The sequence below is a fragment of the Filicampus tigris genome, chromosome 5 (genome assembly GCF_054856515.1).
Source record: "Filicampus tigris isolate MCC_2025a chromosome 5, RoL_Ftig_1.0, whole genome shotgun sequence".
NCBI classification, from domain to species: Eukaryota; Metazoa; Chordata; class Actinopteri; order Syngnathiformes; family Syngnathidae; genus Filicampus; species Filicampus tigris.
This window is the reverse complement of record NC_141221.1, coordinates 7,204,094-7,470,000: the sequence shown is the minus strand read 5'-3', so window position 1 is coordinate 7,470,000 and position 265,907 is coordinate 7,204,094. Positions and strand designations below refer to the sequence as shown.

General features: G+C 40.7%; 10 protein-coding genes and 3 long non-coding RNA genes across 29 annotated transcripts; 5 read left to right on the top strand and 8 right to left on the bottom strand.

Annotated features, from left to right (window-relative positions):
- Positions 1-33,157: 33,157 nt before the first annotated feature.
- Positions 33,158-35,272, top strand: LOC147147105 (uncharacterized). The gene is made up of 2 exons (XR_015086872.1): positions 33,158-33,518; positions 34,787-35,272. It is a non-coding gene; the product is annotated as an uncharacterized LOC147147105 (long non-coding RNA).
- A 2,512-nt stretch (positions 35,273-37,784) lies between these two features.
- On the bottom strand, positions 37,785-86,419 carry LOC147147104 (uncharacterized). 2 transcript variants are annotated; one of them, XR_015086885.1, is made up of 4 exons: positions 86,076-86,419; positions 84,488-84,652; positions 83,805-83,973; positions 37,785-37,844 (listed from the first exon to the last, which is right to left on the bottom strand). It is a non-coding gene; the product is annotated as an uncharacterized LOC147147104 (long non-coding RNA). The 2 variants fall into 2 exon arrangements; XR_015086884.1 differs by lacking the exon at positions 37,785-37,844 and adding an exon at positions 71,509-72,315.
- A 10,000-nt stretch (positions 86,420-96,419) lies between these two features.
- On the bottom strand, positions 96,420-98,440 carry gadd45ga (growth arrest and DNA-damage-inducible, gamma a). The gene is made up of 4 exons (XM_086030400.1): positions 98,109-98,440; positions 97,925-98,026; positions 97,614-97,824; positions 96,420-97,275 (listed from the first exon to the last, which is right to left on the bottom strand). The coding sequence occupies exons 1-4, from the start codon at positions 98,159-98,161 to the stop codon at positions 97,162-97,164; spliced, it is 480 nt and encodes a 159-aa protein (XP_085886526.1). The 5' UTR covers positions 98,162-98,440; the 3' UTR covers positions 96,420-97,161.
- A 2,088-nt stretch (positions 98,441-100,528) lies between these two features.
- creb3l3l (cAMP responsive element binding protein 3-like 3 like) lies at positions 100,529-111,020 on the bottom strand. 2 transcript variants are annotated; one of them, XM_086030397.1, is made up of 11 exons: positions 110,877-111,020; positions 110,068-110,211; positions 108,511-108,880; positions 108,340-108,378; positions 107,572-107,693; positions 107,399-107,491; positions 106,973-107,079; positions 106,449-106,517; positions 106,291-106,375; positions 106,110-106,203; positions 100,529-104,092 (listed from the first exon to the last, which is right to left on the bottom strand). In XM_086030397.1, the coding sequence occupies exons 2-11, from the start codon at positions 110,209-110,211 to the stop codon at positions 103,680-103,682; spliced, it is 1,536 nt and encodes a 511-aa protein (XP_085886523.1). In that variant the 5' UTR covers positions 110,877-111,020; the 3' UTR covers positions 100,529-103,679. The 2 variants fall into 2 exon arrangements, with proteins under 2 accessions (XP_085886523.1, XP_085886524.1); XM_086030398.1 differs by lacking the exon at positions 108,340-108,378.
- Positions 111,021-111,743: 723 nt separating this feature from the next.
- Positions 111,744-122,898, bottom strand: nim1ka (NIM1 serine/threonine protein kinase a). Of its 7 annotated transcripts, XM_086031777.1 has the most exons (9): positions 122,768-122,868; positions 121,477-121,501; positions 120,553-120,672; positions 117,221-117,281; positions 116,107-116,449; positions 115,911-116,023; positions 114,162-114,283; positions 113,906-114,052; positions 111,744-113,729 (listed from the first exon to the last, which is right to left on the bottom strand). In XM_086031777.1, the coding sequence occupies exons 5-9, from the start codon at positions 116,391-116,393 to the stop codon at positions 112,974-112,976; spliced, it is 1,425 nt and encodes a 474-aa protein (XP_085887903.1). In that variant the 5' UTR covers positions 116,394-116,449; positions 117,221-117,281; positions 120,553-120,672; positions 121,477-121,501; positions 122,768-122,868; the 3' UTR covers positions 111,744-112,973. The 7 variants fall into 7 exon arrangements, with proteins under 7 accessions (XP_085887903.1, XP_085887907.1, XP_085887901.1 ...); XM_086031781.1 differs by lacking the exon at positions 120,553-120,672 and having other exon boundaries at positions 122,768-122,850; XM_086031775.1 differs by lacking the exons at positions 120,553-120,672; positions 121,477-121,501 and having other exon boundaries at positions 122,768-122,898.
- A 417-nt stretch (positions 122,899-123,315) lies between these two features.
- Positions 123,316-130,219, bottom strand: zbtb35 (zinc finger and BTB domain containing 35). Of its 3 annotated transcripts, none has more exons than XM_086032096.1 (9): positions 130,054-130,219; positions 128,389-128,524; positions 127,958-128,059; positions 127,640-127,784; positions 126,697-126,805; positions 125,943-126,128; positions 125,242-125,617; positions 125,023-125,153; positions 123,316-124,639 (listed from the first exon to the last, which is right to left on the bottom strand). In XM_086032096.1, the coding sequence occupies exons 2-9, from the start codon at positions 128,504-128,506 to the stop codon at positions 124,112-124,114; spliced, it is 1,695 nt and encodes a 564-aa protein (XP_085888222.1). In that variant the 5' UTR covers positions 128,507-128,524; positions 130,054-130,219; the 3' UTR covers positions 123,316-124,111. The 3 variants fall into 3 exon arrangements, with proteins under 3 accessions (XP_085888222.1, XP_085888224.1, XP_085888223.1); XM_086032098.1 differs by having other exon boundaries at positions 125,242-125,578; XM_086032097.1 differs by lacking the exon at positions 130,054-130,219 and adding an exon at positions 129,814-129,953.
- A 2,279-nt stretch (positions 130,220-132,498) lies between these two features.
- Positions 132,499-137,952, top strand: selenop (selenoprotein P). 2 transcript variants are annotated; one of them, XM_086029803.1, is made up of 5 exons: positions 132,499-132,668; positions 133,394-133,630; positions 135,044-135,256; positions 135,435-135,552; positions 136,065-137,952. In XM_086029803.1, exons 2-5 carry the CDS (start codon positions 133,425-133,427, stop codon positions 136,347-136,349), a joined length of 822 nt encoding a protein of 273 aa, XP_085885929.1. In that variant the 5' UTR covers positions 132,499-132,668; positions 133,394-133,424; the 3' UTR covers positions 136,350-137,952. The 2 variants fall into 2 exon arrangements, with proteins under 2 accessions (XP_085885929.1, XP_085885930.1); XM_086029804.1 differs by having other exon boundaries at positions 132,506-132,668; positions 133,397-133,630.
- Positions 137,953-138,702: 750 nt separating this feature from the next.
- ghra (growth hormone receptor a) lies at positions 138,703-177,799 on the bottom strand. Of its 6 annotated transcripts, XR_015086716.1 has the most exons (11): positions 165,437-165,743; positions 152,919-153,054; positions 152,652-152,824; positions 152,041-152,219; positions 150,140-150,299; positions 149,944-150,034; positions 149,804-149,873; positions 148,155-148,384; positions 146,705-147,364; positions 139,638-140,064; positions 138,703-139,472 (listed from the first exon to the last, which is right to left on the bottom strand). XR_015086716.1 is itself a non-coding variant. In XM_086029798.1 (10 exons), exons 1-10 carry the CDS (start codon positions 165,633-165,635, stop codon positions 140,049-140,051), a joined length of 1,914 nt encoding a protein of 637 aa, XP_085885924.1. In that variant the 5' UTR covers positions 165,636-165,743; the 3' UTR covers positions 138,703-140,048. The 6 variants fall into 6 exon arrangements, 5 of the variants coding, with proteins under 5 accessions (XP_085885924.1, XP_085885927.1, XP_085885926.1 ...); XM_086029798.1 differs by having other exon boundaries at positions 138,703-140,064; XM_086029801.1 differs by lacking the exons at positions 138,703-139,472; positions 139,638-140,064 and adding an exon at positions 177,702-177,799 and having other exon boundaries at positions 145,570-147,364; positions 165,437-165,558.
- Positions 177,800-182,176: 4,377 nt separating this feature from the next.
- On the top strand, positions 182,177-187,443 carry LOC147147097 (uncharacterized). Its single transcript, XR_015086947.1, has 3 exons — positions 182,177-182,459; positions 183,753-183,933; positions 185,499-187,443. It is a non-coding gene; the product is annotated as an uncharacterized LOC147147097 (long non-coding RNA).
- fbxo4 (F-box protein 4) lies at positions 183,450-187,776 on the bottom strand. Its single transcript, XM_086031725.1, has 7 exons — positions 187,615-187,776; positions 186,457-186,716; positions 186,179-186,399; positions 185,745-185,829; positions 185,489-185,661; positions 184,008-184,201; positions 183,450-183,854 (listed from the first exon to the last, which is right to left on the bottom strand). Exons 1-7 carry the CDS (start codon positions 187,756-187,758, stop codon positions 183,762-183,764), a joined length of 1,170 nt encoding a protein of 389 aa, XP_085887851.1. The 5' UTR covers positions 187,759-187,776; the 3' UTR covers positions 183,450-183,761.
- Positions 187,777-187,931: 155 nt separating this feature from the next.
- rimoc1 (rab7a interacting mon1-ccz1 complex subunit 1) lies at positions 187,932-193,709 on the bottom strand. Its single transcript, XM_086031726.1, has 6 exons — positions 193,433-193,709; positions 190,927-191,036; positions 190,135-190,281; positions 189,822-189,953; positions 189,286-189,400; positions 187,932-188,937 (listed from the first exon to the last, which is right to left on the bottom strand). The coding sequence occupies exons 1-6, from the start codon at positions 193,524-193,526 to the stop codon at positions 188,702-188,704; spliced, it is 834 nt and encodes a 277-aa protein (XP_085887852.1). The 5' UTR covers positions 193,527-193,709; the 3' UTR covers positions 187,932-188,701.
- Positions 193,710-194,683: 974 nt separating this feature from the next.
- oxct1a (3-oxoacid CoA transferase 1a) lies at positions 194,684-235,660 on the top strand. Its single transcript, XM_086031097.1, has 17 exons — positions 194,684-194,911; positions 195,782-195,890; positions 197,184-197,274; positions 197,968-198,103; positions 198,299-198,448; positions 198,813-198,919; positions 200,285-200,349; positions 211,998-212,101; positions 212,236-212,350; positions 213,891-213,985; positions 214,415-214,463; positions 214,643-214,715; positions 215,572-215,647; positions 224,291-224,380; positions 225,087-225,167; positions 234,558-234,659; positions 234,741-235,660. Exons 1-17 carry the CDS (start codon positions 194,804-194,806, stop codon positions 234,774-234,776), a joined length of 1,587 nt encoding a protein of 528 aa, XP_085887223.1. The 5' UTR covers positions 194,684-194,803; the 3' UTR covers positions 234,777-235,660.
- A 1,945-nt stretch (positions 235,661-237,605) lies between these two features.
- On the top strand, positions 237,606-258,097 carry plcxd3 (phosphatidylinositol-specific phospholipase C, X domain containing 3). Its single transcript, XM_086031098.1, has 6 exons — positions 237,606-238,067; positions 249,242-249,498; positions 251,136-251,309; positions 251,830-252,005; positions 252,885-252,986; positions 254,382-258,097. The coding sequence occupies exons 1-6, from the start codon at positions 237,962-237,964 to the stop codon at positions 254,539-254,541; spliced, it is 975 nt and encodes a 324-aa protein (XP_085887224.1). The 5' UTR covers positions 237,606-237,961; the 3' UTR covers positions 254,542-258,097.
- The last annotated feature ends 7,810 nt before the right edge of the window (positions 258,098-265,907 follow it).

Below are 265,907 nucleotides of genomic sequence, written 5' to 3'. Positions count from 1 at the left end.
CTGCGACCATGAGTTTTTCAACCCGACTGTCGCTGATTCGTTCGGGCCACATTTTCCCAGCTTTTGATTCCCGCCATCTGTAGCTTCTCTCCATCCTTATTACTATGGTCCGCTGCCCCCCATCTCCTGTGGGGATTAGCTGGCTAAACGTGGGGAGGCACTCAGTAGCATATGAGAGACGGTTACTCCGCGGATCATAAATTCACCCGTGATTGAGGGGAGCATCGCAGGGCCCTACTGAGCAAGCAGACGCTCCGAGTCACCGCAGCGAGCGGAGTGGCCTCAAAGTGACTTTAAAGTGACCTTGAAAGGGGACTTAGTGTGACAGAGCTCTTGCTGGAACAAGATGATAAGGCTCCAGATTAACCGATGCGACAGCCGAGGATAACGCCACCTCCATCGGAGATACGGGAAATAATCGAAGGCACGAGCTCTCATTCACATTCATGTTGAATGTGTTGAAAGAGGCGGGCCTGGCGGGGTGGCATGTGACGCTGGTGAGTCTGTATGTGAGTCTCTAGGCGTGAGCCCTGGCTCACAGCAGCTCCTCCATGAGTGTGCCGATTCTGTTTGTGTTTCCTTGTTGTAACGGTGTTCGAAAAACAGCTGAAAAGTGCATCAGCAACCTTTCCAAAATGCAAGGGCTGGGCAGGACAGTAAATCCGGACAGACAGATACTGTATGTTCTAAAAAGGAATCTGCGCTAAAGCAGAGGGACGCTGCACACTCTGTTCGCCATTAATGGACAGTTAAGGTCAGGGGTCAAGGTAGCTCTTGACAATAGACGGCTTCGTCTGCCTAATACAGAAACACCATTAAGTTTCCGTGTTCATTTCACCTGATGACAGCGATCGAAGTGTATTTTTTTCCCCATTTACACCACGTGCTGGGTTAAGGACCCAATTGCAGGGAGCAAGGCAGAAGTGATATTGATAAGTATTTAATTTCAGAACAAGGCACTTTGGAATCATCCCAAATTCAAAAAGCAGATACAAAGTAACACACTCACCAGGACACGAGGACGTAACAACTGACAGGGACAACAAACATAAGCAATGATCCAACAAAGACTTAAAGGTAGCAGGGAACTATATACAAACAAACCGACGACACAACGAGGGACACCTCGTCACGACACAGGTGGCTGAGGGAGCTGATTGGTAGACACAAGGGACGGACGGGGCCAATGGGAACAGGTTAACACTAAACCCTAATGAGACAGACATGAAACAAACCACACGAAAACAAGACATACCATGAAACAAAACTAAATCAAATCTAGACAAAAACACAAATCATGAGACAACAAGGGTGGACAACAGGGTGCTGGACCCATGAAGGTACGGATCACAAGGAGGAAAACTCAGCTGACAAAATCACAACCGTTGACCACAGCTACCACCAGAGAGGGGCGTTACATCCCAATGCTTCCATCCCAGGGACAGACCGTTCCATCCCTGGGATGGAAGCAATCTTCCCCTTGGAATCCATCAATTCAATCTTTGCTCTGACATCACAAAATAGTCCTCACAAGGTTGAAGATCAGGTGAAACTTGCACATTATAGGGCAATGCCAATGAAAAAGTACAAAGCAATCACACTATCAGCCATTTCAATTGGTAAAATATCTTTTTATATGTTATATTTTCATTGAACTGCAATCCATAGATAGGCTATTTTAAAGATTTTTGCTAGTTGATCACCTCAGACACAACTACAATTAATATTATTCGGAATGAAAAAAGATAAGTTACAATAATCATAAAAAGATTGATGAGCCATGATTTGGAATAACAATTTCCACCCAACATTTTCTCACAGTCACAAACATATATCTAACGGTAAACTTTGATTTCAGACATCATGCTTTCATAAAAACAGCACAGACTGTACACTAACAGCTTGGACCGATGCCAGCCATTGTAACATCATCCGGGGAAGTCGCACAATTCTGTGGTTACCTCTCATGTCCTTTGCTCTTTTTCATCCTCTGTGACGCTCAATAGACTCAGAGTCTTGGTCTCTTTAACTTCCTTGATGTAACTCGGCCCAGTGGCTGCAATCCAGCCCGTGAGACGTGACGCCAATCGAACAGGATTTACAGGAGTTGAGAAGAACACAAGATGCATCGCGTCTGGGATAGAAAATAAAATGAAGTTAAAGTTGAGTAAAAGAAGTTGTGCAGCTTAATCAATAGCATGATTTCACTTGATGGAAAACATGATGTGCTGCATGGCAGTAATATAAATGCGGCGTTTCGTAATCAGTGATAGGACAGCTAAGTCTCATCTCTTGGTTGGGCCAGAGATGGAGTAAAGATTAAGAGTGGGCGGTGGGTGATCTCACATGGCAAACATAATGTTCACATTATGGTTTACATGATCACAGGCAAACATGACGGTGCTCATGTCACAACCCAACAAGTTTGTTCCTCTGTGCTAATAGCTGTAGTCCCGCTTCATTCTACTGCCTCAACCTGTCACAAACATAGAATGTCCTTCAGGTTTAGGTTTCAGGTCACTAAATGGCTTTCAGGGATCGCCTGTATGTACTGTAGCTAGTAATGATATCTGCAATGACGGTTAAGATCATTGGTCCAATGAGTATATGGGCCTCTACCAACCAATAGTTTCTTTAAAACTCTCGATTATTTACTCATGTTGCATCAAAATTAGAATAGAATTCCTGACAGGATCCATTGAGATGCCACTTAATAATGGCCCATGTTAGAAAGTCTCCATTGTTTTTACTTGTCATGTTTAATTAATTGATTGGATTTTTCCATCTGAGTTCGAAATCCTTCCTTAAAGCGGAAGTCAACCCAAACATTTTTTTTTTTTAAGAATATGTTCCCAGCAGGCCCACTAGTTGAAACAGGGCATTCAGATTAGTTTTGTTTGCGGAATTTAAATTAAGCAGCAAAATGCACTCGTTTTTAGCCATCTCCGGGGGCAGCCATTTTGTCTTCTGTCGACTGAAAATGACATCACAACTGCTCACAACGACCAATCACGGCTGAGCTGTTTTCTGAATCTGAGCCGTGATTGGTCGTTGTGAGCACTTGCGATGTCATTTTCAGTCGACAGAAGACAAAATGGCCGCTCCCAGAGATGGCTAAAAATGAGTGGATTACCACTTATTCCACAAAAAGCAATATTTATCAGAATGTCCTGTTCCAACTAGTGGGCTTGCATAGAACATATTCTTGAAGAAAATATGTTTGTGTAGACTTTAAATGCATCTTGTGCCGAGGAAACCTAAAAGTGAAGTCAATGTTTTGTTTAGCTTCTCCCACGACCCGTCTATTATGGTAATTAATGGCTCATGTAGTCAACTTTTGCTACTGCAATCACCAGTAAGTGTGAGGTTAATTACTTAAACCGTTTGTGCTTACCGCATAGCATATTTGTTTACTCATGTGAGATGTCACGTCAGTATGTGCTAGTGTCTTCCGCAGGTACCATCATTATTCGCTAGATATCCTGACAAACTCTCAAAATAGAACACACCAAATACACAAGTGGTTGCTCTTGCTCGCTTGTACAGTCAATACACATGCCAGTCAAAACAAAGGCACCGCTCTATGGCACCTTCAAACTTCCTGTAAAAGCCAGATTTTTGTCTGTACTGTACTAACAGCAATAACACAAAAAAGCGGGGCAAAGTCAACACCGCAAATTTGCGGCTTCGGGGGTAGTATTAGAGCTGTGGTATTAAGTTCAGGCGAAGTGTGAAATCATTGTGTGCTGATCGTTTGTGTCTGACTTTCAGTAGTCACATTGAATTAATCACTAATACAGCCTTCTACTAGCTGAATAACAAACCAGAGTGAAGGTTTGCATGTTCCAAGCAGACCCGGAAAAGGTCATCCATACTTTGTGCTCAAGTGTGAATGTTTTAAATACAGGTTAAAAACTTTTTTTTTTCATGCTTAAATTTGAGTTGTTTTTTTTATCTTTTACTTTACTCTTTTAGCAATTTTAGTAAGCAGTCCTTTATTTCTGAATTTTGTTTTAAAATATCTTTAGCTTGTTAAAATGCACTTAAATATACTCTTAATCAAGTAAAACACATTGAATTATCTTGTATATGAAATGTGGTGTAAAAATAAAGCTGCCTTACCTTCGACGTATAAAGCAGAGGCAAAAACATGCTGTATCTTTCTCTTCTTGTGGGACGACCAAGTGATGATCTCCTTAATCCGACTCAAGACCCACCTTAAAACTGGTCAAAGCTTTTTTGCCTCTTTTCCTACCAGTTTAACGGCTTTAAGGGTCACACGACAAACTGTTGTCTGCAAAACCTTTCAACTTCATCATTATCAATTTTACAAGCATAGCTGTCCTGTTCTTGACTCACCAAGCAAGTTGCAGCTGTTGTCTCAACAAAATGATTACCTCAGCCGGACCTGCTGACCAGATGCTAGTTATTTTTTTTTTTTTACTCACGTCTGATGAAGATGAATAGCGGCCCTTACAAGTGATGCAACAGATATAAGACTCAGCTACAAGTTGTCAGCGAGAAGCTGCAGTGATTAGCAAACGCACAGGGAGAACAACAAGCCTTCTCCACAATGAGCCAATGGGATTTAAGCAAATGTAATTTTTGTGTGCACATAATGACTCAGGGCTATGGGAAAGAAAAAGCAGCAGTATAAAGTGCTTTGTGCAGCTTTAGCATCAGTGCACATCAATAAACTACAGCACTGGGAAACACAGAGCAAAGACTCGGGGCAAATCTATAAGCAAATGTACACTTATGTATTCAAAACACACTTGTATTTTTGAAATGCGGAAAGAATACCACATTCAGGTGGAGACGTCTTTTCTCGCATACAATGAGCACAATTTGTTTTAGCGTGACAGCGTTCACAAGCGGCAACGCTGCCAGGCAACATTTACTAGTCCTCATTAAAGATTGTTCCTTTTGCGTCGGTCTTTTATTGTCGCAGCCGAGCTAAAAGAGATGCCCAAGTGAGTTCTCATCGCTCACTCGCCCGTTGTTGGCACCAATGGCGAGCAGCAACTCCTTCAAGGGTACTCGACAACAAAATATTGTTGGAACCCGAGTTTTCCTCGTGAAACACAAAGAGGCGCCTCTTCACCTTTCAGTGTGAATACACAGCCCAGTGCTTTCAAATGAATGTCGACTGGTGGTCCGACTTTCCCACATGATGCTGTGGGAAGTCTTAAGAAGATGGACAAAAGAGGCCTACAAATCCCACATGGATTACCTCATGCCTTTGGTCTCTGAAGTGGCAGTTAGCCTCTGTTCAAAACAAGGAGGAAGTAAAGGAAGAAGAAGAGGAAAGCATCCGAAAGAGAAGGGCAGGGAAGTGTTGAGTGGATACCGCCATAAGGGGGTGTGTCTAAGAAAACTCTGGTGCTCAAATCAGGCCAGAAAAAGCGCATTGGAGAAAAGGAGACGGCCACTGTTTAGTATTCATTTGGGTTTTTATCATTTGGATAAGTAGGGCAACTAATCCAGATAAAGGACGGTGATTTGGGTCTAACACAGGTCCTGAGTCAAAATCGTCTTCACCTGCTGTGAGCCTTTCATCCACAGCTGATATATTTCATGCAGCTGCTAATCTTTTAGGGTTTATCCCAATCTTGATTGTTTTTAAAGTAATTTTATCGACTTTCACATTGGTGCTTTGTTGGATATATCAGCAAATCTGAAGGATTTTCTCGCAGCTGTCACTAACAGACAAGGCCGCGTTTGAGTCAAGAAAAGTACAGCGGATCCTCAGAACGCAATGACTCAGCTTTCAAAAACCTGGAATTTGACCCAAAAAGTCACACATGGATCCATCAGCTGATCTACCACACCTTCCAGTCTGTATTTTTTAAAGCAGGTTTTACTTTTTGGTATGTGTACATTATATATACACGTTCACAAGGTTACGAGGGATGATAAACCGATGAGGAAAAGGATAACAACGGAACAGAACTAAAGAAAAAACAGAAAACAGAACTCAACAGTACTTGTTGACCTGGAAGTTTCATTGGTAGTGTGTTGGGTTATTGGCCAATAGCCCAACACGCAGCCACTGGAGAAAGGAACCTGTCCATAAAAAATGGGTGTTAGGAACAGGGCTCATGTGGAAAACCCTAAAGAGCTGACAGAATAGGTTACTTACACAGACAATAATGAAGTTTAGAGTTTATTTTTACTCTTTAATGTGGTGGGATGGTACAGTGTTTCACATCCATGCATTTTCTACACCGCTTATTCTCACCTGTATCTTAAATCAGCTTGACATGCATGTTTTTGGCTTGTGGGAGGAAGACAGAGCACCTGAAGAAAACCCACAAAAGCAGAGGAGAGAACATGGCAAAATCCAAAGAGAAAGGGCCAGAGCCAAGATTTGAAAATCAAATCCCCTCAACTGCGAGGCAGACGTGCTTAACCACTCAACCACAGTGCCGTCTCCAAGCTGTTATTTATAACACTGAATGCAATGACTAAAGAGACTTTTCACTGCTTTATATATTGTGCACATTGCACCACACAGAGAAGCAGACCACACACATGCAGAGAGGCAGTCAATAAGAGATGTGAAAGATGAGCTGAGCTGAGTCTGAGGTGTTTTAGTTGCCTTGATCAGGGGCAGCTCTACAGTGGTCAGGTAGCATTGTGCCACTGATCGTCCAAATTGACAGAAAATACACATATTAAGAAATACAAGAAAGAAACATGAAGGCCCTGAAAATGTGCTTGAGCAGATCGGGGAGGGGGAAAATACTCAACGCACACCACACCCCAAGAAGCTCAGGAGCGTCTTGGAGAGACATCTGACAAGTAGGCCTTTGCTGACTTTGATCAAAAGGGGGAAAAAATACTCCTCATACTGTATTTGGCCCAATTATTGGTGTGAATCGCACTTAGAGCATCCTGGGGAAGAGTGTAACTTTTCTGCATAGCTGCCAGGCTGACATTACACAAAGCCCACTGTGAATACCCTTTTGTTTTACACTTAATTAAAACATGCAAGGAGCAGAAGTAGGTCTTTTTTTTTTAAATGCTTAAAGTGCGCTTGGCATAATTTGGACAATAGTGCTCACTCAGCAATAATTGAAAAAAAAAAAAGGTGTTTACCAACTGTTGCAGATAATTATTTAGTAATGGCTTCATTCTGCAATAATCAATTTCTTTTCACATCGCAGCATTCGTGTTTACGATCTATAATTGTTCTATAATTGTTACATTTGTAGACATCCATTAGTGACTTTACATAACACACATCCATTATTAAATTTACATAAATGATAAAAGCACAACAAATTGCATTTGGAAATGTGTCAATATTTGTGTGTTAGGACTGCAAAATAACAGATAATTGGATTTAATGAGATGTAAAAGTAAATATTGTTCATCTAGTAGCGCACAAATAAATTAGTCACCTTGCCGAGGTTCGCTATTCGTGACTTTAGCTCTTTGCGTTTTGTTCTGTGGATCCTTGTATTGTATATTCACTGAAAAACCCGCCTATTCATAATTTTTAATTGCATTATACTGTATCATTATGATTTATTGTAATAAATGTAATCAAAACGTAAGATTTAGTGCTTTAGTTACTTTCTGTAACACCCTAAGAGCCCGGGCTGAATGGGAAAGTCGTAATTGGTGTCAAGGACGTACCGTTTGTTGAAGTGATAAATCAACTGCGAGACTACCAAGCGTGTATAATTTGTGTTTTAATTTACTATTTTCACATTGCTTGTCGTTGTATTATTGTTATCTTAAGTTCTTATGTTATATGTAAAGTGCTTTGTTGCAGCTGTTGTGAAATGCACTATGTAAATAAAATATTGTATAAACCTCTAAATGGATTGCCGAACAATTGCTACTACAACAACTACAAAAAAATGGAACCGTAGTGTTCAGCAAGTTATAGACCTTAGACCAACCTTAGATTCAAACCAGCTTTCACCAATGGGACGATGAACATACTAACCACTGGGCTAAAGTCCCATGCTTTTAACACAGACAACTACACTCTTACATTGTCGCTCATCAGGTCCACTGACATACTTTAGGACACTCCCTGGAATTCGTTAAATATTTTTCATATTAGACAGTCACACTGAGAAAAATATCACAAGATAAATCCAATACTAACAATTTTGTCAAATTTAAACTGTATTAGACAAAGACAAGTAGTGATGGGTGAAGGAACCAACACACACACATGCACACTCATCTGAGTAAGCATTATGTAAAGTTAGCATGATAATAGCAAGCTAGCAACCAATGTTAGCAAACTTAACTTCAAAATTGCAGAGGTATGACTAGATGTAAAACTTGATACTGCAGTTCCAACAGTTGGCAGGTGAATTTAGAATTCCACAGGAAAGTCTACTTCTCACATGGATCATAAGATACACATAAATAAAGACCTGGGCATTCCGTCCCGGGGGCAGAATGGTCCGTCGCGGACGGACGGCTATTCCTCGGATGGAGGAAAGGGGGCGACAAGTTTTAAAAAAAGGACGGACTAAGCAATGGCGGCGGTGTATTTTAGTCTATCCCACTAATCGTCCCACTTGCGTCTGATGTGGCTGCGAGGCGGCCAAACTTCATCTCAACCTACTCGACGAAAAGGGCAAACGTCAAAAACTGCCTCCGAACGCTTCAAACGCGCCACAAGTTATCCAACTGCACGTACTTACTTGCATTGGGACTTCAGTCTTTAAAATCATTAAAATCATCATGTCTACGCATAAACATCTATGCAGACCAAGCTGCAATAGTTGGATGTGACGTTGAGGAGTTCAGGCTTTGGAATGTAGCGCCCCACCTTGGTCTTAAATATTGCACTGCTGATGAGCTGTTGTGATGGCAAACTTTAATGAGAGGCCTACTACACCGTGATGTTTTAATGTTGGCCATGATGGTAGTACTTGGAGAGAGAAGTATTTTTTTAAGGGGCACTTGGTGTAAAAAATTGGGAACCACTCCATTCATTATCTTTCAAACACACATTTGTCCCTGTCAACTTCAAGTGTGTTTGTGGACGTTACTTGTGAGTTCAGTGAGGCCAGGTCCATCCTCAGTGGCATCTGCCATCATGCATGACTGTGGAGAAAAATGACTCCATGTGTAGACCAGTGCACAACCCCCCGAACACAGCCCCCACCCCCATGACTGACGGAGACAATCAGCCTATCATGGCCCCCGCAGATGGACAGACGCTCATTTACAGGTGCGCTGTGGGAAGGCGGACGGATTTGATTGATTGACAGGCTGTCAGCGAGCCACTGGGGCATTACTAAACCATCCCGTCGCATTACTGTAGGCCGGCAACATCCTGTTTGTGAGTGTGCATGCGTGTCTGTTGTGGAGTGTGTGCGCTCTGTGAAAGAGGGCGGTCAGGCCTGTGCAGATTACACATCTAGTGGGGTGACAGCTCAAGAATCAGGCTGTCAGGTGGGCTAGCCTCCCCTTGTTCAAAGGCAGACAGAATTGAACAGCCTCCCAGATGATGTCTGACAGGCCTGCATCATATACTGCACTGATGTACATGGATGTCTTTCTAACTTGCTAAGGTCAAGAGTCAAGAACACCCCACCCTCAAACCCATAACAGCTATTATTCATGCAAAAACTAACAGAGCTGCATTCCAAAACAGTTCACCTGTTAGGCACACTTTTTTTCATTATTAGTATTTCATAATAGAATAGAAACAGACTCAGAGTTTGAAAATTAAAACATTATGAAGGATAGGAAAATGCCTATTCAGCACGTCATTTAAGGCAATTCGAAAAAATTAAACAGCTTGATTCTCTCACATTACCCACCTGCTTTAAAGCTTGTCATTTTTGTCACGCTTCCTTTTTTTTCTTCTTTGCTCTGACGGTACTCATTGAATGCTACTCATGTTACTTAACGGCTACTGCCCCCATGCGGCCAAGATGGGAACATTAAAAGTGTACAAAAGTCATTCGTCAAATCCCCATTCGGTATTCTCGACATCAGCACCCTCATTAGCTTCCACGACGCAAGTCTTCTTGGCATGTGAACAGCAACCATAAAATATGTGACCTAACATTAATCAATTATAACATGCAAGAAGCTATAAAAGAAGCCAAAGGCGAAACCTGTAACAAATTGAATGCCTAATGAGAACAAAGGGGGATTGGCCTGCTCTTCTTTTTGCTGTTAATAGGCAAAGACTGATGGGGGAACTCCAATGATGCATCTCTTATCACATGTGGTCATAGTGCTGATAAGTGTGGTCCTAAACCTGCGCCAAAGGTGGCGTAAAGGTAACTTATGGTTGTGAGGTTTGGTGAACAAGTAACTGAATTTAGACTGAACTATATTGTGATAGAAGGGAATTTAATGCTTTGACGCCTGAATTTATATAACGGTCTTAGACACATTAATGACAACTATTGTCGTTAATTTGTCTTTACACTTAATGTCTGTGACATGCTTTGGTCAAAATACCTCAAGGATAAATAATTACAGTACACTTTCACACATCTTATTTTTGCCTCTATATTCATTTTTCAAATTCATTTATTCAAATTAGGCTGTTTTGAGTGGGCAGTCCTCTCTTATGTATCTCTCTAAATATTTTTGGACCATTCCGTCATTAAAGATGAAATACAAAGACATCAAACTTAAATATAACTGAACTGTAGTTCGCAAATATTTTTCCACCCATCCAAAAGATTAGTGAAAACATGCCAAATGAGCACTTGACCAAGGGTCTGCGTAAAATAGTGATTCGGGTTAACCATGAAATTTGGCGGCAAACAACCTTTACAGACAAGCATTTGCATGTTGTATACCTGAGTACACTCGGGCTGGGTGGTCTGGTTCGAGTTACATAAGGGGAGAGGAAGCATGAGGTACGACAGCGTCCTGCGCGCGGACCTGACAGCGTGGTGACGGAGTGCGTCTGTTACTGATGTGCTGTTAACATGTTTCCGCGAAGGCAGTCACGGCCCAGTGCAACCTGCTGCTTCACACCTGTTGTTTCGTGTCAAATAAGTACGCCGCACAACACAGGAGGTGTTACAGGCTGAGTGGGTGATTACAATGTTCCTTTATAAGGTCGAGTATCGCTGACCAGAAGCTCGATGTCAAGCGGGGACACAATTGATTAGTTGTGAAAAGTAAAGGCCAGGCCAACATCTACACGGCGCGGAGCATTGAGCCGCCATGTCTGCTGGCACACGCCGCTAGCACATATGTTCTCGCTCTTCTGTTATTTGTCATGTCCGACCCTCTTGCAGGCCCGTCTCATTTGGATTATTTTGGAAGGCAAGCTGTTTTATCAAGTGTGCAACTCCACAAATGAGTTTCCCACCTTGGCTTTGGCAGGCAGCGCTTTTCCCCCTGAGATGCTAACGACCCCACTAGCAGCACTTTGCTGTTTCAGCTAATAAATTGTCTGTCACACATGTGGGAAGAAACAGATACATTTCAACCCACTGACGCGTATATAAATTGTAAAAGCACATTTGCAAAAGCTACACGGATGTATTGAAACGGTAACTGGTAGTTTGTCCACTAGATGGCAGTAATGCACATTTTAGTGAGCCCTTACACTTGCAGTAAGGGACATTAGATTCGTAGTGGGCACATTTTTGTGCTCCAGTGATTGTTAAAAAAGGAACATTTGAAAAAAAAACATGTATGTATGTATATATGTATCTATGTGTGCATGTATGTATGTATGTAAACTGAAAAAAAATGATAATTCTTTCAAGTGTTTGCACAAAAAAAAATCCAATTTTTAAAGGACCATCAATGCACATGCAAATCAGGGAAAACAGACTATGTTCGGTGTCTGAGGAGTCTCTGCTGTAATGATAAAATAAGAATAAAAGTTTGTTGTTATGCTTTTTTTATGATATTCTTTGCAGTAAATGCAATTCTATTTTGTTAACCAAGTACCCGTAGTTAGGTAATTAAAAATGTTAATGTTCATGTAACTTATTAATTTTACTAATATTCTTTTTTCACTACAATAAAGAAATGAAATGTTTAATCTAAAGAAATGTTGAGTGTATATGTAAATTTGTTTATTTTACACATTGTTAATATTATTTACAAGGATAAAAAATAAATAGATCAATAAAAATGTATGCATTTAAATTAAATTTTTAAGGCTAAATTAATACTGTACATCAACTATTACAGGACTCTTGTTCATGTAAATCAGAGATCTCGAAGTCATGTTTGTGTTACATTCATGTCTCTATTGATTTCATTAGCACTGATAATGCCAACTCTTGCTTTACATCAATATGCGTTGCACTTTTGGTATGTCGATTAGGAAAAGGACACACGTTACAGAGCAATTTTAATCTATCAGATCATCATTATATTATAACTGTACTGATGACATCATAGGTTATGGCTTCAAAGAGGTTTTGTGGAGTAAATGCAGACTGCCTTGTGGTGACTTTGTCGCCAGAGGGAGACAAAGTCTAAATTGACACCACTTCAACACAGCGAGGTGTCAGTGAGCAAGGGGCCTTTAAAACATATTCAGTGCCAAGGAAATATTTCAGTCTTGACATAAATATGTCTTGGGGATTGAATGAGTTAATCAATCAATATTTATTTAACTCATTCAGTGCCAAGGACATATGTATTTGTCTTTTCACAGTCCAGCCATTCAATCCCAGGAATTTATTTATGTATTTTGAAGTATTTTTCAAACATTAGTGTAAAAGATGGTCTGGCACTGAATGAGTTAATCGTAGTAGTAGTAGTAGTAGTAGTAGTAGTAGTAGTGGTAGTAATAGTAATAGTAGTAGTTGTAGTCAGAGCTTTATTAAAATGTGCCGTTCCTTTTACTGCCTTCCGTCTGCAGAGTGGGTACCTTTTCGCCGTCCGTCTATCTGCCTTTTTGTCAAGCCGGTGTTCTGAAATTCCTTCCTACCCTTTTATTGAAACTTATTTGACTTTTTCATTGCCTCAAAAACACTTTTGGCGTATGATTTCACAGCTTTTAAGTATTGTGTGTTTTCATGTAGTAGCTTTTGAGAATAGTGTTGATCTGTTGACCACATTCATCAAGCCTTGTATTATTATTACTGTCTGTCAAATTAGCCTTCATTGGGAAGTTTTGACGGTGTACGACAATTTGGCAGAACAACGGACCAAATAGTAATCGCCTATAGGTTGATCCGACTATCATTTTAAACGGGCTTCCGTTAGCGTTGTGGTCTTTCTTTTTCAAAGAACCCAACACAACACGTCAGTCGGTACTTGACCCGTTTAGCGATGATTACAGGGACGGACCCAGTTCCGCCCTTGCTTAGCCCGTCCTTTAGAAAACAACAACAACAAAAAACTTCTCGTCCTCCGTCCTTCGTCCCCAAAATGGGACGGACTCTGTTAAATTGTTTGGTGATCATAGTTTGTGTTATATTTACAGTTTAAACTATTAGTATAGGCAATTTTAGGCAGGGAGCATCAACTACTTGCGTTTTTGTTTTCTCGCTATTTACGGTGGGGCTCAAGTCTCTATACCCTACTTTCAGTGGTGGTTCACTGTATGTTAAAATAACTCACATGAAATACTGCTTTGTACACTGACAATTCATTATTTACTCTCTTACGTAGCCACATGAGGTCACCTGCTCAGAAAACAGCCAGCTCAGTTCACAGCAATCACAATGATGATATTGATACATCAATATCTCTGGCTCAAAACGATCTATTTTCTTAAAGCCGAAATTTGGATCCAGCACTTGCATTGGATCTCATCAGATAGTGTTTACTGCACGCACGAGTAAACGAGAAGCATTGTTAAGTTCGGTGCAGCTTTACTGCTTCCCCGCAAAGGCTTTGTCTTGTGATTAAATCTGCACTTCTGTGCAATATTGCAGTCAGGAAATGTCAGCTGATGAACAGGAAGACCCTCGGCTGGCCTCGCCCACGGTTTGGCAGCCACCCATAAATCGGGATTCCGGGAAAGTGTGTGACAACGGCAAAACATCTTGGATACTCGCCGGTAGTGTTTCTGTGGACATCTTTACTAGAACAGGCTGGTCCGATGTGTCCGGACCAATCACAGCGAGGTGCATAATCGCGCTTCCTGGAAACCGCACAGTAGCACCATCTCCGGATGCGGAGGGATGCTCTGAGATCACTTTCCGATTAAATCAATCACCGCATTGCTACGCTGTCGTTCTATTTTTAGCAAAGTGCATTTTAAATCCTCAGAATACAACGTCATAATTTCCGTCCCCTCCTTTTGCTGGCAATTCCTTTTTCTAGTGTGTTTCAGCTGAACTCTAATCAAACTGCCTTTTAAACCGGCTGTTAGAGAAGCACTTGCCTTCACTGGAAAATCGATTTGTTTGCAGTTGACTCACACTTGAAGAAAATAAAGAGTTGCCGCAGTATGACCAGAAGGGGGCAGCAGAGGATAATAATAAATCACAAGTCGGGCTTTCTGGAACATGACTCAACATTACGCGAGTGGGTTGTGACTCTTCAACACTATTTCTATTACGTCAGCATTTAGTGCAATTCAATCCAAGAGTGTTTTTTTGATAGATAGATAGATAGATAGATAGATAGATAGATAGATAGATAGATAGATAGATAGATAGATAGATAGATAGATAGATAGATAGATAGATACCAAGTTGTGCCAAGCCATAGATTCCGTGATTGTGAGCCAAAACAGAACAGTGTGTATAACATGTCACAAGTCATTCACCACCGCCATTCATCACCAAAGACAATAGTTTGCAATATTCTGTAGTTACCAAGATGACTTCTTTGTATTTTCGGTCCGGGGAGATAGTTATGTATGCGGTGTGCTGTGTTGGTCATCTCAAGAAAACCACACACGATAGCAGTAAGCACCTGGTCCTGTGTGGGGTCTCTCACATATTAAAATGTTAAATAAATGGCTATGTACGCTGCTTAATGACTGAGAAAGTGATGTAACGGGATGTAATACAAGAGCTGTTTTAGTTGATGCTGACAAGGAGCTGACAAGGAATCCTTTTGCATTCTCAATACATTATCCCACTCTGCTGCTCAAGCTAATGTTTCTCACTGTTGATGTTTACCTTAATGTGATGATAGATGATATATAGTGAGTCATGCATCAGTCAAAAATGATCTCATGTTTCACAAGTGATCGCATACTGCAACACATTGAGTCCTATTTGAAAAATAAAAACACTCTCTGCATATCCAGGCCAGAGGTGAACACGAGACCATGCGAATTTATCTTGTCACATGCCGTCCACATGTAAAAAAAAAAAAAAAAGAACACAAGTTGCAGATGCGCTACGTATTATGTGGCTGCATACTTGAGAGCAGGAGGGCAGCCTTATGATGAGTGTCATGAGGTGTCGGCATGCAGTGGAACGCCAGTGCCCTCCAATTTGAGAAGGAAGGAATGCGTTTGCAGCCCCGTGGCCCATGTTGGAACCGATGGCGTTAGTTGCTTGTAAGAAGCCGCAAATGTCATTTCTCTCCGGGCCAAATGAACTTCAGGACGCTTCAGGAGAGTTTGTACGTGCAACATCAAACACAATTTGAAGATGGGGGGGTGTATGATGTAACAGGTCGTATCCAGTGACAGAGTATAGTACGAGAAGGGCAGGCTTGTGCACAATCTTCTGCAAGACTTCTCCTTATTTTTAAGACAAACAAAATATTCTCCTCTTGCGTGACTGTGGGTACTGTTAGTGGGTGAGAATTGTCCAATGCCTACTTTGTTTTATGTAAGACAAATAAGCTAACTAAAGCACTGTGAGTTATTTTTTGGGCTTTACACATTGGGGAATAGCCCTGGCCAGCAGCATGAAAAATCCGATCCTGCTCAAAGAGAAGAGAAAGATAACATTGTGAAATTGTGCTCGGAACAGCAGGCAGAGGGTCAAGAAGGCCCTCTTTCAGCACATGCACACGTTGAGCACTTGGGAGGGGAGGGTGTGAGGTTGCACATTTTACACACTTCACTACCAATACAAGTGTAATTGGCGCGGAATACAGTTCATTCTCCCACTGGTATCTGCATGCATGCCAAAATTGATATGATGTTTAATGCTGCACAATGCCTGAGAAGAGTGATCGCCAATTTACAATTTCACTTAACAAGTCTCACATTTATTATTTATCTATGCCAGACAGTGACATATAGAACAATTAAATGCTCTTCCACCATCATCGCAGATCAACTTTATTCCTGTATACAGTATATACCTCTTTGTGACTTCTTTGTTTGTGTTTACTGAATATAAAACATGCTTTGGCACGATGAAGGTGGGGAAACACAGTGTTATAATAACCATTATCTGACAGCACTTCCAACTTCTACCTTTACAGCGGCGGATTCTTGTAGACTGCAGGCATGTACTCCACTGCACAGCTTGCCACTTTTCATTTATCATGGAGTCTGCTAAGTCAATAAAACGTGCTATTATGCGTATCATATCAGATTGTGAAATGGTCGAAAGCGCACACCGTGGGTCAATGACTGAAAAGATTTGTGTGGTAATCAATTATACAATTCACATGCTCTCATAATAGCCATAAGCAAGTGTTAATCACTCATTCCTGGGAAAGATTCTTTGTCATCATTTGCTGCAGATTGCTGCCTGCTTTTGTCTGCTGAATATAAATTTGGATTTGTGTGGCATTCCATCCCATACTTTTCATCTCAGCGACACTGGTGACATTAACCCTTAAAGAGGAAATCAACCCAAACATATTTTTTTTCCAGAATATGTTCAATGCAAGCCCACTAGTTGAAACAAGGCATTCTGATATATATTGCGTTTGTGGAATATAAATTAATCCATCCGTTTTCAGCCATCTCTGGGGGTGGCCATTTAGTCACTTCTGTCAACTGAAAATGACATCGCTTTTGCTCAGTGCTCAGGTAATGACCAATCACGGCTCAGCTTCAGAAAACAGGTGAGCCGTGAATGGTCGTTACCTGAGCCCTGAGCAATTGTGATGTCATTTTCAGTCGACAAAAATGGCAAAATGGCCGCCCCCGGTGATAGCTAAAAACGGGTGGATTAACTCTTATTCCACAAACGCACTATATATCAGAATGCCTTGTTTCAACTAGTGGGCCTGCATAGAACATATTCTGGAAAAAAATATGTTTGGGTTGACTTGCCCTTTAATGATGAAGGTATAAAACTAAGGTGATTTGCATTGCAGAAAAAGCCACCCCCCAAATATAAGCACATGCATGGACTTAATCCTTGGATGCGGGATGAACTGAAGTACTGTAAAATGCTTACAACATGCATGACAGTAGCCCATCTGCATGAAAAGCACTTCAAATCAGCCACAAAAAGCCCCAAAAAAGCAATATGTGCACAGCCAATCCTATGATGTGAATAGTTAACCTTTTATTTGCTGAAGTCTTGCAAGATTTCTTATGGGAAGCGCTATGGCAATTTGAACTGTGAATTTGAAAGGCCTAATTATTGAGAAAAAAATGAATAAAAATTATGCTCGGGGGCGGTTAAACTTTAGAGGCGCAGGGGTCCTCGGTTTATGATAAGAATACGTCGTCATGTTTGACGAATCAGTGCTGTTTTTCCATTTGATTGTTTGATTTCAAGGTCTAGTTCATAAAAATATTTACTGCAATTATGAGTTTATGAACGGCACACAATGGACCAGTTTGTGCAGCGGCGTAAGACTCACGCGGCACAAGAAGGCCCGCTCGGTTAGCGTGGGACTTACTGTTTTTCATTTCATTGTTTTATGTTCATGACTTAATATGGCTCTCCATACAAATATTTATAACTTAGTGAGGGACTACGGTGTGTTCCGACTGTACGTACAAACATCCACGCAGTGGGAACGGGGTACACATCATACCCCCTGCATACTGTACGTCTTGCTTGTTACTCTTCAAGAACACAATGAGCTGTTCTTCATCTTCAGCTGCTTGGCAATAGATGCTTTTCTGAGATTGTCCTCACACCTCAATGTTCCCTTCCATGAAGACAACCGGCGCACCGTGTCAGTGTGACTCCAATGTTCGAACCCCCTCCAACATCTCCAACATCTATTCACCTCCTCTTCACGGACAGTGGGAGGTATTTACCGACAAAGGGTTGACATTGGCGGGCTTTTGCCTCACAGCGATTGTTGATTTACAAATACGCATGTGGCAATGTGTACTGCCAAGTCAGTGCCTCACTACGTTTTGATATTGGTCACAGATGGTCCACTTGTGCACAAGGAGCAAAGAGTACTGAGTGTGGGGGAGTATGGAGGAGCAGGCAGGGGAGCAGGTAAATAAATGGAACAAAGAGATTGGTGCAGGACATTCTGACCTTGTGTGTAGAGAATGGAACAAACACTAAACGAGTGCGTGTGTGTGTGTCCAAGTTTTTTGGACAACGTCATTGCCGATGTACTGCCTGGACTGTCAAAAGTTCACCGGGACAAGGGTGGTTGCACAGATATTTGCAATTGTGGCTACTTGTGCGCATACTGTACAGCGCACACGCGCTCTTAAGAGTGGAGATCAATAGCTATTAGAATGCACTACGGCGTTGGGTTACTCTTCCCTCTAATGTCGGTGCGCAATTGTGTCAGTAAATGCTCACGGCTGTTTCCTTTCAGTTGGACACTCTATATTACTGTAACAAGTATTAGCAGCAGCAACTATTATACAGCATTTCATAAGCATAAGTTACATATTGTAACTACATGCTAGCCAATAATGAACATGCAGCATTGTGACAATCAAACACATTTTGGGCAAACACCATTGTTGCTCTGGTTTAAATAGAGAGTAGAGTCTTTCAAGTATGCAATGTGGTGAAATGCAGAATTTGGAAAAAATACGGCAGAACGTTTACACAACATTTTGCAGTTAAAATGAGCTTTCCGTTTCAGACACGGATAGTCGGAGTGCGCCCATCCAGAGCAGCTAACTTTACTATACATCATCCGCAAGTGGAGATCTTGCAGTTCCCTGTAAATGTATTTTGCACGTCCATTTTCCTGAATTTAGATGCCATGTAGACCATGTGCTGAATTTGAATGCAATTAGGGGAGACGATTCAATTAGTTGGGAGTCGGCTGCATTCCCTCCCACAACGGCGCAAACGCCCTCTTCTACCTGAACTAATCTTGCAAAACACCAAAGGAAAGAAATCCCCACCCATGCATACAGTTAGATGCGCTTTGGGCTAGATTTGTGCTGGGCAAGAAAATAGAGACTTGAGTGGCTGTTGAGTGTTTTTATTTTTCTGTTTACACTTATGTGATTTAGTATTTTCAAAAGGTGCATTAAGAGCTGTATGTTCAGTTAATAAAGATGAGATTAGTGCAACCACGGTCTGACAGCCAAACAGATTCTAACATTTGTTCTTACTTTTCTATGGGAAAGTTGCCTTCCCTTGTCTCTCATTAGATTGTGCAACTGGTCATAATGTTGAGGCCAATCAGTACATAGAGTAGCATTTATAAATAGAGGAGCACAGTGATCTTGTGGTTAAAGGGGATCCAAAAACACATGACTTTCTTTTATAATTGATTTACCGATGGTGGGGGGAAAGACTCAAAATAGCCCCCCCCCCCCACCTAGAACAGGACGTCTTGGTTAAGACACATGCTTGCAAATACGCGTGAACAAGACACGTGCTGAGTCAGATATGTGATATTGGGACAACGTTGGGAGACTGGCCGCGAGATGATGACCTTGGCAGCCCTACTTGGCACCATTCGTTAAACACGGTGGAGTTTGTCCCATTGTTGCTTCACACACTGTTGGAACTGCAGTGAACAGAGTGTGCAGAACGCCCCCGGCTCACCCTTCCTCCCCCCGCCCTCAATCCCATTGTAAAGACACACGCTGGACTGTCACTAAGAGGTAAAAGGTTAACCAGTAGCTGGCCAAGAAGTCAGAAGGTCAGCGTTCGGTGTCTGTTTTGTAATTATGGCATCCCCTGGGTTGTGTAAAAAGGGCAGCTGTCTTTCCCCCTGTAAAGTTACATTAATCCTGGCTAAGTGCAGAAGTGGTACGATTTAGGGATGAGGAAGGGTGATATTTGCACATGAATACATGTATTAAACAATTAGTTTTGTTACAGCAGACACCGTAACTCACCGTCCACTTCATTAGGTACACTTGCACACACTGAAGCAAAGTTTAACAACTTCACTTATTTCTAGAATGTCAGAGGTCCCACAAATGATGACGAAAAAAAAGGGGCAAGTGTGTGCTTCCCGTTCTTATGTTGCAACAGTATCCCCCCGCCGACAAACCAGAAGTCTGGCATCATACAAAGGTTGACCTGTGACAGGCAGCATGATGCCACAGGGCATCCAGATGGAAAGTAATGCAGAAGATAACTTAGTAGTAGTAGAGTTTGCTTATGTGTTAACAATACGGTGGAACCGCAATTTAACCAGCGTTGGGGATGACGTGTTACATAAGTACCGTAATATATTGCATTTATGCAGTAACGAGGGTAATATAAGGAATGCTACTTGCTGCATGCCATTATCTTCCCCACAAGCACCAACAAGGTCAATTCGGATCAACTTTAAAACCTTGTAAACAATGTCAAGATTTTTGTATTCATTTGCACTAGTTTTGCACTACGATGGGCATTTTTAGGAGATGAAAAAAGAACAAAACAATCATTTTGTACTGTATTGGGTGTGTCTAGGGAAGGAAAAAAGTACTTTGATGTAATTGATGATCAGCTCTAACTCGATTCCTATTACAATTGCTAACTAACTCTTGATGACTAGTGACACATTATACAGTACAAACACTCAACACAACTGGCTTGCTACTGACTGGATGAATTCCCAAGAAGATAAATTGCTTCCGATCAGCTCAATGGCGGAGCCCTATGGCAGGAGACCGAGACGAAGCTCCTTTAAAAGTATTAAACATCTACAGTGTCTTTTGTTTTACACAAGACGTCTTCAATACATACCAAAGAAGTAATGTTTACGCTTCATTCTGTTTTACATATATGGCATCATCCCCTGGCGATACCGCAAACATTTTCAGCTAGAAATCCTATAAAATTCACGTTTCTTTTTCTAATTTAAAAAAAAAAAAAAAAAAGAGAGAGAATGTTGTATAAGAACATAACCCGATTTGACCGTTGCCTCAGAAAATAAATCAGGTCCTTGCTCTGATATAGAACAATAATCCCTGAATGTAAATCATGTGATAATGACACCTGGTACTTAGCATTCCTGTCTCTGCTCACTTTTGGCGCATTACCATTTGCATAAGTGGATATTACTTATATTATTATTTATTATATATTATAGATATTATTTCTAGTAATATCTAATAGTCAATAGGGGTTTCAAGCTTGCTGAGCAGATACCGTATACATCACGTGAATCACTGCTGGTTGCTAATTGGTAGAGTACTATTGTTATTATGGCAGCATTTGACCATTTGCAGATACATACATACAATCCAACAAAAAATGACGACTACAAATTCACAGTTTTTCCCTTAGCCAACTTCAGAATAAAATGTGTCTCAGTGACCGTATCCATCAATCGAAGACTCTTGTTCAACTTTGTTGCTGTTAGTTAATGTGTTTCATTCTATCTCATGAGTTCAATGCGGCAGGATTTTTGCAGTACTATTGGGAAGTGGAAAACCGGCCCCCTCAAACCGAGACAACGCAAGTAGAGCCAAGCCGGTGTTATTCAGTGTGAAATCGGCCCCCACGTTTTTTGTCAGACATCCTTTCAGTCAATGTAGTTCTCGTTTTAACGACAAAAAGTCAAACATTTTGTTCTCAACTTCTGCATTGGATCTTCTTAGCTTACGCAGGTGTACCTAATGAAGTGGCCGATGAGTGTAAAACGTAAATTAAGTAGTCCCCCTTTGCTCTCTTACAAAAAGACATATGCTTAACGTTGTGCTTTGAGTGTGTGCTAAATGGGCCTATCTTCCTTTCTGGTGCAGCTGTCGTAGTCCCCCAAGGGCAAGAAAAGGAGAGGGGTATCTGAGACCTATCATTCTGCCCCCCTTCCCTCCTGTCTTCCTCAATTTTCATAGCCCACACGCCTGAATCACATCAGTACCCATTAAAAAAAAAAAAATGCACACACAGGCACCCCTGCGATGATTCATCCTTAACCCCTCATTTATCCCCGGGGAGCATTGCGTGACTCAGGATGAGAGGAGGAGAAGGAGGAGCGGGATAGAACATAATGGTGGCAAGTACACGGTGAACCAGCAGTGCCGTCGAGTGGCGGAGCGATGAGCAGTTTGGCCTTCAGTGCTCTGAGGGGGCCACGCAAGGCAGACAGCTCGAGAGAGGCGCCTTAGTCACCACGACAACTGTTGTGTGGCACTTCACTCAGAAACATTTTGTCTCTGCTTTCTGCAAGTGCCGTTCTTCAGCATTAGTGGTTTATGATAAGCGCTGTTTTTCAGCATGCTCTCCACTTGTTTTGATGCAATCTGCAGAGTAATCCTCAATTCTAAGTGGTCTTGGCATTTCCCTGCTGGCCTAATCAGAAGCAGCGACCTAAACTTCAGTTTTATATTTGTTCAATGAAATTGTTTCAATTTTTTTTTCCCAACAGGGAATTCTCTTCAATTTGTGGCATCTCTCTTGGCTGCACTGCTTCCAGCGCGTGTATGTGGGTGATTTATTTTTCAGCTCGTATCAATCTAATCTGCGCAGAATCAGCTGTGCCGGCCCATGTAATGAAAATGATTAGCGATGGGACTGTTTCTTTACCCAATCAGAGCGCTCCCCTCGATGATGTCAGAGCTTTTACAGCCAACTTTAACTGGCAAAAACGATTTGCACTGTAGCAAAGTGAGTATGACGAAATTTATTTAAATTGCGTATTTTTTTTTTTGTCATTTTTTTTTTCAAATAAAGTCAATACTGATTCTGAGCTGCTCTAGATGACGGACACCAAACGAACAGCTTGCCACTGGTAGCTCTGCACCCTGAATCATAAAAGTCGATGTACTTTATAGGTGCAAGAGAGCCCATTTCGAAAAAAGCTGTGATCCTCATTGGGTGCTCTTATGAACTGCCACTGTGACCTTTTTGAAACCGAAGTGCAATGAGTCAGAGCACCTTAAAGCATAGCCCGACCGCATGCTGGGGGAGAAGAGGAGGGAGAGTGCCGAACAGCTAAGAAAATGACTCACGAATTTCGTTCTCCCTTTCAGCTCTCGAGGGCGGTAGGTTGGTGCGCGTGCGTGGGCCCAGTGGGTGTGCGGCAGCATGCGGTGTGAAGATCAGCCCTGCGCTAATGTCACTAGCACAAACACGATCACGTCCCATGAGAAATTGGGCGGACTGCGCGGCAGTGATCAAGGAAGTTTCCTTTGATGCGTATGCAAACGACCTCGGCTGCGGCACCCATGATGCCCTGTTAGCAGAGTGGAGTTTCCCCCGAGTGGTAGGAATTCCCCACCTGCAAGCACCCACACATACACGCGACAGCAACAACATTAGCTACACTCCCGTATTGTGATGACATCCGATACAAGAGTTGTATCAAGAACTCGATGCATCCATTTTTTTTAGAGCATTTGTCCTCATTAGGGTCGCCGAAGGTGTGATCTTTCGGGACAACCGGTTCGCAGTAATTCGAGTCCTCTACGAATCGTACGTTTGCCTGCCTGACGATTCTCAAGTTCGACTGGATATCGTTGTTTTGAACTGTGGGGTATTGTGTAAGCTCTGTTGCTACACTAATGTGACGTCTGAGACGGCAACACAACACCGCCATACGATTACATCATCCTTGTGCCTCACTCCCTAGGCATGATTAATTGATTTTTGATCAATCCAATTGTTACATAAATCTAACACTTGGATTAAGTGTGTGTTGACTGCAATTGGCTGACGACCACTCCGGGATGCGCCTCTTGCTCTCTTTGCTGCAAAAATATTGCAACTTAACTGGTACCTAAAAATTAACATTGCGGCCAGACAGAGATAGAAAACTTCAAGACAGCTGTCGAGCCTGACTGTAATTCAGCTGTCTGAAGAGGGTTGCTTTCAATCCGAACAAATCAGTTCTTCAGTTGAACACCATGTTATTTAAGTGTGTTAACTGGCTCAACTAACATCCCTTTTCCTTTGACTGCAACGTCCACGTGGTGGCAGAGGGCCAAAAAGACAAGAGGTCATTATCGGATTGACCCCTCTAATGGACTACGATGACCTCTGACCCACACGGGAGCAGAGTCCATATTGACTGCGAGTCAGCACCCTGAGCGAAGAAGGGGAAGCTCGATCCGGATCGTGTCCGCGTCTGCGCTGCGGTGGGTGTGGCTTCCGTCACCAGAGGAAGTGAGCGCGGTGTCTGATTGTTATCTGGCTGGCAGGAAGTTTTTTTTTTGGTCTGTGGGGTTATCTGGCTGGCTGCAGAGGGGGTGACGTGTGTGCAATGTGTACTGAAAGGCCGTTTTGCAGCCACAGGGAACATCTTGAGCTGGTTGGAACATACAACCAAATAATAACGCATCCAAGCGAACAAATAATGCAGAGGTTCTCGAATGCTCTCACCATGGGACCAGGCATGCTTGCTATTAGACTAATGTGCTGCCTTAACCAGATTTTTTTCAAAAATAGTCTTAGAAACCACATGCGTAATCTTTTTTAAGTTAAGTGTGCATAATTATACGTGCAAAGTTCATTTCAGAACACATTATTAAGGAACGAAGCAGTTAAGTGTAGTTTTTCATGCGTTAGCGCGACCGCTTCATAGCGCTGCATTTTATGGTTCAAATCTCGGCTCCGGCCTTCATGTGTGGAGTTTGCATGTACACCCTGGAATAATTGCCAGGCAACGGCAGAACACATTTACACTCTCATTCACATCCATGGACAATTTTGAGTGTCCAATGAACCTAAAAGTCATGTTTTTAGAATGTGTCAGGAGAAAACCCACATATATTTAAGGAAAGGATGCAAACCCTATGCAGGAAGACCCAAGTTGAGATTTGTACCGGTGGCCTCTCTGATTGATGGTGAGACCAGAGGCGGGCATTCCGTCTAACCGACGGAGCGGTCCATCTGTCTGTCACTGATGCACGCCCGTTTTACTGATGTTAGATGATAGACAGGACACTTAAAAAAAAAAGAAAAAAAAAAGACAGACTAAGCACAGACGGAAGTGGATTTTCATCCTTCTGTGTAATCATCACTAACCTGGTTAAGTTCGAACGTACGCACGTGGATGCTAGCACAAACATTTTCTTCATGCCTAACCTCTCTGGCTCTTTGCCTCCTTTTTCATCTCCTCCTCCAAGAGTTTGTTTTTTTTTTTTTTTTTAACGTCTCCATCAGGTCCCTGTCAGTTCTCATTGTAACGCTTGCCCCTGGTGAGGTTTTATTTTGGTGCACTTTAAATTTCACAGGAATTTTGAGTTATGGGGACCTCACAGTGTGAGCAGGCGCCTCCATGGTGGTCTCGCGTGAGCTCTCGCACTCTCTGTTTACCTTTCGCATGTGTGCCTGTCTGTGACAAAACACACACACACACACACACATTTTGAGCACAATACAGAATTTCAGGTCAGTACAGTAGTCATTAAAGGTAAACTTATGGGACACTTCATTAGGTACACCTGCCCAATCTGAGCTCTATTTAAATGTGTAGCAATGTCAAGTACTTTGGCTTCGAAACAAATAGGGTTCTTGCTTTTACATTCTAGGTGGGCTCGTGACTAAATATACTTGATTAACAATGGGGTAAAATATTGATTTTTTTTTATCATTATTTTCAATTATATGGGTTAACGCATCTGTTGCACAGGTCTACGATTTTTGGTTTGAAACTAGGCTCTGACCTACATGTCTGGATTTGCTATGTTCTTCCTCTGCTTGTACAAGTTTACTCTGGGTTCTCTGACTTCTTCCCGCATTCCAAAAACATGCTTCTTAGATTAAAATGAAAACTCTAAATTGTCCGTAGGCTTGAATGTGAGTGTGAACGGTTGTTTGTTTACATATGCCCTGTGATTGGCTGGCAACCGACCTAGGCTGTACCCCACCTCGAGGGCGCTTTGACAAACTAATGAAATGAAAATATGGATGAATGGATGGACGGGAGACTCTCTCTGAATGTTCTGCACTCCTGTTTCCATGCCGATGAAGTATTGTTTTTTGTCCTGATTGCTTTAAGATGTGACTATTCAACCATCAATTGCACAATCAACCAAATTCTTAGCAATCTTTTGATTGATCACACAAAAGTTTATTATTTCCAATCCCATTTGACATAGACAAATTGCCTGATTCTTCGAAGTTTGAACTTGACGCGACTTCTCATTTTTTGCTGGCAAGGGTTGAGCTGCATTTGCGCCCCGGCAAACGAGGCTTTGAGGGCCTATCGGCAACAGTAAGAAGGAGCAGAGAATCCGCTTGTTTGCGCAGGTGTCTCTTTGCTGGTGGCGGGGGTTTGCGACGCTCTCGCACACCCGTCATTTGACGCGTTTCAAGTGGCGACTGCGGCTCGTCCGTTTGCATGCATACGGGACAATGAGCATCACCCAGCCAATCTAAATGTATGCGTTTGCGGCTCCGGCGGAGGGAGAGGCTCTTTGGGATCCGTGTGTCGGGTAGAACTCGGGATTATAGCCTTGGCCTGGCATTGGTTTTTACAAGGCTGTCTTTCGCCATATGTTTGCAGCCCTGATGTTAACCACAGACATGTAACATACACATAAGCAGTTCTTTCTTGGCCACACAAACTTTTTGAGCAGCGTTGTGGGCTGGTTCTCAGTAGGATCACACTCTGATTAAGGTCCTTCTTGCCACATGTCCAAACCTACTCGGTCTTTCTGTGTGCCGCTGGAAAACATGTTGTAACCTAGGAACATTCTAAGGTCATTCCAGGACTCGGGTCAACACCTGTTTTGTTTTGACTTAGAAATTGTTTTATCCTTTGAAAAATTTGAAATAATCTGTCAAACTGTTGCCATCATAAAAAACAATTCCGACAAGGTGTTTAAATAACAATAAATATCATTTTAGCGGCCATGCATAACTTGCGAGGGCAGCATTAACGATGTCAAGGGATGACATGATGACAAACATCAGAGGGAAATTGCTGCGTGTTTTTTGGAGGCGGGTCTTTTCACATTAATACCAGAAACACAGCTCTCTGCTGTACATTTTGTGGTTCTATTTTTTTTTTTTTTTTTATCAAAATTGTCAACTATTGCCATAATGTCATATTATACTGAGCAAGCAGGATGGAGAGATGCACCATTTTAGGCAATACTGTACTGTATGTTCTTTATCCGATGTCATGGTTATAATCATGCCCTGGTAAATATATGTCATGGAATCTATAAAAGAAAGCAATAGAAAAGGCAAAATACTTTTCATGCTCACTGAGCTAAAGTCTGATTTCTTCTAGTTTCTGGTAATGTCATGCATGAGAAATGTTTTAAACTCTTGAGTTCCTATGCAAAATTGCAAATACAGATTGTACAAAGTTTCAACTCCACCACTTTGATCTTCTTCATCCATGTTTACTTTTCTGCACCATTGCATTCTGGAGACTTCAAGGGAGGCCTCACTGTCTCTTGTGTACGAGGATTGTGTAAGAGCTCTTTGAGTCTATTAAAAGGCCTGCACATTGCAGGACATCACCTTGATCTTAAGCCGTGTGGTGAAGTTAGGACACTGTTCTTAGCCGTCTGCTCAGCCAGTCTGCGTCGAGAGCTCTCATCTGGTTTGCGTGCTGGGGTTAGGGTTAGAAACTCCACACGAAACCAGCTTGTTTAGGACTTCTTGCATGTTGCAGCTGAGCTCTGCACCACTGACATGTGGCTTCTGTGCTTGCATTTTGTGTCCTTTTTTTTTTTTTTTTGCCAACAAAGGCTTTTTTCTTGCTCTGCATGTCAAAATGATAGTACGGAATACAGTAAAGAGCCTGTGAAGCCATCCGCTCCAAAATTGGATCAAACTTTGTAAACCATCAAAGGCATGCATAACTACCTCCACACCTGCATACATTTTGTCTTTAACGAAATGCACCTTTGTTGATGTCCGCACGGCATGGCTCAATCATCTGTTCATGCATCCAGAATACCTAAAAACATGCAAAAAAATAAAAAATAAAAAATACACTCTAAAAACAGTTGGGTTAAAAATACCACAATTTGGGGTCAAAAAGGGACCGACACACTACTTGGGTCATTTGTTTTACAAAACAACACAAGAAGGTGGGTTAAATTGACCCAAATATGGATCAGTCCATTTTGACCCCAAATTGTGTTATCATTAACCCAACTGTTTTTAGAGTATAGACTGGATCAACCAAAGTTGATTTTCAAGCGAAGTTGCCCATCCCTGCCTTTGAGCTAATACTCCCTGCACACACACAATGACAGCGCCACTGCCACCTACTGTAGTGGATGAGCAATTACGCTTTATTCTAGTATGGCAAAATAAAGTATGCTCCCTGAGTTGGCATTGCAGCGCACAGTGTCCCACTCTTGTAACTGACTATTAATTCATCACACACATTTGCAAACAGACAAATTACAAATACAGATGGGGACACACAGACACAAACCCATACTCTCAGACAGATGGTTCACACACACACACACACACACACACGCGGACAACTACATTTTCATTCACATGCACCAAGTAGCCGCGCTCCAGCCAAACAGCATGTTGAACAGATAACTTCTCTTGATGTCGTCGCCGCAAAGTCACAAGAGAGATGATTTATTGAAGGCTTTTCCCGCCAAAATGATCATGTTTTTCCTTAGGCTGAAATTCAGCGACTGGCGTGTTAACAGTGCATATTTTTCCCCCCCCCGCGCTTTCTTTCAAACTGGTCTCCTCCCTGCGGGGGCTCCGCGCAAAGACAGACACTGGGAGTCATTAAATGACACACAGTACGGGGAGAGTCCTGCTAGACAAAACTAAAACTGGAAATAGGAAGAGCTTCAGACGCACACTCACGCAGTCAAGTAGGTGATAGCGGCCCGATGGGATGCCTGTTATTTGGCAAACTGCATTAGGGGTGTTTACCCAACAATTAAGAGCCTGAGCAACAGTCTGCCTCCGTGACAGACAGTTTTTATTATTGTCTGCAAAGCAAGCACAGCTAACGGAGGACGGATATTATTCAACATTCGTCATTGTTTATGGCACGTTGCCACTCGTGCTCCGCTGCACGACTCCCGCTGCATAACACCGACGCGTGACCTTAACCGTTTTTGGCCTGACAAGCTTGGATGCTCAATTAGGAAACACTGACAAAAGCGGAAGCCACGTGATGCCGGAAATAGAAGGGAAAACTTTCTTTTTCACGTAACCACAAGACCCAAAATAGACATTTCCAGGCTCAGGCCTGCGAGGGAAGGTGCGCAGAAGGCAAGGGAGGGCCATTTTAAGGGGGGGGGGTATTTACTGCTCTCATCCACTTAAAGAAGCACGGATTCCCCTCTCAGGCTGCCCTACATTCAAGATCTCTATCTCGGGCAGCTTTGTAGAGCAGACGGATTACCCACAGTATCCAGGTGAGAGGGGGACCAAATAGGATCTCGGTTTCTAAGCTTGGCACTTGTTGATGTCGATTGCGTCGGCCCGTGCAAAGGCCGTGCAACTGTCATGTGTTCAGCAGCGAATGCACACCCAACACATTTTATTGTCTGCAATTAATTGACATAAACTCATCAGACACCTGCAACATATTGAGAGCTGTTTGTAATATTTTCACCCGATTGTATAGCGAAACGGAGTAATGGAAATGTGGAATGTTGTAGGAAATAACGGAAGTGGCTTGTTCCTGGACTAACTGTATACAGGGAATATTACAAATAGTATTTCTGGTAGGTTGACTGAAAACTCGAAAATTAGCTTTAGGTGCGAATGTGAGTGTGAATTCTTGTTTTACTATTTGTGAGGATAAGCGTGACAGAGAATGGATGGACGGATTCATAACTGTCATACAAGCATAAAAAGAAGATAACAACTCCTGAGGCATATTAGAAAATCACACTCAGAAGTGTGAGTCCGCTTACTTCATGTCACTGGCAGTCCATCAAAGAAAAAGCAAAATATGTGGTCTTAATGCACTGATGCTCACTAAACTGACGTCCAGTACGGTGTACTGTGGTCCTCCAAAATCTAAAACATTGTCGAGTCGTATTTTCTTCAGAAACATTCTCCAAATTCACTATGTAGGTTCCACTGTATTGCACGCGGCTCTAAGTACGATGCTACGGTGCAGCTTACAACCACAATAATAACTACTGTATATTAGCAAATGAATGCCTTAACATTACTATCTTAGTCACTGATGGGGTAGTGGTTTACTCGCCTGGCTTTCGTCCCGGCAGTGTGTGGGTGTAGTTCCTACTCAGTGATCTCATTAAATCGTGCAGGTTACGGCTTGCGAGTGTCCTTATACTGTCGTTTTAGCAGATCCTTCCTTTACACATGGTGCGCTACCATTAAATGTTGGCTGCGGGCGACTGTGTCATGCTCGGTTGAAGGAAGATGGGAGTTTTCCCAACTGCGTCCTGTCGAAATAATTTGTAACATCGCTCTTGTACTGAGCTTATGCGGAAAGCGTGGCAGACATTAATTTGCGATGGGAGGGAGGGTCACTTCCTTCCTCTGTTTCTTTTTATCCATCAGCCTCTCCGCCAGGCCCGTGTGTTGTTCAGCCTCGGTCAGGCGTGCTCAGAGCGTCTCTATCACATCCTGCTGCTAAATCCACTTCCCTCTGAAATGCTTGTCTTCCCTCGTTCCTCTGCGTCCGTACATGTGCGCGTCAAGTGCTGCGAGTGCAAATGTACTAGCAATGATCAGTCTTCATCTTTTCCCACACATCTCGTCTGACCTTGTCAGCAACTTGATGACTAATAACATAAGCGCTGGTATAAATAAGATCACCCAAACTGCTCCCTCAGTGGTTTCGATGCTCGCATACTGCGGATGTAAACAAACTCCATCTTTCAAGGAGATCGCTGTTGTCCGTGGCGTCTCTCTTTGGTGACACACATGCGCACCTTTGTATGGTCGGATGTGGGTCAAATCGTGTGCCTGTATTAAATGTGGTCCTCGGAAGCAGGTCAGATAAACCGTTATGCACTGGCCCAGATATCTTAACCTATATTCGCTCCATTGTGTCAAGGGTGGGAAAAATGGAGAAAAATGGTATGGGGGGGGGGGGGGGGAAAAATGTAATGTCACAAAAGCTTTTTTCTTTTCTCTCTTTGAGACCGAGAGGTGTCAAAGCCAGAACTGGCTGTGCGGGAATATTGAGTGTCAGGATGGATGGGAGACTGTGATTTTCCATTAGAACTTGACCTATGTCAGCGTTTCCACAGCCTTAATTGTTGACGTTTGTTTTTAGTTAGCATTGAGACAGCATTTACTGGTCATTTCATTGTTTTTTTTTACACATACCTTCCCTTTGTCCTTTTGCTCTGTCTCTCCATTTCAACTGAACCAGTCTAGACAGATGGTCGTCCCACAGATTGTTTCTAAGGTGGATTTTTTTTTCCCCCTTGCTTGCTCATGTGGGCTTCAGTTGGTTTTCATTTAGAGCAGGGACGGGCAACTTAAATGCTGGAGGGGGCCACAATTTTTCACCAATGCTACTGGGGGGGCCACATAAGACCACGCACTTCCTTACCAGATGTTTGACAAAAATGACATTTTAAATGGGGACAAAATCGGCGCATATGTGCAAAATATGTTCTCTTGAACTATTTCATTTTTGATAATACATTTTTCAATGCGTGCAAAAAAGATCCACTATCCTAACCCAACAACAAAGGGTTTGAAACAACCAAACAACCACGTACTATATTTTTTTCCCAGTGCAAAGAGCTCTCTTGCATAAAAATTACAATTCAAGGACAGCACAAAACTCCTGAACAAGAAACCAACATTAAGTGTAAGAACTCATTTTGTGCATTTTTCACAAAATTCAACCACAACAAATTTGAATATTATTGTAGTGCTATACTGCATATCATTCCAAATCCACAAAAAAAGTATTAGGCCTACTGACGTAGTGTAGGGCAGTATAAGACGCAGTGAAAGTAAAAATAACCATCCACTAACCTTTTTTAATATAATAAGTATACAATAAATAATATACAATATAATAAAAAAATACTTGTATAGTTAATCAAGTAGGTTGTGGAAAACAAATTGAAATTCAGTTATTACACTTCCATTGTCTTTTAACAAAGATAAATATGATAAAAGGACCTTTTTTAAAGTAAAAAAAAAACATGCATTCAGTTAGGGAAAACTGATTTTCTACATGCTAATCAGCGGACATTCTAGTTACTCTTTTTCAGTAGATTTTGTACTCAATAGGATCGTGGGTGACCATGAATCTAGCCCAGAACCTTTGATTTATTAATTTCAAGTCTTTATTCAACCTAACATGCGTGTTTTGAAATGCGGGAGGAATCCACAATACTTGAAGAAAACCCACAAAAGCGCGGGGAGGAGAACACAACGCGCAAACTCGAGATTCAAACCCAGAACCTCAGAACTGTGAGGTAGCCCGCCAACCACTGACACACTGCGCTTCCCCGATCGGTTATTAACGGAAATTAAAATGCAACATATGGTTTTTCCTTGCAGCACAGCCCCGCCTTCAAGTCTTTTTGCATGTTACTGTAGTCTGATAGCTCTGCTGGCATTGAATTAGCATAAAAGAGTGTAGGATGGCCGCTTCGGGGGAAGCTCCTGTTTCGAGTCGTCTTTGATGCGCGCATTTACAAAGGCTTGGCAGAGTAGAACAGTAGGAGTCCCCGCGCCTGCCCTGTAATACAAGGAAACTGTAATTAGAGAGAACCGGAACGCTTTGACATGTCGGATTGTCTCTTGAGGAAGTTCAAAGCCGAGTGGTCGCAGACGCGCCGAGCGTTTGAGGTGATGTTTGGTCACGTGACGGATTGCATTTGACTCGATTGTGCAGCATCCGGGACAATGGAGGGAGGCCGCAGAAGAGACTGCTGATAAAAACACACAGTTCAGCGTAAAACCATGCATCACTCAATTTCAGTGAAACACACGCTTGACAGTAAAAACTCTATCACAGCTTCCTGTTACGGCCCATAATACTCAAGAAATGCTGATAGTGCTGCAACTGCGTCCTTCCATTAATCCCTTGTGTTGTAAGAGTCTGACTCATTAATTCCTTTCCATCAAGATCTCCTCCCGGACTAACTGCAATCTCGGCAGCGTTCTGAGGAATAATCGACATGACCGTGGACACAGTGGGAAATTAGCTTTTTTTTTTTGAGACGGACTGGAAACAGACTTTTCCACAAACCAAAAAAAGATGCAATTTGAATTTTTTGTAACGCATGTCATGTCATTCCAGCACTTGCATACGCTCACTGCGTGAGCCCTTCAGGAGAACCGTTGGTTTACACACGCGTATGGATTAAAAAGAATCGGGAGGGCAGGAAAAAATGAGCCATGTCATTGCGGAACTTGTGCACTTTTCTAAATGCGTCAAGTTCCTCTCTTGGAGTTTCGAGGTTAAAATTAACGAGGTCACAGTGAGAGGTAAGCAAGGATGCGTGCATGGTTGAAAATCACTGGTGAGCTGTAGCTTAGCCCAGGTGATGTTTGCACGAGAGGTGCAGAGCACAAAAAGACGGCCATGCACATTCACCCCTAAGGACATTCTAGGTTCCCCCAATGCCTAAAACGGTTTTGGAACGTGGCTGGAAGCTGGAGAATCACAAGACAACGCTCGCAGGCACCATGCAAACCTCATGCAGATTCAAACCCCAAACTTTAGAATTGGGAGACGGACGTGCTTATCACATTCTCCAAAAATATTATCAGTATTTCGTAACTTTGAGTACATGAAGTAAAACTGCAAATATGTGGTAAAGAATTGTGAAAGAATTGAGGTAGACTGGGTGGAACAACTAACAAACACAAACACTGACTTTACAACTATAACATTATAATTTGTTGCTTTTAAGATCATCTTTAATAATGCACAGGAAACTAGTTAACTACATTTAAATTCATTGCTTATCGTTTACATACTTTCAAAGGTGCTAATACTTTGGTTAGCAACAATATTCAAATGGGCGCAGCGGTCAAATATTTAATGACCATGTGTGAATAAGAACGTCTACCCACTGTGTTATGAACAGCAGTTTTTTTTTTTTCCTGATGGGCAAATTATACACCATAATTTTCAGACTATAAGTCGCAACCAGACAAAAATGTATCATGAAGACGAAAAAAACGTAGATAAGTAGATAAACAAACAATGAGATAGCTTGCAGACTAGATTGCATCAGATTGCATGTATGGGACATACTGCTGCACATTCACTGATGACTCACGCATAGCGAGGGTATTACCCATCACAACAGACGGTACACCTGCACAATGTAATACAATACGGCAGCCTGGATCAGGGGTCAACAACCGTGCTCTCATTTCTTTATTTTTAATATCTGGCAAATTTTAAATCTTTTCTATGAAAGACAAAAAAAAATGTTTTCAGAGTTATTCTTTGTTGTAAGTTCTTCTATATGTACCTCTTTTGTTGGTTTTCCTTTAATGTTAATAAGCACACAATGATATGCAGATGTGTACTTATATAAATGTTTATAGACAAATTAACCAATTTATAGTCGAGACAGAGATTTGGAGGTGGGCACTCTTCTTCCTAGTGGGGTGGAACAGAAAATAATTGAGAAGCACTGAGCTTTATTCAAGAGTAACACATACTGAACAACCACATTCACATTCACACTTAGGAACAATTCAATGTATATTCTTCAAACAACATGCATATTTTTGCGTAGGAGGAAACGGGGCTGCATAGAGAGAGCTGGCAAAGTCAACGCGGAAAGGCCCCAGACGGGATTCCGGAACCTCTGACTGTGTGGCAGACGTGCTAACCACATGCTCCACTGCGCCTGGAACAGACCGTGTTGAACCTCAGACGTTCCTCAATATATTCCTTTTTGGAGTGCTCCACTCATAAGTTACAACCCTTTAAACTTTCCAGGAGCACTATATGGGAGGTGGAAAGCCGTGGGCGAGTTGCTAAAAAAGTGGCCTGTGAGTAAAGGGCCCCCACGTTTGATTCCTCTAACTCCCCCGTTTGCTTCCTGGACATGGAGAAACTACTCACTGCTCCTGTGTGTCATTATTAGCATGTGCTTTGGAGGTCAGTTATATCTCATGCATTGTAAATTAGTCTTAAAAAGAGTAACAAACCCACATTGATTCGAACTGCTACCCTTCAGGCTAATAGAGATAGCAATAAATGTATTCTGTTAATGTTTCTACAGCCTGCAACTGATTTTTCTCATCGCTGCTCAGACACGCTGTCGTCTGCAACAGGTTTCCAGTTAAAGCTAGAAATAGACATCTCACAACATGTTTTGTTCCTTTGTCCCTCTTTAAACAAAAAGCCTTTTAGTGCTGAGAGTGAAAAAAAAAAAAACACCGGATGACTGGATCCCACCCTCAGTTGGCTGCAAAACAAGTCTGCACTCTTACTCACAGTCACGTTACCGCACTGATGACGTCACGGTCCTTGCCTGGCTAAAAATACAATGCGGACTTTGTGATTCGCTCGCCACATTCATGTCAGGCAGTCCAAAAAAAGACCCGCGGTTCTAAAAATAGACCAGAAACAATAGGTTAGGACTTGCGTTATTAAGGAGTTCAGGCCTTGCTGAGATTATGGATTGCCAGGGGAGACACAGAGGCGTTGTTGTCGCTGCTGACGTGCCACTTGTGGTCACAATGACTGTGTAGAAATTAGCGCTGATCTTTTTTGCTTGTGCAGGGAAATCCAGCAACAAAGGAAGCAACACACATTTTTGCCCTGCTTCAATCCGATTCCACACCAAAGTTTTTGCTATTTATAGGGTGAGGGGATTTTTGGGAAAAAAAAAAAAAAAAGGTGAAACCCCCATCTGCTGTAAGCTTTGATGCGTCCTTTTCACCCTGAGTTATTGCTTTCAAAAGAATTTCCTCTTTCTTCTTTTACAAACGTGCTGAATGTGTTCCAGACACTCCTTCCGCTTGGATTCTGTGTCGTGCTCCCAAATGTTTGTGTTTCCTGCTCAGGGCTTGATCCCCTTTGGCCCCCCTGACCTTTACACAAACAGGAAGAGGCGCTAAATGAATATGTTTTAACAAACCCACTTGCATAATCCTGCTCAATCCCATATTTTTGCCCCCGTCCAACCCTCCCCACTTTCCAATCCTTGATTAATGCCTTAAAAGGCACCAGCATATGGGTAGCCTATCAGATAAGGGTGCGCACACGCAAACCAGGATTAAAGGTGCAACCGCGGTGGCTTTATTACTCATTAAGTAGAAATCCGATGATGGGGTCGTTGGTATTTGCAGATGTGATGTAGCGATTAGCACCCTCCAGATGTTCCTTCTAATGTATTTTCTGCAGCAAAACAATTGCTTATTATTCACTTGACCGTGTTTGCGTGCAAATAGCACTTTGGACTACTACTACTAAATTATAATTTACTTCTAATTGGTAGTATAATTGGTACTAATTATTTATCTTTGCATGCCGGGCTGATGAATGGCGTTTAAAGGTCACTTGAACTCGCTGACATTTGAGGCAAGGAAGATTTGAGGTTTACGGTTTACTTTGAAGTGAGATGACTGGTCGGAGATGAGAGCAACTCTATTCCAGTTTCAGTTTAATGATAGTGATTTGACCCTGGATCAGATCATGTTTTAATTTCCATTAAATGGGGAGGTTACAGTTTTTCTTTTCTTTTTTTGTTTTTTAAAGTGGAAGTAAAACCTAAAATTTTCTTTGCAATATGTTCTACGCGCCTGCGCTAGTCCAAACATGGCCTGGTGTTTAATATTGCGTTTGTGGAATATGAGTTGAGCAGCTAAATCTTCCCGTTTTTAGCCATCTCAGGTGGCGGCCATTTTGCCACTTCTGTTGACTGAAAATGAAGAAAATGAAAATGAGCCCTGAGCAACTGTTATGCCAGGCCAACACAATCACGGCTCACCTGTTGTCTGAAGCTGAGTTAAATTTTACTGCTGGTTTTAAAACTGAAAACTGTCTTTCTTGTTTAATTCTTACTTTTTCAAAATATTAAGTCCGAGGTCAACCAGCATTTTTAAATGAGTTGTGATCTCTGAGCCCCACTTTAATATGATCTCTTTAATTGCAGGTTTACCTAATTAACGGCCCACTGAGTGTACTATATTCAATTCCCAAACATCACCCATAAATCACAAACTTTCTTTTTTTTAAAAAAGGTATATTTTATTGTCTTTGACAATCCTTACAGTACACAAGGACTAACCGAGGAACCTATACATTGTCCCCACACAACAACCATTTGCCCATCATTTCCCTTGATCACCAGGGCTTTACATTTGTACACTATAATAAAGACAATATCAATAAAAAAATTTTAACAGGAACTAAATTCAATAATACCAATAAAATAATCAAAATAATCAGAGGAGGTCAAAAAATTAGTAAAGCTTTAAACCAGGGTGTTGTAAATAGTGTCTTTTCCCCCAACAAAACATTTTAGGCACATTCTAAACAAAATCCGATCTAGGTTCCCTAATATATAACAACCATCGTTTCCAGACCTTAAAATCACCAGTGTTGACTTTCTGCTACCTTGCAGCAGTTGTGCATTAGGATCTCAGTGGTGTCCCGTTGAGACTATCGGTGGCGGGCCTGACTACGAAACATGTCTGCAGCCTTGGCCAATTCAGCGGGTGCAGTGCACATGCATGAGCGTTCCAACCACATCAGACGTTTTCCTTTTCATCTTTGTCCACATAATGTGTTTCCTCCACCGCCCTTTATTTTCCTCTGTAGGTTTGTCCCAGCGAAATTACCTGCGGCACATTTATATCTGCTTTTATTGCCGGCTTGCGCCTCAGAGCCACGCTCGCCTGAGGCTAAGAGCATGTCAGCGCTGCCAGCACAGATTGGAGAGAAGGGAAGGGAGTGAGGTGCACTGGAGGAACAAAGGTTGTCTTTGGCCGCTTTGTAACAGAGAACCTTAGCAGCTGTGCGGCGGCAAGCTATTTGCAGTAGGGATGAGTGATCGTTCAAAACACGAACGAGTGCGAACATCATTTGCTCTGCACGTGTCAGTCGCCTTTAACTGGTAATCAAAGCTAATGACCAAACCAGTATGGTAGACTGAGGACCTCAACTTGGCAGTAATGTCATTTTTCAATTATTTCCAACAAGTGAAGCTGAGAACAGTCAAGCATGCTGTGTCCATAGTATATTTGTGACTAAATCACTGCTGGTCATTTATCAGTCAAGTAGATATGGTATTGGAACTTTTGAGGATACAAGGCAACAAATTATACAGAGCTGGGCATATCGCCTATGTGACGGACTGGTCCGCCTATCCGCCTATGACGGATGCCCATTTTCGAGGTGGTATACGGGAAACTTAAAAAACTAGTCGAACTAAGCATAGTCGGAAGCCCTTTTTTTTTTCCCGTCTATGTAATCGGCTATTCGGACACTGAAAAAAAAAAAAAAAAAATCAACGCTAACGGAAGCCTGTTTAAAATCACAGGCGGGACCGGCCTATAGGTGGGTACTATTTTATTTACAAAATGGCGGATAAAGGGACAGCGGAAGGGTACTTCGGCTGTTAGCGGAAGGCAATAAACCGACTGCAAATTTTTGGGTAAAATGCCCAGCTCTGAAAATAAACATACAGAACATGCTCTTGTTTTCTTACTTACATGATGTGTCTCATCACTGGACTGATTGGGAGCGGGGGGCAGTTTTGGAGAGTAAAAACTTCTACTCCAAAGCACTGACGTGAAACCGGCGCATGATGCAAATGTTTGAGGAATGCTGTAATGTGTGGACAAAAATATGAATGAAATCACTGATGAACCGAATTCGACTTGATTTTCACCACATTATAGTTGATTGCAATTAAAAAAAAAAAACATTCCATCTCTAATCTGCGCAGGTTATGGATCAGCAGTAACCATAAATCTAGTCATGAGCATTGCAAATACCCTCCTTGAGGCCAATGGGTTTTCATATTCCTTCTGAGGTGAGACATATAGGCGGCCAAAATGAGGTCAGTGTGTCAGGTGGCGTCGATTTCATGTAGCATGTGCTTCGCGCACCAGAGCCACTCAGATTATTGCGGTCGCGCTGAAAAGCCTCCTTTCAACCGGCAGGCCGGTGACATCTCACGTCTCATTAACTCGCAGCCGACAGGTGAGAGCGCAGCTGCAAGAATCTGCATACATCTGTCAGAGGAGAGGCCAGCGAGAGTGTTCGGTGGCAACTGGCTTCATAAACACACATCGACTGCGGATGCATGAGATTCAAGACAAACAGTTCCATGTACATACAGCCCCGGGGGCTCAGTCAACATTCATGACCTCCCCATAATAGCATGATTAGTTAGCTCTGTTACACAATGTATTCCCAATTGAAATATGAGAGTAAGTTCAAGGTTTTTCTCATTTCTAAAATAACAAATTCGATTATACAATGGTGTGACAAAGTCTTGGGGCATCATTTACTTTGTTTAAATAACCCTTTTCACAACTGTCATATTGCCATATTGGAACAACAAATAGGTGGACAGAGAGGATTTCGCAAAACAATATAAAAAAAAATAATTTCTACAAACCATAGTCAAAGACCCAATGACATTTTAGCTGGATATAGATGCAGTTTGTGTGTCGCTGACATTAATAGAACTGGCCAAGCCCTCAGAATCATGATACAAAATGTCAATTCTTCTTCCTCCCAAAAACAAGGAAGTAGAATGCCAACAAACAAAACTTGACAAGGACAACGTGCACCATTTTTGGCACCTAGCTCGTTTCTGATTGACCTGCTGCAAATTTGAAAAATAAGACCCACATCCGAACATTACGAACAACCATTACTGCTACACGGAAAAACAAAGCAAATTCATGAGGGAAAAATAGTTGGTATCACACAAGTGTTTTCTCACCTTCAATACAAAACGGATATGTAGGAAGTTGTTTTCTTTCCCAGTCGAGTGAGATCATATAATTGTTTCAAAATATATTATACATGTTTGAAGACAATTGCTGAAAACATGTAAAGACTGAGAACAATGTAGTACTTAATTATGGAGAATTGGCATTAAACTGTTTTCACCATATAAATTTTACGGATTTTTTTTTAGGCGTGGCTAAAACGGCGTCCAATGACACACTTAGGTGTCCGACATTACTAGACAACCCCCCTCCCACCACGCCACACACACACACTCTATAAGAATTTGGGTGCCTTCATTCAAAGCAGTGGTTATCCAGCACAATGGTGAGCTACTGGCCAATTTCTATCACTACAAGGGGAGTTGCTAGCTAGCTAGCTAGCTATGCCTACATGTCAAAAATGCAACTTAACACTGAATGCCACAATTTACACATCGGTGTTATTTAAATTCCCAAGTGAGGAGGTGACGCCACAGACAAGGATTAGCCATTTCTCTGGAGTGTTTTTCTTTCATTTGCACAAAGCTCAGCTGCACTGAGAAATATCCCTAAAACGCTTGACTTTTTGTCCTGCGTTTGGGTCCTAATTATCCTCTGGTAACTGACACACATCATAGTTACTTCTCTTTTCGTCCAACCGACTGTTTTCCTCCAGTGTCCACCATGGCCCAGCTGATAAATGAGATTTAGTTGTACCACTTCCTCCTTGACCTTGACAAATGGCGTCCTATCAGGCCTCAGTCCAACCACAGCTGGGCGTATGGGTCAGGGGTCGGAGTGAGTGAGATAACCACCTGCTGGAGCAGTCTGGAGCCCCCGATATATCTTGCGTTTTGCAAAGTGGGGGTTAATACGTTGCGGGGGCTGCTGACGTCTGCGTGTGCGTGCGGACATTTGGGAGATACTCTCAAAGAAATTCGGTGAAGGTCGCCTTTGTCCTGGAGCAATAAAACAAGCCAGCAGATGTTTGACTTCTGCATGATTATCAGTAGGTGTCTGAAAACAATCACGAGAAAGACCTCTGACAAATGACAAGAGGTGAACTATGTCAACTGGAGTAGCACATGGAAGAGTACAGGCTTCCACCATAGAGCCAAACTGTTAACAAAATCAGATCATAAATATATTTTTTGTGTCATTGTCAATCATCAGGCTAATTTAGGTTACCTTGCGACCTAAAGCCATGTTTCCACCAAGCGGTAAAATTCCAATCACCCTCGGGACAGTTCGGTTTGGTAAATGCTGAGCAGGGTTGATTTCACCAATGGTGCATGGCTGCACAATTAATAGTGTCACGTCACAATATTAGCAGCAGCAAAGCGTGTACTGTAACGTGATAAATAATTAAAGAAGAGCGACAACGTAATATTTTGTGGGCATGTTCTTTAAATAAGAAAAAGACAGCTTTGAATCCTCTCCACATTCATTTTCAAATATGTGTGAATGATCTGCTAAAAACGCTATTAATTTATGTCTGAGTCTGGTAATGTTGGTTACAATAAACATACTGAAGAAGCGTAATCAAGTTCATCATCCAAAGTGACACACGCGCAATAATGACCATATGTTCCATTATTCATGAATGAATGGTAACATACTCCTGCATTTGCACATTTTGTTTTCACATTTTATTTTCACAACATTTTATTTTCAAATGTTGGGTGGGTACTACAATACTTTTTTTTTTTTTTAATTCCTTTTTAAATTTTCTAAAGTTGAAAAAGTTACGTAAAAAGTGACATTTTATTTTATTACCAAATCATCTTGTATCAGTTTCTTTCTTTTTTTTTTTTTTTAAAGTGATGAGTGTAAATGTATCGCAACATAACATTTTCCTTGAACTGAAAAACAGGACTATTTCGATAAGATATTTAATGTGTATCATGCCGAGCTCAACCTTGCTTCAAGGTAACAACTCGTTAGAAGAAGGCAGACGGCAGCTGATTGATCTTCATGCGGATTGAACCACATCTTAACATGTATCTCCGCCTCCCCAAAAAAAAATGTGGTAACTGTATTTGCATACCAACTAACAAGCTTTGTGCTAGGTGGAGTACACAAAAGGTGGCGGTCCGATGCAGACAACTAAGGGTTGTGCTAAACACAACACATGCAGTAATTAGCCCCTCCTTTAACAAGTTTGCAAAATGATTAACCACCATTATCTTGTCAATGTATGATTCTCAAAAGGGGAAAAAAAGCCTTGACAGCCGCCGTTACTGTGCACCTCACCTGTAGTAATATCTGTCTTTAATTTTATCAGCCCCGCCCGTCCCTGTGCGGCTTTCAGAAAAGCCATTTTAGAACAACCGCCCAGATAAACGCACGGCAGCAAGTCCTTTCCAAGGAACCCCTGGGGTGAAGCGACAAAGAAGAACATCCTGACGTTTGTTCATGCAAATCGCTTCGGTGCAAGATGGCTAATCTGCTTTCGTGGAGTTGGCGAACCTCTTGCAAGAACGAACATATAACTGCCCGTGTTTGACTCGCGTTTTTCTACTGGAATGAACATTGACCCATTTTGTCAAGTGTTGCCTCAAGCTGACGGTTATGTGGAGCGCAGGTCGTTTGGTCGGGGGGGGGGGGGGGGGTTGTTTTCACACAACCGACACGTGTGTTGTTATCTGTGTCAGCATATTCCTGTTTGCGGGAACAGTTTAAGGAAGACCCTTTTCTGTCAAACCCATCAAACAGCAGCCCTCCAACATCAGTAGGCCCTTTCACGCTGCCTTCCTGGCAAATAAGCCCATCAGATGCATAACATTAGAGCCAGCATTTATTCACCTGTGCCTTTCAGACAGAACAGCCAAAGCGTGACATTGCAGTGTCTGTGGTGCGCATTAACACGGCTGTTGCTGCTTTCGCGCATTTACGTGATTAGATGCATTCTCGACATCAGCGCCAGCATCCAGGACAGAGATGACAACAAAAAGGGACACGGGAAACTTCACACTCTGGTAGCCCGTTACATACTGGCAGCGGTCCTTAATGGGAGATCAAGCCAAACATATTTTTTTCAAGAATATTTTCTATGCGGACCCCACTAGTTGAAGCACGGCATTCTGATTAATATTGCTTTTGTGGAATATGAGTTATGCCGCAAAATCCACCCCTTTTTAGCCATCTCTGGGGGCGGCCATTTTGTCACTTCTGTCGACTGAAAATGACATCACAAATACTCAGGGCTCAGGTAACGACCAATCACGGCTTAGCTTCAGAAAATGATGTCACAGTCATATCAGAGCTTTTAACTGCAGGCCCAAAGCTAAGGCGGGGGGAGTCATTGTTTCGTACGTTTGTCTGATCGGTGTGCCAGTCACTACACTGTATGCACTGTAGATTTGTGGTTGAACCGATTAGTCAACTATTTGACATGACAACTCCTCAACGTGCTTGAAGTGGTCTAATTGCCAATCACGTGTTCTTGGCATTTTGTCTTCCAAACCGACAATTTACAGAAGACTACCCCGTCTTCATACAATATATCTGCACTGGTCCCGGAATACAAAAGTAAAATGATGTTGGATGAGAATAGGTGTTAGCCTCGCTAGCTTTGGCTCGTCGCTAGTTTTAATAGATTAATATCATTCCTCAGGATTGGTGATGAGGAACAAGGCCAGAACCTGAAAATAAAACTTCTCCTTTGTTGCTTTGTCGGTTGATCATTTCACTGCTCTACAAAGCTTTAAAATCTGGCAGCGGCAGCAGACGGGTGAGTTGAAAGTCGTCTCTCTGGAACGAGATGAGACACGCCGGTTTGTCAAATGCGCACGACTGTCACTGATTACAACATCTATAATTGGCGCAATAGTGTTAGTTTCATTTAGTAATCTTTTTTTTTTTTTTTTTTATCATTTGTTTGTAAGCCTGTCTGAAATATATCTTCATGTAAAAACGTTCCATGACACGAAGAAACGTTGCGGACCCCCCTGTACTGTTCTGAAAAGTTATCAACAACATCATCAATTTATCGACTTCGACTCGATTTTGAATTGCGATTTTGACTCCTTATCATCAACTACAAAAAATCTTTAGTCATTCAACCCAAATTGTTGGTAATGCTCTTTTTTTGAAATGTACAACATCATAGTTTATTGCATTTTTTTTTTTTGTGGACTCCAAGTCAGGCTTGTGGACCTCAGTTTGAGAACCACTACCTTACACACAAGACAGAAACCCCGGGAAAAGCCGTGAAGAAGCTAGCTCTGATGGCCAGTGTTAAAGGGGCTACTGACACCTGACCTCATAAATGCTCTTTCTGGATGAATGAACAACAATTCCCACAGACAATCCAACATCTTGTAGAGTCTTCCCAGCAGAGTGGAAGATGTTACAGGGGGTCCTCAGTTTACGACGGCACTGACATATGGTGTTGCGGGTTAACCAACAGCGCACAATTAAGTAATTTGCGCCGCAAGTAAGCATGCTCAGTTACTTACTGATTTCCATCTGATTGTTTTATATTCAGGGCCCACTATTTTCCATACAAATACAGTAATTATGATTTCACAACTGCCTCAGCAGCCTTGGTTATATGTATCGTGGTTAAGTGTCCAAATACCTTTGTCTGTAATTTAAAATTAGGAGATGTAGCCAGACAGCAAAAAAAAATCTGCATGGTCAGGGGAATTTCCTGAGCATCTATTATGAAATTTAGCATAGTACGTCTGTACTCCCACATTCACTCACTCACATGCTAATCCTCCAGTGGTGCGTGCTAACAAAGATAATGAGCTACTTATCAGATGGTTAGCTGTGGGATTAATTGCTCGGTCAGTGTTATTCAAACACGGCACCCTGAAGACACCCTGCCGGGACGCACGGCTTGGCTCGTCTGTGCAGCATGGCGAGCTGTCGTGAAGCTCATTATCATGACTGGATGTGGACACACACATGCGCGCACGCACACACACACACACACACACGCACGCAATTGAAGTGACTTTAAACTATGTCGCTGCTTTCCAGCCTTCACAGTTGAGCAGATTTACCGTAAAAGGCAACTCATTGCAGAAAGTAAAAATGTACTTGAAGGAGAGGATTGACCGTAAACGCGACCTGCTGCGAGTGGTAAATGTAGCCTGGGCTCTCGTGCATTATTTATGACTCGCTGTCCTTAAAAAATGTGCAACCAAGTGCAGTCATCTCATAGGAACATTTGCAGCCCGAGGGCCTTGCAATGAGGTTTGCCACATGCATTTGCATCCATAGGATTGTTTGTTTCAGACAAAGCTCTATTGATTTTAAATGACATCAGACACAAGTAGGTTGCTAGCCACTTCTCCGCCTGTCACAATCCAACTCATCTTCTTTCGGCTTTCGGGGATTATTCTTGTTCTGTGTCAGTACACAAACTATTCATTTGGAATGACATCCAATCCAAGATGCTTGACATAGTTGGGCTCAAAGGTCATTCCAGAACATGCGGTCAGTGATTTTACTGGCTGCTAATCCGCGACAGCACATTGTCCAGAGTCAAATTTTAGAGTAATAAGAATGTTGTATTCATGAAAATGTAATTAGTCGGCATGTGTTCCTCCACAATAACGCTGTTCGTTCACACTCTCGCTTTGAAGTGGAAGTTAACCCAAACATTTTTTTCAAGAATATGTTCTATGCAGGTCCACTAGTTGAAAAAAGGCATTCTGATTAATATTGCATTTGTGGAATATGAGTCAAGCAGCAAAATCCACCCGCTTTAGCCATCTCAGGGTGCGGCCATTTTGTCACTTCTGTCAACTGAAAATGACATCACACACCTTCAGGGCTCAGATAATGACCAATCATGGCTCAGCTTCAGAGAACAGATGAGCTGTGATTGGCCGTTACCTGAGCAACTGTGATGTCATTTTCAGTGGACAGAATGACAAAATGGCCGCGCCCTGAGATGGCTAAAAACGGGGTGGATTTTGCTGCTTGACTCATATTCCACAAACACAATATTAATCAGAATGCCTTGATTCAACTAGTGGATCAGCATAGAACATAGAATTGAAAAAAATATGTTTGGATTGACTTCCCTTTAATGATTTTCAAGCGATCGCTTTTATGGGTTTTGACAGTATTCAGGCAAGTCCGAATTATTTTTTTTCAGTTTAACTACATAGTGACTTTTCGGTGTGGTACATTTCGACATTTTGCCAATTTCATATCTGTTGCTCCCACAGAAAAGACAATACAGGGTGTTTCATAAGTCTCTGTCATGTTACAAAAACTCTTATCTTGGGAACTGGCAATGATAGCAAGATATAACCGGTTTCCCTTCAGGGGAAATCTTCAAGTTTTCTGCTGCAGTGGGCTTGTCAGGCCAATCTTACGTCACAATGAATGTTTTCACTTTTTGAGTAATATGTGGTTTGCACCGATTTCATTGCTATTTACTGATATTGCCGTTCACTGGGAAGGTTTTGTGTCTTACGAGTTTGTTGAAAATGACTCGTGGACACATGTTCAACGCAGATTTCGGATAACATTTTCAAAGCGTTTGTTAAGAAATGGAATATCGTTTCGTTGTATGTCGTGTAACCAAAGGTTTGCCTATTGAACATTGGTGAAAAAATTAATATAGAATTCATTTCTTGGATTTGTGTGTTCAATATTTTGCTCCAGAATGTATGATCAATACCTACCCAACTTGAATATACGTAAATTAGGTTTTCATATTCAACAGTCATTGAGATATAATGTAACGTAAAGTGACACAAACTTATGAAACACCCTGTATATGCTTTTGTTTGTAAGTGTTGCTGCTCTGTGTGTGTTAAAGTAGCAGTAATTTGAAGTCGTTTCACTTTTTCGTTTATATGTCTCTATAGTGCAGATTTTCACCTATTGTGCAATGAAAAGGTGTTCACTGTAATTCTATTCATAATTCTATTCTAGTCATCAACATAAAATTTGACCAGTGGAACAACTGTTGCACCCAATCTCATTCCATATTAAGAAACATTAAAGGCACAGGCAACTTTTAAATCACATTCGAACATTCTCAACTGCCATATGTGTGAAAAGAACATAATTAACATTAATGCATCAAAGCAACGAGTCATCACAATGAATGACAAAGGCGTCATGCTAAGTGATGTTGTTGGCTGGCCTCGCGGATTTTCAGCATTCTTAATTATCACCTCAGTGTAAAAAGGCAAGGCAAGTTTATTTGTATAGCACATTTCACGCACAAGACAACTCAAAGTGCATTACATAAAACGTCAAAAGCATTACAGAAAGAGAAATAAAACATTAAGAATTACACAAATAAAATTAATGATTAAATGCAAAATAAATAAATAAATTAACAAATAGAAAGAACTTGTTTACCGTCCTGTAAAGAATACAACAAAAATGGACTGACGTAACATTTGGTAAGAAGTGATAACACATATGGAGACTCTTACTGTCCTTATGTAAGTCTTGTTACTTCACAAAATTTAGCGGCATGTATTCATTTGTCACATCAAAAAGCCAAGTCTAGTCTTGTTTATTTTGTCCCTGCTGTTTATGCATTTTAATTCAAAAAGAAATATAAAATACATTTACGGGTTCTATAATCTGTGTTCATAACCATTTTACTTTTGGAAGGAATCATTTGCATGCTGCATTTTCAGCCAAGCAAGCTCAACCCCTTCAGTTAGGGAGGTGTCTCCACAGGAATGTCATGCTGCTCGGCTATGTGCGCTGCAGACACCGAGCTTTCAAGGCTGAGGACGCATACCACTGATCCATTCCAGTCATTTTAGGCTGCGCACATGGCCCCAGGGTGGTTAAGGGAATGCTCCATGGGGCCTTATCTTCACTAAATGCTCACAGCAGCAGCTGCAGGCACAAGTGTGATGTTCTGAGAAACCTGCCGTTGAACATCAAGTACGAGCAAACAGACACATTTCGTCAAAATTTTAGCCAAGGAGGAGCTTGATGAACTTGGAACACACGTTCACATTTTAAGACCAAGAGAAGATTTGGAGGTGTCATAAGAGGATGTGAAGTGGCAAAAGTACACTACAGATACTTTTACTGTCCATTACATAAATACATAAAAACAATGCATCTGCACACAAAACAATGACCCTCTTTTATGAATTTGCATTCATAACGTTGATATACTGAGATTAGAAAAAAAGAATGTTATGTTGCATATTGGTTTTTTTACAGGTAGCTGGTGATGAAACAAGTTTTATGCCACCAAAACATGTTCCCATTCCCATGCTAAAATGGCTAATTATAACAACTGGAGAAATATATATATATCTATTTTTTTTTACATTGGACAGTCTTTTTTGAGCACTGGAAACTTTTGGTTTTCAGGCTGGCAAAATACACAACACATTCAGCACAAGTCAGTCTTGTAGCTGACATCACCAAACAAATTCTCTTAAATAAGGCAAGGAAAGGATAGGGAATATCTTTCTTCTCCATCAGTCACTTCTGTGTCGTCATATAATAGCTGCTGTCCATTTTTTCCACCTTATAAGATCACAATATCTTAACTGCAGTTAAATCCACATGTCTCGATGTCTTTTTTACGTCCCGTCGACATCGGCACGGGTTGTAAAAAGTAACAAGCCTATTTGGGCAAAGAAGTAGAAAGAACAGAAAATTGTTTTCAAATGTTGGGAGTAAAGTCAAAAATTGGTGGAAAAATAAATATTGAAGTGCAGATACTAGGAACATTTGCTTTTGGAGAGGTACAACATATTTGAACTTCATTACTTCCCACCACTGTATGACAGCAAACATTTTTAAATGTAGAGGCGAGTTCTTAGTGTGCTTCCAGTTTGTTGTAATCTGCATGTTAATCTCCAGGCATTCGTTATTCTCTTTGCTTGAGCGCGAGATTACACCTCGGAAAACAATGGAGTTATTTCCAATGGTATTAGATGGAACCCTTGTTTGCAAGCTGGGCGATTTAGGGAGACAAAGGAAAAAAGCCAAGGGTTACAATAACATCTCTTCTGTAGAGATGATCCACCTTAAGTGATTTTCCTTAAATGTTTTTTTCGTGTGTGAAAATCCTTTAGGCAATGCTCTGCCTTCATCTTAACACCATAAGTCGCTTCCATAAGGTTATTTATAAAATGTTGCTTGCCCACGCACCCTCTCCTCTGGTAACGATTGTAATCCATTAAGACTGACACCATATTGTTGATTCAAGGATGTAAAGACAGAATTAGAGATGAAAGAGGGAAAGGATGTCAATAAAAATGTTGGAACAAAGAGCAAAACATAAGCAACTATACAAGGAGGCCCTTAAAGTGGAAGTCAACCCTAACATATTGTTAAAACAAGGCATTCTGATCAATTTTTGTGGAATAAGAGTTAATCCTCACGTTTTTAGCCATCTCTCGGGGCGGCCATTTTGTTACTTCTGTCAACTGAAAATGACATCACCACTGCTCGGGGCTCAGGTACCGACCAATGACAGCTCACCTGTTTTCTTAAACTGAGCCATGATTGGTCGTTATCTGAACCCTGAGCATCTGTGATGTCATTTTCAGTCGACAGAAGTGACAAAATGTCCGCCGCCTGAGATGGCTAAAAACAGGTGGATTTTGGTGCTTAACTCAATTTCAACAAACGCAATATTAATCAGAATGCCGTGTTTCAACTAGAACATCCATTCATCCATTATCTACACCGCTTATCCTCACAAGGGTAGCGGGGAGTGCTGGAGCCTATCCCAGCTGCCTTCGGGCAGTAGGCGAGGGAGACCCCGAATTGGTTGCCAGCCAATCGCAGGGCACACAGAGACAAACATCCGCACTCACAATCACACCTAGGGGCCGGATTTGAACCTGCGACCACTGAACTGTGAGGCAGACGTGCTAACCAGCCGCCCCACATAGAACATGTTCTTGAAAAAAAATATGTTTGGGTTGACGTCCACTTTAAGTAAAAGAAGTTGATCCCCTCAGCCATATTTAGCCGTTCTAACTCCACACTCACTTCTCTTGGCTTTTGTTATGATGCTATACATAAACTCATAAGCAGACACATAAATCACCAGGGGGGCCTGTCAGCCACTGGCCCTCGCAGCGACAAACCCCAGGGGGCGGGTTTACACAAGTGTTTACACACTGATCCTGTGAGATTGCCTATGTGTCAATATGTAAACATGTGGATGAACTGCTGCTCTGTTTTGTTGTGTTGTTTGCTGGGACACAAGTTTCTATTCAACGGCGGGGTTGTTGACATTCCACGTGGCGATTCCGGTGAGGACGAATCAGTGAAGGGACATCTTGACTATGCAGCACCCCATGTTTACGCGGCGGTGCCTCGTAAGCGTGCCCGTTGTAATTAAAACACTCTGCAGCTAGTGTTGCTGTATTACGTGTCGCCATGGATCCATTCATGAATTGCCAAGCACAGCCAACAAAATGTTCATATTAATGTATGTGCCATTGGTATTTGCAGGGCGAAACCTTCAACTGCCACATTAGTTTTATTTTTATGTTCTGCTGTCCTTATATCATGGAAATGGGAGGTTCCGGAGCAGAAATGTCTGCAATGTTTACATACATTCTTTATTGAGTTTTATAAAACCTTGACTATAAAAACAACTCAGGCCTTCAAATGACTTCAAAGAACTGTCATTTAAAAAAAAAAAAACAATTGTAAACAACTAAACTGTTGTTGGGTCTCCATATAAAAATGATGATTCTCCTTTTATTTGTAAGAAAATTGAAATGTTTACATATCTAAATTTTTGACTAATATAGCAACAATGTTGATTTAAAAATAAGCCAGTAGCACAGTGGTGTGAAAACTCCGGCCCCAAGCAGTGGCCCGCTAGAACCTTTGGATCGGGCTGAACAGAGGGAATCAAGAAAAAGTATTTTAGTAATTAATTATCAGTGTCTGAAAGAAGTTGTTTGAAAAACAGGTGCATCTGCCTGTACCGCTGTATACATTGCTTGTTAGGTCATGTGATACAGAAGCAAATAATAACAATAATAAACAACAACGTGCAAAAATGAGCAAAAAATCTTTGGAGAGCTTCATCAGAAAGGGGAAAAGGCCAAATGATGGGACAGAAAAAGAAAATAGCACTTCCAAGAAAAAGAAAGCTACATTAATTAGACGATTTGAAGGCCTACTTAAAACACTTACACACCAAGCCTGCTCTGCATAATTCGTGGTGACAGGCTCCCAAATGAGGCAATGAAGCCTTCAAAACTCCCCCAAAAAGCATGAACTAATTACTTCCAGTTCCACCAGCCTATCTTTGTGATTTTCGCCAATGTCGGCTACCACAACAAAGTTACAGACTAGATTGGACACAAGTCTCCCATGACCCCAACATTAGATTGGCTTGTTGAGTAGAAGGGAAGTTCAGGGACCCCCATTAATTACAACAACTACAGCATATTTTTAATGATTTGGTTTGATTTGTTTCTATGTCGGTCAGTCAAAACAGTACTTTACATGAAACCGGTCCGTCGCACAAAAAAAAAAAAAAAAAAAAAAAAAATAGAGTGGAGCTGCTGATCTAAGACATTTAAATTTGCCCATTTGTTAACAATGCTCCATGTATGCTATGCCCTTCTTTTAATAACGTTGCCTCAGCTGATGAAATTGCTCCAAGTTCAAAGGCGATGTTGTGACACCATGCAAATTACTACATGTGACCCAGTTTAAGCTGCACCTCTAAGGTCAATGGTCAGAGAGTCATCCACAAAGTCCAGACTTTACAATGCTGCGCTAAGATGCGCAGAGTAGCAAGCAAGACAAAGACAGCCCTGTGCTGATGCAACAAAAGGCAACAGAGAACATCAAAGACATGTGTTAGAAGAACCCAGCCAGAGGCAACTCGGCCGTCTGCGCGCATGTTCTCATGTATGCGTTTGTGCACGGGCAGCCAAAGCACACATTGGGCCGCGTGTGATTGTATCACGCCCGCAGCGCTGGACTCTGAGTCCCAATGCGAGTCCCATAGAGGGGCTGGCAGAGCTCCCTGGATAATCAGCTGCTATAGGCCTTGATTAGCTCGGGAATATTGTAAACGTTATTCAGCTTCAGCTGTCCTGCGATGGATCTTGGCACGTCACAGAATAAATTCTTTGTCTGCCCGAGGGGAGTCGAGTGTGGAGAAGGCCTTGTTCGCCGGTGGTAGGAAGGGGGGAGGTGGGGGGTGGGGGGGCTAAGAGCAACCCCACCGCCCCCTTGATGGAGAATTCATAGTCCACATAAACAGAGTTGTTTGCTTTCAAGGCTCTCACAATTCTGCCACTTCTTTTCTTCCTCCTCCTACCATCGGCGATTCACTTCTAAACCTCCCCACTCCACAAAAGACCGACCGGTCAGAGGAGACGATAAAGAATGACATATGTTATGTTCACACAATCAGTACATTTTCTGCCACACAGTGGACCTCCAGTTGCTCCTCCAGAGGCGCTGTCATGTGAGACCACAAGACTAATGACAGCATATGCGAGTCATGTTATTCACATTGCCGGCTATTGATAGTCAGATGAGACTGAGCTGTCCTGCCATAATGAGCGTGTGGTTGAGTGGCATGACCACAAGATGAGGCAGCGTCAAGTGGGCAGTGGTCACTGTAAAGCAGATGAGAGGTGTAGTGGGAGGACAGTGGCAACTTGTATGGCTACGGCTTGTTTGCGTGTGCGAATGCGTAGAAAACAGCAGGTTGATGCTTCAAAGTTATAACCAAGTCAAATGTTTGCATTGTTTTAAACTACTGGGCGGCAGAGAACGGATCGGTCAAACAATTGTAATTTGGATCATGCTGCCACGCTGTGCACCTTCAGAGACACCCACCTACTGATAGGATTCGAGTGCTTTCGTGGGCAGGATAAGGAAAATTACAAAAAAAAACTTCACTGAATCTGCGCCATTATATCAACAAATTGATATACAACAAACAAATTGCTTTGTTCTTGGCCCCATCTGGAAGGATAGAAGTTGTTGGCAAGAAAACACTTTGAAAAACAGTTACATTCATTTGGATTTCATACCATGGTCACCACAAATGGGATGTGTGTCATATCCAACTTCAATTTATGAAGCCTTAATAGCCAAAACCATATGATCATGATTTTTGCTAACTCCTCCACAGCATGGTTCTTAGTGGCAAGGAGGCCGAGGTCATGAGCATCTCCTTCCATTCGCCCCTTTCACATTGCCAATTCAAATTGGCTCTTTCGTAAATCAAACTGCGACTTTGCCATGTGGCATCAGAGCCCTAATAGATGTGGATAGTGGGAAGCCCGAACCACAATTTGAAGTTTTAAAACCAGAGACACACTGCCCATGCCCATTTCTGTTGAAAACTATTTTTTCTGGTCCAGTCGCAGGGACTAACATTGCCGCGCATCTAATTATCTCAATGTGTGAAGAGGCAACAGCTGCATGAGCAAAATTTGGACGCAGCAATGTCTTTCTTAGGAGAGTTCTGTCACACAGACAGATGAATTCCTGCACAACCATTGCGCCAATTTAACAGGAAGGTGTGTGTCAAGGTCTTTTTGGTGTGGAGGCAAAAGTGCAGCGAAGCGAGAGTATTCCAAAACAAACTTATTTATTCACAAAAACAAAACAACAAGGCACATAGAATCAACCAAAGTACTAAATGAACAGTCCATAAAATGCAATGTTCAAAGTAACAAAGAAAGCCAGGGAATAAACTCAAAACTACAGGAAACATAATATTACTTGGTTAATGGGACTACATCAACACTGAGCCAACAAATACTGAAATAAACCAGGGGGCTAAATACAAGCATTCTGATGAGAAAACAAGGCACACCTGGACAAGACACAAGTGGCTGTAGGGAGCTAATTAGTGGACACAACGGACTCGGTGATGAGAACAGGTGGAAATGAAAACCTAACAAGTAGACGTCATGCAAAAAGGGACAAAGGGAAAACATGGCAAAACATAAATCAAAACAAAGTTGACTAAAACAGAGAAACTACGAATTGAGGCCATTAAAAAAATATATATATATTAAAAAAATACGATCAGGATTCTGACAGTAATCCAGAACTGATACAGAAAGAACATTGAACATTTGTCAGATATGAAAATGAACCGGTGTTGGGAAATAAAGGAGAAGCAGAAGGTAGGGCGAAAAATGGTATCCAACCTCTCCGAGATGGGACCTGAATGAAGATGATCATTCACAAACAAACTGACATAATCAAGACTCCAGCTAGAAACATCGCTTATGGTTGACAGCATAAGCAGCAAGGCTTCGGTGTGGTATCACCGTTTTTCCACCGCTCATACGCCGCTAACCGCCATCACCAGCGCACGTACTGACGCCGAAATTACCACAGCAACCCATGTAGATAAATCCAAGCGCTGATGTGTTGACGCAACAAAATCCAATCCAATCAGATCTTATGCAAAACAGGATGACCAACAGGAAAGGTCTGTGCTGTTCTTGGTACTTTTTTCTTTCAAAGACAACATACAGTACGTTCGAATCTGTTATCAAGAACTTCAACGATAATCTCTTTGCAATCTGGCATTCTGTACAAGACGGCAGTAGCTTCTTCCGGCGGCTTTGCATGGTGGTAAAGATGCTGGTGAGGCCTTGATACATTTTCCGAGTCACAACAACACCTTGCTTAGATCAAATACTTATTTCCCCTAAATGAGCAAATAGGAAACGTAAGAATGCCAAAGTAAAGCGACTGGTATGGTTCAGACATTTTTTTCCATTGAGGGGGGATTCACAGGAACTATCCAGAAGTAACACACTGGCTTTATTCATAGACACAAGATCATAAATGGTCACAGTATATCTGGAGTTGATGAGTCACTGGAACTTCACATGCACCTGTGTGGTGCTATTTGGATCTCCATAGGAACAAATCCATTCACAAAATGGTTTCCGTTTTATGTTGATGGACAAATGTTTCAATTCCACAGTTAACATCCATGTAATGGAAGGGGTTGTCAATTTGGATTAGTTAGTTAGTTTCATTTACTGAACGCAAAGTGGAAATTTGTCTCAAGTACAAAAAGAAAAACAGATCAACGACAGAAACACAAAATCAATAACAACCAAAAACGTGAAATAGGCCTACCAGACCCTCAATCCCCTAAAGGTGGGGGTTATACTGCATAGTTTCCCCCAAACCAGCAGAAAAAAAATGTGCAGGGATGATTCACTCTATTACTGGCAATGCACTTGAATGTACAGTAAAGATTCCACAGTTGTCCTATGAAAGTAAAGGCCGTATACATTTTTTTGTCTCTGAAATCACATACTCTAGTGCGAAGCTGAGTCGTTTGCATGTCATAAATATTATATAAACCCTTTTGTTCGAATTAAGGGAGTAAGACTTTCAAATTCTAGAAGAAATTACAAATTACTGACTGGAAGCAGGGTAGTCACTTGAGCATGAGCACATAGTCACATGGTTTCTCAGTGGTCTCTCTGTGTTTATTACAGCATGGGGACAATTGCTTCCCTGGATATTGTACAACTACTTTTACAAAGATGGATCACTTTGAACCTTTTTGTTTTTGAAGCCTGCTGCAGATAGCACTTCAGCAAGTGCAAATAAATCCAACAGGATGACACACTTATTTAAATACAAATAGCCCAGCACTTTTTTTAGACATGTTTTCAAAAGCTTTAGCTTAAAGATAATGCTCTTGCATTGTCGGGTGTTAATGCACAAATACTGTATGGCAGCTCATTATGGTTGGAGTTACACTATATCCTCATGTGCAAAGCTCCTGAGCTGCTCCTACAGTAACAAGCATTTTAAAAGAGTGCTTTAAGTAGAAAAGCGCCAGTTTATTGAAAAGTTGCCTATTTATTGATTACATCTTCAATTTGTCACCTGATAACACCACCTGATACAATATATGCGAGTAACTTACATGTCATGATTTGCAGTTAGTTAGTTAGCTAGCTAGCTCGCTAGCTAGCTAGCGAGCTGCTAGCCTACTATGAATAACCATTGCAGTTGGCTGCTTTACAAGTTTACTACACCATGATCATGTCAGAGAGCTGTTGACTCAAATGAACTTTGGAGTGCAAATGTACTCTATGGAACAATGCCAATGTATGACAATCTTGTACATCAAACACAGCCACTATAACAAGTGACTCATCATGACGTAAAGCATGTGCAAGTGCAACACTTTTGGTAAAAGGAATTTTGGAGAGGACAAGGAAGGGCAGTAGTCTGAATTAAAATGAAAACACCTGTCAGTAGACTGCTGATGCAGGTGTTGATCAGCAGGGGATTTTTCTGCACATGTTACAGGCAGGAGGGTCAGCAGCAACAGTTTTGGTTATGATGCATGCTCAGTGACTATAGCTACAATGTACTGTACATGCACAGCAATAACCTGACCAAGATTGTTAGATGTTGCAGATCTAATCTCAACTATGAAAACATACTTTCTTTAAAAAGTAGAGAATAGAACTAAAAATGTGGATTTATTTATTTATTCATTGTTTGCTGAGTATGAAAATATTTCTTGATATTCACCACAAAATAACCAAAACACAAAACGAGCGGTTGAGCAATTTGTTCTAGGAACTCCCAAGTGAGGCTAAAACTCTGGCAGACAGGAAAGAATATGCCACGTTTGATGAGCAATTGATGTTTCTATTACTTTTTCTCTGTCTTATTTTTTTTTTTCGGGGGGGGGGGGTTCGTCGACTTACGACGGGTTCTATTCCTCCGACAGCTGCGTAACCTGACTTTGTTAGAACGCAGTTGTTAACGGAGTAGTAAAGTCATAATTTCAAGAAATATTGGTATGAGAAAACAGTTTTAGGCCATACATATAGAAGATTCCAGTGGCTAGTTTCTCGTGCACTGTTCGTAACCTCACAAAATTGAATGTCGATAATGTAGTACACGTAGGAGACTTTGTTTGGAAAAACAGATGTGACTCTTGTATTGGGTCTCATAACATTGTGCTACCAGACAAATCAACCAATTCATTCCTCAAGACAAAGGCAAACTACACAAATACACATAAACTTTACTGTCCCCCTTGTTAGTCTTTTAGTCTCGCCAGTTCATGTGGGGATGCTGCAACAATGTAAGCAGTGTTGCCCAGTGCAGACGCCATGTGACAGTTCACATTTCCTGTGTGTGGCTCCGTATAGGAGAGTGTGCACAGACAGACAGATGCCCAGCGCCTTGCCAAACAAACAGCATATGTCGCCAGTGTCCCCATTAAGTTACACAATGCTGGATCACAAGCAGGAGGACATGTGCTTTGCTGTTACGCTGCTACTCCTGCCACATTACTGCCATCATATGCTGTTGGTTAGCTAACAGCATGCGCCTGAAAATGCAAGTGACCATCGCAACATGATTTCATAGCCAGGTGGTAATGTGCAGGGACCCATGTTTCGAGTTATGCAATGGATTATGGCCTCAATCCAGTTCTGTCAATGTATATACGAAAACACAAAAGAGTTTCGACTGACCCATCGAGTAACGACGTGTTCTGTCCTTGTGTGTGGCTTTTTCTTCTGCTTTTTGGCAGCGATCATTTCAAAGGAACGGAAAGCCTCAACAACCGGTGTAAAGAGAAGAACTTTGAATGAAAGCACTTTAATAACTACCATATCTCATATGCGACACTACAAGAAAATGGAAGTGCTGAGTCTTTCTGATGTGTTTGTGATATTGCTAAATAAAAAGCTGACAGATAGCTTGCTGGACTACCAAAGTGGATTTTTGTATAGAAAAACAGCACGAGTTGGATGAAGAAGCTGAATGAAGAACTCTGTCCATACAAACACTGGAGCATCTGAGTCAAATAAGGCAAAGCACTCACCCTAAATGCCTACATTGCCCATTGGACATTCATCATCCACGAGGCACATGCCGAGCATAAAATTAACATCCGGATCTCTTAACTCAAACTTCTGAGTCTACTCTATCTGTTAAAATTCAGCGTATCTCCTTCTTAGAAAAACTGACCCAGATGGGCATTTGCCTAAGGGAACTTTAACACTAGCATCCTTTAATATTTGTTTAACTTAATTTTAATTGAACCAAGCCATCTGGCCTCATTCTGCTACAACTAACACAATTCATTTTTACCATAAATGACTCTTTAGCAGGCTTTGCTTTGTTATTCCGCAATGCATCTGTGTGCGCAGTAGCGCAATAACAACAGCGATAACATCGGCAGCTAAAAGGATGAAAAACGAGATGTTATTGATTTGTTCCCACCACTCTTGAAAATCATTATGGTGACTAACTGAAGGTAAACAAATGAGACAGCTGACTTAACAGAAACGTCGGTTGTTCAGCATGTTTGCTGTTAGCACCTGCATATTTGCTGCATCGTTTTTGTGTAGATGTCGGATAGCAGCATATCTTTTCACTGCGCAAATGAAGATAATGTGCTGGAGTCATGCATTTTTAAATTGCATTAAATTATTTTTTATATCTTACAGCCTGCTAGGTTGTCCAGATAATTATTCAAGTTGTCCTTTTTCGTTTATTTGTCCAGCCTTAGTTGCTTATTACATCCTATTGTATGACATAAGCAAATGAGGTGGGGAAATAATTCTTCGTCATTAGTGGATAATCTCACCTATTTGCAAGTCAACTTCTTAGTTTTTTTCGTAACAAAATACTGTCTAAAGTATGTATGTAAATATATTGGAGCGTCTCTTTAATTAAGGCAATCAAAGGTTAATGTTGTCACGCCGCCAAAAAAAACGCATCAAACTACAGGTACTTTTCAACTCAACCAAACTTCCGCGTCGGAAGGCAAAGATCTGATGTGAATGTGGTAAGTTCCACCTACACACAGTTTAGGGCTGTGCAATTAATCGAAATTCAATAACAATTACAATGATTACACTCCACGATTACAAAGTTGGCATAATCATATAAAACGATTATTAATATGCACTTATATCCAAGGCACTATGTTTGTTTACTCAAGGAAATCATACATGAATGTATACATCTGCACCTTTTTTTATCTTATAATGAATAACTTTATAAATTGTGTTTGGTCCAAAAGGAACTTACTTACATTTATTTGTCGTTATATTTTTTACGTTTAAACCCTTTCTTGTTTTGTACCAAAAAAATAAATGATCATTGAATCATCGTTTGAATAATCGTGATTTCAATTATTACCAAAATAATCGTGATTAATATTTTTTTCGTAATCAAGCAGCCCTAACACAGCCCCTCATGAAACTAACTACTATAAAATATTACAAAATATATGTAGAAAATATATACATATCTATTTTTTAAGATGAGCCGACTAAATGGTATTCAGTTAATGATGGATAAAATTGGGTGTTGAATTCCAGTGTCTATACACATAATATATTCATTCATTTATTTATTCTATTTTTCTAATTAATGAATTAAATTATATAGCACCAAACCACTAACTCCATCAGCTGTCACTGCTGGTAACTATTACAGTTGCAAACTGTACAGTTACAGTTGCAAACACTCTGCTTGCTATTACTAGCTTGCTGTTACTAGCTTGCTGTTCTGTTGAAGGACTTGTGAGACATTTCATACAAACGCTCAACACAACCTGTTGCTCCTAATTTACTTCTGTTCTGTCTATCAGCTTATCTGTTTGTTTCATGTCACAACAGAGTCTGTGGCTTTGCCTCCCTTGGTGTTGACAATTACAATTCAAGGCTAGACGTTTTCTGAGCAGATTGGGGATGAAAAAAAACCTCCTAACACACCTCACCCCATAGGATTATCGGTCAGGTTGATCTTTTCCAAATATCCGATAGTTGGGCATTTTCCAACAGGGGGATTGGCCATTGAAAACGAATGCTAAATCCGATTTTTCAGAAGTAATATTGTCGCGTGTATTGTCACAGAGAAAGGTTTTGGTGCCGACATGAACGTCTCAATATGTGTGACGTATTGCAGCATTGGAGAATGTATCGGGAAAAGCAGCGAGCTAGTAACAAAATCTTTAATGAGAACGAAAAGAATAACTGTCGGCTGTAACCACACCAAAACAACAACGGTAACCGGTGTGTATAGCTTGCGGTGTCATTTCTCCCTTCCCGCTCCTCTGCCCTCCCACGTCCTCTCTCTCGTTACCCTCCCTACCATAGGAAACCAAAGAACTTGTGAAGGTTTCTACAGTATTTATATGGGCAGACAGTGGATGTCGTGTGTGAAACCAAGCTGCGTGCAAATGAGCATTAAATTCAACTGTTATGAAGTCAGTCAATAAAGCCCAGCAAGGCAGTGTGTCAACAACTTTGTTTACTCGCTGCTGGTCCCTCACGCCGCCCTAGCAAAGAAAACAAATTACGAGAATACCCTGGTTAGCTTAGCGCTAGCTAGCGACTGGTGTGACGCAAGCAGATTGATTTAAATTGAACAAAAACACTTTGAGTTCTGCAGCTGGCCAGTGTACAGTGAGGGATCCTGGAGGCTAAAGTCAGATATTTAAAGAAAAAAAAGAAAACTTTTCCATAGGTTGACGCGGCTACGCAAACGCGTCGGTGTACACTCGCTTGGTAAAGTGATTTGGACAACATATGTTGTAGATAAAGTGCTATATAAGTGTACTTCATTTAACATTATGATCAAATTAGATTTTTTTATATTTTGGACTAAGTCATGTTTTTCGACAAAAGTACAATTAGCAACCCATTCGGGTTGAGTCACTTGTTAAAAGATAAACGAATAGCGAGCACAAATTTTGCATTCGAGTCCGAGCTCTACTGTGAACCTGTCCGGTGGCGACATAGATATTGCGTATAAACCCATCAACCGATCCAGACCAGAAAAAACAAACTATAGATGTGAAAGTCAAAAGTGGAAATGGAGATTAATGGTGCAACATGACATCATTTTTGTTATGACAGCATCTGTAATCTGCAGGAACAACAGGTCCTGCCAGGCCGTGCTAAGGAGCATCTGGGACATCCATGCGTGAACCCTCCCAACCTGTCTGCCCGTGTATGGGAATCAACCGCTATCTACCAGACAGACAAGAGCCTATTCTCCACACATCTTAAGAGGCCATTTACAGCCCTCTTGTATTGAGACTGAGATGAGATTAAGCTGTTTATTCTACATACATTACCTCCGCTACATGTAATAGGTATAGTCGATGAGGCAAATATTTCATACTGCACTGCAAGAAATCCCTCGCTGATATTTACTATCTTTTGTCTAGTTGGCGGGAAAAGGCTGACCTTCAACTTCATAAGCGATTAGCTGTCACTCGCATTTACAACAGCAGCTGTGGACAAAAGCAACACTATAAAGAAAGATGAGAATGACCCAAAACAATAAAAAGGCCCCAGGGTGGCTGAAACGTTCCGTAAAGTTGAGTGAAGGTAAAAGAAATACTGTTGCTGTTTTGCAAATTTCAAGAATGATTAGAGAAATGTACCAAAGCGAATGAGAAAAGGTGTAAGAAAAGAATGTGTCACGAGAAGTTGAAGGATAATATAAACCAGAAATTACATTAAGTAATGTGCCACCGGAGTTGGGCCCTGTTGTTGGCTGCTAGCAATAGTCATTGAATAGGTCGTTGCTACGTTTTAATTGTCTGTTATGAAAGACGATGTTTTGAGTTTCACATCAGTGGTTGACTTAATTTCATGCTTGTGGAACAGACATATAATTTGAAAAATTAGTTTACAACTGTGGCATAACTTTTGTCATACACTCCTCTCCCTCATTAAAGAATGAAGTGTTTGAACGGTGTTTTATCACTAATGCAATGGGAATCCTATTGTTTTGAAGTGAGAACAAGTCAGTGGTTGTTTAAGGTTGCAGATAAATTTTAAGTTAATTCGGTGGAACTTTGAAGTTTAACAAGCAAACAAAAAGCCAGTAATTAGCTATGTCGCCCCCTCTATGGACAGTTATTGAATTCACAGAGGTTAGATAACGCTCCTTCTGTTCCTGACAGTCAAACTGTCCTTTACCGAGTCGGCGGACGACCGAGGGGGTTCACAATTCCTACTTTTTGCACATCCATCACCAACTGTACAAAAAGCACCAGAAATCAGATCCCTTGTCGGGCAGCTGTCGCGTGCAGCTGGTAACTGGAGACCGGCCCCCCCCTCTGACAAGCCTTTTAATTCCACACATGTGGCGCTACCTGTCCAGTGTGGAGAGGACAATTTTATGCTCTTGGGGGCAGCTGCCGCGGTTTGGGGGTCTTAAGCATTCTTACACGGGGTCCATCCATCCGTGCATGCACACTTCCCTCAGCCCCTTTTCGGGTAATTGCTCACAAGTGTGCGGATAAGTCGGGAGAAGTGTGTCTGTGTTTATGAAACCTAAATACTGCCTGCTGGCGCACACAGTGTGTCCTCCAGAGATGCCGCAAAAGGGGACTTAAGGAGCTGCAGGCAATGGGGGAGGACACTGTTCCGTCATTGCGGTGATTATTTGTACTTGATGCACTAAATTTATAACAGTTTTACACAAGCACATGTTAATTAGTAAAAGAAGCTCGGTTTTGGCTGCTCTTTCATCCCTAAGGAGGTTCCAGGCAGGCAGCTAGGGCGTTGCTGCATTTATGATTCACAGCTCTGGGGAACACTTTGTCTGATTGTGGGAACTCTTAATTGTGTAACAAACTATTTCCATCGCAACGTTGCAGAACGTCTGCAGAGCTCCATTGCCTTGTATTGCTTTGTTAGGTGTGTCCATAAACAGGAAAAGTATGGGAGAACAATAATTTGCCAGTGGAGGGGAGGGAGCGAGACTCTGTGTCCTACTGGGAAAACGAAGCACGGAATGTACTTCTAAGAAAGTAACTGCATCACCACGGGCTCTGCGCTGCACAACAACTCCACAGGCACAGTTTCCTTAGCCTCATTCCTGGGATTCACCTCTATATCTCATGAGGAACAGTGCAATACTTTGCAATACTGGCCTAGGTTTTCCCCTAATACCGCCCTCACACACCCACACAATCAAGGGGAATTCAATCAATGGTTGTTTGATTGGATCACCAAGACTGCATGAAATACGGATGAATTCTGTTCGTATCTAATGTCATTCAATTGGAAAAGGGACATTCAGGCTAAGTTTCAGAAGCAGGATTTAGTGGAACTTTTTTTTCATTTATTTATTTTATTTATACTGATTATAATCCATCCATCAATCCATTATCTATACCGCTTATCCCCACAAGGGTCGCGGGGAGTGCTGGTGCCTATCCCAGCAGTCTTCGGGCAGTAGGCGGGGGACACCCTGAATTGGTTGCCAGCCAATCGCAGGGCACACAGAGACAAACATCCGCACTCACAATCACACCTAGGGGCAATTTAGAGTGTCCAATTAACCTACCAAGCATGTTTTTGGAATGTGTGAGGAAACCGGAGTACCCGGAGAAAACCCACGCAGTCACGGGGAGAACGTGCAAACTCCACACAGGGATGCCGGGGCCGGGATTGAACCCACGACCTCTGAACTGTGAGGCGGACGTGCTAACCAGTCGACCACAAAAATTCAATTATTGCTGTATATAGTGTGTGGCATAGCACACACAGAAGCAAATCACACATATGCATGCAAGGAGAGAGTTTGAGTGAAAGAGGTGCGCAAACAGTGCTACACCTCTTGTGCTAGGGAGAGAGGGGACGGTGCCTTGCTCAATGGCACCTCTACAGTAAACAGACTAGCATTTCTGCAGTAACTCCAGCAGTTGTGGTTTTGAGATTTTCTCCACGGTGGGACTTGAACCGTGACCCTCTGGTTCCAAAGGCATAGTCGTGCCCCGCATCTTGCCCAAAGTCAGCTGAGTCAAAACTCCAGATAACCCCAATGAGGACAAATGATATAGAACATTTGGATTGAAGATTTTTTGATTTTCTGCCAACGAGCGAGATGTATAATTGTTCTGAAGACCAGATGCACCTCATTTTGTTAATAATGATTTTTGAGGAGCCACGAGGGATGTTGTATACAGAGAGCACTTTTATCCTGGCCTCACTTGTGATGGAAGTATTGCTGTCCTTGTGTTGACTGAACTGACCGCAAACAGGCTCAAGGTACATTTTGTTGTGTTGACAGGAGGCGACGTCTGGCTTGAGGTAAATGTTGTGACAAAGAGGCTTTGCTTTAGCCACAGCAGTAAAAAGCCCACTTCAGTGAGGTTTTGATGTCCTTACATGCTGTCTCACGACCGACAAATGATATTCTTGAATTAGGCCTTGATGGGAGGGCTCAAGCACGCAGCGAAAAATAGACTAAAGACGGACTACAGACGAAAGACGGATTAAATACATGGACTTCCGACTATGCTTAGTCCGTCTATTTAATAAAAAAGGTTCCCGTCACTCGTCAACAAAACGGATGTCCGTCATAGGCTGATAGACAGACCGGTCCGTCACATAGACGGAATGCCCAGCTCTGTGTGTGAGTGTGTCACCACTAAAACAACAATAGTGGATTGCGAAGCCATTGTAGTGTACACTACTCAATTTACTCGTACAGTAGCCATATTACGTATATCATATTCCAAATCCATATATTGTCTACGTATAGGATACGTATTCAAAAGACGGTTTTGGATCTTTGACATTTGGGTGTACTGTGAACTGATCTGGTCGTTCAATATGTTCCCAACTGCTTCCAAGATGTTAAAGTTGGATTCGTAGAGGCCTGCGGCATGGAGAGGGAAAGGTCGAAGGGATTTTAATCTGACCAACTGATTTACGGGAATTGTTTTCCTCCAGCAGTTTTTTGCATAAGATGGGCAACATTTTCTCTGCGCAGGCTGGCCAGGGTAATGCCTGATATTAGGCAGGCATCCGGTGATTATCCACATGGTGTCGTCGAGGGTGATATCAACCTCGGTACACTACAGCACCACACTGGTGAGGCATATTCTGCAGTGCCTGTACGGAGTGCTCGATGCCAGCATCCCAAAATGATCCAGGAAAGGCTCCCAGCAAGTTGTTTCAAGATGCGAGTTTGGCATAAAGAATGTCGATATTTTGTTTGTACGTAAACTGTCTGTACAAGTACATGGGGGATGGTTTATGTGGAAGTGAAGTTGGTGTCTAGTCCTTCCTTATTATTCAATTGGAATGGTGTGACGATGGTCTTTGGGCAAACTCAGTCTTCGTCTCCACCTTCTCAAGTATTCCGATATTACAGCCATATCCTGCAGTATAAGTGCTTCCTCCAACTTGTGCCAGCTTTTCCGAGAATACAGCATAATGCCGGGTCACCAGCATACCCGTACTGGTGGGACTGGGTTTTAGACGTGTCAGTGACATGGTTTCGGTTAAGACCCAGGAACATAAAACACAAGCAGTTCATGTTCCAACTACAGGCTTTCACAATTTCCAGTTATTTTTGTAGGTCCGTGCGAACGGAAATAGTTTTTTACAATGTTGCAGTCTATATGAAACTTCATCGATTAATCAGTGGTGTTAGTCTTATCTTCCCTTTTAACATGATTAATCTTCCACTAAATGCATCGCTTGATCAAGGATTACTCTCTTATCTCTTTGTTGTGTCTTCATGCTGAGAACATCTTCCAAACCTCCGATCCCTCAATTAATCTGTATCCAAACACAATTCCATGACGAAGTCGCATTGCACACAAAAGCTCTGTATTCTGCCGCCAAATCACCGGCGGTTATTTTAACTCACTCATCTCTGGAACAAAGAGAACAATGCTCAAGATCATGATCAAAAGGAACTGATCTTCATATCCCTTTTCGCCATCTTTAAGGCTTCAAAAGCCTTCAAACGTCTCACAAAGGAAGGGATGGGTTTGGGGGGTGGGGGTGTGGGGGGCGCCTGCTGAGGGGGCAGCTGCCTGCGAGGTGAAAGCAGCCAGAAAACATGAACGCGTCTAATAATACCTCAGCTGCGTTTTCAGACAGTGCGCCTGCTGCCTCGCTGTCTGCCTTCCTCGCTCGTCGTCTGTGCTGGCTCGCTGCATTCTGTGAGGGTGACGGTGCGTTGAGTCAGCCCGGACTTTCCAGACTCTGCTCCACGAGTCCTCGCTGGAACTCACGAATGCTTTCCTGGCAAATGTAAACACACGTGTTGCTTTGTTCTTCCTCCCAAGTATTTACCATCATACCTTCCTCCTTCCATTTAGTAGAGTGCCCCCCCACCGGCCCCACTGTATCACGGTTCATCATTCACGGTCCTGCTCTATCACATATTTTTAAGCAACCCCCCCCCCACCAAAAAAAAAAAAAAATCTGCAAATTTGCAAAAGCCGTACTGCTGATATGTTGGGGAGTTTGACTTTATATGGTTTGGTTGAACATGTTGGGGCATAAATACGAAATGTTTATTTCTGTTTTGTTATTTGTGATAGTTGTACTGTAAACTTTAACCGGAAGTGACAAATAAACAGCTTTAAGCAACCATACTTTGCCTTTTTCTTGGAGAATTGCAAACAAAAGACTGAAGTGTGTTTTGATCGGTTTTGATGTGTTTAAGGCCTTCGAGAGGGATAAAACTATAAAAACTTTTTTTTTTTTTAGCTGATCTATTGAGGCTGGGTCTGTAATATCTCCAGCCATAAACAGGGGGTTCACTGAACTTCCCTGAAGCATTTACTTGTTGACCTGTGTAAAGGCAAATGAGCCCTGGAATGCACCCCCCCGGGTTATGAATCAGTGACAGATTCATGTCACATGCAAGTGTGAGACTCGGCTTTCAGCTTGCACCAAGACAGTCTGGACAGCTTGAGTGTACTGTTACTTGAGTGTGAGAGTGTGCCATTGCTTCACATGTTAGCGTGAAGCCCACCTGAGAAATACCGAGAGTTCCTTAGATACGGCAAGAACAAACAGACCGCTGACCCCAAGTCAGCTGCGACTTCTTGAGGTTAGGTAGACGGTGTTGAATGCTGTGAAGCTCGTGCGTGTGCGCGTGGTCTGTGAATAAAGTAGTGCATTTGTGGTGAGCTACTCTATGGTTTTAAACCAAAAAATATAACAGCTGGTCCTCAGCTTGCTCAATGAACAGCAACTGACTCAATCAGTTGGAGCTGTTATTAAAAAAAAAAAATAAAAAATAAAAAATAAAAAAAAACATTCCCCCCCCAATTTTCATAATAATATGCAGTACACCGGGCTAGTCTGGTCTCAAGACAAGTTTGGCCTTTGGTGATTGTCTGTTTTCTAATTCAGCTCATTTCATCATTCCATTACTTGAATAGTTTCCACAAGGTCAACTGGAATAAAGTATGAGTGGTGGAAAAGCTTTCCCCTCAATATTTTTTGGGGGGGGGATTTCATAGACAAATGCAGACTGACGGCACTTGCTGTTAGAGTGAGTACGTGCGTTTCAGACTAGCGCAAAACATACATGCTAGCTCAGTTCACAAGTCACAATCTCAGTTTTCCGTCCATGTTCAGCAAGAGAGAAAAGTAGCTTGAAAACATACCAAAAGCTTCATATTTTTACTATAATATTAATAGTTAGTTTTGTTTTACTACAGTATCTGTTTTTTTATTTGAAACATCAACATTAATAAAGTTTCAATGATGACGAAAGTTTGACGTTTAATATGCTTCACATTATTAATTCCTTAGAGGCTCCAGCGTATTCCCAACACTGACGATCAGTGAGATAACACCTCACCGTTTGTTTGCACAGTGGAGATAAAATGCAGCTCTGTTTTGATCATAAAACATTCATGAGCTGCACATCTGGGCCTGTTGCTCAGTGTTTGCACCCAAGACACACACACACACACGCAAACATTCACATGCACCTGTCGTTGCCAGAGCAGTTTTATGACGACACTCATGCTGCCTGGAGCTAATGTTAACTTGCCGGTGTGTCAACTCTGCATCTTTATGTGCATGTGCAAGCTGCAGGCTGCGCCTCTGCTGCTTGTTATACCCGATAAAACTGATAAAGGGTGAGATTTCATCAAAAGTTGTCGACCACAACTTGATCCCATCTCACTAAATGACAGAAACAAGATTGAAGAAACTGTTAAGGAACTTCCCAGGAGGACCTCCAAGAACGGAACGAAAAAGAAGGTCTTACTTAAAAGTTGGATCCAATATAAAAGATGATTGGAAAAGAGGGAAATAAATCACATGCGGACAGGTAGGGTGAGTATGGAGGGTGCTCCAAGACAGCGATGTGCTTCTCAGCCGGGAACTGTCAGATGCTCAAGGCATTGTGAACAGGCTCGTTGTCATGGTGAAGCAGTCATGAGCTCTCCTGCCACAACTCTATTCTATCATATTTGTCATTTGGATTTCAAATACATCTTTTGTGACACCAGTCCTGGAACATTTCTGACACCCCTGGTCTCGATATATATATATAAATATATATATATATATATATATATATATATATATATATATATATATTAGAGCTGCAGGAGAGCTGTTGCCTACCTCAGCTGGCTTTGCATGAGAGGTGCAGTACACCCTGGATTGGTTCACCAGTCAATTGGCTAAGGAGCACCTAAGGACAATTTCGAATTCACAATTAACCTAACATGTATGTTAGGTTTGGAATGTGTGAGGAAGGCCGGACTCAGGCATGTGAGACAGATATGCTAACCACTCACTCCCCAATCCTGCAATTTTCCCTGTTGTCCATCAAGGAAATGTGGTGAATCCCTCGAAACAAAGCTTCAGATAGCAAAAGAATAACGCGACTTCTTGATTACATATTTTCGCTTTTTTTTTTTTTTTTTTGCATGAATGATGAATTCCATGCTAGGAGACAGTCAATTGAATCATGCAGGTTAAATGAGGCAGGTGTGAGTTGACTGGCGTGAGATGATCGGTGACAGATAAAATGTCTTACAGGAAAGACAAGTTCCCCCCCCCCATTAGCTGTAATTAACCACAGTGCTGATGTAAATCCAGTTCCAAGACACGCTCTTCATGAAGTCACCTGGTGAAATAAAGGCTATTGTGGTTAGATCGGCTTGACGATAAGGATGCTAGGTGGCGAGCAAGTTTTCAACTGGTAGACAATGTCTAGATATCGAGGGTGACAGATTGTTATCGGCGTTGCAGCAGAACGTGCCATTGTGAGTGCAAACAAACAGTTCAAGTCAAGGCGGCTGTCTAGCAGAAAGTATGGTCTTTGTTTATGCACATTCACGAATCCATATGTGCGCGTGTTTGCAAACACAACAGAAGAAGTGTGTGCGCTATTTGATGTCAACAGGTGTGCGTCTGTGTGCTCCTCGGCTACAAACGTTATAGAGACATAAAGTTGTGTTTGCACTGGGGGGGGGGACCTGCCTTAGCTTTCTGGGGAAAATTGGCATCTGTAATATATGCGAGTAATTACATCTCAAGGCGACTCGTGGGTTTACAGTTCAGGCGTGGTGTGACAGTTAAAGTTAAGAGTCTACAGAATGACAGTATAATAGAGTTGAACAAACAACAGTATGTGTATATTTGCATGGGGTTATGTTTTAATGCTGCATTTGACGCACTTGTCACGGGAGTCTAATACCAATATGACAAATTGCAGCGTATGACAGCGCTTGGATTAATTCTGTGCATTAGACCACAATTATGGGAGTTAATTACTGCGTCAAAATCTAAATCAGTGAACAGTTAGTAAAAATAAACCATTAATACAAAACATTGATTGCTTTACATAGGCTGTCAAACGTCTTCGTCATGTTACAATTGTCACTGAATGACAGGTTGAGATTTTTTTTTTACCGGTATCATGAGTGAGTGAGTGAGTGAGTGAGTGAGTGAGTGAGTGAGTGAGTGAGTGAGTGAGTGAGTGAGTGAGTGAAAAGATGTCCGGGTAAAATGTTTATGTTGAAATATTGTACCATGAGTGGGAATTGCATAACTTCACAATATTTTGCCATGATAACTTTAATGTCACAATACAGCAGGACTGCAACTGATGATTATTTTAATAATCAATTAATCTGTCAATTGGGAAGGTATTAATCAGTGAATCATATATATTTATAGAGAGAGAGAGAGATAGAGAGAGAAAGACAGAGAGAAAGACAGAGACTGAGAGTGAGACTGAGACTGAGACTGAGACTGAGAGTGAGACTGAGACTGAGAGTGAGAGTGAGAGTGAGAGTGAGAGTGAGAGTGAGACTGAGACTGAGACTGAGACTGAGACTGAGACTGAGACTGAGACTGAGACTGAGACTGAGAATGAGAGTGAGAGAGAGAGAGAGAATGAGAGAGAGAATGAGAGAGAGAAAGAGAGAGAGAAAGAGAGAGAGAAAGAGAGAGAGAGAGAGCTTGATTGTATACATATAGTGAAGATACGCGGGATGGCTCTATACAACAATACACTGAAGTTTGTAACTGATCTCCTTTCATGCGATTGGTCAAATGCTCCCTGGGCTACCAATCAGTTGAGTGAATGAATGCACAGAATTGTGATCACCAGAGTTGGGCATTCTGTCTGACCCATGGACCGGTCCGTCTCTCCGTCACTGACGGACGCCCGTTTTGCTGGCAAAAGACGGAAACTCGGCCCAGACCGCATTGATTGTATATTATACGTAACAGGTGGGGGTATGCACCAATGAGAGAATCATCAGTTACTCGGGCTGACTAAGAATTAGTATAGTAGCTTTGAATACAGAGACAGTTTTACAGAGTCCTTGTGAGTTAAGTTTTACATTTCTATTTTTATTTTTGGAAAGAGTGGAGTTACGAGGTTGTGAAATGGTATTTTGTCGGTCAACACTCAATTTCAAAAGGTGGCAGTAATGCACCAAAAGTTGTTAGCCAACTGCTAAAAGACAGAAGAAGAAAGAAGAAGATGACAAATTCCAAGAAAAAAAACATTATTTTATTGTAATGGGTAATTTATTTCAGTTTTCAAAGAAGAAGCATTTTAATCCTTTAGGATTGTATCTTTGGCAACAATGTGACACAGGATGCTGGTCTGAACAATTAGCGGACCGGCGGAACTTTGATGGAAGCGTGGTTAAAATAACACGACGGACTGACCGAAGGTCGATTACACTTTTGTTCGACTTGAAAAATAGACGGACTGACGGATGACGGACGGGTACCCAGGGTTGCTGACGGATGACGGACCGGCAAACTGTAGTAAAATACTCACCTCTGGTCATCACAGTGTTTGAAAGCGTTCTTTCACGGGCCGCCATCCTGATCCCAGGCAGTCGCGTGAGTGCGACATTTTCCAGCACGTGGTCTTTTGTCTTGCTACACATACAAACATAATTTTTGTGTAGGACAAAGCACTGTCAAAGGCTCTCTAATCTCATCAACCATCAATCTAATTACTAGGGCATCCTCCAACCCAATTAAATGTCGCTCGTTGCTCGTCAAGGGAGACAATGACAACTTGAATAGAGCCGTCACTCTGGATCAGACAGACGTGTTGCCTTGGCAACAAGGGTCAGTGGGTTTACAGCTGAGGGGGTGGATGAGGATAGAAGTGCGGATGGTGTAAGAAGAGTCATCCCAAGTCACCCGTGTTTGGTGTTTGTTTAAAAAAAACAAACACTGTAAATAAGACACACTTGTCCTGAAAATCAGTATCAGCGATCTTTCACTTTATTTTTCCACTAACTAATAGATAACTCCTGAGTGGTTTAACTGGTTTCGCTTTAATACGACAAGTCATTTAAGGCCATTAACCTTCAGCTCAATGCATTTGCCACGCTGCTTCACGGGAAACTGCATCTCAATATAATGGATCTAATAGTGTCTCAAAATCTCACTTAAAAAGAGTGTTGTTGTACTCCTCAGAATGGCCTGTCTGTGTCAACAGTCTCCGGCTGAACTGGATTCATTATAAGTGGAGCTTGCATAAAAACAGGGCTGTAAATGACACTTAACGGGGAAAGTCTATTCATCCCTTCACTGAAAGGGCACTTTTTACATTTGTCTTTGCACAATGAAATCAGACCTAGTACAAAAGCTGTACTACTTTTACAAATATTGACCTAAGTTTTGGTTGTCACAGATAAAGAAGAAATTTGCTGTGGATCGGGACAATCGCCACATTTGATGTAGCAATCAAGAGTTATATATTATGAGAAAAGGACCAGGCAAGAGGGTGGGGAGTCACTAGTTAGCTAGCTGTGGCGAAAGAAGCTTGGCATGTGTGGCAGTCACAGGACTGGAGTGGAACAGCATCACCCTGCATGACTTCCACAGCCATCTTTGCCTCTGTCCGCACAGTGGAGAAGTGAACCCACTTTAAGTCTTCATCGCGGTCCTGTTTGGCTCTGATATCCTATAGGCAGGCAGAACAGCTGCCGCTAAGCCACTATGGCTGGCCTCGACTCCCAGTAGAGACCCACAACTCTTCATGCCTGTCACTACCTTCATCCCACTGTCTCCCGAACCCATCTTTGCTGTCTCCTTTGCGGCAGTTTTCAGAAATTACCAAACGTGTCCTTGTCAAGTTGCAGGGAGCAAACGAGGTTCTGCAAACAAGAAACGCAGAAGAGGAGGACAAAGAAAGCTTCTTTAGCATTCTGTCATGCATTAAGTGCATGGCCACACTTGCGTGAAAAAAACACACACACACACACGCATGCATTGAACCCCACCCCTGCCACCCTCTAATCTGCACGGTTCCACCCCGAGGGCTTGAGGCCGGGGCAGCTGCTACTGATGGAGCCACAGAGCCAGCTGTCCTCGCACACTCGAGCCCTCCTCGCGCATACACTCACGCCCCTCTACTCATTCATTTGGGACAATGGAGGTTGTTGGCGTGGTTATGGGCGTGTGCGAGGATCAAGATTTTGGAGTGTGCCGTAGTCAAAGGGAGGCGGCAGGAGGGTGGTTGACACAGTACGGGGGGTGGGTGGCGGTGGTCTGAGGTTTGGCAGGGCTTCACAGTCACTAAAGTGTTTTTTAGGTTCGCTTTGTGTCCCGGCAACAGTTGGCGGCACGTGTGCCGATGACACGCCTCTCTGCTTTATTGTCCGTGCAGGCCGAGGGTTCAGCCCGGTGACCTGGCAGCAACATACTGACAGGTTTGCAGGAACCTAAAGAGGCTCAAAGATGGATGAGTCTTTTTGCATCATTTATTGTCATGCAAGCGGCTCGGGATAGAATGAAATTCAGTGTTCAACTGTTGAAAGCCGAAAGACAAATTCATCGATTTTATGAATGACTCCAGCTACGAAATCACGATCTGGATTATTTTTGGATCATGGTCATAACTCACATGGCTGAGCTGATTCCAATGTAATTTGATATGGAGCTTTGGTATGACCCATGGACCAATTGAGTAATGTCAGCTTGGGCTATAACTCACAAAGTTGCATATGAGGTTGTAATTCACGCACATTTGGTTACAACAGACCACAGAAAGTCTCTTTGTCTGCGAGGTGAGTGCACAGCTTTTTCACCCCTGGATCTGGGTTCAGGTCTGGATTGAAGATGCTTCTTAACAGAGTTCATTGACAAATGTGGTGTCACAAGTTGGATGGTCAGCCTTGAGGCCAAATTCAGTGTCATTTTCAGTCGACAGAGATGACAAAATGGCCGCCCCCAGAGATGGCTAAAAACGAGTGGTTTAACTCTTATTCCACAAACAGAATGCCTTGTTTCAACTAGTGGGCTTGCATAGAGCATATTCTTGTAAAAAAAATATACTTGGCTTGACTTCCGCTTTCCTAGCTGTTCCAGCAAGCAAACAAAGTCTTTAAACTCTTGCATGCCGCATTATCAACTTGCAGAAAAACAATTCATCCTATCACCCTGTTTTGATTGGTTTATCCCTTATCGCCGACCACTTCACTTCCTCGTTCGTGCTGCAACTGGCTCAAGCTCCATTCTCGTCCCCGATTGGCTGAGTTGCTTTCAGCCTGTGCCACTTGATTGGTTTCGTGTCAAGACAAAACGCTGCCATTCGCCTAGCGGTGTCTGCTTTCCGAATAGCGCAGCTGCTTGGGTGAAAGTGTGCGTGCGTGTGCGGAGGCTGGCTTGAGTGGGCGCGTGTGAGGTGGCCAAGGTGTGTAGTTAGCAACTAAAGGGACCATATGGCTGATGACACATTCACGCACACCTGACGGCTGCCACACACCTGCTGTTCTTGTATACGGCTGAGTAGGACCCACATCAAAAGGAGACGAGCCCTCGGGGACGTTTGTGTGTTTATGTGTGTTTGAAGAGGCATCCACTGGCTTTTTGCCAACAAAGGGGATTGTATTTGAATGAACGGCGACTCATGTCTGTCGTGGAGGGAGTTGAAAGAACGTAGAAAAGAGTATGCGGGGTTGCCGCGCACACACACCACACACGAACACAGCCCGCAAATAGACTTAAGGCCCTGATACACCAAAACGACGTTCACCAACAGTGACAGACGCTTACCCCCTGTGGCGTCGGGCCGGCTGTCGGCACGTCGCGCTGGCAAAGCACACCGCAACGACAGACAGCGACGCTGACCATTAAAGTACCTTCTGCGCATGCATAAGATGTAATACCCTTCCATACCATCGGCGGCGGTAGTCACTATTTCTCATTGATAGGAAAATCCAACCGGAAAGCTGTTGGCCGCGGGCAGATTATAAAAACGTAAACAATGCATTCAGCTGTATTCTTCGCTCACGATGAACTCGCACGTGAAGTAAACCATCACGTTCTTGACACGGTATTGTGAAATACTTACATCGTCAACCCTCGCTCTTGTACTTGTAAGAAGATTAAGGCAGCGGAGGCGTGCTCACTGTTCTTCCGCATTTGTCACTTCCCGTTGGTGCTCCGCGCGCTGGTTTGCTAGCTAACAGCCAATCAGAGTGACCAAATGTCCCGACTGGCGACGCCGATTCAACATACGTAAACGCCCCCCAGACGCTTACGGACGGGTTACGACACTACGACGGTGGCCACTGCACCAATCAGACGGCGCTTAAAGACGCCACGACGCTTCACGACCACCGACGTCAGTTTGGTGTATCAGGGCCTTTATGTGCACCTACCCTAACGGGGGAGGCGGCGCAGAGGAGGCAAGCGCTAGGGAGGGAGTGCAAGAAAGCAAGCAAGCTGTCGTCACGCCATGCAAACGCCTCCCAACCAACGCACACACGCACGCATACACAGCCAAAGCGCGACGCTCCAACGCCCACAAAGGCAACAAAGTGCGTCTTTGTCGTTTTTTTCTTGTTCAGAGTCAGACGTCAATGAGTGTTGCCGCTAGGTTAGGCATACGAAAGTCATCCACTGTGAGGCCGTCGGCATTCGAGTGACCTCCCACACAATGCTGTGCGCACTGTGGAAGCTACTGTACTGGGAAGAATTATTTAGTAACACTCCAAACAAAGACCATCGGCTCATTCATGCACACCGACAAAGATTCTTATGTTTTTATATCCGAGTGCGCGCAAGGCTGCAGTTGCTGGGTAGAGCTGAAGAATATCCAGGGGGATGTTGTGGTTGGCTCAACACTTCTTTGTTTAGCCCACATTCAGTGCCGGTTCTTACACAAGAGATTTGATCACAGTGGAACATTAATGGTCAATCAATTAATGGCCGTCCCGGTTGTGTTGTTCTCCCCGAATTTTGAGATACTTTTCATTGGACTTTGGTAAAAAAAATGGGTGAGGGGTGAGGTGTCACTCCAGTGATTAAGCAAATGGGATTGTGCTCACATGCTCAGTGGGGAAGGTCAAGAAGGAAAAAAAAAAAAGAAACCACTGATTAGATTAGCTCTCCGCTGTCGTCTAGCTGTTTTATCGACGTAAAGCAAAGCGGATCGTGAAATTGATGACCAAGCCTGGAACAATGGAGCACACGTCGGCGTGCAAACACTGAAACACGGCTGTGAAACTGACTCAGTGCAGCTGCGCCTTGTCAGGCGCACTATGTAAAGTGGATGGAAATGACAAAACAAAACAAAACAACGAGTGCACACTTTGCGGTCTTCATACACTCGCTAAACAACATGTTCACTGGTCACAATATTAGGGACACCTGCACAATGCGTACTAGGAAAAATTCTACCTGTACAATAATGCTCAGTTTTCAGATTTGAATTCAAGGTTGTGTTAGATTCACATCAGTTGGTTTGCAAAAACTACACAACCAAACACCCCGTACAGTTTTAAGGGCGATTCAAATGGTATTCAGTTGTTTTTTTTTTACCTGAGTCACTGGCGTGTCAACGTTGCACTCCACCCTAGAATCAAAGTGGCACCAATCAAGTAAACGTAATATATTATGTAATCTTCCTTGAACCGGGATGATGCTATCGTTACCCATCCAACAACTACAAATATGTCGCTTCACCACCTTGTTATCGCTTCTGTTAACGATTTCATGGAGGTCGATTTCGTGGAGGTCTGCGCTTGGACTGCCCTACTAACCGGCATGGCATTTGTGTTTCACTTTGCAAATGTTACCTGCCGAAGTTGATTTACAGTATTGGATTTTAGTGGATTGTGCAGACACACATGCTTGTGGAGGGGTGAAACAAAAATATTTACTTTAATTACACAATTATCAAATAATTTTATGAATCGTCCTGGAGTATTGTTGTCAAGTACTGTAATAAACTCTGCGTAATGAACATTTATATTTTGTCATGCAGATGTGCGTTTGACACTTTTTTATAATATTTGTCGACAGCACCTTAATGTCCTTTCGTTGAACAGCATGCAATGGTTTTATTTGACTTATTATTTTCTCCCTTTACTTAACCTCCCTGTGATTATCTAATCTAACACGCAAACGCACAGGTTATTCCTGTCCTGTCGGCTACCCACGGAAGGTTTCTTCGAACCCTTCCCGGAATTTTGCAACCTATCGTCTAGATAATGGAGTGGACAGTATGCGCACAATGTTCCGTTCCAGTGAGAACAACACAGGAGAAAACCCTGCAGTCGCTGTGTTGTTCGGAATGATTTTATAATGGCTGCTTGTGAAGAAAACAAGTGCCACAGGCAGGTGTCACAAGCAGCCATCAGACTCTTCCGCAGTAACAATAACAGCTGTATGAGCATAACACAAGAGCACATGTGCTGCACTACTATTACCGCACAAACAATACTCCAAAAGGACTCCAACTGGCCTAAAGTTCAAGAAAACGCTTCTAAAGGCAGCATGTAGAGCACACACACATTTCATAAGAGAGATAACACTGTTGTTTTTTAATTGGCTTAGCAGCGTGTGCCTGTTTGATCCCGGTATTACAGAACAGTGTGTTTTCTTCTTGAGTGAGCTGATTAAAAAATCTCCGCCCGTCAACACATGGACAGATAGACTGTTTGATTAATTCAAAAGCACGTGTGTCATAATCCCCGCCCTCTCATTGGCCGCCGCCTTGGCACTGTCTCCAAAGCAAAACTGGAATGCCTGGCGTGTGTAGCGCCGCCTCTTTCAGGAAGGAGTCGAGTGTCAACAAAAGCAGCGTGTGCAGCACGGTGAGCTCCATCTGACTCGGCGGTAAACAGACTTCAGCCGCTACTATGCAACATGTTGTTGTGGTGCCTTGAAGGACATCACATTGTTGACCTCATCTTGTTTGACCAAAACAAGTGGAGGAAACATGACATGTAACACTCATTGGTGACTTCATCCGACAATATTTAATTTATGTCGGAACTAAAGCCATTTCAATGTGCAAGAGAATACTGGCAAAACAATCACAAGAAAAACAGTCTGCGATATATGTAAACTGATGATACAAGAATAATCTTGCAATATTATGAGGAAAAAAAGTTGAGATAATAAGACGTTATCCAAACATTAATATTAAAACGGATACAAAATGAATTCTATATAAAAGGAAATGTGTGTTTTCACTGTTCAGAAAAACAATAAAAAGGTTGTATTCACATTTTTACGTAATTTTACGGAGGTAAAAGTCGCAAAGTCACAAGAATGAAGTCAATGTCAAAATAAAGCTGTAATATTGCAAGAATTAGAGATTAAAGGCAAAGTACAATGAGAATAACGTCAGATTTTTGGACAAATTTGTAAAGTTAGGGGAAAAAAATGAACACATTTGTAACATTGCAAGCATAAGAAAAGCATACTTAAGTCGTCTGGTAAGTGTGACAGAATAACATCATATTTATTCGAACAAATATAATTCCACAGGGAAAATTAAATCTAAAAAGAAAATTGGGAAAATAAAGCTGGTTTTTTTTTTTTACAAGAATAACTGTGTAAATTTGCAAGAATACTAATAATTCTATGAGAGGAAAACAAATTTAAATTACAGAAGTAAGGTCAAGAGTGACGTTGTCTAAGGTCTTATGTTAGGCTAAGAAAACACAGTGCAGGTGCGTCATGGACTGTGCAGTGGTGACAGTGACCTTTGCACTGGCGTCACATCGTAAATCTTGTGTGCGCGCGTGTGTGTGTGTGTGTTTTCACTCTGGCAGCGAAGCATACCCTCTGCACTTTGGGTTACAAAAGTTCACAAATGTACACACTTTCAAATGACGGATCCTGTGTTGTGGAGCATGGATGCAGTTAGGGGGAAATCCTCATTGGTGGATGACAACAAAAGGAGCGGAGGTGGGGTTGGTGGGGGGGGGGGGGGTGTTAACAAGGTTATTGAAGATCATAACATCAAATAAACACATGGAAAGTATCCCCGGAGTGTCCCTACGCTGAGACACCTATCCCATTGAGCAAGCACCCCGGCAAGCCAATCACAATTCTGTTACCAGCAGCAACAGCTCCTGTTTATCCTGCCCTGGCTTAATCCTGCGCTCCGATTGGCTGCCGGCGGGGGCCTCGCAGCGCTGCCCCCCCCCCCCCCCCTTCCCGTCTCTGCCCGCTTTTCCATAGCTACAGATTAAGTAACACCGGCCAAAACAAAAAGGGCTTATTTTTGTTTTTCATCACATACGGTGAAGCCGCGCAAATATGTGGGTTTATTGAGATCCAAAACGTGTTTGCCGTAATGGAGGGGAGAAATGGAGATGGATACACAAAGCGAAAGAGGATGGCAGAAGGGGAGCAGAAAGGGAGGGTGGGGGTAACTTGTACGCCTGTTGCCATGCACCCTCAGTGTGTTACTAGGTTAAGTATGGTGTGTTGCTAAGAAAAAAAAAAAAGCAAGTGCAAGAAAGAGGGGCAATTGCATCAGCCCCTCCTTGCAAAGTCCTTGAAAAACACATCTCGCGCTATGCAAATGTCTACATTCAACTCGTGGAATTTCAACATGAAAGGCTGCAGCATGAAAAATAAATGTTCCCATGCGCGGCAAGTTCTGGCAACAAGTTCTTGGGGGGGAGGGGGGGGGGGGTCGGACAAGGTGTCCATGAGTTCCAAAAGAAGGCATGTTGAGGAAAACAGCTTTTCATTTGAGTGTTTTCTATTGATAGCCTCCAAGTGTTTTTATACGTTTTACTCTAATTAGGACTCTACTTCTGTGTTCGCATATTTATACATTTAGTGATGGAACCAAATACTCTCGACGCAAATTCGTGTCATGTATACCACCACAGGAACAAAACTCTGTTGTAAACATGTCTGAAAATTAGGCTTGACACAATCAGGACTACGGAGCCGATCACATAATAGCGAGTTTTAAAAAAACAAAACGATAACCGATCACCGATCCGATAAGATGGACCAATCCATCCAATCTATTTGAACAATTTATTTACCGTAAAGTCGGTCCCTGCTATTCGCAGGGGATTAGGACTGGCTCAGGCCACGAAAAGCCAAAAATTGCGTATAGCTCATGGCCATTAAAATGCAAAAGCAATCTGGGTGTATACTGAGAAACATTCGATTATTAACGATGGCAGAACAGAACGTACCTGGAGTATTAGCATGTAATGTATTATTTTGTGGAGCCGATCAATGACATCATTGATCAGCCATTAGCAATTTATGACATTGCAACTGATCATTGATTTTGCATAAAATAGCGGGACAAAGTTGACTCGGCGCTGTTTCGCCTTCAGAGGTAATTTCGGAGACTTGACAGAGGTGGGATGGCGCTGGGTGTGTGAAGGAATTAAGCAGTTATGCAAGAGGGGTGTGACCTCTAACGGCCGATACTCACCTCTACCGCCCGGTTGTATTGTGAATAATTGTCACTGTCTGACAAGTATGTTGTACTTCAAAACGAACGCTAATTATAATATTGCAGGATGCCATCTATCACTTGGTGTGGGCAATATCCTGCTCTACTGGTTTCTGTGTAAAAGGCAAAGACGGATTAATGTCAGGTCTTCTGCTGCAACTTCACAGCAGGTCAAATTTAGATTTAAAATGCTTTTTTGGGGGGACTGGCGATTCCAGAGGTCTTCAAAGTCCGGTTCAAGGGCCATTTTGTAGCATAAAATATCATTCCACATGGGCCCACAAATGCTGTTTAAAAAAGATGGCCGTCTATTCCAATGTACAATTCAAGTGACTCATATACGATATGGCTGTGTTGACATTCATGGAACCCAGGAACAAATCTGCGTGCACGCCCAAATTGCGCGTAAATAACATCATAGCATCAATACCAGTAAGTATTGAAGTAATACAAATATTAAACGTTGGTTGATGGTTTCTGCCATTGATTTTGCATTGACATTGGTGGGATATCTGACAACCAGGATTTTCATCCACCATTGGTAGCGGCTTGATTCCAATGTAAAGATATCCGATGCAGTAATTTCTCTTTGTGCTGCAACGATTTATATTCCAACTGTGTCCGTTTCATTGCGAAAAAAAAATCGGAATTGTGTCAGTGGGGTAAATCCAATCTTTGATGCAACTCTTTTGCAGGAAGGGGCTGCTGTTTGTTTGGATCTGTTTGTCCGCATTCTAGCATTGTTGTTAGTAGAGTAGAGTAGAGTAGAGTAGAGTAGAGTAGAGGCACGCTGAGATAAGATACATCGCGGTGAGGGTGGACACTCAGTCCAGATCGAGTTTCTGTTACGCAACACCCGAGCTGGTTCAAGGAGGGTGTTTTGGAAAAGACACTTGAAAACAAGCTGTGTGTTCTATGTAATCTTTAACTCCTTTCACTGAGCTTATCTGCTGCGTTTGTGTGTTGAGGTTAGCGATGTGCATTTGTCACATGGGGCAAAACGCTCTTTTATGCGGCGATACCACAATATTGTCGCATCAAAGCGGGAGCACAAAATGTATTATCTATTCGCGTGGGCTTTTTCGCTGAGAATTTAGGAAAGAGTCCAACTCACAATAAGATATTTCAGCATTTGGTGTGATGTGTGTAAAATACAGTACTCACAACCTTCGCCTCGCAGCAATGAATAATCGTAGTCAGAACCAGAGCTGAACATTTTACCAAAAATTCGCGGTCTGTTTACCGGGGTACCCTTCCGCTGTCCGTTTATCCACCATTTTGTCCGGCCGGAAAAAATAGTACCCACCTAAGTGCCGGTCCACCATGATTTTAAACAGGCTTCCGTTAGCTTTTCCAACTACAAACTGCGACCAAAATTTTGATCCGTCTATCCGTCTAATCCATCCTCCCCCAAAAAACAACACGTCATATTTGAACAGATAGTGCACTATTATACAGTTATTTTGTGTATCTGCATCATTATGCCAAAAGAGCTTTACAAAGCCTCACATGCACTTATTTTACTTTCAAACTTATAACGCCCAAACGTTTACGCGCTCGACTCCTCCATCTCCGTTCTTTTTCTTCTTCGTCTTCTTCCGATTACACAGACGGGAAAAAGTGGGCTTCCGACTATGTTTAGTCCGACTATTTTTTCAAGTTTTCCGTCAATCGTTTATTGCGTACAAAATGGCCGCCCGTCATACAGATACGCGGACCGGTCCGTCACATAGGTGGTATGCCTAAATACTTATCCGATTTATGTCCGCATACTAAGTGGATTGGAAATGAAGGAGGGAATAAGGATTGGAAATGAAACAGAATTGAACTGTTCACATTGCATAAAAAATACGATACAAGGACCATATAGGCAAATAAATCTGAATCGACCAGACCCGTAGGCTACTCACGTTGTCCTTGGGGCTAACTAGTACCCGCTGGTACAATTTATTTTTTTTATTTTATTTTTTTTAGGCCAATGAGCAAAAAGGCATTTGTGTGTGGCCGTGTCTGTTTTCGTCCTGCTCGTAACTGCTCACCCCTCACCTCTCTGCTTGCTGAAAAGGCGGAAATAAAAAGTGACTGGTCCCAATTAATTCCAAAAAAGTCCCCTCAGCTCATTACTGATGACAGCCAGTATTAGCGACTATTGAACCGTTGAATAACCACTAAAAACTGTCGAACCAGTCATGGTTTGCTGGGTTGGGTGTAAAAGGAGAAGGCAATACATTTCAGCTGTTCCAGCATCCTGCTGCCATTTTGCTTGATCACTGTGTGAAAAAGGCTTTGGGTTGTTTGTGTACGAGTAACTTCTGCATAATGACTTGCCCTTGTAACCCTGACCTGCGATGACGCCAAACGGCAAGCAAACATGGTCTTCACACGCCCCCCCCCCCCCCTTTTTTTTTACTATTGCCTTCACTTTTCTGTCCCTTTCTACGGTCTCGCTCGCTCCTCTCTGCTATCAGTCCTTGTCTGCTCTGCGTCTCGGGTCGCTTGACCTCTCTCGAAGGTTTCGGCTGCAAGAGAGCCATAAGCGGAGAAGTGCAGTAAGGAAGTCACATGTTTACCCAGCAGCTCCCTCCTCCCCGCGTGAGTTGCTCTCGAAGAAAACGAGTCTGGCTGCCTTGATGCATTTTGACTGGCTCTGCAAAACCACTGCAAGCCTGAGGCAGGCTTTAACACTGCATGTCCAAGTGCACAATTCCAATGGAATGCCAATATTCGATTTTTGGACTATTTTCATTTACATTTCAACTGGCTCATATTCAATATGGATGTGTTTAGATTTACAGGTCATACAGTACATGGGGTCAAACGTTTACGACATATTGATAAGTCACTGCTTTTGCAGCTGATAAATGTGCACAGTGTCTTTGGCGGTGTTCAGGTCAATTGATTGTGATTGCCTTCACCCGGATTATTTTCTAATCATATGGAAAACACTGTGAACACGCTTCCTATCTGCTTCTTAGCAGCAATGTTCCACCTTGTTTGCAACCATCTATTTAGTGGAAGCAATTTCCGTCAGCATGGGCACGCTAGGAAATTATAAAGCGGCAACAAACAAACAAACAAAAAAAAGGCTCACCATCCGGTGATTAATACAATCTGCTGAGATGTATTAACCAGTGTTGTAGTCTTTGGTTGTCTATGTTGTTTTTTGGGGGGTTATTTCTTTGCAATTTTAGTTGACCCATAAATATATATAATGGTGGTTGTAGTGATTCACCAAACGAAAGATTTGTCCCTAATATTTTACTCACCCTATTTAACTAGTCTCAATTTGGAACTTCTGGGTGGCACGGGACGGAGTGATCGCCAATGGCACCTCTTGTAAACAAACCTTTCCATGTCATTCGGCCAAAGGAGAGTGACTGAGAAAAGACGGTAAGTGGCTTCTCCTCTTCAGCCTTATATTTGAATGTGTGACAGAAGTGTCAGTCTAAAAGGGGGTTGAGGGTAAATATGATGGATGAATGGGCAGATGGACTTCTTCAATCCTCACTGATGGTTATTTTGTTTAAATGTACTTCGTACACCGATTGCAATGTTTGTTTAATTTTGTATGTATATAATGTTTGTTGACTGGCTAAACAATAAAAAAGCCATATGTGACTTGAAGTACAGTCAATTGCTTTGAAACGGGGTTCTGCTGGATTCATTTGGAAACCTTTTGGATAGAGATGTTCGATACCCCTTTTTTTCAGACCGATACCAGTGCGAGCACTCAACTATAGAGTACTCACTAATACCAAGTAGCCAATACCGCTAATACTTTTGAAATACCATAATGGAGAAAGTCATCATACCACAAAATTGAGCTAGCATGTAAACGTTTGAATTTTGGTAACAACAAAACTAATAATACACTCCAATCATTAATAGAAACCTTATAAACATACATATACTTACAGGAATTGCATCATTATGGGCATTTGAGAGGACTGACATGGATGCAGTTCACTTAGGGCAAACGGCAGCCACGCATGCCATTTACTTCCTGATAGTAGTGTCACCACAAGAGAGCGGCAGTGAGTGGTATCGGTGACTGGTATCAGTAGCCTTCGCGAAGACTTGATACCTTGAAATAAGGCCAGAAACCAGAAACCTGGTATCAGTACAAGCCTCCTTTCAGTTCGGATCAATACTTTTTGCCACAAAGAGGTACCCCGTTGTTTACAAACATTATGAAACTGCAAACTTTTGCATATCATGTATATCATGTTAAATGAACACCAATCAAAAGTGAACCATTTTAGTGTCGCAAGAGCTGTTTATTTTTGTGCGTTTGCTCGCTTGTTTGTTTTAATGCAGCTCTTGCATGTTCTTGAATTAATCTCTGGAGGTAAGAAAGAATGCTACTATTCCAGCTCCCACTTTGCAAGGCTGCAAATATCTGGCGTGATTGCATTTGGAATTTACTGCAACCATGCAAAGTGTCCTGACATTTATTCGAAACACTTTTCGTCTCTCCTTGAATTCAATCAAGGCACAATAACTGTCTGCGTGCCAGGGCAGCAAAGTGCTTTTTGTTTCTGTATGTATTCACACAGCATAGAAGAGTTAGTCCACGTCCCCTTCCGCCAAGTGTGTACCTTGTGTCCCGGGAATTCCTAGCGTGGCTCGGAGTCCATGTGCCTGTGGAAGGATAAACTCAGCAATGCCAGCAATGTGTCAGCCCCGCAGAGGTTGCAGGCTACTCCCCATATTTGGAAAATCACTTAGCGTCGCTCCACCTTGGCTGGTCTGCTCTCTGCGCACTAAACACAAAAATATGAGGAGAATGTCAGCCCAGGCCGGAATGAATGCACTAGAAAGAACGTGCATTCATCAAATAGTTTACGGTTAATGACTGGAAACGTTCAAACGGCTTTCTACTGGTCTCATCTCCTCATGTCGCTCCTTATGTTGCATGCAATTTGATTTGCTCAAGCGTGCGACATGTTTACACACCTCGGTGGGAATTCGGAGCTCATTTCCTGTAATGTCCCTCCGTTTCACGCGAAACACGGAGGGGAGGGGCGGAAATAAGACCTGTTAAACCCAGACTCACGTGATATTTTCTATGTATGCAGTGAGGGGAAAAACACACACACTGTCTCCATTTCAGAGGAAGAGCTATTGCACAGAGTCGTCACACGTTGCAGCCTTTGAATCCATCCAGATGCCAGAAAACAAACAAGTCTGATGCAATCCCAAGACATAGCCATTTCCAAATGAGATAAACCAAAATACCTTCCACATATGTCTGTTCTGACAAGAACTTAGTTAGATGATCAGGCAAAAACACAAGGCGCGAGAGTTGGTAACACCCGCCAACCACCGAGACCATTAAAAAAAAAAACATTTTTTCAGAGTTGCATTCCTCTCAAACGCTTTGAGCACGTTTAAACACATTAAGACACACTTAAACTTATTAAAAGACACTTTTAAAAAGTATTTCTTTGTTCCTCTTCGCTGTCCAGAAATGGTTGACAATTAGGGAGCAACAACAAAAAGTCTCCCATGCAGTTGTCCAATTAAGAGGTCGGGCGTGCATGCTTCAAGCTACTTACACTGGTCAAAGTTTTGCTACATTTTCTTAATCAGAGATGCAAGTTTACTGTAAAATTGACACATAAAAGCAAAGAGAATTAACATTGTATATTTCTACCAAACCATAAAATTTTTGAAAGCCTAATGCCAGTCTATAATGTGAAAAACTACAGACATGGACATGTGACAGTAATTATAAACCTTCAAAAAACTACTACTTTAACACACATGGATCAGCAAAGCATGTAAATATAGCATACAACAATGCTCAAAGACAAATGTTCTCTCTGAAATGTGAGGATAACGAATATAACAGGAGTTTAGTTGGGGACCTTCTTTGCCTCTTCTTCTTGCGAGTCTGCTTCATCTTCTGTTATGCTGCATGTCTTCCAGTATAGTTCAGTGCTGCCTACACATTAACCCGTTGCCACTCCAACCACCCGAGTGTGGTTTTGCGGGTCGTGCACGCGGGACATTCACTACATACTAAACAACTTCAAAGCATTCCTGGGCATGTCATATATGGTTAGAAAACAGAGTTTCCGCAGATTCGAACGATACCAAACATTATAAGATACGACCATATCTGCAGGCTCGGCGAGCATTTAAGTCAAAACAATGCTAACACATAAAAAATGTGCAACTCACCATTTCATCCTCAAATGTCCGACACAATTTCATAATCCATCATCAATGATCATATTATGTCCACAAGGGTCCAGTAAAAGTATTCCAGTAATATAGTTAGTCCACAACAAGCCTAACATCCATAAAGCCACGTTATTAGCTGCTGCAACCGTTAAAGGTTGCTATCAGATACATATACATATTACATATGTGCACATTTTCCATCTTAGATTGAGTTACCTCCGACGGATTTAGACGCACGAGCTTTCAAAACATAGGCTGGACCTTAATTTGATTGATTGCTTATTTGATCCAATAAACTAATGTTTCCCATGTCAGAGTTCAACAACAGCCAATGAACATATTCCATGCGTCAATAGTACCACCCCTGCATATGGATGATTCGTCAGTTATGTTTGCGGTTACAACCAAACTTGCTAAGATGGTGATTGACGTATTGAACGGCCAATGAAATTCTTTTAAAAAAAAAACCATGGAAACTGTTTTCAACAAAAACACCGGGCGAACACACTTTCAAAGCCCAGCGTCAGAGCGCACGTCATATCGCGTCACCTTTTTTTATTTTTCTGCGGGTTTTTAAAATCTGGAAGTAGGATATGATAGCGCCAAGTCTTACTTTTCATTAGAACTCATGATTGTTGAAACATTCCACAATAGCAGCCTTTTCCCCTACGTATGTGAACATGGTTGCAACATGATTGCAATGGGATTCAAATGGCACACTTTTGGTTCGTCAAAAGGACATCCCCTTAGTAAAACTTGTGTAAAGAGCTCATTTTCTGTCGTATTATTGTCAAATTTGAAATGGAATTGGAGGAGCCTTTGAGCTGTAATCCTGTTGTGTTATTTTAGTCCACCACCTAATACAACATTTTCCAGGCAGATTTTGGGAAAAGAAAAAAAATTGGGGGACATAAAATTCCATAATTCAGTGCCAGTCGCACTTAAAAATATTCTGACAGTTGAGGAGAAAAATTCAAAGTGTTATCTTCAAAAAGAGACCAAAACTATTCTGATACTCCAAATGGTTCAAGTACAGCTTCAGTTTTACTTTGGGTGCACATTTTTAGGCGTTCAGGTAAAAATACCAGGGGAGTGGAAAAAAAAAATTAGTAAATAAATAAATAACTCCATAAATAAACGGTGGCTTCTAGCGGTGTTTCACTATTAAATGCATTTTGTGGAACTTCTATTTGACTGTCGATGCACTCTCAACTAGTTTGCTGTCGAAAGAGCAACATGACGTCAACTCTGGGGAAGTGGAGCAACATGTGTGCTAAGGCACAACTCCTCCAGGCAGCATTATTCTGCTCAATAAGAAACTGTACATTACCTCACAGTTCGAAGGTCCTGGGTTTGAAACTCAGTTTGGGCCTTTCTGTGTGGAGTTTCCCTGTGTTTTCCCCGTGATTGTTTTTTTTTTTTTTTTCCAGCGTCCTTACACAATAGAAAAAGTTCACTTGAAGACTCTAAATTGCCCCATTGCTGTGAATGTGAGTGTGAAAAGTTGTTTGTCTCTTTGTGCCCTGCGATTGGCTCTCGCCCAAAGTCAGCTGGACTCCAGCTCAAGCGCTATACAAAATGGATAGATGTCATTTATTGAATCGGGATTTTAGACTGAAGTAATGGCATTTTTCATTGTTAATTCCATTGCATAACAGATACAATTGCGTGTTTATCAGTTCCACCCAACCTGTTTTACTGCAGCATATTTGGTACAATAACAAAGTTTCATTTGATTCATTTGGCATCTCATTGTAGGAGCAGTGTGTATCATGCCCTCATCTGCTATGACCTGCCGTGTGTATGTCACATTACACCCCTCCAGGGTACACAGTGGATCTCAGAGTGTAGGTCAGGTGTGTGTGTAAGTTTGTGTGTGTTTAATCAGGTCACCCTCCCCTCACAGCTGTTTTGCAGTGATTGTAGGTTGCGCAAAAACGAATGTGATCATTGCCTTTGAATTAAGGTGAACACCATGTGACCTCACCACACACAGTGTGGTGCAGTCATACCAGGTGCGGCGGGGTTGGGGGGGGGGGGTTACCATGCTCCCTTCCACTATAACCACAACAACAAATGAAAAAAAGGAATAATACGTCATGCTGACAAATGTGTGTATAGCAGTTGTGGTACTTACGTCAGGTATGTTTGAGTCATTTTTTTTTCTGATGACTTTTTACTTTTACTCCCTGTATTTGAAAAGAGAGATCTGTACTTTATAGACAACGATTTGGCAAAATGAGCTTGTTATTTTTTTTTCAACCTCAGCGGATGATTGCATGATGTAAAAAAGACGTAAATAGAGAAAGTAACAGTCAACTGCTGTTGAGATGTTGGGATTGAGATGTGATGGAGATCTTGGTGTCTTTACATTAATCTAATGTTGTGGGTCAAATTGACCCATTTGGAAAATATACAATAAAGGAAATGGATTCAATTTAGTCTTCTGGCCTCCATTTTTCATTTCTTTTTTTTAATTGCATTGAATTGCATTATGTTATGTGATATAATTTGATGATTACACATTAGAGCGGGTCACATTGACCCATGATAGTTTGTTAAGGAACTAATACAACAGTGGTACCTTGACAGACACAACAGGGCCAGCACCACATTCCCTTATTAAACTATGATTTTGATATCACAACTAGGGCTGTCAAAATTTAAATGTTAACTATGGAGATTCATTTAAATTTTGTAATGCATTAAAAACTCAGTTTACTCCGTTTTATTTACTTCATGTGGCAGCTTCCCTCTGCTCACTTTGCAGCCAAACTTAGAGGAGAGTGGCTGTCACAAATACGAACTCTTACGTAGTTGTACATTAAAAAGTTGCTCGGCAGCTCATTGGAAAAATCCAAATCCAAAAAAGCCAAATTCAAATACCATATTAGTTGTATGTCTTTGGTGTATCATTCAACAGTTGTATTTTACAGGAAAAGAATCGTATTCAAGGATGAAAGAACGCTATTAGAGCAGTCTTTGAATCAAAATATACTTAATTTTTTTCCAATATTAATTCCAAGGTGTTACTCAAGTAAATATCGGTTCCAAGCTTTGTAAAAAATTGCAGTTGAAAAACAAAATTAATCGCAATTAATTATGGAATTTTTTGGGCGATTAATTCGTGAAAAAAATGTCATCGTTTGACAGCACTAAATTCATAACACAACACATTTACGTGACATCTCATTCACATCAGTTTTCATTCTCTTAAAGTTAGTAAAAGTGAGCTACGTATGACATGGCATTAACGAGAGTGTTCCCATAGATGCAAATGTGATGTACTCGTGTGTCTATATGTGCCCTGTGTTTGGCTCGCAACCAGCCCGCGGTGTACCCCGCCCGTGACCCAAATGAGGACAAGCAGTACGGAAAATAGATTGATGGCTAGATAAATAAAGAAAAAAAAAGGTACGGGAAACCAGTGCGAATCTTTTAAAGATGCATACATAAAGACATTTTAAAGCTGCCCCTGAGGAGTGTGCCCACTCCAAAAGGTAACTCCAATGACCGACACATACTTAAGCACGAGACACCCAACACCCTTCCTCCATCCCTCCACGAGGCTGCCATCTGAGCTCATGACACCGCTGCGGCCATGTGAGTGCAGGCTGGCTTAGAACGGGGTCGGCTGATTTGGGTTGAGGGGCGTGGGTCCGGGAGGCGGTTCTGCCTGTCCTGTAATCTCATCTCCCTTGCGGTTACTGTAAGCGATCTGCAGAAGTGGGAATGGGTCGCGGGGACCGCAGGGGAGCGAGGAGTCGGGGAAGGGCCGTGTATCGCCATAGCAACACGCCACATAAGTGCGCCCCATTTACAGGCCAAACCCGACGTCTGGGATTCTGAAGCTTTCCCAATACAGAAGCAGCAAAAAATAGCCCATGTTAGGCCATCTATCTATCTATCTATCTATCTATCTGTCTATCTATCTATCTATCTATCTATCTATCTATCTATCCATCTATCTATCTAGAAGCCCCCAATGATCTACCATGTGGATTCACTCAGTTTACAAGATGACTCAGACCCTCAGAATAGATCGTCTGATTGCGATGTTCTATTTTTAGCTCCGTTGAAGTCATCGCCAAACATGTCCAATTGGCCTGGTGTGAATTGCGTTTTTTTTATGTGCTTGTGCCTTTTTCTGCCTATTTCTGCTTCTGAGAGCGTCGGTTGTTGTGTGCGCTTTATTCATCTGCGTAAGATGAATGTGTGTTTTGTTGACTCCAACTTCGTGGAAAAAGAGAGCAGGCACTCTGCCGCCTGATGTTTACCATCTTTCTGGTCCCACTTGAGAGAAAACGAGGAGTCGGTGGACACATGTGTCTGCTGCCTCGCTCACGCAGACGTCTGAGCTCGTCTCGCTGCAGGCTTTGGGACACAAGCCATCAGAGGAGAAAAGATGTTGTTGGATTTGTACAAATAGCAGCGCCTGTTTTTCTTCCCTGCCCGTCTAGCCAAAAGAACAAGGCTGGAGAAAAACAGACATGGTGTTTGCTCGTCTTGCGTCATGCTCAAGTTGTTCCTACACAAGTCAAACTTCGGGCGGCGCAAAGTTGAACAGTTAAGCAGTGCTGTCTTCGCATTTGACGTCTGAGCTCGTAATGGCAAGCAGCACTTTCTGCAATCGTCAGCCTGCGTTCCGACAAAAAAATGAGGCGGCAGATCGTGAAAGACAGACTCATGAACACACAAGATAAATAACAGTGAGGAATTGGCGATAGATTTTGTCATCATCATTTGTAAAAATGACAACTACAATCTTAATGGGGATCATGGGGTTTACTTGATTGATTTAAAAAAAAAAGTACATCATTATTGCGTAATAAATATTGTTTTTCTCAACAATTGATTGAGTATAGATGCATGCCCTGTATGTCCACATTGCTGATTGCAGCAGTTTGTGCAGTAGTGAGTACTCTGACAAGAATAAGACAGGGCATGGCAACCTAATATACTGTCGGTAAAACACACACACACACACATAATAATAGCACCTATTGATTCTATATATAAATATATAAATCCCGGCTCCGGCCTCCCTGTGGTGGAGTTTGCATGTTCTCCTCGTGCCTGCGTGGGTTTTCTCCGGGTACTCCGGTTTCCTCCCACATTCCAAAAACATGCATGGTAAGTTGATTGGACACTCTAAATTGCCCCTTGGTGTGAGTGTGGGTGCGGATGTTTGTTTGTCTTTGTGTGCCCTGCGATTGGCTGGCAACCATTTCAGGGTGTCCCCCCCCCCGCATACTGCCCGAGGACTGCTGGGATAGGCTCCAGCATGCCCGCGACCCTTGTGAGGATAAGCGGTATATATATATATATATATATATATATATATATATATATATATATATATATATTTATGGTCTGTGAGTTTTCCTTGCTTTTGCTGCTTCATACTAGCACTGCTTATGAACTCAATCTAGTCTGTGATGCACCGGTCCAAGTGATTGTTGATTCAAGAGAAAAACTGCCCAGCATCTACTGTTTTTATTAGATATAATAGAGTCCTTTATCATTTTTCTTCTTAACAATTGAAAACCGTGTCCCTTTTCTGACTATCACGAGACTCTCTATCCAGTCACTTGAGATGTTTTTGCGTGTCAGGAAATTGAAAGTTGTATCAGCATTTACAGGAATTTGCATGTGTATTCCTAAAGACCTGCTAAAGCTCACACTAAATGACCCTGGAAAGCCCCTTTCTGCATGGCTACACAATTTTCTCAAACCCCCTCTGTGGAAAGTGTCTTTGTTCTTAGAATATGACCTCAGTCTTAGTAAGGAGAAAGTGCTCAGTTTGCTAGTTGCGGATCGTACTTACAGGTATGCGTGTGTGTGTGCGTGTGTGCGTGCGTGTGTGTGTGTATATGCACACACTGAGCTCTTGACCAAGCGGTTCGCTGGAGAGTGAGCGGCTGCCAAGAAGAGGGGCGAGTTCCTGTTAAGTGTGCTTTTCTCTTTGATCGGGCTGCTTTTTACTGTCAGCCTGAACCGCAACATACACTCAAACACGCACGCGCACACACTTCCCTCACCTGGCAGTTAACATCTCATCTGACCCATATTCCGCAATTTAAGTCAACTCCACACTTATTTATGTACAAGTGGGTGATTGCACAAGCCTCCACGTGCATGTGTGATAAATTTGAAAAAAAAAAAAAAAGTGTGTTCTGCTTAAAGTAAAAATCTAAAATTGTTGTTTAAATGTATTTATGTATGCTCGGGGTGTCCAACTCTGGTCCTTGAGGGCTACTATCTTGCATGTTTCGCATGTATTTGGACACCCCTGGTGTATACTGCGGTGCTTTATGATACAAGTTGAATTTGATCCGTGCCTACGTTCGTAACTTAAAACACTCATCTCTCAAATCATCTTTCCCCATTGAAATGAATGGAAATGCAATTAATCTGTTCCAGCCCCAACAAAAAACACACTTTTCTTGAAATGTAAAGAATTTAGACGATTAGTGCATCGTGATTAATTGATTGCAGGGCCTTCAGGTGTGCATGATTTGGCCACCTGGGGGCAGTATAATACAGTCAATTTGGCAGAAATGAAGGCCTTCACAACTACTGTAAGTGACCCTTTAAGCTGCAGTAACATTTGATAGTTAGCATTGGCTTGACTTTTATGCTATTCAAACAATGTGTTCCCATATCTTTGCTAGCATTGTGAACTGACTAACAAAATTAATTCTACATTAGATAATGACAACAGAAAAAATACACCATACCAAACTGCGTTATTTCAATTTAGACAAAGAATCTTTTCACACCAGAAGCTACTGCTTTTTAGGCTAGCACAAGACACAACACATTTACTATGAAACATTTCTATACAGCCAACATACATAATTAAGCAATTCTCTTAAGTAAGGAAGTTAAAGTAAAAGGTTGCACAAACAATAAATACTCAAGTAAGTGTTAGAATTGCGTTTCTTTTCGCTGATGTTCGTCAGAATCCTCGTACCTCCTATATCATCACTTTTCTGGGCACCCCAAAACTAGCATATTTGTTCAACCATGACTAATATTGCATCAGCAAAGAGAACACTTCCAATTGGTTGATAATTTGTAAAAATGACACCCCACGGGTGGATTGACCAATAGTATAGATTCCTGGAAAAAAAAACATGAAATGAATTTACTAAATTGGAGACGGTTTCGACCCAGCGTAAGCCCAATGTCATCTAAATGTCGTCAATTTGAAGGTCTTGTGCAGAGGCAAACAGGCTTATAAAGACAGTCATTTCCACTTGGGTGCACAAGATCTCGGCTAAGCACACACAAAGCGGCTTCTAGTGCCTGCTCTAAGTGTGCATTTAAATAGCGAGTATCTACTAAAAGTGCACTTTACCAGAAGCAGCAAACCCTACAACATTGTTGTTTGGAGAACTGTTTTTAAGGTCAAGTCAAGTCCATTTAATGCGCCAATTGACAACAGGTTATTTCAAGGCACTTTACGCATTGAGTAGGTGAAGAAACACACTCCAATTACGTTTTGTATAATATATGTAAAAGACAATCAAGTGAGCACCACATAAGCAAGCCCCTGGTGACGGAGGGTTGAGAGGGCAAGGCAGAGAGGGGCGGAGACAAAACGACGACGTTACCGGTAAAGTTTTGTGGTTTCAGGCTCTGAAATACCATCGCCACATAGACAAACGTTTTTGTTTTATCTGCATTTGCAGTGAAGCGTAAACATCCCGAAATTGTGCAGAAAACAGCAAAAAAAGCCGCTCCGGCATGACTTGCAACTTTTTAACCCTGCAAATCGCCATGTCAGCACTAAAGGGTCGGTGCCTAGAAAGAGCACATGTCACAAGCACTGGGGTTGTTGTAACTCATGATCCATCACGTTGCTACAATCACATTTTTTCTTTTTAGGCAGAGGAGGAAGAATGGCACCGTGCCAACTTCCGCATTCTTCAAGCTCAAGCAACCAAACTCCCAAAATGTCACAAAACTGTCACTTAATAAGTGAAAAGGAAATACATAGCTGGGTGCCATTCTGTGTCCAAACCAAGCTCCTTTTTAAGATAAGATAAGATAAGATAAGATAACATAGGATAAGAAGGTTTTTATTGATCCCACAGTGGGGAAATTTTCATCGTTACAGCAGCAAAGAGATAGTTCACACAGAGACGGCGGCATAATGTAGTCGTTAATGTATAACATTAACAGCAATTATGAAGAATCAAACCTATGTAAATATACGCAGTAAGCCTGTGTATATACACATGTATATACACGCCAACATACATCTACATATAAAGTATGAAGAATTTAGTGCCATAAGTACTCTGTTTGCTGGACTTGTATTTAATTGCATGTGGATTATTCTATATTATATTTCCTCAAATAGTCCCCTAAACCAGAATAGATGCCACAACTCAATAATTCTTTTGTCCAGGACTACATAATGATAAACTACATGGCATAGCTTGCAGATGAACCTTTCATGCCGTCTTTGTAATACCGCCTTAAATCATACAGTATTTCCTCAAATAGTGGCCTCTGCTTTCTTAGACGCCATACCTCAATAAGGCTTTTTGCAGGACTGACAACTACCAACACGGTATTGCTTGCTAGTCAACTTTTGCATCCAGTGATCCAAAAGTTTCAAATAGAAACCATGCCCTTTATCTCACAAAAGACTAATAGACACTAGCATGGCATATAGCTTACAGCTGGACCTTTTTATATGATACTGTGGACCGCAACTATTGGCAGGTGATAGGGACTGGGCCAGCCCTCGATTAGCAAAAATCCATAAACAATTGACACTCATTCAATTGCAATAGTTTTTTTATTATCTAAAAAAATATATATATCTTTTTTTAAATGCTGGGAAAAAAATCTGTGAATAAATAATACCCTTTAATACCAAATTTCCTCAAATAACGGCCTCTGCTGTGATAGACGCCACACGTCAATTAGTATTTTTGCAAGACAAATAATTACCTAAACAGCATAGTTTGCTGGTGAACTTTTTGATCCTATCTTGAGAAGAATACCCTCTCATACTGTATTTCCTCAAATAACGGTCTCTGCTTTAACATATGTCATGTCTCATTGTGAAAAAATTTCCCGCTAATCGCCTTGCGTCTGCAGCCTGGGTACCCTTCCGCCGTCCATCTAATTGTAATCACCTACAGGTCGTCCGTCTATCATTTTAAACGGGCTTCGGTTAGCGATTCCATCGACCAACTTTGGCGAACTTTTGCATACCACCTGCAATGCAATCTTTGGAATACTTCCTGTACTGTATTTCCTCATAGAATAATCGCAGCTCTCAGAGACACCAAGAAATTATTTTTGCCGGTTTTTTTTCATACCCTCATATGCTGTACTTCCTCAAATAATCCCCCCGCTCCAATAGATGCCTTAGCTCAATTTGTCTGTTCACGCGACGAGCAATTAGCATGGCGTTGCTACCTGGGAAATTTTGTATATTGTCTGCATTGCTCTCGTTGGGATACACTTTGTTGTAAACTATGCTTCCTCTGCTCTAAAAGACGCCTTGCCTCAATTAGTCCTTTCGCGGGACTGGTAATGACCAACACGGTGTTGCTTCCTGCGGAGTTTTGCATACTGTCTGCATTACTCTCTTTGGAATACACGTCGGTGTATACTGTATGTCTTCAACAGGTTTTCTTTGCTCTAATAGACAGCATGCCGCTATTAGGCTTTTAACAAGAAAAATAATTTCAGTGGCGGCATTGCTTGTAGGTCAACTTTAAATAACCTCTGTTAGAGCGTAATGTATTTACTACAATATAATGTATTTACTACAATCCGCTCTAATAGACACCACACCTCAGTTCGTCTTTTAGCTGTGCTATTAATAACACAGCAATGGTTGATTGTAAACTTTTGAAAATTGTCTGCATTGCTGTCTTTTAAATACCCTTTGTCAGATGCATAAGTATTAGTGCTAAAATAGTGATCTCTGCTTGATAGACACCACACCTCAAATTTGTACAATTGCTTTTTTTCTAAAGAAAAACTTTGGTCAGCATATCAGTTTTGGGTCTTGCTCTCTGTGTTTCCTCAATTAATCTTTTTGCAGGACTACTAATGACCAACTTGGTGTTGCTTCTTGCCTGGGAGGTTTTGCATAGTGTCTACATTACTCTCTGTAGAATACACTTTGGTGTGGATTGTAGTTTCTTTGCTCAAATAGACATCACACCTCAGTTAGTCATGTTGCATGACTAATAACTACCAATATGCTTGCTGGTGAACGTCTGCGGTGTTTTGAAATAGCCTTTGTTACTTTTTCCTAAGAAGCTGCTAAAGCAAAAGGGGAAATAACTCTTTGGAATCAAGCAGTCATTTGATTTCAAACATTTATTCACAGATCATGAAAAAAATGTGTGCAAATTCAAATTTATGTCACTTTGCTTGCACAATTTCCAAGAAAGTAACAGCTCGTATTAAAGTTCATAAAATGCCATTAAATTGCAGCTCAAATCAAGATTTTCCACAAGTCTTTTGCTATTGATGTCTGCACATGAAGAAAATGTCCAGTCTTTTTTTTTTTTTTTCTCAGCCACTCTCTTCTCGGATCAGCATCACTCCCATCTGATGAGCTCCGGTCCAGCCTCCACACGTTCTCACATCCACCTCTGCACAGTCTGATGCAGTCGTGCCCACGTACCACCGACGTCTTCTCGCTAATCATCGAGTGGGCCGTCATCGCTCTCGCAACGCCTCCTCGAGTGTCCGTCGTGGTGTCGTCACGGCATACCATCGAGCCACCCCCCCCTTTACTGGCTTCTGAGTTGTTCTCCCCTCAGGGTATAATCCACAACGTCCTGACCCAGAATGCACTGACTGGAAGGCTGCTTTCCCCTGCATGTGGTAGCAGGGATCGGGCACGGTGGGGGTGGGGATGGGGGGCGTGGGGGGGGTGAGATGGTCAGCTTCCATCCCGGCCACGCAGCCAACTAATCCAGGCAAACGGGAGGCAGAAAGGCCCGGAACACCTTCAAGTGAAGCCTTGACTTTCTTTCTTATCATCATCGTCATCATCGTCGATGCATCTTCAAGGGATTGGGGGAGAATGGCTGACTCAGCGCTCCGGGAAGGTGATAGTGGGAACCCAGTCACACATGCTGCGGCTCTGCTCGCAGAAGAGACTCAGCTTGTCCAGAGCAGGGTCCTTCCATGGATTGGCACTGGGGCTCTGGAATGAAATCAAGAAGGAACATTTTAAATAAATGCATTATAATACCAGCAGGCTAAGACTTAGATAATCTACTCCACTTTATATGGTCACTAAAAGACAGTACAACCATGTGACTACAATTGTGCTGCATATCTTATGAAACTAATTACTGCAGTATTCACGTGTTGGATATGTTCCTTTAAGGGACATGGCGTCGTTAGTGACATAAGCCGCCACAGCAGCTCATTGCCATTTGCCTCTCATTTTGTATTTGGCCATTTTTTTGGCACATATAGTCCGCATTTCAAAATCGTCGATCAACTTATTTCAGAGGTTGTTCGGAGCCAAGCCCTTACCGTGACTAGGATGCAGTGGGCGTCCTTGGGCTCGCCGCCCTCGTCGGCGCCCACCAGGTCGGCGAGGCGCTCGATGTCGGTGACGCGCACCACGTTGATGTCGTTATCGAAGCAGAACGCCTGGATGAGCGTGAAGTGGATCTGCAGTGCGATGTCGCACGCGTGCTCTTGGTCGGTGGCGAGCACGCAGAAAGCGACGCTGTCCGGGTCGCTGTTGGAGGAAGAGGAGAACGGTTAGAAGCTGCACGGTGACTTGTGCGTAAATGTTTAAATGCATGCGTAAAAATGCTCCAATGCGTACAAATACTCACACATTCATGACTTTAGCCGACTCGTACACGCCGACTGTCAGGTAGTCTTGCTTCTTAGCGGCGAGCAGCAGCTCTTCCAGTGCTGTGCCTGCACTTTGCACCCTTTTCCACGGGAAAATAAAACACATTAGACGACTGTGCGCTTCCACAAAACACCAACAGCGTGCGTGCGTCCAAGACTCACCTCTCGTTGTGTTCCATCGTGCTTTCCTGTCCGCGGATCTCCTCAAGAGTCATAGTTATAATCCACGCGTGATCGTGATGCGAGTAAGCACAGAAGAAAAAAAGACAAGGCAGGTGGAGCTCAAGTATTCCAGTGCGGTTTCGGTTGTTCTCTTCTCTGGCGTCATTCTGAGCTCCGAACAGGCAGTGGGAGCTTTTATAGATAGCCCGGCGTCGTTTCTCGGCAAGGGGCGGTCCTTTCCGCTCACGCTTCGCCCGGATTGGTGCACAGCAAGCAGCAAAAGTCCCGCTACTCCCCTCCACCCTCCACCACCGGCGTTTACTGCTCAAGGTCTGTTGACAAGCCCACGCGGGGAAGGATTATGAACTTTCAAGAAATTACCCCCACCTCCTTTTGCCTTTGTCAACATTACCACAGTGTACAAAAACACGGTTAAAAGGGACAATGAGGTTTGAACTCTACTTGCCCGATTACTCAGTAAAATCGATCAAAAGTGCCATGTTGTATGGTGGATTCCAAAGTTAAAACGGAGTGTATTGCAAAACATGTTTACGCTTTGCGTCTTCGTGTTTTTCTAGCATTCCTAGAATGTTTTAACGACACACTTACACAACCTCACACAAAAGCCTACAAAAAAATCAACTGCTTCATGTAATGCACTGTGCTCATGTTTTCTTTGAGGGGGTTATACAAGTGTCATGCATAGAGTGCTCTATTCCCAAAACGTGTTATTGAGATTTAGAATGCATGGGAGAAGGCGGGAAAGGTTCTGAGAGGTGATCTCAGTGTAACCTTCTCCAAAGTGCAGGACTTTCCCAGCTAGGGGAATTAACAGACTATAAATAGCAAATTTTATAAAACTCTCACTGGAAGCCAACAGACGGACAATAAACAAGCCGGCTTGCTTGGAAGTGTATTAGAAAGGCGCATGCAACCTGGGTAGTCGCCTTTTTATGCTCTACCTTGACGGGAGAGACAACGACGCTCACTTCCGGGTTGAGGCGAGACTTCCGCATTACCACTTGATTGTTTGACGTGGACCTCAAAAATAAATAAATAAATTTAAGAAATAAATAAATAAAGCAGCTATTATCTTAATTAGGAGTCTGTCGCCACGCGTATCGTTTTCGACGTTTTTTTTAACAACACAACGGTTTTGTGTGCTTCCCAATTGTTAACATAAAGCCAAAGTAAAATAAAGATTTTTAATTAAAATATAAATTTAAATTGTAACCACACTGGGATGCCTGCATTCTTATATTAAAATAAACAACTTTACATAAATACAAAAGTTGTTTTATTTAATGATTGGTTAATTGTAATCATATTATTCACAAATCAAGACATAGTGAGCATGTATGAGTTTTACATACGTATTTTAACTTTTATTTTACCCCATGTATGAATGCCTGGGCTCTGTTTTAAAAAATCTAATGTATTTATGGCCAAGTCGGACACGTGCAAAGCAATGCATTTTTTAAGCACCTTGATTAAAACACATCATTGGAGGGGCGCTATTCTTTTGTGCCGCGTTCATAGCTAGACTTACGTCGCCACCTTCAGGCCACTCAAATTTCCTCCACACAAACAAGTCCGGTCTTGTTGCTTCGTAATCATGAGTCATGACTTGCGATGAGTCACCTGCCTCTACTTCCCCTTCAAAAGGGGCTGATGTCATGTCTAATGCATTACAAATTGTTTGCCTATCACGGGAAAGTGCAGCAGCGTGCACGTGGCAAAGCAAACTTGGCCAACTCTGCAATTAAAAGTATTTTTCCATTGCTTGATCAAAGTCAGAAAATATGGATGTCTCTCTCTCGAAAAGATTACCACAAAGATTACCACGAGCGATTGTCTTGCGGTGTGTGTGAAGTGTATGAAGAGTTATTTTTCTTCCCAAGTCTGCAAAAAAGAAAAAAAACAATTGTAATGTTAAACCTATTCAGTATTTAAGATCGCTGATTTAAGGAGGCTCATGATTGTTGGAGGTGATTTACGTGTCAGGGGCGGAGCCATGGGTGCCGTGTCAGGGGCGGAGCCATGGGTGCCCACCCGGATTGACAGACTGTTCACCCAGTGAGATTCATGAAAAAAAATATACTTTTTAATTTTTAGTAAATTATCTTGGAATTTGTGTTTTGTTGTGGTTTTTATTTTATTGAATATTAAGAATGGCATAATTTTGGTTGTCTAAGGAGGATCTGGATTTCATATTATTCAGTTTGTCATTTCATGTGAATATACCATCTGTCGGGACAGGAGGATTGTGCTCAGTGAGAGAAATATTCATGCCCACCCTGATTTTTCCAGGCCCACCCATTAGCCACATTCTGGCTCCGCCACACCATGTGCTGTGTTGTTTATGTGGGGTACACCATGAGCGGAAAGTTTGCGAACATCAATGAACAACCAAAAAGGACTGTTTTGGTACATAAAAACTTTATTACCATATACGTAAAGAGGTCCAATGTACAGAAAAGCTACAATCAGTTCATCTTATTTACATTTTCTCCTTGAATCAGTGCCTTCCCCTCCTCACATTTAAAATCTCATATGATCACAATACAGAGCAGTGCCCTTTATATGCCATTACTACTAATAGTAACATAGAAATACACTTAAAATGCCTCACTGACAGAACAGCTCATTACATTTTTGGGTCTAGTTAACTGCACAACATTTTTCTGAGCATTGTGATAGTTTACACAAACTTGAGAATGTAATCTGGACAGGCATACAAAAAGAATGGCTCCTTATCTTAACAAAAGAGTATCATAGGGACTTGGGAAAGTCATCACTTGACTGTCCACACAAAAGGACCGAAACCCTTGTTACAAGGGAAACGCTAAACAAGTTGTCTATGTACATGGCCAAATGTCCTGCAATGGCTTCATGGTGCAAATGATCCAAATCACTTTAATCAAGCAGCCTACTCTTCTATCAAGCTATGAATGACAGAAGCTAATTTGCTATTACGCAGCTTTGGATGAGTCGTTTATCTATAAAATAACTACTATTTGTACTTTGTTGGGAGATTGGGGCATTTTCAAATACATGCTTATATTTTAATATGCCCTTTACAACGTGATTAGAAAAGTGCAAATAAAGTAACAGTAGTACATCAGAAGGCTGTTAGGATCAATAGAAGTTTCCCTCCCTGTTTTTTCCAAGTACAGTGGAACAGTCAAAGTTGAATACGAAAAGACTCCATGACACTTAGAAGCGCTTAAAATTTCCAATTTTTTTTTTTTTAACCATAGGAAATAATGTTAAGTGAAATAATTTGGTGTTGTGACATTTATTGTTTTCATCACCTTCTGTGGTGATTTTGTCAACAAAATGTTGGTACAACTACAAATCGTACTACTTTTGAGATATTCCAACTGTAGATGTTCTGCTGTATTGAGCAGGGTACACACATAATAAGACTCATAATCCAGCCAAATTTCAACACCTCCTCCGATCCACGTCAATTAAGGTCGGATTACAATATATGTACAGTGGTACTTCTACTTACGAACGACTCTTCATACGAAATTTTCAAGTTACGAAACGCCTCAACAGGAAAATATTGCCTCTAGTTACAAAAGAAATTTCAGGATACGAAAGGTAAAAGTATGGGCTGATACTCGCAGTATGGGCTGCGACTCGCAGCTCCGGAGTTTCCTGAAGGCAACATACTAATAGCTGCTCTGCCATTGGCTAGCCAAGCAGCTTCCTGGCATCCCATTGGCTAAGAGGGACCTCTACCGTATGTGTCTATTTGTATAGATAGACAGGTAGTTATGTATGTGATAGATATGTCTATGCAGCGTCCTCGTCATTCGCCCCTCGGGCCATGAGGTGTTCCGATAGCTTTAGGTGAATTAGAAACGAGGAAAAGAAAAAAAGAAAATCCTTTTTTTTTTTTTTTTGTCCATAAAAAAACAAACCAAGAGATAATAGAAAAGTATGAAAGGGGCATGCGTTTGGTTGATCTCGCCAAAGAATATGACCGTAATGTATCGACAGTCGCCACGTTATTAAATCAGTTCTTTACAAAACGCCAGGCAAAAACATGAACGGAGAACATGAACCAAAGAGGGCAAAAAGCGATGAGGACAGCAATTAAAAGGTTTTATTCCTTACTCTATTCTGTGGTTTGTTTTTTTTTTACATTATGCACAACTCTCATTTATTGTGCAATAATCTAATTGTGACATGTATTTGTTACATGTTTTCATGCATGTTTATGCTTTATAAAACATTTATGTCTCAATATTGGGGGGCTTGGAACGGATTAGGGCATTTACATGGAAAACGCGTCTCTACTGACAAAATTTTCTACTTAAGAAATTTTTTCCAGAACCTATTAATTTCGTAAGTAGAGGTACCACTGTACCCTGCTTCAGCTTCCCTCTGATACAAACAAGATTTATCTCTCCCCTGTGGTGGTCCTACAGTGCACCTGAAAAGCGTTTCACTTTTTCCACATTTTGGTTACGTTACAGCCACATCCCAAATCAAAATAAATGTCAATTTTTTTCTACGAAAATTCGACACACAACACCCCACAACGACAACATGAAAAAAGTTTCACATGTACTCAGCATTCAAAGTGTTTGCTAAATCCTTTGTTGATGCACCTTTAGCAGTAATTGAGGTCTTTTTGAACCTTTTTTTGCTTTTAGCAACTCTCAAGCGCCATCTAGTTGGATAGGGAGCATCGGTGCACAACAATTTTCAGATCATTCCAGAAATGTTCAATCGGATTCAAGTCTGGGCTCTGGCTTGACTGCTCAAAGACATTCAGAGATGTCCTGAAACCACTCCTTCGTTGTCTTGGCTGCCTGCTTAGGGTTGTTGTCGTATTGGAAGGTAAAACTTTGACCCAGTCTAAGCACCCTGGAGGAGGTTTTCATCCAAGTTTGCTCAATCTGGACTAGTGTACCAGTTCCTATTGTTAGGTTAGAACATCTTTGGCACACATAATGAGATAGGTGACTTTGGCTAGGCTGTTATATTGCTGTGACCTGTCTACTTGTTATAGCTTTCCTTATCTACGGCACCTCGGCACACATACTGGTTGAATGTGGTTAAGACCGTGGAGTCACACGTTGTCACATGAGCTAGATTTGTTCCTCCAGATGCTATTGTCTCAGAGGTCAACAGGCAATTCCTTTGACTCCATGCTTGGTTTGTGCTCTTTGACTCCATGCTTGGTTTGTGCTCTAACATGAACTGTGGGGCCTTTTAAAACAGGTGTGTGCTTGTCCATATCATAGCCAATTAAATGAATTGACCACAGGTGGACTCCAATTAAGATGTTGGAACCTCTCAAGGATGATCAGTGGTAATAGGATGCACCTGAGCTCAACTTTGAGCTCGGCGGCAAAGGCTGTGAATATTTATGTACATGTCATTTCTTAGAAAAAAAATTCACGTTGTCAGTATCTTGTGCTGAATGTAGAATTTGGAGGGGGGGAAAAAAAAAACAAGAATTTATTCTATTTTGTAATGAGGCTGTAACATAAAATGGGGAAAAAGTCAAGCGCTGTGAGTCCTTTTAGATGCAATGTATACGTAACCACGCTACATCTCATCCGAACGGTGCTGCTGTAATATTACAGACGGAGGGTTCCGGTCTATCCAGTTCCCCTTGGACCCGGGGACCTCATACGCCACAGCAGCCACCACTACAGAATCTAAGGAGCCTTCCTGTAACACCCCAGCCCCAGCGCCCACCCCTGGCGTCACGTCCGCCGCCTGCGGGGCAGCGGGGTAGTCGGCTGAAGAGTTGCCGTTGACGGCCGTCTCCGAGTCGGGCTGCTCCACGCGCTGGTAGTCGGGGGTGCGGTTTGTCTTACCGCCCGCAAAGATGACGTCGATATTCTCCAGCTCCGCTTGGGGCAGCAGGTGAAGGTCTGGCTCGTCGTCTTCGGGTTCCAGCGATGCCAAGGCGTCTGTGCTCTCTGACGGCAGCGAGCGCAAAGTTCGGGAAATGACTGCGATTGGGAACGCAACAAAACACCAACAGAAGGACGGTTACTGGAAAGTTGAAGAATAGAGCATTTTGATGAGAACACATGACTAAGAACTGGCCCCTGATGAATTCAAAACTTTTCTTTTTCTTTGTTTGGATGACAATAGGCATCATTTTTTTCTCCCACATCAGAGTGACATTTGAGTATAAATTACACGTACACTGCTAAAACTGTGCTAAGAGGAAAACGAAAGGCAATCAAATGAGAAATTGATGACTAGAGTAAATCCCCCAATATATGGGGTTTGGCAGTCACAAATTCACCTTTTTTGGGGGGGGGGGGTCAATTAGCTGTGAGCACTCCACGATTGTCTGCCGTGATCTGTTTTACGAGCAAATCAGAATGAAAACCGCTCTTAACACACATTTCATTGAGTAATTTGGTCTTTGCTGTTGTTGATCCGAAGGTGCGAAAAATGCTCAATGTTGTATCTATTTAATACCCCTGCATTAAATATCCCCCCAAAAAAGGATTACTTTGGCACCATCTTGTGGCATCTTGGTGCGACTAAACTACTTTGAATTGAGTTGATGAGTTTAATTTAGACAAAAGCAGTGCCTTTTCCACAATCTTGTGGCAACTTTAAGCAATCTAAAACTTTTTTTTTTTGTGGGGACATCTACTACTCTCGGATTTTCGCTATTTACGGCAGGTCTCAGTACCTAACAATGTATTGTATTTAATTAGATTTATCTGCCAATAAATACGGACAAATAGACTTGACGCAAGGTCCATGCACCATAGTCTATAAAAAACCAAGTAAGATTTTTTTTTAATTATTTTTGACAAGAGAATCATTTCAAATTGGTCTAATATAAAAAGCATAATATTATCTCATGTTATCAAGTTTAAAGAGGTATCTGGAATAATACCTGAGTTGATTTTGATGATTGTTTGACATGCACGTTTTATTTTTAACAATTGCTTAGAGTGAAGGATTGGGAGTCATGAGCTGCAAATCTCCTTGTCATTGTTCTCGGTGTCAATGTAATCAAAGCATTATATTTTAAATGAAAATTTGCATGATTGAAAGACTAAGGGACTAAGTTAACCACCTGATTTTGCCCTGCAAAATCAATCAGAATTTTGATTAGTTCAACTACACCTTGATGGTCATCAGCTTCAAATACAGTACTTGAGACCATCATTTGGGGAGTTGGTTTCTTACACCTTCTGTTGTGTTTTTCTTCTTTGTTACATCAAAAGTATTCAGTTGTGTTTAATTATCAACCCTCAAACTGGTATTTTCTTGGATTTCATTTTTTAACTCATTCACTGCCAGACATGTTCAGACCATCTTTTACCCTAACGTTTGAAAAAATTTGAAAAAAATATAAATAAGTAAATAAATTCCTGGGATTGAATGGCTGGACTGTGAAAAGACAAATACATTCGTCAATGGCAGTGGATGAGTTAAACAGGTCAATTTAGATGCTTACTCATCTGCCAAAAAATAACACTGCAAGTTAAAAAGATAAGCAAAATACATTTGACCAGAAGAGGTTTTTTGTTCTTTTTCTTTGATCATGAACGTTAAAAAAAACAAAAAAAAACAGGTCAACTTGTATGTTTACTCATCCCAAAGAAGTTTATGAAAAGAAAAATAATTCAATAAAAATATTTTTTTTTACAATTTCTTTCCTAAAAAAACAACAACATTAAAATAGGCAAATGTTACCCAGAAAACACAACTGGAGGGTTAAAGTAAAGTAACAAGGAGTGGCTTGTTTTTCCTTGTCCTCAAAGCTCATCTGGTCTGATGGCCTCTTCTGGTAAAAAGTTAAAAAGCCCAACTTAAAAATGGGTCATTTAACAACAGTGCCAAAAAGTCTTAATCACACCAAGCTTTCTCATCAAATGGCCATAATTTACAAAACTCTTGAGTTTTTTTTTGTTTTTTTTATCCTCCTGCTGTGTTTTATTTTTTGGGGCCCCATAAAAGTACAATACAAGGCGGGTGCAGTTCGAGAGAGCTTACTGGAAGAAGGAAGGTAGAGTTCCTTCTTGTCCGTGTTGCTGCCAAAGGGGTTGACCGACGGGAAGACGATGAGACAAAAGGAGAGCAGGAATACCTGGACGGTGGCACAAGGCACAATGCATGAAGAAAAAGGAAAGTCTGTATTTTTTTTTTTTTTTTTAAATGAGAGATTTTCTCTCACCATGACACACGTGCTCGTCGTGCTGGCCTTCAAAGTGGACATCTTCACCACGGCCTGCAGCTTCCTCAGCTGCTCAATTAAAGACCTGCGAGGAAGTCAATAGAGGAAGACTGTTAGTTTGTGTGAATGTCAGTTAAGGCATCATCAAGTTTTCTTACATGTTCTGTTTCTGCAGCATTTGGACTTTCTTCTGCAGCTCCACGTTGTGCGCAGTGCAGACGGCGACCCTGAGGGGGAGCGAACGGACGAGTTTCGCTCGTGTTACTCCTGATCAAGTCGCTAATTAGCACAAACACCCTTCCTGACTGTCTTTAATTAATAGTATGTCATTTACCTATTAATGACCTCCCCTCCAGTGATTGAATGTTCTGAGTGATACCAGCAAGAAATGTGAAGTTTTTTTTAGCATTCGAATGGAGACTAAAGAGCGAGCTGGCTGTAAAAACAATTAACAAACCATTTGCATGAGTGGCTTTTGTTGTTTAGGCCCGGGGGAGCGAAGCTTTCGGGCTCTAGTCTCGCTCCCGGGCCTTGTGTACACGTAGCCGGGGTTATTTAACAATCGTATATCAACAACCCCCCAGTTGGAATACGCATTAAAAAAACGCGTCGACACGAAACCGCGGGAGTGCGTTTTCAAACGCACGCCAAGCCTCTAGGCGGCAGTAGAAATTCATCTCACCTGCTCTCTAAGCCGTCTACGTACACCTTCTTCTTCTTGCGACTCTCCTGAGCCGACTGCTTGTTGCGGATCTTCCTCCGAACCCTCTTCAGGGTCCTCTCCTCAGCCTGTGTACCCAACAACAGCATGATTACATGTCACGATTTGCACACATTTAAGTCTGTCAACAACATGACGTGATGTAAAGCCCAAACCGGTAAAACTAGACAATGTGACACTCATCAGGAGTTTAGTCTGTCTATGGCTCTGTTCTCACATGCGAGTGATTTTTATAATGGAAATATGGGTCCTTGCAAATACTTTTTGGAAAAATGTCAGTTAGTCACGCATATAGAAAACAAATCTGAAATTCATAAAACAAATTGTGAGGTGGCTTGCAATTCCCACCCTTACTGGCTATTATATTAATCGGCTGGCGCAGGTTACCTTCGTAAGAGGCATATGGGTGGGAATAGTTGCACCCTCTTTCGCCAAAAGCCGTTTCTCCTCCTCTGAGAGTACAATCTCCTTGAACTGGAACTGCAAAAGTCAATAATAGTTTTTGCATATGGGGATGATGACAATGGGAAAATCATAACTGCTTTCCTGAATGAACTGACCTTTTCTGTGTTGTCGTACTGCATTGTGTCCAGCGTTGATTCCTCGATGGCCAGTGTACAAGGCAGCTCGCTGGCATAGTCACTGCCAAAGTCATCCTCCATTTCCTCGGTCACCAGATGATCTGTGGGCATGATTTGAAGGGATTTAACATAACATTGAGCATCCGGCAAGGAGCTACTCGGCCAATTGACCGAATTGGGTCATTCACATTTTTGGGAATGTCGAATAACAGTTTGATTTTATATAACATTTGAAAAATAAACCAACTACCAACCACCCTGCCGAGTGTGGAACACACGTCTCACTCAAAAGTATTTCGGGACAAGATATTGCTCACGAATGACTAATAAAGAGAAGTGCTTTAGAAAACAGAGGGACGGGTATGTTTTGCATCACACAGTGCTAAATAAATATGTATTCAGTGTGTTAGTGAGAGGAGCTGTAAAGCGTTGCTCAAAACACAAGAGATTTACGTGACTTGTCTCAATCGCACCAGATTTGACTTGCCTAAAGTTAATAGAACTGAACGTCTGCATATGAATAGAACTGAGATGTACTGTATACATCGCATTGGATGATGCAAGTAGTAACATGATTTCCGATCACCGAAAGTTGTGAATGTGATTATCAATGGTTGTCCATGCCCTACGATTATCCCCAAAATCGGCCGGTATCAGTTCCCGTTCACCCGTGACCCCAATGACGGCAAACGGTAAACAAAATAGATGGATAGCAGCAACCTGCAGAGGGCGTACTTGGGTCCCTACCTATAGAAGCTGCTGTAGAAATGAAAACAGGAAGAAGGCCTACACAGGAAGAGATTGCGGAAGTTCTAAAACCAACATAGCAGTCCAATTGCGATCAATTCAATAACCTGGGAAAGAAATTCCCTAGTTGAATGAGAATATTCACAGTATCAAATGGATGTTGACACATACCCAGATCAATGAAGACATCCGTGTCAGGCTTCTCTGCCCATACACTCTGCAGGACATCCGTGTCTTCACATCTGCCCCTGAGCAAAGAGTAGCTGTGATCCGCCTGGACTCGCAAAGCCTCCGGGTTCTCTGCCTGCAGCTCCTCAGCCACTAAGGCAGGTTCGGAGCACACTGGGCTCGGGTTGGAGTAGGTGGGACTGCACAAGACGTCGATGTCGCCGCCCTCGGGGCTCGGGCAACCCGCGGGGGTGCCATTTTCGAGGCGGCCGGCGCTGCTGCTGTAGTCGGAGATGCCGCTGTCGCTGCCCATTGGGGAATGGGAAGGACAGTGAGTGCCTGTGTTGTACTCTTCCTGCAACAAGCTGAGCACCTGTGTGGGGAAAACACGGACCGATTACGAACTTATACAATTGAGACATAAATATATCACATAAATAAAAAAATATTTCTACATAATAACTTGTGTCTTGAGCTCCTCTTAGTGGCAAAATGAATGAATGAATGAATATATATATATATATATATATATATATATAGTCTGTCAACTGTGTCATGCCCCAACTAGCCTGATTATCCAATACTGTACGACTGTAATTAAAAATACAGACAGCCCTACAAAGGAGTAAACTGGTTCACTTCAGAATTGCTTTTTCATTTCTTAAAACATTATCTCTACATATGAAAATAATGTAAACGTAGATTCATTGCTTCTTGGCTCTCGGGGATTCATCAAAAAAACAAAGCGGAAGTCAAAACATTTCTTTGCCATTATGTTCTGTGTGCCCCCACAAGCTGGTGACGAGCTATGATTCTGATTGTGGTTATGATACAACAATGACTTGAGTCCTTGAATACTTTAAAGTGTCCAATGGTGTGAAACAGTGATCAACAACAGTTAAGGCAGTTTTTTAACAATTTAAAAATCTTTACTGTCATTCAGTTGTAAGAGAAACTAACCATTGAAAAATAAAACGACACAAAAAAAAAAAAATAGATCCAATGATACTTTTGAGGATGGAGAAGGAACAGGAATGTGTTTGCAGAGTCATACTGTCACCTAGTGGCGTTTTATGTGTATTGATGGAATTAATATGCGAGTAGTGGACGATAAGTATTAGTAAGTAGTAAATTGGTATCTGCTTGGTGAAATTAGTTTGTAATTGTAATTAATATTTTGTCTTATTGCTCAAATTGTGCCGAGCAGCCAGTCTCTTTCAAGTGTCACAGAAAGTGACATTTATGGTTTAGATTCGGTTACTGTTTTCTCATCACGGACAATACATTCTCAAAATCAATTGAAAAAAAATCAAATTTAAAAATGTGCAAATGAGATTGAATCATAGCCCTCTGAATCATGATCACATTGTGAGGTGGCTACTGGCAACACACAAAAAACCCACAAAAAAGTAAACCTCTTGTGCAATGCTTTAGATCTGAACTCAAGTCTCACAAGACGTGCCAACATCACACATTATGACGGTTTGAGCGTTACATTTTCTGTTTCCATTTTTTCATATTGGTTCATATATTAAAAACAAGACAATTTGGAAGCCTTACATCCTGTTCGGAGTTCCACGAATCAATGAGCGTACTGACGTAAGAAAATAGCTGCTCTTCGGACGATCCATCCAAGCCGTCATCAAACTGCAACCCAAGCAAGTCTGCTCCATCCATGTTTGCTTGATCCTCTGTGATTGCCATCTGCCATGGACATATTTCACATAACGTCCAAACATCAAACACCATATTAGGCCATGTTACAAAAGACAAAGGGCTTTATCAGTCATGTGGGGGAAATTAAGTATGGGATGTTGTCACCGGGATATTGCAGGAATCAAAAGTTTTCACACGACAGTTATAGCAGACGTTCATGTTGCATCACTCTAAGCATTACCTCATCTTCTAGTGTGCCCCGCCCCCTCATGTGATGTGCTTGCAATGTCAACACAAAGGCGACAATCAGCATAACATGCAGTAAAATACTATGACTTCAAGCCTGAATGGCTTCTCGCCTTAAAGAGTTCCATTGTGAAATCGCGGTTGAGGGGCAATGTTACAACAGAGTCATGCCAAAAAAGACTCATTTATTTGGCGTTACTACAATACACAACCCAGTGATGATAGAAGTGGCTCAAAATTATCAAAGTGACACGCAATTTTAGTACGCTTTTAATTAATCATACTACTAAGGCGTCCTATTTACTGACAGATGGAGTCATGGATGTGCTAAACAAATACCTTCAAGCCATCGGAGGTAATTAGCATTAGCTTGACTAGCATGGTACGATTATGACGGGTTAATGTTGTAATGAAACCCGCAGCAAACTTTAAGGATACCGACTTCGTATGGGAATCAATTTTCTTACCACAGAAGGTAAAAAGCCACTTGAATGTATCTAGGTTTCGCCGTCTGTTTTTTTCTCGCCAGTGTCTATGCTCAACTGTTACTGTCAGTCACAAACGTTTCCTGTTCCTGTGGAGCGCTCCTTGCTTCCAACAAGGCAAAAAGTGCGTCATCGCGTGAAGGCGGAAGTGGCAATGCGTAAAAGTCACACAATGCATTGTGGGAAATGTAGTCTTGCCTGCGCTTTCCACATTCCGGTTAGAACTTCTGATTCCGATCGAAAAAAAAACCCACCTCTGTATTTGAGAGCTGTTTTTTTGCGTGCTGCAAAATCAAGATTAATCGATAACAAAGAAACGTACAATTATTTAATTATCATAAGTGATTAACATAAGACGACTTGTATGTCAAGATTTATTCTTTTTTGTTTTGTTAAAAAGCAATTTTCACCTATATGCAACACCTACTTATCCTGGAAAATCCAGCTCATCCTTAAAAAAAAGTTTGTTCCACATAAACCGCATTTTCATTTAATTTATAGCAACATTTTATTAAGTTAGTAGTGACATTGTACACAATGGCAGTGTTTCATTTCGACGAGTTTTAGTTTCTTCTTTATGCTTTATCAAAATGCGTACGATAAGAGATTTCTGCCTCTTGTCAGTAACGTCTTTCAAAGTTGGCTTATTTCACAACGACATTTTTCAATTTTGCACGTATAGTGACAATATTAATCTGCTATTTTTACCTCTCATAGCGTTTTTCTTTGTATATTATTTTGCAGTGCGGGGTCAAAGGGGACAGCATTCACCACATTTAAAACGTTTTTTGTTTGCATACAGTATGTATGGGTAGGTATGACACCAGTGGATTAAAAGTAGACTCAAAACAAATTACAAGTAATTTATTGGCGTTTCCGCAAAGGTCAATAACCTGCGGGTCATCTCATAGAGATACAGTACATCAGGCAAGATGGCAATGAAGCGTCTCTAAAGACGTTGCAAATGGATAGCTTATCCTGAAGACAACACGTATGTGCATGCAAGCCTTTGCACACGCTACGGGATGTTTGCTACATCATGCCAAAAGTCAAGTGTCAGCTACATTCACCTATCCAAAATGAACCCAAATCTTTTAGGAAATCACTGTTTCCAAATCATGTGGATTAGATCAAGTCTGTGTCAAAAGATGAGATAATTCAGTCAACAACATTCTCACAGAGACTTTTCACTTACTAAATGAATACTATGAACGTGAGAAATGTCAGAATTGATTTTCAGAATGGGGTAGTGTACCAACTGTACCATCTGTGACTACTGCGGGACAGGTTCACACCGCAGGCAAATGTGACGCAGATTGGACTTTTTTGCCCATATTGCGACCTGTATTTGATTTTTTTACGACAGTCTGAACGGCTCAATTCGATTTTTTCAAAACTGATCTGGGCCGCTTTTGTATGTGGTCCTACATTGGTTACGTATCGGATTTTTTGCAATGCTGGCCAGGTCGCATATATCCGATATTGGCGTCATCTGGAGCCCAAAATGTGCTCCGCGTAGACGGAGGGAACGTACTGGCAGCAGGGGGGGTCGACTGAATTTATATTTTACTTTCATTTAATCCCACTTGATACATGAAGCATAAAGTGGACATCTATGGGGATAATAGTAATTCAGCCACGGTTCAGATCGATTAATTTTTTACGCACGTGACGTCATCGTCATTGAAGTCTCCGTGAAATGAGATAGAAAAGCCTCACCTCGTAATTTCCCCCAAATCCAGTACTGTATTTATTTCTACCTCCAACCGAATCGCTTCGCTGCAGAAATGCCCCGACACGCTGGACCATATTTACTTGCGTAAACAATACGTCGTGAGTGACATCGTCCCTTCTGCGCACGCGGGCCACTTTAGTATGTTTTCATACAGCAGACAAGACCGAGGTCGCATTTATAATTTAACATAAAGGCTTACACAAAAAAAACGGACTTTTTTCCAAAAAACAGAAATGAGCATTAAGACCTGCGGTGTGAACCTAGTCTTATTACTTTATACAAACCAAAATTCAGTCTTGCCTAATGTGTCCAGTACTTTATATAAAATTCAACATAGCATTATGTCACAGAATCACACAGAGTTTGGATGTGTGCCGCAACCTGCGGTACACCTTTAGACGCTCCTTTTTAGCCGCTTTTGGTCCAGCTGCCTGCGCGGCCGTCGGTACGCTCTCGAGAGCGCGCCTTTTGTGAGCGCCGTGCAGCAGGATTCTGTACACTCCTGTGATGGAACTCCTGCAGTCCTTTCCCTGGTTGTTCAGGATGTGTTCAGAGGTGATGCCAAGTGTCCCTAGAGCTGTTACTACTTCCATCTCCTCCACCCCGAGCTCAGATCGGTCATTCTCTGCGAGGTGAGATGGCTCCAGCTTGAAGGGCTCCATGGCCCGCGGGAAGTCAACTCGATGCATCCAGTCACTGTCCATCACCTGTTCTACGGAGCAGCGGTCAGCCGGTAAGGGTTGGAGGATCGCCCGGATCAGCTTCTGGCACGCGTCCGGCAGCCAGGAGGGCAACGTGAAGGCGCCTTCCAGGATGCACCGCTTGAGTTTAGCCACGGTATCCGCTCTGAACGGCATGGTGCCCGTCACCATGAAGAACAGCATCACTCCCAGGGCCCAGATGTCCACAAAGACACCCACGTAGTTTTCATCCCGGAAGAGCTCAGGGGCAGCGTAAGGCGGGGAGCCGCAGAAAGTGTTGAGCGTTTCGTCGCGACGGCTCATCGTGCTGAAACCGAAGTCGCCCACCTTGACGCAAGAACTGCTGGTGTAGAAGACGTTTTCTGCCTTCAGGTCGCGGTGAATGATGTTGTTTTCATGCTGTTGGCAAAATACAAAAACACCCGGTGATGAAGTATTAATAAGTCCATGATCAAACAATGAGGAACAAGTGTGCAGACTGGGATAGCAAGATAAGGCCACTCAAATTCATGCTTGGCTAAGGAACTCAGTAAATGTTTGCGCAGATTTTTTTTTTTTATGGATACGATACCAACCATGTGTTTAACGGCAGACAGGATCTGAGCAAAGACAATTTTGCTGTCGGCGTCACAAAGTTTCCCCTCTGTGGTGATTTTGCTGTAGAGCTCCCCACCACCAGCGTACTCCAACACTAGGTGTAAGCGTGACAATGTCTCCACCACCTTCGGATTTCGAAAGAGGAAAAAGGGTGATCGCGGTTTCTCGATACACTCTAAGGCCGAACACCTCACGACATTAACAGGTCAATCAAAAACTGTCAAAGAGTCCAACCTCATAGAGGCGTATGATGTTAGGGTGATGTAGTTTCTCCATGCTGGAGATTTCTCTGGACAGCAGACGCTGGGTCTTTTGATCCAGCTTGGTTTTGTCGAGGATCTTGATGGCCACTTTGTCTGGTGTTGCACAGACAGAAGAGTGAAAAATACACGAGGTTGCAAAGGGCTGGAAAAATCCCATTCAGTTTCCAGCAAATTTTGAGGGGAAGTTCAGCGAGGGATTTTTGGAAATAACTATAAATATTTTGTTTTGTCATAAAGAGACATTTATGTAAAATAATCCAATTAAAAAGCATAGCATTAAAAAAAATGAATACTTTATCAGTTTTAAGTATTTTATTTTACTTTTTTTTTTTATTTCACTTTTCCTCATCAGGGGCCAGGGCCGTGGGTGAGCTGGAGCCTATCCCAGCTGACTTTGGGCAAGAGGCAGTGGACACCCTGGACTGGCTGCTAGCCAATCCAATTTTTTCATTGACGGACAAAATCATGAATGGTGAATTATTACTGATCATCCTGACCCAAGCCATTAAAAAAATGCACCCCCCCCGATATCATAAAAATACAAAGTCCCTTTCAAAATGTTAATGAAAAGAGCATCTTCCTTCAAGCTCTGTATTTTTGCAAAACGCTTTCAGGGAACGGGTCTTCAACTGTGTATGAAATCTGGATGTTTTAGTCTGAATGATGCCAAAACATATTTTTCTCTAAAAACTGTATTTACGTTCTCTATCAAAAAACAACCTTCAATTTTGAATTTTTGAATTCTGTACCCCTAAAAATACTTTTATAAAAAGCCATTGATAAATGGTCAGTAATAACGCTTCAAAGTGACTTCTAAATGTACTGATAAATTATTTTACACAAAAGTAAAACAGACCTCTGGTAATTGAATGCACAAAACAGTGCTGAGAGATCTAATTGTGCATTCACACAAATTATCAAGAGTGTCGGTTGGCCTGAAAATGCATTCTGTTGTTCAAACCGGACAAACCATTTGTGCATAGCCAGGAAGTACATAAAACCTTAAACAAACATGCACGCACAAACACACGAGCTGGAAAAAAAAAAAAAAAAAAGAAGAGAAAGGAAATAACCTCCTTTCGTCCCTCTTAAGCTTTGACGAGTCATGTCACTAAGGAAACAAGGAGCTCTCTAATCACTCTGCTGAAGGTTAGCAGACAATCGATTCAGTTTTGCACCTCAATCATCCCCTTGCCCAGGACCCCATCACTTATTTAGAGTGAACTACTGCTAAAGGACACTTTAATTTGCGTTGCAGCTCGCTGTTCACTACAAGATAGCGGGAACTGAGCTCATACACTACATGTGTAGTTAGTTATATTTGTAGCTTTATAGTGAAACCTCCAATCTTACACACCCATGAAGTTATGCATCACAAGTGACTTCAGTGTAATGGACGAGAATTCAGGTTAGAGAAAAGTGAAGGGAAACCTCTCGCGTGACTAAGGATGGCAAAACGTGAAATGCTCGAGGAGCACCTGTGACGCAAATCACCTTAACATTATGCGATATTCATTAGCAGTTTTATTGTTTTTGTTACTCTTAATTGTTTGACTTTTTTTTTCACCTAAAAAGACTTTAAAGGTAACGCTTTTACGGTAGGAACCGGATCGTGTTTCTGCATTTGAGCTTTCACTGTACTATGGGATCTTTTACTTTGCCAGTCGTGGCTGCACAGACTTGTACGCTCAGTGTTAATTTAGTAATGCGCTCGCGTTACCTTTAGTGAGCGCATGAATTCCCAGCTTGACATGGGAAAAATTCCCACAGCCAATCTCTCCTCGAATTTTGTAGAAGCTGATTCTTCTGCCCACTGTGAGTTCACGGACCACCCTGTTGCCAAACAACAAAACGGAACACAAATGCAGCGTAGAGAGAATGAAAAGGAAAAATAAATAAATAAATCGGAGCCTCACCTCTCATCTTGGCACATATCCAGGTTGAGTCTCTCCAGCGGGGTAAGGCGGCGGATGGTGGCGCCTTCGTCATCTGTGTTGATGTCGGAGCTGTCCTGGGTGCTGCAGCGCGTGTACTTCTGGCCGTGGGCTCCGACCGCTGGGTCTCCGACGGAACTTCCTGCAGAGTCTTCAATGGACTCCCCGGTGTCGACCGCGGAAACGGCGCTGCGCCCTGCGGCTCCCGCGGCCCCGCCCCCTGCTTGGGCCCCCTCTGGGCTGCTCTCTGAGGGGCAGACGGCAGTCATACTGCCAACGGACACCCTGGGCGAAGGCGGAGCAGGGGTCTCTTACCTCATGGCAGCTGGTTTTGGAGAAGAAACCATTGTTACCGTTTAACTATGCACTTCGCAACAATGTCAATTAAACATAGTCACTGTATTTCATTCGAGAGTACTGTGTGCAGCGCCCGAAGTTGTATATTGCTCGTGCAAAGACGAGACTGTAAATGCATTGCAAAGAGACTCCATTTCAGCAGTATTGACTTAATTAACTGTAGGGATGAGGTTTTAAGTAATACTTAACTATTACCGACTGTCATAGAATATAAAAAGAAACTAAAACTATCAATAATTTCTCCAAGGTAAAACTACTCACCTTTTGACGTAATACCAACAGTAAAAATGTTAGCAGGCTTCTCTGGAAATGTTCCGGCTAGTCATTAGTCATGATGCGTTCAGCTACAAGGCTATTCACATGAGCAGCCAGGAGCTTTTCTACGGTATGTTGCAATGCACCTATCATCACATTTTTCCCCTTTGACATCACCAGTACTCTTCGCTGGGGCCGTCACAAAACACACAAATGCGAAGCCAAATAAAAAGAAACCTATTTATGAAGGTAAGACTTTAAATTCTCACTAAGCTGAAGCTTCTCAAAATTTGGTGACATCTCATGTGCCGATAGCTTGAACTCAAAGTTCTGGTTGACTTTGGAATAATGTTTTTTTTTTTTTATAAACATCAATTTTGGGGGTTCCACTACATTATCATACACATATAGTGTAATACGCATGTGTATATATAACAAAATAAAACAACAAAGGACATACAGTACAAAAAAAAAAAACACTTGCCTTCAGCTGGATGAGCCATTAGCAGCTGAATCATGTCAGTGTCTTCATCCAAATGTCATGCCTTTAAAAAAGAAAAAAAAAATTGTTGCATCAGCAAAAATGGTAACACTCCAATGGGTCAGCAGCACCTTTGAATTTTGAAAGCAGTTATAATCTTGTTGAAGCTCAAGATGAGTCTTTGGAAGACCGCCAGTCATAGCCTTCGAGGCGTTTGCGAAGCAACTGGAGACAGGCGAGAGTAAGTGTTATGAGAGTCATCAACAATGGAGCCGTTTACTCAAGAGGTCAGTGTGGCTTAAAATGGGCTCATTTGAGTGTCCGATGTTTAAATATAACACAGATTGAAGAGGAGGGTTAAAGGGGTTGGGCGGGGCACGGAAAAAGGCGGGGGAGGGAGGTTGTAGGAAAGAGGTGGAACAGATGATAGTGTCAGGGGTGCAGACATTTATTGCCGCAATTTGGAACAAATCCAAGAATGAGAAGTCATTATTTCAATTTCCAATCCAGACAATTCTGGTCATTAGTAAGCAATCCCGATCACCCGAGTGTGAAAGTTTGGTTTATAACGTGCACGTCAACTGCGGGCTAACGTTGCTATGAGAGCCAGAACAAACAAAACACAAAGACTCCTCACTCTCTTGCACCAAGACAAAAGATCCAACTAACCCGCTTCTTGTTTACACACTCCTTTAGGGGAAATTCATCATATAAAGCAATTAAAATACAAGTCAGAGACTATTGCTGGTCATTTCATAAAGCTAAGAATGGACATTATGCTTCCATCATCTTGATCTGATATATTCATGAGAAAAAGAGGATAAGCGGCTCGGAGAATGACTGATACAATTAGAACACAATTTTTGTGAAAGCTGATCGACTAAGCGGGCGAGCTCAGGATTTTTCCATTTTTAACAACTTTTAACTTCCTCACTTCAAACTTCATTTTGCACTTGTGGCGCTCTCCCAAATGTTCCATGATGAATTCCATCAGAGCTACCTAAAGCGCAAAATGGTCTTTTAGATATGGGAGTCCCCACCATTTTCACCTCCTGCCAACATTCATTGTGCGCAATTTGTTAGATACAATCAACACGTGATTTAGCACCATTTGGGATCTTAATAAATTACTCCCTTGAAGAGCGATTCATCGAATAATGAAACATTTTAAATGGGATAGGATAATTTTCTGGTTGTTCAGTTCTGATGTAGCGCAACTTTTCAGAGGGCCATGGCGTTTAGAAGGAACATCACCTCGACTGGTTACAGCCACTTCATTAGTTTGTGGTTCACCAACCTCTCATTTTACTTTCCATTTCAATCCTTTTAGACAGCCCGCTTAGGCAGCAAACTAGTAGGGCCTGAATTATTTGTGCCCTTTGCTTGATTTCAACCAACTGGAGAAATCCATGAGGTTCGCATCACTTCAAGACGTCACCTTGTTATGTATGTAAACATTCCATATAATTCAAACTGTGCACCTGTTATGAGATCTAAAATTCACCAATCGATGTACAACATAGTCATGTGTGTACCCGCCAATAAAATACTGTACATTTACTGGAAAGAAGAATAAAATGGCCTTTGCTATTCGTCTGCTGCATGGTAGTAGAAAAAACAAGGTAAAGAGAGATTCTCTCATTCATCTCCATATTGAAATGAGACCATGTTACAACTATGCCACCAAATCAAAGGGTTTTTTTTTTTTTTTTAGATGTGCAATCTCTGAGCAATCAAACACCATGGATGAATATTTCAGCATTGATCTCAGGCCACCGACAAGGACATGCAAAGAGAATACCAGCCCTTTGTGTGTGTAAATATAAAGAACTAAAAGGATGAACATGCATGATGTAAACACATGAGCTCTGAGCACTCTCGGGAAATGAAATATTCTTGAGAATTGACACTATTAATTTATGCTGGTGAAAAAGAAAAAAAAAAAACAGGGTGGATGCACTTATTGCAATGATGGTTTCAAAAAGCGCTCCACACTCCCAGTGCATGCAGATGAGCAGTATTCTCCACATTGTCCAGTGCTTGATCTCTGCTAAACAACAGGTTGCTTGGCAGGGCTGTTTGTCTTTGTCAGGCTGAGGACCGAGCGCCCACCATTAGGGAGTGTGTCAAGAAAGAGAGCACACAGCGCCATGTTTGCCATTGTACAACGCTGCATTTAACCGGAGCGTTTTTATTTTAAATACAGCAGATGGGTGGATTAGTGCACACAATCAAAGGATCGGGGGAGATGTTGAAACTTACCATTTAAATGAGGAGCTACGAGTGTCGCTGGTTTCACTCTCACTGTATTGATAGACATTAAAAATGCTTTGAAGAAAGAAAAATGTTTTGATGAGGAGTAGTCAAAAACTGAATTTGAGAAACATGTTAAAGCAGCACTGGGTAAGAATTCGACCTTGATAAAAAAAAAAAAATCACAACGCTTTTGATGAATCATTGGCTTACAAGTAGTTGAATGGGACTTTGTCATGCCCTGGGGGGGGGGGGGTCTGTATCGTTTTTACTGGCACTAAGCAACGTTGAGGAGGATGGGAGCAACTCTGCTACACAAAAATAATACAAATGTCCTGAATTGCTTTACGGCATACTCACTTCCTCCTTTCGCTATAAGGACGGAAGTCGAGTCGAACATCTACGCGCTATTACTGGTGTCATGGCAGAAGCCCCAAAACAAACAAAAAAACAAAAGTATTGTTTGAACAAAATTAGATTCATTACCCCATCCCTATTCATCTTTCACACAGCCACTGGAAATAGAAATGTAATTCAGCCCAACTTCCGACCAGGGCTCGGGTAGGTACCAATCACGGCTTGCCTGTTTTCTGAAGCTGAGCCATGATTGGTCGTTATCTGACTCCTGAGCAAATGTGGTGTCATTTTAGTTGACAGCAAGTGGCAAAATGGCCGCCCCCTGAGATGGACAAAAACGGGTGCATTTAACTGCTTAACTCATATTCTACAAATGCAATATTAATCAGAATGCCATGTTTTGACTAGTGGGTGTGCCAAGAACATATTCTTGTAAAGATTTTTTTCTTTAATACATTCCTTGTACAGTTCATAAAGGTTTAACGACAGTGACCGTTTGATTCTGGAGGTAATTTCTCTACTATTTTTTCTTTTGAGAAAATGATCTATTGTGAACTCAAATTGGAGGTCAACCAGCGTCCAGCGGATTCTGTTGAAGTTTATCAAATCGGATTCTGCAATATATCTTTAGACTGACTGCTAACATTTCTGATTATCACTTGTAATGGCATACAAAGAGCCTTGCCCTTCATCAGCCAAGAAGCCAAGTAAGGCTCCTTACTCACCAGGTGATTTGTCAGAGTGTCCCGGAGGGGGTTTGTGCGGTGCTGCTGAGCACACTGCTAGCATCAGCAGCCTCTTCACGCACTTCAACAATGGAAAACACTAGAGCCCATCTAACGCAGCTGTGGATCAAAAATGAGTCACAGTTTCCATTTAGGAACACGGTTCCATTTGTAGTATTTAGTTTTTTCTTTTCCTGCCCCAATTGGATCTATCTGTCTGCCGCCTGTGTACGTTTGCACTCATTCCAACATTTTCACACCACAGGCATGCATCTGGGTGGAAAGAAAACACACACACACACATCCAGACGCTGTATAAGTGCACTTGAGTAAATATAGACACAAAAGTGCTCTTGCAAACACACACATGCAGCAGGCCCTCTCCACACAAAGCTCCCCGATGTGTTAATTGAGATGCACGGTTGACAAGGATTGAGAGCTCAGCAGCGTAACAATGGAGACTGAACAAAGGGGAAGACCCTTTTGGAATCTATAATGCAAATATGACACATTGTCAAGCTGTACAGTGAGCCATGACCCTCGAGCATTTGCAACAAACAGGGAGTGCTCAACATCTAGCATCCATTTGGTCAAGGGAGACATCCATGATTGCATGTCATAAATTTCAAAAGAGTGTGCCATCACGAAACAAGCGCACATAACACAATCAAGCATGTCATCGCTGTCCTGTGAAAAACACTTATGTCCAATTTTGGAAGGAAAAAAAATGCAATGTCTGCGCGGAAACACCATTCACGCAAAAATAAGAATTTTTTAAAAAATGGACATAAGTGTTTTTTTACAGGACGGTGACAATGTGCTCTGACTTTTTGCAATGGAAATATATTTGGCATCCAATTCAGTGCAGAAAAAATGAGTCACATATGTTATGTAATTGCCCATGAAGGTCTGCATCTTATTTACCTGGATATCCATGCACTTGTGGACACTACAGTAGGCAGACAAGAAGGGAAGAGAATGTATAGAATGTCTGCGTCTATGTGTACATTTAAAGTTTAGATTTTTGTATTGATTGCGTATTTTAACACAGTACATCGACGGTGTCAGGCCGAAACCTCATATGTCACAATTTTGGCACATTTCATATATTTATATACAGTATATCTATGTTCACCTTAAACTGTCATTTCAATGTTAGTCCCTTTCTACTTCGTGAATCATAAAAAGGGTTGTGACTAATGACACTGCAGCTTTTCATGTTATGTGGGGTACATCAAGGAACATCTTTGGTGATAACATACTAACTACATTCAAACAGCATAACAAAATGGAAAATTCACTACATGGTAGCAAAGGAGTGATTCTAAACACAGCTAAAGTTACATGAGGCAGCACGACTAATTCTGAAGGCCTTGTGTAAATTAGATTGACATTGGGCAAACTGGGCAAAACATCTGATGTCCCAATAAACAGACTGAAAGCAATAAGGAGAATTAACTGTTAGGAATAAATAAGTACAATTTCATCTAAGAAATACTGGAATTCGTTTGCATATTATAGACTGGTGTTCTGTTTAAGACAGTAGAGAAAGCCTTGCTGGCTCTGACCAACCACCACTTGCAAGTGTGACGGCTACAAATATAATCAATGAGAGTTACTTTATTTTGAATCATGTTCTCCTTTTCTTGAGATTTAAAAAAAAAAAAAAAAAAAAAGCTTGTTTGCTCTGTAATTATTCCTTCCAAAAGAGGAGACTGCGCAGCAGCCATTTCAAATTCAAGATATAGAATTATTACAGTCGCCTGTTTTGAATCATGTACATGACCAACTAATGTAAACTTCAAACCATATATTCTACCCATGTTTTCCGAATATTTTCAGTGTTATTTCAATGTTATTATTAAGTACGCCGAAGACCCCCGGAAAGCAACAGGTGTTGGAGACAAACTGTTTACCACCAAGCTAGCTTGTAAATCACAGTGATCCTCAATTAGATTAGTGTGTGCGTGGGAGTGCCAGGTGATGATGGACACAAGTCGAACACATATCTAGACAGCAGTAGTATTTAAAAAAAATAATGTAAAATAATAATAATTTCACGCAGTGTGAAAACACACAAGCTTAAAGTACATCACCAAGTGATATTGCGTCCAAGGAGTCAACTGTTAGCGCCTACACGCAGTAGCCGTCCCCCGTGCTTCTTCTCAAAACACAAACCAAGCCAATTCGTGCTAGTTCCACAAACCGCGGATACCTTAATGTATTTGTTGGGGAAAGCTCCACCGATTTTCTCGAAAATTCATCTTGCCCGTCGGATGGTGACATTGACTGCCGCAGCTGCTATCCGGGTTGATTCTGTTGTCAAGGGGAAATTGTTTTGAGCGGCTGCCGAGTGAGCCAATTAGAGGAAGGCTCCGGAATGTGTCGTTTTGCCGCTCGACCAATGAGGAGGCGGGAGTTGCCACGGAGCTTATTGGCCGATGGGAATAAAACATATCACCCTAAATTTAGATTTTAAAAGCCTCAATATATGGAGAATTAAAAATAGCTATAGAGTACATAATCTTCCAATTTGTTTGCGCCCTACATCTAATCAACATTATGCATAACTTACCTGGGAGAACGTACTTGCAGCCCATTAAAAATGATATCCCTGTACACAGCAATATAGTACACAGCCTTTTTAGGAGGCCAATAACATCTCCATTATCAACAAAACACTACCCCTCTTAAATAGAGCAGTATGCAACACAAGAGTGATTCCGAACCATTTACGTTCCGCAGGAAATTATCGGATTTCACTAGCTTTCATTTCATTTTTATCAATTAAGTACTTTTTAATTACAAGGAATGTATCCTATCTTGTTCATCTACTTCTAGGCCTGTGACACACAGTGAAAAACTGAACCATGAAATACTCTTGCTCTATTAGATGGCAGAAAGTACTACAAAACCTGTTGCCCTTCATACATCAGACTGACAGCTTTGTGACCAATTAACTCATTCACTGTCAAGGACACATTTGTCTTTTCACAGTCCAGACATTCAATTCCAGGAACCTTTATATATATTTTTTTCGATTTTTTTTCAAACGTTCAGGTAAAAGAGGCTCTGACAGTGTCTGGCAGTGAATGAGTTAAATAAGCCCAGATTTCACATTAAGTAAATTGAGACCAGATATTTTTCAGGATGCCGTATATACTTTTTGTGAGTCTGTCTGTATGCAAAAAGGTTGGGAAATACTGCTAAGAGATTTAAAAAAAAAAAAAACATATAAATAAATACTTTTAAGTATTTGAGTACTACAGTTTATTACTTTTTTTTTTTTTATTTCTACAAAAAAATAATTTGTAAGCTTGAACAAAATTGACCACTGAGGAATAAAAGATATGAAGCAAAATCATTTTGCCAGGTGAGCAAGAAAAAACAAAATCACTTACTCGGAGCTCAACCTGTGATAGCATGCCACATTTTAAATAAATACAACAGGGCAAATCAACATCTTTGTCAATTTGTCAGAGTTCAGGAAGTTATCACATGACAAAAGAAACAGGAACTTGGTGTTCAGTATCCTACATGCAGTGTTCAGCTCACGTTTTCATACGACCACCGCTTGTATCGTTTCCTCCATGTTTATCATCTCTTCCTCCAACTCAACTTCCACCTGAGGGTGGGCCACCTGCTGGTCGTCCATCTCACTGGAGGACACGCGCACCATCTGGATCTGCACGCCGGCCTGCTTCAGTCGCTCCACGTCCTCCTCGCACATCTCGGCCACGCCTCCGTCCTCCACCACGACCGTGGCCGCCTCCTCCATTTCCATCACCTCGATTGGGTTCACCGTGATGTTCTCCACCTGGATGCCGTCTTCCAGGAGCACCGCTTCTGTGGCCTCGATGGCCTGCGCGGTGATGGTGATCGCCGCCGTCGCGGCGCTGTCGGTGATGGCCAGTTCTTCCAGCGACTTTTCATTCTCTATGGCGTGAGTATCTTTGAGGTGCGTCTTTAGCTCGTGGGGGTTAGTGAACCACAAGTCGCACATGGTGCAGTGATTGGGCTTGTCTCCAGTGTGGCTCACGAGATGGTCTTTGAACTGGTCCCAGCTGTTGAACACACTGCTGCAAACCTAGAGAACAAGGGAAACATCTTAAACAGGGTGCGCACAAATTGATAATTAGGCTGATTTTTACGGACAATTTGGCAAAACACTAGCGCAGAAACTTTTGCTACCGTTTCTAGCTGTGACACTATCACAATTGCACTGATATGAAAAAAAACAACAAAAAAACCAACAAAAAAAACGTTTCATGCCTACATTTGTGCCATTAGGTTTTGTGCATTTTTTGCTGAGAAATTATTTTAATCTCACAATCCTAACAAAAACATATGAATTTGGTAGGCTTTGTTTAACCCTGGTAAAGACAACATATCAGTTCTGCTCAATATATGACAATGCAAAAATCTATGCCTCCATCTTCACTCATATGGGATCTCTATGTTGGACAGTACCTGGCATTCATATAGTTTCTTGCGTCCTTTCTTGGCTCCGGCCCCGTTCTGACAGGCCGCCATATGGCACTTCAGCGTGCTGTTCCTTGCAAAGCGTTCATGACAGTCAGGACACTCGTATGGCTTTTCACCTACAGATTACACACACAAAAAAAGCAAGCAATGTATCATGCATCACTTTTTGAAACACCAAAATAGAGACAACCCGTCCCGTCTTACCAGTATGCTTTCGCAGGTGCTCCTTAAAATGTCCGAAGTGGTCGAAGTGCTTCTTACAGTACTCGCAAACGTGAACTCTCTTTGGGGTTTTCTGGTTCTGGGCTTGTTCCTCTGCATCGAAATGGAAAGAGCTCAAGTGCTGATTCAAGGCGCCCTCCCGCGTGTACGCTTTGCCGCAGTGGCTGCACACGTGCGGCTTCTTCAGAAGACCGAAGTGCGTTTTCATGTGCTGCTTGAGGTGGTAGTACAACTTGAAGGTTCGGTCGCACTTGCTACAGCGAAACGCGTTGTCCACTTGAGAAATCTGGACCTCCACCACCTCCACGTTCTCCAGCACCTTGGAGGCAGTCACAGTTTCTTCCTGATACAGGACTTCCTGTGCCAATATTGACCAAACCGTATCGGAGAACACGTTAATAAACTCAAGAGGTAAAAATAAAGTGGGCATCCATAAACAGTGGTGACTTGACACCTTATGAGTTTTTGACCTGTCACTTTATCTTTTTTTGTTGTTGTTGTTGTTGCTTTGTTGTGAACGAGCTTCAGACAGGCAATTACTCGAGTCTTTGACGGAATAATCGATTCTATAACGATTAGTTTGTGAGCGCCCTCATCTCAAGGCACCATTGTAAAAATAAATTCAGTCAAGAGTCGAGAGTTTGATTAGGGAACAAATTAAACTTGTGCCAAGCTCAACGTACCTCTTCTATCTCTACCTTCTTGATGACCTGCAGTGAAGGTTCGCCCTGCTGATACTTGCTGGTGATGTCTGCAAGCAGAGCCAGCGCAGAGTCGTTTGATTGGGCATTCTTTGCGGCGTCCACCACCTCCTCCAGCCCAGAGTCCTCCACCTCGATTGCACCATCCGCGATCATCTCTATCTCCACCTGTGAGAACATATCCAGGCCAATCAAGTTCACATCAGTTCAGCGTTTAAAGAGCAAGTCCCCCCCAAACATTTCTTTAAAGAATATGTTCTATGCAGGTCCACTAGTCGAAACATGGCATTGTGATTAATATTTTGTTTGTGGAATATGAGTGAAGCAGGAAAATCCACCCGTTTTTGTCCATCGCAGGGGGGGCGGCCATTTTGCCACTTGCTGTCAACTGAAAATGACTTCACAGTTGCTCACGGCTCAGGTAACGACCAATCATGGCTCAGCTTCAGAAAACAAGTGAGCCTTGATTGGTCGTTATCTGAGCCCTGTGCAACTGTGATGTCATTTTTAGTCGACGAAAGTGACAAAATGGCCGACCCCTGAGATGGTGAAAAATAGGTGGATTTTTCTGCTTAACTAATACTGTATAAACGCAATATTAATCAGAATGTGATGTTTAGTGAAGGTGCATAGAATTATATTTGATATATTTTAAGAATTTTTGGATGTTGACTTTATCTTTAAAGAATTGTTTCACAAAAAGTGGTATTAACCGTGACAACTAAAAAATACGAACCGGTTCCCCTTCCACTGTGGGTAGGGCTTCTGTGATGACACAAGACGTCTCAGCAATCTTCCTCTTTTTATTGTTGCTCTTTGGCATTACTGAAGAAGGCTCATTTATCCTGTGGGAAAACATGCTCGTTTCATATTGTGTACTCGACAACAAAATGAAACTTTTTTAAACTGGGAGTTCAAAAAATGATGACATCATGGCATAGACTAATAACGTAGCCAATTCTCGCACAAATAATCCGAAATCTTAACAAGAGGCGCAACATTAACCTACATTAAATGTTAAGTTTAATGTTTTGTTTTTCTGACTAAAGAATAACAACAATAGCAATGAAAAAGCTTGTTATGCTCAGTCAAAGCGTTTATTTTTTAGGAAATTCCATTAAGAAAATGAAAAGCAGATTTGGATGGTGCAAAAAGATTAAAATTGGATGGCAAAAACGAAAACGTGCATAATGTTACAGGTGGTACGGATATTGAACATTCGTGAAGCTTGATGAACTTTTTTCTTGCCTCGAACATGTAGTTAGTCTGATATTTAAATTTTAAATGTCAAATTTTGATAAGAATCTATATTTCCTGAAATACTAGCCTGCACCAACTTAAATAACTAACTCACTTCTAAAACATGTTGTACCACAAGGTGGCTGCATTGACTTTTACGAAGATTGATACCACCACGTGTAAAGGACTTTACCACAAAATACCTGTAGAGCCCACATGGCATCTGTAAAGCTGCGTGCAAGTATTCTGGAGGAAACACTGTTAAACCTTTCAATAGAATCTTTGGCTAAATAAAGACCTCCCCGCAAATAAGCTCATGACTATTTTTACTAAATACACAGCCCCAGCCACTACATGCGGAAATGTGGTAATTATAGTGGTCAATCAAGGGGCCTTTCCGACACCAGCCTGAAAACAAGTTCATTTTAAGCAAGTCTCACTTGTTGGCGAGTGCCTTGATGGCTTCCTGCATCTGGAGGTATTCGGCAGCCTTCCAGACATCAAAGGCTTCTTCTTTACCCGCCACGGCTAACGTGGCTGTGTAGGTGAACTCCATCAGGTGCCGGAACGCCATGTTACTCACTCCTGTAAGAGAGCGGTAGTGGTGGTTAAGGTTTAGGTATATAAATTATAGTCAGAATTTCATTTTCATAGTTTGTCATAACGTAACAAGCCTATTTCCTCAAATGGTGTCCAAATAAACACTTCAGCACAAATAGAAGCGAGGGACGTTTGCAATAAGTTGCCAAAAAACATACCTTCAATCTCCACCAGGGGTTCCTGGGTAAAATCCTGGAAAAAATTGTGAAAAAACTGACTGCAGGCTGCCAATACTGCCTTATGTGCTCGAAACTGGTGCCCTAAGAAAGGAAAGACACTTTTTAGATGTACTTTCTAGTTTCTTTAGTTTTCAGTACAGGTGGTGTGAAGCTGGCTGTAAAAATTGTGATAATAATCGAGCTCGGACGATATGAAAAAAAACAAAATGTGACCCTTTTCTTTTTTTGCAATATCGCCCATCCCTATCATACAGTATTTGTGCCACATGTACAAGGCAAAAAATAAATAAAACTTTATTTTGTGTTTTTTTTTGTAATCATAAAAAGGCAATACATCGTTATTGGCCACTTGGGCCTGCAGTGCTAATGCAGCCATAGAGGACATTGTCCATGGAGGACGATCCACCTACCGTCTACAATCAAAGTAATATCTGTGAACTGGTCCAACTGTCGCTGTTCATTCAGTTTATCCATCATGACTTTGTAGTGAGCGGGGAACTCACTGCCTCCTATGACCTCAGCCGCCATTGTTCACCAGATGCTTTGCTGTGAGGAAAAAGGAAATGCATTCATGCGTGAAAAAATTACATTTCTATGGACATGGCTTCAAAATACAATAACGTGCAAAAGTTTTGGAGCCACCACTAGTCATGCTGTTCAAACGGGCATATCATAAAAATGTACTTTTAAATTGCTTGGCCCTGTACACATGCATCAAGTGTGAAACCAACCCACCAAGTAAAAATGTTGTCAGCTTCCTATTTCTGAAAATATTTCTGTGGGGGAGCCACATTTGCATAGATTAGCCCGTGGTGTCTTCAAATGCCATCTACACAACGAGGGGGTTAACATCTCCTGTTCTGAAGCGAGTCTCAGAGTCCTCTTAAATCTAAAAGGTGAAAATAAGGAAGATATTCTCCCCTTTTGAGACACTATGGCATCAATGAAACAATGCACAATTGAGTATTTATTTTTCTGACGACATTTACTATTACTACTTTCATTTGAGAATGGATATCTGAACTTCCTACTCTTTACTTTGTCACAATGTTCATGTTACCCCATTTCAACTGTGGATGACAATACAACGCAAAAACAAATAGCGAGAGGTAAAGTCAACCACGGTGGCGAGACTAATTGATTTATTGGGATCTTGGGGATTTGTAAGATGAAAAAACAGGGACAGCACCAACATGTAGAAGACGATGAGGCAACATTCGGCGGAGCAGCATATCCCCCATCTATGGTCTTGTTTGATGTTGTCGACAGACAGATTGGTTCAGGGAGAATGCGTTGTTCTTGAGGTGAGGTGAGGTGCATTTGTTACGTCGTTGTTTCTACGTACGAGCATAACGCACATTGAAAAGAGGGAAACTATTTTGTGTGGCGTAGTTATATTGTAATCATGCGAGTACCTTTGCCACATCTGCTTACTGTAAGTGACCTACAAGCAAAAAGTTATATTTACATTCCCCCAAAAAGAAATAAGGTTATGTGGAGGGCAGTTCACATGGAAGATATACAAATGAGGTACATGTACTTAACTATCAGGTCGTAAAGTAGAAAAGTTGCTGCTTAATCAATGATTTTAAAAAAACGGACTAAGTTTATAACCAAACTATTAAAAACCTGTGTACCTTGACTATAAAGGCGACAAAAGACGGATTTATTGTGGCCCGAATGAATTCATTGTGGCCCGAATGATATATGATACGATTTAGAACCATGCTAGCATTACTGCACTTCCACGTTAGCACGCCCAAAAAACAAAACTACATCCAAGTGACGTACACACTACAAATAATAATTTAGAAAAATCATCCAATTTGACTTACCTGACTCAAATATGCCCATGTAATCATCCATGTAACTGAACGTGGTCAAAATAACCACAAGGCACAAGCTGAGTCTTGCCGATAACATTAACAGGCCCCTTAGCATGCTCGCCATTTCGCGTTTGACAATCAACATTACGTCATCAAACCGCGCATTAAAATACACTTTTTCCCGGACACATTTTCTGATTTCGATCGCCACGGGTCGCAGCACGAGACGAAAGGCGTCGCTAAGCATACCTCGAGGTCGTTTATGGCGCTTTGGAGAGTTATTTGTCGGTGATCATTCCTTCGACGCATGTAACGCTGGCTGTGCTTGTCTCGCTTGCTACGAAAAGGGCGGTCGTTGGACACAAATGCCTCAGATTCCCAGAAGCCTTTGCGGCCTTAAAGGACGCCTCGTTGCTTGGCGACAGCCTTGTGTCGTTCACGAAGAACGAATTGTTCTATTTTACGACCCTTTCATTCGTAGCTTAAGATTTTTTTTAAAATCATTTTTCAACCAACAAAAATTATTGTCACTAATGTAAAATATCTATTATTTGTTTCCATTTTAAGCTTTGGTAATATGTGCTGTTTACGGCCAGCAGAGGAAGCTTTTAATTCTTCAATTAAAACGACATGGTCAGCAGAGGGTCACTCCACTTCATAAAAAGAAAATTGCGTCAGTTAATTGCCCCTTTGAAGTGCAATAAGTCTTTAAAACATAGAGAACAATAGATAGCAAAAACTGACAATTATTATTATTATTATTATTATTATTATTATTATTATTATTATTATTATTATTATTATTATTATTATTATTATTATTATTATTATTATTATTATTATCACATCTGTAGCCTATACAGCTTATTATTGGATATCCTGTAATTGACAAAAGCAGCATAGTGTATTTGTGATTGGTAGATCTGCATCACAGTTCTTTAATTGGTTCTTGTTCCAAATCCTGCCTTCCTATGTTCTCCCCATGCGTTCTCGAAGTAGCTCCAAATTACTTCCACATTCAAATATATGCATGACGGTTAGGTTAAAAAAAGGGTACCAGCTATTTCACCTGCGCCCCGTGTACAAAGAAAACAACACTACTGTGAACCAAATAGAAATAGCATGCTTTGCTACTTTGTTTTGCTGATTCCACCACAAGATGTCTTAAAAATGTGCTGACTTGAGCCAGAAAGATTGGTCACAGTTGCACATCATGGATTTTCCAACATGATAAAGACACAAATACAAGGCTAAGAAAGCTTAACTCCAATTTTTACCATTTTGAGAGCGGTAGTAAACATGTCTTACATTGTAGCCATTGTCTGTGATAGTGTCAGTTTAAACCTCAGAAGGTGATAGTGAATCATAAAGCTCAGCTTCGCAACCGTGACTGGCTCTTTGAAAGTAATGCTTAAACCTTCCTTTATATCAAAGTCCTGTGCCTCTTATGAGCAAGGGGCTTTTAAAAGCTGAAAGGTATGAGAAAACGTCAGTGTGGAACAATGGCCACAGATGTGCTGAATGTGACACTTGCTAGGTCGACGTGCACTGTGCGGTGCCAGCCCTTGTCAATGAGTTACATTGAATTTCTGGAATCATCTCGATCTGGCATGACACCCTGGATCACATCTCGCAATGCTGCATATTTTATTCTCATTGTGCACATTTGCTTTATTATCCAAATAAACTCAAATGATAACTTTGATTGTCTTTGCATGCAAGTAAAATTATGCAACAGATCATTTCACTCCTACTGTTCTATAGTTCATCTTCTAATCAGTTACAGTGGGTCCACCTGGGTGATCAGTTTCATGAGGCGTCACGATGACTTCAAGCCTGGAACAAATTCATTCCCTTTACGTAAGCCTGGAGCGATATTATTTTTAAATTAGAAGAAATTTGAATTTTACAAGTCTACCACTGTAGTTAGTAAAGTCTTAGCATGACTACATATTGTGTCCACGAGGTCATCAAGTTTCAGCAATGTCGATTTTCACTTGCTGATGTATTCCTTAAATGAGTCTTTATTGCTTTTTCTGAGGAAAAAAAAAAAAAAAACTGTCTTGGGTTGAACACGGCTCTATTCTTTGACCGCAGTCGAGCTCCCACCCCCTCCAATTACTTCATCATCATGGCTTGCTTCTGCATGCACTTTCCATGTCAGTTCAGACTTTGAGCCTTTTTATGACAGGTAAAAAAAAAAAAAAAACATTCTTCGCAACTAAACCTGTAAAACCGTGTAAATGCAACCTTTTTGGGCATAAAAGTGAGCAATCAAAAACGTCCTTTGCATTCCATCTTAACTACTACATTGCTTTTATTAATAAACTTTCTATAGAAACACCTCCTTTTTTTTCTAATTATTCCACAAGTTGAAGCGTTCAATCTGCCTGTCTTTATATGGACTGTGCACAAAAATGTTGGCCACTGACCAGAGATCCACCTTCTGTTCTTATCCAGCTGTCCTCTCTCCAAATGTGTTGCACAACTTGTTTTTAACTACCTCCATGCCTTTAAAAAGCAAAGCATTCAAGCATGACTTTTGAAATCGCAAAGCAAATGCATGCCAGCACCAACATGTTCTTGTCTTTAAGACGTTTGTCAGTCTGCCAGAAATTGCTAATCATTTCCAACCTAAAGAAATGTTCACGGTTAAAGTGATCTGATTTTTATTGGGAATAAAAAAAAAAGCATCGCCATCAGCAAAAAGAAGAAGAAGCTCAGGTTGACCTTTGTTCTGCTTTTGGGCAGACAAAAACAGGCAGAGTATAAATGGAGGGGGGAGCAGCTGAGGGTCACACTTGTTTTTGCACAACGGGCTGCTACAACTCAACACTGTGCAGAGGCAAGCTTTCGACAAACAGGTATAAGATACATTCTTGAATGACATTTATGTACATTCACAGCTTTGCGCAAGAGTATTTTGCTACACGTGAAAACAATTTTTGGACAAACGAGGCATTTTGGCACTGATTACTACTTGATTGTCAGCATTTGTGTTGATTATTTGCATAGAAATAACCAAAAACAGATTGATTGTTTGCTGAAATTGTACTAAAAAGGAGTGCAAGCACGGTGGTCTCCTGAGTCGGGGTTGCATGTTCTCTCCATGTCGCTGTGGATTTTATTTGTGTATTCAGGCTTCCTCTTACAAACATGCATGTTAGGTTCATAAAACACGGAAACTCCACATTAGAAGACCTGAGCCATGATTTGAAGCCCAAAACTAAGAACAGTGAGGCAGACATGGGGGGGATGGCGTTCGCAGGGGCATTGCCCCTGAAATATGCTTGGACTTGCCAGGTGCCAGACCAGTTAATTGACTTTTAGGTATTTTCAGATTTTTTGCAGGAATTTTTTTCCCCACATTTCTTCCTGTTCTCCTTAGGGGACATATAATTTTTTTTTTTTTTTTTTTTTTAATCAGCGTATAAAAAAAAAGTTTGTTGTGCTGTGAGATATACTACCCCCCCCCCCCCACCGCCACACCCACCCAACCCCAAATAACCCTCCAAGGAAAAAAAAATCTTAGCTCCGCCAGTACACTCAGGGACATCTTATCTCTCACGGTGTTGTCTTTCACCCTCAGCAGATAGGGGAGGCGAGGAGGTGCAGGAGGAATGTGGGTGAGCCTCAGCCTGCTCCTCGCTCTCTGCCTGCTCCAGGGGGGCGGGGCGGAGAGCGAGGGAGGCGGTGGGCCGCATTGTCAGCCGCCGCCCGATTGGAGGATCGGGACGGTGGAACCCATGAGGGCGGTGATGGGCCGTGTGACGGTGGTGGCCCTTTTGCAGGCCAGCTGACTGTTCTGTTTGGTGCAGGCATCCAGGTAAGTAGTTAGTTAGTTTGACCAGTGTTTCTCAGCCTTTATTGGCTTCATGTACTTCACATTGGAAAAAAAAAAATTCACGGCACACCACTTAGCAAAACGATTCACAAAAAGTGGATATACAGGTTTATGTATCCGTACCTATAGTGGAAAAGCATTCAATTGTTTTTCCCGTTGCTATACGTGCTTGACACACATAAATTAACTAATTAACAAAAAATATTAGAAAATAATATGTTTTTGTCTAAATAACTGACCCTGGACAATTTTCCGCAGCACACCTGATGATCTCTCACGGCGCTATAAATGTGTTACAAACTGCGTTGTTTGTCAGGACATGAACATATGGCATACGCATCCTTAAAGGTGTCCAGTCTTAGAGTTCAAACAATAATTTTCTGTATAAGAATATTTCAGAAGTCAAACATCATATGTGACGTCATAAAATGTGTCAAATATGATGCCAAAGCTTAGTGGGCTTCAGAGGTTAAGCAGTGATTCCCAACCACTGTGCCATAAGAAATCAGCAGATGTGAACATTTTCACTTTTCACTAATTTGGTCTGAATATATTTTTTAAAAATATAAATAATATATCATTGTTCATGCCATCAACGTATAGTAACAAGCAGAACAATTAAATGCTCTTCCACAAGAATTAACCTGTGTATCCACCTGTTGAAACCTTTACAATGGAGCAGGGGCGGAGCCAGAACGTGGCTAATGGGTGGGCCTGGAAAAATCAGGGCGGGCCTGAATATTTCTCTCACTGAGCACAATCCTTCTGTCCCGACACATCGTATATTGTAATAAAATGACAAACTGAATAATATGAAGTTCAGATCTTCCTTGCAACGGAATAATAGTTAATAGCAAAACAAGTAAATCTGTGAGCCAAGTGAGGCAAGCCCATCATTATTTGAATATATATACACAGTACATTTTGTCACATTTTTGCTTGGAGGTGTGACGCGAGATTTTTCTTATGTGAAATATCTACTTGCGCTCTGTGACGACCGCTCATTGCAATATGAGTACTATTTACACTCCTTATTCCATCAATAGCAAAACAAAATGGAACTATAGCTGAAAGTATCACTCTTTAAATACTCTCTTTTGTCAGGTCAGGCATAGGGTAACAAATGTTTTCTTTAATTTAGTTTCATCTTATTGCTGCTACCATTTTTACACTTTTATGACAGGTAGTATTTATGATTTTTTTTCTCCAAACACTTTCTGGATAGTTAATTAACGCTAAGCATGGAACATATTAACTTGCATAACATTATTCCTTATGGGATAATTGTTAAAACAATGCGGCATCACACAAACGATTACGTTCCACTTTGAAATTTTCGCTGTAAAGGAATATTATAACTCATTTTGATATATTTATTAACTCTGCCCCGTCTAGAATGGATAATCTGCGCCTGGTCATGGAGAGTCAGGGTTTGAAAGATGTGATCTACATGGTGGTCAACCATAAGGGGGCGCAAGCACAACAGCTGCACCCCATGCTGGAGCAGAGATTGTCGGCCAACATCGCGCTCTACAAACAAGAAGAGCACCAGTCGGATGTGTGGCAGCTGCTGAATGGAGCCAAGGATGACTTTTTCATCTATGACAGGTTTGAACAACTGGACGTGATCCTCAATTTGCATAATACCAGGGCATCCTCAATTGACGACAGCATTAAGGTTACGAATTAAACAACCTGCAGTCATATGGCACAAGTTATCATGCATTTAGCACCGTGCTTCCTGTTTTTGGTTTTTATCCATAATCGTGCACTTTTTGATTATCAGATGTGGACGCCTTACCCGCCAGATTTCACTTCCATATTCCATCATTGGCCAGGGCCACATCGAGGGTGCCATAAAGGACACCTACTGCAAGCGTTTATGTGGCGATTGCACCTATGAGGTATTATTTTGATTATGATTTCATATATATATATATATATATATATATATATATATATATATATATATATATAACCTTTATAACGTTTAAATCAATCTCCAAAGTTAACACTTTAGCTTTGACAGTCCTAATATAACCCTATATATATATATATATATATATATATATATATATATATATATATATATATATATATATATATTTATAACACACACACACACACACACACACACACACACCGTAGTCCTATACTTCCTATACTTTGCATGTCAAACTATTAATGAGACTCAATGGATTTGTGCAGCCCAGAGAGTCGATTCATCTTGGACATCTGAAAATAGACATTGATACATTTCAAGATATTTTTATTATAGTATAATATAATATATAATATATATATATATGATATAATAATATTCCACTTGAATGGTTGTCTTTTTCACAGTGGCTCCCTCTATTGACAAGCTGCCACTGATTCACACGCTAACTTGTTCCATGTGAATTTTCTACAGAGTGCGGAAATCCCACCAGAGTGCCAAGTAAATACAGAGGAGCGTCCCGATGCTGCCCCGGCAGTCGACACGGAAAATGGACATCATGGGCAACACCATCACGGGCATCATCATCACTACCACCATCATCAGCATGGGCACCACGTCCACCACGATTATCATCACCACAAACACCACGAGTTGCAAAGCCAAAGTCAGCACAGTTTAGGGCAACAGGCTAGTCAGGGGAACTCACACATGGCGCCCCAGGAGGCACAGGGGGCACCGGTGATGCAGCGGCCGTGAGCACCCGAGAAGTCGAGGTGAAAATCCAAGCATGACTGACGCTGGGCCGCTGGTCCCGACAGTGAGGCCGCTGCCAGCTGATGCTGACACTGACGGAGGCTGTTGGGCGAGGCGGGCGAGCCCATCCTGTGACGCTGTCAGGAGGCGCTACCCGCCACATGACAGTGACACGGGCAGGACGAGGCCGATCGCGTCAGCGAGACCTGACAGTGACGCTCGCCCCGGGCCGACTGACAGCCGCCTCAGCCGGACCAGTGAGCCTGACCCCCGGGGGTCGTGAGCTGAGAATGAGGCCATCTGTAAAGCTGGCCGTGATGATATTCTCCAATAGGAACACCAGCTCACGTCACCCGGCGTCCATATAGGCCGCCATGTTCACGTATGACCCTTTCCCCCTTTTGGACCCCTCCATCGTTTATGAAACCAGGCGCACAAACTATGCTCTAGTGGCGTCTGGGTGAAGTCAGGATGGCAGGGATGGGAGACGAGTCGTTGAGGAACATGGTGGAGTTTTTCTCGAAAAATTAACATTAGGCAATCAGAACATTTTTACCCAGCTTTTATTGAGCCAAAGCAGATATTTTATTAGAAAACTCTTGTGACGCACCACCAAAGATAAATGTAAAAATATGTGGATGCGGTTTTCCTCCGCCTTTTCACAGATATGAATTAAGCAGTAAAATCCACCCATTTTTGTCTATCTCGGGGGCGGCCATTTTGTCACTTCTGTCAACTGAAAATGACAGCACAGTTGCTCATGGCTCACTTAACAACCAATCACAGCACAGCTTCAGAAAACAGGTGAGCCGTGATTGGTTGTTAGCTAAATCAAATGTTGGGCTTGACTTCCACTCTAGGACTGATTTTCTAAAAGTAAGACTTCTTTTCTTGTAGACAGTGCTTTGGGGCCATCGTGTGGCATCTCGGTGTGTTTCAGAAAGGGCTCAAAAACAACAATAGGTGATGTTTATTTGTGATTAACGCAAGATAGGTTCCAAAATAAATAAATAAAATAGAGATCAACAACGACTCTCACCTTGATTTAAGTTGACTCATCCAAAGTTTATTTCTCAGTCGAGGTCTCGCTTTATCATACCCCTTTTGCACCAGCATGTCGCAAGCGCCAAAACACTCACTAATATAGAAATGTAGGACTATTTTTTTACATTCAGGACTAATTTTCCAAAAGTACCAGTATCTTAAACCACTGAAATACAGAATGTAAGGGAGTTTGCCATGAGAAGCTAATCTTTGAAGAACATAGCCTAAATGCTTTGGCCAATTAAGGGATATTAATGACAAGGTTAAGCAATTTTTTTTCAATTCATTGTTTAATACACAAAACTTTTTTTTGTTCCTTGTACTAGATTTACTTGCAAACTGCACATATCAAAACAAACTAAACAACTCCACTGTCACAAAGAGAGGGGAATGGAGCAGGAATGACTTTTGTAATACACACTGTGCTTAATGATGGTTTCTGCGGGAAGGTGAAATGTCACCCGGAAATCTGATGCCCGCACAGAGCAATGTATTGTAAAGTGAGTGTGTGAATTATACAGTATGTGAAAGGACAGTGGAATAAACTTTGATTGGATCGCTTCTTCTGTGTTTGCGCTTTTTGGATCAACATCAATTGTTTGAATAGGATAACATGATGCTCTATGGAAAATCGAGTGCAGATTCTGAATCAGCGCAAAAAAAGAATAAAAGATCAAAAGTTTACTTGCATATATGATTAAAAATTTTGTAAAAAAAAAAAAAAAAGTCGACCAGTGTAACTGATCACAAAACCTACTGACTTGTCAGTATAATTAATTCTATTACTAGAAACAACATACATTATGTTGCATTTTATTTCATGTCCAAATGTTCGTTTGACCTGTGGTGTACAACAACAACAACACCAACCATCAGCACAATTATAATAATCATAATACATTATTTCATTTTCAATTGACACTATGACACACTACCGAATGTGCCCAGCAGATAACGACAAAGCTCCACAAAGGAGAGGTGGTGGACTGGTGGGAGGAGCATCAAATCTGCTCAATTTAAATGTCTATAGGATCTCCAAATCATTTATGGCTTTACTAAACACTTCATTGGGCATACTTGCACTATTTAATGATATTGTTAAACTGTTTTGTTTGTTTTGGCCATGTTTGCGTTGTACACAGACAATGCGGAAGAACTAGTTTGCCCTACCGTACTGTATAGAATCTAGTCAATAGTACAATTAACCAACAAACATCTCTGAGATAGGATGCAGTGTAGTTCTACACCCTGGCAAACTATAACCTCAATTAAACAAAACAAAACATGTTGATGAATAAATACTGCTTTGACGGTCGAGACAACACTTTAATTGGAGCACATGAACTTGCTCGGACGTTGCTTTGGAGTATCCACACAAATGCATATGATTGTTACTTAACAATGGAAAATAACACAACACTATCCTATGAATGAGTAATAAAAGTAACGTTTTGGTATTAAATGATAATTTATTCAGCCAACAAAAATGCAACATCTACTGAACTGTCCATTTGTTATGGAAATATACACTCTGTTACACAATACAAATTATAGTACAGTGCACTGCTTCCTGCAATCACGACATAATCTGTTTGCAGAACATACAGCCATATAGCCTATCATTATATTTTTGACATTTACCCCCTCCACATCTGAACAGTATTTTGCATAGCCTTTTCTATATTTATTCGTTTTTCGCTATTATTGTTTGAGCAGCGAAAGCGCAACAGACACATACCACTTTTTGCGAATTAGGGTTAGGGTTATGGTGGGGAAAAAATAATAGTGTGTTCTTAGTGCCCTTATAGTGTGTAGTGTACTCAGGATGACGAAAAGAACAATGCGCGCACACACACAAAACCATATTTCCACAGATGTGAGTCGAGACAGCTTGGTGCCAGAAGAAAGTGTTAGAGTGTTAGTGTTATGTTTTTCGTGATACAAGCCGTTGCTTGGCTGATTTTTGGGCAAATATTTGAGTTACGAACACTACATAGCTGGTAGAGGACTTCAAAGAATCAGCAGATCAGGAAGGCGACGTGCTTGCTTCAAGATGTTTACTGCATTCCCAGTTAGAGTCGACTGTCAAACCAAACATAAAGATACACATTTAAGTCTGTGAGCTTAATGCTAAAACAGTGAAAAAACATCACAGACGGATAATGAAACTAGCATTGACCTCTGCGTAGTTGTAACTTTTTAAGCAATGAATATTTGTGAAAAATGACAAAAATGACTGCATCTTACTGAGTTTAGAAGTTGATTTGTGTGCACCCCGTTTTACGTTTGAAAGTAAAGCCTTCCCATTTCAGTCTTGAGTCGTTTTAGTAACAATATGTTGCTCTTCAAGCGTCGCAGTGCACTACCTTCAGCTTGTTGCCATGTATCTGAATGTCCTGTCAAACTGTAGATTCGAAAAGGTCAACAAGCAAATGGAGGCGATGGGTTAGGCCGAGGTGCCTTGTCTATGTGGGCGTAATTGGGTTGAACATCCAATACAAGGGGGAAAGTGACTTATGGCTAATTAGCCGCAATGTCCTGTGAGTGGCGGTCAGTGTGATTCAATCAGCCCCCATACAGAGCAGCGGTACACAGCCTCCATCTTAATTGGTCAATAAGCTTTCTCCGTGGGTCTGCAGCTCCCCTCCTCCATCTTCTTCACCACCGCTCAGGCCTAGAAGTGAGAGTGGAGCACACAACATGTCAACCCATTCACACAGTGTTCCTCTATGTGGATCACAAACAAGCCAGTATTCTCAACTCACACACACACACACACACACAAACACACTAAATAGGGTGAAAGGTGCTCATCCTGCAATTAACACACACATAACCACATACCACAGGATGAAAGGTCATCCTGCCATTTTTTGCACACAAACAATAGAAATACAAGTACACAGACACCCACCCACACACACAAAGGGTGAAAGAAAGCGTCCAGCGATTTGTACACACAAACATAACTGACCACATACGCGCCTCCACGTGCTCACACACACACACACGCACACACATGAACAGGGTGAAAGGTGCTCATCCTGCAGTTGACCCACAAAAATAATATTCAGTGACTCACACATGCACATGGGGTGAAAGGCGGTCATCCTGCCATTTTGAGCACTGAAACAATAGAAATACAAGAACACACAAACACACACATTCCATTGGGGCAACAGGGCAGCCCTATGTAGAGAAGAAAAATATAAATCTGCACAAACTACTTGTGCTGTTGAGTAAATAATAATAATAATAATAATGATAAAATTCCACAATTTTTTCAGTTTTCTTAGTGTGCCGCCAATCTGTTTTACTTAGCACTTATACTTCGCAGTCCGTTTAAATACGTTCACATTTCATGTGTAGTATTTCTAAGTGTGGCTTTGCACTTTCAATTGATCTGAGAATCTGTTAGCTGTCGCCTGCTGGGAATTTTGCCGTTAATCTCTTTGTTAACGGCAAAATAATGAAACACGGAACAGTTGGACATCTGTATTCAGGACTAATTCCAAAACAAACAAAAAGAACCAGTACGGTTAAAATAGCGGCATATTGACATTTATTGTGACGCAACTTTATCAATCACAGATCCAACACCGACAAGGATTAACTGCAAAGAAAAGAATATCACGTCATTGAAGGCCGACAATTGTTCTTAGCGTTCAATTAAATAGCCAGGGTGGATGCTACAAATAGGAATGCAACTTCAAACAAGTTACAATGGTACCTTGATTTTTTGCGAGTGTCCCAATTTACAATAGGGTACTTTTTTTGTGTGTTGCAAGAAAAAAATGGATTTACTAGTGAGTTTTCTCCTAGGCATGAAGTGTATGCACACTGTGCGGTTTGGCAGATAGCGAAGACTTCTTTCAAAAAGATGCAAGTATGCTTGCTTCAGGCCATTTATTGCCACTCCCAGTTGATGTTTACTGTAAATCTAACATAAAACAAGACCATTACATGTGTATTTAAGTAAACTACATACATTTTCTCATGAAAGCCTGCTAGCTTAACGCTAAAACATAATGCTAGACACACACGGAGAGGCTAACACAATTAGCATTGATCTTGCAGTAGTTATAAACCTTTAAAAAAAACTTGTATTTAAACAGAATGCTGCAAACAGAGAACACAAGAGTCGCATTCTTTCTAATTTGCCAATAACGGCTAATATAGGCCAAGAAACAGCACATCCACTAAATTAAGGCAAAAAAGGTAACAATTTAATGGTTATTACTGTATATTTTCATACAGTACAATACTAGAACAGAGTGTTATTTTTCTCATAAAAAAAAAACACATTACAAAAATGTGTTGGTGTCTGTGGCATTTTCGGTCATGTCAATGAGGAAGGTTGATTTGAGATCTGAGTGATTTGAGTTACAACCATGGTCAGGAAACAAATGAAACTTGTAAGTCAAGATACCACTGAACTTGGATGAACGATGTTGCTGAGCATGAACCTGGATGGCGTAGTCGTCTGTTTGGACTTAGTCATGAAACAGCGACAACAACAAAAAAAACTTGGGAAATATGGAAACGATAATAATAACAAAACAGCGGGAACATAATAATGCTTGTGGTGTAACTATTGATACTAAAGCCTCTTATACATAGAGAGCCTATCGCATCAGAGCTTTTTACACAAAACACAGGGAAAGCGCGATATTGACACAATCACATTAGAATTGTGACATAAAATAGCATCTGGATGGGAGAAGTGAGTGTCATCGTGTTCCATGAAAAAAAAAACAACAAAAAAAACCTACCCCTCCAAACCCAACCACATACTCCACACAGTTCCACCCGGTCACAGCTCTGATGATGCTGCAGGGATGGAAAAATGCTGGCTTTGAAAGGCAGGGCTTACTGTAACACCGACATCCAGCTATTCATACAACTTTTATGCAACTGATTAAATACATACATCACAGTATATGATTCAATCAAACTGGTAGTTTAAAATTCTTTGTAAAAACACACTATCTCTGTCGCTTAACATTGAAGCAATAAAGGTTCCTCATTGTCTTATTTAAAAAAAAAAAAAAAAAAGACTAAACTCAATATAGTCAGCCTAAGTATTCAAACATCTGATGATGAACATGTTCCCATGAGAATTTAATTGGAGAATATGAAAACAAAAACAGCAACGATTAATGGAACAAATAACACTCCATAAACAATAACAAATTTAAATTCATGTAGCATAATGGGGAAATGATTGTAAATTCTTTATATAGACACCTTAATATTTTTTCACTGAATACTTACTATACTATCTAATCGTACTAAATTCTTATGAGAATTTATATGAAGCTTTACAACAGCCTGACCCACCCCACAATTTTCCAAACCACCAATTCCCCAAAATCTATAATACAATTTAAAATAGTAAACCGAGTAGGCATTTTCGTAAAACTTTTGTATTTTTTTTTAACTCTTTCATTAAAAAAAAAGTAGAGTATTTTAGATTTAAAAAAAAAACAGTAAATCAACCTGGTAATGTTTAACTTTTCACTGCATACAACTTTATACTACAGTTTTAAAACACTTCTCAAAATTATGCAACATAGAAATGTTCACTATATTTTACAAATCAATTTAGCATTCAGGAAAAATGACAAACCAAATAAATTCTAATGACAGTGAAAGATAGTACACATTGAATAACTAAATGTGAATATTTCAGGAAATATTTCACAAAAAAGTAAACCATTTATGTCAGTTTTAAATTTTTGATTTTATTTTTTTCCAATGTTTAGGGATTCTCAATTATTGTCACCATGGGAACTGCATTATTCTACTGTTTCAACCTACTTTATTAGAAATGAATAACAATATTTTGCCATTGTATTAGAAGTTAAGAACAATATTTTGCCACTTTATTAGAAGTTAAGAACAATATTTTGGGGGGCTTTAAATATACCCTGAAAACACATGTAGAGTATAGGCTATTTTTAAAACGAAACGAGTCTGACGTACCGCTAAATGTATGCTAACGATGCCGTCCGCATGCCAGAGGCAGAGTTGCATTGTATTTGTTTACAGAGTACACTAGTCGCTAGACCACAAGGAAGTAACATTTCTTGTTATTCCATGTGTAAACTTGGTAGCTCCACCTCTGTATTGTACCAAGAAAAAAAAAGGGGGGGGGGGTGCTGGGGGGGGGTGTGAATATCTATACATGGACATGGAGCTTTTTGTACTTGCGCTGCACGCAACCCACCAGTTAACAACCACTGGTATAGAAGACCATTAAAAAAAAATAATAAAAAAAATCTATGTCAGACAATCAATCAGAAATCAGACAAGAAAAATGAAGTCTACTCTTTGTATAAAATCCTACTAAATTCTCACGCGAACGAATGTGTACAAAGTGCTCAGTCTAAAGTGTCTGTAACATTGTGAAATAAAAGTTGCAATTAACATATGCACTATAGGTTAAGAATGAACTCACTGTGAGCTGGCAATGACACACGCATTTGACAAGAACACGTTGCAGTTAGCACCTGCACGGAAAGCTTGAAGAAATTAAATCACCTCTCGACTGCTCGTCACCGATTGCATTGCATATATTCCAGTTTGCACACATCCAGTCACTATGCTGGACAGAAGCTCCAGCAAACAGGGGTTTCCCCGCTGGGAACTTCCTTCATTTTCGGGGAATTTTTGTCATACAACTAAAAACTTGTACTCGTGTTTCTATTCATTCACAACAAAGCTGCAAATGACTTAGTTTCACACACACACACACGACGTACATGCAGTCAATTTTACACAACTCACACTTACGCACGTAAATCAAAACACAACTGGCGGAGACAGAGGGGTGTCGGGGGAGAAATGCCACCCGTAGAATTTGCTTGGACCCCCAGGCGCCACTCCAGATAATTGACATGTCACAGCAACGCAGGGCCACGGATGGACCATTTCCAGGTAGCAGGCTAGCAGCATTGTTAGCTTTGGAGGCTTTCCCCACTAAATATTAATGAGCGCACCCTATAGTAATGCTAGCTCTCCCTTAAATCAACTTTCAACGAACGCAGACGTACCCGATAGCAATATATTTGGTATTGGTATCACTAAATGAAAAGAAATACATATCAAATATATTTTCTTTGTGTTCGCGATAACATTCCCAAAAAATCGTTGACAAAATGATGACATTTTTGTTGGCTAAGCAGCAAAGTCAAATGATGGCCAGTACAAGGATGAATTTGTTTGATGCGTCGCCGAACGGGGCACTTTTGTGAAACATTTTCAAGCTTTTCCATTCGTCACTCTCCCCGCTTACAAACACATCTTTGAAAAACAAAGCAAAACAAAAAAATGGTTATAACAACCAGGCGGATTTTTGAATAAAATTCCCTTTCACAAATTCTGTAACTTTTAAATCCATATGCAGTTATAGCCTTTATGTATGTTATGAATCTGTATGCAGAAATGCTTCACCGGTTGACCTAAACACACCGGCGCCTTGGCAATTGTTTTCTAGCCTAGTGTAAATCCTATTATTACTAGTTAAACATACATCAACACAGGTCCGACAAGCACTTAACACAACCGTAGAAAGAGCGGTTGTTAACACTGTGTTGAGTTACACCTAATGACACACCTTCATATTCTTTCGACTCAATCCATTTGCCATCCCTGAATTATTTGACATAAACATACAGTATATGAAAACATTTCAAATAACATTGTAAGATATATGTAGTTGTAGTTGAGCTGGTATTGGTTGTTATTGTGTGTGTGTGTCTGCTACATGTACAGCAGCTTTCAAAGTATTGTTACTACAGTTCCTATGGTGTAGAAAGCAATCCTTCTGTTTTAAAGTACAGCTTATACCATTCCTGTGAGTAAAATTAAATGAAAGTAGAAGTCAACACAAACATATTTTTTCAAGAATATGTTCTATGCAGGCTCACTAGTGAAAACAAGGCATGCTGATAAATATTGCGTTTATGGAATAAGAGTTAATCCACCCGTTTTTAGCCCTCTCTGGGGGCAGCCATTTTATCACTTTTGTCCACTGAAAATAACATCACAAACGCTCAGGTTTCAGATAATGACCAATCACAGCTCACCTGTTTTCTGAAGCTGAGCCATGATTGGTCGTTATCTGAGCCCTGAGCATTTGTGATGTCATTTTCAGTGTACTGAAGTGACTAAATGGCCGCCCCTGAGATGGCTAAAAACGGGTGGCTTTTGCTGCTTAACTCTTATTCCAGAAACGCAATATTAATCAAAATGCCTCGTTTCAACCAGTGGGCTTGCATAGAACATATTCTTGAAAAAAATATGTTTGGGATGACTTCCCCTAAACGAGGCCGGGATCAAAGAGGAAAACTCATTCCTATCCATGAACTGCTTTTTATGCTTTCCCTTTGGTCAGCCTCAATGGCAATTTCCTTAGTGTCTCTGAACTCCTCACGACGGTCTCCCGCAAGGCGCCATGACGTCGCGTAGAAGCTTGTTTATCACAGTTACTATGACGAAATGATGTACGTGTGTGTTCATCTGTAAATACACTCAAGCCCAATGTTATTCATACCCTGTCCACATTTTAAATGTAAAGCTTTCGGCTTCGATTGCCACTTTTTGGCCAAAGTCAGCTGGGATAGGTATGTGGACAAGTGTGATAGAAAGTAGATGATTTATGAGTATCCTTTAGCTGGATATCACACAAGCTTTTTGACTGGATCACTTGTCGTATTGTTCGTTTCTATTGAGCACAATGGCAGTTTTCATTCATTTCCAGCAAAAAATTCACAAATAAAAAGTCACTAACTCAAAATTTGGCCAGTAAATGAATAATACACTATTACAGATACGATGTGATGCACTTTTGCAGCAAAATAAAAAAAATGTCATAGCTTCTTGCTCTGTTTGAGCAGAATATTAATAGTTCTACATTTCTTGTAAGCACACATTATAAAGTTGTGCCAATTAATGTACACTATTTAGTAAACAATGGCAGATGCTTCTTCTTCTGCCGACTTGAAAGCCAGGAAAAGTGTGCTTCTCTCTGCACTGTTAAGACTTCGTCAATTCCCTAAAGATACGCATGACAAGCGTCAAACTGATTGTTTCTTTAAAAATGTCTCTCCTCTGTCGTTTGCAAGGAAACAGAACACGAAGCGCATGAAATACATTTTGGCGGCGCGGATGTAAGACAGCGGACGCAAGTTCAACTCCCCTCCCGGCTTGCCGCGAGTCAAATCGGCCTGCGGCAAGAGTCGGTTAACTTCTTGGTCTAAACGTGTTGCGTTCAAGGCGAGAGTGCCCCCTGCAGGTCTGGGGTGACGTACCCCACAGGCATGGCGGGGAGGGCTTTGACGGGGTGCTGTGACAGGCACGACGGCGCCGACTGGACGGGAGGCGGGTCGAGCAGAACACGGCGCTGACTGTCTAGCTCCTGTACAACCGTGTAGTCCGCCACGGGGGCAAAGAGCTGCGCCTGGGGGGAGTCGGGAGAGACGTAAGGCGACTGGTAGGCTTCGGTCGGCCGAGGCTCGCCGGGCTGGTAGCTCTCGTCGGGCATGGAGCAGTAAGGCGGGGGGATCATCTGCCGGGTGTCGCTCTCGCCATCCGGTTCCAAAACCAGGAGCTGAAACTGAAGCTCCTTTAGCTTTTTCTCCTCCTCACAGTCTTTCTTTGCCTTCTTCGCGTCTTCGATGGAGGCCGGGCCAACCTCCTGGGTTCGCAGTTGCTGGCCGGGAGACAGCACCACACCCCCGAAAGGCATGACGTTGCTGACCTGGGCGTAGAAATCCGTGTTGACCCAAGTCTGAGGACCACCGCTTTGAGAGGGCGGCGGGGGCCTCTCCCCTCGCTCCGAGTCCACGTAGAGGCAGGCTTCTCTGTCGTCGGGTTGGCCCGGCAGCAGCGTGGTCGTCAGCACGGCGCCGTCTTCATCGGCACCATTCGGGTCGTGAGCGCAGTCGCTGTTGCTGCCATCATCAGGAAAGCTGATGGGTGAGGAGCATAGATGCATGTTAACAAGTTAGGGCTCAACAATTTACAAACATAATCGAACTGTGATCCGTCCCCCAATATTGCGATTGCGATTTAATATGCAATTCTTTTGTTCAAGGTCCGCTCCCCATGTATTTAAAAAAAAAAAATACAAGCAATAAATTAATTGATATTACAATAATCATTATCAGATTTATTTTGGTCTAGGATGAAATAAAGGCAAATGAACCATGAATTAATATGAAAGGCAATTTGAGTCGATAATTTACGAACCACTTAAGAACGTTTGTCCATAAGTGCCGTATGTTTTGTTAGAAGATGGCGCACTTCATACACAAGGTAACTCAATGTGCTTCACATAAGCAAAGTAAAGATACAACAAACATCTTACTAAAAAAATTGCAAAAACGCTTTCACTGCATCACAACATTATTACACTAATTGTGACTCCTTTTTTCCTGGAAAAAAAAAATCAACTTTTACTTTTACAATTTTTATCTAAAAATACATATAATTTATATAATACAACATATATCATTTAATTGTTATTTAAGCACAGTTCTTTCAACACTGCATAATGTTATAGTGGCTTACTAGAGCACTTGGCCCTAGTATGCTACTGTTTTTTAATCTTTTTCATCATAGTGCTACGAGGAGAGAAGTATTTTTGAGGATGTTCTTGGTATAAAAAGTTTGAGAATCATTGCTTTTGGAGGTCTGATTTTTCCCCAAATTGTATAACTCTGACTGAGGTTTCATTGTTGATCAAAACACAAGCAGTACCTGAGGCTGTTGGAGCACCCCGCTCTGTGTCTGCCAGGCTGAGAGCCCCCCAGCAGCCTCTCGGTGTCCGAGGCCTGGTTGTCCTCTTTCTCGCCAGTGTCGGGATCCATCACGTCCACCACGATGAATTTCACCCATGGCTCATCTTGGTAAAATTCTGGCGAATACGTGGGGCCGCCAACCAGACCGCCACCGCCCAGGATGAAGTTTAGCTCATCCAGCTTCCCTTTCTACAAGGAAAAAAAATGACATTAGGTACACTTGCAAAATCAAACGAGATCCAATACTAGGGTGTAGCAAATATATTACAAAGTGCTTATTATTATGATTTTAGAGTCATAGCTGCACAATGATGAATTCAGACGTGTTTTCATTGCTCACAATTATAAACAGAGCTCTCCAAAAGCGCTTGTTTGTATTATAATCAATCAAATCTATTTTTTTAAATTTTTTTTTTTGCTTTAATAGCAGGAAAACAAACAGCGAGTGATGTGGTGAGGGGAAGTGGGCGTTGTGATGAACAATGATACCAGCATGTTAATAAAAATGCTATTGAAAAAAACAGGGCTTACATAACATTTTTTATGTTTCTTGTTAACTTTCTGCTGAGGGGTTGGAGATCTTAAAGACCCTTCAAAACAAATTAAGATATTTGTTTCTGGAGGTGTTTGAAGATAATTTCTGGAAACATGCAAAGACTGAGAACTAAAGTATGTAGTCCTCTGTTGTGGCGATATAGCATTAAACTGTTTTTCATTATTTTGGGTTTCCTGATTTTTGGGCATAACTAAAACTGTATTGCATGACTCACTTTGGAGTTGTGACGTTAGCAAGATAGCTAGACCTGTGCCTTAAAAAGCAGCAATTTTTCCAGGCGGTAGCAGTGGTATATGAGTGGGGTGGAGTTTCAGCACATTTAGTGGACACGCCCGCAGCATTTGAGAGGGGTGAGAATGACTTGATTTTTGAGTATTTTTGAAACCTCATTTTAAAGGAGAGGTCAACCCAAACATATTTTTCTCAAGTATATGTTTAATTCAAGCCCAGCAGGCCCACTAGTTGAAACACGGCATTCTGATGAATATTGGGTTTGTGGAATAAGAGTTAATCCACCCATTTTTAGGAATCTCTGGGGGCGGCCATTTTGTCCCTTCTGTTGACTGAAAACGATCATGTAATGACCAATCACGGCTCAGCTTCAGAAAACAGGTCAGCCGTGATTGGTCGTTACCTGGGCCTTGAGTAGTTGTGATGTCATTTTCAGTCGCCAGAAATGACAAAATGGCCGCCCCCTGAGATGGCTAAAAAGGGGTGGATTTTGCTACTTAACTCATATTCCACAAACGCACTATTAACCAGAAAGCCATGTTTCAACTAGTGGGCCTGCTGGGAACATATTCTTGAAAAAATTATGTTTGGGTTGATTTCCCACTTTAAAGATTTGGCGTTTTTTTTTAAATCATTCAAATTCGGCTGGGTTTTCAATAAAACCCTTCTCTGTGGCGTGTCAATTTTTTTAAATTTTCACATTACAGGGACTTTAAAACTGTTTCCTATGGCACAATATGGTTGCCATAATGTATATGCACACACACACGCAATAGTTACGATTCCAAAATAAATAGCGTTAATAATACAAACATAAGTACCTTTAACAGCTCTGGATCCACGCCTTTAATATTTGGTGCAGGAACCGGTGGCAAGAGAATGACCATTAATCTGCAAAGACAGCAATCCCATTTTACGAAAGACAAAAATATCTTCTCCGTGTGCGCGTTTGAGTTCCTACCTGTGCTGCTGTGAGACAACAATCCACATGATGAGTATGATGGCGGCCACGACTCCCAAAACAATAACCAATGTGAGCAGGGAAAATGCGTCTACAAAGATGAACAGAAATATAAAGAAAAACATCAATACAATGCATTACACTCCACACAAGGGCACAAAACAACAAATGCACAAAAATGTGTGGAACACGTTACCTTTGCTGGGACTCTCGGACACTTGAATGAAGACAGATTCACTGAAATCTCCAAACTTGGTGAAGGCCTTCATCCTGCAGCGGATGTGCACCTCGTATACTTTTTCTACATGAAGTCCATAGATTGTCTGCTGGGTTTGAGGCTGCAGCTGAACCTCCAGCTGAAGACCACACACAATTATAACAGAGATTAGGTCATTTTGCACAATGTAATGATGCACAAATATAGTGTAGAGAAAGTCATGTTTGTCAATAATAGGCGCCAGGGTACTTCCAGGTGGCAGAAAAGTGGGTGGCTACCGCTGACCTGAGCTGAAAACAAACTGAACTGAAACCTTGATAAAATGTGTTGTGTTTGAGGTCGTGCCACCAGATATATCCTAAAAGGTTTAGTTTGTTTTTTGATTTCTTGAAGAAAAAAAAAAAAAAGAAGTAATTGATCAGAACCATTGGGTAAAGAGGAAAAATCGAGTGCAATCGTAAACAGCTGACCAGAGAATATGGTGGAGTGGAGAGACTGGGAACCAAACTTCAATCATCACATTTGTGGAATACATTTTAGGAATGAAATGTTTGGTTGGGTTGTTTTTGAGTAATTTAGCATCTCCATCTACTGCCACTTGGGAGTACGTGTTATGTAATGGTAAAAAGGGCCTATACGGAACAAACAGCACTCAGTAAAGAGCAGACCTGCACCAAGGCCGAACAATCATAAACATCTCCAACTGACAGACATAATGTTGAATTTTGATTAGCCCCAAATAAATCCATTGTTATATTTCAACGGATGCAAGTTTATTACTTGGTTGTGGATTGTGAATAAGTGAATGTGAATATTGTGAAAAACTCAATTTATTCAGTGGTTCAATCCAAAAAGTGAAACCCATAGAGTATAATATATAGAGAATCATTAATAATTTGAATCATTCTACAAAACAAAACATCAAATTAACCATCTCAAATTAGATGACATAAGAAACAATCACAATGATTTACGTTAATACATTAATACGGTTTTAGAATTGGCCTTTTGAAAAGTATTTGCCTATGCCGCAGGTGTGAAACTCAATGCCCAGGGGGCTTATCTGGTCCTCCACAACATTTAATGTGGCCCGCAAAATCAAATTATGTGCGTGGATTTCATGTTTCTTGCTAGAATACCAAAACTGCTAATTGTCTTCACTTATGATAATATTTTTTTTATCAATTCCCCTTTAAAATAACAAACAGTTTTTACTGACCTGACTTCAAATCTACTGTAGTTATTCAGCATTTTGATGTGTATATGTTATATGAGACCATCATACATTTATTTGGGTTCACAGACACAACGACCCTCCGAAGGAAACCAGAACTACGATGTGGCCCGCGACGAAAATGACTTTGACCCCATGGCCTATGCGTTTAATCAGTCTGTATAATGCAGTATAACACTTTCACATTTTAAATTGAACTGAACTGAAAAATCAACTTTCTACTATATTCCAATTTTTCAAATGGATCTGAATATTGACGCCGTTTTGATGCATGTACAGTCTCAGTTGCTATACCGGATTTCGTGGCCAGTGAGTGCGTATTTGTTACATTTCCAGAGGTTTCAGATTTACTGGTACACAGTTGGAGAAAGATTTATTTGCTGAGATTAGCAAACCAGGCAGATATGACATGACCTCTAAACCTAGCGCTAGCTCCCTTCCTAGACTTCCTCCAGTAAGCCTGTTTTCCCAGGAGGCCTTGCTCAGGCTTCCAGTGGCTTTAGGGGAAGGAAAAATGAAACTACTTGTCCTGATTTGATCTTCCACTTTAAGGTTGGAGTGCACACATGTTGCACCGACTTTATTTATTTTGTTTTCAAGAAGTGTTGTGGAATTTACAAAAGAGAGAGAGAGAGAGACGACTCACTGTCTCCCAGGCGGTGCTGTTCTTCTCTCTGTACTGGACCTCGTAGACAATGTTCATCCAGCCCACTGTGACGTCTGCAGCGGGGGGCGGCTCCCATGTCACCATGACGTCGTAACTGAGCCCGGAGGGACTCACATTCAGGCAGGTCCAGTTGAGGGACACTGGAGGGTCAGGACGCACTGCCAGGAAATAAGAATTGATAAATAAATAAATAATAATAATAACAAATACAAATTTATTCACATTTTTGTGATTGGTCACAGGTAACGACCAATCACAGCTCATCTGTTTTTTGGAAGCTGAGTCATGATTGGTTGTTATCTGAGCCCTGAGCAGTTGTGATGTCATTTTCAGTCGACAGAAGTGACAAAATGGCCGCCCTCTGAGATGGTTAAAAACGGGTGGATTTTGCTGCTTAACTCATATTCCACAAACGCAATATTAATCAGAAATGCTGTGTTTCAACTAGTGGGCATGCATAGAAAATATTCTGGAGAAAAAAAAAAGTTTCGATTGATTTCCGCTTTAAAAAGAATATGTAGGATGCTCAATGATCATTGTGCGCTTAAAAGGAAGTTCTAGACAGAAAATCTATTATGTTTGCTACGAACCTATGTTTTCCACAGAGAAGCAGTCGTCCGTGTTGAAATAGGTAATGTTGTCTCGGCTGCGCAGTTGCAAGCAGTAGGTGGTCCAAATGGCTGTGTGGTTTCTATCAAAGAAGCACTCCTGCCTCGAATGGAAATACTCTGGACACTCTTTCCATTCATTCTTGTTGGAGGAGCTGAAAGCAGGAATAAATGAAAAAAAAAAAATCATGTCAGCCGCAGATATGTTGCTTAGGAGTAATTTTTGGGGGGTGGGGGCACTACTCTCACTCAATAACGCGCATCTGATAGAAGACCCTCAGTGCTCCAGGGTCCGACAGGTTGTGGAAACTGCCGGGACTCCACCAGCAGCTGAATGTCACCTGGTCTCGGGATGTACACTTAGTGAAGTGAGGTTCAACAGGAGCTGAGGCACACAATGACAAGAAAAAATAAATAAATAAATCAAAAAGAAAAATCAATTTTATTCACCTCCATTAACTACAAAGATAATGATATTTTTCGCTGCCAGTTGCTGGGAGAGAACATACGGGCAAATCTGACGATGATGATGACGATGATTTGTTGAGTTGAAAGTTTCAGCATGCATCTCACCCTGATTCAAAGCGGCATTATTTTCCTGTCAACCAATGCAAGTGCCAAAACACCTCATTGAAAGACATAGATTGGCAAGTATTTCACTCACTGGGCCTTTTATGACATATGTCTTTGTTCAAGCACACGCGCACACACGCGCGCACATAAACTTGATGCCGCCGCACAGTTTCTCATCAAGTGGAGAGCAGTGGGCTTTGTTGCAGCCATTAATAAGCAAGTGAGGGCTTGGTGGCCACAGCTTGCATAAATCACACACGGGTAGGAACACAAACATGTCATACATAACACAAAAACATTGCAAAACGCATCGGAAATGCCACTTGAAGAAGATAAAACAGCATTAACGCAACGATTGGCATTAGGCTACCAGGACAGTACCCTCTTAATGTCTGATGTACTTTTTTTGTAAATTTATGTATATACAACACAGCCCAATATAGGCTAGGTTATGATTTATGAAAATACATTTTAGACAACCAGCATGTGCAGGAATATAGCGCAACAAATCATTTCCTGGTCATTTCTATGAAGTCATTCGCTGCTAGGCAGAATTAACAAAGAATCAGCACTACAATTTCTCAGTTTTCCTGCCCAAAATAAAAAAAACAACAACTCACAAAATACAGGCAATTCATGATCTCTGTGCCGTAGATATTAATTAATAACGGCAAAAATTCCTCGTTACACGATAAGTTTGAAGCGACATCTGTTGAACTCTGTGCATTCTACATAATAATGTTGTTACTAGATATTTTTATAGAATAAAACATAATGCCCTATTTTCCTTATTAAAGAGAACGTCAACACAAGGCTATTTTTTTCAATAGGTTCTATGCAGGCACTCAAGTTTAAACACGGCATTCTGATATTGAATATTGCGTTTGTGGAATATGAGTTAAGCAGCAAAATCCACCCGTTTTTAACCATCTCAGGGGGCGGCCATTTTGTCACTTCTCAGCCAATCATGGCTCAGCTTCAGAAAACAGGTGAGCCGTGATTGGTCGTTACCGGAGCCCAGCGCAACTCTGATGTCATTTTCAGTCGACAGAAGTGACAAAATGGCCGCCCCCGGGGAAGCCTTATAAACAGGTGGATTAACTCTTATTCCACAAACGAAAAATTTATCGGAATGCCTTGTTTCAACTAGTGGGCCTGCATAGAACATATTCTTGAAAAAAATATGTTTGGTGTGACTTCCTCTTTGAAATACACATTACAAAAATGTTTGTTCGTTTTTTGGGGAAGGCTGAAATCTATTAATGGCATTTCTTTTCATTTCAATGAGGAAAATCAAAAAATCCCCCTGATATTTCCACACTTGTAATTTCATTTAACTGCTTAAACTCGGTTCGATGCCTGGATAATCTCATAAATCACTACATTCCTGTCCGCTACGCCACACACCCTCCGTCATGCCCACCTTCCCCCGGTTGGACCGCCCCCCTTTGTCGTCTGCAAGTTGCGGTTCACAGGGCTTTGCGATCCCCTCCTTCTCTCTTCTAACAAATTCCAGCTACCAACACCAAAGGTCCCGCAGACTACAAAAACAGTGTACAAACTATCGGAATAATCTTTGGTGTATTCGCAGTAAATTATACAAAAATATGATTTATATTGATATCCTGTCACGGTTGTAGTTGAGTGCAAAAGAAGCACAAAGTAGCATTTTTGGAACATGGCTCTGGATGTGTTTCAGAGGAGACGCTTGAAATTCTCGCTTTTAATCCTGCTAAGCACTCAACCGACGCAGACAGCCTTTTTTTTTTTTTTTTCTTACAAAGTCTTCTCACAAATTACTGCTTGTCATGATGTGACAACGTGACTTTAATGTCGACTTTAGTCCGAGTTTAAACAGGGTAATCTGTGGGGATGGCGGTTGCAGTCAACACCTTGCAAGCTTGCTGAACCTGTTTTCACAAGAAGTTAATAGAGGTTCATACAAAATGACTGGTCCAGGAGGTTGGTTGCATTGAAATTTACTAGGTGAGGAGACACATTGTTTTAAAGAGGAGACTATGAGACAATCTCCACTTTGATGGAGCAAAGTGGAGTTTGTGGAGTGTAGTCATTGTGAAAACTCTGATCCACAGGAGATGCTTGGACGGCTACAAAAAAGAGGTGCCCAATAAATCATGTGAAAATAGCTCCATAATCCCCATGGAAAGTGTCCAATCTGAAAGATTTCCCTAATTCTCCCATTTTAACTTCCACTTTCTGAAAATGTTCCAACCCTTTGCATTACTAGGTGGAATTCAGATATTTGTGGCCTTAGAAGTTCCACTGTCTGCATGAAAATGGACATCAAAATTCTCATCCCTTTATACAGACCATTATCATATCTAGTTGTACATCCACACTAGGGATGAGCAACTGGCGGCCCATGGGCCACACCTTTGAAGCACTTGATTGTCACCAAAAAAAAAAAAAAATCTATCTATCTATCTACACACATAGAGTATAAAATACAATACAATACGATTGTATTTATATAGCGCATTTCACAACAGCTATGTTGCAATGACGCATACAGTCCATATTTAAAAGAGCATTTTTGTTATACATCTGGTTTGAAAGTGTGTGGTCCTCTGTGGTCCCTCACTAGCACTGAAGAAAAATCGTGGCCCCCTCCAGCATTTAAGTTGCCCATTCCTGATCTCGTCCATTTATGCGTTGTGGAGCCAGGAAACCACTTTTCATCCTAGATGTTGCCTTTTACCCATTAAGGGCCAAACTTTGAAAGGCCGAATTGAGGCACTTTTCTCGCCACAGGCGGGCTACATCAGTCGCCATATTGTGAAATGGTCCGTGGTAGCGAATGAGGCGCTGCCGCCGTAAATAATATTCTTCTTCCAGCTCATTTTGCAGATTCTAGTTAAACATGAGGTTAATGGCACATCGGCAAAAAAAACAAAAAAAAACTTGACGAAGACGTCACGTCGATGGAATAGGAGAAAATGTGTGTACTTTAGCTGACCGAACTACTTGAAATATGATTTTTAAAAGGTGGCCATGATATTCCTTTTTTTATTTGCATGATCTTTTATGGGTACGGTCTTCCATTTATGTAGCAGAAAGCAAAAAGATATGTTTCGTCTGTGCAGTACAGTTCGGTAACAGATGCTTACTAGTAGATTACACATTCTGGGACATTTAGGAGGAATGGGACAGAATGGAAGATTTGAACAAGTATGAATTACGAGGACAAACACAAAGAGATTAAAAGGTCCCGAAGAGGCCTTGCAACACGATAAAAACAAGGCAATTTAAACAGGTGATATAAATAATTGTTAACATGCATGTGAACTTACACCTTCAAAACAAAAGCCCATGAAGAACATTAAAGTACCACTGTCCAATTGCCAGGGATGAAATGCCTTGGGGGTTGATGGGAGTGGAGGGCAATCCAAGAGAGGGCCCCACCACTGTCACATTGGCCCTATTACAATAACTCTACTGAACCATAAGGCAATCATAACTAATCTGTTTTCATGCCTATACAAGTGCCATTGTTTTGGTTAGCAACCGAGTTCAAATAGCCACAGGCCCACAGCAGATAAATATGCCACGTCCGCGTGTTAATGATTGTGTATACATGAACTAAGATCTTTACAGTGACTAAACGCAATTTTTAACTTTGAGAAAAGCGAGGCATCTATTTGAGGATGAGGATAAAGAGATGATTTACCCGGTGATTAATGGGAGCAGGGCATCTATTAGTGGGTGGGCCCCCATTTAAAAGGGAAGTCAACCCAAACATATGTGTGTGTGTGTGTGTGTGTGTGTGTGTGTGCGCGCGCGCGCGAGTATGTCTATGCTTGTGTGCAGGGATGGGCACTTTATCCTTTTTTGCCGGTTTGTCCTCCGTCTTCCGTCCACGACCTGGGTACCCTTCCATCCTCGTCCCTCTGTCCTTATTCATAAAAAAATATCTTCCTCTGCCCCCATCCGTCCTTGTGCTTTTAAAACACTTCTGTCCTTACATTCCATCAGTCCGGCCCCCTACACGCACCCCGCCACGGCCGGCAAAAAAATGAATAAAAAAATCATCCGTGCATGACATTATTTCAAGATCATAAGATAGCTAATTTCTTATGCACATCCACCTACCGGCTCGGAGTATCGTGAGTGCGTTGAATTGTTTACAACTGTTCAAGCAAGATAGCATTTAGCTGCCAACCCCATCACGTCGGTCACTAGACCGCAGCCCACCAGGGAACACCATGAGAATATTTGAGATTGCTTTATAATGCAATACCATTGCGTTTTATTGCCAAACTTTTTGCATTCTCTCTGCATGTGTGTGTGTACATACATTGCGTCATTGCTTCTACTTCTAAATTGAAATCGTCGCCGCCTCTCTCTTTTGTGACATTCTTTGACAAAGATTGAACGTGACAATAATAATTCTATTTGTGTGGGATTACCTTTCATAGGTAGAAAAAAATACTTGTTTTTGTGTTTATTTTATCTATCAATCGCAACAATAATAGAAAAATCTATTCAGTTTAACTAACATGGGTTGGTTTTGTTGGAGCGCAAAAATACGGGATTTTATGAGATATTCTATTTGTCGCGTTCAACTGAACTGCAGGGATTTCAGAAGGTTATTTTACAAACTTTTCTACCTAACTGTGCTCACAACCTGGAATGGTGGAGGGTTGATGATTGCTGATGAGGGATATAGTTTGCCTACGTGTTCGAAGTGTATCGAATTCCTCAGTCCATTTCTGTTTAACCTTTTCAGAATTTTCTGTCTTTGAGTACTGTTTGATTAGCCACTTTCTCTAGTTTAGCACCCCTTTGTATATTTTTTTTAACTTTGCAATTGCTGCACACACCCAGAACTCGTCTCTGTGGAAATGTGTGCACAGGCCGGGTGGAGTGACCGTGTCTGTGGTTGCCGCTGGTTACCACCTCTGTGGTTTGGAACACAGAGTCATGCAACAGCATCAATCATTAGGCCTGACAAACAGAGGGTGGAGGTTGAGGAAAGAAAAAAAAAAAAAAAAAAGCAACCGCTAACCGGACACTTGGAAATAAAACGATCCGTCTCCAAATGTCCTCTATTACCAGGACTGAAGCACAAACACTTAAGAGTATGTTTATAGGACAACAACCTGATCAAATTGAGAAGACTTTTTTCTTTGCATTTTTGGATGTTTCACATACAGACACAAAAGTGACAAATATGTTGTAATGTGCACGCCAGGCCAGAAGTTAGCAATGCCACTTGGAATTTGGCTCCACGTGTTGAGGTGCTATAAGATAATAAATTACAATGCTGTAGCCCCCATTGTTATTTAGATTGTTACTTACACAGACACTTACACACGTAGTACTGAGCACATTTTGTCCCCCGTTATCACAGATGACAGTTTAGATGCAACAATAACAGTTGTTTTGCAAAAACCGTCACTCTGAGACCCGTATACAATGGATTCCAGGTTCCAAAACTGTTAAAAACAAACACCATTTTTTGTTCCATATTTAGCTAAGAAACTGAACCTAATGTGGGTACGCACATACCGACAATTGTGCCAAATTTGAGCATTTTTCCAACCATTTAGTCAAAGTTGGCAAAGGTCTGATTGTTCAAATCTTAAAAAAAAGATATTTCTTGAGTGGTTATCCTGTAGTGTGGGATGCATTAAGAGAGATTTTTCCTCTACAATCTGCTCAGGAAACAGTCTAGACAGACAATGGTAGAGGGTGAACCGTTATTCAATTTTTGTACCTAAAAGACTTTGCATGAAGGCAAGGACACTCACGATTGTCAATGGAGATATTGTTGATCATCTCGAGTACTACCCACTAAAAGTACAGTCAGTATAAAAACGTGCCTAGGTTTCCCTCATCATAAGAAGTGGGCATTTTACTAAAGTTTGCCAGTCCGTCATCCGTCAGCAGCCTGGGCACCCGTCCGTCATCCGTCAATCCGTCTGTTTTTCAAGCCGGACCAAACTGTAATCGTCTATGGGTAAGTCCGTCATGTTATTTTAGCTGCGCTTCCGCCAGCAAACATCAAAGGTCTGCAGTCTGTCTATTGTCAATCCAAAAAAAGAAAACGTTCCAACAGATGAAAAATCCATCTATCAAATCCATCCATTCATTATCTGAATCGATTTTATTAAAATGGTTAATTTCTGCTGAGCTTAACCAGAATCCCGTGTCACATTGTTGCCAAAGGTACTACTCTGGTGGATTAAAATGGTTCCTAGTTCTTGCAAACTGAAATATAGAAGAAATTGCAATAAATGAATGTTTTTTTTTCTTCAAATTCAGCTTCTTCATCTTCTGTCTTTTAGCGGTAGGCAAACAACTTTTGGTGCATTACTGCCACCTTGTGAAATGGAGTGTGTGCCTGAAAAATACCATTTCACAACCTCCTGACCCCACTCTTTCCAAAAATAAAAACTGAAATGTAAAACTTAACTCACAAGAACCTCTCTGTAAAATGGTCTCTGTATTCAAACCTACTGGTACTTTATTACTTCTTAGAAAAGCGATTTGGATAATGGATGTTCAGCCTGCCAAACACATGATTCTCTCTTTGGTGCATACCGCCACCTGCTGTATATACACAGTTAATGCAATCTGGGTCATGTTTCCGTCTCTCTTCAGCAAAACGGGAGTCCGTCAATAATGGACTGTGAGGTCCGTTTGGACTTGACCAGTTTAGTGTAGATTATACAGACGGATGAATATCCACTTCAGTCTATGCTTAGTCCATCTTTTTTTTTTCACGTCCATCATCTAACGTCGGCAAAATGCGCGTCCGTCATTGACGGTTCAACGGACCGGTCCATCGGTCAGACGGAATGCTTACCTCTGCTCATCATTTGTGGGATAACTCACTTTTTAAAAATTGGTACATGTGAGCGGTATAGCATCTTGCTCAAATGTCTCTTAAAGGTAAAAGCACGTGGGTGGACTGCATGCGACAGGCGTAAAGTTGGGAAAGGCACAAGCTGTGCTTTTGTTTGCTCGCCCTATCAGTGTCGACGTTGTGTTTACAGATGCTTTAACGCTTGTTGAGGAACGCCAGCACAGTGCAGCGATTGATGGAGACCAATTTAACGAACAACGGTGGATTTGTCCAAACGTTATCACCGGTTGTCTGAGGGCTTATCAGAGAGGTGACGCAAGCTGGAGATAAGGATAAGTGTGCAGCAGTTTAGGGAAAAAGCACAGTTGGGTGGAGATATGTTTGCAGCAATTTTACACATGCAGCTGCAACATTCAACAAGAGTTGGATCCCAAGTTTCTCATTTTCTCATCAATTTTAAGAAACAAGTGGATAAAAACACAATTAAGGGGTACTTTCCTGTGTCACCGGGTCCATTGTCAACTGGCAACAGATAAGCGCCTAGACTCAAATAGACTGTAGCTCGGAATATCCTCAGTTCGTGGATTAAAGAATTAACAGCAGAGTCTATTTGAATGTTGACTTGGTGCTAACCAAAAACAGTAGCACCCACCGAGGTATGTAACAGTTTGTAAGACGAATTTAAGGGGGGGTCAAATTAGTTGCTACTCAGACAATACTTGGATGGTTTCAAGCACTGGTTCTCCAACTTTTTTACACCAAGCACCAACAATAAAATTAACCAGGTCTACAAGTGCCACCATCATGAACAATGTTAAAATACAGTAGCGTAGTAGGCCCATGTGTTCATAAAAGTAAAATAAAGAGACAGAGACATTCGACTGAAACCTTTTTCAAATAATATAAAACAGAAGTACTTAAATTATTCAATCAAAATGACACATGAAATTGAAATAATTACAAACAATTTTATTTTTTAACATTTAAACATGCTGCATAGCAACAAGTAAAACTGCTCAGGCTATCCGAAACATAACGGCCTGCTTTCTGGAAAAGAAAAGTGAAGAGAAGCCTGTCTCACACAAATAGGTGGTCTGAAAATAAAGGTGAACGATTTGGTGGAAAAGGTAAACAATTGTTCACTGATTGTGTGGGGCTTTCTGAAACTGAGGTGGGCTGTTGTCGGGTCTTTTACCCCCAAATCCTAAATTAATCAATCAATCAAAGTTTTGGCGATGCTTGTACCACAACCGGATTCTATAGTGGACTTTGATTGTTTTAGTTGATCATGTTTTCATAAAAATAAATAAATACAATTTTAAAAAGTCAGTTTGTCCATAAGTGCCATATATTTTGTTACAAGATGGCATTTTAGGCACGGCAAGGAAAGGCAGCTGTATTTATATAGCACATTTCAAACACAAGGTAGCTCAATGTGCTTCACTTAGTTAAAAATACAACATTCAATGGCATTTCACAAAAAAATAACACATTTAAAGGCAAAGTGAAGAAATATAAAGTAGTTTACTAAAATAACTAAAGTAACATACAGAGCAAGAAAGCGATACGACAGTTCCATGTAAGCACTTGCTCTCAAACCACACAATGCGGATTTATCTCTTCTTCTCTACCACTCGAAATAAAATCAAATTTTATATACCGGTAGTTGAAATAATTTTTTTTCACTGGAGGCAAGTGGGGGCTCCGTGATCACGTAGTCACTCTCAGCACTCCCTTAGCTTGGACAAAGGAACCAGGAGCCATCAAAAAACTTTGTTTCAAAACAAATGATTACTGCCGTCCATAATCACAACAAAACATTCAACTATTACTGAATTCTCCCCGCCCCTCGACTATCTTGTCCAATGGCAAATCACCCTCGGTTACTTTCATGAATAATCTGCTCAAAACTTAACCCAATTGCAGGCTTGTAATAAACTAGAACTTGCTTGGTTTCTCTGCATTCTCTCTAAAAATACTCTCTGTAATATTCCTTTTATCTGGATTTAAACTCCATTTTAAGATGCCTGTTCCTCTCTGCAGCTGAGTAAATAAAAAACAAACCCATCTATAAAAAGTGAAACTGTTTTTCTACATGCTGTGGTAGAGAGGTTGGTATATTGATTTTTTTTTTGTTTTTCACACTTGCCTTTTAAATAGTTTCTTCCTAAATTATTCTGTTATTTTGAATATTCACAGAGTGGGGTGTGACAAATACATCCACCTTCAGCTCACATCTCAAATATTGTAAAAAAAAAAAAGATTTATCTGCAACCAGAATATGTTGTGCGTGCCACATGCAGTAAAAGCCACAGTAGCCAGGACTATTTCATCTTGGCAGTTCTGACCAAGAACAAACTAAAAAAGCAGCATGTCCGCAGCACATTCTTCCAAACGCTCAGCGCCATTTGAGCGCAAAGGCTCAGCCATATTTCATAACGCATAAGTAATAGCTCTGGCTTCCATATTCCCTCGCGACTACAAGAATAAAAGGATTGGATTTTAAAACAGTTTGTCCTTAACGATAAAACATGTTTGGCTGAGAGTCTGTCGAACTTGGCCGCTGAAGCCCTCACAATTTGCCAGTCAGGCTCTCTGAAGACATGGATTAATCGTCGTACTTGATTGATTAATGAATCCTTGCACATTTCCACCGGACTATAAATAGTTTTCAGGCGCGGGTGTGTCTCAACAAGGTACACTCCTGAGCACAAATTCATACCTCCACGGTGCAACGCCCAATCCAGAAAAACCTGCATTTGAACCAGCTATTTGACAGTTTTGTTATAGGGCCCCCCTACAGTTCCAAAGGTGCAAATTTGCATTTGTGAAGCAACGAAGACGTGGTCGGAAGTCAAGTCGCTTTTAGTGCTGTGCCAATTGTAAAATTGGGACTTCTGAGCATGTGATGGTGGAAAACCCTTTTAACTTTCAACGGAGGCAAGCGAGAGAAAAAACATAACAGAAGGAACAAAAAATAAAAGAACAGCCAAACCACTAAAATGAACGGCTTTGCCTTTTTTTTATTTTTTCTATTGCCCCAATCGCCTGTGCAACATGAGTCCAACAAATTCCATGAAAACTGTCCTGGTGAAGTTTGTGTAATCTTGCTGTGAGTCCAAACAGGGAGTCTGACAAACAGACACACAGACAGCTAAACCAACATAACAACCTCTGTGGCCATGGAGTCCTCTCTTGTATTGATTTTCTCTAATTTGAAAATGACTCAAATCTGTATTCTACGCATTTGTACTTGAAGGGATTGTGTATTTGTCCTCCACCTAACCACCCAATTTAAACCATCCCCAAAACAGTCAATTGATGTAGCAAAAACTTTGAAAAGTAATTATTACATTTGTAAGCGTTTCTAAGGCCTATTTTCATCATAAAGTTATTTTCAAACTTTTTCAGCCCCCGTACAGCCTTGGTAAATGAAATGCAATGGGGCTGGCTGCAACTAACGATTATCTTAATAATCGATTCATCTGTTGATTATTTTGTCCATTAACCAATGAATCAGATGTAAAAAAAGTTTTAATTTCCATCCATTTATTAAAAAACAAGACATTATTTCAAATTGACAGTGCAGAGAATGCAAAAACATAAATTAATTAAGATTCTGTTACTGGTTTGGTTTGGTTACTGTTGCAAATGTTTTATTTTGATTCAACGCCAAGATACATCATCTTACATGACGGACTACTCTACAAAAATCAGAGAATATTTACTGGTGAGAGGCTGAATTCTGAGGATTTGGACCATTTTTAAACAAAATTAGGGAAGATTTTACTTTGAAATTGGCCATCTCAATATGTTTGCGGCTTGTTGTTGAATAGCATGAACAATTGCTGCTGCAGCTAGCTTGACTTGCCTAAGGACGACGCACACCAAATAAACAGGTACCCGAAGGCAGAAAAAAAATTGTTATAGAGTATTGTTTTGAATCGAGGTACTTGAATTACTTGATGACTCATTTCATCCCTAATTTCTTTTGAACGGAACATGTTTGGAGCTGAGATTTTAAGTTTATTTAAGTGGAGGAAACATGCAGCGATGAATTGGGGCACGTCTTTTATACTGGAGGACATTATTTTACATATATAATTATTTCTTAGATTAAAAGAGACATCAAAAATGAAATTTCTCTTTGTGGTGAAAAAACATTAGTGCAGTTATATGAAGATACACATTAATACACTTGATCAAAAAACAATAGAGTTCGTGTAGTTATAGAAACAACATGCATGAACTGTGCTCTTCCACTAAACATCAGCATCTGGAGTCAATGTTGTCAAGGCAACATCAAATCACCACAAGGCTCCGCCCCACCCCCATGCAGAATGCCATCATTCTTTCACCTAAATATTTCAACTGGCTCAGTGACAGTTTCTCCCACCTCCCCGTGTCCCCGAATCGAGCAGTCCCTGGACTTTGATAGAGTGGCCCGGGCCATCTGTGTGTTTACCCCCGGCGCTATTATCGATCAGGAAGTCGCTGCATTTGCTCAACGGTGAACCTTTCCACATGCATCTGCGCAAACACAGCATTCTGCAACTCACGTCTGACATAAGACGTGATAAAGTGTTGCCCTTCATCGAGTGTGTTAATGTTTAATAAGTCACATGCAGACAGTCTGACACGCTGACTGTTTATTTAGAACCTGATGCAAACTTATAACCTCGACCAGGAAGGGTCCGTTTCACAGACCTTGACAGGGTAAGGAACCCTATTTTGTCGCTAAGGACAAAATGAAAGCCACATGCCTCACTCAAAGCAGTACAACTCTGTTGTAATGATAGACCATATGTTATCGTCACATGCGAAAAAAATATATTATATTGATATGTCATTAAGACAATGGATATAAAAAAAGGTATTGAAAAAAGTCTCCCATAATATTTTTCAAGGTGTTTAATAAATGCCCATTACTGGTTTAATTTCAAATATTTACATACTGATGACATTATAGAAAATTTTAAATAAAACAAATCCCAAAACATAATGAAGAGTACAAATTAAGGGTGCTGTATATATATATATAAATAAAATACATTAAAAAAAACAAAAGAAATGAAAACAAAATGTGCAATGTGTATGCTGTTGATAGGCAGAAAAGTCAAAATGAGTTTTAAACAGACTGCGGACTGGGCAGCAATTTAAATCAAACATGTTCACATGTTCAAGATCAGATCAGTTTGTAATTTATCGTGCTCTTTTGGGATCTTGTTACATTTCATGCGCTTGGATCCAGAGAAACCGAATAACTTGACCTTCCCTATAATGAAGCCAGCAACATGAGATTAATCTTTTAGCCTTGACCTGAGTTCTGCGAATCTGAATACCAGAAAGTGGGACGTCCCCCTACCTGATGGCATCATGTGGTACCAGTCGTTGACAAAAGCCGAACCCGGAGATGAAAGCCAGGCCGGGGAGGACGTGAGGAGGAAGAGCAGGAGGCCGGAGGAGGGTGAGGACGCCGCCATGATGCTGGTCAAGAGCAACAAGGAGAAGAGTGAACGAGTGACACAGTAATTACCAAGTGGACTGCAAGATGGCGCGCCCATGTAGAAATAAATAAATAAATAAATAATCCACTTGCGCCTTCCTTCCTCCCTTGCTGCCTATTTCCATCTGAGAAACGTTTCACACTTTAAGCTTTTATTTGCTGCTGCAACTAAAAGTGCATTTTTTGGTTTTTCAATTTTCATTTTCAAAACCCTTTAAGCATTTTCAGCAAATTACAACTGTTTTACATATTTCCTTAAGTGAATCATCATAACCATTTTCTATGCTATACACAAACATTGCTGTCTCATATCTAGGATGAAATGAAATGAAATAAAATAACATTCATTGTATAAGCACATACTGTATGTTTAACATAAGCAAAGTCTTCAGTTAGAAAGCAATTTGCTACCAACAGAAGAGGTACATTTCAAGTAGGGCTGCAACGAATGATTATTTTAATAATCAATTAATTTGTCAATCAATCAATGAATCGGATTAAAAAGACAAGTTTTAATTTCCATCCCTATCTTTAAAAACAGGACATTTGTCCCTCTCCACTGTGAATAGCACGAGGTTACTCAATGAGCTCATTATTTCACTATAATGAACACCGATCGTGTGTATTTTCTGGACAATAAGTGGCTACTTATTTCCCCACAATTTGAACTGTGTGGCTTTTAATGTGGATTGAAATTCACATTAAAATGAAATTACCAAACACGTCATAGTGGACCAAGGAAACTGTCCTGAGTCCGCCCTCATCGTGAAAATTCATCAGCTATTTGCCGTTGGAGTACGTACATGAGCTGCCTGAAATGCGGAAGTCTGTTTGTGTGTTTATGTGCTTTGTAGGAGCGAATTTAGAGGCTATAGATAAAAAATAAGCATATTTAGTTGAGTTTAATGAGCATAGGGAACGAGTGCCATAAATCCAGCCATCTCTGCAGTGCGACCCGCGTTTCTATTATTTGGCGACCGACCCCACCAATGCTGGCAACTCACGACAGGCGCTAAAGGCTAGCCACTGAAGACAGCATTTCTGGCCATAGAACGATATCCCCTGCATCTCCCAGACATGAAACAAGTGGCTTTCCAAAAGCTTCACTGCCACGGACTTATGAGCACTGCAGCCTGATGAAGCTCGTCGGCGAATTGGCCTCGTGTGGCAACAATCGTATCTGACAAAGGTTCTGGGATGCCACTGTGTAACTAGCTGCGTTCGGCATTGTTTGGGTGGAAAAAACGTCTGTCGTGTTTTAGGTAAATGAAAGTTTTAAAAACTCCATCTGTGCAAGCTTTTTCTTGGCAAATATCCCATGGGGAGACCCTCAGGTACTAATACAAAGTGGCCTATGTATGTGCAAATTTATTTTTGTGGCTAAATCTAGATTTTGCGGCTTTACATCAAATGTGTTTTTTAGTCCAGAAATCACGGTACTTTGAGTATGTTTTTATTCAAGTTCGGTTGTCACATACACTACAGCAGCTTAATCTCATTGCCTGGTGTTGTCAATGGATATTTGTGAACCTCCAATTTTTAAAAGTTTCTTCCTTATGCGGCACTACTGATTACTTCGCTACTCTTTAAACAGAGAATTTCCCATCACGGGACTGTCAAAGGCTTATTTCATACTTCTTCTTATATTCTATTTAAACATGTAGTCCTTGCTGTGCCCATTCTCTGGGAGATGACTGGTAATTCTGGAACTCGATTCTTGATAAACAATGCCGTTAAAAGTAATTGTATAGCACCAGTCATCAATATAGACAGACGTCCCAGGTCCAAGTAAATAAGCGTCTGCTTACAGACGAGTTCAATCAGTCAAGTCCAAATATAGGCCAAACTCTGCCCACACCCACGGCTATTTACAGCTGTGTCGCTGCAACTTGTTTCTGGGAGGCCAAAAAGCACAACGAAGAGGCACACTCTCTTAAGTTGCCACTGACCAATTAATTCTCACAGCACATGAAATACAACCTGCTTTAATTATCACCGTAGACAGACACTGTTTGCGGACAAAAATATAGCGGCACATAACTTTATGTTGTATTGTCACTGAAAGAGACACATTTTCCAAACATCACGCCATCCAAAAAGGATTTGTCTAATGCATGAGCAAACTTCCAAATTTACACTGCAGCTTGTGTCCAGACACCGTAAGAAAATACGAAGCCAAAATAAGAAAAATAAAAACAAACACAAAGAAGGTATTCCTTTTATATCTGTTATATCAGTGACAGCAAGAAATTTGTCAGTATTGCATGAAAGAATCAAAGCAATAAATCATTGAATGTGTGTGTGTATGTGTGGGAGACTGGAGGTGGTGGAGGCGTGAGTGTGGAAGGATTCCAGAAGCCGCACAAGGCCAAATCATACAATGCAAGAATTCAAGCCAGAAAGTTGTCCAGCCATTAACTCATCTGCCCTGACAGAGAAGCTCCATTTAAGAACAATTATTTTCCAAATGAGTCAGCAGCTCTTTTGATCCTTCAAGCTCATTTAGGTTTTATCTATCTCACTGTCACTTTTGTAAATGGATGAACAAAAGAAAGATGTCAACTGATGCATTATGTACTGTCCGGGAAAAAAGAAAACCACAATGGCTTTCAGCTGCACAAAAACTGTACGGATGATTTTACTAGTTGATGTCGATATACCGTACATCAGCTGTCTAATGGGCCGCATGCCCATGTGTCCAAGACGGAAACCCCTTCAAAGGATTTGATGCCCCCTGAAAAACAAAGGAAGATTTTTCTGGTTGATACACATTTCTATGGTGATCACTGAAATTGTTTTGTGGATGATGCGTGTGTGTGGTCGGGTGTACTCTCAGGTGGATGCCTCGGGGGCCAAGGTCCACCTCTGCATGCTCCTGAATGAGAGCCAGAGGAATTTAATTGTCTTCCATGAGCTGGCACAAGGATTGTTTTCTAATTTAAAATATCTGCCTTGGCTCAATAAAGGTTGAGAAACACTAGCTAAGTGAGATGCGTGCATTGAGTTAGCCTTTGATTGCTTTCGTTGGACATTTTCGCCTCAACTACTACATATCGTCACCCTAAATATACACCTTACCCCTCATCACTGTAGTCTAGTAAATTAAAACTCTGGGTCACTATAACTTATGCTAAAGTCATAATTAGTGTAAATATTGGTATAAAAACTTTTAGACCCTGGATATGAAAGTTAAACAGGAAAATCAGATTTATTTTACAACATGATTATGTATTCTTAATTTCTTACACCACAAAATGTCTTATAACGGACCAGTTGTAAACTGATGACCCTCTTAAGTAGGGATAGACAGTTCATCAGCTAAGCCGATTATCAACACCGATATTTGGCTTTTTGATGAATATCTGCATCGGCCTTTTTTAAAACTCTGCTGGCCGATAATAAATCAATTTAAAACTGTGGGAATCAAAACAAAGTTATGTGAAAATTTAACATTTAGGTCAATTTGACATTTTTAAATTTTAATTTACTGTAGAAAACTACATGGAGCTATTGCTTAAGTTTTCCTTTATCCTTTCTAAGACATGCTGACAACCCTGGGTGCTCCCTGAACTTTTTGTTAGAATTTTATAACAGAGATGTATACTGTCAAAATTTTCTTTTAAAAATGATTTTTTTTTTTTTTAATCACCATTATGCCAACCTGAAACATTGTTCAATAAACATTCTTAAAGACGTTACAACAAAGTTAAAACTAAATTTTTTCTTTAAATTTTGATGCCAATATTTTCCTTTCACTGAAAATGACCATCGGACTCCTTGACTACTAATAATCGGTATCGGTCCTGAAAAAAGCGTATCGGTCTATCTCTACTCTTAAGCTAATAAACCACCCAGGTCACTGGACAAAATTATGTGGTAGTTCCTCTACCACTAGGTGAAGTTAGTAAATTACACATTCAGCAACACTTCGTCAAAATAATACCAGCAAATTATTTTATTTAATGGTCCAAATAAAATGATTTATAATTAATACAATTATATATAATTTAAGAAAAAAATACAACACTAGAGAAGTAACTGCGAATCTCCTGCTTTCACATATACTGGCAGAGTTGCGTTTTTGCATGCAGAGCTCAGCCAGCAGTAAACCCAGACTCCCAAAAAAAAAGGCTGCCAGAGCCAGTCAGAGAAGAGGGAGGCTCTGCACGGGTCTCACGGGGTTCCTCTGTAAACAGAAGGGCTGTACGGTCAACTTTACACTAACTCTACCACGCATGCACAGTTGCACACACAGCTTAATTAATCATCTGTGTTTACTCAAGATGAGCTGACTCGACAGAGGGGGAGGCTACCGATGGGATGTAAGATGGAGTAACAGTGAAAAGATAGGTAGAAGGTTATGAGGGGAAGAAGTCACATCATCTGTGTGTTGGAAAAGTGCACACAGTCACACACACAAAAACGGCAATGTTGCCAAATTTAGGGATCCCTGCACAGACTCAGATCAATGTACAGAGAAAAATGATTCCAGTGTAAAGTTTAGCAATGACCTGTAGAGTGTTGTGTGTCGACACAGTGACAATTCATAGTGCCTCATTGGTAGAACATACCAAACTAAACCTTTGAGGATACATGGCTGAAACAAAAAAAACAAAAAAAAAAAAAGGATAAGTCATCAATCTCCACATTGCTGAAGCGCTCTGTTTTCTTGCTACTTGGACCATGTTCTGATCAATCTGTATAACGTTAGAACCCATAACATTTTTGGTCATAGTCGTCGGTGAATGTATATTTACAATTTATAATTTTTCAGCTGCATCAAAATCAGCTGTTCACACCGGGCATCCACTGTGCTTTGCACTCTACTGGGCAGAATCAGATTTATTCTTCTCTCTGCTTCTTTTCCTTTTAATTTTATTTGTATTATCTTTATTCTAAATATTGAATATATAAAATAATATACTTTTGAACTTATAAGCGGCTCGTCCTGGCTGTTGTAACTCATTCATTTCCGGTTTCTGGGTGTGTGAGGTTACTGTGTCACTGTACGCTACACTATTATTTTCACTCGAAACACTTATTCATTTACCAGCTAATTTGCAGAGGTTGCCATTTCATAAAATTTTGCTGGTCCGTCATTCATCATCTGTCAGCGGTCCGGGGACCCAGCCATCATTTTTCAAGCCAAACCGAATTGTAATCGTCAGTCCGGCAGTAAAGTCCACCAGATAGTCGGTCGGTCTGTGAGTATAGCATGCCGTTTCTGATTGGTAAGCTTAGCGTGAGAGGAGGGAGAATGCGTTTATGTGTGAGATTCTGGTTAAGTCAGAAACGCTGCAAAAACAACGCAGCTTTGGTGATCATGTGATCGCATTGTCTGGAATTGTAATTTTGATTATTTTTTTTATATTTGGGCCCCCACTACATATGCATACAGGTTTACTTTCAGAAATAAAGGAAAGCGGCCTGGTGGGATACATTGTGGTCATTCATTTAGTTGGCATTCATGTCTTTCCAACAGTGTTCTACTGGGCATGCAGTCTGTGAGGTGATAAACAGTCGCGACACCATCTTAACACTGTCTGCGAAGGCGTCGCTAACGTGGCAGTAAAGCCAGTGGATCATTTGAAATACCTGAAACACTTTTGCAAAACTGCGAATCTTAAGGGCGAGTTGACATCAGCATCATATTGAAGAAAGAAACCATCTCACTGTGCATGTAATTACAGGCAAGGCCTTTGAGTGTACGGCACCGTTCGTTAACATAATTACACATCTAATGAGTAACATGCATGCACGTGACAAAACTGGGCCAGGTTCTGATGAGATGACAGCGGTGTGACAACTCTACGTGTTGTCATTTTAAATTTCTTAATAAACACACAGTTAGCAAAGATGGAGAAAAAAAAAACCCTCTATATTCACGTAAAATTGATTGCATTTTGGGCCAAATAGAAATGAATGAGGAACATTAACATCGGGTACACGCAATGTGAACATACTATGCGAATTTAAGAAACAAAAACAATTGATTATATTTAAAAAAGAAAACCAATTGATGGTCTGTTATCTTGTCGTATTTTTATTATTTACTAAAACCCTTACTTCAGGTCCCTGGGATTAACCTACAAAAAGTTGCTACTCCCAGAACTAGAAAATTGCTGCTCAAATTAAGTAATTGATTAGCGTGCTTAAACTAAGTAATTAATTCGTTAATCTGCTTCGCAAAGACAAAAATATATATTTTGAGCCTTGCACAATCAAGTCTCATGCGCTGAATCACCCCTTGAATCTACATATAGGCCTTTTTGACTGCTCATTCTAGACTTACAATTCAGTTAGTCACGAAAAAAGACGGACTGACGAATGACGGACGGGTATCATGGCTGCTGCCGGATGACGAATGAAGGAACAGCAAAAATCTAGTAAAATGCCCACCTCTGACTGTTGCTATAACGATTCTGCATCAACTAACCGGGACGAGATCAGAGGAGGAGGAGGAGCGCTTCCCTGGAGGCGTTGCTATAGAGGAGTCTGCATTGACTAACCAGTACATATACTAAGAAGAACAACTTCTCCCAAGGACGTCTACCTGTGGCACTTCACTTCATTAAATGAACTCTAATGCTATTTAAACTAACATTGCACAGCGCCGCATCACAAGAAAAATGTTGCCCGCTCAGCACTGACTGTCACTGGGTCGTCCTGGAAAGGGGATCCTCCATCTGTGATCCCTTCTCAAGGTTCTTCCTGTTTTCTCCTAAATGGATTTTCTCCAAGTTTTTAACAGGGGGGGGGGGGGGGCGTAGTTCGTCATTGTTTTTTGTCAACTGTGGGTTTGTAAAGCACATTTGAGACTCTTGTGACTAAGGGCTACATAAATAAACCTGACTTGACATGACCTGAACAACAGCAACAACAAAGGCAAAGAAGTCAAAACAATCCCTGTTCACACAGGCCTGCATGCCAGGGCTGTACTTGGCAATGAGACACAGTATATTTTTTACTTACTACTTGCTAATTAGGCTTACATTATTTATGTAGTTTCCATCATTTGGCAAGTGTGCAACTTAATTCCATCCATCCATCCATTATCAATACCGCTTATCCTCGCAAGGGTGCAACTTAATTCAACCAATTCAATTTGAACATTTTGACCAACAGCCAACAAGTTCACACTTTACTTTACAAAAGTGTTTAGTGGGGTTCAGGTCAATTCTTCCTCATCAAAAGTCATCCAAGCATGCCTTTATGGACTTTGACAGAAAAGGCTCTTCCCCAATCTGTTGCAGAAAACAGACAATTGTCCAAAAGGTCTTGATAAGATGATGATCCGTGAAGATGAAGATCCTCATGAGGTACAGAACGAAGATAGTCTAACCTCTGCTTGCTTAATTAACTGATTGACATGTCTGCCTGTAAACTATAGGTGAGCCATCTAAATAGCATACAGACACCACAGACAGCGAACATGAGCCTGCATGTTGCATCAGAGTGGCTTAAGGAAGGAGAAGGAGGAGCCTGGAAGTGAAGCGGCCTGCAGCTTTGCCTTGTTCCAAATTCTTCATACACACATTCAGCCTGGGCAGAGAGCATGTTTTATATGTGTCTCGCACACAGATGTCAACACAGGAAGAGCTTTTTTAACCGGCTCACATTCAGATACCGGACGGCTCTGATGACTCCTTCTCCCGTTTCGAAAGAGAGTGGAAAAGTCAGAGTCAGCAGGCTGGCATGAGTGCAGCCACGGCTGGAAGGAGATCAGCACACACATCTGCAGAGAACCATGAAGTGGGTGTCGGTGTGCAAAATCAAGTGTGCATATCAGAGCAGGAACAACACGATGAGAGCAAGTGTGCACTGTTCAGAAGTGAAAAGTCGAATTGTCATGCGAAGACTTGCAACAAGTCCAATTTCAAGCCAGCAACTGTCAAGTCAAATTAAAAATGATAATGATAATTCCTTCCTCCGCCTCCCCCGTCTGGCATTTTTCAAAGTAACTGGCGGACAGAATCTGCCATTTCAGAGGCAGTTATTATGAATTAAGGAGGTTTAAAATGCCAAGTCTGATACATCTGAATTTTAAGATAGCAGATAAGTTTGATCAATTTACCCAGAATAAATATATCGGTCTATCGCTAGACAACATGCAAACTCCATGAAGGAAGGCAGAGATTCAAAACCCAAATCTCAGAACTCAGAACAGAAAATGTACAAACCACTTTTCCACCATGGCCCCACTGTAACACTAACATTTGAAAAAGCAACAACAAAAACAAAATTAAGAGAGACTTGAGAAACGTGAGGGGGGATTCCATTTTTCTTCTACTTTAAATAAATCCCAAACACCTTTCAACCAGGCAAACACTCTTACAGAAACTATAGAGAAAGTCTGAATATTAATACTATTATTAGACTTACCTTGCAAGCCACACCTTATTTAAAGACCAGCAACAAGCACAATGACACGATTAATCATTTTAAGGAGCAACAAAGAATGGTAATAATCAACAATTCTATTTGCTGGGCAGCCAGCTAATTCACGAGCTAGAGGAAAGAGAAAATATTTTTTGTATAGCTTAATTTCACCTCTTCTAAATAATGGACAAATACAAAGGAAAAAGTTAAAATAACCAATTATAGAAAACAAAAGAATACAGCGGATAACAGTTGGTCCAAAATTCTGCTGCTTGCCTCCTAACTGGAGCTTGGAAGACGGGGCACATAACACCAATTCTGGCCTCCCTTCACTGGCTCCCAGTGCATTTTAGAGTTCATTTTAAGATGCTTTTACTTGTTTACAAGTCTTTAAATGCCCTCGCCCCGGCGTACCTCTCCAAGCTCCTCCACTCCTACGCACCTTCCCGTGCCTCAGATCAAAAATTTATACAGCCCTTAATCGCAAGAAAGTCTCAAAGGCCGTCACATGCCCATAGCTGACAACATATTAACGACATCCCAATTTGACTTTTTGGCTCCCTTTTCCCATCCTATCAAAAATACCATTACTGTTACTGGACCCAAAAATGCATCATGCGTTGCCATAACATCAACATATAGCCTGCCATACTTAAATTACCAATTAAGAACCTAAAAGACATTCATTCACTGATAACAAATCAATCACGTGCCTTCTTAATGATTAACGTCCAGGGACCCCTGATCCTTAGTTTGAACATCTCTGGAGTCCACTAATAAAAGTAAGCTTCAAAAATAAAATGGAACCACGTTGATTTGCATGCCAATGTTACTACATTTCCTCCATAAATTCAATCACATCTTCAATTGATATTTTTTTTTATAGTTATAATGAATCTACACAGGTAAACTTAATCACTAGTAATGCATTTTGTGCACTAATTGTCATGCAAAATTCAAGATTGAAATGGTGAATGTGAGTGAGCATGCAGCCTGCCTGCAAAGATAGATGTATACAGATAGAACAACTTTTCGTCACAATTAGAAAGTGTAATCGTCTGGTGTTAAATAAATCCACTTTTTAAATGTATTGAACCTCTGGATATATGAATGGCATTGTAATAATATTTTCAATTTCTCATATTTTTAACGTACATTATCACCTACATAAAAAAGTAAAACATTGGGTGGCTGCTTAATAATCCACATAATCCATATGGAGCCAATCAAAATTGACTAGGTAGTAGGGACCCATTTACAGCCCCCGATCCTCAGTACACGAAAAAATAGGCTTTGTTGAGGCCAGAGGATAAAATATAAGAGAAACGCGTTGCTTTGCATCTCAACACAAACAGCATGGACGCCTATGCAATATTACCTTATAATTTCCTATGAATTCAATCACACCTTCTATAAATATTAGATTTTTTTATAGTTATAATCAAGCTACACGTGTAAGTAAACAGTTTAATGCATTTTGTCCGCTAATCGTGCAAAATTGTACTTCCAAAGGCTGATTGCATGTGTTGGTGAATTACTGTTGCAGCCTGTTTTTTTTTTTTTTTTTGATTTATTTATTTTATGTTAGCTAGGCAAAGTTTCCCAGCAAAAACTACGAATAGAACGTGACGGTCACAGTGACAAAACAAACACAAAACACGCTATTAAAACAACAACAAAGTGCTTACTTTGCACGAAGCGTCACGCTGGAATCCTGCAAGGAGCAGATGGACTTTTTTTTCCACGACAGCACAACTTGCTCATTTACACACACAAAATTCAATTCAGGTCTTCTTCACTTGATTCGAGCATGAGTCCCTTTTACTTTCCGCTCGCTGGTTTGCATGCAGAAGACTACTTCTGCTTCTTCTATTCCTATCGGGAAAGCCCACGCACGCACATACACACTACACGTCCACACGCACTCGAACATGTCCACGTTGATCGGTAAGCCTCACATGGCGGTGAGGCGCCCCCATCCGCCCGTGAAATAAAGAAAGAAAAAGTCCAGCCTCCTTCCCAAGACAAGCAGCCAACAGGAACTGGAGGCCACCCTCACTAAATACGTCCGCCTCTTAAAGAGCTGCGCACACACTCACACAACTACACACTGTCTTTGCATCAACTCAATTTGTTTGAACTCGTTTGCCAAATTATTATTTGCTGTCTCGTATAGAAATAGAACATAGAACATCGCATAACGATAGCAATGTAGCTATAGATAGATGACGATAATTTTGCTGATTTACCACATTATGTATCGTGTTGTAGTGTTGATTGAGCATAAAATATGTTACAAGTGTCCTCCCTGAGCATGCTTTAATCTGTTTAAGGACACCCCAGTCGCAGCTCACTGTAAAACAAAATTAAACGAACAACCAAATTGCACACATTGAGTATCTAAATCCGAGACATACTTTGTTTTAGAAATATTGTCAGTGCTAATGCTAGCATTCAATGTAAAATTCCATAAAGATAATAGAAATGACTCCAAAAGAAATTCCAAAATAGCATCGAATTCTGAGACTGATATTCCTTCAAATAACAAATATTCACACACTTATGATAAAACACATTCAGACAGGTAAAATATAGCAATACACAAAGGCATATATTCATGTGTGAAAAAGAAATTATACCAATAAGGCTCAATCACAACTATCAAATCTTCTCCCACTCTTTTTTTTTATCTTTAAGTGTGCGTGTGTGTGTGTTGAAATCACCAGTCAGTCCACAGCCGTCACATCTTGCTAATACATGTCATGTCATCTTCCAAACCGCTTATCCTATCTAGGGTCGCGGGGAGTTGCTGGAGCCTATCCCAACCGTCAACGGGCGAAGGCAGACTACACCCCGAACTGGTCGCCAGCCAGTCGCAGGGCACACATAGACACTGTCACTGAGCGGGAATCGATCCCACGCTGCCCGCACACAACTCAGGCGTGTGTACCACTACACTATCAGCGGACGTCTTGCTAATACAGTTTCTATCTATTTTTGCCCGATGCTCTGAAAGCACCTTGTCCCCAGTCAGAGCGGCCAGAGGCAGAGCATGCTCCGGCACTCCTATTTTGTGGTGGCACTCTGAATAACTGAATGGCACATTCCAACAAGTTTCGTGCTAATCACTTGCCCTCCGTACCGCCGTTGATAATCCATCCATCCATCCAATTTCTATACCACTTATCCTCACTAAGCTGCCTATCCCAGCTGATTTGGGGCGTGAGGGTACACCTTGAACTGGTCGCCAGTGAATTTCAGGGCACATATAGACAAACATTTACAATAAGTCCTAGTTGATAATATTTGTAATAAATGATAAGGTAAGGTAACCTAGCAAACCTTGCTAGCGAGCTGAAACATTAATTGGTGTACGTATAGCATAATTTCACATCCTCTGGCATGGTTAAGATAAACTAGATAAAAAGATGCTAATGCTAGCAATCTTGATAGCTAGAAAAAACGGAATGTTGCTTGCTTAAAGCATACCCTCACTTCAAATTAAGCATAACAGTAGACACTATGTAGTCGAATTATAGCCATGTAGACTAGACATTGATATTATCAATACAGTAATTGATGCTAATGCTAGCTACTAGTTATCTTGCTAGCTCAATGAAACTGAACTTTGCTTGTGTAAAACACAATCACATCTAATACAACAAACAAACATTTTATTTCAAGCATATAGTACTAAAGTAGAATTATTGTGATCAAGCTAGCTTGATAGCTTGATAAAACGTACCATAGATATCTTGATAGATGTCTGGCCTCTTTTGAGGCTCAAGTGCAACTGAACTTCCACAAGACGCTGACGCTGTTTGAGGCTTGCCCGGAATTTCAGCTGTCAATGGAAGAACAAGTCCCCCCCAAGCCAGCCCACCCCCACTCAGATCCCCCTGTTGACCCAAAAGCCATCAATTGGTGTGGAAGGGCCCGCCTTGACACATGAGAGAGAAGCAGACAGTCCAGTTGCTGTTCACACTGAATTGCAGGATGTTTTTTTTTCTTCATGCATTTTTGCATGTGTGAACATACTGTTGAAAATTAGGCCCTGTACCAAACTCTGATCAGTATGACTGCATGCTTCTTCTTTTAGAACTTAAAACTGATACATGTTAGATATCTATTGGAAACAGCAATCTAGATAAACAGAATTTCTCACTTTTTTTTTCCCCGGTCAATTTTGCAAGACCACTTATTTCTCGACATAATTCATAGGGCTCAATCAAAATGGCCACATAGACGAGGGCTGGGCCAACTATGGCCAGCCCACAGAGCATCTTAATTATCAAGAGTCCTATAGTATTTGTTGCATTAATTTAGCAGATTGTTTAGTAAAGCTGTTTATTCATTTAGTGTTCCTTTGTTTACTTATTTCATTCATTAACTAATTCCAACCATTATCTGAACCGCTTATCCTCACGGGGGTTGCGTTGCTTTATTTATTTTACTATTTATCATGCCAGAACCGCCGTACACTTACAACTACGACCCTGAAGTGGAAGTCTTTCATTCTCCTCCTAAAATAACGCTGCTTTATTTTGCAATAATTATTTTATTGTGAAAAAATGCAATAAAAACTGAAAACAAACCATTGCGTTATAACGCAATCATAAATATTCTTGTGTTGTGATGTCCCCTCCGTAGTCTGGTGACCGACGGTGGTTGTGTTGGCAGCTAAATGCTATCTTGGTAAAAGAGTTGTAAACAATTCAATCCACTCACGATACTCCGAGACGGTAATTGGATGTCAATAGGACATTAGCCAGATAATAAGCTTTAAATAATGTTCATGAATTATGAAACCGTGGCGGGGGACGACGGACTGATGGAATGTAAGAACAGAAGCGCTTTAAAAGGAAGAGGACGGACGTTGTCGGAGGATGATTATTTTTATGAATAAGGACAGAGGGACGAGGATGGAAGGGAGCCCAGGTCGCGGATGGAGGACGGACTGGCAAAATAGGGTAAAGTGCATATATTTACGCACACACACACGAGTAGTATCTGCTGAGGTTTCTTTCCTCATCTTGTCTGGGCCATACTCGAGCAAATTGTATCCCCCCCCATCCCCCCCCCCCCCCCCCCCCGAACAATGTTTGCTCCTCTGTGTGTTTGTGTTCCCAGTGTAATGGGAGTGTGGCCTTTGTGTCATCTCCTTCAAGTCCTCTTTAATGTATTTAGGGTGCGTTCACATCACAAGCATGACACGTCTCAGTGATGTCGGCGGCCGTGCTAACTATTGGATTAGAGCCAAGAGAAGGAGATGCCTGCAGGGGGGAACACACAAGCGCACACATGCCTGTTCTTTCATCTATTTGTGGACCTTCATTGTTATAAAACATTCTCCGGACCCTTTACCCCAGTTTTGACCATCACTTGTAAACATCCAATACTCTGCAATTGCAATTGTTTTTCTCCTGGTATGCCAGCTTCCTCTTACATTTTAAGAACATGCATGTTAGATTCAATAAAAAAAAAATCTAAATTCTAAGGTGTGAATGTGAGTGTGAATTATTCTTGGTCCATATGTGCTCTGCGACTGGATGACAACCATTCGAGGGTTTACCCCTAAAAAAGTCAGATTTGATAGGCTTGAGAACAGGGAAGGTCAACTAGCGGTCCGCGGGCCACATGACCACACTGAGTGGCTCTTTGATAAATTAAAAATTAATAATAAGATAATTACTTATATATACTTTTATGTTGGCTTGCTGTTCAGTAGTTTTGTGTCGCCCTTGAATGGTAATTTTCATGCAAGACATCCCTTTGAACTGGAAAGATTTTTTACAATACTGTATATGGTTATGCTGTTGTTTTCTTCAAGTCCTTTGATGTTGGGTTAAGATAGTGGATCTTTTCTACATGCATTGAAAAATGTACTGTATTATCAAAAATGAAATATATTAAGAGTAAATATTTTCTCCATATCTAAAATTGTCAACATACATCTGGTTAGGAAGTGTGTGGTCCTATGTAGCCTCCCAGTAGCACTGATAAAAAATTGTGGCCCACTCCACCATTTAAGTTGCACATCAGTGGTGTGGTCCCCAACATGCACGTTACCAGTCCACCAGTCCGGTTACCAGTCCACAGGGCACTCGGTACCTGACTGCACAACCCACTCCCATCAACAAACATTTGCTGGTGTATACTGTTAAAAAGTTTGTTTGGCCCATGGAAGAAAAAAGGTTGGGGACCCCTACTCTAGACCCTCACGAGTACAAGTGCTATAGAAAATCGGAAACATTTAATACTGTGGCTACTCTGAAGAGGCAGTGCCCCGTTAGATGTTTGTCTTTCTTGATAATACAGTGGAACTAAAGTTGTACACCCTTGAGGTCTTACTAAAATATCAGCCTATCATAAATTCAAACTGTTATGAACATACCTCACGCAAAAGCGTGCGCATGTGTTTAAAAATAAAGCCACTATGGCGAAACCCCTGGCCACAGCCAGGCCACCCTTCAAGTAAAATTGGTCTAAAACCGGCACCGATGTAGCCTACCTAAAATGATGGCTCCTTCTCCCAATGGGACCTAAAACCAAGTCAATCATCTACAAAACAATGATAACCCTCACCAAGTATTTAATGTCAATGTGTCTTAGCATTATTAGGTCAGACTAAAAAAAAAAAAAAAAACATGAGTGGAAAGCTGCATATGGTCTCAGCGTGTCTTGAGAATATGCCCCTGAACCATAATCCACTATTACAAACATTGGTCTGCATAAAGGTGACAGCAGGAGGTCGGGGAGGGCAAGTGGCGAGGAAATTGATGCCAATTGTCGAGATGGCGCCAGGCGAGTAAGAACCACAGAGTGTCAGCATGAGAGCCCCGCCATGTGCAAAACAACACAATTAAGTGGGAGGACGAACCGTAATCAGTGGAAGCATCATGCAAATGATGTTTTTTTTCTTCTTCCACCTGCCAGTGACCGCTTTAATGTCCATAGCCACCACAGAATACAAATCAGGGATTTAAACTTGATGAAAAGCCGGGTGAGTGAAAGGAGTGCGTAGTAAAGCTGTGATAGCGTAGGTAAGTGGGGAAAGAAATGACACATCTAGAGAATGGCTGGATTTTGCTGCTTGACTCATGTTCCACATACACAATATTAATCAGAATGCCATGTTTAGACTAGTGAAAGGATTTTGAACATATTATTGGAAATAATTTTGGGGGGGGGGGTTGACTTCCACTTTAAAAAAAAATCCTCAGGTAAGAGGTAACAAAATGTCCTTGTACTAAGAAAAAAGGCAGTTTACACACGTTTTGTGAGCCAACAGGCTGTGCAACATTTCCCACATTTTTCCTACTTGGTACTGTTGCAGCCTCAAGCTTGACAAATACAGCAAAGCTTAAACAACGCAGGCTTGCAAAATCCATGCACTCGTGTAGGTCCCGCTACTCAGTGCCATCAAGGTCAAATGGTGTGCTGTGGGATTCAGACCCAAAATTCTCAACACAATTATATCCAAGAGGCTGCTTCCTGGTGTCTGTAAATGCATCGGACATGAATGGTATGCGTCTGTAAAGTGGCCGCGAGTTAACTATGTTCCCATCGTCATGACATCATACCCCTGAGGCCTCTGTTTTGTTTGGAGAAGACAAGAGGCAGCTGGAGGTCTGTTGTTCGTTCATCCAACATACTACAAGGCACGTTTATACAAACTGCCTGCAATGCAAAGTGGCTCTCTCCCCTATTAACGTTTTGACCTTTTGCCACATTTCAGGCATCGAACATAAAGACATAAAAATAGATTTTTTTTTTTAGAAGAATCAACACTAAGTGGAACACAATTGTGAAGTAGAACTAAATTCATATAATATTTAAAACTTTTTTGCTGGGGGGGTGACTGAAAAATGGGGTGTGCGATATTACCCGGCCCCTTTTGCTGTCAGTGCAGCTAATTCACCCTAAAAGTTCCCTGAGGATTTCTGAATGATACAATGTTGACCGAAATGACTAATGATGATAAATAGAGTCCATCTGTTTGTAATCACTCAATGCACCTGCTCTGTGATATTCTCAGGCCATGTCCACACGGAAACGGAGCTGGCTTCGTTCCCTAAAGTAATCCCGTAAACATGGAAGCGCTTCAAGAAATCCGTTTGTCCACAAGACGCTGTTATGCTACAATACCGTCAGTATGCCAAATTTTAAGTGGCGCTGTAGCAAAGCCACGAGTAGTCACCAGAACACAGAAGAAGAAGCCGGAGCACAAAAGAAGAAGACAAGTGAAGAAGAGTTAGTTCAATAATAGCCGGTATTTCAACATAATCATGAAAGTAAAGTTTTTTTGGTGATGGGTGATCACACAATTATTCACAGAGATGGGCGGGTAAAGCATGAAGTGTTGAGGCTTTCCTTCAAATTGTGCCGAAACAGATTCGGAACGTTGGTGCTTTGGTGAAGGCAACATGAGGGACACCTAGTGGACGAAAGAAGTCAAAGCAACCAAAGAATGAAACATTCCCTCACTCTTTCAGCAATAATGGTAAGATAAACAAAGCTTTACATACCACCTATATGTGACGGACTGGTCCGCCTATGACGGACGCCCATTTTGTAGGAATAAACTATGGACGGGAAATTTAAAAAACTAGTCGGACTAAGCATAGTCGGAAGCCCATTTTTTCCCGTGTATGTAATCATCGCTATTTTGACTTGGCCATTCTAACACTTGGATATGTTTACTTTTGAACCATTCCATTGTAGATTTTACTTTATGTCATTGTCATCATGATTGATAATTGTCTTGTTGGAAGGTAAACCTCCATCCTATTCCATTTCTCCCAAAATGTCCCTGTATTTTGCTCCATCCATCATCCCATCAATTCATACTCCCAGTCCCTGATGAAGAAAAGCAGCCCCAGACCATGATGCTGCCACCACCATGTTTGACATTGGGGATTGTGTTTCCACCGTTCACAAACGCTCTCCATCTAACCTTAGTGAGCTCAAGCTGTTTTGCAAGGAAGAACAGGGGAAAAAAATCAGTCAATAGATGTGCAAAATTTGATCAAGTTTAGCTTGACTCTTGAGGAATATTTTTCCAATAAATTATTTAGTTGCACACCAAATGAGTTGTTCGACTTTGGATGTTCTACTGTAGTTTTACCAGATTTGCTCACGATGGTAGTACCACAGCACACATGCACTCTCACATGGGTTGCCTCCCCCACATCCCTTTAAAATTCATTAGGGGAAAAACAAAGCACAAGACAGGCGGCCTTAATGCCCCTAAATTGCATCAATCGGCACACAATTACCAAACCTGCATGTCAATAAAAATGATTATGGAGGCTTGGGAACATTTTGATAGGGAGTTTGGTACTTTTAACAGATTATTTGCAGTCACCTAGGGAACTAGAACAAAAGAGCGTCAGGGAGGCACATTATCTTGCCAGGGCTGGCAAAATGATTGTGAACTGTAAACGCAGAGAGGGCTCACTTATGAAGCCTCAGTGCACAGTAAAAACATGGATGACATTCTGCATTTATTCTGAATTGTATTTACTTCACACATAAAAAAAAAAACAAATATTAAAATGCCCTCTACCAAGAGATACAATACATTATGCGTTTCCTGAAATATGAGGAAACGCAGGGATGAGACTTCTAAACAGAATTTGTTGTACATCTATTACTCAGACAAGATTACCGATTAGATGGATCAACAGCATTGAAAATAGCTACCCTGATTTATCACCTGGAAAATCTCTATTTCTTTTGCATTTATTTGATTTGATATATATATATATATTTTTTTTTTTTTCCTCATGCACAGTGGCTTACGCTAGCTATCATACACTTTGACACCTGAGGATCTCAGCAACCAAGAAATACCATCCAGAAGACCGGACAGGGATTCTGCAACTGTATCCTGCACCTGGTTCAAAACAGAGAACGACAGGATGCTCAAGGGCACTTTGAAAGTAACCAGGAAGCAGACTAGCATTTCGTCCGGAGTGAGTCCACTTGTCCTTACATATGAGCTACTGTCGTGTCATTCTTTCATTTATTCAATTAGAATAGTAATTACCATCCAGGGATTAGGTAACTGAGGCAAGCCGAGTCTCTTGGCCATGTCAACACAGGGTGTTCGATGCCTGGTTTGCATTCTGCTGGTTCCGACTGCTTCACTTTCCTCTCTGGAGACGCACGAGAGCACCAGCAGGGGTTTGGATGCGGAGCACAGCACAGCCCTGATTTGAGCCCCCTCAGACTCTCCTTCTCCTGTTTAATAAGAGGCGAATCACTTAAGAACAACTAATGCTGAACTGAAATGCTGTACAGTAAAATGAAGTTAAAAGTGTGAGGAATGGAATGGAAGATTTTGAAATAGTTGTAAGAAAATTAAAATGACTAAAATCAGCGCAATCGACGGCTTTAATTATTTTCGGACTTTTAAACAGAAAAAGCGCTTCGGCAGTATTTTGGGACTAATTATCATAAGCGTTGCTCAGGTAAAGATGCTTACAGTAGAACAATAGTCATCTGAGAATGAAAAGCAAATGTTGAATGCCATCTATCCATTATCCAAGTCGCTTCATCGCGGGTGTACTGGAGCCTATCCCAGCTGTCTAAGGGATAGGATAATAATGATTTTAAAATATTCTGAGTTGATTTAGGAAGTTTGGGTTTGAATGGTCAAGAAATGTGGAAAGATTGTGTAAATTTACAGTATGTCTCCGTTCATTTGTGGATTTTGTCATGCAATGTGAAATATTGAAAAATGTTTGAATTTTGAAAAAGATTTCGCACTGTCACGGATGACATTTTGAAGTTGGAATAGTTTGGAAAATAATTTAATAGAGAGTAAATAGTCTTCTCTTTTAAAGTGCAAAGACCTCGTAAATTCGTAATTCAGTTCATTAGGATCTTTATTTTTGCTGCATCCACACTTTAATGCATTTACATAATTGCACACGTTTAAACCATGAATAAGCATCTCGCATATCTTCTTATCACATTTATTTTATCTTATTTTGTTGTTCTATTTTTATTTTCATAAGTCTTGGGACTTACTGGGCTAACCTCGGATCTCGGGTATCGTACTTTGTGCCATATCATATCGAATTTTAGGAATTGTAAGAGCTGCCCAGACACCTCAAATGAACTGAATATTTTAATAATGTAATCGTTGAATATATGTGAAATTTTTCAGATGGCAAAAAAAGTGTGGAATAAAAAAAGTATATATACTATTTAATTCGCGGCGCAGAATAACATACATTGCGTATGCTCTTCAGCAATGTTTGACATCCTTTATTGAAGCAAGGCACACATTTGACTATTTGAAAAATCTGCTGTTCACTGAAATGATGATGGTAATTGGTGGTACTTGAAGACCATGCAATTGCTCAGCTTTTCATTACAGTATATGATAATTTGATTTAACATGGATTATTTGTGGTAAATAATATATTTTGGACAAATTACGTGAAATGGAGTCATTGGGGAACGTTGGAAAGCACTTCTTTTCAGCATTCACATAATTAAACCCACTTATTGGTCTCTCACCTCTCCCCAGTTCGGCGTTCGCCAAATAGATGACTCCTTCCACGACCTGGCACACCTGCTGCACCTGATGGACTGGCCTGTAGACTGGCTGCCCTGAGTCATTGCTTCCTACGAGAGTGAAGAGTTTACCACTCATATACTGCTTCTGTAGTTTGGCGCGGTCCCTCTCTGCTCTGCACACAAATAGCTCAATGACACAACCACCAAACAACCATCTATCGTACTGTGCATGCTATTCAAGGTAGGGAACACGTACTTGTTCGTCGAATAAAGTGTAAAGATGTTGAACCTGTGCTGGTTGTTCAACATGTAACTGATGCCAGAGCCGATCACTGAAGGTCCTGAAGGATGAAAAAGTGGTTTGGCTTAGTTGGAGAAAGTTGGATGGCAGTGAAAACAGTCAAGACTGCCACCTTTTGGTGGACAAAGCATCCCCCATACCTAGGGGAAAATTTTGATATGTGTTTTTTCTGCCATTGTCACATGGATGCAGTAGCATATTCTTAGATTCCTTCACTCACAATTTTTTTTGTTTCTTTTTTTGTTTTTTCATTAACCACTTATTGAAAGAGGAAGTCAGTCAAGTCTGAGAGTCAAATTGCGAATATGCAGGGTGCGGGTGGGGATTATACCGCCAAAAATGAACAGAAAATTAAGCATGTATTTAAAGAAATTAGTCTGGGCCCTCACCATTGATTTGACTGTTCGGAACGACAGACATGCGTAGAATGTCAGAGGGATGAATGAGCCTGGTGACTATAGAGACATCCAGTTGCTCCATGCCGGGCCCAAACATGACATAGCGTGGTTCAGTTGAAGGCACCAGAGACTGCAGGAAGGACGTCAATACTCGGTACGGTGGCCACGAAGGAAGCCATCTTTGTCTGCACGACGGGCATCCTTTCAGATACCTATAGGAACACAACTGTCATTGAATTCTCTTAAAAGGAAGTTTAAAAGTCACCCACTCTGCCATGTAGTCGACGTTGGATTCTGTCCTCTCATAATCGTCCTGTTCTGAATCATCGCTGATGACCGGGCCCTCTGGCGCCTCCAGTTGCGGCATCGTTAAGTGATCGATGGAGGGCCAATCAGGCATGTCCCTGAGAAGAAAGTACTTCCACAGCAACGGATCTCGGACCAAGGCCCTCCAGTAGCGGCTGGTTGCTCCCAGGCGACAGATGTCCACAGATGACAACAAGGTCATAATCTGGAACTGTACATCCACCTTGAGAATGGAACTATAGTTAGTTGGTATTTATTTTTAGTGTTTTGGTTTTTATTGATTTGCCGTTGTGTTTGATTATTTATGTTTGTATTTTTTATTTGCTGTGGTGTTAAAAGTTTTTTGGTCTTATTAGTTTTTGTTTTTCTTTTGGAATTTGGCTTATTGTTTGTTTTTAATGATTTGTGTTTGTTGATTTGCTGGTGTTTTGTTGTTTGGATATAGTTATTTGTTTCTGCTTCTTCATTTGCAGTTGTGTTTAAGTTTTTGCTGTTTTGTTTAAGTATTTGTTTTTTATTTGTTGTGTTTAGTCTTTTTGTAGTTCGTTTGTTCTATTTCATTCCAGGTTTCATTCGGACAAATGTGAAGCCATCAGCATTTAACAGCGTCGCAAAAATTGACACTGTACACATCTTCAATTATTCATTGTTCTTTGTACATGTTCAATTATGCTTTCCTATTTTGAAAAGTGCACTGACTGTCCTATTCGTGTCCAAATGTAGTATAATTCTTCTGTCTCTTCCTGACTAACTCATCTGTTTCTCTTCTGCAGAACCATCTCTCATTAGCGCAATTATTTGGCCATTTCAAATAATTTTCTGTTTAATGACGACTTAAAAATAAAAGTCCACGTGGGGATTAACAAGTAGTATCAATTTATAAAAAACATTAAATCGGACACATTTGGACATGAAGGGTTTGTCCGACTGTGACGACATATACAAATGAATGTTCCCCTTATGTGCTCAATACTAGTAAGATAGTTGTCAACACAGTAGATAGTTGTCAATACAGTACTGATCCCCCTAAACTGCGATTTTTATTTTTTTAATTGAATACGAACGTTTAATGACAAAAGCTAAGTAACTGAAACTTTAACGTCAAATCGCTCAAAACTTACAGGTAAACAATTCAAAAAGGCTGGTTCCTCTTCTCCGTGGTCCAAAACGACGTCTTTCACACCGGGAGGCCAATAAATCTGTTTTAAGCGCCTTAGGCTTCGAATAACGACTGATTCCCTATGACGGTTAGTCTTCCCTGCCATGCCTTGTTGATACGCAGGTAAGGTTTACTAGTTTATATGGTGGTATTGTTGAAATCATGCCGTTGGACAAATGTGACGTGCCGCTTTTGACTCACTTCCTATAGATGACACCGGCGGTGCATTAAGGGTATTGTAGTGTTTCAGCCGTACAGCGCCACGCACGCAAAACAAACTTGTTAAAACACGGGCTTTATTGTCACCAAGGACATAAAAAAAAGAAAAGAAAATTTAATCCAAAACAGCACATTCTCTATTAAAAGCTAAACAAATAGTTAATTAAATGTTGAAAATTTTGCAATGTAATGGGAATACAAGTGGTAGATTATAAAGAAATCTGAACATACACTTTTCACACTTTCTGGAAAAACTCCTTTGCTTTGTGTGTATTTTATACACATTTACAAACTTGTGTATCGAGTATAAACAGATGTCAAATATTAAAAGCATACCAAAATGGCAACTTAAGAATAAATAAAAATGTTACTGTGCAATGTTTCATTTCAGGCTGTTATCAAATAATTCTTAAAAAAAAAAAAAAAAAAAAAAGGAAACATTTTTACTAAGAATCTTTTATATTAATATTAATGTTATTATAACACATTCTTAGAGCAAAACAAGTGCCCTAGTCAACAGTCTAGAATGAAGAGAACTGCCTTTTTTTTCTCCAGCAGAATGGGTCAAAAAAAATATTTCGCTGTCAGTTTTACACCACCTGTCTTATAATGCCACTGACCTGGACCATGTGTTGTGGAGTGAAGTCTAACCGACCTTTTCCTAAATACATTTTCTCCCCTTGCCTCACCTGGTGGGTTCCTTTTTTTTTTTTTTTTTTTTTAAATTACATTTTTTTTAATTTAGGGATTGGAAAAAAAACCAAAAAAACAATGAATACTGATGTCAGATCTGTGTCCGAGGACGACCTGGACACGGAGGTGGCTGAGCTTCACTGTAAAACGCTGAGGATCTCCTTGGCGTTCTCTGTGTTCCAGCCCTGGCCCTGCAGAGGGCCCTCGCAGGCGAGCACATACTTGTTGAGGATCTGCGTGCCAATGTCCCTAAACTGCAGGCGGTCTTCTTTACACTCCACAGTGTCGCCGCTGTAGTCTTCGTACTTTACCGCCCAGAAGCACATTTCTCCGATGTACATCATGGTCAGCAGGTGCGTGTCTGAGAAAATACCTTGGAAAACAAGCCAAGGGATATGTCATGATCTGTCTGTATATATTTGCAAATATTCATACTATGCATCAACGTATGCTGATGCATTAACGCCAACAAAAAGTATGAATAATTGATTTCAAAGTTGGGAGTAAAAAAAAAAATTAAACAAAAAGACTAATCCCTCCGTCCCTCTCCAGGCATGACCACGCAAAACAAGAATAACAAAACATTTACATCAGTGTAACCATTACAGTAATGTTGAATCAGTACTTCTACTTTTGGACAGGTATTTCCAGTATGCTTCTACACAAGTACATTTTTCACCTCTGCAAAATATGGATAAAAAAAACCCAAAGCAAAACGTACCTTCAGATAGGAAGCCTGCAGTTGCCGTATCATGGAGCACCACCCCATCATTGAGCTTTACAGAGTTCCTCACCTGCAGCATCCGCATTAGGTAGCGCACTCCTTCTTGAATACACTGCATGAACACATCAGTCACATGAAGCATACGGACAAGCTAGTTGCATTCAGACATGTTTCAAGACAAGTAACACACTTCCTCAAATTCCTCATTTTTTGTCTTGTCTCTGTATCACAGCTTTTCTCCGATTGCAGGCGGGTCTTGAAAGCAATAAGTGGGCATTACCTGTACTATGAGGAGAAACGGACGAATCTGGGCTTACTGTTAGCTTACCTAACAACTAGACTGCCTGTGCAGACTCATCTTGTCATTTCGATTTCAAGCATGTTTTAAGAGAAAGTGCAGGTCTTAAAGCCGCAAATTCACAAGTACCAATAAATACATTTAGGCACAGATTATGGAGTGAATAAATGTCATCCCTTGCGGAAATGTTTTATCCATCTTTTTGTACTCCTCTGTCTTTTTGACCAGACAGTACCTTCAGGAATGTCTCCTTATTTTCCTTGATCCATTGCTTCCGTTGATGAAGGGTATGGCAGTACATGTAGAGCAGCGCACCACGTCTCCAATAGAGGCATTCTAACAGCTCCAGGCCCAAAACAGCCGGCACCTGATAGACCAAAGAACAATGGCACAATTGTCACAGCCAATGTAAGACATGTAGTTCACTTGTATCACAGTATTAAAAAATTAATATTGTTTGACTTTGTCACTCTCCTCCGGTTCAAAGTCACGACAGGCCAAGCTGTACAAAAATAAAGATGTATTTCACATAGAGGAACCAACCACACCTCTTGAGATGGTGCTAGTCTCCCCACCAGAACTTCCGGCTCGGTCAGATCTTGCAGGAGCTGCTGGATTTTGAACGGTGAACAGTCCTCTGGGAACTCTTGATCCACCAGTTTGTTCTCTTCGTAAAATGTGATATCTAGGATCACCTATCGTTCACAAACAAAATTGTTTACATTTATATTTATTACTATTACTGTACTTCACAACACAGGTGGTTCTCCGTTTGACAGTAACATTGAGGTTATGAACATCACACAATGAAGTTGTTTGCACAAGAATGTTACTCCCGTACTTACTATCTGCAATCTGCAATGACGGCTAGAACTTGAAGTCGACTAAACGACAATCACTTGTTTTGGCATTAACAATGTGGGCGCCTCGCAGAAAGCAACAGGTAAGGAGTGTAGTGTGTCCACGCAGTAAACTAGCAACAGTGCGTCAGGCGTGTTAAAATATTTACCAACAATGAGCCCAGTAGCACAGTCACTTGTAAAACATGCAAATCTATCCTCAACTATAATAAAAGCACAAGTGCCAAATGTCACATCAGCCATCAATTTGCAAATTCAAACACCCTCATGTCACAGGGAAAAAAGACAGAATATACTGTAGCGTTAGCTTGGATAAACAATAATGAAACGAGGACCAATGGTGGTCGATCAAAAAACACTGTATTGTGTCGCTATAATAATGATACCAGCCATAACCACGCTAAAACACCTCGGCATCGATTACAAAAAAATGTCAAGTATTTCAATGCTTAGTGCTTTCTATTTGATGCAATGGAGTACCTGTGTGTAATCCTGAAGCAACTTGGAAAGGGTGCTGCTTTCCCCTCCTTGTCTGTAATAGCTTTTCAACTTGTCCAGTATGACAGACGCATTTTGTAAATAGTCATCATCTGTGGAAAAACATGGAATTAGAATATGACTAATTGCAGATGCTTCACTACAGGTACACTGGGTGTAGTGAAAAACCATCCAGCTATCCATTTTCAATAGTGCTTGTCGTCATAAGGGTTGGGGTGAGATGGCACCTATCACAGCTGACTTTAGGCGAATGCAGTGCACCCTTGACTGGTTGCCAACTAATTGCAGGGCACATAAAGACAGACAATAGTCTTCACACCTTTGGGCAATGTGGATTCTTCAATTAACCTAACTTACATATTTCAGAAATATGGGAGGAAGGAGGGGGACCTGAGAAAACATTCGAACCTTTGACCTCTCAACTTTGAAGCAAGTTTACAAACCCAATTATTTTGAGCTTTACTTACCACACGAAACAATTGATAGACAATTTTGAAAAGAAGTTAACCAGTGTAAAAAGAACCAAACTATATGACCAAAGTTCACTTATTCATTTATGCATAGTAAAGCTTACCCACTTTATTCCTGACAGCTTTTGTGGAGAAACAAGTATGTGTGCAACTTCTGGTAAGAAACTTCCGCTGTTTGTTACATCGGGTTTTGTTTCACGCAGCAGTTTATTTTAGCTTCTTTTCATCCCTTTTCAAAGCGATCATAAGTCCGCATTGCATTGAAAAATGTCTTGCACAGCTTGAACTTGTTCCGCTGTTAGCGGTTGTACTAACAAGCAAAAGGAGTTGAATCTGTGACAACAACTAGTGCAATGTTTTGAACTGGCTGCTCTAACGAGGAGACAGTATTGTTGTGACAGCTTCCAGCGACTGTCCGGGAATGAGGAACGCAGTCAAATTAGTCTGAGCGACGCTTGAAAAGTTCACCTCAATGTTGTACATGTGCCCCTTTTAATTTTGTGGACAAAGAGCATGTTGCAACACTCGCGGTGAACTTTACGCTAATTAATATGCTTGCATTGCAACAAACCACCGGCCGGGTGCCTAGTGCCACAATAACATCAGGTATTGTTTTTATGTGTGGGGGAGACACTTTAGTATTTTTCACCCTCAGAAATTATTAGAAGGATTGCCTCAGCAAGCTGTAGTGAGCACCTACGGCGAAGAAGACGTTATACTAAAAAAAAAAAAAAAAACGGGAAAAAAAACAACGTTTTTTTAAATTAAAAAAAAAAAAAGCGAAATATTAAAATCTAAATATTGGGGCTGATCATTCTAATGTTGGCAGCGGGCATTTGAAATTGACAATTAAAGATGTTCATGTAAATGACAATTAGATATGTTCATGTAAACAGTTTGCTTTCAGTTTTATGGCATCGAAGCATCCCAGTTATGTGGCTATAAACAGTAGGAACTGTTTGGTTTGGCTGGCTCCTACGTCTGTTTAAAAGCAAGATTAGACTGTCTCCAACCTCTTAACAAAACGCGACCAAACTTCTTACCGTGTAGGCACTGATACACCTCAGAGCTTTTCAGATTGCTCATTGCCTCATGTCTGTAGCGACAGAGTTCGGAAAGTAGTTAAACATGTGACTGTACCTTGTTGCTGGCATCTTTTTTTGAGTCAGGAAGTGGGATTGAAATGTTTTTTTTCTTATAAGATTCAACAACTGGCGCTCCCACATAGTTAAAAGTACTGTCATAGAACGTGGACTGCACTAGCAGTTTCCATGAAACAAAACGCCGGTTCCGCTATAACGGGAGTCGCGCACCTATTTCACGCAAAGGCTCATGGGGCGTAGGAATAAGGTGGATTGGTTATGAAAACAGTCCTTTAAAACATGTTCACAATCAAGCACACGGACATTAAGCCTTATAGCTAAATTAGTCTTGATCGTACCTGATTTTTGAAACATGTCAATTAACTGACATGTTTTCGGAATGTGGAAGTAAATTAAGATTCTGATACAGGATTCAAAACCAGAGCCTTACAACTGTGAGGAAGACGTGCTAAGCCATTGTCCTATGATGCCGCAGTGAAATAATGATCTATCAAAAATTACTAAAACAGAAATAAAGACATCAGCAGTGTAAAAGTCAACTGGGAATAAATACAGTCGGTGCAGTCAAAAAGTTACAAACGTAAATGGTCACATTTTAGGCTAAAGTCCTTACAGGGTCGCTAGCCAAATGTTGGCTTCTTAATGTTGGCATTCAGAAACCATCAATGTGGTGAACAATCACATTATTAAATAGTATATTTTGATATAATATCCCGGAATGTATACACTTGGCGCTGACTGTTGGTTGAGTTATCAAAAGTTTAAAGCGATAGATCGGTTCAGCTGTTATGGTTGCATCGCACAATAACGCTAACAACAGCTAGCTCGTTAGCCGGCTAACAACGAAGCACGGCAGCCAGGAGACGCCAACAGAGGACAAAAATTGGATTACTACCAGGATGTTTGAAGCGTTACCTTGTTTCTCGGCTTTGAGAGCAGAACACTTGGCGTCAAACTCGAATATCCTTCTCTCCAAGTCGAGGCCTTGTCGCCTGTAGTCGTCGGCCATGACTAAAACTACTAGTCACGTGAGGGTAGGTCACGTGTCCAAGCAATGCCAATGCGAGGAATGCGACGACGTTTTGTTTATATTATTATAATTATTACTGTAATATAATACTATTTCCGAGCAGGAAATGAGCTAAGCATAAGAAATGCATTGGGAGGAATTTATAGAGATCGAAAGAAGAATGCTAGCACGATGAATGAGTCTTCATAAATATGTCGAGTGTGACGTCACGTTACATCTGTTCTTTTGTTGACACGTGTTCCGACGAAATAACGTGAATGTGTGTGTTTACTATCAGAGGAACCTTCCTTTGTTACACAGCGCAGTTGCAAATTGTATTTTATTAGCTTTTTGAATTGGATTAGTGTTGTCATTAACAACATGTTTATTTTGCATTACACAAACTCACTTCCCGAGTTCCATCATCATGAAAAGGGCTGTGTGTCTCTCGAATTATGATTCGAAATGGAAACGAATTCTTCCACTTTAAAATATATAAAAATATACATCGAATCGTCTAAGAGAGGTACTGTATACCTATGAAGGAAATGTCACATTTAATGTACTGACAAGGTCATCCGTATATGTACAACAACAATAAACTAATTGGATACCGTCTTGAACAGAGCATACCATATTGAATCGAATAGTAATCTCATTGAATCCAACAGAATATAATTGTTCCACTTTAAAATCAAACTCCTTCAATGCGCACATCCATATATATATGTGTGTGTGTGTGTATATATATATATATATATATATATATATATATATATATATATATATATATATATATATATATATATATATATATATATATATATATATATATATATATATATATATATATATATATATATATATATATATATATATATATATATATATATATATATATATATATATATATATATATATATATATATATATGTCCCAACTTTTCCAGTTGTTTAAAATCAAAATACGTGTGTATAATATCCACAAAAATCATAAACTCTTGATTCTAATTTGACACCTATACATTTTACATCATATACTGTACTAAAAAAAAGAATTAAATTAAAATAAATCAAACAATGTAGTTTCGACGTTACACGCGGAACTTTGTTAATTACGATGACCATGAATGCATCAGATTACCAGTACACTGAGACGCCAGCCAATGTGAGTGCAGCGTTGACTTTTAACTGAGCTAAAGCTCGTAGCCATTAGCTGAATGCTAACAGCTAGACGCTCTTGTTTGTACGAATCTCCTGTCCACTGCCGTCCGGTGCATGTGTCTTAACATGGCATTCAAAGCCTTGAGTCGAGCAGACACTTTTAAATACCTCACTGGTGCATGCAGAACCACGTTAAACTTCGATAAGCGTCCATTGAGCAAGGTTTGTATTTGCCTGTCTAATATTTGCTGCACAATGGCAAGAGCTGCGTGGAGAAGGTCATAACAAACAAAATTCCCCATTTATTTCTGTCGTTAGGCTTTTAATGATTGTCTTGGTATATGCTGGCTAACTTTATCCTGTTGATTCACTCCATGCAATGTTTATGGTGATATTTACTGCAATAGAATGAACAACATTAGTACAATGTAGTGACACAAAAACATCTGCCATTGGAGGTCAGGAGTGCTTGCATAATTCACCTCTACTGCCACAAATTAACTTCCAATGTTTTTTTCATCATGCTTGCCTGTGCCACGTTTGAATGCTATTTATATCAACTAGTGTCATGTCAGGCATCTGATATAACAAACTTATCAAGAGCACATTCAGTCCTAGTCCTAAAAAAAGAAAAAATAGGTGAATCACTGTTATTGAATTAAAACAGACATTTTCAATGTGAAATATGTATTTGTGGTTTGTGGTATATCTTTCCTGGCTATATCTTTTCCTTGTCCACAATTGTATACAATTATTGGCAGTACTGCTGCCAGAGGCACATGGTAAAAGTCTGAGAATTGTGGATTCAACTTCTTAGTTGGGACTCTTGTCATCAGTAAAACTAGGTTTGTTTTGTTGCAGGGCTTGTTCAGTAGCTTTTCTTATCTTCCACTTAATCCATTGTGCAAACAGCGCTTTACACTGGACAAGCATAATTAGTTTTCACCACCATAGCTGGTTATCTCCCTTTTCTTCTCACCATACATTATAAAAAGCTAATTTGTCATGACTTTTCCCCCCCAACAATACACACTTGTAAAAAGTTTTATTTTGAATTGGTTTAAATCTTTCCTCTTTCTCTGGTGTTTACAGACGTGTAGCTGCTACTTTTCGACCTCCAGACAGAGAAGTTCAAAGTTCTACTCTGATCCTACAGAGGCAGTCAGAGACATCCCAGATGGGGCGACTGTACTGGTCGGAGGTAAATGCTAAATGAAGGATAATTTCCAGTCTTGTATCCACAACATTCAATTAATTTTTTATTTTTTACATGTTATCTCTGGGCTTCTGGCACTTTTGGCTTCCTTCCATTATGCAAAAACACACATGTTAGGTTTATTGAAGACTAAGTTGTCTTTAGGTGTGAATGTGACTTTGGTGACTTTGACAGGGTCAGTAGTTTTAGATTATGGCTTCTATGGTTTGATGTGTCACAACAAAGGCCCTACCGTAAAGCCATGGCACACATGTGCTTTGTTTTTGTATGTTTATCTCACATAAGCTTTTATCCATCACTGTAAACAAAAAACTAATTGAAGCCCTTCCATCCAGATTGATTGAGGTGTATTAAATACAACTACTACATTCTCGCTTATACTCCCTTGCTGTCAAGTTGTGAACTTCTCAAGCGGCCTTTCAGATTTGTGGCTGTTCTTTCACTTGACGTATTTCACATGTGTAACCAGCAACTACTACAGTCAAATACATTTTACTGCTTTCTACAATGTCGATGCGAGTGTTTGGATTTCATAAAAATGTATGTTGCTTAACTCCAATTTGTTAAACCTGGTAGTAAAGCAGTTTTACCACACCATAATGACAATAGAAAATGGATGGATGGATGATAAAAAGAAGATCAGTGACATGCAATCCAATTCCAGGCTTCTTATTTTATTTGCAAGCAGAGACTAACTACCTTAATAAAAGCTAGTGGCAGACTAATGTTTGTATGCTGATCTGAAGTCCAGCAAACATCAACCGGTACTATAAAGTGTCATTTTTTTGACTTAGTTGATTTGTTCTGCACTTGAATGGTGTCTGATCAGCACACACACGCACATTCCGCACTCCACAGTATTTATAGTGAAGTCAGCTGAGACAACTATAAAAACATTTCCATTGTCCTCGCCTGCATTCAAGTATGACCACATGGAGAGAAAAAAAGCATGACACCGTGTAGTATTTGAAAAACACAGGACTGGGAAAAAGGAAAAAAAAACGTCTAGTCGTATTCCTTGTACATCTACATTTGCACTGCCCATAATCAATATAATAAAAAAATTCCACTTTTTTGTGTTCTGAGTTTAGGATGTTGACATGCAATGCTGTATTTTAAAGTTCAGTAAAATATGTTATGGTAAACTGAATACTCAGTTGATGTGGTAGCTCAGACGGGAAAGCTTATAGACTATATCATAAAAAGTGCACAAATGTGACCTTGAAGGCACAAGGCGATATACAGTACCTATATTTTTCTGTTTTTGCTCTAACATAGGCTTTGGATTATGTGGCATCCCGGAGAATCTCATCACCAGTTTACTGAAGACTGGTGTGAAAGGTCTTACTGCAGTCAGCAACAATGCAGGGTAGGCGATACTGAACATTCACACACATGTGCAGAGGCTTCTTGTAAATACTGGAAAGCCTTTTCAATACAAAACAAACGATTGTGCATGTGGAGAGAAAAAAAAATGCTGTTTTGTTGTACCAATATGAGAGCAGTACAATGCTTTTTCCACAAGGTCAGCTGGTTTGTATTTCCAGACCAGTAGGTGGCAGCACATTACCAGAATTTTGTAAACGTGAGCCCTGAAAGTTCTCTCAATCACTATTACCGGTATGTAGTATGTATCTGTTGCATGCATTCTGTACATTTATAACCCTTATATCAATCAGCTCTTTTGACAGACTTGTGTTCCAGGCATAGACAAACAGCATACACAAACACTTAATCACAAGAAGCCTAAGAAAAAATATCTATCTAGCTTCATGCAGAATTTAACCTTAGATTTGACAGTGATTTAATTCTTCATCTAGCTTTAGGCATTAATTCATCATTAAGTCAAATTTCTTAGAATGATACCTTAACTATGGACTCTTACACTTATAAACATTTCACTTGTACTAACTAGCAGAGGTGGGCATTGGGCCAATGCTTTAGTCCGTCTGTGAGTTCTCGTCTATATTTCAGGCCCGCCCAGTCACAATAATTTGACCACAAGAGTGCAGTTTAGAGTGGAGTGCAATGTAAAAGTCCAACATATTTTTGTGCCCCTCAGCGTGGATAACTTTGGACTCGGTCTGCTTCTTCAGACCAAGCAGATCAAAAGAATGATCTCCTCCTACGTCGGGGAGAATGCAGAGTTTGAACGACAGTATTTGTCTGGGGAGTTGGAGGTGGAGCTCACTCCACAGGTTGGTCAGGAAAACATACTTTTAGTTAATGTTTTGTCAATTGTGAGAACTTGGTGGTTGCCAACAACTCTCTGGACTGCCACTAGATAATGTTATGACACTTAGCTATTGTCAGTTTTGTTCTCTGGAAGGTAGTTTATACTGTACAACTTTTTGTGTTGCACTTGTCCTATTCTGCCTCATTTTCCACCACAGGGTACCTTAGCGGAGAGAATCCGAGCCGGGGGGGCAGGGATTCCTGCCTTTTTCACTGCAACTGGATACGGCACACTGATCCACCAGGGAGGCTCTCCTATAAAGTACAACAAGGATGGCAGTATTGCAATCGCTAGTGAAAAAAGAGAGGTAAAATTGTTTCACTTGTTTGAAGTGTTGCAGAAATATGTTTCGTGTGGGAGAATTGTGGTAAACAGAACTGACTTTTGGAGTGGTTTTGCTTTGAGAATGAGAAGTCCAAACTGAATGCCCAAAAACCACAACATAAGAAAAGCCTGAATTGCTATGAACCAACCTTTTAGTTAATTGTGCATTCCTTGTTTACGCTCTGTATTGTTGCAAGTTGGATTTCTTTAAAAAAAAGTCAAAGCAAGCAACAGCTATTATTGTCTTTGGCTCAGTCAGTGTTCAATATTTGACCATTTTAGTTGTTGATATGGTAGCTCAGGTTCATATACCATATTCATCTTGAACTGTGTCTGTTGCCAACCAGGTACAGGAGTTTAACGGCAGACAATACATCATGGAGAAGGCCATCACCGGAGACTTTGCTCTGATCAAGGCATGGAAAGCTGATAGGGCTGGAAATGTTGTGTTCAGGTAACCACTGTCTTGGAGCAAATAAAACCGAAGAATACAGAGAAGTGAGCAGTTGTGAAGCCATTTTCAAGTTGACAGAAGTGACAAAATGGCCGCCCCCTGAGATGGCTAAAAAGGGGTGGATTTTGCTGCTTAACTCATATTTCACAAACACAATAGTAATCAGAATGCCGTGTTTTCTAGTGGGCTTACATAAAACATATTCTTGAAAAAAAAAGCGTTTGGGTTGACTTCAACTTTAAATAATCTCTAGTTTATAAGTAGCCCAAAGTAAACAAATATGCCTGTGTAAAATATTCAATTGAAATCATACATGCTATGTACAGAGATATATCAAACCATGTTTTTATCTAAATGTGATTCAGCTTCCGCCTTCATCTATTGTAATTTTTAGCATTAATAGCAAACTTAACTACAGAGTTCAGACACACTGGTATATATTTCTCAAGTTTTGTCCATTTTCCCATACGAAATAAATATACAAATAATTCCTTCCAAGGGCAAACAGTGTTACCATCATTGTTATTAACTGCTACGATCAGTAACATTTTAACATTCTCGACCGTCGTAAATATAAAAAGGTGTTCATCACTATTATATTAAAATCTTAAAACATTAAAACACGGTCACAAGGCAGAAACATCAGTAACCTGCAATGTGATTCCCTGCTCACAAAGGCTTCACAATTAATTGAATTGTGAACGAAACATGGGAAATATCATTTAAACTTTAAATGGTTATTTACGAATATAAATGTCAGTCCTGAAGAAATTATGATTTGCAATGGCACGTCACCTTATTTTACCTTTTCGGATCAAAGTAGTACACCACTCACTGATTTTGTAGGTGAATGCAGGTCTGTGTTCTTTGAGTGCTGTTATTATTTTGTATTATTTAATGTCCTTGCAAACTTATTTAGTTTACTTTATCTAGACATTGACCAGAGCAGCTTTTGAGGCTGAATTTAATCAGTACAATTTAGGTCTGAAATAGCTATGATCTGTAATCAGGGTTGACTCGCTGAACCATTTAGGCAGCAAATCTTTGGTTGGGGAATGCCTTAGCCTTTCAATTAGACAACTTCTAAAGTAAAATTGCAACAGAGCTACATTAAGAATCACCAATTACACCATAACCTTTACTTCTATACCAGCTGATTGCTTTGTACAACCTTAGTGAGGTCCTTCTGATTCATCTGATTGCAAATGACTGGTTTTTACCACACACTGTTCTAGCAAAGGTCTGTGCTACCACGTTTAACCACAAGAGGGCAATGTCTAGCAGTAAACTATATGAAAACAGTTTAATTTGTGCATTCTAATTTGAAATAATTCTGCTTTTGCATTCTATTTGCCCGTGTCATAGGAAAACTGCTAGAAACTTCAACCAGCCCATGTGCAAGGCAGCCAAAACCACCATAGTTGAGGTAGGTTGCATCTTATTGCATATCACGTTCAAATAGCCTTAAAGCGTTTATAGTGGCCTTTAGCCTTTATATTTTAGCGTTCCCATTTCAAAATCACAAAGCTGAGTTGAACTTTTTTGACTCGTTAATGCCCTCTGTAGATTTGTAATTGCTCATATTATGGTATTTTGTATTGGTTCAAATAGGAGCATACATCTCCATAATTGAGGTTAATGTCATACACATGATGCCCTGCCAGTGATACGTCATGATATACTGTACACACAAACTACAATATGACACTGAATGGCTCTGTAGTGGGAAAAAAATAAAAGTGGGATTCTTACTGTTTTTCATGCAAGAGTCATTGCTGGTGAATGCAATTGAATATTTTAATATCTGAAACAGGCCTCTAAGAAATGTGGCTAAAAATCAAATATGTATTGAATATCTGCCAATGCAACTGCAACATACACAGAGAGATAATGTCTACCCCGCCAATGCGAGCCTGACTTCCAAGGAATATCATTGATCGTGTCTACACACACACGCAAGTGGTAAATCAATGATACTGCAAAAACATGGCCCATTAACTATGATGTACATCGGGGGTGCACAGACTATTAACAGAGGAAAATGTTAAGGTAATTCTGTCAGTGCAGGCCAAATAAACGGTATGTAACGTTTCATATTTTACAAATACATGTGAATAGACAGTCAAAGCACATAGATCAGTGGTCTCCAACCACCGTGGCCACTTTGGACCGGGTCGCAGAGGGCCGCACAGATGAAAGAAAGAAACTTACAGTACTTCAGGTTTATTTACATTCATCTATGACTGACTCTCGACACATGTCAAGTTGTCTCGGTCATGCAATGCTAATATTAAAATCACAAGCTAGCAAAATGAGTAAAATAAACAGACATATTTGGAAAGTTTCTTTACAATGGGGAAAAAGCCCAGTGAGCATTCAACACACAAGCCTATTCCCAAGAAGAAAAATTATGAATTTCACAGACAATACCAAAAGACCTACTTGAAATATGGATTTTATGGTGACAGGTGATTACCACTACCACGCACGAACAAAATCCTCTCTGCACAATATGCGGCGAGCGCCTCTCCAATGAGTCCATGAAGCCTTCTAAACTGATTTGTCAACAGATGTGCCTTGAGAGCATCTTATTGTAGTTGGTGGCTAACAGCATTGCTAAGGCTAAAAAGTCATTCAATATTGGTGAAGAAAAAACGATGGATTTGCATTTGTTTTAGCATTGCACACCTTCAAGCCATTGCTGTCAACACCCCCCCCCACGTCCACGAAGGGTATAGACCCGTGGTTGGCAATCTACGGCTCCGCGGCCGCATGCGGCTGTTTCATCCTTATGTTGCAGCTCTGCGTGGCTTGGGAAAATGAATTATAAGTGTCCGATTGAAGTGTACTGGAACGTCTTCCAAAGAGACGTCAGACGTAGCTTAGTTATCTCCCTTTTTTTATTATTCCCACACGGTTGCCTTTTTATTATTCCAACTATGGTGCAACAACAATTTTGTCCTAAGTACACACGAATCTCTTCGTCCTCCTTGCCGTCTGCTTATTCCTCACGCGCACACCCTTTCCATCCAGCCAGTTGCGTGATGCATTCAGGAACCTCGGGACACACAATTGTGCAAACACAAATGTCAAAACAAAACAGATAACGTAATTCGTGACAGTATGTTTGTCTCAAAAATGTGCATCATGCCTTCTAAGTAAGTCAAAGTTTTTAACTTCTGTCTTGAGAACTTTTGCAATTTCGGTGCTCAGCATTCGCCTTCCTCAGAGATGTTTGACAGCACAGGAAACAGCCGGCATGCGTGGCTGCCTTCTGACATGACACGCCTGCTGCCAGCGACACCAAAACTGCACAATATCTGAACAAAGTATTTTATTTGTGTGTGTTTGTTTGTTTGATTGTAGTTCTAAATTGTAAGATTATTGTGACCTCGAAATATGAAAATAAATTATACAGTCACTGTTGGCCGAAAATCTTGGACGTCCAAATATGGTCAAATTCTTTTTATTTATTTTATTTTTTTTCACATCGATCACAAATCGATTTTAATGATCCGTACTTTATTCATCTAATTTTTATGCAATCCTAGCCAATTTAAAGCAGTGAAAATAACAAATAGTCAAATAAAGCACAATTTCACGGCCAGAGGTGTGTGCAATACAATGTTTTCTCCGTCTGCTGAATGCAGCCTTTTTTTTTTTTTTAAGACAATAATGAGCGAAAATAGTAAAGACCCCCCTCACGTGCGTCGTGAGGTAAGTCCCCGCTTCATTTTAATATGCACTTTAGACGCGGTTAATTAGATCATTGTTTTATTTGCTGCATCACTCATAGCTTTCAACCTGAAAGAAGGCGTTTTGTGAAGGCGCTGTAGCCAAAATGAAGATGTATTGGGCAGGTGTGACGTTTCAAAGGCTGGGGGCACAATGAGCGCGGACTTTGATGTTCTCGGACGTCGCCGGCTTAGTTTTTATACTCTTAATCAATCCAAGCGTCAAATTACTGATTGAATGTATTTTGTTGGTGGTAATATGCGGACGTGAGTGTGCAACAAGGAATTTTACAACTTGTACGAACTCAAACAAGCAGACATTTTTTTTTTGGGGAGGTTAATGTCAATAAGTGTTTGCGGCTCCCAGAGCTTTCTTTTCCGTGGAAATCGGGTCGAAATGGCTCTTTGAGTGTGAAAGGTTGCTGACTCCTGTGTATAGACTTTTATCAACCGGTCTGCAGCAGAAAATAGGTTGGGGACCACTGTCATTGGGGATCTAAATGGAGCGCCTAGACCTGCGTTGTCTATCCAGCCACAAGGCAATGTAAATATCAATGCAGTTATTTTTCTAGTGCACTCAAGACAGCAGTCATACTGATAGTTTGGTGTACATCAACATCACTGTTAAAAGCACATTCTCTTGAGAATTCGAGTTAAAAATGTCTTCATATATTCTCTTGTGAGAGCAAGTCAAGCAACACTAAAGCAGCATTGGCCTGTACAGCACAGTCATCACATCTAACCACCTACAGAGGACAAAGGGTCCTTTCTTTCTTTTTCTGTAGTTGTGTAACCCCAGATATTGCAGAAATATTGGAAGTTTTAATATCTCGAGTGACCTGCTGCCTCCGCTCATTTATAGTGTCAGGTCGCTCGGCTTCGTGTCACATCTCGTTTCAATCTCTGCGTCTGGTTATCCACTCATCTGCGATTTGAAAGTAAAGAAATGTGAAAGCCAACCTCTATTTCTGTTCCTCTACATGCGTTCGCAGCTTCACACCTCCCATATACTGTAGGCACCCGTTGAGTCTCGGGTGTGTGAAAAACCTAAATCGCAAACTGAAAATGAATCAATGGCTTTTGGAAATATAGACAAAAATGCCTTTCCATGCTGATTACAAATGTCATTGATACTAAAATACTAATATTTAATATGTACCTATAGAAATGACATTTTTATTATCTAATGAAAGAATTACATTTCATGCAGCAAAATAAGCCAGCTCAATGTGTTCCTAGCAAATTAATTGTAATTCCCCTAGATAACGTCCAACGGTGGTGATGCGCATTTAAGTTTGCGGCTGATTGGTCAAATTCAGATAAAAGCATACAATTTTATATTTAAACGATTGCACGTCTCTGCGGCATGCATATTGCATAGGCCATTATTGTGATATTGATATTTTTCGATATATTGTGTACTAAAAAGTTTGTTTCGACACCACACAGCTGTTGATAAGCCAGCAATACTAAATAATATTGGTGCTAATTAGTTTTAAGACAGCAGCATTCACAGAACCCTGTGACCTTGATGGCAGCCAAGGATGAGTATGAGTGGTATTTGGGAAGTCAGTGCCAAAAAGAAACAGCCCAGTGCTGTTCTTTCACTGTGGTATAATAAGGGGACATTAGCAACGGTGCCAGCAAATGTGTTAATGTCTGCTGAAGTTGTGATGGAGTTGCTAGTGACATGAATGACAATGCATCTCAGTGAGAAAGAGCGAGAGAGAGAGCGAGAACTGTTGGATTTTCATATTTCATTGTCTACTTTCACCAAGCAGCTTAAATAGGAACTCAACGCAAACATTTTTTTTTTCAAGAATATATTCTATACAAGTCCACTAGTTGCAACAGGGCATTCTGATAAATATTGCGTTTGTGGAATAAGTGTTAATCCACTCATTTTTAGCCATCTCTGCGGGTGGCCATTTTGTCTTCAGTCGACGAAAAATGACATCACAACTGCTCACAAGGACCAATCCGGCTCAGATTCGGAAAACAGGTCAGCCGTGATTGGCCATTGTGAGCAGTTGTAATGTCATTTTCAGTCGAAAGAAGACAAAATGGCCTCACTCAGAGATAAAAACAAGTGTATTTTGCTGCTTAATTTATATTCCACAAACGCAAAATTAATCAGAATGCCGTGTTTCAACTAGTGGGCCTGCTGGGAACCTATTCTTGAAAAAAATGTTTGGGTTGACTTCCGCTTTAAAAAGGAAGTCAATCCAAACATATTTTTTCAAGACTATGTTCTATGCAGCACCACTAGTTGAAACAAAGTAGATATAAGCATGCTCTCAGAGTCACTGTTCATTTTGATCAGCTGATGGCAAACTCTTTGTAGCTTTTAACACTGAAAAGGATGTCTTCCAATGTCAGCTGCCTGCATAGATCCATTTTTCGATCGGCAGCATTGCTACTCTGTGAATCTAAATTGTCCAACATTGCACTGGTTTTGCGTTACTTTTGGGTAACTACCACCAAAACAACGACAGAATTCAGAATTCAAAAACACACATGAAGAATCAGCAAGAGGAGTAATGTGTGCCGACTGCGCAAATGGAACAGCGGATTTGAAAACACTGGTGAGAAGTGTCAAGGATTTATTACCGATTTTATTAGTATGACCTTGCGTTATTACATTACAGTAGCTTGGAAATAGTGCTGTCAGCACGAGAGAATGTTCAATGGTGATAAAGTACCTCCAAGAAAAAAGTAAAAATCAGTCAAGACTAGAGAAAACACTGAGGAGACGGATGTGACATCTTGTGGGCGAGATTTAAATCCCACATCCAGGATGCACCTGTCAAACTGCTCCGAACAAGGTCTGACTGGGAACAGTAATGAATACAAGAAATGCGCGCTTGAGCAGTATTCACGTTTTATGCTAAAGCTTTAGTAAAACATTACTCCGGTTTTAGAGAGGCTATAAGGAGAAGGTACACAAAATGCTAATTATACCCCGCTCATGTTGCAGAATTAGTTAGAGGATTAAAGTCACATGTTTGACTTTACTGTATAGTAATTCCACGTATCTTTGTGATTCATTAGAGTTAGAACAATACATATTATATCTACACATGCAGCAATTTATTGAAACAAGTTATTATTGTTATTGTTATTATTGTTGAGACTTTCGGCTTGTCCCATCAGGGGTCACCACAGCGAGTCTCCCGTGGCTTGGTATTTAGGCACTGGGCGGGAATTGAACGTTGGGCGTTTGCACAATTGGCAGCAGCATGTAGCAGTACACGACCAATATCATCAATAACTACATCCTGTAAATCAAATGTAATTTTAATGTGCCAAATGAACCCCAAATATTTTAATATTCAGTGTTTGTGAATGCCTTCCTGCAATAACAAAATAGCACTTGTTCTCCACGTAGTAAAATATACGACCTAAATGGTTTGTTTCAGTACCATACGTTGAACTGATTTTGTATAATAGCCTTTTTTTTTTTTTTTTTTTTTTAAGTGTCTGTGCACAAGCTTTTCTCTTACCTAATTATGTGTCGTTAAGATATGAACATTATCTGTGTCCAACCAGGTAATTGGTAACAATAAAGCGATAACCCTGTTTTGCAATACTCTTCAAGAAGCACCTGTCAGATAGTGAGGCAATTACCATCTGCCTGCAAATAGATGTAGCCTTAGCATTCTATGCACGCCCAGCCATTAATTGGCTGCCTGTATTGACACCACGGCCATGTCACGCCAGTTGATGCCGCAGAAGAAAACAATAGCTGGTTTGGTTTGTCGATTTAGCATGTTTTATTCTGTCATTCTGTTTGCATGACATGCATAGATCGACGGTAAATCTTGTGTGTCGCTAGATCCAAATTTCTTCTCAAAGCTTATCGTAACTGAATTCAATTTTAACCACCATGCGTCAAACTGTTGGCAATAGAAGAAAAAGTTGTTTTTTTTAATGTCTAAATCACTTGAATAGACACATGAATGTTTTTTTTTTTAATTATAACAGTTGTTGTTATCCTTGGTAGATTTAAATGAACAAAAAACAATACAGTGAAAATTGCCAAATTCCAACCAGCTCTTTCTATGGTTGCTTGGCAACCAAAGGCTGCCATTCAATTGTTGAATGTACTATGGTATCCAGCTGGTCCAGTTATTCCCTTATCACAGGTACATTGAAAGGCCCTGGTGCTTGGTAGGACACTACACACCAGAGACCACATCAAAGCACGTCTTTTTGCTGTTGCACTCACATCTCTCATAGCAAAAGAATTCAACTATCCTTTTGTTCATCGTGGCTAAGCAATACAATGTTTGTCTATGTATTCACAACTAAACCAGCAACAATTAATTATGTGACTATACTTTAGGTAGGCATGCTTTGCGTTTAAACAAAAACAATCGTTACTTTGCCTCCAACGTGATGCTGTTTTGTTGTTTTTGAACTGATGCTTCTTAATATTATTTACACTCAGCGGCAGACAATTGGTAAGCTTGTACAATGTAATGAAATCCAATGTAAGAATTTTAACAGTATTAAAAAAATCCCTACGATAATTCCATGCTCAGTTTGAACTTAAACTGTATGAAAGGTACTTATTTGACATCAATGTTTGATACATTAGCCTAGCGTCAATCCTGCAATGTAATGCAAATTGTTTTGCAGTTTAAGTGTTGTAGAAACTGGATGGATGGATGTTTATTTATGGTGTATTAAGTAGTTTTCTGTTCAAAGAACGACGACCTTTGCAATGGTAACTACTGTGAAGCTGCTCCATTCTACACAATATTATATAAGCATCTTAAAGCGAGTTCGAAGCATTCAGAGAGACATTGTCATTAAAAATAAAATCTGGTGGAATTTCAATTATCTTTTCATTACAGGGAATATTTTCAGCTAATTTTAGCACTCACTAGTGACTATTCATTGATAAGTGGTCTTGCATTGCTAGTAAATATCAAATGGGCATTCCGTCTGAGGGAGTGGAACAGGACGGACGGACACCCATTTTGTGGACATACGGACGGAGAACAAGAAGTCTTTTAAAAAGGACAGACCAAGCAAGGACGGACGTGGGTTTTTGTCTGTCCTTCTATTCATCCCTAACCGGGCCAAGTACAAACTGACGTGTTGGGTTCTTAAAAGCAAGACCACCGTTCTCTTCTGCGATACCACGGAGCTAATGCAATGTTAAGATGGCCGCCGTTAGCCACATGGATGAAGACTGTGAAGCCAAGGAAATCGAGGCGGTTAGTTCGACTTCCAACTCTTAATTACTACAGTTAGTTACTAACTAGCTCGTCTATTAGCTAGCTGCTGTCGACTATTAGCTAGCTGCTGTCCACATTCATCAAAGGTCGAGTGCAGAGTAGAATTCTGGGGAATGATTTGTTACATCTTAGTTATACTTGCTTCTTAGTTATGAGTGTAACATGTGAAAAAAACGCTGGATGTCCAGTTGATAGCAGTATTTATTTCATCATTGGTTTTAATTAACAGTGAGAAGGAACAAATTTCATGTGTCGTCAGAGTTCTGGGCAGGGAGAGAATGTCGGTGCCGAGCCCCCCTGAAAGTGACAGCAAAGCCGTGGCCAATTGCCCGCACGTACACATACGGAGGGAAGATAGAGGTTCTATAAATACACAGGGATAATGAGAGTGTGGTGTCACAGTCCCCCTCATCCACTTGTCGCCTCGAGCCACGCCATCTCTTTGCCTACATGTTGCATCTCCGTAAGACTGGCCATAAATCTATCCAGTGTGATTCATGGCAAAAGAGAAACTGCAATTAATAAACATAAAACTTTGGGTAAATTATCCACTAAAAAAGTCAAAACACTACAAGAGTGTTACTCTTGGTTCCCTAAAACGTAAGCACGAGAGCCGTTTCTAGTGTGGTGTGCATGTCATGAGATCACACGAGAAGGGGTGTCAGCATCACGACGTGGATGTCAAGATGGAACACGTTTGTCTGCGTGGTGCTCTCCTCACTTGAGTGAAGTTGGAACATGACGTCTGACATCACTGTGCAGGCTTACCACTTCATCCTCATGTGTGGCAAAGCATATAGTCATTTGTATGCATTACATTTAAATGCACATCATCAAATTAGTGATCCAACTTTAAAAAGTATGTACCCAAAAGTTTCTTTTTTTTTTTTTTCAGCCCATTTGTGCAGTCAAAATATGATTTCTTGGCAGTTTTATACAAAGAAACTTTTGCTTGGCAGGAGATAATCTTTATTTTTTGGGTTGAACCCAGATTTTACCATTGGAATGTGCCAGTACCAAATCATTCTTCCTCTAGTAAACGTTTGCCCACAAACTTCAAATAATCTATAATCAATTGGACATGTCATATTTTTACATACATCTAGGAACTCTCCTTGTGACCAATATACAGTTTGTGGTACCACACCCCAAATGATGGCAACAATCCACACATTGATGATTACGATTTCAGCACACAATTTGTTCTGCGATGCTGGCTGACCTCTGATATGAAACAGTTTTTCCATATACTGTAGGAAATAATGGAATTAGAAATCATTTGTACCTTGGTCAAAATGTTGCATTCATATTCTACAGTACTTCTCATTTGGGTCGAGGGTGAGTTGGAGCACACCATGGGCAAGAGAAAAGTATTCACAGCACTTAACTTTTTCCAAATTTTGTGATAGTACAGTGGCAGTCTTATTCCATTGCATATTTTTCCCTCAGAATTCTGTACAAAACACCCCATAACATCCGTCATTCGTCAGTCCGTCATTTTTCATGACAAACTGAATTGTAATCATCAGTTCGTCATGTCAGTTAAGTCCGTTGGTCTGTCAGTCGATCCGCCCAAGAAAAGTTAGAAAAACGAGCGTCCGCAAGTGAAGGACTAACGGTTAGTGACGATTACATTGACGGACGAAAACACATATCCGTCATTAGTCTTTCTGTCATTTTTATAAGGTGCCCCGTCGTTCGTCAATCGTCAGCAAAACGGGCGTCTGTCAGTGACGGACGGACTGACTGATCAGTCCATCAGTCTGACAGAATGGCCACCTCTGCAAATTAGAAAACATCTCATAAAACTCAAAGAATTTGTGTGGGTTCTAATTGAATTAAACATAATCATATTGTAGTTAGTTTTTTCATCGTATTCATCCTGCAAAAGCCAACAGCTCTCTCCAAGGGCATAATATGACACACATTAATATGATTTTAATGTGTGAGCAAGCAGCCTAACAACATTTGACCCCCCCCCTCCCAAAAAAACAAATAAACAAACAAAAAAACAAAACCTCACTAGAAAACTCTCTAGAAAAGCATCTCTAGAGGACACTTTGATTCCCACAGCATGCCTGCTAGCTCGCCTTGTTCTGCTCTCATTGATGTGAAAATCAACGTACACATACAGGAATATCAATGTGTTGTGTGCCTTGTTTTTGCTCCCGCTGCACACCTGCTCATTTGCCTTTGTGTTTTTTTTCCCTCTCTTTTGTGTGTCTATGTTGTGCATCTGTGTGTGCATTATTTTTACCATTCCATGTGTTTTAAGACTTCTGTCTGAAGTTGAGCGCACCATTCAAGCTGGGACACATCACACAGTTGAAAGGGTTTTTGTGTGTGTGTGTGGTGGGTGCAGAGGGGGTTCTGTACACGCTTATTTAAATTGGGTGAGCTTTGTATTATGTTGGGACTGAGCGTTGGTTGGCTAATTGAAAAAGGAGCCCAGGACATGCCAGGTTTGCGCAAGTGAAAAAAAACAAACACCTTGACTACTTTAAATAGAAGTATTGTAGTTTTCCTAATGGTGAATAAATTGTCATTAAACAACGTTTCCCTTGGCCTTGTCTGACCTATTTTCAACTCATTTTAAGTTGTGAGCTCAGTCTTGCTTGATGAAGGCGTCTATGCAAATCGTCAGTCTCACAAAAGAAGGATCAAGCTCATCGGAAAGGCGTGGGAGGGTGTGTGGGACCGCGCTATCGGTTCTCCACCACTACCAATCTCATCTTGCTTGGCCTGGTTTTCACGGCAGAGCGGCAGATTTACCATTTCCCGATCAAAAGAGAAGGGAAAAAGACTTAATGGTCCTGAGTGGCAGCTTCCTCGCTGCAGACCAAAGTCTGCGTATCCATGACAACACCAAGATCCACTCTTAACCACTGACTCCTCTCTCACAGTCAGCGCTGAGTGCTGAGGGAGGAAGTGGAGATAAGAAGCGATTAAATTCAATTTGCTCTAACGGCTGCTTGCCCCTCATGTAAATGGAATAAGTAGGTTACACCGCATTACACAGGCAAGTACTGTATATTGTTGGGGTCGGTAAGAATTTGGTTATGTCATGCGTAAGTCTCCCATTTGCTCCTTTGTGATTGGTTGCCATCTCCTGCTTGAAGTGCGTTCACTAAACAATTTTGAGAAAGTAAGAAATCGTTCTTGTTCCCAGTGGACACTCAATGTATTTGTTGACGGAAAATCTGCCCCCTCAAAGAAAGAAAACAAACATTGACAAATAACTTAACAGTGGCAATTCTCTCACTGTGCATGGTGACTTAAAAGCCAAAATCCACCTTGAACACATTTGTGAATGTCACCACATCTTTTTAGATGCCCGAGCAGATTAAATGTCAACGGCAAGATGCCCCCCACCCAAGATGGTTGAGACTCCTTTTTGAACTTTGTTTGTTATCTAAGGAGAAAGGAGCAGGTGCATTTGTGCCTGGACTTGTGTCGTGTTGACCCACCTCGCCTCAAATCAGTGTCTCTTTGCTGGGTCTTGTTAGTTGGACAGAAAAGACCTTTAATGTACACCCCTCCCTTGCTGTCATCTTGAACTCATGTCTGCCACTTGGCGACAACAATGTGGTGGTATGCATTTGCAAAGTTGGTCTACGGACAAACTTGCTCCAGGTACACCGGCGACTCTTCTGGACACAGTGAACTTTGCTAAATAAATGCATTGTAAATGGTTTCTCTCCAAAATCTGACTTCCTCTTTAAGGATCATATTTACATCCATGTTTTGCCTCAAGCTAGTTTTCCAAGAGAAATCACTTACTCTATTTTCACAATATCTGCAAAGAAAAAAATAGATCTTTCTATTGTTTTTCAGTGGAAATTGATGCACGTCAAGTTTTGGTATCAGCAGAAACTTAGCAAATCCCAGAAGATGGAACAAAAAGCAAATTTTCTTTTCAAATATGTCATTGTGCTTTTTTTCTTAAAAAAAACGAAGGGAATCAGATTTCTGTGAAATTTAAAAAAAAAATCTAAATTTAAAATATCGGCCATGTTTAAAAAAAGCTTTTAAAGGTTTCCATAATACATGATGCGTATAATTTGACATTAGTGTCCCCGGTTCCTTCTTTGTAGGTAGAGGAGGTCGTGGATGTCGGTACTTTTGCTGCGGAAGACATACACATCCCCAGCATCTACGTCCACAGAGTTGTCCAGGGAGGCAGCTATGAAAAAAGAATTGAGGTAAAAAAAAACAAAAAAACATGGGTTTGAAGCAGGTTTCCCACACAGCATTACATTTGCTTGATCTTTAAGGGTTAAATGTTGTCATTTCATATCCAGAAACATTACTTAATCAACCTTTTGACATTTTCCAGAAACGCACAGTAAAGAAACCCCAGGAGGAGAAGCCCAAACCAAAAAAGGATTCCGATATTGTCCGGGAAAGGATCATTCGTCGTGCAGCTTTGGAGTTTGAAGATGGGATGTATGGTATCCTTTTTTTCTGAACGGACAGGCGGTCAATTGATTTTGCAAGCCATCGTTGTTGGTGTCACTCCACTTCAATCAAATGGAAGCCATGGGAAGCAGTGCATCAGCCTCAACCATGCTTTTCCCACTTTTGTAATGAATTATCTACCAGTTGCACAGCTCTGCTGTATGGAAACCAATCAGCTGATTGATTAATCAATCAGAGGATGCAATTACGCTTCTTTATTCTCTGGAAACAATTTGTGTCGAACAAAAAAAGCTGTGGATGGGAGACTAACTGTTTTCTTCCTTTTCAGTTTGTGACAATTTTCATCAGTGCTACTGTAGGGCCACGCACTTGACAAATATGTCATTTTAGATATGGACAAAGTATGTGCATCCATGCAAAATATGTGCCCTTAATATATTTCATTTTTCATAATGCAGTTCTCAATGCATGTATGCAAAATCCACTATCCTAACCCAACAACAAAGGGTTTGAAGCAAACAAAATAACCACATGCTGTGATTTATTTTTTTCTCCCTCCCAGTGCAAAGGGCTCTCTTGCAAAAATAAATTGCCATTCAATAATGGCACAAACATTCTGAACAGCAAACAAACATAAAAACCAACCTAAACATATTTTTTTCCAAAATATGTTCCCAGCAGGCCCACTTGTTGAAACACTGCATTCTGATTAATATTGCGTTTGTGGAATATGAGCTAAGCAGCAAAATGCACCCGTTTTTAGCCATCTCAGGGGTGGCCATTTTGTCATTTCTGTCGACTGAAAATGACATCACATGTCATTGGCCGCCCCCAAAGATGGCTAAAAACGGGTGGATTAACTCTTTTTCCACAAATGCAATATTAATCAGAATGCCTTGTTTCAACTTGTGGGCTTGCATAGAACATATTCTTGAAAATATGTTTGGGTTTACTTCCTCTTTAAGTGCAAGAACACATTTTGTGCATTTTTTCATAAAAATCAACTCACTCAAAATTTAAATATTATTGAGGTACTGTTTGTGTGAAAAAAAAAAAAAGTATAGTATGATATTGTATAGTATTGTGTAGGGCAGTATTAAACCGAGTGTAAGCGGAACTAAGCCATGTCTGCCATCTAGCGGTGAATGGTGATATAACTTAAAACTACAGTATATGTATAATCGCAATTTAGCATCAGTGAATTTGCAAATTCATAGATTTATTTTTTCAATATTTTGTTTAAATATTTTGTTTGAAACAAAAAATCCCCATGATTTTTTTACCCACGTTTACCACATTTTTCATGAAAAAAACTACTGAATGTTTGTCATAGATTTCAGGAGGATTTTTCGGGTTTGTAAAAAAAAAAAAAAGTTTGACAAAAATAAAATAAACTGGGGAGTGGAGGGGTATTAATCAATGGGCCACTCAGAGTCATCTCATTTTATGATGGGGAACAGGGAGGGTCCACATTTGACAGATTGTTCATAATATGGCACTGTGAGCGAACATCCAATATCCAAAATTTTAATGACGAGTTTATCAATCTGATCCTTGACACAATATGACCAGCTAACCTTGGTATTGGCATCCCGATGTTGGCCAGCAATTTCATTAAGCCAGACATCACTGTGCATCTGCAAAGCGAAAATGGAATTTTGGGACTGGTAGGTTTTTTTCTTTATTAGTATTTCATTTTTTCCTGCTCTGTCCATAGCAGGAATAATAGCCACAAGGTGCCTTTCTTAGTTGGGGCCCTCAAGAATGTTTTCAATTTGTTATGTAACACATTCTGGTGGCTAGACTAATTTTCTTCATTTTTACTTTGAAAATCATTATTGACTCAGAGTCCAGAGAAAAAAAATGCTGCTGCCGAGATGGAATGACTCTCCAATCATTATCTGACAGGAGAGTGTAGGCGTCCATGGCAATGCCTGATTTGTCAAAATGTCTCAATTATGAGTGCCAGTTTTGAATAAGTGATGCACTACTCCCCCCCCCCCTCAAAAATCAGTCTTGTTCAGTCAGAGAAATGCGATTGTGTCCAGCTGATCTCAAATCTCAGTTATTATTATTATTTTTCCCCATCTTTGCAGGGCCCATACCCCACCGAAGCTGAAGTAGATGCGGACCTGATCAATGCAGGTAAGGCCAATCAATATGCACCCATGCTGAATTGAATTCTTTAAAATGAAGCATGGACTCAAGTCAAATAACACGAATACAAATTGATTTCATGGGTTATTTTTGGGCATTATCATTCAACATATATTCTTTTGGTTAAGTATTCTACTCGAGTTGAGAATTGTTTCAATGTTCCGCAGGAAAGGAGACTGTCACAGTGCTTCCTGGAGCTGCCTATTTCTCCAGCGATGAGTCATTTGCCATGATACGAGGGTAACACTCAAAAAGTTCTGAGAATCTGATATGCTTGGCATATGGGAACTTCACTGCTTGGTTATACTTGCGAATAATTTCAATATTCTCTTAAAAGTATGAGTCTGAACCACAGGCCATTTGATAAACACCAAGGCAAGCTTCAACGCCAATTAAAAACCCAGCGCATTTACAAACAGCATCTCTAACAAATGCAACTACACAGCAGCCCGGCCAATATTCCCAAACACCTTGGTTACTATTGATTTGTCAGCTGTCTGGCCCACCTGCACTCGCATCAGTTGTTTGTACATGTGCGTGCGTGTGTGTGCGCATACGCGCTGCGCTGTACACCCCGTGGAAATTCAATATTGCTCATAAATAGCACTTTCCAGTCAAACAGGTAACAACCACACATTGAAACCCGATCTTGGCCTTTGTGCAAGATTTATGGATATTTTGAAGGAATAACTAAAAGCTAGATGAATATTTATTGCCCAACCGACACAATGTTGCACTGTAGTCAGTATTACTCGCACAAGGTTTAACATAGATTAAACAAGACTCCAAAATAAAACTTGTAACCCTTTCAAGAACTCAATGGGTACTTAATTGATGCACAAAACATCTGTAAATATTTAACAAAATCTGTGTAGCAGGCTAAATTAAGCATGATAAAGGGTTATAATAAAGATTCTGGTTAAAGCCTGTGTACCTTAAAACACCATCATATACAAACCCAACTTGGGTTTGTCCACATCTAAAAGAAAATTCACCATGGATGACAGCAACAGAAATGTAAAATAATCGTCTTACTCAAGGGCCCTGACTCAAACGTTGACAGCTGTCTTCTGTTGGATGCGACTTTTCTCTTTAGGGGCCACATCAACCTGACAATGCTTGGAGCCATGCAAGTGTCAAAGTATGGAGACCTAGCCAACTGGATGATCCCAGTAAGTTTTTGTTTTTTCTCCGTCTTCCACTTTCTCAGTCGTCAGTGGTTCAAATGCTGACTGTCAGTCAGAACTAGCACTTATCTGGCAATCTTATTGGATTTCATTTCATAGAGTGACACCAGTGCTGTAGTCAGTGCAGCTTTTCATATTTTTATGACTGCCTTGGGTCCAAATCATTGATACAGTTAGCAGAATTACCTCTCCTTTACTCTCTCCTCCCAGTTCATCTTTTGTGGTGGTTTGCGCTCTTGTCAGTCATAATGTGGTTGTTGTAGAATTGCGAAAAAAAAGCAAATCTAGTGACAGTAGTGTGTTTTGGCCACACCCATGCTTTCTATTTCTATTAGTTTATTCCCAAATTTCCCATTTAACCCATTAAGGACGGGAGCGCATAACCGCGTTTCTACCACTAGAGCCGGGAGCGCTGTTGCGTCATTCTACCTTTAAAGCCGGGAGAGCGGATACGTCAGTGTCTTTTTTTAATCCAATTCTCCGTCTCTTAGCCAATTTAATGCATCAGAATATACACGTGACGGTGTCAGGTGACCGCGGAGGATGTCGTGGAATTTTTTTCGAGCCGTAGGTAGGCTAACGGCGGACGTCGTCGATCGCCGGGAGCTCTGATAAGTAACGGCAGTGCCACACAGACGACGCGCACGACCAGTGGAACCAGTCGAACTTGATATGATATAGTTTGTAGACAATTACGATATTGACGTCTTTGTAACAGAATAGAGGATGGTAATTACCACTCGATTTAAAAAAAAAAAATTAAAATAGTGCTTCTCTTGCACTGACACGTTATTTTTACATCTTCGATTGAGATGGTAAATAATAATAAATTCTGCCTGTTCATGTCTAAGCTCTTTAATTCTTTTGGAATTATGTTTCTGTCTGCTACAGGGGCTGAGATATTATTCGTTTTGTAAGTGTTGAATTTCTGTGAGAACTTCAGGTTTTCAACGGTAATTACAAAGGCGACAGGCGCTTTAGTCCTTAATGGGTTAAAGCAAGAATTTATATTACAAGAGACAAAATCCCACATCCCCTCTCTGTGTCATATTCATTCAGCCAAAGACAAGCATGAGCAGCCTGACTTTGTAGAATCAAGTGTTTCCCTTCCAAAATGACAGGGCTATTTGAGGAAGAATTACATGTTCCTGGCAGCACTGAGCTGCTGCACAGACTTAAAGAAAGCAATTTTTTGGTACCTAATATCTGCTTAGGTTTCTTGCTGTACCAGAGTACACCCAAGATTTGATTTTTCTTAAGCATTGTGTCCATTTTATGCACAGTGACTTTCACAAAGGTGGAGGCTCACTCCTACCAGAACATGCCAATTGTTCTATGGGGGTGAGCTCACTGGCGCTTACAGTGTATTGGTTGGGGGTGGGCTGCTGGCAAGATGTTTGATCAGGTCAATTTGTCTCTGGACTAAGGCGGCCACAGCCCTCTTCAGTGATTACGAAGGTCAAGAATCCACTAAAAGCCTGGGCAGAATGTTTGGGGGCGGGACTCGACACAAATGCCCCCGGCTCGTTGCAATTTTTCGCTTGACTGAAGTGTACATGTTGCTTCAGGCGCTGCATTAATTTAAAGATGCAGCTGTTCTCATTTGCCAAGATATGGACAACAGACAACAAGAGTTAATTTATTTTCTATTAACCTCTGCATTCCTGTTGCACTTTGTTGACATGCTTGATTTACATGGCACTTGAATATGATAGATTTGCAGTGGAGGTTTTACATAACAGTTATCTTTGGCCATACTGGTTACGGACTGCGCAGTCACACACCACCGTCCACACCTACGCCTCAATCCCCATTATCCCTCCCTTTAGAAAGGATGGATGAAGAGAATTACAATCACCTCCGTCTCTGATAATGAAAATTATTCACCATCTAAAGATGGGTGCATAGCGTGAAATTGGAAATGTTTTAACGTAGGAGTCGGGAATGCGGCGCTCTCTGCGTGATTTAGATTTTGAACGCTTTCAATATGCAAATGCAGATAAACATTTTCCAGTTGAAGGCTTTGAAATGCTTTTACATCTCCACTCGGGCTGAAACATCTGGATCAACAATGGCTTGTGACAGAGCACCAGAGTGGAATACAGTTAAGGATTTGCTCTTGCTGTTTCATCATTATTGAGCTTTTGGGGCATGACCAAACTCTCCTAAATGTGAGGGACCTGCACCCTGCTGTTCATACAAAAGAAACAGTTTGTGTCATAGCCTGCTCCACAGTGGACTTCCACATGCTGTGTTTTTGAATATGAAATACAATCTTTTTGACATGCTGTGTCTGAACATTTTTTGTTTGTATTGAAAATGTTTACATTGCAGTTGACCATAGCCATTTAGATTAAAGCCGGGGGTGCCTCCGTACAGCTGACTGGGTGGCTAAATTTGGCGAGTATCTATGAATTACAGTACACTGATTTGTAAAATGTAAATACCGGTGCACACTGTACATAAAATTAAGTTGTGAGTTTCATGGAAGCGTGTGTACATTGTTCTCATACTGTACGCTCTGAGATCATAAATGACTGATAGGCCACTTTTATTTTTCAGCTGTCTTCCTATTTACATTTTTGCACCTGCCACTGACCATTAAGAAAAGAGAGCTGTGTCATGTTATGTGTGTCACATTTGTGTTAGAAAAAAAATAATTGAGTGGAAAAAGAACCATAAAAAGCCATTAACTGGTTATACCCCAAAAAGAGAATTATAGGTGTAAAACGTTCTGTGCATTCCAACCCAATTTTTTCTGAGGCTGCTACAAAATGGCAGATTTAGTGATGGAGTCGCTTAAAAGATTACCTGTCGCAGTCAGTTTATGTGCATTTTAAGTGGTTGTCTTAATTGTGTGTGCTTTGTTCCATGTGGATGGCAGTAGAATTAACCATGGATCATTTTGAAGCAAAGTTGTTTGTTGCCACAACTCTGACTGGCTCCTAATCAAAAGTCATTGCATAACTCATTTGAAGGCAGGAATCAGTGGAAGTAGTATAACACACAAGCACACACACATAGAAAACGAAACCAAGCAAAACGCTAACCTTATTGAATCCCATTGGGATGCAATGGCGTGTTAGTTTGCCGGGATCGTCCTTGGTTTGAAACAAATTGATTATAAGTCCCCTCTTTTCATCCAACGCTCGTCATTAGTCATCCGCGTAACCAAGACAGGCTGCAGCCTTTTGCTATGTGATTAAATGGAGAGTCTTTTGTGTCAGACGCTGGAGATTGTCAGCCATGTTGAACGGAAGAGAAAGGCAGCGGCTTGGCAAGTGGCAGCTATTGGATCGGAAAGGGGGTCATTTTTGCCTGGTTTTTCTGCCACAGTGTACAAGCAAGTTGTCATGGCAATGCAAATATCAATTGCTCCATTTAAAAAAAAAAAAACTACAGTTGATGGTGCTTCTCTCTTGCGGTTGGGCTTCTGCAGCATATTTTGGAATGCAGTTCATTCTCTCTCATACTCTGATGTGATTGGAGAAACTACAATATTTTCAGAGATGACATGCAGTAATACATTCCTGGGTCAAAGTTTATTTATAGTTAGGCATAAACAATATAACTGACTTCATGTATTAACTTACTTGTCTCACGTGTACAAAGAATGAACTACTGTAGATCGTGCTAACATCAAAACATTGGCTAGCAAATGATGAAGCGTCGGGTGGCACTGGAGTCTTAACTCTTTTGAATGTGACTGCTAGTTCCTAATAACTTTGTATGTATACAGTAATCCTCTGCTCATTCACCAATCACATCCACACATCCGTTATCTGTACTACTTTTCCTCACTAGGGTTGCGGCTCGCGGGTGTGCCAGAGCCTACCCCAGCTGACTTTGGGTGAGAGGCAGGGTACACCCTGAGCTGGCTGCCAGCCAATCGCAGACATCCGTCATAGTCCCGCTATATTTTTCCATTCAACATAAAAATTGAATACAAATACATTTGCAGTGTGTGAGAGGGTATTTTAAGGCTTAGACTATATAACACAAGTTTTTCCCAATTATTACATAATTTGAATACATTTTATTTTTAATTCACTCGTCGTTCTATTGTTTGTGTGTTCAAATATGTATACAATGTGTTTTAAAAGTTGTTTTGCTGTGTTTTATTACTGTATATTTAAAGCATGTTGGAAGGATATTTTAAAGGTTAAATTATTTTTTTCATATAGTCTTCAGTTCAGGTTCACCTATCGTTGATGTGTTTTGAACATAAAGGGCATCATTGAAAAGGACTCTATTCTTAATTTTCCAATTAGTGATATTTGTGTCTTTAGAAACACACTTTGTGTTTGAATCACAAATTGAAGGCATCTCACAGCCGATGCCATTAGCGTTGTTTGACTTCTCTTTAAAACATCTTAAAAGGAAAAGCATTAGCGCTGGCTTTCTTTGGAAAAAAAAAAACAAAAAAAAAAAAAACCTTGTCGGGTGAGCAGTGCCTGCCATCAATGTCACCACCTCGCTCTCACTTGTCCTGATCGGCGCCATCCCAGCAGTACTTCAACATCAGATGTCTCTTGTAATCTAGGTTCGACGCCACAGATCCAGCCTCCTACAGTCCCCACGTTATCTCTCGCTTTGAAAAAGCCATTAAGCTGCTAAGATTTTCCCTTAACGCTTTTTTAACTAGCACAAGCGCTGCCTCAAGCAAGGATTAATTTAAAGAGCAGGAGAGTATGCCATTAGTATATGAAAAAGATACATGAAGAGAAAATCCTCATTGCGCTTCTAAAAAAGTTCGAAAAATAACTTCAAAATAAACATGCCGTTATCAAAAATGTTGGGAATGATAAACCAATACGCCCAGATATCTGTTCATGAAGGTGAGAGATACGACTATATCGGTACCAGACTCCTCAGTAGATACAAAATCCACCAGGAATCCAACAAAAAATATATCTTGAATTAAAATGTGTTGCAAAAAATCTTTTTAGAGAGATTTTACTGTTGACAGGCTGAAATCAGAGGTGATTTGGTAATTGATTAGTTGTTGATTAATCTGTTAGTTTTGTCACCTCGCCATACACAACAATATCTCCACCGACAATTGCGAGTCTCCTCCCACAAACCTCTATTGCAGTACCAACAGTGACCTGTGAGAGGCAGTATAGTGCAGCAGGACTTCCAGACTGCGTTAAATATAAAGAAAAAGAGTAATAAGCTACGCTGAGCTAGGAAGGGTAAAGGCGTCACCACATTCCCTGCGTGTGGACGAGAAAACCGAAAACAAAGGATGCCGGCAAAATGCCCTGCTTACGGTTCCGCTCAATAACATTTCACAGGTTAAAAAAAAAACTTAAACAAGTTACAACTTAATATCAATGTCCATACGTTGCTTTGAACGTAGTCCCTCCCAAGATGGGCACCACGTAGGCACGTCAGTTAGCTAGGACGCTATAGCACACTGGCGTATCTAGTCTTCTTATCTGTGAGTCTTAATTTAGCTAATGTGTTAGCTGCATTACCATCGGAAACACTTTACACACATTATACATATGCTTTTTGTGTCTGGCAACAACTCAAGCATTCAGTTCCACCTCACAATCACGGAATCTGTGGTTCGGCCAGACTCGTACGTATTAGGATTTGTGACCGTGAAATATTACAAGTCGTAACATTTACCACAGGCAGTCCCCACTGTTTATTGCTCCTTTCTGGTCAAATCAGGATGCAAAATTCTCTTAACACACCCCACACCACAGGTTTAGTCTTTCAGGATAATCTTTCAAAGACATTCGATAATCGGGCCTTTGATGACTTGGATCAAAAGTGGGTGCGATGCTCGAATTTGACCCGGTTATCGATATGCGTGGATCCGTTTTACTCATACACACACAAGCATACATACAAATCAAGATCAAATTGATTTAAAGCCTGCGGATAAGCAGATGTAAAGATGAAGATCAGAAGGAGCCAAATGTCAGTCGCCCCCGCATCACGACAACAGCAGGCACATTCAAGCAGACATTTGTCCATCCTCACACGCAGATTAACAGCAGCTCAGGTCACCGTGAGGAGGGTGTGCTCACAGGTGTCTGGCTCATACTCATCATCACACAAGTCAGACTTTCTAATATCAGGTCAGACGTGGTCATCCCCGAGGGCCTGTGCACACACCAGCGAGCTCTTTGAAGCAGAAAGTGCATTAGCATCGATCGCATGAAAAAGGACCCTGTTTCCTACTGGAGTGTCCTATTCAAAGATGCTGCGTATTAAAATAAAAAGCAGAGGTGTGAACTTAACTAAAGGTGGAGGGCTTTATTGCTTTGTTAGAAGGTTAAAGCTCAAAGTGGATCTTTTTTTTTTTTTATTACCGGTATTATTATTATTAAATTAATTTTGGGGACTCATCACAGCCTTTTACAAGGACGCTTCCTAAGATGATGCGTGACAGTATATTCAATTAAATCAAACTTACCCCTTCGCTCCTCTCGCCGCCCTCGCACTGCTTTGGGTTGATATCTTTCCTACCCAGCTGGCCTCCCTGGAGGCAGTCAGGATTCTTATGATGCTCAACACTTGGCATATACTGTATATATCCCCTGGTTATCGAGCAGAGAGCAAAGCAAAGCAGCCTCTTCACATGATTGATGAGCAAATGGGATTTTAATTCAGTTACTCAGTCGTCACCCTGTGGCAATATCTGCATGTCAGCCTTCTCTTTTTTTGGAACATTTCTTTCACTGGGGACACAGAGGCAATTAAGAGTAAAAAAAAAAAAAAATGTTTTACCCAACTGACAGCCGAGTTGAGATTTCAGGTTGATTTCATTTTGAAAGTCACATTCTCTGCTCTAACTTACTCATTTGTTGATCTGATACTTAGTAACACGGCTGAAACTGGCTGGAGGAAGTGTATTGAAGCTAAATGGGTTTGGGCGCCTTCAAATCCTTACAAATCCACAGCAAATCCTACAAATGTACACTTTTTGGGACCTTTTACCCATGGGATAAGTAAATGAATGCTTTCATGCTTCTCCTCCAAAACTTTTATTTATCCGTCTATCATATTACTTTGCAACAGTATATGTACAAAGTAAACACAACCCTTTGTAAACATGTTCTTCTAACGTAAAAGAATGAGGCCACAAAAGAGTCGTCAAAACAGTAATTTGAATGATCACGTACATTTTACGGTAATAGGAAAATAAATGCATCTTGGAAAATAAAGATGTTCACTGAGTTGATTGTGTAAGGGTGCACACCCTAAAACGAATACATTTTAAAGCACCTTTTGATTTAATGACAGCCTTCAGTGTTTTGTGTAGGAGTCATATCAGCATCGCCCTTCTTGACTTGGCAATAATTGTCCACTCTTCCTGGCAAAAGCTCTCCAAATGTATCAGATTGCCAGGACATCTCCTGTGCACAGCCCTCACCTCACAGATTTTGAATTGGATTTAGGTCTGCGCTCTGGCTGTGCCCATTGCAAACTTTATTTCCAAAATGTGATATTACTCTGTAGCTTTAGCTTCACAGTAGAAGCAGGAAGGTTTTGTGCCCAAATTGATTGGTTTTGTAATCTCAACGGATTTGGAGTGTATTTGCAAGGAAGACTGGGCAAATATTGCCAGGTCAAAATACCAAAAATGTGGTATTTTAACTTTCTACAGCAACTGTATAAGTACTACTTTTGTATTCATTGTTTTTTGATGACTGTTTTCGTCCATTTATTTTCTTACATTTACTGGTGTCCCAGTCGCAAAGATAGCTATGCTCTAATTTTATCGGGCTTTGACATGGCTTCGCCTGACATTTGTGCCAAAATACAAAAATGTTTTTTCACATCGGCGCCAAATGTCATGACTAACAGTAAACGGCTTAACAGGCGAAGCCTCTCCAGTTAAGATAACATGCAGAGAACACGACAATTGTTTTGTTACTGGCGAGACCTTATATTTAAAGTTGTATTAAGTTTTAGAACATAGTGGTTTATCATAATTGACACTTCTGAAGAAGTAATTCGTTTTCCACTTTTCTACAGCGTTTCTTGAATTGTGCAGCACGGTAAAATATTTAATCCAATCGTGGCAAAAGAATGACAACCACATTCCAATGTGATATTACATATTTAAAAGTAACCACAACAAATAACTCAAGGCACTCAGTATGGCTCAAGGTGGAAAGTTTGATTGTCGTCAGCATATCAAAACTAAAGATTCCGGTTTCAAATTATGGTTTGAATGAGTTTTTTTCACATAGTTAAAAGTGAATGTGTCATCACTAAGAAAAGTGATGTTAATTTTCCAAATCTCAGCATAGTAAATTCACGGTTGATCTCAGTGCTCAATGTTTAGCTTAAAAGGAACTTGTGTTGGGGTACCATAAATGTCAGTAAATCTGTTAAGTGTGAAAATAGACTTTTGAAGCGGCTCAACAAAATGTAATAATCGATGAATTATGTATTGCTACAAGCAGCTCCAGATGTGAAGTGGTGGTTGTTATTTTGTGCTATATAGTGTAGCAGGGTGTGTGGAATGGTTTCGTTGACAGCAAACAAGAAGAAGTAAATATCCACGTTCTTATTTCAGTGTCCAGAATTTTTTTTTTTTTTACAATTTCTTCATTTGTTACAATTATTTGTGTATCGTCAATATTTATCTTGCAATTTCAGGGTAAGATGGTTAAGGGAATGGGTGGAGCCATGGATTTGGTGGCCAGCGCCGGAACCAAGGTGGTGGTCACCATGGAGCACTCAGCGAAGGTTTGTATCATTTGAGTGTATATGTACATTCCCTCATTTTTCTTTGCCCTGTGTCTACTTCCTGCACTAATGTCTGTGAGCGTTCTGACTGATTAATGGTAATTCTGCTAATGGTTTGCTTAATGGCTCTTAAGCAGAAAAGGGTCAGCGTGCATACCAGTTCGCTGCTCAATTGTCTTTAGCTAATTCAAATACTAGTCTAGAATTGGAGTCAAGAGCTGATTAGTCAGAGTGGTACTACTGCGACAGGCGACTCCAAGCACACTTTTGACTTTGGTTTCATGTAAATGTAAAGCAAGGGCAGCGAAAACATGGTGCACAAACACGCTGAGCCGGGATTATCGGAGCCTGTCTGGCGCCCGGCTACGGTCCAGATGGAGTACAGCAGGTGAACACAAACTCGCTGCCCCGAAGGGTGTTGTCATTTATGATGGAGCATGCGTGTATGTGTGTGTTGTGAAGCGACATGTGACCTGCCCTCACTTAAACTCACTTAAAGATGAACGGTGAGTAGACTGAGATTGACGTTCAAATATGTGCTTTAGGTACCTTGAAATATTATAATATATTATATATTTCTGTTCAAAACTTCATTTATGACATTATTGTTGCACTTTGAAAGGACTGACGGGTCTTAATGGTCGACTTTGAGTCCTAACCTGAGGCTGAGGCTCGCTTAGTAATAATGTGTGCTGCTTTCGTTTAGGGAGGTAAACACAAGATATTGGACAAGTGCCTTCTGCCTCTGACGGGAAAGCAGTGTGTGGACCGCATCATCACAGAGAAGGTTTGTATTTTGTTGAGTTAACATACACACTCTAAAACAACCTTCTGGAAAAATAAATAGAGAGTTGTAATTAAAAGAGGAAGTCAACCCAAACATATTTTTTTAAGAATATGTTCTATGCAGGCCCACAAGTTGAAACGGCATTGTGATTAACATTGTGTTTGTGGAATATGAATTAAGCAGAAAAATGCACCTGCTTTTAGCCATCTCAGGGGGCGGCCATTTTGTTGCTCGGGGCTCAGATAACGACCAATCATGGCTCAGCTTCAGAAAACAGGTGAGCTGTGATTGGGCTGCATAGAAAATCCATCCATTATCTGTACCACTTATCCTCACAAGGGTCGCGGGGCGTGCTGGAGCCTATCCCAGCAGTCTTTGGGCAGTAGGCGGGGGACACCCTGAATTGGTTGCCAGCCAATCGCAGGGCACACAAAGACAAACATCCGCACTCACAATCACACCTAGGGGCAATTTAGACAGTCCAATCAACTTACCATGCATGTTTTTGGAATGTGGGAGGAAACCGGAGTACCCGGAGAAAACCCACGCAGGCACGGGGAGAACATGCAAACTCCACACAGGGAGGCCGGAGCCGGGATCGAACCCACGACCTCTGAACTGTGAGGCGGCTGTGCTAACCAGTCGACCACCGTGCCGCCTTGCATAGAAAATTTTTTTGAAAAAAAATGTTGGTGTTGACTTCTCCGTTAACTGAGAACTGAAATCAATTTTGACTGAGTGTTTTTATTGCAGCATTCCCTCCAAGTTTTAACACAGGTTTTTCAAAACATTTTATACCAAGTACCACCTAAAAAAAATTATATATATACTATATATTTGACTCTACCCCCATATATCCCCCATCATGACCCACATTAAAGCATAGTTGGCCAAGGTGTTCATTAAAAATGAGATGTTATCCTTTATAAGAATATTTAATATTGTAAACTCCTGCAACACTAAGTTGTTTGAAAATTCACTGTTTTTTTTCACAGATTGTATTTATAATGTACTACTGTCAAGCCATAATAACTGTTTTAACAACCATGAAAACTTCAATAATTTATTTATTTATTTTTTATTTTTTTATACACGTGTTTATTTTATAAATTTATTTAGTTATATTTCAAACGTCCCCTTCAACTGGACGGCAGTCTTTTCATTTCAATTTTAACATTCTCGCATACCATTCATGTGTGAAAAGAAGTTAACCGCTGCATGGCTGCGATCATTTCAGGGTGTACACCGCCTATCGCCCAAAGTCAGCTGGGATAGGCTCCAGCTCACCCCCGACCCTAACACGTATAAGCGGAACAGAAAATGGAGGCATAATAAAACTAAATCAAGTAAAATTACTTTCTGTTTGATCATACATGATGGAAGCTTAGTGAAGTTTATCATTAGCTATTGACTGATCTGAAATCTTGCAGAACGCTGACCTCTGCGTGATAAATATGTTTTTGTGCAGGTTCTTTTCTGAAACATTTTGCACTCTTAATCATACAAACTTGATTGTTTGGTGGTTGCACTGTAAATCTATCATCCTTGCAATTAAGGCTTCATCACTTATACATCACAGCATCCTCTCGTGTATAACATCATTAGCCGGTAATAAGCGACCTTTGACACACACGCACACTCATAAAAACAAGTTGAAGGATTGCTGTGATGCACTAAGGGTGGACGGATATGACTTTGATTCAATTAGTACCAATTAGTCTCTTTGGAGGCTGGTTATTGATTTTGTTTTAGTGTTTTCATTTTCATACTGGGGCATGGCTTGTCTCATTCTGTCATTTATTGAAGCCCTTATCCCTGTCTTGAGACCCCCGCCTGGCATGTTGTTGCTCCTGCTAGAATATGACTGAATTAAAAGTCATATGCTTGAATATTATAGCCTTATTTAGTGTCATTGAGCTGAACATGTCAGACAGGCTTTAATCCCAAATGTGATGTGAGGATTTGAGGAACTTTCAAACCTCCTAAAAGTTTGTTTTTTTTCCCCCCATGGCATCTTTAGTTAAAATACCACTGCAGCAGAATACACAGTTTCCTGAAATTGCGGTTAATAAGGGATTTTTTTTTTTTTTTGTTAACCCATTAATAATGCAGTGCAGATGAAGACAGAAACTATTGTTTCCATCATGGAATGGAAATAGTTTGAGTGTTCTGGCCCAATCATGTCTGTTCAAGTTTGAACTTGTTGCACGGCCTTAAGACCATGCTGATGTTTATTTTATAAGTTGTTTCTGGGTGGAAGGAAACTAAAACGACCAGTATTTTTGTTTGTTGACTTTACTCGAGAGCCAGATGCTTTTCTGCTGTTATGAAGTCAGCTGTCGGTGTGCCTCCTACGCACCAAATCAGGGTGTAGAGTAATGTTTCTCAACCTGTATTGAGCCAAGGCATATATTTGAAATGAGAAACATTTCACCGCATATAAGCAACCAAAAATGTTACGCAAAGTATGTATAATTAAATAATGTCTCAGTTTACAACAGATATACTAAGTAGTAGGCCTGTTTCCATGTACAGTTGTACACAGTTATTATTTTATGAATGGCAGCAGGTGGATGCACAGGTTAATTGTACATTCTAACATCTAGTGGGAGAGCATTTAATTGTTCTGCCTTTCACGATATGTCGCTGGCATAGATGGATGAATAAAGAGACATTATTTTGTTGGCAAATACTTGAAGTTTTTCAGACCAATGAATTCACACCTGACCTGACCTGTTTGTTTTTTTTCTCTAGAGGCACACAGTGAAGCATTTTTTTAGGTTAACAGGTAACAAACACTTTCTTTTAGAGAAAGAGGCCACCATTTGAGGAAGTACTATATTTATTATCTGCTTTATGTGAGAAGAAAAGAGTTGGCGACCAGTGCAAGTCAATTTGGTGTATAGAGCAGTGAAATTGATTTTCCAATGAAAATGTAACATTCATAATTGGACTCAGTAGATCTCACTGTTCAGGCTCCTCACATCTTTTGCAGTTCGGTCTGAAGATAAATAGCTGACATTCACTAAAGGATGCCAAAGGTCCTCCAAGAGAGTGAAGCTGTGGAGGTGCTTGAATATTTTTCTTCATCCACTCTCAATCGAGATTGTCAACCGTGGCAAGTCGACTCTCTACCACCTCCTCCCAATTACAGAAAAAGACTAACGCTGCAGAATCCAGTCTTTGGAAGGTGAAACTTAAGTAATACTGGGGAGTCAGTCGCAGAAAAAGCAGCAATGTAAAAAGCTTCGTTTTATGATGCAGCAATCAGAATTCAATTGGCTGAAGTAAGAGAAAGCCCTATGACCTCAAAGCTGCTGCTGCTGCTGCTGCACTTTGTGAATCTTTGTATTCTCTTGCCCAATCATGTTACTCTGTTGTGTTTAGTTATACGTCAATAAACGGACCAGACACTGGGCAAAGTCCTAGAGCGTACCATCCCTTTCGCTCTTTCTGCTCGACCGATGAGCTTTATAATTGCACAAGATTTCCAAGTGAGATATTTTCTGTCCACAAAGGTTAAATCTCTTCTGCCCCTGCCAGCATGGTGCCGCCTCCTCGTTGCCTTCCTTGTTTCATCTCCTTCTGCTTTTCTCAATCTTTCAAACCACGTCAGAAATCCTCTTCATGCGTCTTTTGCCACAGTGGAAGCTCTAAGGTCAAACACATTTGGTCTGTGTTCCCTATTTGAAAAAATGCAAATATACGTAATTCATCTTTAACACTCTTAACAGCCATAAAGAGTATTAGTTCACTGCTGTTAAAAAAAAAAAATTGCTACATTTCAAAACTGTCCAATCTTCTCAGTATTAATGGTTCCCTTATATCTATCAGTTGTAACTTCATTCTCATGACTATGTAGATGTAATGTCTTAATTCGCTTCCCTGAATGTTGTTGTTCTTTATTTTGCTACCTCTCTAAAAACAGTTGGGTTAAAAACAACAAAATTTTGGGTAAAAAATGGACCGATCCATAACTTGGGTCAATTTGACCCAGCTTTCTTGGTTGTTTTTGCGGAAAACAACCCCCCGAAAATGATGGTTTGTACAAAATAATGCAACAAAGTGGGTCAAATTGACCCAATTAGTGTATCTGTCCATTTTTGACCCAAAATTGCTATCTTTAACCCAACTGTTTTTAGAGTGTGTATTGTGAGGAAAGGCAAGAGCGAGAGACTGAATGTTTTTCACAATTATTGAAACATGGTGGTCAGATTGTTTGGCTCTTGAGTGCTGAGAGTACTTCTTTCTTGGCAGCAATGTTGAGAGGCCAATCCCTGCCCCCTTCACCTTGAAGCTCTCAAACGAAATTAGCAGAGCTGGGCATTCAGCCTATGTAACGGACCGGTCCGCCTTTCTGCCTATGACGGATGCCCATTTTGTAGGCGATAAACGATTGACGGGAAACTTAAAAAAAAAAAAAATAGTTGGACTAAGCATAGTCGGAAGCCCATTTTTGTCCGTCTATGTAATCGTCTATTTTCGTGCAATGTTGTGTTTGTGAGATATATTTTCTTTCTAAAGAAAGACATTAGGTTAGCCCATCAATTGGTGTTCAGTAGCATTCTTTCCGTAACAGCTGCATTATCGTATTGTCTTAAACATCTCAAAAATAAAGTTGTGAAAAATAATACTAAATAATAACACAAATAATATAAAAATAAATATGCTGTTTAAAAACAGCCCTTTGACTAATTCATAGTAAAGTTCACAAACAGTAAAAAGTTCATGAAATTATAGAACAGAGAAGTTCATGCGATTTGTCCAAAAATAACTAGTCTTTTTTTTATGTTAAGAATCAGAATCGAGAATCGTTAGGAACCGGTATCGAATCGGGGAACCGGAATCCAAATTTAAACAATGCCCAACCCTACTCATAAACCATTGCATAAACCCTACTCATAAACATTATTTAAAGATCATTAGCTGGCTAACTGGGAGTATTGTGAGTGGATTTAATATTTTTTTTAACAATAAAAAGTTCTATGCGCAACCCGCTTACCTAAACATGGAATTATGATTAATATTCCGTTTGTGGAATATGATTTATGATGAGTTATGGACTACTAGACCAGACTTTAGGGGCACCCTGTATATGAAGATTTGACTGTGGACCCCAGCTACCGTTACCTTCTTGTGAATATCAAAATGGATTAGGTTCTTATCTTGACAGAGAACAGTAAGCCTAAACTTGCAAGCCCATATACCAGTTATCTTAAAAATTGACCAAAGGTTCTTTTTCTTCCTCCTGTAATGGCTCACAGCGAAAAGTCCTGGAAGTTGAAAGAATGGTTTAAATAAATCATGTCTGGCTGAAGGCAGACAATGAAAATATTGTAATGGTTTTGGCTTTTGACCTCAACTACCTCAGCCAATCTGTGCCTGTCAATCAAGTTAAGTATAGTTCTTGCTGTGAAAAGAGTGATGCCAAGGAAGGTGTGCATGCGGGTGTTGACCTTTTGCCATTGTTAGCTTGTGGACGACATCATTTCGAACTCAATATGGTTCTTGGTTTGACACAGAGAAGTCATCTGTGCAAATGTGGACAAAAAGTCAAGTAAATAACATGGTTACAGTTTTGGAGGTAATTACCAGAGGAAACGGCCAGACCCCTATCAACTGTAGGAAATGAAAGGCTATAAACATGGCAAATGATGCCTTTAATGAGCATCATAATGCTCGGTCTGTTTTTATTGTGCGTCTAGCTTCACCTGGGTCCATCTCTGCTCCAACACAGATAGGAGAGATAACTCCGAGTAAACTTAATTAATGTTGCACTTCCCTTGCACTCTGTCACGCTATACTGTATAATTATAAAGATCTTGTCCTAAAATGAGACCCGACAACCTATTATCTTTTGTGTGTACTGTTTCCTATTGTTGGATTTATTTTTGGGGTTGATTTAGGCTGGATTTACACTGCGTAGTTTAAAGGGGGAAATCAAACCCCAAACAATTATTTACAAGAATATGTTCTATATGCCCATCAGTCGAAACATGGCATTCTGATTAATATTGTGTTTGTGGAATATGAGTTAAGTAAATATAAGTAAAATCCATCTTTCAGTGACACAATTACGATTTGTTTTCCTCTCAAGTGGCTCAATTTGGTATTTGTATGATGGCAGTGTTAAGAAGGAAAACACTTTGAATCGTATACCATCTGGTAAAAATAAAGCTTATATTAAGATTTGATATACCCTATCAAAGTGACCTTGACACCCTCGAATTGCACTGACGCACCCACGTCTGCTCAAACAGCACAAATAAATACATTAAAGCACTAGCTGCACATCTAAATTAGAACAAAAGCAAAGACGATTAAACATGATCTGGATATGCGATGTTATCATTGTGTCCAAAATAATTACATGCAAGCAGTGGAGTCATATGAGAGTGCTCGCGTTGAAATCATTTGTGAAACAGTCAGCCCAGGCAAACTCGACTGTATGTAATATTTGATATTTGTAATACTGTTCACTTAAGCGGTGTTGCTGCAGCCCGCTGTTTTTTGTAGATTTTCTGCCATGCAGATTGGGCGTATGAGCGTATTGGTAGTTTCATGTGTTCCGTCTGGGTAAAAATGGTGACATTGGATATCTGTCACTGGAATGTAATTGTTATGTAATGTGTAATTGACAGAAAATCGGATGTAGTCATTCAGTTGGAAATTGGGCACTTGGACTTGCAGTTTTAATCCAACTTCAGTTGAAGGAATCTGGCATGAACTGAAATGTGCCTTCACTGAGTAAATCACCTGATTTGGCCATTGTGTGCTGCGTCGGTGACACACTGAATCTCATGTGTGCTAAACTCTCCATTATTTGGAAATGGTTCTCTTTTGAGGAAAAAAAAACACAACTAGTAATTTATTCACCAATGAATTATTCAACTGTTCACACAAAATGATTACCTGTGGCCTCTACAGCAGTGACAGCAATTATCAATCCAGCAACTAAATTGAAATTCTCCTTGTGTCCAATTTTTGAACAAATGAATACAGCGTGAAAAGCTGTTACATGGGAATCAGTATTCAAATATTATTAGCTATACCTGTAACTGCCAGCAACATTTTTAAATAACTTACTCAAATGATGTTTCATTGGAAGTAACTAGTGACTACATATAGAAATGTTAAAGTTTGTTACCTTATTGTTGACATGAATACACCTTAATGCTGTGTTAAGTTCCTGACTGTATGTGTCTTTTAAATATGGAAAAATATCCATATTGCGATAATGGCCTAGGCGGTATGCATATCGCAAAGACGTGAAACAATTTTCTAATGGAATTGTATTATTTGATGTGAATTTGACCAGTCAGACGCAAACTTAAATGTGCATCGCCCACCGATAGTTGGACGTTACCTAGGGGAATTCCAATTAGTTAGCTAAGAAGAAGAAGAGATTGCTTATCTTGCCATTTTTGCCACTTCTTTCATTAGATTATGAAAATGTCATTTCTTTAGGTACGTTAAATATCGCAATGATATCGATATCGCATGTTTTTGCCAATAACGTGCAGCCCTAGTCTCCACGATTTAGAGTGAGGGAACACTCCATTTAGCGCCGGCTGTTTGGGCTCTTAGACTATTTAAAATGGAGTAAAAGTTAAGCCTGTGTTGAAGCCCCGTGATTCTGAGCATTTTATGATGTTCATGATTAATGCATTTTTTTTGATGCCCCTGTCAGGTGTGAAAGCTCTTTTTCCCACAACCAATATTTACCGTTCCATAATGACTGAAAATGCTTGCGTCACATGAAGATATGCGTGTCGGTGCCTGTGTCTGTGTATCCCCCTACTCCCTATGCCGTTCCATCTGTCTTGCTATTTTGGAGTGAGATGTCAGCCTCCCGCCACGCACGTGTGTGTGTGAATCTAATGAGCTGATCCGTGACAGGTTTTGTGTGGAAGAGGCCTCGGCCTGTCACTCCCCGCTGGGAGAAACAACAGGACCCAGGTCACTTTGTCTTCTGTGCTCCTATTGTGAAGTCTCTTATGCAGCCTTGCAATACGTCCTCCGTGTGGAATGTGTTCAGAGATGGAGGCTCTTTCTTTTTGTGACTGTGATTTTAGCAGTCTTATATTAGAACATGTTCTCACATTTTTAATTGAACTACTGAAATCATTATTTTCCCATCGTATACTAATAGAGCTGTATTGCGATGACTGTACGGTTTGGAATTTTCTCTTAAGATGTAAATGTGAACACATCAGAGATTCATGTCACACATTGCCCTCACTCATGTCATTTTTAACTCAATCACTGCCATTGACGTATTTACTTGCCTTTTCACAGTCCAGCCAAGGAACTTATTTGGATTTTATGTTAGGACGTTAGGGTAAAAGGGGGTCTGAAAATGTCTGGCAGTGAATGAGTTCAATATTATTATATGCAGTTCAAGTGTAAAAAGAAGTCAATCGCTGTTAAGAGTAAAACTAAAAAACACTAAAACACTCTAACGTGACTTTGATACTCGCTAAGCGTGCGTTTCCCGGGATCTCGAGCTGAACATTTTCAACTAGAGAACGGCATCGCGGTGACGTCAGAAGGCTCATCCAATAGGAGAGGGGCTGTCGCCGTGTTTTCGGCATGCTACTGCCACTATACCAACCAGCGCAAATAGTCTTTCTTTTAATACCTGGTAGGCTGCTACGCAAGTACCGGGTCGCTGTCGTTCTTGCGCAATGCCTTTCGGTGAACATCAAGAAAGCCAAGTGCAGTGTGAAAAGACCTTTTATGTTAATGGCAAAAATATTAGTAGTAGTAGTAATTTTTTTTGGGGGGGGGGACAAAGTAGCTACTTCAGTGAAGGAGAAAGTCTGAGGTGCACAAAAATCAGTTTGTTGCATGCGGTGGGGTTCAAGGTTGGGGAGCCTTTTGCGCTGCTCTGTCTATAGACGTGAGACACGACAACGAGACATTTGCTCAGATTTGTGTGTGTGTGTGTGTGAGTGTGCAAACCAGCTGCGTCGGTGATGATTGTGAGCAACTTATCGCTTCCTCTTAGTTAAAAACATCCATTTCATGTTTCATGTCAGCTGTTAATTGCTTACCCACTTGCATCACATCACGCTCAGCGTCTCACACATACACACACACACACAAAACACACACACACAAATCGTGGTTTCTCAACATGGCTGACCTTGAAGGTCTCGTCTGTGAGACTGTGATTGAATGAGATTGTGATTGTGATTGAATTATTTTTCGAGCGCTTGAAATTCACCTTAATAATTGCGGCCCCTAGCATCCTGTTCCGTGAAACCCCCCCACAGTCTCAAGTGCATATGTTAAAGAAAAGACTCCGATTTTTCTTTTTTTTTTTTTTTTCCTCCCCATTGCCATGGCGTTTGCTTCTCTTCGTAACGCCTGCTTCCCCACATTCAGGCCGTCTTTGATGTGGACAAGGCAAAAGGGCTGACCCTCATAGAAGTGTGGGAGGGAATCACTCCAGACGACATCAAGGGGTGCACTGGTACAGACTTTGAGGTCAGTCCTTAGAAACATGATTAAATAGTAAAATGTATCATTTGACTAAACTTCTATTTTTTTTTTATTGACATCGTCTAGGTGTCCCCCAACTTGAGGCCCATGCAGCAAATCTAGAAGTGAATCTCCCTTGCCTTCTAATATCCTCAAGACAGGTCAAAGTGTTGTTTAAGTAATTCTCGGTAAGATGACTTCAACAATCGACAGGAGAGCCCAGCAAACAAGAAGCCTGCTGCTGTAAGTTATTAATTAGAGATTGGCTTCAAAACATAATTCCCCCCAAAGTGGCCATGCCTCCATAATAGACACGGGTTGTGCAAATAAACGCCTTCGTCCACTAAGCTTCTCACGAGAAAAACTATCTCAGTTCCGATATTATTCGCACACAGACGTTGAATAGTTAACGGCTAGAACCTGTTTGAATTCTGTCGCTCAGCAAAACGGCAGCGCTGTAGATTCCTTGCCCAGCATACAAACGTGTGATGTCCATGTTTATGATTTGGGCAGCTACGTGCCTTATTTGTTGTGCCCAGTCTGCTTTATTTCTTGCCGTTTTTCTCCCTTTCTACCTAATGAACCTTTTTGTTTGAATTTGAACTGCAGTCTCAATTGACATTAATGGAATCGATTGTTAACATCGTGAATCAGTCGGGAGGCCACCATTTGCAAAAATGCAATGTTCTTTTTATGTACCCTTTAGTCAAATGCAACTTTTATAGTGATTATGGTGCAATAACTTTCATTTTTGGAGTCCTATTTACTGTAAACTCATCTTGCTGCTGAAAAAAGACATTTTAAAGCAATTTATGTCAGGTCCTCACCCAGAATACAACAAAATGTCAATGTAATCTCAAACTGGACCATGTCAACGTATAACAGCTTTTTGCTACTTTGCGACACTACAACAAAGAGAAGAGTTTGTTTTTCTACTCATAAATCTGCTCTTCCCCTGATTTTGTACTCGCAATAAAATGCAATATCGGTTGCCTTTGTGGAACAAATGTGTTGCTTCTTCATTTGAATGAGCTGATTTTGAGGCGTTTCTAATTGATACCAATTGGAAGGCAAAGCGACGAGCTGCAGGTCAGTGTCTTCTATAAATGGAATGGTGGGCTCCCACTGACGTTCTCCATGCAATTGCCTCACTTGAGCAGAGAGGCGGCGGCAGCATTACCTGAGGGCGGTTACGTAACCCTAAGAATTCTGCCCTACGGGTTTTTTTTGGGTTGAAGATCAGCTGAGTTAGTCCATCAAGCAGAAAATCTAGAGGAAAAGCGACAGGGCCTGTGGCGGCCGGCTGTTGACGTTAATGCAGCGCGCCCCTTCATAATTCAACGAAAGCCCCTTAAGCCTGCGCATTGTAACCTAGTTCGCTCAGTGGTTCTGGGAAAATGTGACAAATTTGGGAAAACCAAGCTATCTATTATTGTCATGTAAATGAGCGCCCAAAACCACTGCCCATGACACATACCATTAAAGGCCTATAACAACGTCAGGAGTCTTCCTCAGGTGTTTGGGCTACCATGAGCTGCCAGAAAAACATTTCCGAATCACCTTGCAGTAGACCCGTTTGGAGCGCCGCTCAACACGTTATTGCAGCATGTCACGACTCGGGTCGTGAATGTTGGAAGTTTTACGAGGCACATCATTTTTTATTCTCGTCAAAGCAGTCGTTGACCTTTTCGGGATCATGTTTGTCTTACTTAATGGGGTTTAGTGTAACCTGAATATGAGTCACTTGAATATGACTTCAAAGCAACACTCCTTTGATGTCCCCCGAGGGGGAATTTTACATACTGTACAAGTAAAGTACATCATCTAGAATACAGTACACGTCTCAGTGACACACCGTGTTCATGAAGTCTATGGAAATCTCTTAAAAAATTGTAGGCATGGTTCCCCAGACACAAAAGCAAGATCATCCCATGGCCATCCCAGTCCCCAAACCACAATCTCATTGAAAACCTGTGGAGTGAGCTAAAGAGGAGAGGACCCAAGTCACTGGATGATTCAAAGCGATTGTGCAAAGAGGAATGGTCCACGATCCCTCCCTGTTTGCAAAAGGGGGTTTCACAGAGTATTGACATCAGGGGTGCTAATAATTGTGGAATTATTATTTAAAAAAGAACTGCATTTATTATATCCTAATGAACACATCTTAACCAAGGGTGCAAATAGATATGGAGGGCAGTGTAATATCAACCATGTTATTGCTGGCTTGGGCGGAATACTCATTTCCAGCGTCGGTTTTTGGGAAAACCAAAGAAGAAAAAGAAAGCCGTCTGTTTTTAACATTTAAAATTCATCCATCATCCAATCCGCTTATCCTCATAAGGGCCGCAGGCGTGCTGGAGCCTGTCCCAGTCGTCTTCGGGCAGTAGGCGGGGTACACCCTGAACTGGTTGCCAGACATTCGCAGGGCACACAGCTAGACAAACAAACAGTCATACTCTCAATCATACCTAGAGGCAATTTATTGTGATCAATTACCCTACCATGCATGTTTTTGGAATGTGGGAGGAAACCGGAGTACCCGGAGAAAACCCATGCAGGTCATCGAAAACCACGACCTCTGAACTGTGAGGCGGACGTGCTAACCAGTAGGTCACCGTGTCGCCTGCTGCTTTATTCATTAATCAGAATACGTGTTTAGTGGGGCTGCGTAGAACATATTGTAAAGATTTTTTTAGTTGATTTCCCTTTAAAAATATATTTCTTTAAACATATTGAAGAAACAAAAGCAAAAAAAACTCAAATGTTTTTACATTTTTGGGGCACTCAAGGACACAGCAAGCAAACAATGCAGGAGATCCAAATATAAAATACGAATATATATATATATATATATATATATGTATATATATATATTCACGTTTGTATCTTTTTTTTCATGGAGGAAATTCAAATCCGATAAAAAGTTAATATGAAGCATTTGAGATTTAACATTTGTTACAACATATACTTATTACTGATTGTAACTGCCTGTTAACTGATACTGCTTTGCACATATACAGTTAGAAAGACGCGGTGATCTATCATCATAATTGTGCTACCAGCAGACGTGCACCGCCCAGGCATATGTGTATGCTGGGTGGACTGTCGCTTAACTTGCGCGTGGAGCGTTGTGTGTGCGCCCAGAAAGGGCGGAGGAGGAGGAGGAGGAGCGCGCATTATATCCATCCATCCATCCATCCATCCATCCATCCACCCATCCATCCATCCGGGCTGGAAGGTAGGCATCGAGGCAAGCTGGTCCCGGAGAAGCGTGTGTTGAGCACGGCGGTGGCGGCTGCAGCGGCGGCATGGCTTCGTCTCACGGGAGAAGTAGTGACCTGCGCTTCGCCGACTGGATGTCGAGTCTCCCTCAGAGCATGCACAACATCCCGCTCACCAACTTGGCCATCCCCGGTGAGTAAATCCATGTGCTTCGTCGGCTGCGTTTTTCCGCTCGTGTGGATGGATGTGTGGTTTGAAGAGCTCCACACATTCTACAGGAGGTCATTTACGATGAATTTGTACGTAAGTCGGAACTTGCTGTATAGTCCATCACTAACCGACGCTATAATAACGCTGCAGTAAGAAGTCAAACAATAAACATTCGTTTGAAAAAGCACTTACTGTCCATGAATACAAAACAATAACATGAAAAACAGTCACAAAGTATTGTAGGCTTTGTCTTGTGGCATGAGAATGAGAAGCTTCTTCCTCGAACGCAGTTCTTAACCTCGTAATGTCGTATGTCGCTGCCGTTGTAAACCGAGAACGCAATGGAAGTCTCTTTTTTGGATGTGCAAGACCTGTTGCGCAACGTGACACATATGGGCCTATACACTGGTAGTGTACTCTTAATCTTAACTATGATTATGTTACATTCCAAATGAAGATATTTTCCCATAGATAGATAGATAGATAGATAATTCATCCTCTTTGTGAATATAATGGTCACTGCAGCAATACGTACTCACATATGCTGTACTCACTTAATATGAATGATATTGATGCAAAAAACATAATAGAAGATTCATATGATAGGCAGCCTAGTGTTAGCCTCACACCAACCAGCCACACAAGTCGACTCACCTCACACCTGGAAAAAAAACAAAAACTAAACAGATTAAAAGAGTAGTTGGACCAATCGGTGCACAGGTCTCCTTACAAAGCTCCCCTCCTTTATGCAACGCCATGTCACAAGTCAATTAATAATATGAAGCCCATATGGCAATGTAATGATTCATCATCCACTTGTCCATGCTGCTGTGCACCATGGATTTTTATTCTCAGTGTTCTCGAGTAAAGGCAGCATAGTTGTGTAATGGTTGACACGTCTGACTCACTGTCAGGAGATGCTGGTTTGAATCCCCGTGCAGAGTCGCATGCTTGTGTGGGTTTTTTTCTGAGGACTCCAGCTTTCACCCGCAATTTCAAAAAAGCTTGCCATATTAATTGAAGACTAAATTGTCCGTAGGTGTGAATGATGTTTGTCTAAGTACCCTTCCACTGCGTGGTGACCGGCCAATGGTGACATGCACACTCACAAGGTCAAAGATGACATAAACTCAAGGGCAATTATATTGTGGTATTGCGGGAAGATTAACATCCAATTGCATTGCTTGTATCGGTTGCAAGGGGGCAGTGGCGAAAAAAATAAAAATATAAATCTGGTGAATTTCTGGCAGCCCTCCAAAAATTTTAATTTGGCCTGTTTGCAGGTTTGACATGTTAACATGTCATGTTATTTTCAGAAAAAAAAATTGCTGTTTTCGTGATCAGGCCAAAGCCAAAATAAAACTATTGCTTTGGTGCCATCTTGGGGCTAAGGAACTATTATGAAGTCTTAGAGGGGCCACATGTCACTTTGTGTAATAGAAAAAGTGTTTTACGGTCATCTTCTGGCCTCTTTGGGCAATCTTTAAGAGGTGCCAGTTACTTGTGGATTTTTGCTATTTCTAGCAGGGCTTAATCCCTATCCCCATGAAAATTTTAGTGCACTAGCACACCTACATGCTTAGTTTATAAAACTACATATATTCAGTGATGAATCCTTGCAAATTTCCACGAATTCCCAGAATTTTGCAACCCTACTTGCTTCAATGTCATCCACTATCCTGCTTCTAGCCACTAGGGGGCATATTTTTATGGTAAGATATTGAATCCTTATAGTCATCAATTCCTTATTTTTGTCAAGATTTGTCCTTGACAACACAATTTCTACAACATCATTTTATCCAATGGATGTGGTACCTTCATGTCCAAAAATGTATTTGGATCTTATCTTATACAGTGACCAGTGCTGGGCTATGCCATCTCTTCGTGCCTGAACACAAGCAGAAGCAGGAACGGACATTAACAACATACATTTCAACATTTGTTCATTCACATTTGGTTAATTTATTCCTAACAGTCAATTGTCTTAATCATTTCATAAAGTTTCTATTGGCTGCACTGCTTCCAATATGTGCAGACACAGACACAGGTTCCAGTATAGTATGTGGATGCTTTTTTTCTCCATCCAATCAGATTTCAGCATATATGAGTTACCATGTCAATCTAATTTGCCCAAGTCCTCTAGAATCCTTAGCATTGACTGATGTAACATAAAGTCCCTGTAAAAAAAAAAAAGAAAGTCTTTGACACACCGCAGAGAACGGTGTTGATAACAAGTGTAATAAATTTGAATGAATATGAAAAAAAATCACCAAGTATTTAAAATGAAGCTCCAAAATGGTGGAAAATATAGCCCTCCTAGCTGTCGGATGCTGCGTGCGTGTCCGCTGAATGCATCGAAAACCCGCCCCACTCGACTCTTTCCTCTTACTCAAGCAGTTCCTGTAGAACGTACAGTAGGTGCACACTTGTCTGTAGTGTGAGTCATTGGCTGAGTAACGGGTGCCGCTGGTTTTAATAAACAGTCAACTTTCCCTGAAGTGGCTATTTTCACAAGGCGACGGACTATTGTTGATGCCAATAAGTCACCGCCTCACTCAGTTTTGTGTAGTGTGTGGGCTTTACTTTGCGGTCTAGCGAGTGAGCTAGCGGGCGGATGGGCGGGCGGGTCATCCAGAATATCGACAATCAGTGCTACAGTTAGATTGAAAACGTAACTTAGTTACTTTAAAGATTACTTGATTTTACTTGATTTGATTACTTTAACTTTTAGAGTCTCCTTCCTCCATTGCTGTTTATCCACTATGGTGTGGACACGTGAGTTGTCAAAGCACCGAAAATGTGACACTACACATATGTGACGTCAATCTTTGCAATAATATGTTCTATGCACCTTCAGTAGTCTAAACACGGCGTTCTGATTAATATTACGTTTGTGGAATATGAGTTGAGCAGCAAAATCCACCCGTTTTTATTTTATGACTTCTGCTGACTGAAAATGACATCACAACTGCTCAGGGCTCAGGTAACGACCAATCACGGCTCACCTGTTTTATGTAGCTGAGCCCTGATTGGTCGTTATCCGAGCCCTGAGCAACTGTGATGTCATTTTCAGTTGACTGGAAGTGACAAAATGGCCGCCCCCCTGAGATTGACAAAAACAGGTGTATTTTACTGCTTACCTCATATTCCACAAACGCAAAATTAATCAGAAGCCATGTTTCGACTAGTGGGCCTGCATAGAACATATTCTTCTAAAGAACATGTTTGCGTTAACTTCTTTAAGTCTTGTCAGTTCTGTCACACTGCTACAAGCTGGAGGTGTTTTACTGTAATTGCGTTTAGTGGGGCAAAGTACCACTTTTTGAAATACTGATGTCACCTTCAAGTTAAAGTCAATATGTTCTTCATCTTAACGTTTTGTGATATTTGAAGAGTAACTGTAGTCTGATTACTTGACTGGAAAAAAAAAATGTGTTGGACTAGTCATTACTGGAAGACGTGCACATTTTGGAGTAATTACTTTGTGACATGTTACAGACATCGCCAGTGGGGGACGGCTTGGTTTTAGCCACGCCCGAAAAAACCTGCACAACTGAAATAGTGAAAAAGACTTTATTGCTGTATCTCCATCAGTCCAGTACTAAATTGCTCTCAGTTTTCTCATGTTTTCCACACTTATCTTCAAACATATTATGTGAATTTACAAACAAGTCACTGAGGCCAATTTACGTGGTCTATAACTAAATCAGCAGAACTATTTCTTTAATCAGTCACATTCGAAATTCTCCTCAAAGGGCCAGCTAACTAGATCACAAGAACATCTGCATTTGTCCGTCCTCGATTGGATTTTCAGAGCCAGCCAAAAATACACTAGCAAAACACATCATTAGCGATCTGCACAATAATCAGCATCTGTGTCAGTAGAATGACTTTTGTTGTGTTATGTTTTTTCATGTTAAATCAATATTGATTCCGAACTGCTCCATGTGATTTATGTAGCACTCTTATGTGCTGTTCTATATATATATATATATATATATATATATATATATATATATATATATATATATATATATATGGCATTTTTTGTCTAATGCTGGTGTTTTCTCTAAGAGTGACATAGTGGTGGATAAAGTCGGGTTAAGTCCTCACTGAAGGCCCGGGTACCAAATGCACGGCCCATCTCTGCTTATAAGACAGAAGCCGCACATTAGCATTGACATGTCATAAGTCTTGCTCGTAATTTGCTGAATCACACGCCTCATTGTGGCCCGGTTGAGACGCGCCGAGGCAGCGAGCAGCATGAGAACATGCTCTGTCCCATTTAATTAGCTATGATTACTTGCTCATTGCCACTGTGGGGGCAGACTGGTGTTGATGGTGGGGTGCAGCGCAGATGCTCTCCCCATACCCACCTCCTCCACTTGGATCCATGTTCTGTATAAACACATTGTGATGATTACTATTCTAGCTTTTTTTTTGTTTGCACATTCAGCAGAGATTGTTTGTCAAGATTTCCTAATCCGAAGAGAATTCTATTTCAGCAGCGACCATGTGTTGCTATTGGATAGTTGATGTCTAAATTCGTCTCACAGGGAAAACTTATTGTGTCCAGCTTCTATTCAGGCGGAACCCAAATTGGGAAAGACAGAAACAAATAAGGCTGTTACGCCTCCTCCCAAAGCGCAATTATTCCTGTTTTTCGATGGATGTTTTGTTTATAAAGTTACAGCAGTGATTCTCCAAGTGTGGTACCTCTAGTGGTACTCGGGCTCCCTCTAGTGGTAAGGGTGAAACAAAAAAACGCTTTGAATCGGAAAATCAGTTTTCATTTAAAATATGTGCGTGCATCCAGTCGAACCCACCCGAAGCATTCCACTATAAAATATATCGAGATACGTATCGAATGGAATTCTTTTATTGGCGAGGTATATCTTGGAAAGAAATGCCACATTTACAGTACTGACAAGTTCATTCGTATTGTAAAATGACAACAAGAAACTGATTGCATTATATATCCCCTTGAACTGAGCTGGACCACATTGAATCAAATTGTAATCCCGCAGAATTGGATCAAATCAAATCATTGAACCGTCCATGAATTTCCCTCCCGATGTATCGAGATACGTATCGAATCATCAATACATTTGTCAATACATTTGTAATTCATCATCTTGCAAACTTTTATTCAGATCCAATTTGCATTCACCTTTATTGTGCAATGCATTTCAATTGAATCATCAAGTAAATGTATATATTTTTTTAATTTTATGTTTAATTTATGTTGAAATTAGTCATCATTTTACCATGGCTGACAATAATATAATATTTTTTTAGATTAATAATACTAATATAATAAATATTAGATTTTAATGTTGTCATGATAGTGGTATATGGAGAACGAAATATCCATTTTTTTTTAGGTGGTACTGTAAAAACTTTGAGAACCATCGAGTTAGATTCTCAATAGATGTCCCCCCAGCATCCGTTGACAGATGCCTCACTCGTGTTATTTATTTATGTATTTATTTTTCTGAGGGGCTGGGAAATGTCCCCAGACGACACAGACTGACTAATCCCGACTCAAGTGTTTTGTCAATTTGGAGTACTCGACAGTGTGAGCCAAGGAATGCGATGATGCGACTCCGTTGCCAAACAGCTAAACAGCCCCAGGTTTGCATCGGCTGCCAGGGTAGCACAGCTGTGCATGTATCGTCCTTCTTTATGACAACCAATTAGTAGGGATCATTATGGGTTTGTGGTTTTATTGCCCCCCGGTTTCCTTCGCATGAAAAATCTTTGGAATGTACACTATCAAAAAGACAAGACAAGCTCAATGTTCCTGTTGAATAGGAGATACACACATCACACTTATTGCAGTAAATAAGTAAACTGTTTCATGATTTTATTTTCGGTTTTTATTTTTTTCACCATAACAAACAAGCTTTCACACTCAACTTGCCATCAGTAGGTTCAGTGAAGACTTTTAACTGTCAATAAATGTGAAAGCGAATGGTTTCTTGTGACTGACTGGCGAGCAAGTCAAAAGCTAGGGTAAGGAAAGGTAAGGCAGCTTTTTGGGGTACCCGGAGAAAACCCCTGCAGGCAAGGGGAGAACATGCAAACTCAACACAGGAAGTTCCAGGGCCGGATTCAAACCCACAACCTCTGCAATGTGAGGTGGACGTGCTAACCAGTGAACTACCGTGCTGGCTAACTTAAGGCATTTATAAACAAAATACTTTTCAAAGCAAAGTAGAGAACCGTTTAAAGGCAAAGTAAAGAAATAAAAAGTAGTACAGTGCAAGAGCAAGATTTTGTAAAAAATGTTTTTAGAAATGCTTTAAAAGACCTTAATCATAGGTATGAGGCTACAATGCCAATTACAGAAAAGTGTGTGACTGAGAATATATGTTAATCTGATCTAGTTAAGATAAGATAAGAATGCCTTTATTGGTGTCGGATATTGTATTTTATTGTACTGCTATTTATTGTAGGGTGATAAGGCTGGTCTACAGTAATAGGCAGCTAGAATGTGTTTTGTAGCAAAAAAAAAAAAAGGTTCTTAAAACTTAACCTTGAGGTATGCCAATTCAGAAAACTCAAAATCTTATTAGACTGAATGATTTCTGTCTGAGGGCGGCACGGTGGTCGACTGGTTAGCACGTCCACCTCACAGTTCAGAGGTCGTGGGTTCGATCCCGGCTCCGGCCTCCCTGTGTGGAGTTTGCATGTTCTCCCCGTGCCTGCGTGGGTTTTCTCCGGGCACTCCGGTTTCCTCCCACATTCCAAAAACATGCATGGTAAGTTGATTGGATACTCTAAATTGCCCCTAGGTGTGATTGTGAGTGCGGATGTTTGTCTCTGTGTGCCCTGCGATTGGCTGGCAACCAGTTCAGGGTGTCCCCCGCCTACTGCCCAAAGACAGCTGGGATAGGCTCCAGCACGCCCCGCGACCCTTGTGAGGAGAAGCGGTACAGATAATGGATGGATGGATGGATTTCTGTCTGAAATTAATTATTTAAAAAAATGTGTGAACCTAATCAACAATGTAGTGTTCTTACCCATGAGAATTTAGTAGGTTTCCTCACAAAAGTAAATGATTTCTACATTTTTATTTAGCAAAATCAACCATTGCATTTTTATTTTATTATTATTATTATTTTTTTTGTAAATGATTTTACGTACTGGTACCTTACAATTGTTCTGTTCTGTCTGCACTCGTCAGAATTTTGTATAATTTTGAGGGGAGAGCTACTTGAAGAAACTCGATGCATAGTTATGAATATAACCATACATCCTGTTATGAATAGAACATAGTATACCTTTTGTACAATTGTCTACTGCATGTTTTATTAAATTCATTTGTTGTTCATTTACACCATTTGTAATATGAAATTCAAGTTGAGCTCTGTGCCATTTTCTACTAAATTCATGTAATAATATGGAAACATGCAAGATGGGAAATAAAAAACAGATGCTGGCCACAACTCAAGCTCTTACTAGTGCAGTAGTAACGCGCAACTGTTTTTCCCTCCCCTATATTAGTGCAATTTATTTTACGGTCCGCCGTACGCAATTTATTGTATGATCCACCACTCACCTCTTCATAGTGGAGAACCCACTGGGCTGTTTTCCTCAGTTACTCGATGACTGCTGCAAACTGGCTTGCTTCGCATTGAGTGTGGTGGCCAAAAGTATGCTGTCAAATACTGGGTGAATTTATATTTGGTTATGTCACCATGAAACCAATCCAGCATCATTATAATGGACTGCAGTTGTTGTTTTGGACATGGCTGTAAAACGTAAGAGATGTTAGTGAGCAAAAAGTGATGTTCGCTTCATTTGGAATTGCAATTTCCTATTAGGTCCACATTTGCATTTAAATGAGTCATTTTTAAACCAAGGGCTCTTTTGCTTGCTTCTACATTGTTATTGGAACTGCAACCAAATCCAGTGAGATAACATGTCAAAGATAGAAGAAATAAATAGTACAGGCATCCATCCATCTATTTTCTGGTTTTCATTCGGGTCAGGGGTGAGCTGGAGTCTATTCCAGCTGATTTTGAGTGACAGGTGGGGTGCGCCCTGGACTGGTCGTCACCCAATTGTCGGATACATATCGACAAACAGAGGCAATAAAAGAAGACTCCGCAGAAGGAGTATTTCGTGTCTTTCCAGCTTCCTCCGAAAATGGAGACTTAAATCCCTTGACTGCATCGCTCGGTTGCCTCTTAATCCCCAAACAAGGAGGATGATGTTGACGGTGCCTATCAGTTACCAGTGCACTGAGATGTTTGGAGAGGCTGAAAATAGATTCTTGGCGTGTTTTATTTTTTATTTTTTTGGCAAACCAGCAAACATTCCTGATTAAATCCTGTGTCCAGATGTCTTACAAGCTGGCAGAAAATGATTTCGTATGGATTTTCTACGCAGGCGGCCTCGGCCGCGGCGCTGCCGGCTAATTGAGTTTCCTCGCAGGAGGGCATTTGTCTTGATTCTAAAAGTCCAGTAGGTACACAGGCACAGTGCGTGCGTATGTAAGTGCGTGCGCGCGTGTGTGTGGGCGCGTGTGTGTGGGTGCGTGTGTGGGGGTGTGTGTGGTTTTGGGAGGAAAAAGCGATAAAGGACAGTCCGGCCAGGTAGCCGTGTGCACATCCAAAGCTATTTTTAGGCCGGGAGCGGGATAAAAGTGCACGGGGAGATTGAAGTGAATGGACGTCCGCATGCTGGATTTCAATACTGCTCCATGGGTGATCTTCAGCGACAAGGAAGCAATGTTTGAGAATGAGTCTTACTCCATCCAATACAATGCAAATGAATGCGGGTCACTCATTTTCCATTTGTATGAGAGCTGGTAATTTTGTGTTGTCTTTTTGTCTCCTCATCTCACTCCCCCTTTACCCACACACCTCATTTTCAATGGATTTAAAAAAAAAATCCTAATCTCTCTTACTCTCCTCATCTTGACCCATTATCTCCTAAATTTCATCTCCATATTTTCCTTGCCTTATTTTCTCTCCTTCATCTCAATTCCCACATTCATTCCCTTCAATCCTCCCCTTGTCTCCCTTCCTCATCATTATTTCATTCCCTAGTTTCCTCTCATCATCTTCTCAGATTTCTGTAAATGCTGTCCTTACTTAATTCATCCCCCTTCCCTTGTCTCCTCATTTTCTCTCCTTAGCCGCTCCCACTTTATTACCTTTCCCAAAGTTTGCTCTAAATTCCTCCCCTTATCTCCTCTCCTCTTCCTCCCCTTATCTGCTCAAATCCTCTCCCATCTCCTCTCACCCTCACCTTGTATCGCCTCATGTCCGTTTCCCTTCATTTCTTTTGAACTTCCCTCATCTTCCTTTCCTTTCCTCATGTTTCTCACTACCACATTTTCACTCCAAATTTCCTTCCCTCATCTCCTCAACTCATTCCCCCTTGATTCCCTGTTCTCCCCTCATCTCTACTCCAAGTTTTCCATCATCTCCTCATCTAAAACCACCTGAATCGAATCTCTTCATGGTCTCTCATCTCCTCATTTTCTCTCACAGTCTCTCATCACTCTTTTTTCATCACCCTTATCTCTTTTCCTCATCATCATTCATCTCCTTATCTTCTGTCCTAATTTCTTCTCATTTCCCTAAATGCGCTCCTGAATCGCACATCTCCTCTCCTGAAATCCTCACCTCATGTCCCCTCATCCCCTCGTTGTCTTTTCTCCTCTCCCGGTAGACGAAAAATGTACTTGCACTCAAATTTTAGGAACAAAATGCCACCATTTAGGAGCAGTATTCAGCCTTTAAAGGGGAAATCAACCCAAACATATTTTTTTCAAGAATATGTTCTATGCAAGCCCACTAGTTGAAACACGGCATTTTGATTAGTAGTGCGTTTGTGAAATATGAGTTAAGCAGCAAAATCCACCTGCTTTTACCCATCTCAGGTGGCGGCCATTTTGTCACCTCTGTCGACTGAAAATGACATCACAACAACTCAGGGCTCAGGTAACGACCAATCACGGCTGACCTGTTTTCTGAAGTTGAGCCGTGATTGGTCATATGTATGTATCTATGTACATATATGTACTATATAATGAAATTGAGTAAATTATCTTTTTTTTTTTGTGCACGCAGAACAATTTAACGTGTTTCCACGAGATGGAAGAATGTGTAATTAACCCGTGTATCCACCTGTTGCCTTTGTTACAACAGAATAAGACTTCTTTCGTTTTCCAACCTTTATTGAGCCAATTTTTCATTAGAAAAAAAAATATCCCACAACGCATGTCAAAAAAGGTGGATGCACTCTCATCTAAATGGAAGAATATTTAACTGCTCTGCCTGTCGCTGAATGTTGCTGGCGTAGACAGATACATCATTTTTAGTAAATCAATGTTTTGCGAAACAATCAGACAATTGATGAGCATCCTTTCACGTATACGTACGTTTGAACAACTAGCGAAAATGTTGATATGCAGTTTGTTTGTTTGTCTGTTTGGTTGGATAGCCCTTAAAAAGTGGAGCTAAATCCTTCCCGGCGGCAACTTTAGCTCCAGCTGTTGTAGCTTGTTGGGGGTCATGCTGCGCTTCCCGACATGACCCTGGCTGTAGTGTCCCCTCGCTCCAGCTGTCAATCCTGCTTTGTCTCAAAACGCCTTCCAAAAGCTTGCCACGGCATGCACGCTGAACCTCTGGACCGGAGGCTTCATCCTGGCTCTGTTTGTTTAAGTGCGTGCACGTGCGCGTGTACTTGTTGGTACTGTGTGAGAGTGGACAGGCCTCGGATGAGACAAAAAAAAAAAAAAAAAGAGTGTGGGGAATCGATTGCAGAAATGAGAACAAGCAGGCAGATGATAAAACAATTTGTCTGGTTCGTGTAACATGACACACATACACTGCACTAGGTCATATCAGGATGCAAAGCCTTCAGACCATAACACAAAAGGGACGATTTTCATGATCAGCAATTCAGCCGATATCTTTCCGGCAATGCTTGAGTTGTCTTTTACTTCTCTTCTGGATGGTAATGTGCCGGAAATGTTTTCAAGTTGTTTAGGTTCATGACTTTTCAGCCCCGATGTTGCTGCCATCACTCCAGGCTAGTTCTAACCCGGCGATTTCATCCGAGCGCAGGCCACACAAATACAGTCGGAGGAAACATCCCTCCTTAAAGCTGTGTTTGTTTGTGTGTGTCACCTCCAGGTTCCCACGACTCTTTCAGCTTCTACATCGATGAGGCGTCTCCCGTGGGCCCCGAGCAGCCCGAGACGGTGCAGAATTTTGTGTCTGTTTTCGGCACGGTGGCCAAGAAGCTGATGAGGAAGTGGTTAGCCACGCAGACCATGAACTTCAACAGCCAACTGGAGGCCGGCGTCCGCTTCTTTGACCTGCGCATCTCCACCAAACCCAGAGACCCCGACAACGAGCTCTTCTTTGCCCATGGTCTCTTCAGTGCCACAGTCAGTGCACCTTCTTACTGTCCATCTAGCCGTCTGTCCGTCTATCCTTCTATCCATCTATTGTAAGAAGAGGTTTTCGTAGAAGTTGTAAAGTAGTAGACCCAAATGCAGAAGGAGAGGCAAAGCAGGGGGACAGGAGTAATGTCTCCCCAATTTTTTTTTTTTTTTTCTAAAAGGTTCAACAAAAAGTACTGCAACGAAATAGAAAATCATCAGTCCAAAAATCAAGATACAAAGTAAATAAGAAACACGGAGATAGACTCACCACAACAACAAGGCAAAATGACATAATGTGACAAGGACAGTTGACAACAATGAACCGACACAGGCTGAACGAATCAAAAGAATTATACACACACAAATTGATGAGACGCCACGGCACTTCTATCTATCCGTGTATGTCTATCTATCTATCTATCTATCTATCTATCTATCTATCTATCTATCTATCTATCTATCTATCTATCTATCTATCTATCTATCTATCTATCTATCTATCTATCTGTCCGTCCGTCCGTCCGTCCGTCCGTCCGTCCGTCCGACCACCATATGATACATTTTAAAATGACACTTATACCTCTGCCAAGGAGTTTGTGGTTAAGTGAGAAGGATTAACCGATAACTGAATTGACATTTTATCTTATTTCTCAGTAATGACAGCTTGACTCCTAATGAAGACATTCAAGTTGGTGTTGATTCAAATGAAGACAAATGGCCGACTGTGCTCTGCTGTGCGCCATTCTAGTTTTTCTGTTTTATTCGCAGTTGATGTTGCTCAACAGGAAATTTTACTTCATTTTTCAGTGACCCAATACAGAAGTCTTAATGGAAAAATGTAAGCACACTGAGCAGATGGATACCTATGCGTAAAATTTAACGCTGATACAAATTTAGACCTTTGCCAGATGTTTGCGCGCTGCCGAGTGCCATTAATTTATGTGTTTGTGAGCAGGATGACCCAACAGGGACTTAACCAATTTCTCTGAGAGGAAAAATATGTTACATTTTACAAGCTGTCATCTTCTCTACAAGCTCAGGTCATACTTTTTCGACTTAAAAATGGTTCAAATGGAGCTAACACACACCGCATTTCATTCAATTATCATAATTATGTGTATTTATTAAAAATGTATAATTTATTATTAAATGATGGATATAACTTTTTAATTTCCCCGTAGCCAAAAGAAATATTGAAACCTTTAAATAATGTATAAAATGAAATGTTATGAATAAGAATGTATGAATAAATACACTATATATCTATATCTATATATATATATATATATATATATATATATATATATATATATATATATATTATATATAGATATCTGTATATATTTTAGACAATGTGAATCTGAAAATGCATTTTTTTCCCCCAAACATTAGTATTGTAATCTACTCCAATGTTTGTTGCATTTCTGTAGATTTCAATGAATGCCCATTTAAATTGAAAAACAGGGCACATTTTCCGGATTTTCTCAATGAATAATGCATGATCCTTAATATCTAAATCCAAGCACATGCAAGGAGGTGGATTGCTCCGAAGGTGTGTCATTTTCTGCTGATTCAAATTACAATTCGCGGTTTTCCCTAGTTTTAATCAAAAGAATCCCTTGTACATGTGTTTTCTTTAGGTGAGAGAAGGTCTGGAGCAGATCAGCAGCTTCCTGTCAGCACATGCCAGAGAAGTGGTGTTCCTGGATTTCAACCACTTCTATGGTGTGCAGAACCTGCACCACGAGAAGCTGGTGACCATGTTGAAGGACGTTTTCGGAGACAAGCTCTGCCCGGTTGTTTTTGCTCAAGAGGTATGCCTGTGAACTAACGTGTGCACCACAGATTAGGATCTTTTAAGTCCCTATAAAGTGAAAATACATGTCTTCTAAGAAATAATGGACTTTAAAAATCGGGGAGCATACAAATGACTGCCATTCTATCCTGCACAGTTATTAAACACCCTTCACCAGCCTCCATTCATTCTCCTCAAGTAGATTCTACACTCTGCACTGCGGGTGTTTAAAGACAGCTACTGTATAAGATTTATATTCGCAAGGGAAGGCAGAACACGTTGAATTGCGTATCAGGGGATTTTTCGAACCACACTGCAGTATATTATCCCTCTTATTGCACTGATGTGCGCCAAAGGTTTTTTATTGGCGCCATGCTGCATAGACATTTTATTCGGTAAACTTGCACATTCAAATGAGATTCAACGGAAAAGCTGTATCATAACTTCTTCCAATGCCAAGATAATAAAGTTCTGAGTTGATCTAATCTAACTGGTAAAGATCTATTTTTACATTCACTTTTCTGTCCCTGTGTCCTCAGGTGAGTCTTCAGTATCTGTGGGAGAAGGAGTACCAGGTGCTGGTCTTCTACCACCACCCAATGGCCCTGGAGGTGCCCTTCCTTTGGCCTGGCCAGATGATGCCCGCCCCATGGGCCAACACCACTGACCCAGAGAAGCTGGTTCAGTTCCTCCAGGCCTCTGTCACCGACAGAAGGTTAGCAATCAGATTGTCAGTGTGTGCGCGTGCGTTTCGGGGCTGCGCATTCATCATGTGCTCACTAGGATAGCATCACCTCCATTTTCTGCAAAATTGACCTCAACCCTCCTCTTATGTCAAACTGACCTGCTGCTCTAAATTTTCCAAAAGTAAAAAGAAAAAATCGATTTATCTTTTTAAAAAAAAAAGGCTCTATTTTTGTTATCATTTTATATTGCACTGTATATATTTTAATTATTGTTTTAGATTATTATTTTACAGGAGGGTTAAAAACTAATTTGTTTTTAAAGGGGTAAGTCAAGTAAAACATTTCTTCACAATAATATGTTCTATGCGGCCCCACTAGCCTAAATACAGATGATTCATATTGCGTTTGTGTATTGCGTTTAATTAGCTAAATCCACCCGTTTTTATCCATTACAAGGTGCAGACATTTTTCCACTTGCTGTCAACTGAAAATAGCATCTCAGTGCCGAAGGGCTTAGGTAATGACTAATCCTGTGACGTTCGCATGGTGAGCCCTTTGGTACTGTGATGTCAATTTCAGCAATTTAGTCGTATTTGCGACTTTGTGTTTATATGGTTTTAAAAGACGGATCTGGCCTGGTGAGTGACATGGGCGTCGGCATATGAGATTTGGCTGGCTGTTAACTGGCTAAGCCGTTAACCCAACTGCACGTTGACTGCTGCTCATTCTGTATATTGCCTGATGTTGTAAATATGTACATATGTTTTGGGATTTTATTTATGTTTGCCGCTACTGTCCACTTGATAAGCCAGAATTTTCCCAAATGTGGCACTGATAAAGGCAGACTGAACTCTGTTTGAATTGGTAAAAAAAAACAAAAAAACATATGGACTGCACGTCTCCTGCAGGAGGAAGGGGACCTTCTTTGTTTCCCAGGTGGTCCTCACACCGAAGGCCAGCACGGTGATGAAGGGTGTGGCTAGTGGACTCCGAGAGACAATCACAGAAAGGTGAGCATGCGTGGACACTGTAGTCTAGAGAAATTAGTACAATTTTGTACAAAAATAGCAATTGTGTTTGAGTAAGTTAACTAAATAGGTTATTGATGTCATTTAGCTTCACAATATCCGCCAGCAGTTGTGCAGCCTTCTCTTTGGATTGTACAGAGAATTTTATAAAAACAGAATAATAAAACATCAACATCGCCCCTTGTAGAGGACACATACAATATTGATGTGGATCAGATAAAAGTGTGGATTTAAAAAAAAAAAAAAAACGTTTCTTTCTTTCTTGCTGCTTCTTCCTCTTGAACCAGTCAAGAGCATCTTGAAGGTGTACAAAATATCAATTAGATTGCTCAGCCGCGGTGGATGTTCTGCTTTCAGCTGAGTGATCAGTGAAGTGTTTATTATTATTTGTTGGTTCATCAGTTTAATAGCAGTTTTGCCTTTTTTTGTATCAATTCCTCATCATTTGCACTAAATTACATAAAGGGTAAAAATACAGGTAAAAGTGCTGATTGATCAATTTGTTTCAAACAATACAGTCCACCACACACACACGCACAGGCACACACACAGAAATAAACTAACACTAGCTTACCCTGCGGCTATGATATTGCTCTGGATGCTGCAGTATTCTACTCCACAGTCTCCACTTATATAGCTGCATATAATGTCCACACCACCCAATATCACGCATGCATGCACACATACAAAACTAAATAACAAAAATACATAATGCTGCCTTTGCTCTGAACCATCATCTTCGTACCCCGAGTCTCTTCTTGGATAAATGTACGCTCCTTACTACAACGCCGAGAATTCTCTTTTGTATGTACCAAAGTTTTTAGAGTTAACGATATAACTAAAACTAACATTGAAAAACACATTTTTGATAACAAAATATAAAACATGAAAATGCTATCAAGAAAACAAAAACTAACTAAAACTACATCCTCCCTTTATAAAACTAACTATATTTATAGCAAAAATGTCTTTTGTTTTCATTTTTGTCAATGAATATCATACAACAGCTTTCAAGGTTCACTTTAAATGGATTTTTTTGGTATTGCTGTACATTTGTAGCGACAGAAGAAGGTCAGTTCTTTGAGAATTGTAGTTTCCTTTTTTTAATTAGACAATACTTTTTTGCACTCTGTTGCACGTTGCACTCGACAAATACACCATATACTAAAAAAAAGGTCAAATTCATATTAAAACTCATGAAAACTAAACTAAAACGAAGCATTTTCGCTCAAATAAAAAACAATAACACCTACCAGAGTTGCTCTCAAAAGCAATTACAACTAACTGAATAAAAAACAAAAGTCCAAATGAAATAAAGACTAACTACTGTATAATGAAAAATCTAAAACTAATATAAGCCGGGTGTGTTCCCCGCAGAGCTTTGCCGGGAATGATGCAGTGGATCCGGTCGCAGAGACCCGGCGAGAGCGGCATCAACATCATCACTGCCGACTTTGTCGAGCTGGGCGAGTTCATAAGCGCCGTCATTACTCTCAACTACCACATGGACGACGAAGACGACGACGACGCCACCTGAGAGCCGTCGGCGGGGTCGCCAGTGAGCACGGTCACCCCCCCCCCCTGCTGCCCGAGGGTCTTGGTCTGTGCTCTGCCTCTTTTCTCCTTGGCGTTTGTTTCAGCGGAGACGTGCTGCTCCTTTCACTTTATTTAGGGCTATAGTGAAATGGTGAATGACACGGAGATGAGGTTGAGAGAAGAAACATGGCGAAGGTGAATTAGATGATGAACTATGACAGTGTCAGTCTGCTAATTTGGGGGAAAAAACACGTCCCCTCTTTTAAGTGAGATATACCACCTGAGCTGTAAAAATGACTGCTTTCACGATACAAATGTAAAGCTTTTTATATATGTTCCTCATAAGGCGTTTCCGCTAAACATACTCTTCTATGATTATGATCACAAAGGACAAATGTGAAATTGTTTAAATGTAGGCAGTCAATCCAATACCAGTCCGACTAATTCGTCCAACTAATAGTCAAATAGGTCAATTCAACATTAATTATTAACATAATAGTAATTTCAATATTTTTCAAATGTATTTATCTATTTTACCAAGATTTTTTTTTTCCGTTAGATATTTATATATAACTCAGCAATTTGCTGTTTTTTGGGTGGATGGTGGGTGAGTTTGGGAGTGGGATTTTTCCAACCCACACCGTTGGGAGTATGTTGGAAAAACACAATGAAATAACCAGAATGTTTTACATTTTTTAAGTTTTTATTTCGTTGCGGTATTCATTGATTGATTTTAACCCACCATCTCATTGAATGTATGTGGCAGATGCTCTAAAACAGAAACAGCAAGGTTTCATTTTTTAAAATATCCCCCCTGCCCCCAAAAGCATAATAAATAAAACAAGATTTTACATGTTTTTTAATCATGCATTTATTTTTAATGTATACATTCTTTTATTGACTGGATCTGTTTGTATAGCCCACCTCATGCTGTTGAGAGAAAGTGGTGTGGCGGGAAGCAATGAAACAATAAGATTGCACAGCCTGTAAAACATTTATTAGACATTTTTAATTAATGTTTTTGTTTTTTAGAATATTTGTTGATTAATTTGAACCCATCTCACATGTTGAGAGGATTGAAAGTGAAATCATTAAATTAGCAAATAGAACAAGTTTTCCCTTTTTTTTTACAAATGCTTTGCTTATTTCTTAATGTATAAATCTATATATTTTTAAAATAATTTCTTTATTATATATATATATATATATATATATATATATATATATATATATATATATATATATATATATATATATATATTTACTGATGATGCCGTTGGGAGCAGCTGATAAAAAAAATTATAGCTCACCTAGCTTGGACAACAAAATTCCTACACTGTAGATTTTTAATTGATATTTATTTTTATTATTATTTATTTATCAATTTGAACCTGTCTCGTACCAGAATAATCTCCAAAATAATTCAATTAAACAACTACATTTCATATCGCACTTTCGCACGTTTAAAATTGTCTGATCCACTTGTATTAAATCTCTCTTTTAATCATTGAGAGTTTGCGGCGGTGGGGGAAGCCAATAAGATTGAACTGTTTTTGAAATAAATATTGCTGCTGTTGCTCTCAAGGTTTGTGAAGAGTCCGCTGGCTCCGAATGAATTGGTGGTGGGTGCTGAGTCGTGATGTATAAAAATATTGCTCACAAGAGTCTTTCCAGCGTCTGTTTATGCTTTCAATCTCCTCCTTGTACGTCTGTATCGACTGCTGCGGTGCAGCGTCCATGAGTCACCGTCATGTTTTTGTAGTCTTTCTGCTGACACAATTTTAGAGGTGAACTTTATTTCAAGTCAGCTTTTTTTCGTTGTTGTAATTTTTTTTTTTTTTTTTCAGCACTGCTTCAACATGTTTAGATATCGCTAGTAGATTGGTGTCTTTATCAGGTGTCTTTGAATGTCTCTGGCATTGTTGGTTGGAGTTCCATTATGTGTTCATTAAATACTTTGTGAGGTAGAGGAGTAAATTAAGGTGACAAATGCATTGACAGTAGTCAGTAGTATGAGGTGCCGTATATACCAAAAATAACATTTAACTTTTAACTTTCACCTCCATTTTTGTTGTTGTGAGTGAGGTTTTTTGGTGAGAGAGTTTATGGGTGAAGGTAATTGCTTTTTTTTTTTTTTTATGTGTGTGAGCAGGTAGGTTTGAGACCTTTTTGGTGTTGGTAAAAGTTTTTGGTTAATGTGAGAGGGTTTTGGTGTGGAAATGATTTTTGTGGTGTGGATGTGAACAAAATTGTTGGTACCCCACTATTCTTGAAAGAAACCCGCCGCGGTGGTCACTGAAATAACTTAAATCTGACAAAGTATTAATGAAAAAACAATCACGAAAATTAACCGGAGAGAATCAGAATTGTCATGAATTTTAAAAATGTAGTATTACTTCTGTCAGACTCAAGTTATTTCTGTGTCCACTGTGAGTTGTTGGTGTGCTGTGTGAGATGTTTATTGCTCAGTGTTTTTTTTTTTAAATGTATCCATCATGAGAGAGTCAGTTTTTCATGTGAGTATTTTTAGATGAGTGTGAAAATGTTTTGGTTGAGTTTTGTGATGAATTTTTTAGTGTGTATGATGTTTTTGTTGTGTTTTGTTGGCGTTTGAGACGTTTGAGTGTGAGACGTCACTGCCAGCCCAGTTAAAATGGAATTTTTACTTAAATAGCTGTCAATGGCAGTAAATGAGTTAAATTATTCACTGCCAGCCTAGTAAAACTTGATCTTTGACGTCTATTCCTGTCAATGCCAGTGGATGTGTTTTAATGGCGTGTGTGTGAGTTTTTGTAAGTGTGTAAAAATGATTTGGGGCTGTATACGGCATCGCGAAGAGAAGTGTGTTATTGCGTTCCAGACAAAGGGGAAAGCAGCACTTTGTGCAGAGAATGTATCCTGTGAGGATTGACGTCTCATTCCCTAGCATCCAACCATTACACAAAACTATTCGGGATCGTTGAATGTGTCTTAAAAGTCAACTGTGCCGTGTGCTTGCGATGAAAAGTCCCGTTTGTACGCGTCTGTGTCTTCAAATTAGTGTGCTTTTTATGTTTTATATTGTGTTTGTATATAGTGTAATTGCGAGAGTATATTGCCAAGAAATTGTAAAGCAGTGAGTGACTTTACCACTTTACTAGGATTCTTCTTTTTTTTTTTTTTTTTTAAATACACATTTGCTGTTGATGTGCATGAGTGGAAAACTATTGACGTACCATTTGAATGCACAAGTTCTGTGCATCCATTTTATTATTTATGTTCTTACAGTTGCATGACTTTAAGACATGTTTTGTTTTTTTTCTTCTCCTAATTGCAGTCAAAAGGCTGAAACTGCACACATGACTTGAGACTTAAGGGCGTACAAATTGTGTTGTGAGGTCATTATTGTCTGACCCTGGTCAAAGCTGTTGTCATTGCTATTATGTTCCGATGTACAAAAAAAACACAAAAAAAAAAACACTAAATGAATAATACAAAAAAAGAATCATTTGCTGTTGTAAAACTGAAACCTTTGTTCCAAGAGTGGCAGATAAATAAAAGCCGAATACCAAACGCTATCTCTCCCTGACCTGCGTCTGTTTACTAGCACTCTTTTTGTCCGCTCTTGTCATAGAATTCAGTGCACTAATAGAACAGCCGGGGAAAAGCACTGGAATACTTGTATTGAAGAAAAGTGTAACTTGTGTCACACAACTAATCATGAGCTATTGAGTGCACTTGGGTTCATCACCCACACCTGGTGACAATCAGGCTGAGGCTATAGAAGAAGGGTGTCGCCTTCTCCTGAGATGCCCCCCATACCTTCGGGGGGGTTCAACACAATCAATCGGCTCTCTGAATTTGACTATGACTGCGTATTTTAGTGTGTGGCGAGGTTGATTTTGCTTTCGTTTAACTTCTAAGTTGCACCGTTGTCTCATCTCTTCTAAACTGATTCATAAATGTACAATATTATTCATTTCTTTTTTTCATCTATATTTTGAGTTATGTTTATTGTTGTGAATTGCAGAGCGGGGCATCGGCCCTCCGTCCCCGGTTTCCGTCCTGCATATTCAATCGATTCAATTGATGTCCTTAATATCCAGCCTCAAGTCCTGTACTACAGTCTTTGTCCTCACAATTCAGCACACTAGTAGAACAACCGTGTCTTGTTAGCAATGATTTTCCCACTACTTGAGCCACTTCTAGCTGACTGGCACGCAATTGAACCTTACTAGTAAACTACAGTGCTGCACGTGTCAAACAAACTTGATTTTTGAGTGACACCTTGATTCGCAGTTAACTAACCATAAATTCCCAATTCATTTCCATGATTCCCATGGGAAGTTTGCAATTTGGAATATTTCCAAAATTTGACCATGCCATGTGAATTTACCCGAACTTTTGCTGAACATTTCCACTCCTTTGCAACCTTACTTGTGGCATTATGACATTATGCTAATTAATATTTAATGCCTCAGTATTAATAGCAGCAGCTATTGTACTAATGTGCAGAAATGTCAATTAGTGACGTGACGTGTAAGGCACAGTCATTCTGCGAGAGCACTAAATTGCCTTGACTAGTATGGGAAAAGTATGAACTAGTACATAGAACTTAAGCTGGGTATGAAGGGTATCAAATAAATTCTCAAATGGTTTTCTGTCTGCTTGGTTGATTTCATCACGAGTCACCGACAGTCATTTCCATCTATTCGGTCATGTGACAATGGAACAAACAGCAATGTGACTTTCAGCTATTTGGCTGCCTGCGTGCACAGGATCCTAAAAAAAATATATATAAATATGAAACAAAAATCATCCTGGTTACCACGGTGATGAGAATGGAAGTGGGCGAGCGGTGGCACATGGGGTGACCTTGCGCAGACTGTGTTGTATAATTCATGTAATTCACTATGTCATTCACTATGTCATTTACCGTGTGAGCTGAGAACAGGCCTGACTTGAAATTGGACCGCTTGTTTGTTTACACACGTGTTTGGAGTACATAGTGACAAACAATATTGACAAAAACTATTCTCTTTTGGAGATGGGAGTAGTTGGGGTACAAGCGACACAGAACACTACTTCACACCCTCAAACAATAGACATCCATCCATCCATTATCTATATCGTTTGACCTCACAAGGGACGCGGGCGTGCTGGAGCCTATCCCAGCTGTCATCGGGCAGCAGGCAGGGGACACCCCGAACTGGTTGCCAGCCAATCGCAGGGCGCATAGAGACAAACAAACATCCGCACTCACAATCACACCTAGGGGCAATTCAGAATGTCCAATTAACCTACCAAGCATGTTTTTGGAAAGTGGGAGGAAACCGAAGTACCCGGAGAAAACCCAGGCAGGCACGGGGAGAATACGCAAACTCCACACAGGGAGGCCGGGGCCGGGATCGAACCCACGACTTCTGAACTGTGAGGCGGACGTGCTAACCAGTCAACCGCCCAACAATAGACATAATATTATAAATTGTAATTTTGAGACTGGCGTAGCAATATTATGAATGTCATAATGTCATGCAGAAAATTTAAATTTTAATTAAATGTTAATTTTGCAAAAAGGAAAAACAACCAAATCTATTTTAAGCTTTGTCATATAAAAGTTGTAATTTTAGAAATACATTTGCAATATTAAAAATAAATTTTCCAAGGTAAAGACATATTAAGTGAAAAAAAAAACAATTAATTAAGCATAAATAGGAGCCTAGCAATATTATGAAATAGTCATTATACATGGAAATATCTTTTGAGAAAAAAATCATAATGTATGAGCCTAAATGTATAAAGGTCGTTATTTACCAAATTTAGTCATATTTAGATAATTTTATTGAATAATCATACCATGACAAAAATGGTAATTTTAATGAGAATAATGTTTTAATATAAAGTTGAAATATGAGAATGAGAATGAAGTTGTAATTTCCATGGCAAAGTTGAAACAATATTCTTTTTTCTTCTTTTAAATTTTTCAACTTGCTCATATTATTAGTGTAAGCCTACTACGTTGAGAATATTACAACTCTATTGTCATAACATTACGACTATTTTCTGTGATGTCTAGTTCTTTGTGATGTTATGACTGGTCTCGGAACGCTGCGATTTTTATTCTGAAACAATTAAACATTAATATTGCAACTTATTTTTTTTGTAATAATATTTGTAAAACTTGTCACTGCTTACAGTAGATCGGTTGCATACAGTTTTACCAAGATGAATTTTTATGATTTATTTGATTATTATTATTAGTTTTCTTTTTTTCTTTTTTTTTTTGCCATAACCCTCTATCTTTTACACTTTTAAAATAATTCAGGCTGTGAGAATCATACAGATCGGCCGTGTATCAATGCATTTAAATGTGCCCACTTTGTTATGGTTAAGTTTGGAATGTGAGGCGGAAGAAGAGCAGTAGAGGCTCTTGTTCATTTCATTATAAGGATCAACAACAGCTAACTGTACACTGAGGTGCACTTTTACTGGGGGGTAGGCGCCGTAAAACTTCTACCGGTGCCTACAAAAGCACTCTGGGTAGATATTTAATGACTAAATGGACCAAGATGAAGTCATTACTACACACGCCGGGGACATGAGGAGAATTGTCAGGATTCTTACGTTCACTCGGGCATGATAAGAGCATATGCTGAAATTGGGCCAAACATAATGGTGTCACATTCATTTGTTGCCCTCGTTTCAAAACAATTTCACTCACTTTGTGTGATGAATTCACGAGGGATTGAACACCTAGAAAATTTGAATTTGATGCGCACACTAACATTTGCTTGAATCGCCTATTGTAATGCACAAACTACGTTTCTCAGTTTGAACATTAAATATTGTGTCGTTGTAGCGTATTCAATTGAATATAGGTTGAAAAGGAAAATCACTGTACACTGTTTTTTAGCTACGTTTTACACAATGTCCCAACTTCATTAGAATTGGGGCTCATGCATACAGTATTTACAGCACACTTTATAAGACAAGTTCATTTATTGGAATTAAGCTTGTTTTTTATACAACACAGTTCTATTTTTCTTTTTTTTTTTTTAACACGTGACAAAAAAAAAAATCACAGTTTGTGGCGGTTGGTGAAGATCCATGGTTTTTCAATTCATTTCGGTGAGAAAAACTGATGAGTAAATTGAGTAATGAGCTTTGTCAAACCGAACAAATGAAACCCGAAAGTCAAGGAACCACTGTGTTGCTTATTGAAACCGGTATAAGGTGCGAAAAAAAAAAGGATTGGGAGCGCTGCACTACACTGTGTGTATGTGGCGCATGGACATAAATTCATTTTTAGTATTGAAATGAGAGACCGCGCTCTCACACACAATGCACTTTGTTATTCGGTTTGTGGTATGCGAAAGGAGGCATTGCTGAGCTCTCGACCTTCGACGAGCTTCACAAGCTGACTCATTGCTTTCGTGGAATCGACAAGAGCGGAAACCTTTATTTATTTATTTATTTATTTATTTTTATCGCGGAGAGAGGAGACCTGCTCGCTGGCACGCCCCGGCTTTTTTGGGAACAGATGGCGGTCAAAAGGGGACATGCGACCATTGTGTGGCGGCACTAATGGAGGCCACAGTCTGCCGACCTGTTGTCTGAGCCAACTGTTATTGTAGCCTGAGGCTCAGTACAACAGTGGAGGCGCTGAGACATGACTGGTGATTTTATAGATTCTAAATATGACCCACTCACTCTACCTGACTCCACTGTTGTATATATAGCGGGCAAAACTTTAGGTCCATCTGCATCACCACCAAATGAGATCCAACACAAGATCTGTATCAAAAGAAACCTATCCGCAGTTTTGATTGATCATTATTGTGGTTGTAGTTTACAGTTAGGTAGAAATCTATTGCATCATACAGAGGCCTGACTCTATAAATTATTTAGTATGACATTAATGATTCAATATTGAAAAGAATTGTTTTCTGGGGATTTACTCTCTATTTTGTTATTATTATTATTATTATTATTCATTATGGTTTAATTGCAGAATAAGTGCAGGCTGACAACATATTATGAATAAATAATTTTGATACATTCAGCAGTTGGTAAATATCATTAATGATACAATATTAAAGCATGAAGATATATTCATTTCTAGTCCTCTAATCAAAGTCCTATTGTTACTCTACCACAACTGATGATGATAATGATAATAATGATAAACAATGCATTTAAATGGTCGCTTCATGACAGTGTTAATCAAAATAGATTGTCTTTGTAAAAGCGTCATTGGTAGTATTGGACCTCACACACCCCCCCTAATGAAGTGACATGTGAGTGCTTAAAATAAATTTGTCCTTTGTTTAGATTGTACATTAATCTTGCCATTTATTATGGCGGATATTAGTCACATATTTTGGTTCGTTTTTAATGGCGATGCATAACAAAGCACTGTTTGCGCTTGTGTTTCCTAATCGACTCTATTATATGCCACTGCTATTGCCCGGACAAATAATTCTCCCCCCACATTGCTGCCATCTTAAAACTACACATACTTTGCTGCCTGTTCCAAATTGATTTTGCGCTATTACTTGGACATGCTACATCTGTCATAGCCAAGAATTTGTTTATCTATGGAAAAAGAGTCATCTGTCACTGCCCCGACCTAATATGTCCTGTGGCTCAGTGGCACTCGCTCCCGAGCTGACAGCATGTAATGGCTCGGAATTGCATGGGGCCCCTCAATGAGCTTGACAGCAGCATTGCAATGGAAATGTGAATGAAGGAAATAAGACGACTCTGAGAAAAGTGTCAAGTTTGTCGGAAAGTGAAGAGCGCATAATGATTTTCCCCCCTCAATTTGAAAAGAAATCACATATATTTTTTTTAATTGAAATTGATTTCAAGAATGTAATGACCGGCTCACAATCTATGGCTTCATCTTCCAGTAAAATTCCAGTTCCGGCGTGAGTGTCAATGCTTGTAATGCAGTAATAAAAACTGGATGGCTTGCGTATGGATACAATTGAATTGTGAAGTTTGGATGTTCAAGTTTACGCTTGCTGCCTTGTGCCCCGCCCATAGCGACGAGTATGCTGGCAGAAACCACCTCATTCTAAACAACCTGTCCCAAAAATTGGTTCAAACTCAAACAGAAGAGACTTTTGGGAAGTGTCTGTCACGGTTGCGGGATAGAGGACCCAAATGCAGGGAGGCAGGGGTTACTGAAGACAATATTTATCAACAAAAAACAGCGCAAACAAATCTTGAAAAGTCCAAAACTCAAAGTAGCAAAGAAACACTAGAGAACCAAAACACAACTCAAGGAGACACAAAGACACATGACGGAGACAATTATCCGACAAGGACTGAACGAAAACTAGGGACTTAAATACAAGCATACTGACAAGACGACGGGAAACACCTGGACGAGACGTACAAGGTAGGAGGGAGCTGATTGGCTAACACAAGAGGGTGGAGTGCAGACAGGTGGACACAATCATTGACGAGACAGACAAATGCTGAAAATACAAAGCTAAAAAAAAAAACAAACATAACAGTTGCCTGTATTGTCTCCCATCACGTCTCCAAATATGTTTTCAGACACTTGTCATATCCATTCTGATTTTGCATTTTGAATATTTGCGTGTTACATATTTAATTGTTATATATGTCTTTTTGAATGAATACAACTTCAGGTGTAGCGCAAGGACAGGCAGAGAGGATTCCGCTTCCGTTGATCTCATCTATCTCTATAGCTCACAAACTGTGGGCAACAAATACAAAATTCCGTGACAGCTTCTCATCGTTTTGGCTGAAAAGAAAGTGATCTAAAATGTACCAGAGTTGACAAGGTTAATCCAGGTGGCGCTCCCCGTTTCAACGATAACAGTGTCTGTGGAATCATGATTCTTCTTAAGACATAATCATTTGGAATAGGACGGAACAAGGAATCTTTCTTTACCGTAAATAATCTCTATGTAGATAGAAAGATGTTTTTAGCTCAATGCCAATGCTTAATGCCAGCGATATGATAAAATAGTTTCAAATATGAAAGTAATATTTCAATAAAGGCCTAAATTCTCATTTATTTTTTGTAAGACTCATTTAAAAGGCTACTCCTTAAATGACTAAGAAATTTCATTTTGATAAGCTTTCTCTAAACTGCTGGAAATAATCTCATATATGTGCGTAAAAGGAATGCAAATTGATTCTGAATCTTTATTGCCCTCCTGTGTTTGCAATAGTAAATCACATCTCAGGATCCTTCTGGGCAAAATTATTGGGACACCTCTTACCAGGAACGCACTGGGCCCAAAATTCAGGCAAAGAATTTGAGATTTCTCCTGCAGTGAGGTGGTGAGGTGAGGCCCCACATACTAACCAATGAGCGGTGACACCGTGACAGTGATTTCAGATTTCATCATTTTTGTGGTATACGATGCAAAATAAAAGTGCAACTGCCTACAGTACGGCAGCCCCACACACATCTCTCCTGGTCTGGTTATTGTTGCATCCTGCTCCATTCGCTTCCTTCTCCTTCTTCTTCTTCTTCTTCTTCTCCTTCTTCTTCTTCTCCTTCTTCTTCTTCTTCTTCTTCTTCTTCTTCTTCTTCTTCTTCTTCTTCTTCTTCTTCTTCTTCTTCTTCTTCTTCTTCTTCTTCTTCTTCTTCTTCTTCTTCTTCTTCTTCTTCTTCTCCTTCTTCTTCTTCTCCTTCTTCTTCTCCTTCTCCTTCTTCTTCTTCTTCTCCTTCTCCTTCTTCTTCTTCTTCTTCTTCTTCTAACGCCTCTGCTAGTGTTCTTCACCACTGATTTTGCTGCAACATCAATAAGTATTATTAAGTGCATTATTTATTATGTTCTTACTGAACAAAGGCAATCAATCCTAAAGAATAATTAGGCAATATTTTCTCTTTTATTAATTTCATGCATAATGGCAAATGATAAAAGTTGTATGTAAGGTCCATATCATCATTATTAGTATGGCAATAATGCATTAGTGAGTTGTTGTTTTTTTTGGATTGATTTATTGAACATATAAACACAACATGAAAGACACGAAGAAAACAAAAAACAAAAAAATAAAATCATAATAAATGATCAGTACTTAATTCAGTAAAGTTTATATGTTCAAGGGGAGTAGGAAGAAATAAAAAACTTGTCCAGTCCTACCCCTTGTTCACTATAAGGTATTGGAAATCATGGTCTGTTAATACGAAGGTGGGTTATTCATCATATTCATTGCTTTCAGTTTGAAGGAAAATATCAATATGGGAATGAATTAATCATAACATCAAAACATATGACATAAATTACTATATGCACATCATTGTTTAGTTCAGGGGTCACCAACCTTTTTGAAAATGAGAGCTACTTCTTGGGTACTGATTAATGTGAAGGGCTACCAGTTTGATACCCATTTTTA

Coding starts and splice junctions, on each gene's coding strand:
- gadd45ga (XM_086030400.1), bottom strand. CDS start 98,161: ATGACTCTTGAGGAGATCCGCGGACAGGAAAGCACGATGGAACACAAC. Junction 98,027..98,108: donor ACGATGGAACACAACGAGAG/GTGAGTCTTGGA, acceptor CCCGTGGAAAAG/GGTGCAAAGTGCAGGCACAG. Junction 97,276..97,613: donor CCCACTGCATCCTAGTCACG/GTAAGGGCTTGG, acceptor ATTTCATTCCAG/AGCCCCAGTGCCAATCCATG.
- creb3l3l (XM_086030397.1), bottom strand. CDS start 110,211: ATGGCAATCACAGAGGATCAAGCAAACATGGATGGAGCAGACTTGCTT. Junction 106,518..106,972: donor GTAGACGGCTTAGAGAGCAG/GTGAGATGAATT, acceptor GCTCCCCCTCAG/GGTCGCCGTCTGCACTGCGC. Junction 104,093..106,109: donor ACTCTACCTTCCTTCTTCCA/GTAAGCTCTCTC, acceptor TCCCAATCGCAG/TCATTTCCCGAACTTTGCGC.
- nim1ka (XM_086031775.1), bottom strand. CDS start 116,393: ATGACTGCCGTCTGCCCCTCAGAGAGCAGCCCAGAGGGGGCCCAAGCA. Junction 116,024..116,106: donor GATATGTGCCAAGATGAGAG/GTGAGGCTCCGA, acceptor GTTTGGCAACAG/GGTGGTCCGTGAACTCACAG. Junction 114,053..114,161: donor ACATCATACGCCTCTATGAG/GTTGGACTCTTT, acceptor CGAAATCCGAAG/GTGGTGGAGACATTGTCACG.
- zbtb35 (XM_086032096.1), bottom strand. CDS start 128,506: ATGGCGGCTGAGGTCATAGGAGGCAGTGAGTTCCCCGCTCACTACAAA. Junction 128,060..128,388: donor TATTACTTTGATTGTAGACG/GTAGGTGGATCG, acceptor TTCCTTTCTTAG/GGCACCAGTTTCGAGCACAT. Junction 124,640..125,022: donor AGAAACTATATGAATGCCAG/GTACTGTCCAAC, acceptor CTTGTTCTCTAG/GTTTGCAGCAGTGTGTTCAA.
- ghra (XM_086029797.1), bottom strand. CDS start 165,635: ATGGGCGCGCCATCTTGCAGTCCACTTGGTAATTACTGTGTCACTCGT. Junction 152,825..152,918: donor TATCAGATGCGCGTTATTGA/GTGAGAGTAGTG, acceptor TCCTGCTTTCAG/CTCCTCCAACAAGAATGAAT. Junction 150,035..150,139: donor GTCCGAGAGTCCCAGCAAAG/GTAACGTGTTCC, acceptor TCATCTTTGTAG/ACGCATTTTCCCTGCTCACA.
- fbxo4 (XM_086031725.1), bottom strand. CDS start 187,758: ATGGCAGGGAAGACTAACCGTCATAGGGAATCAGTCGTTATTCGAAGC. Junction 185,662..185,744: donor ACACTTTATTCGACGAACAA/GTACGTGTTCCC, acceptor ATTTGTGTGCAG/AGCAGAGAGGGACCGCGCCA. Junction 183,855..184,007: donor AGTTACCTAATCCCTGGATG/GTAATTACTATT, acceptor GTTTTGAACCAG/GTGCAGGATACAGTTGCAGA.
- rimoc1 (XM_086031726.1), bottom strand. CDS start 193,526: ATGGCCGACGACTACAGGCGACAAGGCCTCGACTTGGAGAGAAGGATA. Junction 191,037..193,432: donor TCTCAAAGCCGAGAAACAAG/GTAACGCTTCAA, acceptor GTTTTTCCACAG/ATGATGACTATTTACAAAAT. Junction 189,954..190,134: donor GACTAGCACCATCTCAAGAG/GTGTGGTTGGTT, acceptor TTGGTCTATCAG/GTGCCGGCTGTTTTGGGCCT.
- oxct1a (XM_086031097.1), top strand. CDS start 194,804: ATGTGTCTTAACATGGCATTCAAAGCCTTGAGTCGAGCAGACACTTTT. Junction 195,891..197,183: donor GGCGACTGTACTGGTCGGAG/GTAAATGCTAAA, acceptor GCTCTAACATAG/GCTTTGGATTATGTGGCATC. Junction 212,102..212,235: donor GCTATGAAAAAAGAATTGAG/GTAAAAAAAAAC, acceptor GACATTTTCCAG/AAACGCACAGTAAAGAAACC.
- plcxd3 (XM_086031098.1), top strand. CDS start 237,962: ATGGCTTCGTCTCACGGGAGAAGTAGTGACCTGCGCTTCGCCGACTGG. Junction 251,310..251,829: donor CGGTTGTTTTTGCTCAAGAG/GTATGCCTGTGA, acceptor CTGTGTCCTCAG/GTGAGTCTTCAGTATCTGTG. Junction 252,987..254,381: donor CGAGAGACAATCACAGAAAG/GTGAGCATGCGT, acceptor TGTTCCCCGCAG/AGCTTTGCCGGGAATGATGC.